At 39.0% G+C, this 269,664-nt stretch overlaps 2 protein-coding genes and 1 pseudogene across 2 annotated transcripts; 2 read left to right on the top strand and 1 right to left on the bottom strand.

Moving 5' to 3' along the window:
- The first annotated feature begins 46,768 nt into the window (after positions 1-46,768).
- Positions 46,769-46,867, top strand: LOC118845152 (annotated as a pseudogene).
- Positions 46,868-59,006: 12,139 nt separating this feature from the next.
- Positions 59,007-200,691, top strand: BCAS1 (brain enriched myelin associated protein 1). Its single transcript, XM_036750916.1, has 13 exons — positions 59,007-59,078; positions 60,090-60,168; positions 99,540-100,114; positions 131,466-131,627; positions 135,085-135,129; positions 142,162-142,299; positions 146,881-146,916; positions 148,759-148,968; positions 158,623-158,664; positions 168,040-168,234; positions 180,814-180,879; positions 190,183-190,452; positions 200,274-200,691. Exons 1-13 carry the CDS (start codon positions 59,007-59,009, stop codon positions 200,346-200,348), a joined length of 1,965 nt encoding a protein of 654 aa, XP_036606811.1. The 3' UTR covers positions 200,349-200,691.
- Positions 200,692-226,833: 26,142 nt separating this feature from the next.
- On the bottom strand, positions 226,834-227,414 carry LOC118844844 (ubiquitin-60S ribosomal protein L40-like). The gene has a single exon (XM_036752843.1). It carries the CDS (start codon positions 227,368-227,370, stop codon positions 226,984-226,986), a length of 387 nt encoding a protein of 128 aa, XP_036608738.1. The 5' UTR covers positions 227,371-227,414; the 3' UTR covers positions 226,834-226,983.
- Between the last annotated feature and the right edge of the window lie 42,250 nt (positions 227,415-269,664).

Genomic DNA, 269,664 nt, shown 5'->3' on the forward strand with positions numbered 1-269,664 from the left:
CTTTGCCACTAAGATGATGTCTCTGCTTTTTAATATGCTGTCCAGATTTGCCATAGCTTTCCTTCCAAGGAGCAAGTGTTTTTAATTTCATGGCTGCAATCACTGTCTGCAGTGATCTTTGAGCCCAAGAATCTAAAATCTGATTCTGCTTCCATTTTTTCTCTCTCTGTTTGCCAGAAAGTGATGAGACCAGTTGCCAAGATCTTAGTTTCTTTTTTTGTATTAAGCTTCAAGCCAGCTTTTACACTCTCCTTTTTCACCCTAGGCTGTATCTTAAGACCTCCAACAGTTTACTCTACAGCCCACCACATGAAACCCTTCCCAGGGTTATATACATTAAGAACCTCCACATTTGGATTCTAGCATCACAATCCCATACCTACTGGAGGTTGAAATGTCAGAAAAGAAAAACTAAACCAGGAAAGAAAACAAAGTAGGTCAATTGCACATTGAGGGGATATGTGCTCGAGGCAGCACCATCATGAGGCATTGTAAGAACAAGTCACAAGGTATCTGAAGAAGGTGCCAAAGGCATGAGAAAAAAAATCTCAGATCTTTTAAGAAATGTAAAGTGCTTTGCCGAACTTAAAATGCTGTAGAAATGCTAGCTATTATTATTATTGCTGTAGGTAAGAATGTATGTCAATAATCTATGGGCTCACTTACCCATAGTTATAAAGGCTTATGAGATTTGTCTGATACACATGTTAGGGGCATCTTCAGAGAAAGAGAGTGAATATTAGTATGAAACAGTCAGGCTTTGGCAAATGAGAGTCAACAGTAGATACTTCAGTATGATAGGATTGATTGAAAGATATAAAGAATACAAGATCCCATTGTGTTTACTTTTTATGGATCATTTTTTTAAAAAAAAGTATTTGCTTTGGTACAGCAAAACACTGTCTTAAGGGCCCCTTTGCTTCTGATTGGTTAGCTTTCATCAAGGTTAGCCTGACCCACCATGAGACTACTCGCCCTCAATTTTCAAATCACATAACTTTGTTTATACTTATACCCATCTCAGACCTGATTCCCACCTCTGCTTTGAGAAGATCAATCATAGTCATTCCTTGAAAGAAAATATCAATAAATCTCTCAATGACTCTATTCAAGTGGACTGTGACTTCCATGGCAAAATGTTCCTCTCTGACCACCATTATTGGATGTGTCTTCCCTAATTAGAATGTCAGCATCTTTAGGGCAGGAACTGACTTGCTTTTTGTGTTTATATCCCCAGACTAACCCTGTCTTTAACACAATGCCTGGCACATAATAATCACTTAATAAATGCTTTTTAATATCTTCATTCATTTTTTCCCAAAATGGTATCTTCAATCTATATATCAAAATTATTCACGATTCTTTGAAATATGCAAAAACTGAGATAACCTTGCTAAATGACCTTCTGATCATAAACATTAGGAGAGTCATGGCAGCTAGGTCTGCAGTGGATAAAGTGCTGCACCCAGAGTCAGGAAAACATTCTGAGTTCAAATCTGGCCTCAGACACTGTTGCAACAATTCAGCTAGCAGTTGTTGTGAGGGTGAAAGACCAACACAAGCCCAACAACAAGAACACTGCCAGCACAGGTTCTTTTGATCTACTTTACCAAGGAAAGTAACGTTGGGGGTTAACAATCTTACTTTAATCGCACATATGCATACAAACTCACTTAGTTCAGGAGGAAAAGCCAGCATCCTGAACTTCAGAGCAAATACAAACAAGTTACAAACATACACAATATAAACAGACCAGATCACAATTCATAGTTACCAAGAAACCATTGACATCTGGATTGACAAGCTGGGGAGCTCTTAACAACTGCTGGCCCAAAGTGACAGGCCACTCCTCCAGTAGTTCAGAGCCCCAAGCAAACAATTCTGTTCTCTCTTTTTATACAGTCTTTAGACATCATCAAACATCATCTGAGCAAACAGAACTTGGGTGCCTACTATTGGCTCTGATCTTAGCAATTCCCCCTAGGACCCTCAGGGCTTCATACCTATATTGGCTTAGCACCTAGTGATTTGGGGTTTGGGCTCAAATCAAAGACACTTAAGACATTCTAAAACAGTAAAAAAAAAATCCCAACTGAATTAATACTATAGACACTTACTAGCTATGTGACCCTGGGTAAGTCACTTAACCTTGCTTGACTTGGTTTCCTCATCTGTAAAATGAGCTAGAGAAGGAAATGGCAAATTACTTCAGTATCTTTGCCAAGAAAACTCCAAAAGGGATCACAAAGAGATCACATGACTGAAATGACTCAACAACAACAACAAAAGGGGGAAATCTGGGCTCACCACTAGACCTAAGCCAGACAGATGGCATAATGGATAATGTGCTTGCTAGGAGTCAGGAAGACCTGAATTCAAATCCTGACTCTGATATTTGCCAGCTGTGTGATTCTGGGCAAGTTACTCAATCTTTCTCATCCTCAGATTGCTAATCCGCAAAACGAGGATGATAATCACACCTACTTCATATGGATATTGTCAGAATCCAGTGATAGCAGTTATATGTAAAATAGTTTGAAAACCTTAAGGTGGGATATGTAGATACATAAAGATATGTGTTAGCTCTTATTGAGGGACAGACATGGCAATGAACTCGATTTCAGAAATACTCAGATTCAAATATCGCACCTCAGATTGTATTCACTGGTCAGTTCCAAATGTATGATGTTATAACCCTATGGTGATAGAGGAGAAAATCTAGGGCAGAGTCTATGTTAGTGAAGGATTCCCTGTGCATGGTGAGGTCAAATCTGTTTTTTAAAGCTCTGTACAAGTTGAACTCTCCTTACCCTTCAAGTCTTCTTAAATTTTCCTCCTCTACATATATGCTACAATGCAGTGACATTGTCCTCCTTGCTGTTCCTCAATCTACTCTCCATCACTTGACTCCATCTTTTGTTTTGGGTTTTTTTTCTAGTTGTCAAAATTGGTCTAAATGTTCTCCCTCTTCATCTCCACTTCCTGGCTTCCCTGGCTTCTTTCAAGACTCAACTCAAATCTTTTCTGTAGGAGGCCTTTTCTGGTACGTTCCTTCCTCCTTCCTCCCCCTATAGTAATACCCTCCTCTCCATTACTAGTGCCTTCTTTCTGAAATTCCATTTACACTGTATATATCATACATACATGTTTTTTCATGTTGTCATCCCTATTAGAATGTGAGTTCTTTGAGGAGAGAGTTATTTCTGCCTTTCTTTGTATTACTAGGAATTAGCACAGTGCTTGGCACATAGTACTTACTAAATGCGTGTTGACTGTTGCCTGACTAATTGACCAGCAGGTACTCCTGTTTGCAGATAACAACATGCAAGCTCTGAAATATTTTGAAGCCCCCTGGAAGAGATCTGAAATCACCCCCAGAGAATTAGGTCTAACTGTTCACATATGTAAGACCAAGTAAATAAAGGTTTATTGCCCAGGTTATTACAATGAAGTTAAATGGACAGCCTAAAGGGCTTGTCCATCAATATATCAATCCGGGAAAGACAGTAAAAATGGAAAAGGTTAGGTTCAGGTTAAGCTGGAGGAGGAGAGTAGGTTGGATTGTTTTTAGGAAATTGGAAATCTCCTTTAATGACCCCAAACATCTTACATAAACAAGGCCCATGTTTTTAAGATCAATATTCTTCCCTATGTTGTGTGACTGTGGGACACAGAAAGCAGTGGTATCCAAAAAGTTAAATATGAAAATCATCCAAAGGACAATGGATAGGGTGCACAGTAGTTACAAACAGGGTGCAATGTATAACAATTTTAGAACTTTGAAGAATTGCTGAAATAAAAGATGTCACTGAGAAAATTATGTAATTGAAAAAGGTAGTGAGTGGGACATGTTCCAAAGGCAAGGGATAATAGGTGGACAGACCAAATGCTTTGCTAATATCCTTAGGATATCAGAAGAAATTGAGGAAAGCCCCTAGAAAATTGCGTGGCCCCTCTCTGCAAAAAAATATGGAAGGAGAAGTATGAGAGTTGGACGGAATAGCAGGATTGGCATGCATGGAGGGGTTGCAATCTTCATCACCGATGGGGACCAACTAATTTGATGGGATCACAAATACATTCGAATATAAGAGTAACTCCCATGCCTAAGACAATTCCCAGACCAGAGTAAGTGCTTCATTATTCAATCAAAAGCTAATATTTTAAGGCTGATGAGGCAGAAATATCTTCCTTCTTTGATGGGCATAGTTCCTAACAGTGATACAGAGCTAAAGATGCTGCCACATAAAAGGCTTTCCATTTGGTTAATATTGCTGCTGAGCAGTATAAATTTAGGAAGCATGTAAAAATATAGTGAAAGAAAAACAATCACATACAGAAGGGAGGACGGTGACGGTATCCCACAACACCCCATGCTGTCTTGGCTCTTGTGCTGTTGGCCATGGCTCCAGACAACTTGCAAACAAATTGGTTAAGCATGCCAGCAGGCACATGGTCTGGCTCTGGGCTATTATGCAATAAGTATGCATCCTCCATAGAATTTGTAAGGAGAAATCTCTATTGAAAATTCCCAAATAGTTCTCTTTTTTCCTGGGCAAAAAATTATGGAGTTGGTTACTTCTTAGTAGTGCCTGAAATGCCACTGAATAAAATGGTGGCACTTTTATGAGTGAAATAAGAAGATAACCATGACAATGAGAATTCTGAATAGGCCTGGGCAGCCATTTCCTTCCTCCACAGCTTTGAGGCCATCCAATATTGATGACATTGACTAGGAAAAAAAATAACGGGTAACAGAATGAAGCTAAAGTACTTAGAGAAGCAGCATGTTATAGTGCCCAAAATGGTGAGGCAGGAGTCAGGAAGACCTAGGATCAAATCCTGACTCTGGGCCTCAGTTTCCTCATCTATACAAAATGAAGATAATAATACCACTTGCCTCTCAGGGTTATTGTGAGGACCAAATGAGTTAAAGGATATAAAGCAGCTTTACAAAACATAAAGGTCTCTATAAATGCCAGCTGTTATACTATCAAAGCAAGGAGTTTAGAGCCAACTTATCTGTTAATGTTTCTGTGAACTGTGCCACCACAGAAGCTCTGAAAGCTATTATACATTTTGTTTCACAATGGAGGGTTATTGCTCTACCAATAAAACTGAGAATATTTTGACAGCCTTTCAAAACATGCTTTGAAAGTATTTTTCCATAGAAACTTTTGAAATTCTTCCCTTTCCTTCAAGGCCCAACCTAGTTGTCAGATCCTCCACCAAAGCATTGGGGGTTCACTCTTCCAATAGAAAATCATCTCACCTTGGACAAATTTTCCACAGGACTTTGTCTCGATGTCTTATTGATAAATATCACATTCTGCCTTGTATCAAAGTTGTTTGTGAATATATCTTATCTCCTTTAATAGACTGTGACCTCCCTGTGATCAGGTTCTGTGTTTTATTTCATCTTTGGGTCCCAAGACCCAGGAATGTACCTTCCATATAGTATGCATTAAATAAATGTTTGATGAATGAAATGGAATTGAAGCAGGCCAATGGAAACATTCAACACTTCATGTAGTTCTAAGACAGATTTTTTTGAAAAAAGGAATTGTATAGAGATAATATTCATGTTATCCTTTTGAAACCTAGTAAATTATGAAAAGTTATCCTACATTTAAATACTCTTGATGCCTAAGATTTTCCAGAGGGATTTAAGAGAATCTTAAAAATATAAAGGGCACTGTGTCTTCATCTAAGTCATTTGATCAACAACCAATGAACAAGTATTTATTGAGCTCCTACTGCAAGCTAGATACTGAGGATACAAATACAAAGAATGAAATAATTCCTGTTCTAAATGAGCTTGCATTGCTAATATGATGATCATCTTTCAAAACTGGAGTAAGAGACCTGGGTCCAAGTCATTCCTTTGCCAATTCCTTCTTGGATATGTGAATTTGAGAAAGTGACTTAGCCCTTCTGAGCTATCCATTACTCACCTGTAAAAAGGGCAATACAAGGGTAACTTGTGGGACAACTGTGAGGAAAATGTTATGTAAAGAAATTTTTTTTGTAAACCACTAAGGACCACAGGATTGTGAGCTGTGGTCCTTATTAAGTCACTGAGGGTGATAATTATTGGAAATATTAGCCTTAGGATACTTAGACCCATTGCTCACAACACCTGAGAAGAATATGGGTTCTCTGGAGCTTCATATTAAGTTTGTACATCAAACTGAAAGCAAAATTTGCATCTGTAAATTGTGTGAAATTCAAATGAATTCAATATATTCAATAAACACAATCAATTGATGCAGTGGAAAGAATGCTGAACTTAGAGTCCCAGGTTCTGAATTCAAATCCTAACTTTATGTGATCTTGGGCAAGTCATTGAACTCCTCTGGGTCTCAGTTTCCTAGTTTGTAAAAAGAGGGAGTTGTATTAGATGATCTCTGAGTTCCCTTTCAGCTCTACATCTAAGATCCTGTCAAAAAGTGGTAGTAATGGTTAACTGCTAATGGCAAGGAGAAAGAGATGGAAAAACAGGGAGTAGGAAGAGAGGAAAGGGGGAAGGAGGAGAGAGAAAGGGAGCAAAGAAAAGGGGAGAGGAGAAGGGTAGCAAAAGAAGGGTAGCAGAGGGGAGAGAAAGGCAAGAGAGAAAATGAAGGGAAGAGGGAGAGGAGAAGGGAGAAAGAAGAAGAAACGACACAGTTCATATATACAACAAGGAGTGATTAAGTTAAGCAAATGCCTCTGGTGCCCCTCAGTTGCAACCAAGCCCTAGATTAAAGATTACTTATCCCTGGTTTATTCAAAAGACCCTGGTACATTGAATCCCAACAGCAGTCATGTCCTAGTTTTGCCAGTGACTAGCGAATAGTTTTTAGAGATATATCCGTAGCGTTTGAAAAGTACAATAATAGAGTATTGGATAATTGAGACTGTTTATTCTGGGCACCAATAACCCAGCATCTTGACAGAGAAAAATGGACAGTGCTTTCTGCAGCAGGGAACAGAAAGGCAATCAGGCCTCCACCACCTGGCAGTGCCTGGCAGTCCATCACCTATGCAATAGTGCCACCTGCTGACTACTTACACAGCTGCCTAAGGTTAGGGTTAGAATATGCTTAATGTATTCAGTGATTATTACTGAGTTCTCATAACCTACATGGCAGTAAACTAGGAATACTCTATTTTATCCATTGTCTTCTTTATATCACATATGCTAAAGAAAGTGTGATTTGCATTTTATGAAATTAAAAATTATTATTAATTTTCTAAAAACACTTTATTATAAAATGTTTATTATCACCCATTTTATAGCTTTTTAAAAGCACCCTGCAAAGTGTTTTACACACATTATCCAATCTGTTCCTGACCACAACCTTGTTGTCATTCCTTTATTATAGGTATGATTTTTCTCCATCTTATTGATGTGGAAACTGAAACTGAAAGAGATTAAGTTACTCATCTGGATTTACATGGTAAATGTGAGAAGCGAGATTTGAACCCAGGTCTTCCTGACTTCCAGTCTAGGACTCTATTCATCACACAATCATCATTTCTTCATTCCAACAATTGAATTAAATGTCCACGTATGTGAAGGTCATAGCAACTGATGATGCATTCTGATTTAAGGTGCATTTACGATGGTAGGATGGTCAGCAAGAACTTTGGGAAAAACCCAAAGTAGGAAGAGACAGATGCTGCTGTGGTTCACTACAAGCCACAGCCCATCCTGCCAACAGGACAAGCAGTGGCTTGTAGTGAACACAAAACTATGGATTGCACAACTCCCATTTGATGATATCATGGTGCTCAACAAGCATGGTAGCCATCACAAAGTAGAAGGAACACTGGATTTCAGTCTGCCAATAAATATTTATTAAGCACCTACTATGTGTCAGGCACTGTGTTACTGCTAGTGTATGGTAGTTATTGATACTCTTCCATCTTTGTTTTTATGCCAGAAACAGTTGTACTCTGGCAATCCTGGGGAAGGTTCTAGGTCAGAACCGTTGCAGAGAGCTAGGAGCTAGGGGATTTGTAGGACCAGGAATTGAAGAGAAGCTAATGGATGCCAGGAGGAGACTTCTTTTCTGTGGCTTGTCAACATTCAAAGGATTTTTACTTTCCTCCTGGAGAAGCCCATAACTGAGGCAGCTTCTGTCTAGATGTGAGGTTTATCCAATTTCTGGCTTAGTTATTCACTTCCAGGTTATGGGCAAATCTCATGCCATCCTCAGTGAGGACAAAAGCAACTGACTGCTGATTTCTCGATGAGCCACAATGTGAGCAGCACAGAGATCGAGGTGAAATGTTCCTGTGGGATTGGGGCTAAGTCAACATTTCTGGCTCCCATAGATTGACCTTGAACCAGTTAGACCTCAAGGCCTACACCAGGGTTGGGGAACCTGTGGCCTCGAGGCCACACGTGGCCCTTTGATTGAATCCAAACTTCATTTGATCTGATTCCGTTAAAGGGCCACACTTGAGGACCTAGAGGGCCACATGTGGCCTCGAGGCCACAGGTTCCCTACCACTGGCCTAGACAAAGTGCTCTAGGAAATGTGAGGAGGGAGACAGTGCTCTCGGCTATGTTCCTCTTCTAGAATTCCTCAGTTGTAGAACTTTCAAGCTAAAATGGGCCTCAGAAGCCACCACATCCAACCTCCTCATTTTACCAAAGATGTTATAGAAGAGGAGAAATGCCTTACCCAAGTTGCCACATTTAGGAAGTAGCAGAAGTAGGACACAAACACTTGTTTCCTAGTTCCTCATCTACTGCTATTTTCCATTCTGTTGTTGTTCAGTCATCTTTCACTCGTGGCAGACTCTTCATGACCCCATTTGGGGTTTTCTTGGCAAAGATACTAGAGAGGTTTGCCATTTCCTTCTCCAGTTCATTTTACAGATGGGAAAACTGAGGCAAACAGGGTCAAGTGACTTGCCCAGGATCACACAGCTAGGAAGTGTCTGAGGCCACATTTGAACTCAGGAAGATGAGTTTTCCTGACTCCAGGTTTGGTGCTCTATCCACTGCACTATCCCGCTGCCCCTTTTTTTCCATTCTATCCTGTTATAATCCTTCATTGTACAAGGGAAGAAACCGAAGCAACTTCTTCATGATTGCAGAATCAGTAACTGGCAGAGCTGCAACTCTACACCAAGTTTCTCAATTTCTGCTCTCATGTTCTTTGTATTATGCTTTACTGTCTCTCACTCACCAATATTTACTGAGTGCCTCACCCTCTCTTGGGTGCTATGGGTGGTAAAGAAAATTACAAAACCTGACCCCCCTCCTGGAAAGAGATGAACAGATATTAATTATTTATTAATTGGTGATTGGTTGATTTTTTTTACCTTGGCATGGATGGTTAAGATTACTTTCATCTCAAAAGTATTATATTATATTCTTTTTTTTCCATTTTAATGGCAAGCTCTTCATTTTTAAGAAAGGGAATCTAATTTCAATGTTATTCACAAAACTTTAGATTTCACAACTCTCATTTGAGGACATGACAGCCATCCTTAGCAAGCATGGCAGCTATTATGCAGTGGAAGGAGCACTGGATTTCAGTCAGTCAATAAATATTTATTAAGCGCCTACTATGTGCCAGGAAATGTGCTAAACATTGAGAATACATTGAGAAGGGAAAAAGACAGTCCTTGATCTCAAGGAGCTCACAGTCTAATGAGGGAGACAATGTGAAAACAACTATGTACAAGCAAGCTGTATACAGGAAGTGACGTGGTACAATGGGTAGAGCACTGGACCCATAGTCAAGAAGACCCGAGTTCAAATCCACCTTCAGATACTTACTAGCTGTGTGATGCTGGTCAAGTCACTTAACTCTTTGTCTCAGTTTCCTCATCTGTAAAATGAACCGGAGAAGGAAACAACAGACCACTCCAGTATCTTTGCCAAGAAAACTCCAAATGGGGACACAACTGAAAAGACTGAACAACAAGAAGCTGTATACAGTACAGGATAAATTTGAAATGATCAAGACAGGGAAAGCACTTTACCTAAGGAAGATTGTGAAAGACTTCCTGTAGAAGGATGATTCAGAATCAAAGATCTTAAGTTCTACTCCTGACTCTGCTTATTACTTGTGTGACCTTAGGCAAGTCACTTCACTTCCCTTCATTGGACCCCTAGTTTCCATAATTGGAGAGGGGGGCAGGGAGGGGTGGGGGAGAGAGAGAGAGTTGGATTAAACAGTCTCCAAAGTCCCTTCCCTTCCCACAATGAATCCTATCATCCCACGTGGTGTTGGAGAGACAGCACTGATCTGCAGGTCAGAGGATGTGGGTGTGAGTCCTGTTTTCTTACTGCCCTTGTGACCTTGGACAAGTCAATCTTCACATCCCTGAACCTCAGCTTTCTCTTCTGTTAGCTGCAAAAAAAAGGAGAGGGTTGAACTAAGTCATTTCTAAAGCCTCTTCCAGTTCTACATTCTATGATTTCACTCTGACTCTTCAGGAAGTGACTGACTGGGCAACCCATTTAACAGCTGGAGACAGTGAAGCTAAAAAATCTGCCAAAATGAACCACCACCCCCAAGGGGAAGAAATGAAGCAGGAATGTAGTAATTCCTCCTTAGGAAATTGAACAAAAACATTTACAATTTTCTCTCAAAATTACAACTTAAATACTGAGGGTTGGGGGGTGGAGTTTAATATAATTGTTAAATGAATTAATTGGTTTTTTTCTAAAGAAGAAAAAAATCCACCCTATGAATTCTGAATGCTTCTTCCTTAGAAGTGAAATGGACTGAACTTAATTTAGGACGAGCTGTTCCATGATTCATGAATGACTTGCCTCTTGCTCCAAGAATAAATTGTTGATGCTGAGAAACCACTTAAAATTCATAAAGTCTTCAATCTATTCAGGAGGGGAAAATTCAATCTTTACTGTATTCTTTGGGTTTTTCATAGCACAGATATGAAAATAAAGCAGCCTTCCAATATAGGAGGAGACCCCATGACCTAAGAAAGTTTAAATAATTATACACAAACACAAAAACAGAAATTATGAAAGCAGACCTTGATTCAGGCCCCATTATGTTGTCAATAGGGTTATTGTTCCTCTCTGCTCCAAGGAAAGATGGGAGTGCATAATTCCAGACAAAACTGAGGGGAAAAAAATACACTTCATTTTTTTTTCTTCTAGCAAGTTATGTGGCAGAATTATACACTCACAAGCCAGCTGGACAAATAACTCCACTATAGTTCAATTGACAGAACAATATGTTTAGAATATATGTACTGGTTAATAACTAACTTTGTTTCTCTGCTTATACATAATTATTTCATCTTTTCTGGGTAAAAAATGTCCTGGCAAAAATTGGGCAGCTGCTGTTTCATTTTCAGACCAAAATAAAGGCCAGAAGGCAACATTTCCTATGTTGGTCAAGTGAAGGTTTCAGGAATCCTAAGATCCCTCACTAGCTAAGCTTAAAAAAATGGATAGAACTGTTCAGATGAGTGGGATGGTAGAACAAATTATCAAGGCAACAGCTGGAATTTGCTTGGTTATCAGTAGTACTACCCAGCTGACCCAACTCAGTTATGATGATCAGTGAAGTGATTATGTTAACTTCCATTATCTGATCTGTGCTGATGGCTCAGGTGAGAGGCAGCTTTATGTGGTAATGAGTTTCAGATTTGGACAGTCTTGGGTTCAAGTTCAACCTTTGAAATGTACTGGCTGTGGGGCCCTGAGTAAAACACTTAACCTCTCAATTTCCCAGTTCTAAGACTAAAAGTTGCCAAAAGTTGCCAATCTGTGATGGTAGTAGAAGTTCCTTAATGGAAATTCCCTAAATCAAAGACATCACAGATCTGGATAAAACCAAAACCAAAAAGTATCAAGGTAAATCGCTCCAATCAGTGGCACAACTAAATATGTGAGGAAACCTGATACAATTTGAGAAGATTTCACCAAAAAATCCCCCAATTAGTCTTTTTAGAGACAGAGAGAAGGCAGCTGGAAAGGTCTGCTCTCCTCCTTTTTCTGACTCTAGCTCACTTCTTCCATTGCCCATGGCACTTTATACATACAGAACAGAACCAAAAGAGTAATTAACCCACCACAAGCTCATCTGTTCTAAGTGAGTAGCTCCTGCCAGTTCAGAGGATTTAGGTGAAGCAGGTACTTCGGCAGAATATATTGAAGATTTAGGGCAACAAGTCATCTTCAAGGTGAGGAAATTGTGGGAATTGAGTAAACTGCTCTGACTCTGTCTTATGACTCAATTCTGGAGCTGGTTCAGTTACCCTTTCTATTCAGTTATGAGTCTAGTCCAATTTTTGACTTGTGAGAAAACTTTATTCAATCATGAGAACTGTGAAAAAACTTTATTGCATTGTTTGAACCTACCCCTGCCTGGCTGGGAAGCTGGCCCACCTCTCCCTACTCCTTAGAGACCTTTAACTAAGGACCAAAACTAGGGTTGGGGAACCTGTGGCCTCAGGGCCACATGCAGCTCTCTAGGCCACATGTGGCTCTCTAGGTCCTCAAGTTGCAACCCTTTGACTGAGTCCAAGTTTTACAGAACAAATCCTTTTATTAAGGGGATTTGTTCTGTGAATTTCTTTACCTAGAGGGTCACATGTGACCTCGAGGCTGTAGGTTTCCCACCCTTAACCTAGGTTATGCTGACCAGAAACTCCTTCAGATCCAAAGATTGATGAAAATTTTCTCACAATCATCCATCTCAAACAACCTATATTTAGCGGTCAATTATTGTTTCTTTATTCTTTTAATTGAATATACACCACTGCAGTGAATGGGACACCTCTTTTTCTGACTTTGGGGAATTGTACCTGTTCTCTCTCCCCTCCCACCTCAGAAACCTCCTAATCTTTCCTCCAATTAAAATTCAGATTACCTAATTTGTCATCCTGGTTGGTATCTTGATATTTTCTTTTAATGTTTCCTTTTACTGCATAAAAAATCTGTCTACCCCTGTATTCAGAGTCCAGTGCCAAGCTGAGGAGGCCTAGTCCCGATCTGTTATGCAATTTGGCATGCATTGCTTAATAAATTAGTATCTGTGGAGACTTGAATCTTTGTTTCCTCAGTGATTTCACCTTTCACTCACTAAACAGTATTTGAAAACATGTCATGTAAAAGAGACACTAGGTTTATTTTGCTTAGCTCCAAGAGGCAGAACTAGGAATGATGGGCAGAGATTATTGAGAGGCAGATTTATGGTCATTTTGAGTGAAATCTTTCTAACAGGCCACAAAATAGTACAATGACAAGAGCATGGGGACTCGGTGTCAAGAACACCTGAGTCGAATCCTGCCTCAGACATTACTAATTATATGACCCTGGGCAAGTCACTTGGCCTCTTTGTGACTCATTTTCCTCATCTGTAAAATAAGCTAGAGAAGAAAATGGCAAACAACTCTTTGCCAAGAAAACCAAAAATGAAGTCACAGAGTCAGAAATGACTGAAATGACTCAACAGCAACAAAATGGGAATGCTGATAGCAATAATAATATGCTTACCTCACAGGTTTGTGGAGAGGATCAAATGAGTGAACTTCAAGTTTCACAAACCTTGTGGCACTTATATAAATGCTAGCTATTATTGTCATCATCATCATCATTATTATTATTATTAACAATTGGAAGCATCCAAAATTGGATTGAGCTAGCTTTGGAGACAGTGAATTCCCTATTTCTATAGGTCTTCAGAGGTTGACAATGTTCAGGGAACTGATGATGTAGAAGGTATTCTCAGGTAGATATAGGTTTAGGTAGAGATGACCTCTGAGAGCCTTTCCAACAATGAGATTCTAAAAATTTTAAGTGGTTTTTCCACATCTACAACTTCTTGTCAGAGCAAACAGTGAGTCATTTCTGAATCATGGACAGCTCACCTCAATTAAATTTTAGAGTTTTCTCAGTCACTGATAATAATCTTGAAATCTGTTGAATCAATAGAATTGAAAATTTTAGCATCTGTGACATTGCTTCAGCTTCTTAGGGGCCTGCACAATACCTTCAGAGGCTGCTGGAGTATCATTTACTTCTTCTGTATCCCGTTAATTGATTGTGTGGTGATGAACCATTATTGTAGCTGGAGACCAAAAAAAAAAAAAAGACAGCAAAATGACCAGGTATATGAATAAACAAGAACACTTTCACAGATTTGGTAGTTGTTAAGTCATTTTCAGTTTCATCCAATGCTTTGTGACCCAGTTTGGGGTTTCCCTAGCAAAGACACTAGAGTGGTTTATCATTTCCTTCTCCAGCTCATTTTACAGATGAAGAAACTGAGGCAAACAGGGGCTAGTGACTTGCCTAGGCTCACACGGATAATAAGTGTCTAAGGCCAGATTTGAACTCAGGTCTTCCAGCCTCCAGGTCTTGAACTTTATCCCTTGAGCTGCCTTGCTGCCCCTCACAGATTTGAAGACAACTACAAACTCTAGGATGACCTTAGTTTACAACTAGAGAGAACAGAAGAGGTTTAGCACATACTTCCTACTAACAGGGAGACCTAGAGGTGACAAATGCTTACATTTGAGGAGTGGGGAGTGAGGAACCCTTCTAAGTTTTCCTGTTAATGCTGTCAACAGCACTAGATTTGAAGTCAAATCTTAGCTGTGATACATATAGCCTTAGAAAAGTCACTTAGCCTCTCTCTACTTCAGTTTCTTCAGCTGCAAAATGAGGAGATTGGACTAAATAAACTCCAAGCTCTCTTCTATCTCTAAATCTTATGAACCTATAATTCAGCATTTCTTGGGCAACAAATATCTTGAATACCTGCAAAACGAGGAATTCCTGAGGATAGGCACACTATCATTCTCTGCTCAAAAATCTTCAATGACTCCCTCACAACAACATTCAAACAACATTCAAAACCCCTGACAATGTCACTGCCTCTCCAGTCTTATTTCATCCTTCTCATGTCTATGCATTCGCTGCCTCCTCAACACATCTAGCTCTTTCATGATTTTGAACCTTTGCTGTTGCTGTTCCCTATGCCTACATTGTACTCCCCTCTGACCTTACCAATTCATCCATTAAAGCTCAACCCAAAGCCATTTTCTCCATGAAGTCTCTAATGATCATCATCTCCCCAATTAGTAATGACCTTCCCCCTTGGACTTCATCTGAAACCTTCTTACCTCTCTAATATACATACTATGTAATGTTTTGTATTATAGTTATCTGTCTGTGTGTCCTACATGTCTACTGGATTGCAAACTCCATGAAGACAAAGATGACGCCTTATCTAAACTTCCTGTTTCCTCTAGTGCCTAGATTCCAAATTTGGGAAGAGTAAGCAAGTACTACTCAATCCTCATCAATACCCTCTGCCTCTCTGATTAGAGGGCAAAGATTTTGGCTTCCTTTTGTGTATTGTTGTTCCCTCCACTAGAGTATAAGCTCCTTGAGGGGAGGGACTAGCCTTTTTTTTTATTTGTATCCCCAGCATTTAGCACAGTAATTGGCACATAGTAGTTAATTAACATCTATTGATTGAATGACTGAGTACTACATGTTGGTTGAATTAATTAATATTGACCACTGGATGAATATTGTGAACTTTTTTGAGTTTCTGACTCAGTGGTTATTTGAGAGTGGAAGCAAGGATAATTCAGTTAATGTAATTATTTCCTCTTAACTTTAAAATCCATTGGCAAGAACCCAAAGCCATACTTCAGATGGCAGATTCCCTGAGAAGTGTAGGATTGTCTCTTTGGGGAATCTCTTTACAGCTGATGCTATGTGTATATTTGTTCTAGGCTTTTAAACAGGGAGGTGTCATTTTATGATCATTTGCACAATGTAAGCAGTTGAAAGAGGATTCACAAGAAGGAAGTAATTACGCCAGAGGGTGAAAAACCAACATCTCACTCTGTACAAGAGAGCCCTATCTAAACATTAATCCCACACTGAATCTTGAGTTTTACAAGTGGCACACTGGGACTCTGCACAAGATAACCCTATCTACATCCTCCATTAGAATCTTCCTCCTGTGCTTCATCTTTGTGTGAAGGTAAGCCTTGATTATGACAGAGCAAGACAGAAGCTCTAGCAGGCCCTACCAACTTGGAAAGTGCTCAGCTAGAGGCCCAGAGATAGATTAAGTGAGAGAGAAGAAAGTTGAGTCCAAAGTGAGTTCAAAGACAAGTCTATGTAGACTTTGAGAAGTTCTTGTCTAGAAGATTAAGATACTAGGTGATAATTTTGGAGGCCACAGAAATTCATGAAATCATTTGCTAAGGAATGAACTCATTTCTTCTCTCTGGGTTTGTATCCTCATCTGCGGAATGAGTGAATTGAACTATGAAATAATGTTTAATTTCCATCCAACTGCAAATCCTCTGAAAAGGCATCATTCCGTCATTGCATCACTGAAAAGAGAACCCCCCACCAATAAAATCATGGACATTTCACAGCATAGAAACATGCCCATGCAAGGAAAAGGTTGGGCACTTTCTCTCTGGAGTGGCACTGAGACCAGCAGAAAGGCATATGGATCCAAATTAAATCATTAAATTTCACCTACAATAAGGAAGTCTTCACTCCCTACTTGAGAATCAAGTTTTATAATCATTTATTTTTAATAAGGTACACTTAAAATTCATTTGAAGCAGCTGTGGTATAGCAGTCTACTGTACAATCTTGTTTGTGAATGCCTATCTCTTCTGATAGACTCATCAAGGATACCCTCAGTGCATGTGTAGATTTTTCTCATTAAAAAAATTGTATAGATGCAAAAGTAGGTGAATGGGTTGGTAGTTACTGATCTATCTCAGTTGTCCTCTGGGAACATGAACAGGTAACAATACATTCAAATAAGGAATTATACCAGCAATTTATATAACAGATATTATCAGAGAAATGTATGACTGGAAAAAAAACGTACTGGTCATGTACTGGGAGTGAGGGAAAGCTAATAGAGATCTCCTGTGCTCCATTTTTAGCTGCAATGTGAAAAAATAGCAAGGGTCTCTAACACATTGGGCAGACCCACTGTGAGGAATTTATGGAAAGATACAGAGAAGAAAGTTGAGTGGAATGGGCAGTTTATGATAAGTACTACTGGAAGGAGTAACTGCCCCCCGCCCAATGTAATCACAGAACCACTGGAAGGAGTAACTGTGTGTTGGTAACCAAAAATGGGCTCCTTAGCACTTAGTCAACAAGTGCGCTTGACTAGTTTGGCTTTTTCCCCTGAACTGAATGCTGTTTGTATGTTGGATTGGAGTAAGCTTGTCGGCCCCTTCACCTTGCTTCCCTTGCTTAAGCTGATCGAAAGAACCTGTGCTTTCCTGGTCAACCCCTTCACCTTGCTTAAGCAGATTGAAAGAACCTATGCTTTCCCCGGTGTACCTTACACCCCCGCAGAAGCCGGATGGTTAAAAACAGCTTCCGTTGGAGCCAGAGGCTGCTATAGCTACAGCCACAGCCGAAGCTGAAGCAGGAACTGCCGGTAGCAGAGCTGACCTATGGGAGGAAGCTGAACAAGGACTTGAGGCCAGTGGGTAATCTTTTTACCATAGAGGGGAAGCATGTATATGATTTTGCTGTACACCATCATGCTTCTCTGTGGCCTCCTGGTTACTCTTGTGAGGTGTACTTATTGGGCCTGGAAGCTTTTGATCAATATATCAAAATGGGGATGCTGGTTCATGGGTTGGTTACTGTGGAGCCTAAATATATGCTTTGAATCTTCTGCCTCCTACTTTGAGAGTTTCTTATATCCGGCTGTTCCGAACCTTTCAGACATATATATGATCCTCTTTGAAATTATAAACTCTGCCCTCCTAATACAGACTGCCCCCCCAATGTAATCACAGAACCACTGGAAGGAGTAACTGCCCCCCCAATGTAATCACAGAACCACTGGAAGAAGTAACTGCCCCCCCCACCAATGTAATCACAGAACCACTGGAGTACCAGAAGTTCTGGAGTGATGTAGAAACAAACAAAAACATGAAATTGGAGTTAAGACACCCGGGCTCTAGATGCAGATGAGATACTAACTAGCTGTGACTATTGGTAGACTAATCTCCCCCCTCTTTGGCCTTTAATTTTCTCTTCTGCAAGACAAGGAAAGTGTCCTGGATAATCTGTAGGGTCCCAGCCAGCCTGACATTTTATTAATGTATGAGTAACAGTCTTCATAGCACCAATCTCAAGCGTTCTGAAGTTTGAAATACGAGCATCAACAACGTAACATGAGTGGAGAAATAATGAGCCCAAGTCACACGCCCTATCACTCACACAGACATCCTTTCACCAATAGTGAATGAAGCTAGATATTTGCTTCCAGCCTCCATGAGTTAATGGGTCTGAAAGGAGAAAATATCTCACTGAGGATCAAGAGACAAAAAGGCAACACACTACTTTTATTGTATATTATTTTATTATGTCCTAGACTTCAGAATCTGCCAGATTTAATATTTAATGCTTTTTCCAGGGAAGGCGGGTGGGAAAGAACAGTTATTTGGAACTAAAGCAGAAAATCCTGGGCATCTTTGGATCACAGGATTTAGAGTGCAAAGGACCCTTAAAGTCATCTAGAACAGCTCTCTAATTATACAGACCAGGAAACTGAGGCCCAAATAGAGGAGCTAGCCTTTCCTGGTTCCCCAAGCTGCTCATGCCTTCCCTTTGAAATTATTTCCCACGTACTCTGAATAAGTCTTGGTGGCATCTGGTGTTTGGGGCAGCCAGGGGGAGCAGCGGATACAGGGACAGGCCTGGAGTCAGGAAGATTTATTTATTTTTGTCCTAGTTGTGTGACCATGGGCAAGTGGCTTAACTCTGTTTGCCTCAGTTTCCTCATCTATAAAATGCAGTGGAGAAGGAAATGGCAAACTGCTCCAGGATCTTTGCCAAGAAGTCCCCAAAGGCTGGGACAACAACCACCTGTTGTTTATATTTTCTTCCCCAATTAGAACATGAGCTTCTTGGGATCAGGGACTGTTTTCACTTTCCCTGCATTTCAGGTGCTTATCACAGTGCCTGTCAAATAGTCAGCTCTGAATGAATCCTTTTTGGTTGATTGGTTAAAACTGGCTTAACCAACATCACAGAGCTAATAAGTAGCAGCGCCAGGACAGAACTATAGTGTCTTTGCCTCATAGAAGAATAAAGGTTAATTGCTCTGAGTAATCCATTGGCATTTACTTTTGGTGCCAAACTATCTGGGATAATATTGACCCAAGATTGAAGCTGCATAAGAACACAAACAAAAATTCAAATTCAAACTAACGCCTCATCCAGGGAAACCTGGAGACAAGCATGGTCCTGATAGAGGAGGGGCCCACTCATGGTACAATGGAAAAAAGCCCTGACCTTACGAGTCAGAACTTAGTTTAATCTCACCTCCAATATTTTCAGGCTATGTAACCCTAGGCAGAATGGTTCTAATCTCTGGGTCTTAGTTTCTTTTCTATAAAATAAGGAAAACACTTGAACTATCTACCTACCTACCTCACAGAGTTGTTCAGAAAAGAACAATTCGTAAACTTGTGCTCATAAACCTTGAAGCACCATAGAAAAAGAGAGCTATTATTTTCCCAGGCCATAGCATAGCAGAGCTATTGACCCAGGATCCTGAGCCGCTGCTGAGCCAAGTGGAGGAGCAGTGACTTGGGGAAGTAGCTTTACCACCTGGGACTAAAATAAAGCATCCAAGGTTCAAATATCCATCATCAAACTCCATAAAACTCCATCTCCAGCAGAGTTTCGTAACACACACGATTTTACGTGAAGCTGATTGCAAGTCATTTGTACATATGGAAAAAAGAAAGAAAACCATATGAAAAAAGAGAAAACAAATTGGAAAATTGGGGAGAGAAAGATGTTGGAAACATAGAAATTAGCTAACAATTTAGGTCTGACATTTACAAGACAGAGAGTAAACAGCAAAGAGTAGCATGTTTGGAAATAATACGGGAAAAAGAAAGTGACACATATTTTTGTATTGTTTAAAGCTGTCTGAAGGAAACCTGTCGTATCTTTCAAAAATATTTGGTCACAGTACTATCACAATCCTGCATGCTTTAGGGGTGGGTATCAAAGGCAATTCAATTATAAACTCCTTGAGAGAAGGAAACTTGATCTTTGTATCTCCAAGCTCCAAGAAGATAGGAAATATCTGCTTTGTTTATTTCTCTGCCCAGCACTTCGCACAGTATGTGGCACATAGTATTCTATATCACCACAGGTGATATAGTAAAGCATTCTATCTATCTATCTTTATTATTTATTTATTTCTATCTTTCTATCATCTGTTATTTATCTCTAATAGAATCTATATGTCAATCCATTCATCTATCCATTTATTTATCTACCTACCTACCTACATACTTACCTTCCTAGATATCTAACACCAACCCATAGACTTACACATGGGGAGAAAGGATTGGTTCTGGACCTACGATTTCAATGATATAGGGGACTCCCAGGTAAGGAAACTCCCTGCACCAATATAGGTTGAAAATATCCCCGCAACTGAAACTTGGGCACTTGAAGGGTTAAATGCCTTGCCCAAAGTCAGAGAGCCAGTACATGATAGAGACTAGATTCGAACTTAGGTTTCAAGGCCAGATCTCTATGGATGGTGTAATGCTGCCTCCCTTAGACTTCCTCAAAGGAAACACTTAATAAATGTTTGTTGAATTGGGATGTGGTATGGCCAAAGTGGAAATCTGGAGTCTGAGAGCATTTGGGTTGGAGTCCCAATTTTTTCTACTCTGTGATATTGGGTAAGTCATTTAATTTTTCTGGACTTCAGTTTCCTCATCTATAAAGTAAGGGGATGGACCATTTGTTTTCTAACAAACATTTGTTTCCTTCCAGCTCTGAATTCTTCGATCAGATAAATTGTGGATTTCAAAAGAGCATCCAAAGGAAAGAAATGACCTTAGTGAATTCATCCTATGTGAGAATCTATTATCTGTCCTTCGTTTTCTAAGAGGACTATAACATCAAGAAGATGATACCAAGATTTGCAAGGGAATTAGATTTAAGCAAGAGAGGGCTGTGCAAAGTCACCAGCTTCACTTTCTCCCCTGGAACCATCTGGGTCTACTGCCGAAATATAGATAAGGACAACTGGAAATGGCCTCCATGTGAGAATCTGTTGAACAAAATGAAGATGTTCAGCCTGGAGAGTAAAAGGCACAATGTGGACATGGCATCTTTCTCCCATGAGGCTTCCTGACAAGATCTGTCTTCCAACATTCTAAAGGCTACCACCTGGAAAAATGCTTAGTCCCAGAGGTCAGAAAGAGGAGAGATAGGTTGAAATGGCAACCAGGCATCCACAGGTTTGAGATAAGGAAAAACTGCCTATTAGAACTATTCAAAAATAGAATGAGCTGCCTTAAGAAGCAACGGATGCCTTGTACCTGGAGATCTTCAAATCAAAACTAAATGACCACTTGTCACAAATAACAAATAGATTCTATTCCAGATATACCTTAGAGTAGATGGACGATGAGATTCCTTCCAATCCCAAAAGTCTTTGATTCTGTGGAATTCCTAGCTCTTCTGTCTCTATAACAGTTAATCTTCCTCCTCCCTCCCCGCCCCTGCCCAGGCTACAAAATATTCTCAAGAGACAATCTGGGGAATTCTATCCCTCTCTGGGGAAGGCAAAGAGTCCAAATCTCCATTGAAAGTTTCCTATGAAAGTGGAATTTGAGGGCCCTGTGATGATATAGCTAAGTAAGGCTTATCCATTAAAAGCAGCCCTGGTGTTGGAATAGTAAGGGAGTTGTGAGCACAAAATCAGATCTGGGAAAACTGCCTATGTTGTGCTGGGTTGCATCATTTGAACTCCCATGAACACTAAATTCATAGTTGAGGAAAAAAAATCCATCCACCATGAGTCTGAGCCACAATATTATTTTCCACATCTGTGGCAAACATTAGGGAATTGTCCATAAGCTATAATTAGCAAGCAAGCCTTTCTTCTCAGCAAATGAAATATCTTCTTGTTCCCTAATCAACAGGGCAGCAGGGGCAATCTTCTGACTACTTCTATGGTTACTTTTTCACATCATCAGGCCCTCAGTTTTATAAGGATAAGAATGAGACTTTTTTTTTCTTTTTATAAATAAATTTGATCACCATGGATGAAAAACAATCATGACAAGTAAAATCTTACAAATTTTCAGAGAGATTAAGTGACTTGCCCTAGATCACACAAGCAATATGTGGCAGAGCAAGGATTTTCCTTCTTTCAGCCTCAATTTCCTCTTCGGTAAGATGTCAATAATAATAGTGTCTATTTCACAGGATGTTTCAAGAATCAAATTAGATAACACATATAAAGAACTATAAAAAGGCCAGTTACTATTATTCTGATAATCTCACTTTGGATCACTTGTATAAGTCTTTTCATATATTGTGTTTCATATTTACTATTTTCAGAGTACCATAATAATCTTTCCTATTAATATAACACAATATATTAAAACCATTCTCTAATTGGTGGACATACAGGTTGTTTCCATTTTTTATTGTTAGCACAAATAGAGCAGCCATGGACATTTTTGTACAGATAATTCCTTTTCCACTTTTGTGATATTTTTAGAATAAAGTTCTAGCAACAAAGTCTTTGGATCTAAAGCTATGATTAGCTTTATAATTTCTATTATATATTGAAATATTTGGGGGAGTGGAGAGGGAGAAAGTTGAGAGGCAAAGGACAGACATGTGACTTCATCTATATAGGGCACTCTCTGCTGTGCAAAATCCCTGCACTCAGGTCAACTGGGATGATGGCTAGAGTAGAGGGCTTGGAGTCAGGAAAATTCAAGTTCACTTCCTGTCTCAGACACTAACTGGCTATGCAACATTGGGAAATTCACAGCATCTGCTTACTTCAGTTTCCCCATCTGTAAAATGAAGAGAATAAAAGCACCCATCTCTGAGGTTTGCTGTGAGGCTCAAATGAGATAATATTTGTAAAATGCTTCTCAAACCTTAAACACTATGTGAATATTAGATATTTTTGTTGGTATAATCTCATAGTCAGAGAGTTGCCTAAGGTCACTGATAGCTACAGACAATCATATGTGCACACATGCAGAAGTAGGCTGAAAAGCTCCATTTATTAAGAGAACTTCTGCAAGAGGGGAGAACTTCATTTCACTTCTTATCTACTGATCTGCATTTCAAATAGTTTCCACTAATTGACCCAAAGTAGACTTTAATTTGATTCTATTGTTCTTTATCCCAGCTAATTAATAAAGCATTACTTAAGGACTAGAGTAAGGATGAATGATGTTTGCATGTAATTTAACAATTAATCAATAAGCCCTACTAGGTGTCAGGAACAAAATACAAAGAATGAAACAATCTCTCTTCTCAAGTTGTGTGGAACAAATATAAACCAAACTATATATAGGAGGAAGCAATGCATTGAGAAACAAATGTGTCAGTTGCCGTACCAGTTCTTCAACTACCACCTTCCATTAGACTTTGAAGAACACAGCCCAGGACCTTGAGCCCCCAGTCCCAAGCTCAGCCCCTCGGTGGAGAAGGGTCCAGCCATCCCTCTCAACAGCTACCTCTGGGACAAACAGACCAGACTAGCTGAAGTAGCAAGGCACCTTGAGGAAGGGGCATGAAAGAGTATGCACAAAGAGATTCAAATCAGCAACTGGCACCACTGTCTTCCCCCAGATCCCAATGCAGGTAGTCCTGGACCCTGAGCCCAAAAAGCCTTGAGAAAATATGTGCCTCCCACTGGCTCTGCTTCAAGCTCTATCCTTACAGCCATCAATAAGAAGGGGCAATCCCTGTGAAAAGGGGGCCCACCGTCTTTACCACTACCGATGCAAAATGAAGCCCCTGCCACCTCCGCAGCCACAGCTACTAAACACTCGGAAAAGAAAGTTCTTGGCCACCAAAGTCCTTGGCACTATAAGACGGTTCAGCATCAGAGAGATATGGTTTTATCAGTGGAAATGACATTAAAGATACATTAACTGCTTTGCTACAATACCCTAAGAACCATGGGGCATTTCCATCTGGCTTACAGCTGAAACCTCTTGCATATGGGCAGCTGGTGTCACAATGGCCCTGAGCAAGTCATTTAAACTCAGTCTGCCTCAGTTTCCTCATCTGTAAAATGGAGATAATAATAGCACCTACCTCCCAGGTTGGTTGTGAGGATCAAATGAGATGATAATGACAAAATACTTAGCACAGTCCTTGGCACGTAGTAGCAGGTGCTAAACAAAAGTTATTATTATTATCATTAGTAATAGCAGTCTTCCACATTAGAATATGAGCTCTTTGAGAGCAAAGACTGTCTCCTCTTTTCTATTTGTATCCCCAGCACTTATCATAGTGCTTTGCACACAGTACTTTAAAAAATACTTTTTCTTTCATTCAGGGATTGTACTCAATATTATAGTTTAATATGGGTATATACTTAGGTGGGAGAAATTCATCCTGCTTTTCGTGTGTATATATATGTGTGTGTGTGTGTGTGTGTGTGTGTGTGTGTGTATGCATATATATATATATACATATATATACATATATACATATATATACATATATACATATATATACATATATATATATACATATATATATATATACATATATATATATATATTCTTATTCAGAGCCAGTTGGGGTTAAGTGACTTGACCAGGGTCACACAGCTAGTAAGCACCTGCGACCGGATTTGAACGCAGGTCCTCCTGACTCGGGGGCCAGTGCTCTATCTACTGAGAACCTACCTAGCTGCTTTTCATATCTTAATAAAAAATTAATTAGACACACAGTCTTACTGCCTGGAACATATTTCTTCGGAAATTTCCTATAAACTGGAAATATTTCCATAGCTTTGATAAAAGCAAATCCTCATTAGGAACAGGGGGAGGGAGAGAGGGAGAGAGAGAGGGAAAGGGAGAGGGAGAGGGAGAGAACAATGTAACCATAAAACTCCAGTAGACCTGATGCCATTCAAGACAATATTTTGGACCCAAAGAGAAATTATTAATAAATTGAAATATTTAGCATAGGATTGTTATCATCAGTACATACTTTATAAGGAGAGAAAAACGCTACTACAGGCAAATTATTGTGGCAACAAATGCCTCTTACACCCACAGAGCTGCAAAAAATACAACAACTCCCTGTCTCCATTCTGACACAGTAACCTTTTCTCCGCTCTGGAAGCTCCCACATAAAGAAATCCCTAACTGGCTTATAGTCTATCATTTATTTATTTGTGTTTTGCTAATAAATGCAGGGGAGGAGAGAGGACTGGGGAGGACCTGGTTCAGTTCTTACCAGTGCAAAAAGCTAGATACTTCTCCATCAAAATTATAGGATCTGTGAACCAGATCAGTCCAGGGGTTCTTCATCATTTTTGCATCATAGACCCCTTTGGCAATCTGGTGAAGCCTATAGATCCCTGATCAGAAGAAAATTTTAAAATGTGCAATATAAAAATACATAGCATTATAAGGGGACCAATTATTTTTAAATGTAATTATTTTTAAAAAGCTTTAAGTTCACAGACCCCAGGTTAAGAACACTCCCTAATTTAGTCCAATCCTTTCTTTATGCAGTTTTTTTAATCTTTTTTGAATAGGAATAGTTTCTGGAATGTGATTTGTTCTGGGTGGCTGGTGAAAATACTTCATTATAAAACAATCCTTTCTTTATGCGGTTTCTGAAAACAGGAGATAGAGTCCTGAGGGAAGAGATTCTACATAGTATAAATTCCATCCTTGACATCCCTTTCACTAGATTTGAGTTAGATAAGCTGGGGCGACTAGGTAGTGCAGGGGACAGCATGCCCAGGCTGGAGTCAAGACCTACGTTCAAATCTGACGTCAGACACTTATTAGCTGTGTGACCTTGGGCAAGTCACTTCACCCTGCATGCCTCAGTTTCCTCATTTGTAAAATGAACTGGAAAAGGAAATGGCAAACCTCTCCAGTATCTTTGCCAAGAAAAACACCAGATGGTGAAGAGTCAGACATGATTTAAACACAAGCTGGGCTCAAATCCCAACACTGCTGCTTACTGACTATATGACCTGAGACAAACTACTTCCCCTCTCTGGCCCCAGTTACTTTTTCTATAAATTAAAGGGGATGGATCAATTAAAGTCCTTCCAGGTCTAAATCCTATGATCCTATGTGATCTACATTCATGAAGGGTCTGAAAATTCCCTGATGGATAGTTCATGAATCTTCACACACAAGGGAAACATAATGAGCATCTTGTAAAAATCATATCCCAATTGCTTTTCATGGGAATGTCAGCAAAAAATTCTTATTTGCAACAGCTTTCTAACTGATGCTTCTTTCCCCACAGAGGACCCTGACATCCCAATATTTCTCAAGACTCATATTCTAGGACAGTGTTCTCTAATGAAGTATTTTTACCAGCCACCCAAAGCCAATTACGTGCCAGAAATTGTCCCTGTTCAAAAAAGAAACATTAGAGATTATCACTCCAGTCATAACTGAACATTTTGAGTCAGGAACTAAATAGCTGAAACTGCAAGTGTTCCCAGTTAGTAATTCACTATTGGTCCATCCTACCAAAGAATCCTTTACAACTATCTACCTGGCAGGTGAGTACAGCAGGAACACTCTGGGAACAGCAGCATTTTTTGGATAGAGGTGGGTTTCTGTTTTATGTTCAAAATCAAATGTCAAAACTGTTACAAATTTTAGAGTTCTCTCTAATTTTATGGATGGAGAAACTGAGGCCCAGGGAGATTAAGGGACCTGCCCAAGGTCCAACAGGTGGCAAAGTGGTAGAATGAGATCAAACCCGGATCACCTGAGTCTAGATGAGGCACCTTTTATGCTTTATCAGCCTGTGGCCACACTTAATTAATTTTAATTAAGATAAAGTCTCTTCTCCCAAGGAGTTTATATTCTAGTAGAGGAGTTAAAATGTGTACACAGAAAAACAGAAAGTCAATCAGTATTTATTAGGCACATATTATGTGTGAGGAACTTATTAGAATATGATAAATTCAGAGTGCTAGAAAATCAGCTGATAGAGCATTTATTCCAATCCTGGGAAGAGAAGAATCAAGGGAGACTTCTGCCTTCACTGGATTTTAAGGTGGTTCTGAAAGTATGAGTAGGCATGGAAGGGGGAAACTCCCAGGCTGATAAATAGAGTAAGCAAAGGGAAGGAAGTGGAAAATAATGGTACGTATTGACAGAGCATACAATCTTCACATTTAGCAGTTCAGGGGCTTGGGGATGCAAAGAGGGAGGAAGAGCCTATTTGAATCTACTCACAAATTTATGTATTTCTCTCTGGACTAATTCATCCTTTGTGACACTAGCAAATATAGCCATCAAGAAACTAGAAACATCTTACCAGAAATATTGCCCTATGAATTTGGTCATTTTTCATGAATTAGGCAGGGACAGCTTTAAAGAGGGAACAGAGTCAAAGACCACACACCTTCCAATGGCACATGAAATAAGCTTTCCCCAAACAGGAAATGTCACTGTCGTCCAGAACAATAATGTTAGAATTTGGAGTTTTAAAATTCTGGTGAGCTTTTCTTTTCTCCCCTCAGGTTCCTTAGAAATAGTAACACAGGCATAATCTTAGGTCTCATGATAAACACAATGGGTTGCTAAGGCCTAGCTGAAATGTCAGGAACTTTTCTATACCCAACTTGTAAAAGGTTGGAACAGAGCCAGACATAGAGGGAAGCAAGGGAGCCAGCCACCTAGGGTATCACACAAAGGAGTGGTAATGAGAGGAACTTTTTAATTGGACCATTTATACATGCACGTATTTTTGATGCCTGAATATTCTGCTCATGATGGTCCCATGGGCATTTATTTATGGGAAAGAAGTCATATGCACTCAATGTATGGTGATAATATATGAATATTTCAACAGTGAGAAACATTTTTTCAATGTGGAAACTTGGTCTATATCATATAACCTTGCAGAGTGGCCTGAAACTGAGACATTTTAAGTGACTTACCCATAATCACATAGCTGGTAAGTTTCAGAGTTAGGATTTGAACCCAGGTCTTTTTAACGCTAAGTAAGTCCAACACTCCACACACTATGTCACACTGCCAGTGATAATAACAATTCACATTTTATAGAGCTTTACATATATTATCTTAGTTGATCTTCACAACTACCTACAAGGGAAGGAGGTGTAGGTATCATTATCTACAATTTTATAGATGGGAAAACTGAGATTTGAGGAATTTAAATGATTTTTCTAAGGTCATATAATTAGCGTCAGAGGCTGGATTTGAACCTAGGTCTTTGGACTTCCAGACCAACACACTTTTCAGTATACAATGCTGCTTGACCAGTAGCAGAGGAGAACATAATTTCAACCTAACCCATAGAATACAAATATTTTCTCCTGGTTCAGGGTTTAAGGTTTGTTTGTCAACGTTAAAATTTCATGAAAACACATTGCAAGGTCTTATTCCTTAGGATCATCCTCTCTTAGTCTCCAGTACTGTGAGGAAATAAGAGCTAAGTAACTTGTGAAGATTGAGGTTGGGGAGAGACAGTGGAGTGTGCCAGAAAGAATCATGGTTCATTAGCTTTGTGACCCCAAGAAACCAACTTTACCTCTCTGATCCAGTTTCCTCAGCTATAAAATGGGAGTGATAATATTTATATTACCTACCTCGCATAGCTGTTGAAAGGAAAATACTTTGTAAATATTAAAGCTTTCTAGAAATGTGAGCTATTCTATGACACTGCTAAAGGGCATGCCAGCAAATGTGAAAGAAAAAGGACAGACTGAAGGCAGCGCCCTTAAACCTTTCATGATAAATCTCTGATCGTGCCTTGGAAGAAGCAGAAATTCTTGCTTAGGAATGCTTTAATACACGATAATAAGTGCAGTGAGCTCTGATTTTAATTAATCAACCTAGAAGTCTATAAAGCTGTCAGAAATATAGATTGAAGGGCCACCAATCAACTAAGTTTGTTGCATATGGTGACATTTTTATTAGAAACTACTTAGAAAGTGTTTTCAGAGAGGTAAATGAAACTGCTGGCCATCTCAAAAGGAGGTAATGCCACTCACCTAAGAGGCTCCATGAGTCTTTTCTCTACTAAGTAGCAGAAAGAATCATAGAAACAGGATCCTGAAAAGGGAGTCTGCATCACTTACCTGCAACGATAGAATGTCATGGTGGGAAGACCCCTTAGACCAGGGTTTCTTATTTTATTTGTCATTGATCTCTTTGGCAGTCTGGTGAAGTCTCCTGGTGAATGCATAAAATGAAATACATGAGATTATAAGAGAAACCAATTATATTGAAATACAGTTACCAAAATATTTTAAGGAAAAAATTCACAGACCCGCAGGGCCTTAGAACAAAGATGTCAGAGCCAGAGGAGAACACAGGGATCATTTAGTCTGACCTCTTCAACGTAGAGATAAATAATAATAATTGACATTTCTATCGCACTTTAAGGCTTACAAAATGTTTCGCATGCATTGATTGTCTTGTGTGATCTTCATAACAACCCTACAGGTACCATTATCCTCATTTTATAAATGAGGAATCTGAGGTTGAGAGAGGTTAAGTGACTTGTCCAAGGTCACAAACATGTCTAGTAAATGTCAGAGGAGGGATTTGAATCTATGCCTACCCAACTCCAAGTTCAACACTCTAACCACTACATCATGAAGATATTGGAGGGGAAGTGACTTGTCCAAGGTCATAGAGTGAAGTAGTGGACAAACTAGCATTTATCCCTTAAGTGTCTTGTCTCCAAGGCTAGAAGGGATTTATATAATATCCTGTTGACCTGACTCGAATGATTTATGTAATACAAACCGGATTAGTCTCAACTGGGGATAAGGGAATAACAAAAATCGGCATTAGATGCCAAATTCATACAAGTGATTATAATGAGTTGAGCCTTTTATAGTGAATTGAGGCTTTTGGAGACATTCATTCATTCAACAAACATTTATTAAGCATCTATTGTAGACAGGGCCCTGTGTTAGGCTCTGTTCAAAGTTAAAATAAGACACGGTTCTTGCCCTGATGGAATTTAGTGTGTGGTGGAGAGATGAGACACTGTTGATATAATATATCATATTGCATGACAAATGTGTTAGAGTGATGTCATATGAGATTTCAGGGGGAAGGATATTTCAGGTATAGGAAGGAAAAAAAGAAGGAAGAAAGGAAGGAAGGAAGGGAATAAACATTTGTTAAGCACCTACTATGTGCAAAAGCACTATGCAAAGCGCTTTCCAAATACTATCTCATTAGATCCTCACAACAACCCAGGGACATAGGTGCATGAAGAAATACTCCTTTTACATATAGCAAATGGCTTTTTAAAATTATCTGCTGGGTTTCCTCTCTTAGCCTTCTCCCTATCTACCTAGTCATTTCTGGGCTCACAGGGAGAGGGACAGAAGGAAGAGCATTAGCAGAAGGGATATTCCTAGGGTTATACTATGTTGGCTCTGAAATTGTTCATATGCATAACATCCAATGCAAATGGAAACTCCATGACACTGGTCTTTAGGTCAGGGAAGGGACCATAGGAGAAGCCACATAAGAAGACACAAGAATGCTGATAACAAGGCCTTAGTAGAAGTTTACATGGCTACCCACAGTGTCCTCCAGCATCAGGGATCCCTCAGGGTTCCTGGTTTTTTGACCAAGATGCCTTTAGTTATTTTAATCCTTTCATGAAATCCTCCAAACTAGAAAATAAATTTTAAAAATAAATATGTAACTTGAGCTCAAATAAGGTGAAATATAAAGGATATACACAATGACTCCAGTAATGTAAAACGAAAAGAACAGCAAAACAAAACCGAATGCTGTGCTGTGAAATCATACTGATCCAATCAGTCCAAAAGAAGAGACATGATAAATTACCTTTCACCTCTTCTTTGCAGAGGTTGCGTGGTGGTGATGGAGGAGGGGGTTGGAGGGTTATGGGTGTCGAACCCTGCATGTAGTGTCAGACATTTTCAATATTTGATTAATCTTGATGAACTGTTTCCTCTTCTTTTTAAAAAAAAAACAAATCTATATTATAAGAGATGACAGTCAGAATTGTAGTTAATGGAAAAACAATGGATATCAGTAAAACTTATTTTTAAGATATGTGTTATAACATGGCTAATATGGAAATATGTTTTATATAACTTCACATGTATAATTGATATGATATCGCTGGCCTTCTCAATGGATGGGGGAGGAGCTAGAGGGAAGGAGACAATTTGGAACTCAAAAAATTTTAAATGAATATTTAAAATCAATAATGAATTTGAATAAAAATTTTAAATAAAATTACACATTTTGAGTGCCATATTAATGGGAAGTGGGGAAACTAACAGAGGGTCATCATAAAATCAAATAAATAAAACACCAATTTATCTGTTATCACCAGAGGGGTAATAAAACTTTTCCACCTCTTTCCAAAGCTAAATTCATTATAGTCAGCTATCTGAAAGTGATATTTCTTTCATTTAAAGGGAGTACTGTTTTATAAGCAATATTTTAGAAGCCATTTTTATTTTTCCGTGATCCTCAGATGAGACAAATTGCAGAATCCTTTCAGATTGATCAAACCAGCAGTGTAGTATAAGTTCATTGACCTGGGAGCCAAGAGATTTGAACAGCACAGAGGACAGTGTGACTATGGATGCATTTATACCAAGAGAAGGAGTAGCCTGAGCCCTACAGGGCTTAGGGTGGGGAGAAAGGAGTGTCGTGATAATGAGATGCCAGGGTTTGTTGTACCAGAGAAGTAGATGGTCAGTAGAGGGCCAGGAAGTGAGGTATGAAGAGGGTATGTGCCCAGGGTCAGAACACCTACACACACACACACGCACGCACATGCACACGCATCCCACATCAATGTCCTGGGGGTAGTGGTAAATATCCTGGGACAGGGGTGGGGAACCTGCTGCCTTGAGGCCACAGGTGGCCCTCAAGGTCCTCAAGTGCAGCCCTTTGACTGAATCCAAACTTTAAGGCCGCAGGTTCCCCACTCCTGTAGCAGCAAGATAGTGTATTAGACAGAGTGCTAGGTGCTGGAGTTATAAAGACCTGAGTTCAAATCTTACCTCAGGCACTTACTATATATTTGACTCTCAGCAAGTCACTTAGTCTCTCTCAATCTCAGTTTCTTCATCTGTAAAATGAATACCCTGCAGGATTATTGTGAGGATCTGTATTAGTAAGGCAATAATCACAATATAGGCAATAATTGTCAATATGCCTATGCGGTTCTGTATCACAAAATATAAGAGACTCTCCATATGGAAGGCAGAAGAAGCAAACCATTTTGGTTGGGAAAGACCTTCAAACCTAAATTGTCATTACAGGATCAAATGAGAGAATGTATGTAAAGATTTTTGCAAACCTTAAAACACTATATAAATATTATTGTTGTGGTTCGGTCTTGCCTAACTCTTTGTGACCCCATTTTGGGTTTTCTTGGCAAAGATACTGGAGTGGTTTGCCATTTCCTTCTCCAGCCCATTTCATAGATGAGGACACTGAGGCAAAGAGGTTTAAATGACTTGTTCAGGATCACACAACTAGTAAGTGTCTGAGGCCAGATTTGAACTCAGGGAAACGAGTCTCCGTGACTCCAGACCTAATGCGCTATCCATTGTACCACTTAGCTGCCCCATATAAATCTTAGCTATCATTAATTATTATGGCACTCTGTCCTTTGAAGCAGATTGCAAACCTTCCATAGCTTCTTATCCTAAGCATTTCTTGCCTATGTATTTCCATGAACCCTCAATAAAGGATTTACCCAATGGATTGGAAGCATTCTTTTATTTCTATTAATATCTCAGAATACCAGAGTAATACTCTGGCTGACCACCAATTTCATTCTCACCTCCCTTTCTGGTGATACCTATCATTGATAATGAGGGGTTTTATGCCATATCCCACATAACAATCATCCTTATTAATGTGGTCCAGACAACTTACCTTCCTCCCTTCACCATGCATCTTTTCATTGGCTTTTGTGTGACCGAACAATTTTTAATTTTGGACCAGATCTGTTATTTTATTGGAATGGGAACTTCAAATGAGGAAACTTTGTCAATGTGGGTCTACAGCTGAACTTTAATTTATAGTCCTAGGGAAAGGCCTGAAGGCCCTTAGCTGACCTGACCAGAGTTAAACAGTCAGGATGAATTAGAGGCAAGACTTGAACCCAAGTCTTCCAGACTTCAAGCCCAATTCTCTAATCACTACATCATAGTGGTTTCTCATTTAAAAGGTATCAGCATTCCAAAAAGAGAGACTAGACAGAGACCCGGATTTCTGAATCCCTGGATAAATGAAGGCTAACCAGGAATAGGCAGCACCTAAAAGTTACAGCTTCCTTATCTGGTGATTTAACAACAAAGAAAATTTGATTATAACATGGTGTCTTGAATACAAACAGCCCAAGGAATGTCCTTAAAATTGGAGTAGGAGGCAGGTGCCTGAATTTTCATTCCAGTTCCACGATTCGCTGGCTTTGGGGCAGCCAGATGGTTCAGTGGGTAGCTCACTGGGCCTTGAGTCAGACAGACCTGAGTTCAAATCCAGTCTCAGATACTTTGTCACTTAAGAAGCTTAAGTGACTCTGAGCAAGTCACTTAACCTGTTTGCCTCAGTTTCTTCAACTATAAAATGAGAATAACAGCACCCATTTCTCAGTATTGTTGTGAGAATCAAATGAGATAATATTTGAAAGATGCTTAACACAATGCCTGGCACATCAGAAGCATTTAATAAATCTTCGTTTCCTTCCTTTTTGTGGGCAACTGGGTTTCAGTTCCTTATCTATTTTTAAAAAAGCATAATAATACTACAAAACTCTTAGAGTTTCTGTGAACTTTATACTCCTTAAGGTGCTTTAAAGATATCAATTGTTATTATTAGTAGAGTTTTATGTAATTATATAACTGCTATTTACAAAGCACCTACTGTGTTTGAGATCCTTTGCTGAGTGCTGAGATAAAGAAAGACAGAAAGGAAACAGATCTTGCTCTCCAGAAGCTTATAATCTAATTAAGAGCAAATACATGTACCCAAATAACTATGATTCAAAAGCAGCATGATACTGTGGAAAGAATGCTGAATTTGGAATTCAATTCAGTCAACCAGCATTTATGAAATCCTTACTATGTGCCAGGCACTGTGCCAAGCACTGAGGATACAAAGAGAGACCTGGATCCTACCTGCAATGATCACACATTCCAATGCTAAAGATCATATATGCAAAAAAATAATATGCAAGATATAAATAGTATAAGTGAAAGGAAGTCTCAGAGAGAAGGCACTAGCAGCAGGAAAGTACCTGGAGTCACATCTAGATTCTATCTCTTTCCATGTGACTTTGGTGAGTCCCTTTACTTCTGTGGGTCTCAGTTCATTCATCTGTAAAATGAGGAGGTTGAACTAGATGACCTCTAAAGTCTGTTTCGGTTTTAAATACATGTCCATTAATCCTAAGTACCAAGGAGAGGTCCAGACCAAGTACCAAGAAAAATTTTGAGAATGGGAAAACGACTTTTCTCTGACTAATGCAGGCTCAAGTGAAAAAAATAGTAGCACACATACATTTCAGAAGTTATGTGGACGGGCTCTGGGAAGCTCACCTGCTATAGGAATGTAAAGGGTTATTTTTGTAGGAAAAGTATATTGCCAAAGCCTTAATAACAAAGAGAACTGAATTTTTCCTTTTTAAAATGGGAGAATTAGACAACCAAGCTGGTCAGGAAACTGACAATTACTGATCCAAGTTGAGTCAGTGGCATGTGGCATGACCTCATGGCCATGTTGCAATGACTAGACTGAGCATGCTCCCCTGTGGCCAAAGGAACCAAAACAAAGAGAACTTTGGCTTTGGAGAGCTGAATATCTTTAAGAGTGGGAAGGGAGGTAGAAGGAAGGGAAAATAAATCTGTTCTTTCTGGTTAACCCAGCAGCCAGTCACGTTATTCCCAGCTCTCTGAGTTTGAGAATATTGGGAACAGATGCTGACAATTTCATGAGGATCTGTCAATATTTGCCAAGTAGGGGAGATTATAAAGCAAGAAGATCAAAAGTCCACAGTCACACCCCATAAAACCAAGTCAGATGATGGGAAGATGAAAAATGCATAAACTAGTAGAGACGGAACTTCCATCACCAAACACAAGTGAACTCCCTGCCAGATAAACACTGTGCTTTGACTTCTGAGAAGCCCAAACTTTTGAAGAGAGATGAATGAACAAGGCACAAAAAGTGTATCACTATCATTAAAGAACCTATAGTATTATATGGAAAATAAGCTGTATACTTGATTCAAGATGTCTTGTAGCTAAGGTCCCAAGCTGACCTGTAGTCAAGGAATTTGAGTTTTGAGACAGCACTTGCCATAGGTAAAATCACACACACACATACATGCATATATGTATATATGAGTATATACCCATATATATATATATATATAATATAGGGATGTATATATACATATGTATAGATGTATATATAACATATATATATACACGTGTATATATATATATATATATATATAAAATTCTTATTTCTATTAGTAGCTGTCAAGAAAAACAAATATTCAAAACAAGGAGTAAAATCATATCCAAACCAGCCTTTAGCAAAGCCAAACCAAAATGACTAACCAATGAGATGTTTTTGTTCTACATTCCCTTCCAGCCCTGCCTGAAATTCTGCCACCTCTGACTCTGTTTTCTTTCTCTTCTCCATTTTCTCTAAGATAATTAAAGTCAGCATGCATACAGTTCTGGTTCAGCTGATTTCACCCTGCATTGCTTTAGATTAATTCCTCTGCATTTTCTTGTATGTTTCATATTTATTCTTTGTAATGGTATCATAATATTCCATTATATTAATGTACTATAATTTATTCAGCTATACTCCAGTCATTGTATGCATAGGTTGCTGCCAGGGTTTTTGTCCATTAAAAATATAGCAGCTATGAATATTTTTGTGACAATAAGTCCTTTCCTCTTGTCTCTTTAAATGAATTTTTTAGGATAGATACCTGGTGATGGAACTACTTTTGGGGAAGGATAGATATCTAGTGATGGAATTACTAGTGAGAGGTCAGAATAGGAAATTTGTCCAAGTGCCAATACAGGACCCTAAATAAATAAGTTCCTGTAGTGAACGTTACTGAATGCCTCCTGAGTGGAAGGCAATATCCTAGGCATTGTGGTAGGGATACCAAAGAAAGAGAAGGGAGCCTTTGTCATCAAGGAGTTATAATCTAGTCACAGAGATTATAGAATGAAACCTGCTGATACAGACAGAGCCAGGACCTATGATTTTACTGGCACTGGGAGCTTCCGATTGAAGAAATTCCTTGTAGCAATACAAGTTGGCACCTTCTCTGTAATTTATAATCTTAGAGAGCTGTCTTGAGTACTGAAAGATTACATGTCTTGCCCAGTGTGATGCAGCCAGTATATGTCAAAGGCAAGGTCCTTCTGACTCCAAGGCCAGCTATCTACTACACCATATTGCCTCTCTTTCATCTTTTTTCCAACAATATGTCTTCTGGGTGATATTTTCATAACACATTTGCACAAAAATCATAGGCAATATGCTATAGCATACTTGACTCCATTTAGCTCTCCATTGCCCTTTTTTTCATTCTCAATTTGGATTCTTTGGAGACCATGGTGTGATGTTATTTGCAATCTTATATATCACCACCAGAAGAATGCATGCAAATTGAAGAATCTGTGATTTCGTCAATGTCCTACTATGTGCCAGGCATTGTGTGAGGAACTATTCCTGGTATGGAAAGTCCTTCTACCTATGCACATTCTCTTGGCCGATAAATCCAGGAGAGTTTGAATTCCAGCTCTTCCATTTATTATCTGTGCGGCTGTGTTCTATGTGACTTTTAGCCTGTCTAGGCCACAATTTCCTCATCTTTAAAATGAAGGAGTTGGATTAAATGGTCTCAAGGTCCTTCAATTCCCAACCTATTTCCTGTAATTCAGGGTTGCTTGAGACACATACAAATTAAGTTACTTACCCAGGGTCACACAGCTTATGAGTATCAGAAGCACAGAGGCCATTATTGCCTGGTATACCAAGACCCAAGTTCAATTCCCACCTTGGTTATAAAGCAGGGGCTAACCTGAACTGGTAGAGGGATTTTTCTCTTCCAGAGTTCCCTAGATTAATAAAACCTCTGATGTGGTATTTAAAAAAAAAAAAAGGTAACACAGGAAGGATTTGAACCCAGATTTGCCTGACTCTAAGCCCAGCCCTCTATTATGTCAGACCACCTACCACCAAAAGAATATTGATGTTAAAAATGCAGATTTTTGTTCGGGGAAAATGTTTGGTATCATGGAAAACAAGCACAATTTCCCAAATACAAGCCAGTCCATTCTGTTCTTCCTGTGTAATTCTGGGCCTAGTTCCTTATCCAACTGTAAGATTTCCACTGCATATCATAGTCTGTACAATGGGCAGTCTTCACCCATCGGTTTGTTTTTTCCCTCCGTGGATTGTTAGGCTGAGACATTTAGAATAGTGTGGAAGCCTTGTGGTGTTGCATGATTTAATGCCGTAAACACGATTTCATCTCTAAACAGGAGCCTCTGAAAGAGGCTCCAGGAGCACAAAGAACTTTTTTACTGTTTGGACACTGCACTAGATACGACAAATATTTTTGGCCAGTGTACCTCCTGTTCTTTGTACTTGGTACCCAAGGTATCAAACCTTGGGAAGATTCTGAATGATTTGATATTACTACTGGGGGAGGGAGGGGGGAGTGAGAGGCATCGATACCTACTAACCCATACGCATCCTTGCTCATCTTTCCAAAATCTTATAATGAGCTATGCAAATTCCTCCATCCATGTCTTTTCAAGATCAGAAAATTCTTAGTACAATCATAGCATTATTAACTAGGACCTGGAAAAAACTTTAGAGGCTGTCTACTCTGGTTCTCATTTTATAGATGAGGAACTGAGGTTAACAAAGATCAAGTGACTTGCCCAGGGTCACACAGCTAGCAAGTGTCTGAAGTAAGAATTGAACCCAGGGCTTCCTAACTTAAAGATTAGCACTCTATCTCCTATCCCATGCTGCTAGTAGTCTAACTTTAAATCACAGCTTGGTAAAATGTTATAACTAAAAGGGAATTTTCCATAATGTTGTGGGGGACAGGGGGAAGAAAAACACTGGACATTGAATCAGAAGACCACATTTGAATTCCAGCTCTCATACTTACTGGCCTTGCAGGCTTGAATAAGTCACTTCAACATTCAAAACCTCTACTATTTCCTCATCCATAAAATACAGGTAAACCTATCTCACAGGATGCTTGTGAATAAAGTGCTTATCTACAAAATGCTTTGAGGGTATAAACAGTTACTGTCCTCTCATTTTACAGATGAAAAAACCAAGTCCTAGAGAAGTGAAATAATTTCCTCAAAATCTAGCAATAACTAGGAAAGAGACTTAGCCCTAGAACCCAGATTTGCTGATCCCAGCCTACAGGTGATATGTCCACTTCCTACCAATGACAAGGAACTTACAAGTTGTGGGGAGGAGGGCAAGGTGATTTTCTTTTTTCTCTTTTTTTAATTTCTTTTTTATTTTTAGTTTACAACACTCAGTTCCACAAGTTTTGGGGTTCCAAATTTTTCTCTCCCTCCCAGTCCTCCCCCCAGCCCCTCAAGACAGCATGTGATCCAATGTAGGTTCTACATATGCTTTCACATTGAACAAATAAGCAGTTGAAATGAAGAATTATAACCAATGGAATGAATCATGAGAAAGGAGAAATGAAACCAAAAAAAGAGAGAGAGAGCAAAAAGTTTGCCTCAATCTGTATTCAGACTACATAATTCTTTCTCTGGATGTGCATAGCTTTTTCCATCATGAGTCTTTTGGAGCTGTCTTTGAACCTTGCAATGATGAGAGGAGTCAAGCAAGATCATTTTCTTTCAAATAAAAAGTGGCATTCTGGCGTAAATGCACCTGACAATCAAGACTGAGATACAAAATCTACAAAACATGTTCTCCTGGCTCTGGCTTTGATCCATTGTATTGGGGAAGTGAATTAACCACCAGGCTAAATGCCCACTAGGTACAGAGATCAGAGGGAGATGGTTGGAATGCCCCTGGAGATGCATCAAGAAAGGTATCAGATAATGCTGTTTCATTACAAAGGTAAGGGCGGCCCTAAAATCCAGGAAGAGAAAATATTTCTGAAAGTCTGATTGGGGAGCTTGCTCCACCCAGGAGTGTGTTTGTCCTGGTCTGTGTATTCAGGCTGTAGGTACAAAAAGAGAGAGGAAGCAAAGTACCAGGCAGAGCACTAGTGAAGCACAGCTAGCAACTGGAATTAGCTTCTTGGGGGCTGGAGGATACCCTTTGGAGTATTTCCTAGAGACACTGGGGGTCTGAGGAATCTCAGGCTGACCTCCCACCAGGTAACTGCTTATTGATAATCGACTTGGGACTTGGGCTCTTGGGTTTCCTAGCCTCGAGAGGACTACACCTGCTCAAATTTCTTCAAAGAGGATGTGGACCTCTGCCAGGCAGTCAGACACAGAGGAAGGCATGGTACTGCCTCCTTTCCCAAAGAACAGAATCAGTGCAAGGATATCCTGGGGAGAAAGGTGGGCTTTATGCCCAAGATCTAGACAGAGAACAGACCCAAGGAATGCTCTCCCACCTCACCTCCACCCTTTAGAATCCTTAATTTCCTTTAAAGCTCAACTCAAATGCCATGTGAGGTCTTTCTTGGTTCCCACCCCCCCTCCTCAGACTATCAGTGCCCCCTAATTTTGCCTTGGATTTACCTTGTGCATATTTTGTATATAGTTATTTATGCACATGTTGTCTCCCCCATAGAATATAAGCTTCCTGAGGGCAGGAACCATTTCTTTTGGTGGGGGGAGGTATTTAATAAAATAATTGTTAATTGAAAGAGAAAGGAAAGAAAGAGAACATTTTGAGGAAGTTTCCAAGGGAGATTTCCCAAATTGTAAAAGGAGTATCTGGTCTTCCTCATTGCTTCCAAGAAGACCACAACAAGGATTTGGAAACTCCTGGTGGTCATCATTTTGTGAGAAAGATTTGGATCCCAGGAAAGCAATGGATGTGCAAAGTTCAGTCTTTGCTGGTTTACAACTATAGGAAGTGAGGCTGAATAAGCTTCTGTGTGAGTGGAGAAGGATTAGAAGGGATTTACTGCTGAATACTCCAAGCAGAGGTCCTGCTTCAGCGTTTAAGACTAAGACTGTAAGCAGGTCTCATTAGCTTATCTTGAGGAGACCCTTCATTAAAATTCAAACAATATGGCAGCCAGCCTCAGAGCTGTTGGAAGTGTCAAACATTCACAGGAACATAGTTTCAATATCAGCAGGTAAGCTAATCAAATAGCAAATGTTTATGGAGCAAGCAGTATATACCCAATGCTGTGACAGGGTCTCCAAAAGGGTACAAAAGTGTGTGAGAGCAATGCCTATACTCACAAAGTTTGTAAACATCCCCACATCTTTCCTTTCTGGACTAGTTATTCTCTCTTGGCTTCATGTTTTAAAGGGGAAAAGTTGATCTACAGTTAGGCGTGGTAGAGTGGAAAAAAAAATCCTGTTCTGGAAGATAGGACCATAGAGTCCAAGCTAGGTCACCAATGTGTCTGTGCCCTTGGTCAAATGTATTTATCTCTCTGGGACTCTGTTTCCACAGATGTAAAAAGAAAGGTTTGGATTGGATGATTTCTATGGTCACTTTCAGCTCTTATGTTTTATATTCTATTCTGAAGTCCCTTCCAGGTTTGACATTATAAGATGCTTTCAACTTTGACATTCTGTCCCTTGCATCTTTGACATCTTATCTTGTATATTTCTGTGCTACCATGGGCCAGGTCACATAGAAGTCCTTGGATTTTCCAGATTGCCATTTAAACTGATCTAAGGTGTGTTTCTTGTTTACTTGGTGAGTAATTCTACTTACACTCTCCCACCCTTTTATGAACCTTTTCCTCCTTAACTGACAGTTAGTTAGAAACTCTATTGAAAAAATAGAGAGGCAAAGAGCAAGAGTGAATAAAAAGTCAGGCTTGGAGTCAGGAAGATCCTGATTCAAATCCTGCCTCTGATCCAAACCTCCTGTATGATCCTGGGCAAGTCTCTTAACTTTTCAGTGCCTGCAATCAACTCTTTCTAATACTAGAAGGTGTAGAGACGGGGCTGATCTGTATTGGTAGAGGGAGTTTCCTAATCAACAGTTCCTATACTAATACCAAAGAATTTATAGCCACAATACTCCCCAAAAAAAGTGGAAAAAAATTTGTAAAAAACCTACCTAAAACAATTTCTCTCATTTGGCAGGTTCTCTTTTGTTGAGATTACCTGTGTTAGTGTAAAAGAGTCACTTCCACTGCACAAACCTCACCTTCTCGCTAGGTAAAGCGAAGGTCTTAGGTGAGGGGGTCTTTTCATCTCCTCCATTTGGGATATTCTAGGATTCTCTATTTAACAGGTTGTCCCAAAATTTCAGGACAAAATGAAACCAGGAAGGCTGCATTGGTATGAAATACAAGTCTAAAAGCAAATCTGTGCCAAAAGTTCTTTACATTTTATACAGATAGGTACACATGCACACATGTACACACACAATCAAAGAATGTTCCAACTGAAAGAATCTTAGAAGTGAATTAGCCAACTCTCTGATTGTACAGATAAGAAAACTGAGGCCCAGAACTTGCCCTGGGTAGTATAGTTTGCAAGTGGCAGAGTCACATTGTATGTGTACATTCATAAGGCAACATTAGTGTAGTAGAAAAAAATCAATCTATCAATAAACATGTATTAAGTACTTCCAATATGCCAAACACTATGCTAAGGTCTAGGGATAAAAAAAGAAGAGGAAAAAGGCAGTGGCTGCCCTCAAAAAGCTCACAATGTAATGGAGGAGACAACAAGTAAATATATACAACCAACCTACATATAGGATAAGTAGGAAATAATTAACAGACAGGAGGCATTAGAATTAAAAGAAGTTGGGGCAGGCCTCCTGTAGAAGCGGAATTTTAGGTGAGATTTAAAGAAAGCCATGGAGATCAGTAGTCAGAACAAAGGAGGGAGAACATTCCAGGCATGGAAGATAGCTAGAGAAAATGCCCAGAGTCAAGAGATAAGTGTCTTTTTTTTTTTTTTTGTGGAACAGCCTGGAAGCCAATGTCACTGGATCAAAGAGTCTGTGGTAGGAAGTAAGGTGTAAGAAGACTGGAAAGGTAGGAGGGGGCTGGGTCATGAAAGGCTTCAAATGTCAAAGAGAACATTTTGTATTTGATCCTGGAGATGATAAGGAGCCACTACAGGCAATGGACATGATCAGACCTACACTTTAGGAAAATCATTTTACTGGCTGAATAGCAGATGAATTGGCATGGGGAGAGACTTGAGGCAGGGAGATCCACCAGCAGGCTATTGAAATAGTCTAGGTGATGGGGTCCTGCACTAGAGTGATGGCAGTGTCAGAGGAGATAAGGGGGCATATTCAAGAGATATAGCAAAGGTAAACTTAATAGGCCTTCACAACAGACTGGATTTGAGGGGTGAGAAAGAGTGAGGAGTTGAGGATGACATCTAGGCTGTGACCTTGAGAGTCCGGGAAGATGGTGTTGCCTGTACCAGTAACAAGGAAGTTAAGAGGCGGGGAGGCTTATGGGATAAATAATGAGTTATGTTTTGGACATGTTGAATTGTCTAGTGGACATCCAGTTTAAGATGTCTGAAATGTAGTTGGAGATGTGATATTGGAGGTCAGCAGACAGTTTGAGTTGGGATAGGTTATTTTGAGAATCATCAGCACAGAGATGGTAATTAAATGCATGGGAGCTGATGCAATCACCAGGTGAAGGAGTATGGAGGGAGAATTAAAGAGGTCTCAGGATGGAACCTTGTGAGGCTCCCACAGCTAGAGGGATAATCTGGATGAAGGTCCAGCAAAGGAGACTGAAGAGCATTCAGATAGGCCGGAGGAGAGCTAGGAGAGAATGGTGTCCTGAAAATCTAGAAAGGCAAGAGTATCAAGGAAGAGAGGATGATCATCACTGTCAAAGGATGCAGAGAGGTTGAGGAGAATGAGGAATGAGAAGAAGCCATTGGATTTGATGAGTTAGAGATCATTTGGAGATGCTTTTGAGAAAGCAGTCTCAGTGAAATGGGGCTAAGAAGACTGTGAGAAGAAAATGGAAGCATCTATTGTGGATGACTTTTTCAAGGAGTTTAGCCACAATAGTTAGTGGGAACAGAAGAATCAAAGGAGATTTCCTTGAGGATGGGGAGACATGAGCATATTTGTTGGCAGTAGAGAATGAGCCACTAGACAGGGAGAGGCTGAAAATTAGTAATACAGTGAAGGGCAATCGGTTCAAGGAGAAGGAAAGGGCTGGGATCTCTTGCACAAGTATAGGAGGTTAGCCTTGGTAAGGAGTAAAGCCACCTCTTTCTTTGTTAATTTTATTTATTTTATTTTGAACATAAGAAATGAAATGAGTATTTCCATAACATAGTAGAACAAAAAAAGGTGGTTGTGCACAAAACTTCAAATCTGTTGTGTACAACTCGCTATTCCTTTTAGAATATAATAAAATTATCATATAACTTTCTTGTTCTTCATTTTCCTTCCTCCCCTCCACCCTAGTGATGGCTGCCATTAGATACAAATGTGTGTGTGCATGTGTGTGTGTGTGTATGTAATATGTAAAATTATGCTATGTACACTTCTATTTATCAGTTCTTTCTCTGGATGCAGATAGAATCTTCCTTCATATGTCCTTTGTAGTTAATTTGGGTATTTATAATAGTCAAAATGACTTAGTTGCTCAAAGCTGTTCTTAAAACAGTATTGCTGTTACTGTATATGACATTCTCTTGGTTCTGCTCAGTTCGTTCCAAGTGTAAAAACTTAAATTTTGGGGAGAGAATTCATTATTTGATAAAAATTTCTGGGAAAGCTGGAAAGTAGTCTGGTAGAAATTGGCCTTAGACCAATATCTTACACTGTTTACCAAGATAAAGTCAAAATGGATACATGACCTAGTTATAAAGAGAGAGATTATAAGAAAATTTGAAAAACAAGGCCACATCTTCATTTGACTAGGGTGAAGAATGGTATAGTGGCAGAAGGCATCTGAGTGATACGAGAGTGGAATAGGGGAGAAGAGAAAGCTCACAGTGAATAGCCCAATTTTTTCTGTAAAACATAATACAAGGTTTTTCAGCAAGAGGGTGTGGAGAGGGTAACCATGGGAGGTTTGAGGAGGGATGAAAAGGTTTGGAAGAGCCACGGTGGAGATAGGTTAGTGAGTTGATGAGGCAAATATACAAAGATTGCCTCCCAGCAATGTGGACCCAGTTGAGGTGTGACATAAATTTGTAGTGGCCCTAGTCAGAATGACTGCATGATTTTCTCTACCTTCATTCAGCAGCATGTGTATCAGAGCAAAGGTGGTGAATGGTGGGAGTGATCCAAGGCTGAGACTTGGCATGGCATAGTTGTAATTGACAAATGAAAAGGAGGTGAGGGATTCCTAAGAGAAGGACAGTTTAGACTTGGACTGGTTCACCAACAGAGGAGAGTGGCTAGTACAGGGGAGATGCCCTAGGAAAGAACTGAGATGTCAAGGGATTGGATGTCATGGTGTGGACAAAGAGTAAGCATTTGGTAAGGAGAGGTAGAGGAAAAGGTGGAAAAACCTGATTATGGTTGGGTAAGATGATTCTGGAATTCTTGAATGTGATAATGGTACATTTGTGGGTGGTGGCAAAATCAAGGATGTGACCATCTCTACATGTGGCTAAGGTGGGGTGGGGGAATAGATCAAGAGAAAGTGAACAGGTTGAGGAACTGGGTATTTAGGGTGTTGGAAGGAGAGTCAATATGTAGGTTGAAGTCTCCTAGTACAAGGGCAGGAGTTGGAGAGGAGAGAAAAATTGTGAACCATATACTGAACTCATTGAGGAAGGATAGTGACCTGGGGGGGGGGGGCAGGGGGAGGGCGAGGTGTCTTTAGACAACAGCCACCAGGTTTTTATTGGATGGTAGATATGAACAGCATGAACCCCAAAGGAAGAGAAGTTATTGAGTAATGAAAGTAGGCGGTGAACCTGGAAGTGGCGATGAGGAACAAGGAGTATTTCCAGTTCCCCTCCCTCAACCAATGAACCGAAAACAAGTGAAAGTACAATCGTCAATGGAAAGATTGGCCAGGAAGGTAGGTTTCAGTAATAACTAGTAGATGGAAGGAATCTAAGAGGAAAAGATTTAGGATGAAGGAAAATTTGCTGCCTATGAAACAGGCTTTCCACAGGGCAGAGTGGAAGGGCTGGGTGGTATTTGTTTGAAATTTTGTGGTGGAAAGGTTAAGGAGGGGTGGGAATGATAAAATAGGAAGCGGGGGTGGGCAATAGGGTTTGAATGATGACCTCCAGTGAGCCTCAATTTAATGTAAAGAGTATGACCAGGTATGAGAATGTTCATCATTGCGTGAAGATTAGGCAGGAAAACAGAAGGAAGGAAGGAAGGAAGGAAGGAAGGAAGGAAGGAAGGAAGGAAGGAAGGAAGGAAGGAAGGAAGGAAGGAAGGAAGGAAGGAAAGGAGGGAGGGAGGGAGGAAAAAGAGAGAAAGATCAATAATAAAAGTTCACATTTATAGAGGGCCTACTATGTTCCAGGCACTAAGCTGAGCACTTCACAAATATTATTTTATTTGATAGTCACAACAACCCTGTGGGATAGGTACTTTGTTGTTGTTGTTAATATTACTATTATTCCCCGGCTTACAGTTCAGAACACTGAGGCACAGTGAGGCACCGAGCAGCTTGCTCATGGTCACGCACTAGTAAAGGCCTGAAGCTAGGTTTGAATTCAGGTCTTCCTGTCTCCAAACCCAGCACCATATCCCCTGTGCCACCGTCTGCCTCAAAAAACAAAATCCATCTAACCAATATGAACAGTCAAAAAGCAGCAGTTCCCACATGGTCTAGGTGGCGAAGCATGTCTCAGTTCATACTTTGAGTCCATCACCTCTGGAGATGGAAGGCCTATGTCACCATTTGTCCTCTGGAATCACAATTAGTCATTGTGTTGATGAGAGTTCTTAAGTCTTTCAAAGTTATTTGTCTTTACAATAGTGTTGTCATTGTACATGTAAACACTTTGGAGCTTTTACAAAGGAGTATTTACTTCAAAAAATAACAAAAAATATAGGAACTTATTCCCCCCACACATGGGAGACATAATCCTCCTCCCAGACTTTACACTAGGCCTCAGTCTCTGGGGAGGGGAAAAGGATTCAGTTCATGATTTAGCTCAGTTCCTATAGAGCATATCCCATTTCCCAGACCAACCCCACCTCTCCAGCTGAAACAAACACCCTCAGGTCCATTTCTCCATGTAATGAGTAAAAAAAAAAAAAAAAAAAAAGAGGGAGCAGGAAAATTTTCCTTCCTCTCTCAATACTTCCTTATGTCCTTGCCGAACATAGCAGAGTGCAGCCCACAAACAGCTGGGTGGAAGGAGAGCCCTTGGCTCAGTCTTGCCAGTCTTAAAAATGCAAGCAGCCAATCAAAGGTGGAAACACAATGGGCTCCATGCTAGGCACACTGGGCATGCTCAAAACATGCCCAATGAAGCCTGGGCTACACATTAATTTTTCTGGTTCTACTCATTCACTATCACAGTTATTGTAAAAAATCAAATGAAGTAACTTGTGTAACGTGCTTTACAAATCTTAACAGAATATAGAAATATTAGTTATGTGCTCATTTCTGCAACATAAATACCAAAACTGGAATGATACAAAGAAGATGAGTGTGGCCCCTGTACAAAGATGGCATGCAAATTCATTTTTTTTTGAAAGGATTAAGAACTCTGATCAACATATTGGCCAACCATAATTCCAGAGGACTGATGATGAAACATATTACTCACCTCCTGACAGAGAGGTGATGGGCTCAGAGGGCAGACTGAGGCATATTCCCATGTTAGGGAATTTGTTGTACTCAGCTATACATGTTTGAAATGGGATTTGTTTTTCTTGCTTTCTCAATAAAGGCAGAAAGAGCCAGAGGGAGAGAAATCAGAGCTAAAAGTAAAATAAATTTAATTTTTAAAAGAAAAAATGTTAATTATTTCTATTACACACATGAAGATTCTCATTCAATATATGTTATAATAATAACTAGCACTTGTACTTTAAGGTTTGCAAAGCATATAAACATATACATATGTACATATACATATACATATATATATATATATATATATATATATATATATATATATAATCCTATTTGGTCCTCATAACAACCCTTGAAGTAAGCCCTATCATCTTTCCCATTTTACAAATAAGGAAACTGAGCCTGAGAGAGGTTAAGTACATTGCCCAGAGTCCTAAGCTGAGGCAACATTTGAACTTGGGTCTTCAGTTCTCCAAATCCAGCACCGTACCTCAAAATTAATTGGATTACTGCTGGGTGATGCGCCTAACACTATGATGTGCTAAACAAAACTTAGGCATTATCTTACTTTAATAGATCTGTGAAATTATAAGTGTGGTTGCTCCCTCCCAGGTAATAACAATAAATAATAATAATGATAGCTAGCACTTATTAAGCCCCTACTATTTACCAGGCACTATCCTAAGCACTTTACAAATACTATCTCATTTGATACTCATGACAACCCTGGGAAATAGATACTATTTTTATCCCCATTTTATAGTAGAAGAAACTAGGGCAGGCAGAGGTTAAGTGACTTGCTCAAGGTCTGAAGCCAGATTTGAAGTCAGGTCTTTCTGACTCCAAACTCAACACCCTATCCATCTATCCATTGTGCTACCTAGCCATTTCATTCCTTGCTGCATTTATAGCCTTGCTATACCCCAAAACTCCACCTCAAGACCAAGATTGCCATTAGAAGACTCTACCAGAGGTGGGGAACCGGTACCCTCAAGACCACATGTGGCCCTCTAGGCCCTCAAGTGTGGCCCTTTGACTGAATCCAAACTTCACAGAACAAATCCCTGTAATGAAAGGATTTGGTCTGTAAAACTTGGACTTGGTCAGAAGGCTGCACCCAAGGACCTAAAAGGCCACATGTGACCTCAAGGTCACAGGTCCCCCACCCCTGCAAAACCTACCTACTTTGTTGTTTGGATGAGACTTTGAGTCTAGCACTATATCTGTACTCAAGTCGTTACAACTTGGTAGGGCAGAAACAATTCACAGACATTGGTTTTTAGAATCATGGGTTACCAATACATTGAATTATTTGATTAGGACTTAGGTGCAATACGGTTATCTATATGTATAAATACATGTTTATATATGTATGTATGTATGTATTTATATAATCTAAAAAAATCTGGATTTGAAGGCAAAAGTCTAGGGCAAGTGTGTATGTATACACATTTGTATATCTGTGTGTATATGTATATGCACATATATGTACAATATATGTGTGTACGCACATATACATTATATATGCGTATATATTTGTATATGCACATATAGGGGTGTATACATATATGTATACATACATGTATGCATACGTACATGTAAACAGTGGCTATAGAGAGCTGCCTCCAGAGTCAGGAAACCTTAGTTCAAGTCCCATCTTTGACACAAACTGCCTACCTGACCACGAGAAAGTCTCTTAACTTCTCCATGATCCCAAACACACACACACAAAAGACCTAATGAAACCTCACACTTTCTGAACAGAATGAGTGCCCAGAGTAAGAGAAGTCATAATCCCAAGTGCCTCTGATCTGGTCAGACCATGCCTGGAAAACTGTGTTCAGTTCTAGGCACCAGATCTTAAAGCAGTCATTAACAAGCTGAAATATATCCATAGAAGAGTGATCAGGTTAATGAGAAAACTTGAAGCTCTAACACATGAGCATTGTTGGAAGAAACTGGATTGCTTAGCCTGTAGAATCAAAGACTTTGAGGGTATATAATAGCCATCACCTAATATCTGAAAGGCTGTCATGTGAAACAGGGATTAGACTTAATCTTGTTGACCCAGAGGAAGGAATTAGGATGAATGGATAGATGTTGACAAATATAGATTTTGGCTTGATGTATGGAAAAACTACCTAGCAATTAGAACTGCTCAGTGATTCATTGGGGCCCCTAATAAGGGAGTAAGTTCCACATCCATGAAGGAATTCAAGTAAATGATCATTCATCTGGGCTCTTGTAGAGAAGACTCACCCATTAGTCAAGGGGTCAAACTAGGTGACCTCTAAGGTTCCTCAGACCTACCATTCTGTCTTCTAAAGCCCTTAGAATATCTAGGGTTTAACAATACATACAATATTGCCCACTTTTCATCACTAGCTTTTTGTCCTATCAGACCTGGACTTTCATTTCTGTAGGGAATCTGAGAGTCTTTGTCTGGAAGCTCCCTCTTCCATGGAAAACCTGCTTCTGTTCTGGAACTTCTCATCTTAGAGTGTTTCCAGGGGGCCCTGAGAGATTAAGTGAAACCCCTGGGTCACACAGCCAGTATTTGTCAGAGGCCTGTGCCTTCCCGACTCCAAGAGCAGCCCTCTGTGCTGACTCTCTACAACAGGCAGTAACAACTTTAGTTAGTAACAGCCAAGGACCATTCGATAGATATAGATGTGAGAGAGAAGGACAGAGACAGAGAGAGATGATAAAACACAATAGTAACCAGATCTTCAAAGCGTAAGGTGGGACAACGTAGCACGAGAGGTCTAGAACCAAAGACCCCATTCATTCGTATTCCCAGATCTCTTTAGCAACTTAAGAAATACTTCCCAAGACGTTGACAGCATCATTCCCACCCAGGCTATTGGCATTTCTTCTCTTGAGTAGGTGAGCAAATCACCATTCCTGTGGATTCGATAGCTCCCAAAATAGGAGAAGTAAAATGATCACTATGATGATGATGATGATGATGACAATAAATTAGATAGTAGTAGTAGCAGCAGTAACATCTATATAGCACTGTAATTTGTAAAGTGCTTTATAAATATTATCTCATAATCACCTGAGAAGCAGGTGCTCTTATTATCCCCATTTTACAGACAAAGAAACTGAGGCAGACAGAGGTTAAGTGACTTGCTCAGTGTCACATGGCCAGTAAATGACTGAATTTGAACTCAGGTCTTCCTAATTCCAGTTTCAGTGCTCTATCTGCCATGATACCTAGCTGAAGAAAAAATTACTACCCGCTATCTTCATCAATCTCCATCTTCCCCTTATGATTTAAAAAAAAAAATCTGTGCTCCATAAATGATAGGTTAGAGCCATTGTCCAGAAGACACCAGTCATGCCATTGTAATTTAACTGTGAAATCATAATCCTGGGCCCTTAAGGCAACATGGTACCATGAAAAAACCACTGACCTGGAGTCATAGGGACTGCAGGTTTTAGAAGACCTAGGTCCTAATTCCACTACTTACTAGCTTTGTGACCTTGGACAAGCCATTCATTTCTCTTAACTCAGTTTCCTCTATAAAAGAGGGATCGTGACATAGACACTACCTACTTTTAAGGGGGCAGCTAAGTGGTACAGCAGATAGAATGCTTGGACTGGAGGGTAGAAAGACTCATCTTCCTGAGTTCGAATCTGGTCTCAGATACTTACTAGCTGTGTGACCCTGGGCAAGTCACTTAACCCTGTCTGCCTCAGTTTCCTCATCTGAATACTGAGCTGGAGAAGGAAATGGCAAAACATTCTGGTATCTCTCCCAAGAAAATCCCAAACGGGTCCACAGAGAGTCAGACATGACTGAAATAACTGAACAACAACTTTTAAGGGAGGAGAGACTGTAGAGACGCACTTCAATTCAATCCATCAAACGTCTATAAAGCATTCGAATGCCAAAGCACTGTGCTAAGTGCTGGGGATACTAAACCAAAAATCACTGCCCACTAGAAGGGCTTCCTCTCATTTTTAGGGGGTGTCTGGTGATCAAAACCTACCTATGATTTCATTAGTATAGGAAACTTTTTTTACCAGAGCAATCTGTCATCTGCTCTACAAATTAGAAAATCACTTGGAAGTGAAGTAACTTGTTTGAGATTAAAAATAGTAATGATGATGAGCTAACATTTGTATAGCATTTACTGTGTGCCAGGCACTGTGAAGGTTAAGCATTTTACAAATGTTATCTCATTTGATTGTCACAACAACCTGTTATTAGCCCCATTTTGGAGTTGAGGAAACTGAGGCAGACAGAGGTTTAGGTGACTTGCCCAGGGTGACACAGCTAGTAAGTGTCTGAGATGAGATTTGAACCCAGGTCTTCCTGACTCCAGGCCCAGAGCTCTATCCACTAGGAAATCACTGGTGGTGGTGTTTGTCCCTCATTCTTGAAAAGGACCATGATATCAGGGAAATGATGACATAACTTGCAGTTGACTTTGATTTGAGTGAGAGAGGGCTGTGCAAGACTAGACTCACCTTCTCCTCCAGAGCCATCTGGGTCCAGTGGCCAGATATTCATCAGGATGACTGGAGATGGCCCAGGATGCACTAGGAGTCCCTGGCCCTTTCAGGCTCAGGTCTTTTCAGGTTCTCCCTTTGAGTGAGTGTGTTGGTAAACAAAATGGGCTCTTAGCACTCAGTTCAACCAAGTGCCCTTCAACAGTTTGGCCTTTGTTTCCTTGATTAGATTGAAAGTCCTTGGTGACCTCCTTGCCTCAGGGGAGGGCCTAGTTTACACATGAGTTTGAGTGACATGTTTGGGACATAGGAGGCTTTTAGACCATGTGGGTTTAAGTCGCCTCTTTGTGACTATTCTAGGTCACGTGGATGAGTTGCATGTGTGACTCACCCTTGACCCTGAAAAAGATATAAAACCAGGGGTTAGCTTTCTCGTCCTTGGAGCTCTTACCCACAGCAGTAGTGGCGCATGTGACTCTGGACCAGCCCTTGTATGAGCTCCCAGGCTGAACCTAGATGTTGGTAACGATAAATTGTATTTGGTCTGTCTGTCAATGTCTATAATTTGTTTGTATTTTGCTCTGAAGTTCAGGGTGCTGGATTTTTCTCCTGATCTAAGTGAATGGTATTTGTATGCTGGATTAAAGTAAACTTGTCAACCCCTTAATGTTGCTTTCCTTACTAAAGCAGATCAAAAGAACCTGGGCTTTTGCAGTGTGCTGGTAGCGTGCTTGTTGTTGGGTTTGTGTAGGTCTTTCACCCCCACAACAGCTGCTAGCCAGATTGTTGCAACAGTGAGGTACTGCCCATTCAGTGAATAGGCCTCTTTAAGAAGGTAATCAAGGGATAGCCCCCTTAATCAGAACTCAAAAAAAAAAAACTGGGAGGGGAAGACCCTCAGGGTTCCTGGCCAAAAGAGAAACAGTTACTATTTAATATTTACATTCACTCTTTGCTAGGAGGGCAGGGACCTATTGCCCAATCTACTGAGCTCCAGAGTGAACTGGGTTTAAGGCTTGGTTTTTGAGAAAGAAATCTAGCCAATAATAGGCTTTCAAAGCAGTGTCACACAGGATATATCAGAGATATCAGAGATATCAGAGGCAGCATTTGACTTGGCAGCCAATTTGCTATCATGTCAATATGCTTCTTCAGGTGTAGTTATGATGAGACTTAAAAATGAAAATGGAGTTCCCTGAGATGGTTTTGCAATTCCATCCAAGCTGTTCTAGAATCCAGAGGAGTGTGACCTGTGATCTGGAAACAGACCTTCAGAGGATCCTTCAGGCATCTTTCTTCCCTCTGAGTTTAGGGGCTGGGGCGGGGAGAAGGGGGGAACCTGCAGCCCCAAGGCCACCTGTGGCCTTCTAGGTCTTCAAGTGAGACCCTTTGAATGAATCCAGCCTTCACAGAACAAATCCGTTTATTAAATCCTCAAGGATAAATCAATCAACCAACAAGCATTTATCAAGAGCCTAGTCTAAAAGGGGCACCAGGGATACAAAGACAAAATTGGAACAGTCTCTGACCTCAAATAGCTTACATTTAATCAGGGAAATGATATGTGTGTGTGTGTGTCCATACAAATATATACATATACTTACATACATATATACATACATACATACATATGTGTGTGTACATACATACACACACACATATAAACAAGTACAAAGTAATTTGGGGAAGGGGTAAGGAAAGTGAAGAGTAACAGCTAGGAGAAATGAGAAGGGCCTAGCGAAGGTTGTAGCACTTGAGCTGAGCTCCAGGCCGCAGGGATTCTAAGAGATGGGGGTACAGAGGGAGGTCATTCTAGCCATGGACAACAGCCAGTGCAAACGATACAGAAGTGAAAATCAAGTGTATAAAGCAACAAAGATTAAGGATTTAATAAAAGGATTTGTTCTGTGAAGTTTGGATTCAGTCAAAAGGCTGTACTTGAGGACTTGAGGACCGCATGTGTCCTCAAGGCCTCAGGTTGCCCACCCCTGCTTTCAGTGTCAAGATAAGGTAATAAAACTTGTCATTTTTGACCCTGAAAAGAAGCTTGATCACTGAAAAGTCACAAAATACCTACTGTGCCCTGTATACCCGGGACTTGAGTGTTCTGTCCCATCTTCCTATCTCCTTTTTTACAAAATGGCTTAAAGACTGGACTGTGACTGGAAATCTAACAATCCTTACCTCGTTCCTGCCGAGCCCAGCTCCCCAACCACATTCCCATAGCCATGTCAGATCTAATGGAATCATTTCTGCTGATACTAAAATTTGTCTATAGGTGGCAGTGACCTTTTACTTTTCCTTCAACATAAATCTACAATTCTTTCCAAAAGAGGAAAACCATTTCACAACATGTGAGCCATCACTGTTAACTCAAAGCAATATCATTTGGGCCCAGCTTTCAATTGCGTAAGAGTTGTGGCTTAGGTTCCCTCCACCCCCGTCCCCCCAGAACCACACTTTCCCTCTAGGTTGTGCAGACCATGTGTGATACATAATACCCAAATTGCTAGAACATTAGATAAGCCTGAAGAGAAAATACAACTATCTAACTATCTAACAGTTGTGCAATGGAAAAGTTGCAGCCATACTTAATAGATTTCAAACCTCTCCCATCCTCAGTAAGCTGGCAGAGGGTATCCTCCAATATTTTCTTTAAATGTAGTCCTCAGATTCTGGGAGAATCTATAAACATGGATTAGATGAGGTGGCAGAGTGAACAGAATTCTGGATTTGGAGTCAGAAGACCTGCAGTTAAAACCAGAAGGATTCTTAGAGATTATTTAGTCAGATAGTTTCAATTTATAGATGAGGAAACTGAGGCACAGAGTTGATTCAAATATGGTCATTTCACTTCTACAACTCAACTCACTCTATAGGATCCCTTCCAGCTCTAAATTTTACAATTAGCCCATCATTTCACCAAGCCTCAGTTTTTTCATCTGTAAAATAAAATAATACAGCAAAATATTATAATAATACTTTCACAATCTACCTCAAAGAAATGCTGTGAAGAAAGTTCTTTGTAAACTATAAGATAGCATAGAAATGTGAATCATATCCCCTCATAGATAAGTGGTCTAATAATGGGAGATAAATCATTTTCAAAAGGAGAATTTCAACAACCATATGAGGACATGTTCTAAATCACTCCTAATAAGAGAAATGCAAATTAAAAGAACTCTGAGGTTTTATGTCATACTGTGTGAATGGGCAAAGATGATAACAAACACAGAAACTATCAATGACAGGAGGGTTATGGGAAGATAAACACCCTCATACTCTGTTGGTGGAACAGTGAATTCGTCCAGACATTTGGGAGAAACCATTTGGAATCATGGGACAAAAGTGATAAATATGTTTATACCCTTGGACCCTGTGATCTCATTACTAAGCAGAAGAAAGAAAGAAAGAAAGAAAGAAAGAAAGAAAGAAAGAAAGAAAGAAAGAAAGAAAGAAAGAAAGAAAGAAAGAAAGAAAGAAAGAAAGAAAGGGGGGAAGGAAAGAAGGAAGGAGGGAAGGAAGGAGGGAGGGAAGGACGGAAGGAAGCGGGGAGAAGGAGAGAGAGAGAGAGGAAAGAAAAAAGAAGGAAGGAAGGAAAGAAGAAAAGAAAGAAAGGAAGGAAGAAAGGAGGAAGGGAGGGAGGGAGGGAACGAGAGAGAGAAGGAGAAAGAAAGAAGGAAGAAGGAAAGAAAGAAAGAAAGAAAGAAAGAAAGAAAGAAAGAAAGAGAAAGAAAGAAGGAAAAGGAGGGAAGGAAGGAAGGAAGGAAGGAAGGAAGGAAGGAAGGGAGGGAGGGATGGAGGGAGGAAGGGAGGGAGGGAGGGAACGAGAGAGAGAAGGAGAAAGAAAGAAAGAAGGAAAGAAGGAAAGAAAGAAAGAAAGAAAGAAAAAGAAAGAAAAAGAAGAAGGAGGAAGGGAAGGAAGGAAGGGAAGAAGGAAGGAAGAAGGGAGGGAAGAAGGAAGGAAGAAGGGAGGGAGGGAGGAAGGAAGGGTGGAAGGGAGGAAGGAAGGGAGGGAGGGAAGGAGGAAGGAAGAAGGGAGGGTGGAAGGGAGGAAGGAAGGGAGGGAGGGAGGTAGGGAGGGAAGGAGGAAGTGAGGAAGGAAGAGAGGAAGGGAAGGAGGAAGTGAGGAAGGAAGGGAGGGAGGGAAGGAGGAAGTGAGGGAGGAAGGGAGGAAGGAAGGAAGGAAGGAAGGAAGGAAGGAAGGAAGGAAGGAAGAAAAAGGGAGGGAGGAAGGGAGGGAGAAAGGTAGGGAAGGAGAGAGGGAGAAAGAAAGAAAGAGAAAGAAAGAAAGAAAGAAAGAAAGAAAGAAAGAAAGAAAGAAAGAAAGAAAGAAAGAAAGAAAGAAAGAAAAGAAGGAAGGAAGGATGGAAGGAAGGGAGGGAGGGAAGGAAGGGAGGGAGGGAAGAAGGAAGGAAGAAGGGAGGGAGGGAAGGAGGAAGTGAGGGAGGAAGGAAGGAAGGAAGGAAGGAAAGAAGGAAGAGAGAAAGATATGTGGTATTAACACATAGCTTCACCAGTCAGAAAGAAAGCTCCCTGAGGGCAGACACTGCTTTCGCCTTTGTTTTTGTCCTCAGCTCCTGGTACACAGCAAACAGGAATGTCTCTTGATTGCTTCATTAGTTAATTCATAACAAAGCGAGCGACCATCACCTGGGGTTAGGAATATGACTAAACAAGCTGTGATGTATGAACATGATGAAATATTATGATACAGTAAAAATATTAAACATCAAGAAGAAAGAAAAAAAATGAACTCCTACAAAGAAATCAGCAGAACTAGACCAATTTGCCCAGTGACTGAAATGACATAAATAAAAAGCTCATGAAATGGAAGACAAACTGAGTAAAACAAAGAAAGACTATAATGGTTCTAGAGAACAGATAATGAAATAAACCTCCTTCCTCTCTGGAGAAGCAGGGGACCAGCAGGGCAGAAAGTCACATGAATCTGAGACATGATCACAGCATCCGTTGTTTTTGCTTTGTTGCAAAGAAGAGTCCCATAGGGGCTGGGGTTTCAGGTAGTAGGAGCAAAGGGAAGGGAAAGGTGTGTTGATTATATACAGAAATAACTGATGGAAAAGCATTTAATTATATCAATAAAACTTTTTTTTTCAAAAAATAAGCTTTAGTTATTGAGATAATGTTAGCCGTTCCAGATTGATAAACAAAATGAAATGTTATATAGATTATAGGATTTGAAGCTGAAGGTAGCACCAAAGTCCTCCTTTACAGATAAGGAGATTTGGGCGTATAATGGGTACATGGTTTGCCCAAGATCTCATAGCTAGTAAGTAGCAAATGTATTCAGGATTGAACCTAGAGCTTTTGATTCCAAACACATAAAATCCCATCTTCCCAACACCTTTATACCCTACAAGTTAGGTGGCAAAGGGGATAGAATACTGGGCCTGCAGTCGGGAAGACGTGTTCAAATCTCACCTTAGACACTTACTTTGTGACCCTGAGCAAGTCACTTTAATCTCTATCTGCCTCAATTTCCTCCTCTGCAAAATGGGGATAATAAGAGCACCCATCTCCCAGGGGTGCTGTGAGTATCCAATGAGATAATAATTATAAAGGGATCATCACAATGACTGATACATCGTAAGCACTGTGTAAATGTTAGCTTATGTTGCTGTTGCCAAAGTACAAATTGTCTGTTCCAGCTTCCTTGTCTGTAAAAGGGGGATAAGAAGAGCACTGTCCCTCCCAGGATTATTGTGAAGATAAAATGAGGTGATATTGGTAGATCACTTTGCAAACCTTAAAGTGCTATATAAATGCCTGCAATTAAAAAGATTAAAAAATAGATACGCATGTTGTTTGCCTTTACCATATATGGCTTTCCTTTTAATGAGCAATGCAGAAATAATGTAGTGTAACTTGCCTTTTGAATGCAAGAATGGTATTTAAATAAGAGTGAGCACTGATCCTTATCGTGTGATTCACCAGGAGGAGGGTATGTGAGGGGAAATACAGAATATTTTCTTTGGACTTGGAGACAGAATACTAGCTGTCAAATGTCACTTACCACCAGGAAATTCCACCCCTCCAGACCTCAGTTTTCTCATCTGTAAAATAAAGGAGTTAGACCAGATGACCTCCAAAGCGCCTTCCAGCTCTAAATCTATCGTCCTAGGATACCTGGAGCAACTTCAAATAGGTTCCTTCCCCTCTCTGGCCCTCAGTTTCTCCATCTATAAAATAAGGGATTGTGTCAAATAATATCTAAGGCCCCTTCTAGGTCTAAATCCTTTGATCTCATTAGCTTTGTTACACTACACTTTTAGAAAAAAGATATCAATTCTCCAAATTCAATTACATACCGAATTTCCCACTGCGATCTAGCAATGGGGTTGGGATTTTTTTTTCCTTTCCTAAATTCAGATTGCATGCTACTTTTGTTGCTAGGGAGCAGAATCATGCAGCAAGGATCAGGAGCCTACACTGAGTCCTTGGAGACCCGGTAGCTGTTTTCACAATAAATCAAAAGTTCTGCTTTCAACTCTGCTGATACCACGTGAACAAAAAAACTCTTCTCAAACCTGCTCAGCAGTAGGAGATTCTAGAACTTAGGTCATTTAGCCCAGTGTGGTCTATGCACCTACATAGAAAAATTTGCTTCAGGTAGCAAATGTATTAGTCTTTTTTCCTCCCAACAACTCCACTCTAGAGTTTCTTTCAAGTTACACTTTTGGCTCTGCCCTGAAAGTGTTATTATGGTGGCAACATTTTTTCCTCCACAGAAGAGCTACAATTAAGAATTAGAACTGTCTCTCTCAAATTCCACTAAATATATTCATCCAAAAATTGAATATATTTGAGTGTTCATACCCTGAGGATTCTATTGATCAGAAAACAGTGAAGGTGTTTGGGGAAAAAAAAAATTGGATTAGGTCCCAAGAGATCTGGATTCATATCTTAGCTTTGTAACTATGTACTATTTATTTGACCTTGGCTAGCTAGTCACTTCTGTTCGCTGGTCCTAAGTTTTCTTTTCTGTAAAATGATGGGATTGGAAAAGACAGCGTCAAAGGCAGGAAAGGTTATGTTCAAGGTAAATTCAAATGAACTGTACAAATTGCAAAATTTTCAGTGTGATCATTTATACCTCATAAATCAGCAAATGTTATAAATAAGAGTTTGATTGATTGTTTGGTTAATTGTCTAAATTTAAAAAGGTATGAAGAAAATCTTAATAATGCAGGTTAAATGTGAAGGTGTGTCATGTCTGCATTTTTCCTCAGAGAGCTGGTTGTTAATCATTTACCAGCACACCTCTACTCAGCAGTCTTATTCTTACTCTTAATTTGTGATTTTGTGATTTCTAAGGTTATTTCCAGTTCTGACATTGTATAAGGGTTCTTCCAGCTCTGACACTGTGTTCTGCATTCTAAGTTTCTACCAAGATCTGACATGCTATAGTCTATGTTCTCAAGTCCCTTCCAACGCTGTGAGCAAGAGTGCCTTATTAGCTGAATTAAATGGGCAACATTTCTGAGGGAGTATGTTTTAGGAAAAAATAAAAAAGATTTCTGCTTGGTGTTTTTCTCTCACACAGCCACTATGGGAAATGAATTGAGTGTTCCACAAAAAAATGAAGAGGAGATGAATGAATCATCAACAGACCCTTCACAGGTAGCCTGGAAACATTTCTGTTCATATGATTTGCAATATTGCTTTACTGATAGGATAAAATCTCCAGAAGTCCCCAAGCTGAAATACCCAAATGAAATCATCACAAATGAAATTCCTCTGTTTAGCATAATGCTTTACCTCCACTAAGACACAGATCTCCTTAGGAAGGATAACTATAAACTATTGCCATTTATACCTTACTGTGAATTATCTTCCTGCTCTCTTTTGATCCCTTTATCCAAAACTGCTTTTTGATCATTCATTCATTCACACTGTTGTGTAATCTTGGGCAAATTCTTCCCTCTGGCTGGACAAATCACTTTCCTCAGCTGTAAAATGAGCAGATTGGACTAGCTGATTTCCGGTGCTCCTTCTAGCCCTGGCACTCTACAATTCTTTAAAACTTCAATTATCATTTCAAGTACATATTTTCAAAGGAAACAAATTATTACTTTCATAAATACAAAAATAAATTTAGACAATAAAAGACCATTTTCTACTAACTTAGCTTGGGGTCTTGATACTAAGCAAAGGAGACTAACTCCACAGAACAGATCGGATACACAAGAGACATGCCTCCCCCTACTTTGCAGTTTCATTCCTCCAGTCTTAATTGCTTGGCTATTCCTGCACTATTAAAACTGGCATTAGAAATTTTTGAACAGGAAGGAATTTTAAATATTATCAAATTCAAAGTCATCATTTTAGAGCTGAGTAAAACAAGACCCAGAGAATCTGTGACCTGCCCAAAATCATGCAGTTAGTAGGTAACTAGTTCCCATAAGAACGGCTTGTGTGTATCACTCCTCTATGAGGTTTCTAAGTCCCTTGAACAGGTTTACTTCTGTAGGGCATAGCAAAAAGTTTCTGGAAAGCCATAATTTAAACTAAGTTTAGCTGTGGATAGAGTTCATTGGTGGCATTGATTACTACATGTTCTAATCTAGCTCAGAAAAAGCAGATTCCTTTCCCCAAGAAGGCTGACTCACATTAGAGTGTTTGCTATTGCAGATTCCTCCTGAATCTGGATGTGTTCAAAATGGGCTGCCTGCTGTAGAGTCAGCTCTCCTTGTTCAACAGAAGAGTGATGGTATGTATGCATATAGTTCTGAAATGACAACTAACCTAATTTATCAGACACAATGGAACAAAATGGAATGTTTGTGTTTTTGTACATGTGTATGCCCACGCATAGTTTGAAAACACCAAAATCTTGCATTTGCTCCCATTACTACTTAAGCCTAAGAATTTAAAGTGGATAAATAATAGCTCCCACTCATCTAGAGTTTTTTTTTTCATTCATTCAGTCAATAAACATTTACTAAGCACCTACCAGGAGAAACAAAAAAAAAAAGGCTAAAGACAATCCCTGCCCTCAAGGAACACACAGTCTAATCAAGGAGACAACATCTAAATAACTATGAACAAATAAATTATATACACTATTATACCACTGAGGCAATATGCACAGTGGTTGTTGTCGGTGCAAATATGCTGGCATGGTTCTGTATCGCAAAATATAACATACTCTCCATATAGAAGACAGAAGAAGCAAAGCATTTATTCAGACACCAGAAAACCCAATCCCAAAACCAGTAAATCCAATCCATCCAAGCAGCACAGAGATTAATACGCATTATCACCACAGAGAACCACTCCATCTCAAAACCATTCCCCCCTGCTGGGGCCTTCCCACAAACTCACAGCACAGCTAGCACACCTTCTCTCTCTCTCTCTCTCCTTAAGCTCTAACTGCTCTGAGCTTTTCCTTTTCTACCCTTTCCTGTTCCTTTTGTTCAGCAAACTCCTCCTACCACATGTGACTTAGGCTTCCTGTGACATAAGCAGGTCACATGGGCCTATTAATGGATGGGAAGATCTTCAAATTTACATTACCATTATAAGCATAAAAAGGAAATAATCAACAGATGGAAGGTACTAGATTTAAAAGGGATAGAAAAAGGCTTCTTGTCTTCCTCACAACAATTCTGCATAGATAATAAAAGTATTATTGTCTCCATTTTATAGATGAGGACCCTGAAACTCATGTAGACAACTAGTGCTAGATCTAGAGCCAGGAGTTCAAATCCCAACTCAAATACTTACTAGCTGCGTGACCCTGAGCAAGTCACTTAATCTCTATCTGCCTCAGTTTTCTCATTTGTAAAATGAGAATAGTAACAGCACCTACCTCCCAGAGAAAGTTGATGTTAGGATAAAATAAGATAATATTTAGTAATGCATTTTGCAAACTTTAAATCACTGTATAAGAGTTTAGAGGTTAAATGACTTGTCCAAGGTCATACATTTGGTAAATAGTAGAACTGGGATTTGCATGCAGGTCTTTCAAGACCAAATCACTTACTCTTTCCATCACACTACCCTGCCTCTACATAGAAAGCTATTCATGTATTCTCAAAGGTGAGTTTGTTCAGCACAGTGGAAGGTTTACCTCCCCACATTCTACTGTCATTGTAAGATTACAGGATTATAGAAAAAAGAGAAAATCCCCAAGGTCTGACCAAATAAGATATTGAGATATCTTTGGTTTTCCATTAATCTAGAAGTTTCAATAAATATAACACAGAAAAGTGGAAAGAGCCTGCATTTGGAGTCAGAGAAACTAGGGTTAAATCCTAGCTCTCCTCCTTACTTCCTATATGACCTTGGGCAATCATGTCCCTTTTGTGAGCTTCAGTACCTCCTCTATAAAACGAGAGGCCTGGACTAGATGACCTCCAAAAATCCTCCCAACCCTAGAGCAGTGATGCTTGGTCTATAATCATTCATAATCCTACATCACTTTCATTCTGCAAAATGCTTCCTTTGCAAAAATCATGCATATGTCTATGTATGTTTGTGTGTGCCCTTAGCACAATGCCTGGAATATGCCTTTGTTATTTAGTCCGTTCAGTCATGCCCAACTCTTCATCACCCTATTTGGAGTTTTCTTGGCAAAGATACTGGAATGATTTGCCATTTTCTTTTCCAGCTCATTTCACAAATGAAGGAACTGAGGCAAACAGGGTTAAGTGACTTGCTCTAACAACAATGCTGCTGATAGCACAGGTTCTTTGATCTGCTTTTCTAAGGAAAGCAACTCTAAGGGGTTAACAATCTCAGTTTAATTAAACATATATACATATCATTCACTTAGTTCAGGGGGAAAAGGTCAGGCCCCTGAACTTCAGGGCAAATACAAACATAAATTACAAACATGAACAGACAAATCTTGTCTGATCAAATCACAATAGTTACCAGAGAAGCACCAACGTCTGGGTTTCAAAGCCAGGGGGGCTATTTCAATGGCTTGCCCAGAGTCTTGTCACCCTTTCAATGAGTATACCCCCAAAAGTGAAACACTAACCTTCTAACACAGATACTCTGCTCAGGGCCCTGAGGGCCGGGGCCAACTTAGCATTTAGGGTGTGGAAAACCAGGTTGTGGGAAAATTCCTCAACCACCAGCACCACATCATATACAAATCAATGACTCTCTATTGTCTTAGTGCTGAGAAACACTCCAAGACAGAAAAGATCCTACTTTACCTACCCCATTCAAGCAAAGGCCAGACTCATTAAAAGTACTTGATAGCAAAAAAAAATCCTTTCCTGATTACCATTACACTTGCCCAGAGCCACACAGCTAGTAAGCATCCAAGGCTGGATTTGGACTTGGGTCTGTCCTAACCCCAGACCCAGCACTGTATCCACCATGCCACTTAGCTTTCCCTACCTGAAATATAGTAAAAGCTTAATTTATGCTTTTTGATTGACTGAACATCCTGACTGAACAACAGTGTGCCTGTGTTTCTGATAAAGCCTGAGCTTACTCTCAGTAGGAATGGTTCCATTCTTTGTACTTATGTCCCCAAGGCCTAGCACAGTGCCTGGGACATCATAGGCATTTAATACCTTTGAATGATTGATTTATTTTTAGGCTAGAGCTACGATTTCACTGGGGCAACTAGGTAGTGCAGTGGATAGAGTATTAGGCCAGCAGTCAGGAAGACATCTTTCTGAGTTCAAATCCAGCCTTGAACACTAACTAGTTGCGTGACCCTGGGCAAATTATCGAATCCTATTTGCCTCAGTTTCCTCATCTGTAAAATGAGCTGGAGAAGAAAATGGCAAACTCCTCCAGTATCTTTGCCAAGAAAACCCCAAAAGGTGTCATGAAGACTCAGAGATGACTGAACAAAACAAAATGATTTCATTAGTATAGAGAACTCCTACTGAGGAAATCCTCTACAGCTATGCAAATTCCCTCTTTCACTGTAACTTATAGGCTTAGAGAGAGCTTTCTGAGGTACCAAGAGGTTAAGGGATATGCTGAGGGCCATACAACGGGCATATGCCAGGTCTTCCTGATTCCAGTGGCAGGTCTTTGGCACATAGCTAGTGATATATTATGGAGATCTGGAGCTTAATCAGGATCTTTTCTCAAATATTGTCCCAGCTTTGTCAATGGTACTTCATAAAATCATTTATTTGAACCATTAGCAAATGACTATTCCCTGTTGGCATGTTCTTTAGCTCAATTTTTGGAACTTGAGAGAGGGAGAGCTTTGGGCTTCATTGATGGAGTTTAATGTAGCTAGCATGCTGAGAACCTAATCAGGTCCCTCCTAAGTAATGTCATATAGTAGAAAGAGAGCTGACCTCAGAGCCAGGAAGATCTGTGTTCAAATCCCGTCTCTGATATATATTGACTGAGTGACCCTGGGCAAGTCACATATAATTTCTCAGTGCTCTAGGAAGCTCTCAAAGGCTCTTAAGTTGTAGAGAGATGTCCTAGATTGGAAGGGAATGATTCCTCATGCAGGTAGTTTATTATTTTGGTGAAATCACAGATATAGTCTCAATCCTGCCTTTCTGTATCAGATAACCAGATAAAGGTAGAGAATGGCCATTCAGTGTTATTGGGTGATATATTTAAGATTAGGACTAGGATAACCTATATCAAATTGCTTGCTGTTTTGGGGAGGGGGGAGGAAAGGGAGGGAGAGAGAAAAATTTGGAACTCAAAATCTTACAAAAATGAATGTTGAAAACTGTCTTTACATGTAATTGGAAAAAAATACTATTAAGTGCAAAAAAAAAAAAGATTAGGATTAGGTTAGGAGCAAGAGTCTTCAATCCTTCCAAGCTAGTTACTAAAGACTGAGAAGCATATACGAGCATCATGGAAGAGAAGAATTAACAGCCCAGGTGTGGGACTGCAGAGTGAAGGATGCCTCTTGCCTTCCTGTTTTTTGCTGACTATACGCAAGCCTGAGTCACCTCTCCCTGGTGAGCCCATTGCTTTTCAAAACTCCACTGTTCCTATCTCACCCAGATCCTTTGTTGTGTGGTTCCCTGAAAGGTAAGGATTAGACCATTTCTTTCACTCTTACCTCTTCCTTTGCTTAGCACTGATAGAATGTCAACCCCTCAGATATTTGAAAGAGATTCAAGGGAACATTGGGTGGGGGAGGGATTGTACGCCAGTGATAAAAAAGTTCTCAGATCCTAATGTTTTTAGCATTTGATCCTGATCTTCAACACCAGCTTTGAAACATTCAGTCCACTCTCTTTATCTCCTTCCTGCTTAAGTTTATTCTGTACAGGTTTGGCCTTGATAGTGACTATTGGTTATAGGCTCATTTCTGTGGATTTGGCCAGCTCTGGCCTGCTACTCCTAACCTCCCAAAAGCTGCTATTTCTGCCTTCAATATGGCTTATAGAGATCTAGGGCTGAGGCAGTCTTTTCTCATAAGTGATCCCAGCTTTGTCAGCTTGGAATACTTTACTCTCAAGTCACTGGCCTCAACCTGGTAAAGCCTACCCTGCCTAGTAAGATAGGCCTCCTCCTAATCCAGGCCTCCAAATTACCTGCCCTTATGTTTACAGGCTTTAGCACTTCCCTTCTCCCACTGGCACTCTCCATATTCCAGGCCCTTCACCCTATGTTTGTTCTAACTGGTCCCCTGAAGCATATTTTCTGAGCTGGAGCTTTTGATAACTTCTACCCTTTATGGAAAAATTATGTCTTGCACTTAAATCATATGGGCCCTGGATTCATGGCTTTACCCTATCAATTTTTGTGACTGGCTAACGGTTCTCTTCCTGTGAGATGGCCCCTGTTTCCTCACTTGAGGATGAGCTTAAGTGACAAAAATAATTGAGGGCCAAGAGAGCATAGAGCTCTAAGCATATATTTGTTGAGTTGAATAATTACTAGATGCTCTAGCATCTAGGAAGCTAGGTAGTGCAGTGAATAGAAAAGCTGGGTGCAAATCCAGCCTCAGATACTTTCTACTGTGAACCCCTAGACAAGTCACTTAACCTCTATCTACTTCAGTTTCCTCACCTGCAAAATGGGGATATAATAGCACCTACCTTCCAGGGTTGCTATGAGGATCAAATGAGATAATATTTGTAAAATTTTTATAAAATATTTGTAAAATGTCTGTAAAACACTTAGCATGGTATCAGGCACATAGTAGGCACTTAACAAATCATTCCTTTCTTTTTCCCTTCCTCCACTCTCTCCATCCTTCCTTCTTTTCTTTCTTCCTTCCTCCTTCATCCATCCTTCCTTCCCTCCCTCCCTTCCTCCCTTCTCTTTCTCCCTCCTTCCTTCCCTCCCTCCCTTCCTCCCTTCTTTTTCTCCCTCCTTCCTTCCCTCCCTCCCTTCCTCCCTTCTTTTTCTCCCTCCTTCCCTCCCTCCCTTTCTTCCTTCCTCCTTCATCCATCCTTCCTTCCCTCATTTCCTTCTTCTTTCCCTTCCTCCCTTCCTCCCTCCTTTTCTCCCTCCCTCCCTTCCTCCCTTCTTTTTCTCCCTCCTTCCCTCCCTCCCTTTCTTCCTTCCTCCTTCATCCATCCTTCCTTCCCTCATTTCCTTCTTCCTTCCCTCCCTCCCTTCCTCCCTTCTCTTTCTCCCTCCTTCCTTCCCTCCCTCCCTTCCTCCCTTCTTTTTCTCCCTCCTTCCTTCCCTCCCTCCCTTCCTCCCTTCTTTTTCTCCCTCCTTCCCTCCCTCCCTTTCTTCCTTCCTTCTTTCTTTCCTCCTCACTTAAGGATCCAGTTATTTCTCTACCTTAAAATCAAGAGTTCTACTTGAACTAATCCCACACAGGGTGGGCCCTGGAGACTAAGTTGATGCAGTAATAACGTTAATGATAATGATGACATTCCCAGTCACTACCATCTTCAACCCCTCTCTCAGCAATTGAACAAGGTCATTTCACCATACCCTTGAGCAGAGATGCTAAGGGGAAATTCTTAAAAATGTTAATAACAACAACAACAGAAGCAATTTAATTTTGTACCTTTTAGTTTGTCAAGTTCTTTCTATTTATTGTCAGATTTGGTCCTCAAAACAACCCTTTACGCTGGGCACTATGGAGATTCTTGTCCTCATTTTATAGATAAGGAAACCGAGGCTCAGAAGCATTAAGTGGCCCCTTGTCCACGTAGTTATTAAATATCCAAAGGCAAATTTGAACCCAGGCCTTCCTGACAAGTCCAGCAACTACCAACTGCAGGCATTAGCTTCTAGGTTCAAAACATCCCTAAATGAAGTTGGTGGGTAATAAATCAATCAACCAGCAAGCATTTATCAAGAAACTACTCTGCATGAAGCACCGGGGATGCAAAGACAAAATTGAAACAGTCCCTGTCCTCAAATAGCTTACATTTAATCAGGGAAAAGATACTTATATACATATATGTGTGTGTCCATACCAATATATAGATATAGACATATGTATGTCCATATCAATATATAAATAGAAATATATCTATATGTGTATTCATATATATGCATATACATATATGTGTGTATTACAAGTACAAAGTAATTTGGGGAAGGGGTAGGGACAGTGGAGAGTAACAGCTAGGAGGATTGGGAAGGGCCCAGTGAAGGTTGTGGCACTTGAGCTGAGCTCTAGGCAACAGGGATTCTAACAGATGGGAGCGTAGAGGGAGGTTATTCCAGACATGGACAGCAAGCCAGTGCAAAAACACAGGAGGGTAATGGAAAATTGTGTGTGTGGAGCAACAAGGAGGCCAGTTCGGCTGAAATGTAGGGTGCATTAAAGGGAGTAGTATGTAGTTAACCTAGAAAGGCAGTCTGAAATTAGGGTATAAAAGGCTTAAAATGCCAAATGGGAGAATTTGCACTTTATTCTAGAGGCGATAGGGGACCACCAGAGCTTTTTGATCAAGAGAGTAACATGGTCAGACCTGGGTTTTAGGAAAATCATTTTGGCAGCTGTGTGGAAAATGGATTAGATAGAGGAGAGATTAGAGGCAGGAAAACTAGCAGGCTGTTGCAGTAGTCCAAGAGAGAGGACATGAGGGCATGAACTATTGTCATTACCATCTGACAAGTGAAGAGAAGGGGACAGATGGAATAGATGTTGTGGAGATAGTCATTAAAATTTGAAAAATGAATTTATATTACAGGAGGTGAGGGAGAGTGAAGAGTTGAGAATGTACAGCTGAGTGACTGGAGAGATGTGAGTGTCATCAATGGAAATAGAGATGTTTTCAAAAAGTAGTAGGTTTGGGAATAAAGAGAATGAATTCTGTTTTTGGACACCTTGTGTTTGAGATGCCTATGGAACAACTAATGGGAAACATCTAATGAGCAGTTTGATATGGGAGTGGCATTCAGGAGAGAGATTAGGGATAATTAAATCCATGGAAGCTGAGAAGATTACCAAGAAGGTATGGAGAGAGAAAAGAGAAAAGGGCCAATGACAGAGCTTTGAAGTAGACCTACAGTCGATAATGTTGTTATTCAGTTGTATCCAACTCTTCACAACCCCGTGGACCATATTGTCCAGGGGGTTTTCTTGGCAAAGATACTGGAGTGGTTTGCCTTTTCCTTCTCCAGTGCATTAAGGCAAACAGAGGTTTAGCCCAGGATCACACACAGCTAGTAGGTGTCTGAGGTCAGATTTGAACTCAGGTTTTCTCGAATCCAGGCCTAGTGCTCTATCCACTTAGCCACCTAGTTGCCTCCACAGTAGATAGCAGATGAGTTTAAAATGCTGCAAATAGGTCAGGATGAATAAATTTAAAGAAATGGCCACTAGATCCATAAATTAAGAGATCATTGATAACTTTGGAGAGAGCAGTTACAGTTGAATGATAAGGTCAAAAACCATATTGTAAGGGACTAAGAAGCACATGAAAGGAGAAATCAGTAGAGATAACTTTCCCTTCAGAATTTGGCTGTGAAATGGAAGAATGATATAGGAAAATAATTCAAAAGGATAGTAGAGTCAAAGGAAGGTTTTGTTAGTTTGTGTAATAGATGGAGGCTATCCAGGCATGTTTGTATGCAGCAGGAAGGAGCCAATACACAGGAATGGATAGAAATTTAGGAAGAAAAGGAGGATAGTTGAGAGGCCAATCTGCAAAATGAGAAGGCAGTGGATGGCGTCAAGAGTACGAATAAAGGTGAGGAGATTGTCACCTCTTTATCAGATACTGGAGTAAAAGAGGAGAGACTGAGGGATGGTAACAAGGGGCTTTGAGATGCAGAGGAGAGAAAAGAGAGCTCATGGCAAATGGCTTCTATTTTCTCAGGGAGGTACAAAGTAAATTCCACTGTTGAGAGGGAGAAAGCAAAATAATATGAGAGGCTTGAGTAGAGAAGAAAAGGTTTTGAACATTCATTGTAGGTAACGCAAAAGAATCAGTTAGGGTTGGGGTTAGGATATTTGAGGGAATATCAATATATTAATTGAAATCCATACCAGCATATGGGCAAAGGTTCATATTTTAATTCTAAAAATTCATATTTTGATTCGATTAAAACTTTAAATCCCATCACATGCTATTTCTAGAAACAACCAATATTGGCTCATACCAGTTGTTTCTTTCTGTACTAGCTATCAGAATGGGATGTTCTGGGGAAGCTGCTCACAGGCCTGCCAGAATTTGAATTCACAAGAATCATTCAAATGGCTATCAAAACACAGCAAGGGGAAGAAAGACTAATTGAGACAAATATATACATATACATATATATATATATATATATATATATATATATATAGTCAGAAAATACTCTGGAGTGTCTGGGTCAGTCAGCAAATGCTTTCGAGGGCCTCCTATGATCAAGGTGTGCTGGAAGACACAGGAGCATGAGATAGAGGCCTCGTCCTCAAGAAACTTCTAGTTCAGCTGATGCTTGGCATTTGTGTCATGAAATCTCCTATAAAACTACCTGATAATATGTCCTTTGGCATTCCACTTACTTTGAATGGAGTCCAAGACAAGCACATCTTATAGCAAAGTCTATAGTGAATAGTTTGGGGTCAAGCAGGGTCATAGTGAATTTTTTTACTTTTAAAACAATCTGTCAAAAGGGCTCAGAAGTATCTTGGAAACATTCCAGACAAGGTTTTTAGACCCCACTTCTTTTCCTTGTTCATTATCTTTTAAAGCTTCAAATCCTGTAATGAGTCCTATTTGGTAACGATACCGCAGGTGGTTTTGAATATTTTAAGCAAGTGAAGATGTTAAATAATGATTTTTAAAAGAATCATATTACTTATTTGCATATAAATTTGCTTTGAGGAAAATGATGATTAATTTCTACCAGGCGTAGGAAACTAAGCTATAAAATTAGTCTAGAATTTGACATCAGATCTACTTAATGTCCTGTGAAAATTAACCACTGAGCTAACTGGTGAAACTTTTTAATGTATTTCCTAAATGGATATTACATGTACCATGATTCTTAATATACTCTACTATTGACTTCAGTATAACTCCACATGGTCCGTGAAAAGAAAGTAACATACCCTAAAACGGCACCTTCTGAAAGCTTTTGCTCAGGCAAAGTAAATGCAGATAATGTAAAATACAGTAATAGCAGATCTTTAATCTCATACAAAGTTACTCCTTTATAAGCTAAATACCATATTACAATGGAAATCTCAGTATAACAAAATGTTTTCAAAGTCCTAATATCTTTGCACAGAATTCAGGATGACAAAATGCCAATATAACCAAATAATTCAAACATTTACTTGGAGTACATTGTCAAAAAATCTAGCCAATTAAGCCATAAGGAAGAGTGAAAGAGATGTCAACAAGGTAGAAGGGGAAGCATACGTACTTAGTGCAGAAAATATAAAGGATCCCAAGATGTAATTCCACATCTTCATTTTTTAAAGAATTGTCATTAGTTGTCCACTACAATATCCTATGTGTTATTTATGCTACAAAAACTGGGAGCTCAGGCCCCTAGGAATTCACAATCTGAAAGGATGGGTTTGTTTATTTGTTTGGTTGGTTGGTTTGTTTGTTTTGTTTGGGTTTGGGTTTTCGTTTTGGTTTTTTGTTGTTGTTTTTGTTTTTCCTTCCCCTTGTTATTCCCTGATACATTTATTGACCTTCACTTGTTGGACCATGGGATCAAGAGTTGGGAGGTACTGTGAAGACCATCTACTCCAACTTGTTCATATTGCAGATAAGGAAACTGAGGACTAGGGAAGGAAAGTGATTTACCCAGAATCACATATGTAGCGCAGCCAAGTAGCACAAGGATATGCAGCAAGGCCAGGAACAAAGTCCTCTGATTCCAAAGTCAATGCTGTCTCTGCTATACGATGCATTCTTCTAATTTCTCCCTTATAGTTTTGGGATTTTGGGTTTTTTTTTTTTTTACTTCACATGTACATCAAGATCTGCTGGTGGGGATTATCAATAGCTACAGTTGCCATATGGAAGACTTCCTGTAGCATTAAGTATATTACGTATTTCCTGCAATTGATCATTTGCATGTACCAGAATTACAGTAAAGTCCCTCAACCAACAAGCAGATTCATTATGTTATTAAAGCTCAACACAGACTTTGTTTCAAATGCTTTAATCTCACTTCTGGGTTGTTCTTTTTGGAGCCATAAGATTTTTCAAAATAGTCCTATATTTAATTATCTTTTAAATGCAGTATAGCAGACACTAAACAAGTCAAGTATTTTAGTGATAAAAATAGCTATTTACAGAACTGATTTTTTTCCCCCTTATCTTTCTAACTTAATGATTTTCAATGCTGGTTTGGGGACCTCTCAGAATGTCATAAAATTAAGTAAAATTCAATTTAATTTTTAAGATTAACATATCCCCCCAGAGTACCTTGAGGCAGGGAGGGGGAAAAGTAGTTGCAAAATCCAATGAGTAATCAGATGTTGCAGCTCCAGACAGAATGGAAATTCTTCCTTAAAACACTATAAAGAGTAAATTGTCTTAAATAACAGCACATTGAAAAATGAAAGAACTTAATTTTTCTTTAACCTAAGCTACATTTTTAATTTGATTTGTCAATTTAAGACAGTCTTTGAAAGGCTTGCTTGGCAGGGAGGGGGGTACTGCTAATAGATGTCAGAGACAGGTAGGTGACGATTCACCAGAGAAATCACACCGACTGACACGTTTTCCTTCAAATTGGCATTCGAGACTAATGTGCCTGCTTTGCCAAGATAAGGATTGCTTAAATTAATATCTTCCACGTCCTTCTAGATTCTTTTTCTAAAGATGTTTGATTTGAGTTCCAAAATTACCAAAAAAAAAAACCTTTTTAAAAAAATAGAGTTGAGAGTGATAATCAATTTAATTGATCTTATTAATTCATTTTCCTCCCACATTCATTCTCTTACCTGTGTCACCAGACATATATCTCCTATATGCACAAATATGGATTTTTATATTTTTCTCAATATTAGCTTTAACCTTATCGTCAACCAATTGGATCAAACATTTTTATCAATGAAAATAGCTGGCATTTATACAACACCTTGATTTGCAAAGTATTTGAGTATGTTATCTCATTTGATCCTCACAAAAAATCTGTTAGATGCTATTATTATCCCCATTTAACAGATGAAGAAACTGAGGCTCAAAGAAATTAAAAGATTTGCCCAAAGTCACACAGGTAGTAAGTGTCTGAAGCAAGGTTGGAACTGAGGTATTCCTGACTCCAAGTCCAGCTCTCCATGCACTGCACCACTTAGTTTAAGCATATGGAGGACATGGGTTTGGTCAATGCTAGGACTCTAGAATGCCATCTTCTTGAATTGGAAGAATAGGTGATTTATAGGCTTTTTTCCTACCGTTTAATAGCAACTGCTCTCTAAATGTGTGAATTTTGTGCTAAGCCAGCAACCCCAACAGAAAAAGTGAAAACAAGCCTTACACAAAACCTGCATATTTTAAGCCAGTTATAGATTGAAATTTTGGAATGCAGATAACTGGCTCTTGGTCACTTGGCAAAGATGAGAGATCGCAGCTACAGATTTGGGCCCTTCTGATTAAAGTATGTTCTCTGGCTGATCCCACTAGTCTAAGTCCCATCAACTAAGCCCCAGGTCAGTGAAGAAAGCACTTACCGGAGGGTGGGAATTTTAGGCCTTCTTAATACACAGAAAAGATTATTACTTTTTGTGTGTGCTATGGCATGCCATCTATATGGCTCTATACCAAGTGAAGCTTAGGGAGTAAGAGACCAGACTTCAAATTTAACTCAATAATCCTTTGTTTTCAAAATCCTTGCTCCTGGGTGCTTGATATATTGAGATATCTTCTATCCATGAGTTAGATCAGTAAGTAAATACAGGAGGCTTAAAAAAAAAGGCTACCGGTATAGTCCTGTTCTACTTATCAGTAACAACCCCTGCACTAAATGATCCCTAAGGTCCTTTCTACATCTGACCTTCTACAATGCCATGATAGTCTGAATAAATTTATTCTGTGCATTTTTAAAAGTAAGAAGAGGGCATAAAGAAGAAAAACAAGAAAAGAAATATTATAGAGAGGTTTCTATAAAGGTTTATTTTTCTAGTCCCCTTACCAGCTCCCTGGCCTTTACCATATTTTCCACATCATATTGTGTGTGTGTGTGTATAACATGTACATATATATACAGAGATACACACAAAATTCATATATATATGCATATACACATACATATTTTTCTTCAGGAAAGTGAAAGGGCCTCATTTTTCTTCTCCCTTGACTCCTTCTTAATACAATTTGTCATTTGGGTCCCCTGTTGAAAAGATTTGCTTGGTATTCACTGTTAATGGATGGTACAGACAGCAGCAGGATGACTTAATCTGTCAGAACACATAGAATGACGTTTTCCAGCAACAAAAGAATATGTCTGCTCCAGCTGGATAAGACATTTTAAAATTAATACCTTCAGCTTCTTTATACTCACTCATTTATTTTTTCAAAAGTAATTACCTGATTTTTTTCTAGGAAAATATGAAAATTTTTGTTTAGATTAAAATTTCATTTTTTTGAAAAATTATGCCTGCCATTCTACAACACATCCATGAATTTCATCAAGGTATTCTTTCTACCAACACACCATTAGATGATGTCTTAAGTTCCTTTGCCTAGAAAAGAAAATGAACTTAATTACTTGGAAACAGCCCTAGCTATGAGCCTCTCCAAACTTTTCTAGGCTTATCCTCAGACTCCAAACACATAATCAATAATGGCCTGTACTCAGGCCTTGCCATTTGGTAGGACCTGCCAGAGCTTACAATCCACTGGTGGAGTCTTCAAGATTGGAGGGTCATCATCACCTCTAGGTGACAGACTCAAGATGAAGAAAAAAGCATGCGCTTTTTGGATGCAGCCAATGTGGGAACTTGTTTTGCTTGGCTAAGTATATTTGTTATGAATGCTTTTTTCCCCAGTGGAGAGAGGCAGAAGGTCAAGGGGGATTGGGATAAAGTAGCAAAAAGAAGACAGAAAGGAAGAGACGAAAAAGGAAAACAGAGAAGAGTCAATGAGGCACTTTTTTAACGTAGAGAAGAAAACAGAAATCAGAAAGAAACATAGACAAGCAGTATAGTTTTCACAGCTACAGGTTGAATTTATACACTAAATGCATAATAGCAAGCTGTACATAATAGAGATCTGTAGTTTCATGTACAAACCTTTTTTTCTTTTCTACTAGCTATGTGGGAAGTTTCCTTTTATTTGGTGCTTAAGTTAATAATAATAATAGAATTGAAAGTTATCTCTGCATCATGAGAAGGCATCAGAATAGGATTTCAGTGGAGATTTATCCCATTGATATGATAACAAATAAGCATCAAAACCTTTTCAAAATCAATTAGTGGGCCAGGGACAATAGCACAAAGACCCAGTTTTATATACTGCTTCCACCATGAGATTGTCAGTACCTCTGTAAACCCCAGTGGCCCTAGACGGGAAGCAGACACCGTCACAGCAACCCCGTGTTAGTTGGGATACTTTCCTAGAAGATGGAGCGGTGGATCAAAACCAGACAAACAGTCAAAACAACTGAAATAGGAAGCAAAGGCTCATACTACGCTCTCTACTGTAAGAGGTTCCAGACCACTGGAGGAAGCATCATGTGAGAGAAGGAGCAGAAGGCTCGTCTTCCAGTTTCAGCCCTGCCACTAACTAGCTATATGCTTTTGGCTAAGTCACTTCACCCCCTAGGCTTTTATTTCCCCATATGCAAAATAAGGAGATTAGAGCAGAGAAATAATTTCAATCTTTAAAATATTTTAAATTTAATTTTATTAATTTTTCTTATTGGCAAGCATTTATTTTCTCTCCCTCCTACTTTAGCATCAGGGAAGTCACTTTCCTTCTTGGATGTCTCAGTTTCCTCCTCTATAAAATAGATGGTCCCTGGGATCTTGCCTAGCTGGGAATCCTATGATGCTATTATGACAATGCTCTGTCATATCACACATGCCTAGATGCTGTTCAGACGATGTCTTCTCTTCTCTATCAGAGGCTACTTTCCAAGGTCAGAAGGAGAAAAGTTTCTCCTTCATTTATTTTATTCATTCATTCATTTATTTGAATAAATTAATTTATTCATTCATCCACTCAGTCATTCATTTAAAAATATTTATTAGGTGTAAGATACTAAGTGCTGTGAAGTGTTATCTTGTTTTTATTTTTTATACTATACGTGTGCATAATATGTATGAGGGATATACACACATATACACGTACACATATATACTTATAAATGTATGCATGTATATATAAACATATGAGTATTGTACACACATTTATATTTTTATATTTATATGTGTACATGTACCTTCCCTAATAGAACATAAGTAAGGGCAGAGGTTATTTTCCTTTGTCTTTGTATCCTCAGCCCCTTTACAGTGTCTGACACATAGTAGGCATTTTATAAATGCTTTTTTAGGTAATTGATTAGTTACAATATGATTCCTCCCCTCTGTGTTGGTAAACAAAACAGGCTATTAGCACTCAATTCAACCAAGTGCCCCTGAAGAGTTTAGCCTTTGTTTCCTTGATTAGATTTGGGAGTCTTTGTGACCTAGGCCCAGGGGAGGGCCTAGTTTACACAGGAGTTTGAGTGACATGTTTGGGACATAGGAGGCTTTTAGACCAAGTGGATTTAAGTCGCCTCTTTGTGACGATTCTAGGTCATGTGGGTGAGTCGCACTCACCCTTGACCCTGAAAGATATAAAACCAAGGGTTGGCTTTCTCTTTTTCGGAGCTCTTAACTCACAGCCGTGATGGCTCGTGTGACTCTGGGCCAGCCCTCATTATGAGCTCCGGGGCTGAACCTAGATGTTGGTAACTATGAATTGTATTGGGTCTGTCTGTCGATGTTTGTAATTTGTTTGTATTTGCTCTGAAGTTCAGGGTGCTGGATTTTTCCCCTGAACTAAGTGAATAGCATTTGTATGCTGAATTAAAGTAAGCTTGTCAACCCCTTAACGTTGCTTTCCTTAGTAAAGCAGATCAAAAGAACCCCAGCTTTTGCAGTGTGCTGGTAGCATGCTTGTTGTTGGGCTTGGGTTGGCCTCTTCACCCCCACAACAGCTGCTAGCCGGATTGTTGAAACACCCTCAAGGAGATTATAATTTCTGTTATAACTCAAAACAATATTTAGCAAGTGCCAAAAGAGACCCCAATGAAGTTCTAGCCAGAACTGCTCTCCCCAAAAGCCCTAGTGGATTTCTCTAACCTTGCTGGGGTCCGCACCCAGAATCTCTTGAACTAGTCTTTGTTCTAATGCTAGTTCCCATGGTGCAGCACCTTCCTCACACCAACCACCTGAGGTGAATGATGCAAGTATTATTAGCATCATTCCCATTTTACAGATGAGGAAACTGAAGCTCCCAGGAGTTGAGTGAATTGCTCTGGATCACGCAGTTAGGAAGTGGCAGAGGAAGATTATGGGATCACAAAGTCCCTTCCCCTTTCCACTCAATGACCCCCCCTCCTCTCCTCCTAAATGTCTAGGCAATATCAAATTTCATAAACATGACATGGAGAAAGAAAGCAGGGTAAAGAAATTTGAGGAAGACCTGTGTTCATTTCCCAGCTCTGATTCCTACTGCTTCTGACCTCAGGTATGGCACTTTATGGTCCTCAGTTTTCGCACCTGTGAGAGAGACAGACAGAGAGACAGAGACAGACAGAGAGACAGACAGAGACAGAGACAGAGAGAAAGAGAGACAGAGACAGAGACAGACAGAGAGACAGAGGGAGAAAGACAGAGAGACAGAGGGAGAAAGACAGAGAGACAGAGACAGAAACAGAAACAAACAGAAACAGAAACAGAGAAAGAGAGAGAGTTGGACAGACCTCTAAGGTCCACCTCTAAGTCCATGGTCCTAAGCCCCAGTTCTTGATTTCCTCTAAATTTCATCTAGTTCTTTCCCACTACCTTCATACAAATGCTCAGTTCTTTCTACTCTTAATCACTTCCTATACCAGGGCCAAAGAGGCCCCAACTTGTCTCTCCCACCATTGTTTATGTATCCCTACTGCAAACTCATTGAAAAATTAGCATTCCAAAGACCCACATATGTGCTGTACACATAGAACATATCCTTCCTATCCATCTATCTATCTACACACAGATATATACACACACGTTCATATATATATATATACATACAGATATACAAAAAAGTGGGCACTTAGAATATTCATGTAATTAAGGAGGATAGTTATTCTTTATATAGAACCTTTATGTTTGGATGCACATTTGTATTTGCACTTGGAGAATAAAAATAATTTTATTATCAGTATAGAAATTTATGGAGCTTCTATATATGGACTCTTTAGAAAGCAAGTTATTAGGAAGTCCTGTAATGGAGGCCAGTGATGGTGTCCAACAGACCAGTTTGGGAGCCCCAGTAAAAACCCACGTAGGGGCAGAGAGAAAAATTTCATTTATGAAATTTAAGCATGTTGCTACTTCTGTTTAAAATCCTTGGAGGCTCTTTCCTACTCTCTCATCTCCATTAGCTGACCCTCTTGGCAAATCTTTTTTTGTTTCATAATTAACACTGCCTGATTTAATTAGACTTCCACATAGCTGCTACTTAATAATAGACAACCTACTCTTTGCCTCTCGGAGATGGGAATAACTCCAGGATCATATTCCAGTGAAAAAGATGGAAATGCTTGCATGGTCTCAGAAACATCATTGATATTAACTGTCTGTGTCTGTGAGAGAAACACCGTGGGTGGGAGAGAAAGACAGAGAGAACTCACACATCTGTATAAAAAAGCACATAGCAATCAGCTGACCATTTCCTCTTCTCTCATTTCTCATCCCTGGGGCCAATTTCAACCAGATTTTCTGCCTGAAATAGACTAAGCTTCCGAACTTATACACAAAATTCTTAACTTTGTTTACTGAATAATTTGGAAACATGTTTTTTTTTTTCTGAGCCTGTCATTCTCATTCTTTTATTGACCTGGAAAGAATTTGTAAGAACTTGACATGTATCCCCCTTTTTTATTTAAAAAACCCCAGACATCATAATAATTCCCATTTCTACTGGGCATTAAGGTTTCCAAGGCCCTTTTCTTAGTACAATCCTGTACAGTTGAAAGTGCTAATATTATTACCTCCATTTATAGATGGGGAAACTGAGACCCAAAGAAGAAAATTACTTGCCCAAGATCACATAGCCAGTAAATGACTAAACCACAACTTAAAACTAGCCCTTCTGACTCTCTGTCAATGTTCTTTCCACTACATCAGGCTGTCTCCCTGCCTTAAGCTCTAATCCTAGACCTTGACAACTGTTAATCATTAAAGGCTTAAGGGAATATTTTGATAGCAGTGGAGAGTTAGCTGCTGCAGTCTAGCCAGATTTCTACTACATACAGTATTCTTTGTCACTTGGGGTTCAGACTTGTTTTAACATGTGGTTGAATGTGAATTTACCACCCACCACCCTAAAAACATATCCCATGAAATTGTTTGTGCCTGGACTTCCTATGTAAGAATTTCTTGATGTTCTGCTTTTAGTAAAAAGAAAAGCATGAAAATCAATCCCTCAGATAACTTAAAATCACACATTAGTTATAACCATTGGCCCTGAGCCATTGCTATATTTGCCTCATAGATGTTTGTTGGGGGACCTTAAAACCTGTGGACAGCTTTAAACAAAAAGCAACAAAGATTTGGAATGACCACAAGGTGAAGAAGTAGAGAATGAAAGTCACCTCAGTCTAATTATTTAGAAAAATATAAGACCTTCCCCAATTGAGAAATGGTCAAAGGATATGAACAGCCAGTTTTCAGAGGAAGAAATTAAAGATATCTATAGGCATATGAAAAAATGCTCGAAACCACTACTGGTTAGAGAAATGCAAATCAAAACAACTCTTAGGTACCACATCTCTCCTGTCAGATTGGCTAAAATGACAAAACAGGAAAACGATAAATGCTGGAGAGGGTGTGGAAAAATTGGAACACTGTTGCATTGCTGGTGGAGTTGTGAACTGATCTGGCCATTCTGGAGAGCAATTTGGGGCTATGCCCAAAGGGCTATGGAGATGTTCATACCCTTTGACCCAGCAATACCACTTCTGGGGTTGTATCCCAAGGAGATCACACAAGTAGGAAAGGGACCCATATGTACAAAAATATTTATGGTGGCTCTTTTTGTGGTGGCAGAGAACTGAAAATCAAGGGGATGCCCATCAATTGGGGAATGGCTGAGCAAGTTGTAGTATATGAAGGTAATGGAATACTATTGTGCGATAAGAAATGGGGATGCTACGGACTTCATAATAACATGGAAAAACCTACACAATACAATGCTGAGTGAGCGGAGCACAACCAGGAGAACATTATACACAACCACAGACATACGGATTCTGTGATGACTAGCCCTGATAGACTTTGCTCTTCTCAGCAATACAAGGTGCAAAGACAACTCCAAGGGACTCATGATAGAGAGAGCTATGTACATCCAGAGAAAGAACTGTGAAGTATGAATGCAGATTGAGGCACACTGTTTGCTCTCCTTTTTTTTTTCTCCTTTTGTTTTTTTTCCCTCTTTCATTTGTTTTTTGTTTTTTTGGTTTTGTTTCTTCTTTCTCATGATTTATTCCATTGGTCATAGTTCTTCTTTGCAACTTGACTATGGTGTAGATGGGTTCAATGAGAAGTTGTATGTAGAAGATATATCGGATTCCACGCCGTCTTGGGGAGGGGAGGGGGGAAAAAAATTGGCAACTCAAAATTTTGTGGAACTGAGCGTTGTAAACTAAAAATAAAAAATCTTAATTATAAAAAAATAAAATAAAAAAATTTAAAAAAGAAAAATGTAAGACCATTATAAAAGACAAGGTCTAGGAGATCAGTGTATATTCTAATATGAGTATACAACAACATACATGCCATATTTAGGTTCTGGCAATGTTGGTCCTATGACTACAATAATTCTTTACTAGACCATTAATGCTTATGGTCACAAATATGTTAGTGAACTCCAAGGACAGAAATGTGCACCAACATTGCCAGAATTGGCCTTTCAATTCAATTCAACCGGGGAGAATAAATACTGTAATGTAATGAAAAGATAGCTGAATGTGGAATTATCAGAGCTAGATTCAAATTCTAGCTATGATTTACCTTATGGGTGCCCTGAGTAAGATACTTCCCTTCTTCATCTGTGAAATGAGAGCATTAGACTAAATCAGAAGTTTGAAATCATTTTTTTTCCTAGACCCCTTGGGTAGTATGGTTAAATCTATAGAAGCTTTTTGAAAATAATGTATTTAAATACCAAGTAATAAAATCTATACAGAACCAATTATCTTAAAGTACACAGTTATTAAAATATCTTTGAAATATCCACAGACTCCAGGTTCAGAACTCCTGGGTGGGATGACTTCTAATGTCCCTTCCGGTACTAGAACCTATGAACCTAATTCATTTTAGTACACTTTAATTCAAGTCGATTCTACAAATATTTATTAAACTCCTACTATGTAGGGATACTAGGTGATTAGTGTATCTAGGGATACAAAGGTAACTGGAGGAAAAGGGAAGAAATACAATCCTTTTCCTCAGGAATCTTACAGAATACTAAAAAGAATGAGGCACATTATAAGCAGTATATGCCGTAGTAATTGGAATGTGATCAGGTATATAAGGGAGAAGACAAACAGAGCCATAAGAAGGACTGCTTTGGGCGGAGGATATTAGGGAAAGCCTCATAGAGGAAGTGGTACCATCAGGCTAGACCTGAAAGTTGTGTTTGCATTTTTTGAGGAGAAAGTTAACAATCAGAGTGAAGGAGATATTTTGTTTCAAAATGTCCATTTAGAATCCTGGAAGATTTACTTATTTTTAGAATATTATCACCTGATGTTATTAATCTTTGTTTCAGAGGAATACTCACATCAACAAGATTGCCAAACCGTCAAAGTATCAAAATGTAATTAATTGTTTTGTATCATTATTGCCCAGTGTCATACCACATAGGTCACTCAATGTATTTCTTGAATTAATGAAGCAAATGACAGTTCTGATTGGCAAAAGAAACTACCAATCTCCAAACCTTAGCAGAGAAGTCTAGTACAGGGAAGATAATCCTGGATTGGAAATCTTAAGACTTAACTTTCTTTCTTTACTTTGTCACCAGCTAGATATGGAACCATAGGCAAATTTGGATCTCACTTTCTTTGAAATAATGGAGTTGTACTAGGTAATGTCTAAGGTGCCTTCCAGAATCCCAGAATCTCAGAGTTGAAAAAGAGTGCAGAGGCATCTTTTCCAAAATATAGCTATTCGTCAATCTGCTTTAGAATATCCACCAAAATTGGGCCTACTCTCTTCCAAGCTAAACCATTCCACTTTTGGATAGCTTGAATTGTTGTTTTTTAAGTTTTCCCCTTACATCAAGCCTAAATTTGTCTCTTAGCAGCTTCTACCTATCACTCCTGGTTCTGCCCTCTGAAGCAAAGCAGAGCAAATGCAATCCTTCTTCCAAATATATTTAATCCTAAACATATGTCTTTAATATTTCCTTCAAATTCTTGAAGACAGCTAGCATGTCCTCATAAAATCTTCCCTAAACCAGGTTAAACATCCCCAATTCATACAGTCAACCATTGTATGGCTTTTGAGGTCCCTCATCATCCTGTTCATTGTCCTATAGACTTATCAATGTCTTTGCAGAAATGAATATAACACTCCAAGTGTGGTTGTAATAGGGCAGAAAAAAACAATATTATCATCTCTCGTGTCTTACACATTTGTTGTTCAGTTGTTTCAGTCGTGTACCAACTCTTCATGACCCCATTTGGAGTTTTCTTGGCAGGAACATTTGGAGTGGTTTGCCATTTCCTTCTCCAGATCATTTTAGCGATGAGAAACTGAGGCAAACAGGGTTAAGTGACTTGCCCAGAGTCACACAGCTACTAAGTATTTGAGGCAGAATTTGAACTCCAGTCTTTCTAACTCCAGGCGTGGCACTCTATCTACTGTATCACCTAGCTGTCCCTAACTAGGTGTCTGGCACATAGTAGACACTTAATAAATATCTATAAATTAATTTATTGTGTTCCTAGGGGTGTGGGGAAGCAAGTGTCTCTCTATGCAGCCTAAGTTCACGTAAGTTATTTTGGTGCCATATCGTTTTATCCTACTCTAGTAATCTATGATTGTACGACTCCAAGCAAGGTATATGTATTGTCCATATATCCATCTTGAATGACGAAGTAATTCTTCTTTTCCTTGTAACTAAACACTAAGAAGTTTTCTTTCAGGGAAAAATTCATCCATTTTAGCCATCATCCGAGATGCTATTTCCACAATTATGAAAATGGTCAAGACACCATAATCAGACACTCACAGCATAATCATATAATTGTTTGAGCTTCCTTTCGCATTTGCTCTAGCATAGCAGCTCAATCTGCCTTTACCTCAGTTCACATGCCAATGGCCAAGTCTACAGCTTTCAGTGTGAAACATCCCATGCTCAAAGCTTATCAGGTGATGAAAAGCCTAGTAAGCTCATCTGTGGAAAGAATGAATGGAATCATTGTCTTCTGAAAGTGAATACTGTATTATACTGAGGACCGGGAATTAGAAATAATGAAGCTTTCTTTGGCCTCAAAGAGAAATTTCAATGTGTATCTGGTCTTTATTAAGCACTTTACTTAAGGGTTTGTAGGATTGTCTGGTTGCTGAGCCAAATTAAGCCGGGATCTGAGGGAATGGTGAACATGAAAGTAGATGGAGTCCTCTTCTGCATGCATATTTTCAACAAACAGTCATAGTCATGGAATGTTACAAGGAACTTTAGAATCTAAACAGTGTTACAGCTTGAATAGAATGTTAGAGCTGAAAGAAAGATTGAGACATATAACACTAGAACTGGGAGGATCTGTGGAAAGCAGAATGTTGCAGGTAGCAGGGACCTTAGAACATAGACTGTGACAACTGGAAGTGATCTTAGCACATGGAAAAGGAGAAGATAGAACAAAAAATGTCACAGTTGGAAGAGACCATAGGATATTGAACATTAGAGCCAAAAGGACCAGAGAAACTACCTAATCCAACTAGTTCATTAACAGATAAAACAAATTGAGTCCTGCAAAGAAGAGACTTGACCAAGGTCTCATAGCTAACTAGTAGCACATTTGGACAATGTCCATTTTTTCTATCTAGGAAGTAGTCAAGGAAGTAACCAGCATTACTGCATTATTCTACAACTTCCCAGGATGAAGCAGTTATTCCCAGGTCTAATAGGAAAGACAAACTTATCTCAGATCTGTCTTGAAGTTTTCCCAGCAGGGCTGTGACATTTAATTGGTTATGTTTCATTATTAAGGGTGTAGAAGAGCCTGTAATGATTAGAATTCCTTTACCCTCAAAGTAGAAGTAACTAGAAACCAAGTGAGAGTGTGTCTGTTTTGCTTGGGTTAGGGTAGGCACAGTCTAAGCTTCAAGAGTTATCCCTTGAGAATCAGTTTCCTTTCTGCCCTAATTCAAGATCATAAACCTTTTATTAAAAAAAAAAAAAAAAAAAGCTGTCCTGCCCAGCCAGAGGAAAGGCCAACATGCAGTTGATGAGCCACACCCTCTGACAAGGGAGGCTGAATCCAAGCTAGGAGAGCAAATAAAAGTGGGTATATGGGCCAGGTGGTTGCTGCAGCGCCTGCAGAGAGCCTTGGCTGATCAAAGGAGGAAAACCAGTTACCAGAGTGATGTCCAGGAAATTCTGACCAGAACAGGGGACACTTTCGGGAGTACTCCAGAGCTGAATATTCATTTGCCTCAATTGGTCTCTCCCAAACTCTGTCTCATTTCAATTTTACTCAGAGTGGGATCTGCCATACTTTGTCCCAATCCAACTGAACCTGGCATACCATGGGCTCCTTGTGAGGCTATCCAAGAAAAGAACAAAGATTTGAATTTAACAAGATTATTCTATTTCACATAATCAAAGCACCAGATTTGCAGAATTACAAAGTTGGAAGGGATTTCAATGGCCATATTTTCCGTTTGAATGATGACCAGGAATCCTCTTTTCCATGTCACCATCATCAACATCATTGTCATTATCATTACCATCATAATATAAGATCATTGAGGAAGACTGTTTGCAGATACATAAAAACATGTAGAAAGAGATCTATGTTTATATCTATATATCTATATTTGTAGATACAGATATAAATCCTCATCTCATTAGAATAATAATAGCTAGCATTTATATAGTACCTACTCTGTGCCAGGCAACATGCTATGTGCTTTACAAATACTATTTCAGTTGATCCTCACAACAACCATGCAAGATATGTGCTATAATCACCCTTAGATGAGAAAACTGAGGCAAACAGAAGTTAAATGACTTGCCCAAGATCACATAACTGGTAAGTGCCTAAGGCCAAATCTGACCATGTGTCTCCAAGATCAGTGTTCTCTCTGTCTTTTGTACCACCTAGCTATTAGGTGGTCCCAATAAGTGACCATCCATCCTCTGCCTGAAGATCTTTAGTGAAAGGAAAACAACTTCTTCCTAAGGAAGTACATTCCATTTCTGAACAATTCTGTAATTTTTTTTCCTGATGTCAAGCCTAATTTTGTCTCTTTGCTGCTTCTACCCATTTTTTCCTAGTTTGATTCTAACTCTACTTCACATGTTTGCCCTTCAAACTCTTGAAGATGGATATAATGCCCCTCAAATCTTCTCCTCTCCAGCATAATGTAATATAGAAATGTTTATGAACATTATCATAATCAAGTAGCACAATGACTTTGGGTGGGAGCCAAATTCCTATGACAATTGCTTCCTTTGGGTGGATCTCGCCATGACTCAGTTTTTTTCCTTTTAAAATGGAGAACAGAAATTAAAATGAAGGAAGATGGGAAAATGGCTGCCCCAGGGTGCCATTACAACAATGGCATCTGCTTAACTTAGTGCAGGATGTTCTTAAACTTGTAAATTTATAGCCCATGAAAGAACCAAAGTGAATCTAAAGATTGGAAGTATTGTTAGACACAAAGCCTGAACTGGGTAGGCATGGGCAAGGTGCCTCAGGCACAACAGTAGGGAGAAGCAATATTCCTTTTTGTAAAAGTACATATGTTCATGCCAGAGAATTCTCTTCTCTATGCCCCCAAAGGACTTTTTGTGTGCAGTAAGTCAAAGTATATTTATAGTGGAAGCTCAAAGCTTCTCATAGGCAAAGCACAAACAATTTTTTTTGGCAGCCTCTTCTGCTATCTTTTTGTACAAACATAAAGAGATATGGCCTAAACTGGATCTGGAACTTGTTGAATGGCCACAGCCACAGAGTAGTCATTAACAGAGCAATGTTGACTTGGTGGGAGTTTTCCGTAGGAGTGCTCAAGGATCTCTTCTTGGCCCTGTGCATTCAACACTTTTATCAGTGAGTTGGATGAACTCATATATAGCATGCTTTCCAAATGAGCAGATGATCCAAGATGAGAAGGCCTAACTAATACTTTGGGTGTCCATCAGGATTCAAAAAGAATTTTGACCAGCTGGAGCATTAGATGGAATCTAATAAGCACAGTCACTTAACTCTTTTTTGCCTCAGTCTCTTCATCTGTAAAAATGAGTTGGGAAAAGAAATGGCAAACCACCTCAGTATCTTTTCCAAGAGAACCTCGAATGGGGTCACAAAGAGTTGGACATGACTGAAATGACTGGATAAATAACAACAGGCACAGTACCTGGCACAATAGTAGATGTTTGTTAAGTGTTGTTGATTGGTTGAAGATAAAAGTTGACAGGAATAAATGTAAACTTTTACGTTTAGGTTCAAAAAATCAATGTTTTTTTATAAAGTATAGAAAAACAGAAACCCAGTGTAATATTAATTAAGGTGGGACTTTTTTTTTTTTTTACTGTTTTCCCTCTTAGAATGCTAAAGTAATCAAGCACCTTTGATTAAGTCTTACTAGGTGCTAAGTCCCAGGTCCACACCCTTTTGCTGATTAGATGTGAATCCTTTGGGCCCTAAGAAAGGTATATAAACTCAGAGGTTAGCACTCACTGGAAGAGTGTCATATGATATAACTAGACGAGACTCTGGACAGCTGTTTTTAAGAGCCCCCTGGCTTTGAAAATCCAGATGTTGGTGCTTCACTGGTAACTATGTATATTGTGATTTGGTTAGACAGAAATTTTGACTTGTTTATATTGTCTATGTTTGTAATTTCTGTTTGTATTTACTCTGAAGTCCAGGGTGCTGGCTTTTCCCCCTGAACTAAGTGAATGATATATGTATGTTTGATTAAAGTGAGATTGTTAACCCCTTAAAGTTGCTTTCCTTAGAAAAGCAGATCAAACAACCTGTGCTAGCAGCCCTTCTGTGTGCTGGCGTTGTTGGTCTTACACAGTCACAGTAGCTGCAAGTGGCATTGTTGTTACACCAAGGGAAATGTTTAAATATGAAAAACAACCAGGTATATAAGGAGCCATAGGATCCCAGGAGAAAGAGGAATAGGTTTTTGAGGCACGGAGAGGGTAAAGCCTCCACGTGGGTTGGGAGCCTGGGCTCTGAGCCTCCCACAGTGAGCTTGTAGTGATAGGCCTCCTTGTAGATGTGCCAATGAATACAGGTATGTCCTGCCCTAATAAGGTAAAATGATTAAGGCAGAGCCAGCTACTTTTAGTACTGCAATACAAAGGCCCCATAGGCACTGTCATTATTCTGCCTGGCCATATTCATCATGAAGTAACTCTACTATCGTCGGTGGAAATCTATCCAACTGTTCTTCACTTCCTCAGCCTGCAAGTATTTAGCAATACCCTTGGGAGAGGCATAGCTAAAATGTAGTTCACCTGAAAAGAATTTCAAAATGAGTTAACAAAATGGTGACAAAAAAATCTTACCGTGAACTTAAGAGAGGCATAAAATCTAGAATAAGCAATGTGATATAGTACCATAGTACTTTCCCCTGGAGAGACCACCTTGCAGTATTGTGTCCTGTTCGGGGCAGCCCCTTTTTAGAAGGACAGTGAGAAAATGAAGAGCACCAAAGATAGACTGGCCAAGATGGTTTAGAGTCTCTGGGTTATACCATAGAAGGATTGGTTAAAGTAACTGGAAATACCAAGCCTGGAAAAGAAAAGGGATAGAGGAGGGCATGTTGACTGTCTTTTTTGAAGTGCTGTCCGGTGAAAAGATTGTTAAATTTCTCCTTGGCTCCAGTGGGCAAAACTAGAAACAATGGATAAAAAATTCAAAGAGACAAGCTGAGGATTGAAATAAATTGATCGATCAGTAACTTCCCTTGCCCAGGGCCCCCAAAGATGCTACCACTAAATTCACATGGGCTGACTGGCTCTGATACTAGAGGGGCTGATTCAACAAGGTTCGTTTTTTCTTTTGGCTCATTGCCCACAAAGTTATTCTAGGAAACTCTCTTTCTTTTTTTTTTTTTTTTGCAGGGGGGAAGGCAAGACAATCAGGGTTAAGTGACTTGCCCAAGGTCACACACAGCTAGTAAGTGTCAAGTGTCTGAGGTCACATTTGAACTCAGGTCCTCCTGACTCCGGGACCAGTGCTCTATTCACTGCACCACCTAGCTGCTCTTGAAACTTTCTAAATATAACTCACATTTGGCTCTGTGTATGTGTCCTCATATGTTGAATGAAGGAATCAGTGAATGATAGGAAACAGGATAGAAACTGGACTTGTGATTTCACTAGTGTGGGAACTCCATTAGTGAGAAAGCTCGCTTTACCAATGCAGATAGCACCTCTGGAACTTAACATCTTAGAAAGTTGTTTCTATCTAAGGTTAAGTATTTGCCCAGTGTCACATAACCAGTATATGTCAGAGGTGGGACTTGAACCCAGTGCTTTCTGGCTTTATGTGTCAGAGGTAGGACTTGAACCCAGTGCTTTCTGGCTTTGAGATCAGCTCCCTATGTACTACACCATTTATTAAGTGCTTACTATGTGCCTGACACTTTACGAAGGCTGGGGATTCATATACAAGCAAGCAAGACAGTCCTTGTTCTCAAGGAGCTTATGTGATAATAGGGGAAAACAATACAGAGGGGGACCTAGGAAATATGTTGGGAGGGAGGGGTTTAGGAGGGCTAGGAAGTGGTAGCATGTGGTAGCATGGTTTGGAAATGGTTCCAAGCAAGATAGCTCACCTATGAAAGCGCTGGGCCACAGGGTCAGAGTCTAGGTTCTGTCAGGAGGGGGAAGAAGATGAAGAGGATGGTGGGGTACAGGCATTATGTTTTGGGAATAGCAGGGAAATGACATGGATGCCTAGTTGTAGGAAAGACAGGATGAAAACTCATCTGTCAGAGATAAGGGTATCAGGAACAGAGTCCGAGATTTAGGTACAGGCACTCAAGGTAACAATGTGTATGTTTACTTCACTCCATGGCATAGGCAACAGACACAGAGGAGTCACAGGAGCCCTAAAACATATCTATAAAGCCCTTACACCCATCATTTCCCTTTGATCAATCATTAAGCACCTACTATGCACCACTAGGCACTTGCTAGATGCTGGGGATATGAATACAGACAATGAAAGAATTTCTGCCCTTGAAGGGAGCTGAGCTTAGGGTTATCATCAGGGCAACTATCTGATATACTGGTAGATCCCTCAGGCTCTCAGATTCCTGCAAAGCACCTCTCACATCCAAAGCATGAGTCTCTGGTTTAGATTTTCCCCATCTTCCGCAAAATGAAAACATACCTTGGGGCTGCTGAACAAGCAATCTCCTTCCCATTGGATCTGTGCTGTCTTAATAGGTGACTGGCTTTGCTCTCTAAGTAAAATTCTATGGACAATGAGCAGACCTCTTTTCTAACAAACATGCTGTATCAGAAAATGCCCTTCTTTCTGCTTCTCTATTAAGTCCACTCCCCAAACTTTCGAATTTGGAAGCTCTTGAATTTAGGGTTACCCACAAGGCAATCACCAAGTTTGACACTACCCAGGACTCTCCCTTTTCTGTCTAGAGGCCAGGTTTTGATATCACAGTGTCTGAGAATTCAAAGTCTTCCTCCTCTACACAAAAGTTTTGACTTCACAAATATTGTTCACAAATCGTTCACTTGAGCCAAGTGGGTGAATACATTTCTGCCTCTGCCATGTGCTTCTCCAGAAGATCTCTTCTTTTCCCAATTGCTGCCATCCCATGATTAAGAACATGGAACTCTCTCGTGGCCCTGACTCAAGGAAACCATTTTCAGCTGGGAAGGAGGGAGGAAGAAGAGGGAGAAAGTAGGAAGGACATCATGAATGAGCACTGGAATAAACATGCTATAGTAGAACATGGTAAAACAAGCTCTGGTTTGAGAATCAGAAGACCTGGGTTAGATTCTTGCTCTGCTCCTAATTGTTTGGGTGAACTTAGATAAACCACAGGCCTTCTTGCTTTTCTATGAATATGACCCTCCATATCTCAGCTCTGAGTATTTTTCTGACTGTCCCCATGCCTGGAATGTTCTCCCTCCTCATCTCCACCCCCGGGATGCCCTGCCTTCTTTTAAGCTCTTCCATCCAGCTCTTCTATTACCTATCACAAATTCTATTACCTACCTATTACAAATCATTTAACCCCCTCTGGGCCTCAGTTTCCTCTTCCGTAAAGTGAGGAGGGTAGACTTCACCAGATGATGTCAAGGGGCTCATCCAGCTCTAATTTTACCCTACTGTAATGGGTCTTTTGCTTATTCCTAGACCACCTAAAAATGGACACATCTACATGGGAGATAGCAGGGACCTACTTCTGTGAGACAGGACACCTGCTGTGTGTGTGGACATTCTGCATTGGGCCACCATGGGGATGGGAGCAGTTTCTTACCATTGGCTTTGTAGCCAAATCCTACCTCGTACAGGAAGCTTTTCCCAAACTCTCTTAAATTTGGGTGCCTTCCCTCTGTTTAAATATTTCCCATTTATCTTCTGCATAGATAGTTTGTTCGTACATGTTTGTTTGCATGTTGCATCCACCTTCAAATCAAGAGCTTCTCAAGGGAAGAGACTGTCTTCTGCCTCTCTGTGTATCCCCAGTGCTTAGCACGGTGCTTGGCAAATATTTAGTGCTGAATAAATGCTTACTGACTAACTGACTGATTTTACAGAGGAAGCTGAAGCTCAGAGAGGGGAGGTGACTTCCCAAAGGTCTTACAGTGGGTAAATGGCAGAGCCTGGGAGATAACCCAAATCTTCTGATCCTAAATCCTTTGCTCCCTTTATGGATACATCTTCTTAGCATGTCAAATGCCACCCAAGCACTTTTGTTTGGAAGTGTCTTTATATAAGTAACTGTTCTTGTCACAACTGCTACAGATCCTGAATGTAATAAATGTCTCTTTTGAAAGGTAAAAAAAAATGTTTTTAATGGAAGAAGGGAAAGATGGAAAGAGAGATTTTCAAACCTTGCCAAGGGCTCACAAATGGTGTGTCCTCGCTGGAGCTGATGGAGAGAGAGTGTAACCCTATCTTATCACAGTGATACAACTATGGGCCTGTAGTCCAGAATGTGTTCCCAGCTTTAATTTATTCCTGGAGGAAAAGGCTAGAATAGACAGTTCTCTGCTTTAATTAAACACTGGAGTCTTTGAAGGGAGATGCTGAGTACTCTAAAGAGACTCATTTTAAACTTTCTGTTGATTGTTCCTTTGGCTACCTTGCTATAGAGAGATATGCTCACATTTTATTTCAATTTAAGAAGTAAATCAGTATGCTCTGATGAAAAGAGAGGGAGAGAGATGGACAGAAAGACAGAAATAGAGACAGAGAGACAAAGAGAGAGTATAGAATGTAATGTTAAAGGACTGGAGTCTGAAATCCAGCTCTTCTATTAGCTACCTATTACAAATCATTTTACCTCTCTGGGCCTCAGTTTCTTCTTCTGTAAAGTGAAGTGGACTTCACTAGTTGATGCATAAGGTACCTTCCAACTCTAATTCCTAGGATTCTAGTGTGATGGGTGTTTTGCACACGTCTAGACCACCCAAAATGGATACACCTACATGGGAAAAGACAGGGACCTGCATCTGTGCAACCAGAGAACACATTTTGCATGGGTCTGCCATGTGGTTGGGAGCAGTTTCTTACCATTGGCTTTGTATCCAAAGTTATCAGTACACATGCCAGGTCTCCTGTCTCACAGAAGCAGGACCCTGGTGTCTCCCATGTCGGTGCATCTATTTTGGGGGGTCTGGGCATGTGCCGAACACCTATTACACTAGGCTTATAGGATCATAGAGAAGAGCTGAGGTCCAAAAGGGTTAGGTGACTTACCAAAGTCACTCAAGGAATAACAGTGACAGGATTCAAACCTAGCTCCTTTGACCTCAAATCTAGAATTTTCCGTTGTGCTTTCAAAAGAGAAATAATCCAAAGAAGTAAGAGAATTGGACTGGGTAGCAGCAGGAGATGTAAATTCTGTTCGTGGCCCCTAAGTAGCTGTGTGGTCTTGGGTACCTTAGAGCTAGTTGAGAACCAAAATCCTCCCTAGTCATACTACATCCGTAAGATTGTGTTCAATTCTAGGTACCACCTTTTTAAGAAGAATTTTGATGAGTAGAAGTTTGTCCAGAGAAGGGCAATAGGTTGTTGAGCAGATTGGGAACTGTGCTATATGAGAATCAGGTGAAGGAAGAGGGATGTTTAGCATAGAGAAGAGAAGCAAAGACACGTGATAGTTGTCTTCAAATATTAGAAGAGAGGTTGATAAGCAAGAGGGCTTAGATGTATTCTACTTGGCTTGGAAGCAGAATTAGGTACACTGGATTCAAGTCTAAGAAAGGTAGATTGAAGCTCGATGTGAGGAAAAATATCTTCACAAGCAGAGCCTTCTGAGAATACACTGCAATTCCTCAGAAAGTAATTGTTTTCTTCTCCCTGAAGGTCTTCAATCAGAGGTTGGAGCCCCTCTTGTTAGCAATGTTATAGGGGGATTGTTGATCCATTATATGCCTCTGAAATTCCCTCTAATGGAGATTCTGTGATTAATAGGCTCAAAGGATTATGAGGTTATGGATGTGGAGCTGGGAGGTAACATGGAAATCATCTAGCCCCACCCCCTCGTATTGTAAGTAAGTAAACTGAGGCCTGGAGGACCAAGGGACTTGCCCCAGGTCACATAGGTAGTTAAGTGGAAGAACTAGGATTTAAACCCAGGTCTCCTGACTCCAAGTCCAGATCACTTTCCACACATATCTCCTCTGTCTGAATCTCACTGTCATCCTTTGCGAAAAGAGGAATTTGTTCCAAATAATCCTTTCCAACTCTGGCATTTTTTTGTTTTTTTTTTAGAATTCATCTTACCTTTAGAAAGACAACATGATATGTATTGGGAAGAGTTTAATATGAGAGATCTGACTTATAGTCCCTGCTCTGTCCCTATGGCTAGGTGACCTGGGATAAGTCACTTCCTCCCTTCCTCTGAGCCTCAGTTTCCCTAGAAAATGAAGATTTTGAGCTAGATGACTTCTGAGGTCCCCCCTAGCTATGGCAAGTCATTGATTCTGTAATTAATGTTAAAATCATTATTTTTGATCCAAATCTGTGACTTCACCTGTCCATGGAACTCTATTGAGGTAGCCTCTCAATATAAATTAGCATCCATACTACAATTGAGCATCTTAGAAAGTTGTCTGGGGGCGGGGGCAGTTAGGTGGTGCAATTAGTAGAGCACCAGCCGATTCTCAGAGATGGAACCTGAACCCAGGTATTTCCTGACTCTAGTTCTCTATCCCCTTCACTCTCCTGCCTTTCAAAGTCACTCTCTATAACTTTATATATCAATTTTTTTTTCTTTTTGACCAAATCTGTGATCTCCCTGGTATGGAGAGCTCCTAGGGAATAAATTCCCACTCTAGCTGCAAATGCAACCAACTTGACTTTGATTTAAGGTTTTAGAGTTGCTTGAAGTCCTAAGGTTAGGTGACTTGCCAAGGATCACAAGACTAGTACGTATCAGAAGTGGAACTCGAATCCAAATCTTCTTGATTCACACCTGCTATGCACAAGGCCACTCATATTCTATCTTCTATGTTATATAGTTCAAAAAACTATTAAAAAAAAGTTGAAGATGGAGTTTCAAAGAAAACCACCCACATTTTCTAATGCACACTTACCTGCCAAAGAAGGAGTCTTAACCATTGTCACTGCCCCTTTTATCTTTCTTTGGGTATGATGAAAAGCAGTAAGACAAAGAGAAATCTTGGGAGCGCCCTTCTGTTAAGTACTTGCAGAATGTATCTGGAGGTGTGCTGTCACAGTATATTAGTCAGTCTGTTGGGTCTGCAGGTTGTTATGAGATCAATTTCAAAGTGCTGAGCAATTATGATGAATTGTTCACTCAGAGAAGTATTCTTGGGAAAATTAAAATGTGCCAGGGGGCATGGACAATGCAAGAGAAATGGATTATTGGGTTTCTATACTAAGGGTTCTGTTGAGAGTCCTTAGCCCAATTGGAGAGATTAGAGATGGTGGGGGAGAAATGGTACAAAACAAGGATTTGCTGAGATTTTGTTCAAATTTAAATACCAAAGAGAGATGTTCCATTAACATGAAATTTGGGGTAGGAGAAGAGGAGCTGGGCCTGCTGTCAGGCAGGCAGAGAAAGTGAAGGTCAGTGCTGTGAATTTGGTTTGGGGATTTTTCTTTCTTTTTAACATATCATTCCTAGATCTGAGATATTCCGTATATGCAGATTCTCCTTGAAAATCCCCCAGTTCTGAATGCTATGTAATTGATTATAATGACCAATCTTGGCCCTGATGAAGAGATAAGAAAATTCCCCACCCTTCTAAGCTCTGCAGAAGTGAGGGACTATGGGCATGGAACATTGCATTTACTGTTGGACTTAGGTGATGTGTTGGCTAGTTTTGCTAAACTGATTTTTTTTCTCTTTTCTTCCTTCCTTCCTTCCTGCTTTCCTTCCTTCTTTCTTTCCTTTCTTTCCTTCCTTTCCTTTCTCTCCTTCCTTCCTTTCTTTCTTTCTTTCTTTCTCCCTTTCTTTCTTTCTCTCTTTCTCTCTTTTTTTCTTTCTTCAATCCTTTCTCTTGTTTTTACAATGGAGAGGTGAAGGGAAGGAATATATTTGGAAATGAATGTGATATAAATTTTTTTTCAATAATTTTTTTCAAGTAAACAAAGAAAGCCACCAGTTTCATTAAAGGAGCTCTAGTCTATTTTACTTTTTCCCTAACTTCTCCTCTTCCTCCTTCCTCTTCAAGGACTGGAAATTATAGGATCCCAAGGTTCAGGGCTAATCTTTGTGCTGAGAGCTTGTGAGCTGTGTTACAGAGGGAAATTTTGGTCAAGCACAGGTTGGCCTAAAAGGCCTCTGAATACCCTTCTGACTGAAATTCCATGAAGTCACTTTCCTTCTCTGGGCTTCAGTTTCTTTCTCTGCAAAATAGTTAGGTTGTCCCTTCAAGTTCTGAAATTTTAGGGTTCACTTCTTCATCAGAGAGACAGTATAAGCCTAAAGTCTAGGACAGCTGGCATTTAGGTAGCACTTTGAAACTTATAAATCACTTTATAAATATTATCTCAATTTGATCTTACAACAACCCTGGAAAGTACATACTATGATTGTGCCCATTTGACAGATAAAGAAAGAGAGGCAGACAGAGGTTAACCAGGATCACTCACCTAATAAGTATTTGAAGTTATATTTGAACTCAGGTCTTCTTAACTCAAGGGCCAACACTCTATCCATCCACTGCACCACCTAGCTACCTATAAACTTAAGAATAAAGTCCACCTAAACAAATGCCCCCAGATTTACAGAAATGGAAACTGAGACCCAGAGATGTTAAATACCTTGTCCAAAGTAAAAAACAAAAACAAAAACCCACACAAGTATTAGCTGAGCAGTATTTTAATCCATTCCATAAAGAATCACACTACCAGAGAATGTTTCAGTTTTGTCAAACAATACTTCCAAGATTCTGAGTTTAGTCATTCAAAACTTTTCCAGAGACAGACAGACAGACAGAGAGAGAGAGAGAGAGAGAGAGAGAGAGAGAAACATAACTGGAAAGTTTGTTTCAATCAGGAATAGTCTGTACTTGGGAAATGATGAATATCCTACTAAGAAATCCTAGAACCTAGATCAAAGAAAAATGTCAAAAATTAGAGATACCATGTTGATATCTTGAAAAATCAAGCCATTATTTTGTTCAGAGCTCTCATGTCTATAACATCAGTGGCTCAGAACAGAAGCTATGCACCCAAGCTTAAACTTGGAGGTCTCTTTTTTCCTTTAAAAAAAACTTTTATTGATGTTTTATATATTGTTCATTTGACAAAATTGGAGCCTTGCCTAGTGTATGTATATCTAAAGATATATACATACATACACATATGTCATGACTTCCCTGATCCATAAAGCCCTAGAACCCCAGCTTGTAAAAATTAAGTACAGTTAAGCAAAACAAATGAATACATCTGCTATGCCTAAAAATAGATGCCTTGTTCTGCACCTATAATCTACTCCCTCTATGTTAATTGGTGAGGAGCAGGCTTCACTATCAGTCCTTTAAAATCAGAATGGGTCACTCACTACATTGACCAGTTCTGAAGTCTTTCAGTGCCATTTTTCTTTATGTGATTGTTGTCATTATGCACGTTGTTTTGCTAGTTCTGCTTACTTTGTTCTGTCTCAGTTTATACAAGTCTTCCCAAGTTCCTATGAATTCTTCATATTCAGTATTCCTTAGAATCTCAAAAAATATTCCATCACATTTATATTTACATACCACAAGTTATCATCATTTCTCGATCAAGGATCCTCTCTTAGGAACTTTTTAATAATTAATATTCTATATGGTCCAGAGGTTCTCATTTCTGAGGATGTCTGAGCTTAGCTTATTTTTCTCTCTTATTTAGTTGTACTAAATACTCTCACAAGAGGACAAGACATGAAAAGTAGATCAAGTTAGGTACACATAACAAAGCATATAGAAACGACTCACATCTGAATCCATAGACTACCAAGGAAACTTTACTCTCTGGTGGGTCCCAACATCCCCCAGGGACCTATAGATCTCTCCATACATATAGTGACACACTAAGGTTGAATCCAAGAAATAGAGGTTGCTAGAGAGTTAACTCTCTTTCCCCCAGACCTGCACAGTCCACATACTCACAGTACTAGTGAAAGGCAAGGTCTAAGTTTCCTTTTCCTTACTATGATTCTGTGTCTCATTGTCCTTCTGTTCCAACTCCTCCTCTGATACTTTGTTCTAGCATTCACTGCTTCACCATTTCATATACATATAGCTTAATATTATTTGGTCTCTCCACTCCTGTCAAGGCTTGGAAGCTCTGTCACTCTGCTATTCCTACACTCTGTCTTCATCGCCACTTCCAGCAGCTACTGCCACCGCCACCTCTGCAAAGGGTTATAGCTTATTTAGAAGGAGACCAATTGAACCAATATGGCTTTGAGATAGTCAAGACATGTCCCCAGTTCCAGTGTCAATCAGGGCTTACTGCCCAACTCAGTTGGCACATAAAAGGGTCACTCAAGGCAGCTATCAAGACCACCTGACTTGACCTTCTTGACCAGGGTGTCCCGACCTTTCTTCTGGACAAATTTCATTTTGTTCTCCTTTGCCTCAAACTGCAGGCAGTGTACTGCCATCTCCACCACCACCACCACTCCAACTATGTACGCATTCATGCTCAGTACCTTCTGCTAAGTCTACTTTAAAGTCAGGTACCAACGACATTAGGGCAACCACGGAGCTATCTCTGATCAGGGACATCAGAATTTCCTCTGACTTGCTCGGATTCTATCTTTAGTACATTGTCCCACTTACTGTAAAGACCTGCTTTGCGGATATGGAGATGTTCTTTCCAAAAGACAAGAGACAAGTGTCTATGGAGATGATTGGTATGGCTTTATTGACAAACAGACTAGGTCCTAATCAATTGTTTGTCACACTCTCTGTATCCTATCACCATCCAAATAAACAAGTTTTCAACAACCTTCATGTTGGCTAGAGAGAAAACAAAATTAGTAGCAGGTAGTATACTTCCTCAACTTGCTTATTTCTAAGAGAGCCAAGTACCGATCATGGTTGAAACAAATGACTCTGGTATTTATCTTAGGAGAAGATACCATATTTAGCACTATCCAGCTATGCATTGAAACCTTGCTCTGACAGATAAAGTTTAGGACCTGCTCGAGGGTATTAACACAATGTGTCAAAAAATTTTAAAGTGTGGGGGAGGACATTGCCCAACTATAGACTCTTCCCTCTCCATCCTCCCTCCCTTCCCTGCCAGAATATTAGGGCAAGAGGAAAGATACTGAAAGAAATAGTTGAAACCCTTGGCATCTTGAAAAGCCTTGCTTTGTTGGGAATTTTTGCCTCTCACTTTTCTTCAGCTGTTTCCTCTTCTGCTGGCAAGGTCCATTAGTAAATTTAATTTACATTCACTGGGCACATCAGCTGGCTCACTTAGCCACTTAGGGACCTGACACTGCTCTCTCTTTCTGTCTTTTTCTTTTGGTCTTTTGTCAGTTCCCCTGTTTATCGAAACTCCTCCCTCCCCCTCCAACAAGGGCCTCTCCCACAGGGTTGTGGAGCAGCAAGAAGAAATGCAGGAGTTAATCAGTCACTATTTTAGCTGAGGCACAGTTGAGGTGATTGGCTTAGGGTCTAGTGCGTAGATGGACCCCTTCAGGGGCATAGGTCACTGCAGCCTTTCTTTGATCTCCTTCTCTGTGCTCTGCACAATACTCCATGGGAAGACAGGATTGCAGCAGAGAATCCAAGCCTCTTTTTCTTGGCGGCTTTTAGATCTACTTCATATTGACAATTCCACAAGAGCCAATCTGTGTGCACAAGCACATGTGCGCGCGCGCGCGCGCGCGCACACACACACACACACACACACACACACACACACATTCCTACACCCTACTCCAACCTGAGAAAAAGCAAATGGAGCAAGAAAAAAATAACTCCTATACAGAAACCCCAAAAATGAGAATGGAGATATAGAAACCAAATTTTGAGTACATCTGCAAACGTACACATTTAAATAAAGAGGTGACAAAGATAAGGCACATGCTGGAAGAACTCTGTCTAAGGGAGACAGAGAGATGGAGAGAGTCAGTTTTTTTTTTTTGATACTGCTATGGCCGTAGAATCTTTACTTAATAGTCCATGTTGAAATAGTCAAATGCACATAGCATGGTCCCTCTGCTTTACCAATGGACACATGAGGCAGTGTCTCCATACATATCCTCAGACATTTAGCCTGATCCACTTTGTCAAATCTGTATATTACGTTTGATTTTCACCACAATTTGAAAGGCAGCATGGTATAATAGGACGACTACTGGACTTGGAGCCAGAAATCCTAGGTTGAAACCCTAACTTTGCCACTTCCTAGCTATATGATCTTAGGTAATTCACTCAACACCAAACAGCCTTATAGGACAATACAATTTAGAGCTATAGATGATCTTAGAAAACTCTTTAGTCCTCATTTTATAAATGAGAAAACTGAGTTAAGTGAGTTTCCCAGTGTCACATAGGGACTGCAGAATAGGTTTCCTGGGTGTAGTAAGGAGTAGCACTGGAATCTGAACGCAAACCCCCTGTTTTTCTATGCACCATGCATCTTGTCTCTTCACATGTAGATGTTCTCTAATATTTCATGATTCTGCCATAAAACTATTTCCTCTACCAATACAGATCGGAATCTATGCCTTAAAAAACAACCTTCATAACTTGCTGAGGCTGGAAAAAAAATTTCTCAAAAAATGGCCAAATTTCTTTTGATGAGAAATTCCAAACTTAACTAGAATGGGCAACAGACTCAGCTTCATAGACTCTCAAATCTGGATGGGATCATTTGTTATTTCATCTATTAAATGGGGGTTAAAAAAACCTGAACCCCACACACTTCCAAATGTTCTTGGGAGGACTTTAAAGTTTGCAAGGTGCTTTCATGTATTATCTCCATTTGATCTTTACAACAATCTTGTGAGGTAGGCACTACTATTAGACCCATTTTACAAGTAAGGAGACTTAGGAGGGTAAGTGACTTGACTAGGGTCACAGAACTAGTAAATATCTAAGGCAAGATATTAACTCTTAAATCTAATCTCTCTCTATTTACTGTACTACCTAACTACCATATGAAGTATGTTAGGGGCTCTGGAAAGCTTAAACCACTATATTATGTTTCAACTGTTATTATTTTTCACACACACATACACACTCACAGACATACACACACACACCTTGTTAGCATGCTAGTGTTCTAAACAACTCATGCTTTCCAATTTGGTCTCCATCTTTTAATCTGAACAAAAAAAAAAATGCCAAAGATTCCCCAAACTCTCTGGACAGCAGACATCTGCTTTTTCTTTAAAACTGCCTCCTAAACCCAGTCCTGATATGGCCCATGAGCTGATCCTTGGTAACTCAGCCTATGCTATTCCTAGTCTGAATTTTCCCCAAAAAGACATGAAGTGTCTCTAGGTAAACCAACATTTACATCACAGGCAAGCCAAGGAACAAGGGGTTTATTAACATGCCACAAGTCTGCTTTGTCTTTGTCATATAAAAACACAAGAGTACGGAACATTTGAAGTCCATGATAAATACTTGAGTTTTCTTGTTTTGTTGAATAATCAATGTTTTGTGTTTGTGTTTGCAGCCAATACAGAGACAAGTGTTAACCAGGGTAATGTGGCCACTTCTTCCCATACAACAATGGAGATAAGCACTGTTTCTGAGGCCAACGGAAAGAATCTTGGGAAGGAGGCCAAAGCCCCAACACCAGCTGCTAAATCTCGTTTTTTCTTGACACTCTCGCGGCCTGTACCAGGACGTACCAGAGACCAAGGCACAGATTCATCAGTTGGATCAGTGAGCCTGGATGTCAGCTCTGCAAACCCCCCAGCGAACAAAGCATCAAGTGAGAACGTGAAACTTCCGGCAACAGCTGCACTGGAAGAAGATTCAGATAAAACCCAAAACCAGGTCCCAGCTGAAGCATCCCTTAGCACTACTGAACAACCAGCATCGCCTCCACCTGAGGCAGAGGGTGCAGCCCCTGCCAAACCCAAGGAACCCAGCTTTTTTGACAAATTCTTCAAGCTGGACAAGAAAAAAGAAAATATACCTGTTCCCATTGGAATCCAAGAGGGAACCGAGAATATAGAGAACCAACACCTGGACAGAGAGACTCCTGGAATATCAAGCCAGTCGAACAATGTCCCAGAGGAGAAGGCAAGTGTTTAAACAGGAATATCCATTTCATTCTTAATGAAATCTCATAAGAGCATTAATGGGGTAAGACAACTTCACATATGTTAAACAACAGACACCAGGGGCCTTGACAAAGGTATCAAGTCATTGACCCTCTAAAACAAATAGGACATTGTAATGTAGTGCCTCCCTGATGTTTTAGCTGACAGGAACATCTGTTTGAAGAGCACTAACAGCTGTTTCATCTGTTTTGTGTAAAAAAAAAAATGGGAGATGACTGCCACAGAGATGAATTCATCCTATTTACTAGAGTTTGAGGTAGGAGAGCTATATGTGGTCAGTAGACCTGGATGCAAAAGCAGCCAAAATGTCACAATTATTCTTGCTTCTTGTTAGAAGTCTGTTGTTACCAACAATAGGTGTTGTGTGGGTGAGTTGAGGGATATTTTTCCTTTCTGAAAATCCTCATTTGTACCATGTCATGAGTAGATCAAGGTGTGCTATGAATAGTATTTCTGCTTATAACATTACTATATCTTGATAAAAGCTTATCTGTTCAGAGAGAGCTGTCCCAAATCAGATATTTCTATGCCTCAGCAATCTAAGACAACCTCCTTTTAGTGTTTGAGCAAATCATTACTTGATTGTCTGTTTGTTTAAGATACTTAGAGCTTATTTTTATTCAGGTCTAGAATTGGTATAGTAGAAAAGGAAATGGGAATTGGTAAGGTTTTCTCTCTCTCTCTCTCTCTCTCTCTCTCTCTCTCTCTCTCTCTCTCTCTCTCCCTCCCTCCTTCTGTCCTTCCTTCCCCCTCTGCCCTCTCTGGCACTGAACCACTATTAATAGACTTTTAAATCAATTTTTAAAAAAATACAAAAGGTGAGATTAAGTCCCACTGGTAGAATTGGACTGGGGTGGGGGCGGGGGATGGAAATGCTATGTGGTTGGTAGATTTTTCTATATTATTTGGTTAGAAAAAGTATATTTTTAGGGACTTTGAAATAATCAGTTCAAAAGCCTCCTTCCAAAAGTGTACCTGCTGTATGCACAAGCTAGGTATTTTTTTCTGTGCAAGTCACACATCTTGAATGTTCAAGTAACAGTAGCCAGAGCTGGAGTAGAATAAGAGATACAGTGGTAGCATGGGACTCACCACAACTTTTAGTTATGAGAGCTTATGGTTTTGAACTTGTAGCTTATGAATTGAAATGGTGAAGGGGGGAAATGTTATGATCCAATTTAACTGGGTCTATTTTGAAGAGCTATGTCCCTCAGCAATATGGTATGTTTCTAGGAACCTCTACTGCCTACAGGGAGGCAATATAGCTGAATAGAAAAACCATTAGCTCTAGAGTCAGACAATCTGGGTTTGACTCTGGGCTCTGGCACTAGTTAGCTGAGTGCCCGTGGTCAAAGCACTTCTCCTCCCTGACTCTCCATTTCCTCACCTATAAAATGAGAGCATTATACTACATGATCTCTACTCTCCCTTCCTGTTCTTAAACTCCAAGATTCCTATTGCTGTCTGTTAGGTGAAGGGGGTGGAGGAAGGGGAGGAGGCGGAGTCGGTGAAGAAGTCAGCCATTGTATGAAATAACATTTGTGGGCATGAATTCTTAAGTTCAGAGTTCCGAAGCCAGAATCACTTAGGAGAAATCATCAGATACTATTTTCTCCAGGAAATCAAGTCATTCTGGGCCTGTTTAGTTGAGCTGAAGAAATCAAACTGTTACTCACTGAAAGAGAGTCATAAGACTGAAACATAGCTTGAGAAGCCACTTAATTCCATCTCCTAGCCTCCAGATAGCTCTGCACCTACTAATGTCATACAAATGAACACCTGTGTTACTTCCAAAGTTACCCAGAGGAGGAAATTTCACAGCTTACGGTATTTGGTAAGCCAGTTCACTGTTCTACAGCCCTCTCAAGAACAGTCTTAAAAAGGCTAAAAAAAAAAAAAGCCTCGTGACCAAAGGGCAATAAAGCTTAGGTGAACAAAGTTTCAATCCCATGAATGCTAAGAGGTGGACATCCAATATTTAGTATTTTATCCAACTCAACTTTCATGGCAGAAATTTGGGGAGAATATTCCATTTTGAGTGTGTTGGAAAAGGGATTTGAATCTGAAGATGAGCAGATACACTAGGAATACTATGGGAGGAAGCCTGATACAGTAGACAGTGCTGGATTTAGTCAAAGGATCCAGGTTCAAGGCCTAGCTCTTCTTTCTACTTACTACCCGTTATGACCATGGACAGGTTAATCTCTCTCAACCTCAGTTTCCTCAACAACAAAATAATAGATTAGATTACTTCAAAAGTCTTTTCCATATCTAAGTCCATGATGCTATGACAGCTGTATAACTATTGCCAAGCTAAGGAGTAAAGCTATAGTAACCACTTAGGAGAGTCAAAAGTTGTAACCTGTCTTCCAATCTGGAAAATGGGCCACCACCTTCAACATTTGTGTGTGAAACCTGCACATCCAGGTGTTTTCAGCTGTTTGAAGTGGGCACACTCAAAAATTGTAACTGGATGATACCATCTTTAAAGCTGAATTACTGAGTATCTGCTACTTTGTATTGTATGCATGTTTTGTACAAAGCACAGGGAAGACATGGAATAGTCATTTCATTCATTCATTCAGGCAAAATGGCATTGTGGAAAGATCTTGTGCTAGATTTGGAGTCAAGATCTGGGTTGAAATGCTAAAATTCCACTAGTTATCTTTTCATGGGCAAGTCTCCAATTTTAGTTTCCTCATCTGTAAAATGAGTCTAGTGCTGTAGTTCTTTCAACATAGAGCTGTTTTCAGGCTCAAATGAGAATATATATATATACATATATACATATATATGTGTGTGTATATATATATATATATATACACACACACACACATATATATATATATATATATATATATATATATATATATATATATATATATATATATATATAGAAAGAGAGAGAGAGAGAGAGTATTTTGCATACTTTAAAGCATTATATAAATGTCCACTGGCATAATAAATATTTGTTCATGTCTGCTGTGTTCACTGCCCTGTCTAACCCCCCCACCAACAGAATAGGTCTTCCAAATGAGCAGAGACTGAGCATGTAATGGAAATAATGCTGGGCTTAGAATCAGATGCGTTGACTTTTAAGTCCTGGCTCTGCCCTCTATTAGCTGTGTGACCATGAGGAAGTCATTTAAACTTTCCAAGCCTCAGTCTTTTGGCCTGTAAAATGGGGATGATGTGACTTTCACCACCAATTCCATGGGGTTGCTGTGGAGAGGATACTTCTTAAGCTTATTTCAGTTCATTCTTTTTACTTAAAATTTTAGAAAGACTTTTTGGTGAGATTGAGTGTTAGAGTTTCCTTCTTAAGATAAAAAAATGACAACCACATTAGCAAAGTTACAAATGTAATCTAGTCTAAAAAGTAACTCCATGAAAACAGCCCAATGGGTACAAAGTTTTATATAAATTTCAATGAGAATTGACTGGATGTGTTTGCAAATGATTTCAAGGAGCCTTCTGATTGTTTGGGACAGTGGTCTGATCCACAGCTTGCCAGTTCTTTATAAATCAGCTGTTCTTTGGGTGAGGTGGTAGGACCAAGCCCTCAAATAGCAACAACAAAAACCTCCTCATGCATCTGCTTCCACGGCTGGAGCTCAATATTCTACATAGATGATGGTCGATGGATTGGCCCAGCATCCTTAGGGTAAATTAGAACTTGGGCACAGGACTGTCAGATGTCTTTGCAGTTCAGCATAACGCCCTCCTTGAACTGGAATATCAATTCCAGCTAACAGATAGGATTGTGAATCAGAAGATAGATGCCCCCGTTTCATTCTAAGCGTAACACACAAACCTTCTGTGTTGCGTGAATGACAATCTCATTTTTGTGCACTATAAAACTACATTCAGAGCATAGCATAATTAAAACAAGGCAAGAATTCATGCACTAATGAAGCATTTACTACATGGGCCAAAGAACAGATAAATTATATGCCTGGAATGTTTCACTGAGCAGTGATTCATGCAAACAAAAGTGTTGGCAGGAATGGGTTCTTTTGATTTTTTCCCCCTAACAAGTGAACCAGCACTATACGATGAGCATTTAAAATATTTATCACAAAAAGACCTGAGCTCATCAAGGAATACATTTAACTTTTATAGGCAGAAAACTTTAGTTTCTAATATGAATCTGCTTCTTTTTCTTTCACTGTAATTCTTTTTTTACTTGAAATTTTACCAAGTACATTTGGGTAAGATTGGGTGTTAGAGTTTTCTTCTTAAGATGAAAGAAACACACAAGCAAAGTTAGAGATGTGTCTAGTCTAAAAGGTGACTCCATGGAAAAAGCTTAATGGACTTGAAGGAGAGCTTCCTTAAGCTTTCCATCACCTCCTTCCACAGTTTCCTGATTTGCAGATCCAAGGGGATGTGTAAGTTCTATTTCCTCCTCTTCTATTCAGCAACGAGAGAGAACTAAAACGGGGGGGGGGGGGGAGTATGTTGGACAAATTAGGCTTATCTTCATAGCTTGCATATTAAGAGTATCTTCTTGTGATAGACTCAGAAATGTTAGAGTCAGAAGATCTTATAGATCTTCAAATCCATCACCCAGACTTTATAGATAAGGAAACTGAGGCCAAGAGGGGATAAATCTCTTGTCCAAGGTCATGTGGGAAATAAGCAGCTGAGTCAAGACCTGAACCTATCTTCTCTGACCCCAATCTAGCACCCACTATCCTACACCATCACCCAGGGGTCTCGAGGCCACATCTGACCCTCTAGGTCCTCAAGTGCAGCCCTTAGTCAAAGGGACTTAGAGGGCCAGATATGGCCTGAGGCCGCAGGTTCCCCACCCCTGCCATAACTCATCTCCATATATTTGAATCCATTTGAGTAAACTCCAATTGTCTATTGCAACACTTTGCACACATCCCATAATAGCAAAGATGAATGATGTTGTGACACACCTTTCTCATGTAGCTTTCATTTTCTTTTTATTCTCACATACCTTTCAAACGTGTTAAATAAAGTATAAGTGCTGGGCCTGAGGTTCCCACTAAGAGGTGTATGTATGAGGTGCTAATACATCTTTACTAGTGGATCCACTTGAGGTTACAGAGGTCTTATTTTGGCCTCCAGTCCAGTAATGGTGCTTTGCCTCATTATATTTGCGTCATTTCTTTGGCATGGAATACTGTAGGAAGAGCAGTCAGCCATACTGCTTAAAGGCCAGATTGCAATTTGGCTACAACGTCCAGTGGTCCATGTTTTAAAGTGCATTTTCAAGAAAGACAGCAGGGTACCAGCTTTAAAAATTCCTTCAGAGAATATTTCAAACCAGAAATGAGATGTACAGACTGAAATATTACAATGAGCTATGCAGTTATATGGGGCAGCTAGGTGGCACAATGGATAGACCACTCAGCCTGAAGTCAGGAAGACTCATCTTATTGAGTTCAAATTCAGCCTCAGACACTTACAAGCTGTGTGACCCTGGGCAAGTCACTTAACCCTGTTTGCCTCAGTTTCCTCATCTGTAAAATGAGCTGGAGAAGGAAATCCCAAGTGGGGATCTTTGCCAAGAAAATCCCAAATGGGGTCACAAAGAGTCAGACAAGACTGAACTAACTAAATAACAACATGCAGTTATACAGTCAGAGGACACACGCTTGCTTCTAAGCTCTACCACATACTTACCTATGCAACCGTAGGAAAGTCATTTCAACTCTCTTGGCCTCAGGGTCTTCATCTCAGTGCTTAGCATAGTGCCTGACACATAGAAGGTGCATAAGAAATGTTTATTGATTATTGATTCTTGTCCCAGTTCCATTAGTGATGAACTCTGTGCTCTTAGGCAAGTGAAATCACAACAAAACCGTGGATAAAGTAAGAAAGATGGACTAGATGTATTAAGGCCCTTTTCTAGCAACACCATTGTATGTTCTAAGGTTCCTCTCAACTCAGCTCTGGCATTCTATGTTCTCTGCGTTCCCTTTCAATCCTAATTTTCTGTCATGTATTTAGGCTTGTGTGTTTATCCAGCACATATTGAGAAAACCACTTAACCTGAGACATAGTTTTCTTATCTGTAAATGAGACTAGATAATCTCTAAAGTCTCCTACCAGCTCTAAATCTTATGACCCCATTACATGAAGTTGAGAATGGCCATTATCCTTGAAGGCTGTATTATTTTATTGTCTGTTGCTTATTGTATTCTAACTCAATTCATTTGTCGCTAGATCGATTGGCATTTCCTTCCATAACTAAAGTGGTGGCTGCTTTGTTTTTCATTCCTCCCACATCTTTAGAGGCATTACTGTTGGAAAATCCTTATTTAAGTTGGCATTGAATGTGTTTGTGTCTAAATTCCAAATGCCCGTAGTAATGGAAGAACAATGATGTTCATGCATTGTGACCCATTCCCTTTCTTTTCTAAAGGTGAGTAGTATGTAGGCTTTTTCAAATACTATTTGTACACCAAGTAGGTTTGTGGGCAGCTACATAGTGCGGTGGATAGAGTATCAGGGCTGAAGTCAGGAAGACTCATCTTCCTGAGTCCAACTCTGGCCTCAGACTGTTTACTAGCTGTGTGACCCTGGGAAAGTCAGTTAACCTTGTTTGCCTCAGTTTCTTCATCTATAAAGTGAGCTGAAGAAGGAAATGGCAAGTCACTCCAGTATCTTTGCCAAGAAAACCCAAATGGGGTCGTAAAGAGTTGGACACAACTAAAATGACTGAATAACAACAGATAGGTTTCTATTTCCACAGTCCAGGCTTGATAAGATCAAGATTACTTAAATATTTTGCTAGGATAAGTAAAAGCTGGGCAAAAGCATACTTTGTGAATCTTAACTTCTGATGTCTGGAAGTCCATACTAAGCTGGGACACATTTTATATTTCACATGATTGCCAACAAAACTGGATAAAATGTATAAGAGTGAAGGTATTGTTTTGATCTGTTACTGTTTCCTAGAAGAGCTCCATTGGTGGAAGACAGCCACTAAAATGAAGGAGCTAAAGAATTTGGAAGCTGCTATGGTCAGCAAGCAATCGCCTTGCAATCAATCATACATTTAGAGCTGCTAGGAACAACAGAGATCATCACAGCTAATGCTCTTGTATTGTGGATAAGGAAACTGAGGTCCACCCAATGTTAATTACATAGCTAGTAAGACAACCAGCTAAGATTCCAATGGAGATCCTCTGATTCCAAAACCACTGATCTTTCCACTAGACCACCTTGCCAAATATAATGACATGGCAGCTAAGAGGTCATTCACAAAATACTGTAGAAGAAAATGACAGTGAAAGAAAGGAAAGAAAGGAAGGAAGGGGGGAGGGAGGAAGGAATGATGGAAGGAAGGAAGGAAGGAAGCAAGGAAGGAAGGAAGGAAAGAGGGAAGGAGGGAAGGGGGGAAGGAGGGGAGGAAAGAAGGAAGGGAAAAAGGAAGGAAGGAAGGAAGGAAAAGAAAGAGAAAATGGTGAAAAGGAGTGAAGAAAAAAAGAAATAGCAGAGAGCTTGACATAAAATCCCCCAAGCCAAGTAATCTAAAAGGAATTTGTAGATTAATTTGGAAGGACAAAAAACAGATACACACAATATAGCAGCATCATGCGTATTTTTATAGTAATCTACATTCATTGGCAACAGTAACGGAAGTGTCACATCTAAATATCTCAGACCCTGATGTATTTTATAAGAAGGTAGCAATAGTATTTAAGAAGATGGTGCCCAGAAGAGTAGCTGGATCTCACAAACTTAATACAGAAGACATTTGTACTGGAGAAAATACAATTTTCAAAACACTTAGACATTGATTCTCAAGACATCAAAAGAGAGAACACTTGAAAAGAATCACAGGTGATGATTTTACCAAAAAAAAAAAAAAAAACAACCAAGAAGATATCAAGAATGAATGATCTACTTTATCATTTATCGTTTCAATAAAATCTTTATGAAAATGGTTTGTTCAGGAATTGAAGGCATCCTCAATTTAAACACGAGAAGAGAACAAGTTTTTATAGGCAGTTTTCTGTAGCAGACTGCATTTTCATAACCACACAACTAGTTGAGAGACATAAAGAATGTAAGATCACGTTGTATCTATTTTTTATTGTCTTTAAAAAATTTTACCTGATAAACCAAAATAAAGCCTTGAAGGCTCTCCTTAGAAAAGATGTCTTCTCTAAATACATAAAATTCTGAGTTTCTATGATAGATATAACTAAAAAATTACTTTGATCAACAATCCACTGAAAACTGACATCAATCATGGTGTTATATGGGAAGATAAATGTTCACTAGTCACCTATAGCAACATGGAAATTATCCTAAATTCATCTTAAGAATTTTCTATTGATGGCAAGGTTCTCTGAGTATTTCTATGTACAGATGAACATTGTTTACATCAAGCTTTGGTATCTTACAAAATCCCCTTAACTATATCTATTGTTATGTGAAAGAGATTAACCCAGGGGTGGGGAACCTGGGGCCTAGGTCCTTGTTGAGAGTCATACATGGCAGCCTGGAAGCCAAAGATTGACCATCCCTAGATTAGCCAACCCATCCTCACTGGAAACAAGATAGACAGAATGCATCACCTAAATGTAGCTAGACAGTGATTTTGAATTAATACATAATGGGCATTATGGGCAAGCACTGATGATGGATGATACAACTGAGTAGAAAGGGAAGATTTGCCTCTCAATGATCTCAGAATGTTCGTAGCTGTAAATTCTGCCTCTTTAGCACAAATAGTTTTCTCTCATGCTATATTGTTGTGAGTTATGGAAAGAGATGATCCCAGAAGTGTTTTAATTTCAAATTATGTAAAGGTCAGTGTGAAGATGCATAGTCGGTCAGTGAATCAATAAGTATTTTTAAGTGTTTGCTGTATGCACGGGCACCGGATACACAACCCCGCCCCAACCAAAAAAAAAAGAGTCACATACTATCTTCATGGAGCTTACATTCTAATGTGGGAAACAACATGCAAATAACTGTATATATAAGACATTTATTTATTTATAAAGTATAAATGAAAAGTCATCTCAGAGAAAAAGCAATAGTAATGGGGGTATTAAGAAAGGTCTCCTGCAAAAGATGGGATGCAAGCCAAATCTTGAAGGGAAGCTAAGAGACAGAGTAGAGGAAGGAGAATATTCAATTCATGGGGACCACCTAATTAAAAAGCAGATATGTGAGATGGCATGCCATATTTTAGGAACTGTAAGCAGAACATTTGCAGAGCATACAAAGAGACATAAAGTATAAGAAGACTGGAAGATACAAGGTTGCAAAGAGCTTTAAATGCCAAACAGAGAAGTATTGATTTGATCTTAGAGATCATAGTGAGCCACTGGAATTTATTGAGTTATGAGGATGACAGAGTCAAACCTAAACTTTAGGAAAATCACTTTGGCAGCTATGTTGTGGGGTGAACTGGGGTAGGGAAAATTTAAGGCAGAGAGACCAATTAGTAGGTTATTGCAATAGTTTGAGTGAGGAGTTATGAGTGCCCCAACTAGAATAGCGAGTGTGTGAGTAGAGAGAAGGTGACATATTTGAGATGTAGTCAAGGCAGAAATAGCAAGATTTGACTGTAGATTGGATATGTGGGATGAGTAAGAGAAAAACATCAGAGATCAAAGCTAGGTTGTAAGCCTGGTTGACTAAGATGATGGCGCCTTTGGCAATAATAGGAAATTTCAGTGGGGAAAGGGGGTAGGGCTAGGGAGAAAGGTGATGAGTTCTGCTTTGGACATGTTGAATTTGAGGTGCCTATGGGATATCCAGTTCAAAATTTCCAAAATTCAGTTGGTGATGTGTCTGTATGGCTCAAGAGTGAAACTAGGACTGGATATGTAGATCTAGGAATCCTCTGAATAGATAAGATCATTGAACCTATGACAGCTGATGCTATCACCAAGTGAGATAGTATAAAGTAAAAAGAGAGCAGGGCCCAGCACAGAGCCTCAGGGGATACTCATAGTTAGACTGCAACATATCACCAATGATGACGAGTATACAAGAAGCAATGTAAAAGATATTAATTTTAAGGATATAAAAGAAAAACATATATGGATGAGCTATGTAGGAAGAAATAGAATGAGGAAACTGAGATCCAGAGATGTGAGTGATAATAAGAAACTTAAGACCTAGAAAAAGATGTGATCGGAAAGGAGTTATTAAGGGGAATTGTTGAAGATATTCCAGGCCACCAATATATTAGAAATTGTACATTCACCAAAAATTCACCTCTGAGTGATACAGTATGGAATTGATAGGGTCAGTCTGGTGGGAAACTTTAAATTAGTTGTAGTGTCAAAGTTTCCTTCCACAAGTGATTCACATAGTGCATAGTTTGTCTTATCCCATCTGTCTCTCACAGTTCCCTCCTTGCCCTCAGCAAATGTATTTCCATCTAATAACATGTATTATTTATTATTAATAACTTGTAGAAGACAATTGTTGGGAATGCCCAATAAGGGAATGTTTGTTACCCAAAGGGCTGGTTCTCACCCTTCCTCCATCCACATTTCACCTGCTTGTTGCAAACAAGTTTCTAGATTCTCTAAAATCCTGAGGACAGCAAATGCTAAGAAGGAGACCTGCTGCCACCTACACTAAATATGTGCATATTACTGTTTTTTACAGATTTACTCTTGGACTACTCATTGACCCCATGGCAAAGTGAAGGGCTTAGTTGATTTATTTGATTTAATAACTTCTTATTGACTTCTTCTGATAAATCAGTAAATATTTCCACACAGAGCAATAACTAGCATGAGCAAACAGGGATTTCTCAGAGGAAGCAATATCTGGGTGGTAAGATTTATTCTTTCCCCATCCCTGTTGTTGTTCCATCATCTTTTAATCATGTCCAACTCTTCATGACTCTATTTGGGGTATTCTTGGCAAAGATACTGGAGTGGTTTACCGTTTCCTTCTCCAGCTCATTTTACAGATGAAAAACTGAGGCAAACAAGGTTTCCCAGGGTCACACAGTTAGTAAGTGTCTGAGGCTGGATTTGAACTCGAGAAGAGGAATCTTCCTGACTCCAGGGCCAGCAGTCTATCAACTGTGCTACCTAGCTGTCTCTTCACCACCTAGCTACACATATCCTAACTATCCTCTATCAGCCTTGTACCCTTGTGTGTACCTCCCTAGTGTCCCTCTTGTTGGTAAGGGTTAGATTCCCCCCTCCCTTGGGTGTCAGTCAGACTGTGTAACAACAATGTTACTTGCCACTACTGTGGCTGTGTAAGGCCAATAACACCAGCACACAGGAGGGCTGCTAGCACAGATTCTCTGATCTGTTTTTCTAAGGAAAGCAACTGAAAAGGGTTTACAATCTTACTTTAATCAAACATACATATATCATTCACTTAGTTCAGGGTAAAAAGTCAGCACACTGACCTTCAGAGAAAATACAAACAGAAATTACAAGCAGAAATTATATACACAGAGCAAATAACACAAATCAGAAGACAAGGCTTCTAACTGTCTGTCCATAGCAATACATACATAGTTACCAGAGAGAGAAGCACCAACATCTGGATTTTCAAAGCCAAGGGGCTCCTTAACAGCTACCCAGATTCTCCACACCAGCACTCTTCCAATGAGTGAGCCCCAAACAAAATGCTAACCTCAGAGTATATATACACTTCTTCAGGGTCAGAGCACTTCACACCTCTCGAAGGTTTCACACCTCTCATGACGAACTAACAAAAGGGTGTGGGCCTTCCTACAAACAAAGGCAAGACTCAATCAAAGGCACTTGATCGCCTTGGTGCTGAGAAGCACTCTAAAACAAAAGACAACAAAAAGTCTACTTTATTTGCCATTATATTTGAAAAGCAAAACTCATCAAAGGTACTTGATTACCTCAGAAATCAGCAAAAAAAAAAAAAAAAGTCCCACCCTAATTACTGTAGCAACTGCTTACTACACTACAGCATACTGCTCCATACCAGCAGTATTTTGCCCCAGGACAGACTAGCCCTAATCATGGCTCTATTTGAGTGCCCACTCTGCATAAAGAAGGAAACATGGGGACCTTCTGTACAAAAGAGAAGGCTGAATTTAAATGATAAAACTCTGAATCCATGCCTACACTGCACAAAATGGGCAAGGGATTTGTAAAAAGGTCATTAATCCCATCAATCAATTGGAATCAGAGATATCCATTCAAATCCTGGTTGAACTTTTACTTAGCTACATGATCTTTGAAGAGTCACTTAATCATTTGACCTCCTAGACCTCAGGTCCTTATCCACAATGGACATAATAACCTCTGATGTTCCCAGCAGCTCTGAATGTGTGGTCCTAAGGAGACTGCTTGCTGGCTATGGCTGCTTTTAGGTTCTTTTGGTTTCTTCATTGTAGTGACTCTTACAGCAATTAAACATTTCTAAGGAAAATAGACTGAGTCAATTTTATACCCTGAATTCAAATTTCAACTGATTAATTTGATGCATAAGATAAGTAAAATGAAAAATGGCAACCATGGGTAAAATATAATCAAGAACTAGAAGGGACTGAAGGGACCCTCTTAGAGATGAAGCTCTTTGAGTTTTCATTATCTTATTTGTCTCTCTTTTGCTGTTGCTGTTCAGTCATTTTAGTCATGCCCAACTCTTCGTGGCCCCATTTGACCTTTTCTTGGCAGAGATACTGGAGTGGTTTGCCATTTCCTTCTCTACCTCATTTTACAGATGAGGAAACTGAGTCAAACAGAGTTAAGTGACTTGCCCAGAGTCACACAGCTAGTAAGTGTCTGAGGCCAGATTTGAACCCAGGAAGATGAGTCTTCCTGGCTCTAGGCCAAACACTCTATTCACTGCATCACCTAGCTGCCCTATTTGTCTCTCTATAACAAGCAAAATAAGACAGTTCATTGATTCCCTGGAGCCATAAAATCTCAGATATACAAGGAGCTTAGAGATTATCTACTTTATCCCACTCATTTTACACAGGAGTAAACTGAGGCCTATATACCACTGTAGATGACCCAGCATCAAGAGAGGTCCAATAATATCTTCAACAAACATTAATAAAGAGCCTACTGTGTACAGAGCACTATAATAGGTGATATGATAGCTACAACAATGAGATAAGATACAGTTCAAGCTGTTATAGGGCTTATACTCTAGTTGGAGTACACCATACACACACAATACAATAGAAAATACATAAAAGTACAAGCTCAGTATCATTCAAGATCTCCCCAGGCATGATAGAGTAGGCAGGGGAGTAGAAGGATAGTATATGGTGTAACAAATAAGATGTTACATTTAGAATCAGGAAGATGTAGGTTCAGATTTTACCTTGAAAACTTACTAAGTCATCTGAACAGGGGCAAACCATTCAACTTCTCTTAACTTCAGTTTCCTAACCTATCAAACAGGGTTAATAACATCTGTATAGCTATCTCATCAGGTTGTTGTGAGCCTTGAACAAGATAATGCATAAACAAGTGCTTTGAAAACCTTAAAACACTCTGCAGATATCAGCATTTGAACTGTGATGCATAGGACTTTGACAGATGAAAATACATCATGGGCATTCAAGTCAGTCAAGAACAATTCATTAAGTGGTTACTGTGTGCCAAGTTCAGGGCAGCTAAATGGCACAGTGACTAGAGTGCCAGGGTTGGAGTCAGAAAGACTCCTCTTCATGAGTTCAAATCTGGCCTCAAACACTTACTAGCCATGTGACCCTGGGCAAGTCACTTAACTCTGTTTGCCTCAATTTCCTCACCTGTAAAATTAGCTGGAGAAGGAAATGGCAAACCACTGTAGTATCTTAAGAAAACCCCAAAAGGGGTCATGAAGAGTCTGACGACTGAAAAACAACTGAATGACAAAACAAGCCAACCTTAGGGATACAGCATAACAGATGCTCTGGTCCCACTCTCTTAGGGAGAGGCTTGTTACAGCTGTGCCTCAGGGTTCTCAGGTACTCTAAGGGGTTTAAGAGTGTCTCTTTGCTTTGTCATAAACTCAATCCCCTACCATCTATGCTCTCTCGGGCTTATTGTTAAGAGCCAGTGACTAGCACTACAGTATCATTTAACCACTTAATCCCAGGTTGATTCTATATTTATTTCATAGGTAAAGCAAGAACAAGCATACTAACATTTCCCCCAATACCCCTGTACCATCTTGGTCTGAGCAGAGAGGGACATGAGGCTCAGCTTCTTTCCAGAATTCATCCCACCAAGTTCATGTCCAAAGACAATATCATAGCAGTCTTGTGCTCACCTAGAATCCTGAAGGTCCTTCCAGATGATCACTCTGCACCACATGAGGTCTCAGTGACTGGATGGCTATAATACCCAGCCAGGGTTCTTTAACTCTGGGATTCCTGTGGCTCATGGTGCCAGTCTTTGAAACTGCCAATTTCAGAGATTCCACTCACTGCACCTAGCACATAAAAGAATGAATAAAAAGGCCAAGAAGGCCCAATTTCAGAGGCGAGGGGGTTAAGCCTCGTGTGGAAAGAAGGCCAAAAGCACTTTCCTCTCCTTGTTGAAGACTCTCAACAGCCATGAGTGAAGGAATCATCTCACTTCCCCAGTCACAAATGCAAAAGAAAACCATGGTTGGTGTTGATTCAGTCCCTTTGGAAGACACTATTGGTTAGACCTAATCAATTTTCTAAGATGGCATCATCCATGTGGAAGATGCTCAGGAGCTGCTTCTGGGAGACTTATGATGACTGAAGAATGTGTGGACATTATGGAACTTATTGTTTTTGGTTTACCACACAGTTGAGAGGAGCCTTTTTATGTCGACTACTCCTTCACCAATCATTGTGCCATGACTACTACCTATTTTCCAACCTAAGAGCCTCAGCATCCCTTAATTTGTAACATAGTGGAGTGGAACTCTCAATTCCCTTTTCTAGAGAGAAGGGCTGGTGATATCTTCCCTCAGGGATCCAGGGGTATCCCTGATGGACTGGAGTAAGTCTTCCCTGATGCTGTCAGCTCAGGATCCCATTCTGGTTTGTTCTCCCCCAACTATTGAACACCAGTGCTACTGCACCCCACTTCCATTTAACCAATTAACATCAATTAGATTTTACAAGGAATATTGTATAAAGTAGAATCATACCATTGAAACATTCCCCCTCCCCAAAATCCTAGCCCCCCTCCCACAAGTGGAAAGTATGTGTGAAAGGGATAAAGGGCCATCCAGACAAAGTACTCTGGCAAAATGTGAGTAGCAAGAGAATACTTTCACCTGGATGTATAATAAGGTTCTGAAACTTGTGACTGAAAAATCTAAATGATGGGAGCAAATATGATTATTAGATTTAAATGACTCTGTCAATTACTTACTCAGTTTGCAAACATAGGACTGACTTAAAGATCACAAGTCTTAGATCCTACTTAGATCCACTTTGTTTGCTATTCCAAAAGAAACCAAGTTAATAATCTCCGTATTGTGGGTGTGTGTGCATGTGCGTGTGCGTGTGCATGTGTGTGTGTGTGTATGTGTATAGTTGCAAAGGAAGATTTTTTATGCTGGGCCTGGAGTCAGGAAGACCTGAGTTCAAATCCAGCCTCAGATACTTATTAGCTATGTGACCTTGGGCAAGTCACTTAACCTCTGCTTACTTCATTTTCTTCAACTGCAAAATAGGATAATAGTAGTACCTACCTACCATGGTTGATGTGAGGATCAAACGAGAACATTTACAAAGCACTTACCATAGTGCCTGGCACATAGTAGGTGCTTAATAAATACTTATTTGTTTTCCTTTCCTCTTCCCTCTCCCTCTATATCAATTTCTTAATCGGTAAAGTGAAGGAGTTGGGCTAGATAATCTCCGAGATTCCTTCCCAGTCTAGAGCTACGGTCCTAGTGATCATTCTGGAATAGGCAAATTTCTTTTTGTTTCGATTTTTTCTTTTGTTTTTGAGTCTGAGTTTCCATATCTTGCCCAAGCTGGAAGTACAGTGGCCACTTTCCAGCTGATCTCAATACTGATTGGCCAGAAAGCTTTAACCTGCTCTCTTTTTCTAGCCTGGGCTGATTTAACCCTCTTAAGGCATCCTGGTGGCCCTCTCCTCCTGAGAGCTCACATATTATATTGGTGCTGGATGTGGTGTGGACACCAAAATCGCTTTAGCTATATTGCAGCTCAGAACTCCAGAACTCAAGCAATCCATCAGCCTCAGTCTTCCCAACAGCAGGGATTACAGACATGTGGCAACCCAACTGGCTACTGGAAAGTTTATAAAGTCTATCATTGCTAGCAACTCTTGTGGTTACTATTTTGATTGTGTGTCAGGCACTATGCTAAATGCTAGTGATACAAAGACAAAAATGAAACAATCTCTGTCCTTGAGGAATTTCCATTCTACTAAGTGTATGCAATTTGTACATAGGTAAGAGAATACGAAGTATGTGCAAATATACACAAAGTAATTTCAAGAGGGAAAGAGATCAGGAAAAGGTTCTTATGAGAGGCAGCAACCGAGATCAGCTTTGTAAGAAGCTGTGGATTTTGTAGGGGCAGAGGTGGGCAGGAAGTGGACTCTAGACATGGAATATTCTATACCAGGAAGAGCTAGCCAGTGGCTAGTTTGACTGGAATGGGGATTACACAAAGGGGAATAATATTAAATGACTAGAAAAGGAGGTAAGAGTCACATTTAAAATGGAAGACTTTAAATACCCGACTGAAAATTTTGTGTTTTAATAGTAATCAACAGACAGCTGCTGTTTTCCGCATTTTGTCAGTCTCATGGGTGATTCACTATGGCAAAAATTCTCAGAAGAATCAAAATTCAGGTGAACCACAGGGCACTGGAAAGCCACTGGTGGGTGTAAGAAGGGCTGCTACATATTACCAGAAATGAGTTGGACATAAAAGATATTTTATAAAGAACATACATGTATGGAAAATGCAGGACAGATGTGGAGTGGATCATAGAAAGAAAGCCTGAGTAGCTATATTAGTCCCCTTAAGTTATTATAATAATAACAGGCTTTGATATCATGGGACCTGGGGTTGAATACTGATTGTCGCCCTGGATGACCTTGAACAAGTCATTTACTTAACCACCTTAGACCTCAGTTTCCTCATCTGTAAAATGAAGAAGAGTGGATTAAATGACCTTTAAGTTCCCTTCTATCTCTAGATCTCTGATCCTATGATGTCTCTGGGCCTCAGTTTCTTCATCTATGAAATGGACTAGATGGCCTCTATGGTCCTTTCCAACTTGTCTATGCCCTATGATCTATGTTCCTATGATGATGTAGAGTAGGTCATCTATGGAGGATTTATGGAAAGACATGGATAAAAATGCCATAAGATGAAAAGGCATGGAGGGAAAGGGGAAGCAGTGCTGCCATGTACATGAGTGGACAAAGGACCCACATTGCTGAGATCATTCATAGGTTCTTCTGAATATCTAAGTATCTGGCACGAGACCTCTAAGTAGATAATGCTCATTTATAAGGTGACATAATGTGAGCAAAAACAAGTTAGAGTGGGACAAGTAATCACTTAGGACTGTCAGTTTATATTTTTCAAAACCCCAGGATTACAGCAGAGCAGACAAAACAAAAACTTCTTCCCCGTGCTTGAAAAGGTTACAAGACCAATAAGCAGGTTTGGGGTTTTTTTTAAACAGTTGTTTAGCTTTTATTTTCTTCTTCTTTGTTTATAAATTTATAAATTTACTTTTCCTTTGTGGAAAAACCAGAAAAGAAATGCCTTCACTTCCAGCTTTGACCCACCCCCTCCTTTGTTTTGTCCATCTAAGCTTACCCATATGCTGATCAGTCTGTTTCCATGGTGGGGAAAAGCAACAAAATAAATACTGAGTAATTGTCTAGAGGCCCCTGCAAAGTGGTAGGGGCTGGGTCTTATCCTGTTGCAATATTTTGGTGGGATAAGAAATGGAATTTTCCTTTTCATTCTCTAGACTTGCAGCTCAAGCTATCTAACAGATGTAAAGCGGTAGGAAAGTTGTTTTTGTATAACCCTGTTCTCTGAGGGGAAAATTCTTCGAAGCTGAACAGTACCCTAGACATGGGACTTAAAGTCTGCAAAGCCAAAGAGTTAGTAACACAGTATAATGGAAAGGATGCCACAATCAGGGAACCCAGGCTCAAATTTGAGCCTTGATGCTATCTGTGCACTCCTGGGCAAACCATTTAACTTTTGTGAGCCTCAGTTTCCACATCTGTAAAATGAGAATATTACTTAACTGCCTGGCAGATCCACTGTAAGTACTAGATGACCTCTGAGGTCCTTTCCAGCTCTGAGTTTGTGATCATATATTATATAAATGTTAAGTTACCCTTAAACTGGTGAAATGTGGATTCCTTTAACTCTTTTAAAGCTTCCAGAGGCATGGCTAGCCCATCTGAAGAGGGTTCATTCTTGACCCAGTCAAAGAGGGTCACAGCTGGTAAAGCCATCAGTGAACATAGTCCATCTTATTTACACATTCAAATTGCTTTACCTGACTACCCTTACACTTAACACCTTGTGATTGCATTAATGGAGAGAGAAGATAAGACCCCTTACCTCACATTACTATTACTGGTAATGTGCTATAGTAGAGAGTGTTAGATTTGAAGGCAGAAGGCCTGGGTGCACATCCTGTCCCTCCTACTTGCTATGTGACCTTGGCCTTTTCACTTCCCCTTTCTTGACTTCACTTTCCCCATCTGTAAAAGGAGATTAGACTAAATGTCATTATCTCTAGGTCTCTTCCTGTTCTAAATCCCATGAAATAGGACAATAAGTTTTCAGTCAGAGAATCTGGACAAAGCTGTCACTCATATCAGATCAAAGGATTCAGAGATGGATGTGACCTTAGAGATCTAGTCCATTCCCCTCATTTATTCATTTCAGATCATTTTTTGTGAGGAAAGAAGGAATCTCGGTTATCTGAGATGTCTCAGTTTTCCATTTCTCTATAACAGTGTAGATATAGCTTAAAGGAGACTGGACTCCAGATTGCAATTCAGCCATTATAACACCTATAAATTATGGGGAAACAAAGGGAGACATCAGGAAAACCATATGGTTCTTATTATATATAATCATATTTTGCTGGGGCATCCTTTCAGTGCAACAAATTATCATCTCTGAGCTAATGCTCTTGGATATTTGTTCTTTGAAGACAAAGGGAAAGAGAGAATGTAGGATATCTCCTCTATGCATAAAAACTCAAAACTGGTAGAATGAACACCTGGATCCTTAAATGAATAGCTCCACTATTTCCTGAACAGCATTTATCTTTGTGCCTGAAAGTCAAATATTCTCATATCATAGCCATTAGACTGTGAGCTCATTGAGAGCAAGGACTGCTTTTTGCCTTTCTTTGTATCCCCAAAGCTTAGCACAATGTCTGGTACACAGTAGGTACTTAATAAGTGTTTATTTACTGACATCAACAAAAAAGGATTTGCCTTAGCTTTAGAGTAAGCTGCAACCATACTAAGAATAGCATACTAATATAGCTATGGTGACAGATGACAATGAAGAATAGGACTGGGTAATAGAAGTGCTAGGGATACAGAGATAAGAACAAAAAAGCCCCTACCTTCAAGGAGCTTACCATCGATTGAAGGAAACAACAAAAATGTATGTATAGCATTTAAAAAAAAAAAGAAAGAAAGCATGAAAGACAGCATGGAGAACTGATCTTTAAGTTAGGAAGCCTTGAGTTCAAGTACCTGGGGAGGGGGAGACAGAGATAGAGATAGACACACAGAGAGAGATAAAAGGAGAGAAGAGGAGAAGAGAGGAGAGGAGAAGAGAGGAGAGGGGAAGAGAGGAGAGGAAAGGAGAGGAGAGGAGAGGAAAGGAAAAGGGGAGGGGAGAGAGAGAGCCTGCTTGCCAAGGAATTAACATTCTTCTAATTGAAGTAACATGCCTGTGATTGCATGGTGTAAAAATTGTAACTCAAATTCAGTTCTTATTCCAATTTCAGCTCCCTTTCCACTGTCGCCACACATCCTCCTGATTTTGCTGTTTATCATATACTGTCCTCTTTCATTATCTAATTCCTTCCTATATCTGGTCTCCTCCAAAAAAATTCCCAACTTTTTTGAAGACACAAGTTGATTTCCAGTTCTATTTATCTAACCCTAGACCATTCCCTGAGTTCTGGTCCCGTATCACCACCTATTAGATATTTCCCACTGAATAGCCTGGGTAGGCATCTCCAGCTTAACATGGCAGAAACACTCAGTTCTCCAGCCTACTCACTTTTCTATAAGCTACTATTCTACCCCACCTGAGCCATTTGCAAAGATGTTCATATCCTTGGTCATCTATAAACATACTACCTTTATGTTCAAGAATTCTGAAATGCCCTTATCTGACCATAATCTATGGATTTTCAACTCTTCCTCTGCCTTCCCTTACAAAACCCTGCTCTTTGTCCACACCATGACCTCCAATACCTTGACTCTTTAATTCTCTCCCAGGGTATCTCTCCTGCATTAACCACTCTCTTCTCTTCCCCATCTTGACCCCTTGGCAAGTCAATTCAATTCTACATTGTTCCCCTCTATTGATTTCCTAGCCCTCTTAGCATATCGCCAATTATGCCCAGCCAAGCCTCATCCTTCCGTCACTCCCACTAGTGACTGGCATATGTTGTTTTTCCATAGTTTCAGTCATGTCTGATACTTCATGACTCTATGTGGGGTTTTCTTGGGAAAGATATTGGAGTAGTTTGCTACTTCCTTCTCCAGCTTATTTTACAGATCAGAAAACTGAGGCAAACAGAGTTAAGTGACTTGCCTAGGGTCACATAGCTAGTAAGTATCTGAGACCAGAGTTGAAGTCAGAAAGATGGGTCTTCCTGATTTCAAGGCCAATGCCATCCACTGTGCCATCTAGCTGCCCCATTTATCATCTAGCTGTCTGGCATATGATAATAATTGCTTAACAACCATTCATTTATTGATTAATTAATTGATGTCCAAAGCGGGGCTACCCTCCAAATCCACCCCTCTTCCTAACTTCTCTATGTCTATCCAAGACAGGCCCTTCCTTCTAGTCACCTGGGTTCTCAGATTCAGTGTTATCCTTTATTCCTCACTCTCCCTGACTTCCCATATCATTTCCAAATATTGTTGATTCCACCTCCACATCATCCCTCACATCTGTTCCCTTCTCTCTATTCACAACATAGCCACAGTAGTTCAGGATCTCATCATCTCTTGCATGGACTACTGCATAGGAAAGAAGAGAAACAGGGAGAGAGGGAAGGAGGAAGGAGGAAAGGGAAGTGAGGGAGGGAGAAGGGAGAGAGGGAAGGAGGAAGGGAAATGCGTTAATTAATCTTTTGCTATCTGCCAAGCTTTGTTTGGGGTCTTCTAAAGTGGCACAATGGATAGAGTGTTGGGCCTGGAGTCAGGAAGAGTCATCTTCTTGAGTTTAAATCTAGCTTCAGACATTTACTAGCTGTGTGATCCTGGGCAAGTCACTTAACCCTGTTTGCCTCAATTCTTTATCTGTAAAATGAGCTGGGGAAGGAAATGGCAAACCACTGAAATATCTCTGCCAAGAAAACTCCAAATGGGGTCACAGAGAGTCAGACACAACTGAGAAACAACTTGACAACAGGCTCTGTTTGACCACATCATTCCCCTGTTCAGGATCATTAGCGGTTCCCTATTGCCTCTAGGATAAAAAATATATAAACTCTCTTTAGCATTCAACATACTTCACAATCTGGATTCATTTTACCTTTCCAAGCATATGATTCATTACTTTCCTTCATGAGCGCTACATTCCAGCCTAACTGGCCTACTTGCTGCTCCTCCTACGCAATATTTCATCTCCTCTCTCCGTGCCTTTGTATATAGGTAATTCCCCATACATGGAATCCATCCCCTTGTCAACTCTACTTTTTTGGGAAATTTCTCTTTAGAGGTCAGCTCAGGTCACAAATTCTACATGAGACCTTTTAAAAAAATAATTCCCACAACTGCTCATGCCTTCCCTCCCCATTTACTTTGTATTTACTAGCTATTTATTTTGTATTTACTCAAATGTGTATGTTTCTAATAAAATAATAAATAGCTAACAGTTACTCATGGCTTACTCTGTGCCAGGCACTGTGCTAAGTGCTCCACATTTATTATCTCATTTGATGCTCACAACAACCCTGGGAATATAGATGCTATTACTATTATGATTCCCATTTTACAGATGAGAAAATTGAGGCAAAAGACAAATCAGGGTTAAACGACTTGCCTAGGGTTACACAGCTGATTAACATCTGAAGCTGAATTTGAACTCAGGTCTTCCTGACTCTAGACCCAGCACTCTATCAATTGTACCAGCTAGTATATATAGAATATATTCCCTATTATATATATATATATATGTGTGTGTGTGTGTGTGTGTGTGTGTGTGTGTGTGTGTGTGTGTATAATCATAGTGTATATGTGTGTGTTCCCCATAGCATATGTAGAATACATATTCCCCTATAGAATATAACTTCCTTGAAGGCAGGGGCTATTTTATTATTTTCTCCTCTGTATCTAGCACAGTGCCAGGCACATGGTAAGCAATTAATCCATGCTTCTTAACTGATAGATTGACTGGCTTGCAATTCCAGCTCTGCTATTTTCTACCTGTGAAGCCTTAGTCAAATCACCTCCCATTTTCTTTACCTAGAAAATGAGGGAGTTACGTCCTTAAGATATCTAGTTTTAATAATAATGTTGATCATTGAAGTTTCTTTCAGTTCTAGATTCTCAAAAGAAAAGTAAATATTTCAAGATGGAAATATATTCTAAAAATGCAATGAGTACAAATTTTTTAAATTCATGCATTAATGAAAATGTATGCACTAATGAATATGCATAATGAAAATATGCATGAGAGAACAAAATATCCTCCTATTTACTTTTCAACCTCACTAAGTATAAGTAAGGTCAGCTGGCTGCAACGCAGATGCTTTGGTACTCCGCATAGAAAGAAGAATGTTAGGAATTTAGTAAAGATTTGGACATTTCAAAGTCCTGGGAGAAGGAGAAAGTGGTTTCCTTCTGACTTGGAGGGCCATGGTTGGCACTGTCAGTAGGACCTGGGCATTTTTGCTTGTTTCACAAACGCACCTACATCCGAAGTCATCCTTCATATTTTACCTTAGAATGTCAAAGGACTCATTACTATTTGCCTCTTCATTCATCTCTGGATTTATAAAGCTTGCATTGTTAATCCTCCCAGGCAAGAATACTTCACCCCAGGTTCCAGATGAAAAGCTATAAAACTGTCACTGAGCAAAAAGCCCAAGGAAACAAGCAGATTTCCTTTCATAGATACAACAGGTCCCCTGACTCTGTGACTCCTTCTTAAACCATGTGAGATCCTCGGGCTAGCCAAGGATAAAATCGGGGATATACTTAATGAGTGGAAAATTAGAGATGTACTTGAGGAGGCGAAAACCAGCCCAATGAAATAGAGACGAAATGGAACGGAAAGAGGAACGTGCCTCTTCTCAGGATGAAAAACAAGGACTGAGTTGGATGAGCTCCCACTACCAAAGCTATCTGTGTCAGAGGTGTGACACACCCTTTACTGGTTGGTTTAGGTTCATATACTGAGCGTTTAAGAGGATGTTTATTTAATCTTAGGCACTTGGCCTGCAATTAGGATACACTACCACCAAAAGACCAATGATGCCTTGGTTATGACCTTATGGTTGCTAGGTTTCATAATCATAGTTAATTAAAAAGCAATTAGCACATTTTTCCATTCAAAACTCTTAGATTTTATTTTAAAATGGAATTCGTTATTGAAATAGTTTTTCACAATGGCATTAAAAATTATGCATACAAATGTATAGCTTTTTTTTTTTTACTTGTGAGAGGCAGCTTAGAGAACTGGATAGAAAACTGATCTCTGAGTTAAAACGACTTGGATTCAAGTCTGGCTTCTGATATAAAGTGGCTCAGTGACAAGTCATTTAATCTCTCAGTGGCCTCAGGCAATTCTTGAAAATTACACATTGCAGAGCAGTTACAGATATGCACCAGTGGAGGGAGTTTCCTTACCAAGATAGCACTGATAAAATTGCAAGTCTGGTCAAAACCAGGGGTGGGGGTAGAGGGAGAAGTATACTTTTCTTTAATTTTTAATTTAGAAAATAAGCACTTTTGTACCTCTCACTTGTCCTTGAATATAATCAATCTATCCCCATGCCAATCCCTTTTCACAGCCTTTGATCAAAATATGCTTGTGTAATTTACCTTACTTCTCTTATATAAAAAGCAATATTAATTTCTAGGCATATACAGAACCCTACAGTTTCTGTAGCTCACTACGTATCTCGACGCTCTTTCTCTCTTAGGAGCTCAGAAGAGCAAAAGATCTAGCGATAGTTAAGATGTCACAATGGACAGATTTTTTTTTTGTGCTGGGCCTGGAATCAGAAAGACTTTTGTTCAAATCTGGCCTCAAACACTTCCTAGCTGTGTGATCCTAAGCAAGTCACTTAACCTCTGCTTGCCTCAGTAATATAGGGATAATAATAGCACCTACCTCCCAGGATTATTGCAAGAATCAAATGAGATTACAATTGTAAAAACATTTAGCATGGTGCCTGGAACATAGTAAGTGCTACATAAATGTTAATAACTGTTATTGTTATATTATTATTATGATGATGGATATATTCAAAGAAGGCTTCAGAGACAAGATGAGACTCCATGTATCCAAGGGTCAGCCTAGCTAAGTACAGAAGGGCCCAGTATCAGAACTATGTTCTTGTTGTTGTTGTTGTGCAGTTGTGTCTCTTTGTATTCTTGGCAAAGATATTGGAGTGTTTTGCCATTTCCTTCTCCAGCTCATTTTACAGATGAGGAAACTGAGGCAAACAGGGTTAAGTGACTTGCCCAGGGTCATACAACTAGTAAGTGTCTGAGGCCAGATTTGAACTCAGGAAGAGGAGTCTTCCTGACTCCAAGCCCAGCACTCTAATCACTGCACCACCTAGCCGCCCAAGGACTAGCTGTCCCCTACAGCCGGGTCCAGAATCAGAACAAGAATTGCTAATAACCCAGCATTTCTATAGTGTTTTAAGGTTTGCAAAGCACTTTATAAGTATCGTCTTATTTTATCCTCACAACAACCCTACAAGTTGGGTGCTAATCTATTTATTATCCCCAACTTTACACATGAAGAAACTGAGGCAGACAGATTAAGTCACTCAGGAGTCACACAACTATTAAGTGTCTGAAGCTGTATTGAAATTTGCTGTCAGATGACTAATTTTCTGTGGCCACAGCAATGCATGGAAGCATTTGCTAAGACCTGGAATGATTGTAATTTGCACAGGTAGAAGTAACACAGATCCTGCAAATGCTGACCTTTCCCTAGTTGTCAGTGTTGCCCCACTCCAGCCAAATTACTTTGTGTTTATTTTGTATTTACTTACCTGTGTAAACTTCTTGAGGGCAGGGACTGGTTTTCTTTCTCTAATTACATTCCTAGTAACTAGCGCTGAGCTGGGTACAACGTAAGTATTATGATGTTTTTCTAATTGAATTGGGTCAGTAGGTGTGGGATTGGATTCACGATTGATCTACATGGTCCTGTCCAATGAGCCAGCTGGTAAGTCAGTCAACAAGCATTGTCAGGCACTGTGCAAAGACCTGAGCAGACAAAGAAAGACATAAAGATGTCCTCAAGGGCCTTGATTTCTGATCGAAGAGATAAGGCTCTAGGAGGTACAATGGATGGAGCTCTAGTCCTGGAGTCAGGAAGCCCCGAGTTCAAAACTGATCTCAGACACTTCCTAGCTGTATGACCCTAGACAAATCACTTAACCTCCATTGCCTACAAAAACCAAGCCATGATCTATAGAGCACAATAGTAATCTCAAAGGAAAGGCACTGGGGTTGGGCGGACAGAGGAGAGGCAGGAAAGAACTTTTGCAGAAACTGGATTTGACCTGAGTCTTGAAGTAAGCCCGATGGTTCAAGTGAGGAGTGCCAGCATCCCAGTATGGCGGAGAACCAGTGAAAAACTAGAGTGTGTTGGGATGAGGAGTGGTATTGTTGTATTTGAGTAACAGCAAGGCAAGTGTTGATGAATTCTAGAGTACATGTAGGAGACTAAAGTAAGTATAAAAGGAAAAGAAAGGTAGAAAGGGGATAAGGTATGACTGGCTGTAGTTAGAGGATTTGATATTTGATGTTGGAGCTAATAGAGAACCACTGGAGTTTACTGTGGTGGGGGAGGGGTTGAGGGGAAAAGGACACACCATCAGACTTGTGCCAGCTCCAAGAGCCTAGGATTCTAGAATTTGTTTGTTGCCATTTGGTTGTTTCAGTTGTGTTAGACTCTTCATGATCCCATTTGGGTTTTTCTTCACAAAGAAACTGAAGTTGTTTGCCATTTCCTTCTCCAGCTCATTTTACAGATAAGGAAACTGAGGCAAACAGGTTAAGTGACTTGTCCAGGGTCACACAACTAGGAAGTGTCTGAGGCTGGATTTGAACTTCCTGATTCCCAGCCCAGTGCTCTATCTACCACACCACCTCACTGCCCATTCTAGAATTTATGGGTGTCTATTCTTTAAAAGTCTTCTGAAGAAAAGATGTTTCCTTGTAACCATTCCTAGTGCATAATAAATTTTTTAGCGTTGGAGCACTTCCTGCTATGAAATTCTAAATATACTCAAGGCTTACTACCTTTGCAGGGACATCATATAAACCTACATAATAAGTACAAAGGAAAATTGTTTTGTAAAACCATAACAAAAATTACCTTTGTTTCAAAAGCCATTGAAGAGGTAGGAAAATTATTGTATTAACTTTCAACTTTTAGTCCACATAGTTGAGGTCACCCAAGAGATTACCATTTTTAATGCTAATCATTTTGCATTAGTCTCTCAGGAGTGGAGTTTGTAAGTGCCATGAATGAACTCTCTAGAATACAATTTCCTCATTTATAATCAGAAATTTTCTAACAGGGACAGCTACAACTCTGGAATGATTTATTCCTTGGGTTGCTGACCACATCACTTCTTGGTAGACGAGACACCTTCCAGTGAAGGAATTGAAGGTTGTAAAAGAGACAATGCAAAGTCCCAAAGTCTTATGCTTTGGACACCAACCCTCCTTCTTTAATGAAAAGCTAAAAGTGAATTGAAAGTAGCTGAGAAAGACATCATGAAACTACAAACAGAGCCAGAACACTAATCTAGATCTCCTGACTCCAAACCCAGAGGTGTTTCCATTATAAGAGAGACTGTCTCTTCTTTCATTGACACCAAACCTCTCTTGATAGTGAGCAAGTTGAATTTGGAGTAATAAAGAATTGAATCCTGTCTCAGTTACTAGTTATGTGACCTGAGGCAAGTCATTTAACCTTTCTGAGACTCAGTTTCCTCATCTGTAAAAATGGGGATGATAACACCCAGGGCAGCTAGGTGGTGCATTGGATAGAGTACAGGGCCTACAATCAGGAAGACTCCTCTTTGTGAGTTCAAATCTGGCCTCGCTCTTACTAGCTGTGTGACCCTGGGCAAGTCATTTAACCCTGTTTGCCTCAGCTTCCTCATCTTTAAAATGAGCTAGAGAAGGAAATAGCAAACCACTGCAGTACCTTTGCCAAGAAAACCCCAAAATATATCACAAAGAGTTGGACAAGACTAAAAAAATGACTCAATAAACACCATAACAAAACTCACTTTAGATGGTTGTTAGGAAAAACAAATGAGCTAATGCATGTGAAATGCTTTGCTAACCTCTAGCTACTACATAAGTGTAAGATATTATTCTCTAGATTGTGTAGACAATATTTACATGAAAGTGTTCACACTCAACTGAAATGAATAAAGTGCTCACAGTCATGCTAAGCACTCTGAAGGCTACATAAAAATATGAGTCATGTTTCCTTCCCTTAAGGATCTTACAATCTATTTCAGAGAAATAAGACTAACATACATAAGGCAATAAAAATGTTACAAACAATGGTATAATTTTTGCACACAGCCAATGTGGGAGTTTGTTTTGCTTAAGGATGTATATTTGTTACAAGGGTGTTCTTTTTTTATTTAGGGGCATGGAGGTGGGAAAGGAGAATTAGCAATAGGGTTGACAGGAAGGAAGGAAGGAAGGAAGGAAGGAAGGAAGGAAAGAAGGAAAGGAAGGAAGGAAGGAAGGAAGGAAGGAAGGAAGGAAGGAAGGAAGGAAGGAAGGAAGCAAGGAAGGAAGGAAGGAAGGAAGGAAGGAAGGAAGGAAGAAGGAAGGAAGGAAGGAAGGAAGGAATAAAGGAAGGAAGGAAGGCAGGAACGAAGGAAGGAAGGCAGGAATGCAGGAAGGCATGAAGGAAGGAAAAGGAAAGGGAAAGGAAAGGAAGGAGAAGGGAGGAAAAAGGAAGGAAAGGAAGGAGGGAGGAAGGAAAGGAAGGAAGGGAAGGAGGAAGGAAGGAAGGAAGGAAGGAAGGCAAAGGAAGGAAGGAAGAAGGAAAGGAAGGAAGGAAGGAAGGAAGGAAGGAAGGCAAAGAAGGAAAGGAAGGAGGAAGGAAGGAAAGGAAGGAAGGAAGGAAGGAAGGAAGGAAGGAAGGAAGGAAGGGAGGGAGGAAAGGAAGGAAGGAAGGAAGGAAGGAAAGGAAGGAAAGGAAGGAAAGGAAGGAAGGTATGAAGGAAGGAAGGAAGAAGGATGGAAGAAAGGAAGGAAGGAAGGAAGGAAGGAAGGAGAAAGAACAAAAGAGAGAGGGAGGGAGGGGGAGGAGAGAGGGAGAGAAAAGAGGACTATTGAAGATTTTTTTTTAATGCACAGAAGCAAATAGAAGGAAAGCCAGAAGGAAACACAGACAAGACAGCTTGAAGGTTATATGTTGAATTTCTAATATACTTAACAGAAAAAAATATATATATACTGTATGGAGATAGTAGAGAGTCTCAGTCTGATGCACCATCATTTCTTTCTGTTTTACTTTGTATCCAGAAGTGCTCATTTTATTTGGTTTGTGAAGATAAGAATAAAAATTAAAAATTTTTCAATAAATCATGGCATGCAATCAAATTACCCCCAAAACTCACCGATGGCCAGTTGTGGCACACAGGTAGCTAGTGGTTTTTAAAGGCTAGCCGGGATGAGTGCAGTCTGTGAAATATTCTAATAAGCTCAAAGTCTTCTAGTCCCAATTTGGTAATGGATAATGTGTCTCTTAGCCTAGGACCAGCCTAATTAAGTTTGGCAAGGGTCAGTACCAGACATCTGTCCACCAGATGATGAATTTTAAGGAATCATGGCTGCTATGAATACTGTCTATGATGGTATTGGAGGGTTGTGATCTCAATCAGTGGCTGAGAGAATATCTACACTGATAAAATCCTACATTCCTAAAGTATCAAAGAATACAATCAAGTAATAAGTAGTATAAGCCAGACTATAGGTACAGAGTACAGATCATATGATGAAGGCTCAAGAGGTGTAGACACATACCCAACGTCACAAAGCTGGTGATGGTCAGGAAGCCAGTGGAAACACAAGTCCATTGACTCCTAGAGCAGCACACTGCCCACTATCGTGCTTCAGAACTGTAAGACAAAGCAGGTGGGGAAACTCTGGACAGTTACTAAGGAAGCAAGATACTCACAAGAACTAAAGGGCAAAGTAAAACAGACAGGAGAACAGATGGGAGACAACCACACTAAGAAGACCTGGATTACTGAAATAATCCTGCCTTGGCCACAGAACTTTTTACACAGTTCCCACTAAGGCAGCCAGTTCCCAAGAGACAAATCCTGACACCCACTTTGTAAGGTTGGAACAATTTTGTCCATGATTGCTTTGTGCAAATGTTCCCAAAGATGCCCGGTCCTGAGGAGGGAAATGTGATCATAAGGGGAAGGGGAAAGGAATCCAAAATGGATAGGTGGAGCAGTTGGGTGGTGCAGTGGATAGAACACCAGCCCTAGAGTCAGGAGAACCTGTGATCGAATTTGCCCTCAGACACTTACTAGCTATATGACCCTGGGCAAGTCACTCAACCCCAATTGCCTCCAAAAAAAAATTGACAGCTGCCTAGAGAAAAAAATGGAGTACAAAGAGGGGGCATTTTGAAATATGTCTTTATATAAAGGTACATGAGAGACCTCACATCCCAGTGGACAGAGTGATGACTCTGGAACCAGGAAAACCAGGGTTCAAGTCCTACCTTGGACACATATTGGCTATGGGACTCTAGGCAAGATACTTAACCTCTCAGTGCTCTAGAGAACTCTCTAAGATGATAGAATGCAGAGAAGATGCCAAACTCACTGGGAGGAAGAACCGAGTTATAGATCTACTCATTATCCCTCTACACATATTTTCATGCCAGAAAATTCTGTTCTTCATGGCCCACAGGTATTTACTTTGTGATAAGTCACACAAAATTCATTGTACTGCCTAGAGAATGCAAGCACTCAAGAAAGGACCTGAACTTTCAAGCCTTTCCTAGAGGGCAAACCTAAATGTTTTGTTCAAATTCTGGCCATAGCTGGCCGAAAGCATGGGCAATCACATGTTCTAGGCACCCACCAATCACCAGCCATCCAACCAATGAATACCTTTCTTGAACACTGGCTATGTGCCTATTACAGCTCCTTATGTCAGTTTTCCCATGGCCCCTAAAGCTACAAAGAAAGGAGATCCTTCCAAGAAAAGTAGATAAATGACTATCCTTCCCCTTCACGTACTCCTTCACTAAACCTTTATTGAGTACCTGTGACGTACTATGCATTGTGCTAAGGCCTGGCACACAAGCAAGCATGTGACCTGGATCCTTTTGGGTGAGATGTCAGAGAGAAGAGTTTTCATTGTCACATCCATCCTTCCTTATGATGATGACACACCCTGAGAATTCTAGAGCACAGAGACATTTGAAAACATAATTCTGTCTTGTCTTAACATTAAAACTTAGCATGGAAATTGCAACAGCTCTATCAGAGATGTCTCTGTGGATAGGCACAAAGAATTTAGGCACGGAGGCTACAAAGATTAAAACCACTGCCACCCTATTACTGTCAGGCTTCACAACCTCTTTGCAGAATTAATAGAAAAGAGTTTTTGTTTTGAAAGCAACTTGGACTGTTGTGTTTGTTGTACTGTGGTGGCTCAAAACAATGAGCTTCCAACCAAAAGCAAATGCTGAATACATTAGAACTTGAAGAAGGGGGAAGGGAGAGTGAATCCTGTAAAGACCTTGATTGTTCTATATATGTAGGCAGAAGAAGTATGGCTGGAATTTGGGGTGTGCGAGGGCCAAGGGATGCAAATGACAAATAATGCTTTGCTATTCCAGTACACATTCAACAAGCCCAAACTGTGAAAACTCTGCTTACTTTTAGGACATAGTAGACAGCAAGGAAAAGAGTGAACAGGAAAACCTAGTGGGTGTCAATTCCTCAGTCCCTGAAGATACAGAGAAACCTGAAATTGTGCAGGAGAACCCCCAGACTGGAAATATATCAGAGAACAATAATTCCGTCATGAGTTTCTTTAAAACACTGGTAAGTGTATTTCTTTCCATTTTTTCCTCAAGCTTGTATTTTCTTAAAGTATTTCTTGGCTTGGGAAGCAATATGGTGTAGTGGAAAGCTTTTGCCTAAGAGTCAGGAGATCTCAAGTTCAAGTTTCACCACTGACTGTCTGTGAGATGTTGTTCAGTCATTTCAGTCATATCCAACTTTCCATGATCACATTTGAGGTTTTCTTGGCAAAGATCCCAGAGTGGTTGGCCATTTCCTACTCCAGCTCATTTTACAGATGAGGAAACTGAGGCCAACAGGATTAAGTCACTTGTTCAGGGTCACACACCTATGTGTCTGAGACCAGATTTGAACTCATAAAGATGAGTTTTCCTGACTCCTGGCCTGGCGCTCTATCCACTGTGCACCTAGCATCTCTCTATGCACCAGTTTCCTCACCTGTAAAGTGAAGGTGGATGGTTTGGGTTAGCTAATCTAAAAGGTCCTTATCTGCTTGAAATCCTTTGATGATCAGTTCTCTTAACTGTAGTTTCCTCACCAAACAGAGATAATGATTCTTGTACTAAAAGTCTCAGAAGATGGTTCTAAGGAAAATTCTATTATTGTTGGTTATAGAACCCACAGTCTAAATGTGTATGTGGGAATAAATCCAGACATGAGGCCGTCAGCCTCAGTGACCATGATTAGCTCAAAAGTCCTATTCCAAATATGCCTGTAAAAACCTTAGATTTCTATCACCTGTTTTAGAAAATGAGCTCACCCTCAGATGTGAGTGTGGTTATGTTCATTATAGCCAAACGGAAATAGACAACTGAAATAACTAACACTAATGAGGGAAAGAAAAAAACACCTGAATCGGGCTTAGACGTGACTAAGAAAATTTTGTATGATACTTTACACGTTGAAATTAATTTAAGTATAAATGCTGAATACTAACCTTATTAACTAAGTTTAGTTGGTCATTTTTATGCTCAAGGTTAAGTTAGAAGAAAAGATTTATTTTTTTTTAAACTACTTAATCATTCTCATTCTCCTCCCAGCCCCAATGATTGCCTCTGCACCTAGGACAATAAAATGTACATAGGAACATAAATTTAGAACTAGAAAGGACCTTAGAGGCAATATAATAGTAATGATAATATCAGCTAACATTTATAGAGCCCTACTATGTGCCAGGCATGGGCTAAGTACTTTATTATTATCTTATTTGATACACACAACAAACCAGGGAGGGAGAAGCTATTATTATCCTCATTCTTACAAATGAGGAAAATGATACAAATAGAGGTCAGATGACTTGCCCAGAGTCACACAACTAGCAAATATCTGAAGCTAGATTTGAACTCAGATCTTCCTGACTCCAAACCCAGTGCTCTAACCACTCCACCACTTGGCTGCCATCCAGTCCAACCCCCTCATGTTCTAATGAGGAAACTGAGCCCAGAGAAACTATGTGGTTTGCCCTAAGTCAGATAAATTTTAGAAGTAACAGAAGTATGATTTGAACCCAAGTCCTTTGACTCCAGACTCAACATTCTTTCTATGCACAGAGCTTTCAGATGATAAGTCTTGGTTTTTAAAAGGCTTAGCAGATCTCATACATGCAAATAAGTGTTGTCTTTTAACACTGCCAGAATGTTTCCATTGCTCAAAATGTTTTCAAGGGCCCTATTTGGAAACTGTGTTCAGGGCCAGTTTGTGAGCCAGCCAACAAAATTAGTCGTATTTCTTTATAGTCACAACTCATTTTGGCCTAAAATTCTGTTCCTTGGCTTAATGGAAAGAGCATTGTACTGAGAATCAGTAAATCTGGGTTCTAATTCAGACTATACCACGAACTCATTATGTTATTGTATATGAGCCACTTCCTCTCTGTGGGTTCTTATTTATTCATCTCTTAAATGAGGGGGTTGAATTAAATGAACTCTAAGAGCTCCTCCAGCTCAGAAATTCATCACATCAGTGATGGGAGATGAGTTCGGTCTACCACTTCATTTGCTAAACTTGACTCTCAGTGATTTCTGGCTACTTTCCCTCCAATCAGAACCATCCTCAAAGGATAAAGATTTTCTATCACTAAGAATATTCTACAAAGTGGACTCTAAGCTCACTCCAAAGTGTTCCAAAAGTGCATAATCTGAACACGTTTAGAATAATGGTACTACAACTGAACTCAGTATTGTTCCTTCCATGTTGAGCACCGCCAAGGTCTTGTAATCTTTGACTCAGGGATCGATAAGAGAATAAGGGCTTAAAAAGTATTGTCAAAGACCCAGCTGTCATTGACCTTGGGTATAAAATCGTTATGCCCAAATTCTTTTGTTTCCTTTTCTGTACCTGAAACCTCAGGCAGCTCACAGTGCAGACCAATTTACAAGATGTCTCTCTAAGGTGATATTTAACCCAGCAGAGCACAAATACAGACACCAAGGGAAAACTGTCCAGATAACCAAACTCCCCAAAGTCAATAAAGAGCTCTCCCCTGGCTCCCTAGATCTCCCTTCTGTTAAGATCCAGTCTGCTGGTATTGCATAATGGCCCAGCCTAAGCATTAGTCCAGAGACTTTGGCTCTCATTGCTTTTATATTTTACCTATATAAGGTAAAAGGGGAGGAGAGGTGTTTGTGTGTGTATATGTGTCTTATAATATCATGTGACTACATGTATACATATACACATCTATGTATCACTCATGAATGTGTTATTTATATGCATATATAGTATTATGTATATATAGTATAACTATATATATACTTATGTTTAGAGTATGTATGTTTATGTGTGTATGTATGTATATATGTGTGTATATAAATATACATACTATATTGTATATGTGTATATGTGCCATAAATCAAGAAGACCTGAGTTCAAATCTGACCTCAGACACTTACTAGCTGTATGACCCTGGGCAAGTTACTTAATCTCTCTCTGCCTCGGTTTTCTCAACTATAAAATGGGGATAATGATAGAACCTACCTCTCAAGGTTGTTGTAAGAATCAAATTTCATAGCATTTGTAAAGTTCTTAGCACAGTACTTGATATATAATAGATATCTGAAAAATGCCTGTTCCCTTTTCCCTTCCCCCTTTGCTACCTAGAGGAAGCCTCAGAATGGGAGAGAAGCTGATACATACTTTGGGCTATTGGAAGCAATTATTGCCTTCCTACCGCCATACCTCACATTCCCCTCCTTCCACATCCTTAGAACGAAAAACTTTGAAAGGGACAAGGTGATACATGGGTTACTTCATTTACAAGCCTATTTCATCTTGTAATTGTGTGAATGTAGAAGTTCTGGTGCATTTGTTTTAAATAACATTCTTACCTTACCTTGAGTCACATGGTACATAAAGGATGGGAACCTAGAGAACTCAGTAGAGCAAATGACTGTAGGTTCTTCTCTGATTCTTTACCCTCTGTAGCAAATCAAGCAACTCTAAAAAAGTGATTTTTTTTTTCTTCTCTCAAACATTTAAGGTTTCATCTAACAAAGCTGAAACTAAAACTGATTCAGAAGACAAGGTAGGTAGTTTTATACATCTATGTGTGTGCCTGCAGTTAGGTTTCAAATAACTTTCATTCAGCTAACATTCGTTAGGTATCTACTATGTTCAAGTCACTAGGGGTGCAAAGATAAAAAATAACATGGTCTCTGACCACAAGTAGTTTACAATCAAACAAAAGGATTATGGATATAGATATACTCATATGCTACTTTATAACCTAGAAAAATGCATGATAATGTGCTTAACTTCCCTGCTAGGTTCTTATTTTAAGCTGTATGTACATGTAGTTGGGTATTGTAGAAGCATCTCATTGAGATGTTTCAAAATAGAGTATATAACGGTAATGGAAATCAAAGTTGTCATTTTCCCACTTGAGTCTCTGAATGGTAGCCTTAATGTAAAATCAAATAGTTGAGCAGCTAGATGACAAACTCTTTTATGTATTTAAGAGTTTAAGGGAAAATGCCAGTGTTCTATGCTTGGGCTATTCATTGTGCAAGCTTTAGACCTTTCAAATACATCAAAACTTATTTTCTCAAACTATTTTAGCAGTGGTAAATGTTGATTTCGAAATGAGCTCATGCTGATCCTTATTCTTATTTATGCCTACTTGAGAAAAGATGCAGCTTTTCACTACAACACCTTTAAAAATTCCTATTCTAAAATTATCCGTATTGATCTAAGATTTTTTCATAGTAAACTTCACTCACAAGGTGTTGTTTTGTTTTTGTTGGTATTTTTCCCCTGCTTGATTTGTCTGACTTGGTTGGGTTACATACTTCAATTAATGAAAAAAAATATAATGTATATGTGTATATGATTCCCATATATGCACACATATATTCATAACAAGGTAGAATATTAAAGGGGCAAAGGAGAGGACCAGGCAAAATCCTTAGTGTACATTTAAGGAGAAAGAGACCATTTTCAGCTGAGGGAATCAGGAAAAGCTTCATGGGAGCTGGAGTTTGAAAGAGTCTTTCAACGGGTACACAAGTGGACAGAGTACTCTCCTGACAATCATCTATATAAATCCATGGAGGTGAGAGAATGCAGGGTGATATCTTGGATCAGTCAATAGATCAATTCACCTAGAATATAAATTACATGAGAGGATATGGTATGAAATAAAACGAGTGGTGGCTAAGTGCCAGACTATGGAGGAACTTAAATTCCAGGTTACAGAATATGCATCTTATATTGCAATAAGTCAAGAGTCACTCAAGATTTATGATCAGGGGAATAACACTGTCCTAGGTATTAAGAAGCATTGGAGAGGGGAGAGACTGGCAGCATGGAGACCAGTAAAGAAGTTTCTATAATAGCATAGGTGAGCAACAATGAGGGACTGATTTGGTGGATAAGAATGGACAAATGAAAGAGATATTGCAGTGCTATGCTACCATAGTAGATCCTCCAAGGATGGGCATACGAGGATAAACATGTGAATATTGGTCCAGGAGTGGCATAGAAATAAGACAGAAGGAGAGAGACAGAGAGAAACAGAGACACAGAGAGACAGAGACAGAGAAACAGAGACAGAGAGAGAGACACAGAGTCACAGAGACAGAAAAAGACAGAGAAATAGAGAGAAACAGAGACACAGAGTAATAGAGACAGAAAAAGACAGAGACAGAAAGACACAGAGTTACAGAGACAGAGAAACAGAGAGAGACAGAAACAGAGAGACACGGAGATAGAAAGACACAGTGACAGAGACAGAGAGAAAGACACAGAGACAGAGAGACAGATACAGAAAGAGATAGAGATAGAGAGGCACACACACAAAGAGAGACAGAGACAGAGAGAGGGAGTATGATAGAGAGTGAGTGCTAGAGCCAGGAGGACCTGAGAGCTCAAGTCTTGCCTCTGATACACACTGGCTGTGGGACCCTGGGCAAGTCACTAACCTCTCAGATAACTCTAAGAGAATGAGTTGCAAAAAAGAGGGTGACCTGCATTGGTAGAGGGAGTTTCTTTGTCTGGAAGCTCCCTATATCAATGAAATGACACACCCAGTACCTATCCCTCTATCAATGAGGTAAAATGAATAGAACCTGCAACTGACTGGCTCTAGAGGGTGAAGGACTAGGAGGATGGTGGTGTGGATCTATCAAGAAGAAACAGGGAGTATGAAAAGAGCAGGTTTGAGAAAAGAAATGATTACTGCTGTTGGGTTGGAGGTTGAAGCACAAGCAGGATGTCCAGGTAGAAATGTCTCTTAGATAGAAATACAGGGACAGGAACTTGGGGAAAAGATTGGCCTGCATATAATATGTTATGTGTATACACACACGCACACACACAGAGGCACATGAGCCCACACACCCACATCTTTTGCAGTCATTTGCATAGATGAGATGAGCAAAGCTCTGGGAATGAATGAGATCATCAAGAGAGACTACAGAGAGAATAAAAGAGCTAAGGATAGAGCCTTGGGGGGTAGGGGGGTGGGGTGAGGTACAGGAGGGGAAGAGCAGTTGGGTAACAAGGGAAGGAACTAACAAAAGGTCAAGCAGAACTCAGATGTGTCATACAGAAGGGACTTAATAAATGTTTGTTGATTGTTGTTGACTGAAGCAGAGAGGTAGGAGAAACAGAATTAGACAGAATTATGGAAGCCAAGGCAGAAAAGAATCTTTCTAAGGAGGAGTTGGTCAGCAGTATCAAAAGGATAAAGCCTAAGAAAAAGTCCAATTTGCCAATGAAGAATTCATTACTCATCTGGAAGGGAACCATTTTTAGTCCAGTTGTGAGGACTAAAACCAGATTGTGATGAGTTGAGTAAGTAAGTAGTGAAGAATTATAAGGAATAAATGAAGACTATTCCTTTTAGAAGTTTAGCAATGAAGGGAAGGAGAAAGAAAGGATGATGGGAAAAAAATAAAAAGAAAGGATGATGGGCTGAAAGGGGTAGCAGCATTGAGGGCAGAGTTTTTTGTTTTCTTTTGTTTTTAATAAAAGAACCCCAAGCAAGTTCGTAAGCAGAAAGGAAGAAGCTAGTAGTAAAGGAAAGATCGAAAGGATGAGCCTTAGCAAATATAGTCTTCACACTCTGAAACTAGAGGGAAAGAATCAAGTAAATGATAAACATTTATTAATCACCTACTGTGTACCAGGCACTGTGCTAAGTGCTGGGGGTATGAATAAGAAAAAGAAAGACAGTCCTTGCCCTCAAGAAGCTTATAATCTAATAGGGAAAGACAACACATAAAATAAAGGTGAAAAGTTGGGGGCTGGGGAAAAGTAAAGAAGTCAATCAGGGAACTCCTGAAGTAGTATGGCCAAGTGAGAAATGAAATGTCTGAACTGGGCTCTTTCCTTAAATGGAGGTTTGGAGTTCCTGGCCCCACCGTCCAATCAGAGAGGCAGAGAGTAGTGATGAGGTAGAGAACCAAGGCTGACAAGATCTAGTAAGATGATGAGGTTATCTCAATAATCAGCTTCTTGGGGGCATCATGGAAAAGTCAGTCAGAGAAGTCCCAAAGTGAGTCAGTCACATAAGAAGTGAGAAATGAGAAATTAAAGAAGAGAGACTGGGTGATGTTATAAAGAGGTTTTGAGTTATGGAGAAGGAGAAACAAGGGAAACATGACAGATGACCTTGGTCTTCTCAGTAAAATAGGAGACAAGGTCATCTGCAAAGAGAAGGGGAGGAGGAGTGATGTTGAGGGCTTGATGAAATTTGAGAAAGGTTTGGGACAGCCACAATGTGATAAGGAACAAATTAAGGATGAATAAAGAGAGTCCTGTGCAATGGTGAGAGCCCATTTGAGGCTGGATGTCATAAATTTGTAGCAGCCTTGGTCAGCATGGTTTCATGACTTTCTCTAGCAGAACTCTGTGTCTCCAAAGTAGATGAAGAAAAGAGTTGGGGCAGCTCAGGGTTGGGGACCAGAAGAGCAGGAAAAGGCAGAAGGATAAAGAAGCAAAGAATTCAAGGACAATAGATAATACATTGTTGATATGACTATCTATAAGAGCCAAAATTGTGGAGGGAGAGAAGTGAAGTCAGAAAAAGGTCCTGAAGAAAGAAGGGGACAAAAGGACACAAAAAGAGTTAAGAAAAGTTTCAGGAGGAGAGAATTAGTGGAGGATGGGGGAAGTCAAAAGATTATGATATGAGAGAGGAGCTTCATAGTCCCCTCTCTCCGTTAGCAAATACAAGGATCAGGAGAGGGTGATAAAATCAGATGGCATCCAAAAGAGAAGATGTTGCTGAGGATAGTAGCAGAAAGAGAGTGTGGAATTGCAATGAAGAATAGAAAGCATTTTACCTCCTTCTGCTAGCCCCTGTGGGTCAGGGTTTTGAGCAAAGGAGCATCTTAGTGTCAGAGGGGATGATGGGAAATGATATGCTGTCTGCCTTCAGAGATGATGTAGGTTTCAGTTATCACCAGATGAAAGGAGTGTAAGAGGAAGAGTTCTAAGGTCAATTATCATTTGACCACAACAGAATGGGGTTTCAGAGGTGGGCACAGGAAGATATGGAATGGGGAGGTATAGGGCCAAGATGATAGGTTCAAGATCATGAAGAGAAGTAGCTCAGACACATGTGTGATACTGAATGATCTGGATTTATGGAGCAAGAGGTTGTGTTGCTAATGGAGGGCAAATAGAACCCCAAGGAAACAGGAAGTTACAAGCTAAACTGGTTTGAAGGAAGCTTCATATTTCTCATCTCCCATTGTTTGCCCATGTGTATGTAGTTTGTGTGTGTGTGTGTGTGTGTGTGTGTGTGTTTTCCTCTGTATCTTCATATCTAGATTTTGAATAAATGAATGGATGGAGAGTTTCCTTGGCTATTTCAGCCAAGTTATCGGAGTGTGCTGTAGGCCATGTGCTCTTAAGCTGATGACCTTGACGGATATTTCACTTCATTCTCAGACTCAGTTCATTTTGTTAATCAGCTCTTGTTTATAATCAACCCAAGAGCCATTTTCAAAGGCATGAATGGGGACAGTGATTGCTCCGTTGTCGTCAAGATCTTTCTCATCCTCTAATTTCTGAGGTTGAGAATTAGCAACTAAAATGGAAATGGCCATAGAGTAATTGTAGCCATTGTGTGGTGACCTTCCTCTTTTTGTTGCTATGCAAACATGCCCAGCAAACTCAGCAGAAACTGCACAGAGAAGGTTTAAAAGGAGTGAAACTCCTCTGGAAGCAGACTGGAGGTGCCAGATTTTTTAATATTTCACAATATGCCCATTGTTATTCCAATGATCAAAAAAAAATCCTCCCCTTGGAATGAAGGTGTTCAGTAAAATTAAATAGCTTCCCTCTAGGAAACTTGCCAAATGTTAATGAAGGGCGTGTGGAGAGTACAGCATATCCCATGGGGAGCCTAGGACTCTCCGAAAATATAACAAACTCTCCAAAAAGCAACTGACTATTTGGAATAATAGATTTCTAAAGAAAATTTTCCCCTTTCCCACTGACATCACAGATTCTCTCCAGGGAAACTCGTGATTCAATTTTCATGAGAACTGTGGTGAAAAATAGAGCCATCTGAGAGATATACTCTATGCTCTTCTGATTGTCCTTACCTTTTCAGTCTGAAGATATGGCCAAGAAATGATGGCTTCCGTATACCCCGCCATCCTCCCCTAAGTCTCACAGAATCCCTTGCACTCAGAATTATGTTCCTTTGACTCGGGTCTATGTATTTATTCTTGAATTTGTCTATTTAAGGAACCTAAATGGATTGTCTTTATTATGTGTTTGTCATACAGCAAGCAGGGCTTAGGGCACTGCCACACAAAGTACTTCTTATTTCCCCATGCTCTACATTTTGGACATATTTTGCACGAGTGGGTTTGGCCCAATGCACTCTCACTACTCTATCTCTTTTGGCCTCCACTCCTGTCCTAGAATTAAAATATCAGGGTTATCTGGAAATGATGAGATCTCAATATTCCTCCCCACGGACTTGGACATAGTTCCCTCTGGCACCATTTGCAGCTTTGTGGCCTAACAGGAGGAACATTTATGAGCACAGTTTCACAACCATTATAATAACCCTTTTTAAGACCTTGTTTCAAAAGGCCTTTTAAAGGACTTTTTTTAACTGAAAGTTGCATCCCTGCTTCTGGGAAGTGTTTGGTCTTTACTTGACATTGTAGTTGACACATTGACAAATAGCTGTTAGTTAAGCAAGTCTTATGATAAAATGTCAGCTATTATAATTATCATTAAATAGAATGTATATAATGTTCCTCAATCCAGAAAGACACACAACATTGGCATGGGACAACACTGTCACTGAGGCTGACAATGAAAGTGTCCATTACTGAACAATTTCAGTTCTATATCCTCTTTAACTTAGCCAGAGTAGATCAGTTCATGAAAGAAAGTTTCATTAACATTTAGCCTCTTTAATAGCCTGGTTTTGCCATTACAAAATGAAATTACCACTCATGCCTAGAGATACTTGTCCATCCCTTCCACCCCTAAATAGAAATGATCCTATTATCCTGTGATCCCAGAGTCCTTTCCTTTCCCTTGTGTAGACATTGCATATGTGGGGGGAAAATATTCTGGAGCCTTCCGGTGCTTAAAAGTCACTGAGAATAGATATAGCTTCGTATTTCTTTAATTGTTATTATACTCTTAAGGCTGCTAAATTTTTGAGGTAAAAATTGAGAAATTGGACTAATCACTAGGATCTATTGTGTGACAAAAGATATAGTCATTTGAAGCTATCTGCTTGAGGAAGTCTATTTTTCTCTTTTCATCCGGATGGCTAATAGGGTGTGGACACTACCTAAATGCATTTTGACTGTCATTACTGAATGAGTTACCATTTACAAAGGCCCTCTTACCCAGCTGAGAATTTGGGTGTGCCTAAATTTCCATGCAATAAGCCATCCTCTTAGAGGGGAATCATCACCCATCATTAAACATTCAGATATTATTAGGATAGGCATTTGGGAACAATATCCATTGCCAGGTGTGTGACTGTCTTAACATGTAATTACAAATGAAGAGCAAGTGGAAAATGTAAAATAAAGTCAAAAACTACTCAACTGTGACTACTATCACCTGAAAGGGATCGAAAGCTGAGAAGGTCCATGATGGACCATCTGGTCAGAAGACAACGGGAGAAGTCCAGGCCAAAGGAGCCAAGAAAAAGAATCCAGAGAGTCCCAGTCTAGGCTATGCCTTTAGAAAATTCTTTAGGCATAAGGTGTGTATCTTGTTGCTAGAGAAAGCAGAACCCTGTCCTGAGATGGATGATATGTGGTCATCTACTGACCAAAGTCCACCTTGGCAAAGGGAGAGGTTTCTGTAGGTGTTTGAGACTGTCAGATAACAAATGATGTTGGTATGAGATAGTATAGGATAGTGAAAAGAGCACTGGATCTGGAGTCAGCAGACCTGGATTCAAGTCATGTCTCTGCCACTTACTACCTGCGTGACCTTGGGTAAGTCACTTAATTTCTTTCAGCCTAAGTTTCCCAACTATAAAATAAGGGGCTTCTATTAGATTGCCTCTACCACCCCTTGCAATTCTAAAAATCTCCAGTCTATGAAGCCAGTTTGAACAACAGTCTCAAAACCTGCATGGTTACAAACCTGCCCTCCCTAGTATCTCCTACCTGTAGGACAGGGTTCTAAAATAATTCTCCTAACCCAAAAGCCATGCCTCTTACCTGGCTGAGAAAACCTATATAACTATGATTTGACCCTGGTACTAACAAAACTTACACCATCCTGCAGCAGACAAAGAAGAGGAAAAACAATGGATTAAGGGCAGGGTGATTGTTAGAATAGCCTCTTGGTTATGAAGCTGCAGGTACACAGGTATCAACTTCCCAGTTTGCTAGAGTGATGCTCTTGGGTGCTCGAGAGAACCTACTATAGCTACATTATTCCAGCATATTTGGAAGCGAGTCAGAAATATCCCCCAAGCTCAGCTTAATGGAATGAGCACGTACAGAAAGCCCTCTCTCTGAATGTCCTATTCTGGGAGCCATGCCTGTAAGCAGGGGCTCTTTGGAAATCCTTTGCAGGTGGAGTTGAAATTTATACAAGCTATCAATATTGTGAATTTATTCTTAGAAATGAGAGAGCATTTAGAGATGTTAAGCATATTTCCTTAAAGAGAAATATTGTTCTGGTAAAGGACAGTGATGATCTGCTATAATTTGCAGTTCAGAGCTTCCCCCCCCCACCCTACCCCCAAAAAAGCAGTTATACCCTGGACAGCATCTCATGACTGACTGCAGACAAAATATGATATCATTCATCACATGGGAGCATTCCAGACCAACACCCACTTGGGATGTTTTTGTGAGCAGGGGATTTTGATAATTAAAGGATTTTTTCTTTTGTTCAAATATATGTATATTTGAACAGGCATATACACACATAATATATACATGTGTATATATACATACAAACATATAATATTAACCATGTCACTTCAATGTTCCCAATCTAAAGTCTCACCCTAACCTTTTACTTTTACCTACCCACCATGCATTTCAATAAGGGGAAATGCAATGCTTACCTTAAGACCACCATTTTAGGGGGAAGAGGGAGTACCAAATAATCTGGTGGACTATATTATACCACTAATGCATATGCAAAATGAGGAAGGACTGATTTCTGGGAAAACTCTGGGAAGATGGAGAAGAAATGCCTCATTATGGCCTTCTATGTTATCTGTCAACTCCATTTTGGCAAGTCTACTCTGTGATACCCGTATGATCTCCTAGGGCTGCCTTTTCCAAATTCTCTGAATTCTTTTCACACAGCAACTTAATGCATGATTTCTGAAGCTTGTGGCTGCCTCTGAGACCCTTTCTCCTGGCCACTGGAAGCTTTTCATTTTCCTCCTGTCAGAATTCTATCATCACTAATGGAATGGCCCATTAAAATGGAAATAGGTGCATCAAAATCAAATAAATAGGTCTTTCCATAGAGCTTTCCACAGGGTCATGAAGGGCATCCCTCTGATCCTCCCTTTTTTCTGACGTTTATAAATGATGGCCAAAGGGGAAGCTTATACCCCTTAATACCAAGCCTGGGATTCAGATCTAAAACACTTGTCTTTTACTGCTCAGGCAATAAGAGCTAAGGAAGACTAGGAGCTAGCTATTGCTGCACTACAGACCTGGCTATGTGTGCATAGCCAGGTTAACTTCTCTTGAGTCTCCTGTGTCCCTTCTGTAAAGTATGAATGCCAACATACTATCAACTTCATAGAAATAAAAGGTCCTGGGTGCTCTGATGGTGAAGACATTATTTTTAGTCAGTTTAAAATACAGGCATTGTTATTTTTCTTAAGTAACATAGAAATGTCAACATTATAAGAGATTAAAATTAGAGTTTTGTCTTTCACAAATAGAAACTATGGTGTAGCTCATTTTTCTTATGGCTACATGACTCATGATCAACTCTAGTCAACTGAGAAGTATTTATTAAATACTTACCACATACCAGGCTCTGTGCTAAGCCCTAGAGATATGAAGACAGAAATGGAAAAAGTTTCTGCCCTCAAGGAGCTTCCATTCTATCTAGGAAGACAACATGTATAGATAAAAGTACATCAGAAATATGTATAAAATGGAGAGAAGGTAATTTTTGAGAGTATGCATTATTGTTAGAAAACACACACCAAGTTATCAGAGTTTTTAACTTGGCAAGTTTTCTAAGAAACAGTTTTCCATCTCTATAGAGGATTCAGTTAAGCCACCTTCTCATCTTAGAAAGCTAAGCTTATTATTGAGGGTTTCATATGAGAGGTTTTCTTCATACATTCATTGTTTTTCAGGTCTTTGTGTAATATTTATCCCTTACTAACATCATCCCACAATGTGAAAATAAGATTAACAGTACTAGTAACATGGCATGATATATCTAGATACAATACATTTGAGTGGCCTCAGGAAGTTGCCATAACTAAGTGGAAGCAAAATATATATATATACATTATATATATATTATATATATATGTGTGTGTGTGTGTGTGTGTACGCATATATATATGATATGTTCCTCCTGCACTGAAAATCAGTGGCCAAAACGTAGAAAAGAGTGACCAGTAATATGGCCAAGCTGTCAAAACTGCCCCGAATGGTGAAAAACAGAGGGGACAAAGCAAGGTACCTTCATATCCCACCAAAGACACTAGAGGTGTGACCCTGGACAAGTCACATAATCTCTCTGGGCTTCATTCAGTATCGTCATCTGTAAAACGAAGGAGCTGGGATCTATGACCCCTTCTAGCTCTCAGTCTATGATGCTATGATCTTAGCCTTTCGTTTTCCAATGTTTCAAGCACTGCACAGATCACATGAGGCAATGCTCCAAGAGCCTAGAAGGGAACCTAATGATTTTCCTAACTCCTGCCAAGGGTATTGCTGTGCAGCCAGGCAAAGCAAGGCCCAGGATGATTTTTGCTAAATGGCAAAAGGGAAGGACAGATTGTACTGAATCTTGTTGTTTCCTTGAAATCCTGCTGTTGTACCTGATGTACTCCAGCAAGCAGCTCCTCTGGTAGACCCCTCTGTCACATAATGTAGAAATAACTCCCCAAAGAAGTCAGAGAGAAGCAGGTTTGTCAGGCAACACACTCTTATCCCACCTTTATCCCACCTGAATTCGTCTCTCCTAAAAAATGGCAACCCCTGGCAAAATCCTTTCTACCAATCTTTTCTTTTTTAGTATTTTGTCGTTTTAAAGAAGAAAATATTGGGCCACGTGTATTCATTTCCCCTTCAGTCCCCTTTAATTCTGTGAATACCCTTTTGAAGCTAAAACTGTGCAGATTGTCTAAGACTTGCTGGAACATGCATAATGCAGAAAATCATCAGCGATCTCATCTTGTCCTGCCATCTATGAAATACAGACAGTTTCTTTTTTTCCTTTAATTCTCCTGTGTTCTGCAGGTCTATGCATTTTAAAATGGGGCCGGAGATTACTCTTTAAAACTCATAGCAAGACTTTGATCACTCTTGTCAAAACTCATAGGAAGACTTTGATTTCCCTCTCTCTTTGGGGGCTTAGATTGTTCCATAGAGTGGTTGTCCCTCAAGACTGTCCAGTTAAATACTGAAAAGAAAAAAAAAGGCCTTGATTCAGTTTGGGTAACAGACTTAGTGACTTGTATGTATGCAGGGAAAAAATATATATATTCTCACTTCTTAGAGGGGGAGTTCTTAACCTTTTTTGTATCTTGAACCTTTTGGCAGAGTGACGAATTCTATGGATTTTTTCTCAGAATGATAACTGAATTAACTTAAATAACTGAAGGAAATACTAAATTTCAGTGAAAAGTTAGTGAAAATAAGGATGAAGTTATTTTTTTCTCATCCAAGTTCACAGACCTCCTGAAAACTACCTACAAACCCTTTGGGCATATGTCGTGGACCCAGGTTAATAATCCCTGCCTCAGAGGCTGAAACAGGATTTGGAAAATACTTTTCTGGGTGTGTCCACAGCAGAAAATCAAGAGGCCCCTTCCTTTTGCCAGTTTTTTTCTTCTTGGTGTCAGAGAAGGGAAAGATGGGCCATATCAAGAAGAGTTCTGCTCTCCTTGAAGGGAAGTTTTTTGGGGGAAAATGAGATAGGAGTGGGGCACACTAGCTGTGACTGGATCCATAACCCTATGCCCCGTCATAGCTAATTTACCTCTTTTCTGCCTCCTGAATTTCCTACTTGTTGGGAGAGAGGTGGAAGAGGAAATGTGGCCAGGGAAGGGAGGAAGGGGGGGTGCAGTCTTGTAAGGCACTGACTTTGTTTTCTATTTCTTTCCTTTTAGTCTTCAAAAGAAACTCAATCAACATCAAATACCAAAGTAAGTGTGTTTGCCACAACCAGATAGTTGTTGTAGAATGGACATTGCCGGGGAGGGGGAGGGGGAGTATAATTCAAATGAAGCGGTCTTAATCCATAGTCTTCCTTTCCAAGCAAACATTGGTCCTCGACATAAGTCAATAGTGGAAAGAGCACTGGACTTGGATTCCAAAGACCTGGGTTCAATTCCTACCCCTCCTAATTACCATCCATGTGGCCTTGGACAAATAAATTAACCTTTCTTGGCCTCAGTTTCTTCTTTATAGATTGAGGAAGTTAGCAAGCAAATAGGTAAGGCTCCTTCTAGCCCTAAATCATATGAAACTATAACCTAAGCAATTGTGTATTACTTGATTAAATCAAATCAGCAAGAATTGATAAAATTTGGAGACAGAAAGAAAAAAACAAAACACTACTTTTACCCTCAGGAATCCTGAAATCTCATGGTCCTTCCTCTCTGTGGACTTTTTTTGTTCCCTCATGCCCATTCACACAGTTTTGTATCACGCTCTGTGTCTGTGGCTTGCTGTTTCCTAGTTCCATAGGAGCAGGAACTTTTCCTTCTCTAACCCAGAAGCCCCACTGTGCCTTGCACAAAAGATGTTCAATATTTGTTAATTCAATCAATTGAATCTTAGGGAAAAAGTAAGACCCAGGCACAAGAACAACTAGAAAACAAGACCATGGATCATATAGTGGGGAAACTGTGTAGCGAGGCTCTGAGGAATCTAGGAATTCAGAGCTTATGGTTGAAAGGAGACGGGCAGAAAGAACAAAAGTTTAAATTATGTTAAGTGAGGAGCAGGAACCAGGATTGACTGAAGAAATTGGGTTTGGACAGGTAGCCATAGTAAGACAGAAACAGAAATGGATTAGGATTCCAAGGACCTGCATTTAGTCCTGCTTAGGTCACTCAATAACTGTGTGCCCTTGGTCACTTCCTCTCTCTGAGTTTCCCTTCCTCCGTAAAATGAGGGTTTGGATAAAATAATCCTTAAAATCCATTCCAATTTACATATTACATAATTCTGTGTCTCCCCCCCACCCCGCCCCATTCATCCTTTATCAATGTGTTAGAGTAGGAAAAAAAAAAATCACTAGACCTAAATTCAGGACATCTGGCTTGGAATCCCAGCTCTAGCAATATTACTATGGAGAAGTCATTAAACCAATCTCTCAGCCTCAGTTGTGAGGAAAGTGTTTGGTAAACCTAAAAATGATACAGGGAAGGAAGGAAAGAAGGAAGAAAGGAAGGCAGGAAGGCAGGCAGGTAGGCAGGCAGGAATGAAGGAAGGAAGGAAGGAAGGGACAAGAAGGGAAGGGAAGGGAAGCAAAGTAGTTGTCTACTATGTGCCAGGAACAGTGATAAGTGCTTTATAAATATTGTCTCATCTAATCTTCAAAACAACCTAGTTGATTGGTGAAATTATTATCCACATTTTATAGTTGAGGAAGCTAAGTCAGATGAAGGTTAAGTGACTTGCCCAGAGTCACACAGCTGGAAGGGTCTGAGGTCAGATTGGAACTCATATCTTCCTAATTCCAGGCCCAGCCCTGTCTCTGCTGTGCTATCTACCCACCTCAGTATAGAAATGTGTTACTATTAATCAAAATAAATTTAAAATATGTAGACATGCCTCATACTGGTCTGGATTTAGACTACACCATAGCCTAAAAGTGAATTCCACATTTCTCTAGCTGCATGTCCCCAATTAATTTATCATCCCTTCTAAAGAATTATTAGCACCCAGGTGGAATGGACCTTCATTCCTTTTAATTCTTTCCCTTTTCAATCATTTTGAGCAATTATTTGTCTTTTGGGGTTTGTTTGTTTTTAACATAGGGTGCTGAAAAGTCACCTGATTCTTCAGCTAATATAAAATCAGACAAAGCTGCCTGTTCATCACCTGAGGCCCAGGGGACACAGAAGAATACTAAAGGCTTGGACTCTTCAGCTCAGCAACAGACGACAGCATCCTCTGAATCAGCAAAGAATGGAACAAAGGAGAAATCCCCCACTTCTCTTCCTCTGGGCAAGCTCTTTTGGAAAAAGGTCTGTCTTGTCTTAGTTTGCCAGTCTCAAGGTTTGAAGGTATTCTGTTGCTTGATCTGTAGGGAATGTATTTCTAGAGACCAAATCAATATGTGTGTGTGTGTGTGTGTGTGTGTGTGTGTAATTATTATTCTCCTTCAACAGTGAGCTGTTGTACATTTCTCCAACAGGATGGAACTTGCATTTAAGTTGATGGTGTCTTACTGATTGCTTAGAAGAGTTAACTGCCTATCAGGTTAAAACATGTGTTTTGTGAGAGATAAAGAGGTACACAAATATGGTTTCTCTTTCTTTGAAGCACTCTTGCCCATAACATGCAAAGCGGTACCATTTTGTGATTTCTTTTAGCAGAGGTGCACTCATTAGAATAGTTGTTGACTTCAGGTTCTCTCCTGGTTTCCCATGTAAACTGTGAGTTCTTGGATAAATGAATGGCCTCTTGGAGGCTCTTGGGCTTGTCTTTTCCCCAGCCAGATGTGGTTAGTCATTAGAAGCTGTTTAGTTCTATTCTTGCACTGGGAATTCAGGGCGTTTACTCAGATCACCAACAAAGCAAATACACCCTTGGCTTTGACTCTACAAGGAAGTTCAAACAGTTGCTGTCTGGATTATTTTTTTCCCCTCCAGAAGCAGATGCCTCAGGTATGAGTAGTGAAAGGAAAGGGGGTGGAGTTATTCTGAGCACTCTCACATAATTACCATTGCTAGGGAAACCACTGGCATTGGTGTGCCTTCTAAATTGCTGCTTCATATGAAAGCAATAAAATAGAATGCAGAAGGTACTTGGGGATTTCAAAAAGGAGTTTGACAGAAGAAGCAAACTGTTAAATATTTAATTGGCAAATAAGCCTAGAAAGGTGTGTGTACAGATTCCTCTTTATGCAATAGGTGATAAATACAATGATGTTTGGAGAGACATTGCTTTGATGTCAATTTCATTTCCTTGTCTGGAATTCTAAAATAATTCTGAATTCTAATTCTAGATACTGTAAGATGCTATAGATCCTGTATTCTAGAATGTCTAGATTCTATAAGATGGGGAGATGACAAATACAATGTGATTGGTTCTTCAATATTGCTTTTCAATTTGTGACTGTTCTGGGGTAAGGAACCTGCTGCCTCGAGGCCAATGTGGTCTCGAGGCTGTATCGGTCCAGCTCTGTGTTCTGACACAGCCATCAATAACTATCAGCAGCTGTGTGGTGCAAGAGATTGAAGATTAGAGGCCCTGAGTTTGAATCCTGACTCTGCCACTTACCCACTTGTTTGACCTTGGGCAAATCACTCAACTTCTCTGCAACTCAGTTCCAGAGAGTAAAATGAGGGGGTTGGAACAGATCATCTCTTAAGTTCTTTTCCAGCTTAAAATTAGTGATCCCAAAGTATAGTATAGTTCCTACTCCTTCTATGAGGGAGACTTCTTTCTTACCAAACACCCCATTTTTTTTGAGGTTTCCATGTGCTGTTGTGCAATTTCATCCCTGTCTGGAGTTGCAATAGAATGATGGTCACAGAGTTTTCAACCTTTTAAACTCTGAGCCTCACCCACTTTGGGAGAAAAAAAATCATGCGCAGCCCTTTCTGCCCCATGTTTTGTCTCTGTGTTTTTACATACGTTCTCATCTCTGGAATATGAAATGAATAAACTGACTCCACCTGAAGGGATCCCACCAATGTGGGGACCTTGCTGATAAAGTTCTAGCTAAAGCAAAATCCTCTGCAAAAATGCAGGTCCAGATGGAAATTAAAACTGCATGTGATGGAAAACAAATGTGGTGTTTTTGAGAAGATTTAGGTATTTTTTTTCCTTTGAACCAATCATAGCTTTAAACCAATCTCAAGTGACTTCAGTAACGCTTTTAGGGGTCCATGATGAGAAGACCTGGAAAATGTTTGTAATTAATATTGCTTCCCAAGGTTTCTTTCTTCTAGTTCTCTCAATTGGAATTTCAAAAATGAGTTTTTAAAAAATTACTAAGGACACAGCATTGAGAAAGTATAGCATAGTAGAAAGAACACTGGACTTGGGGTCAGGAGACTTGGGTTCCAGTTCCATCTCTGCCATTCACAAACTATATGACTTGTAACAAGCCACTTAAACTTTCTAGGTCTCCTCTATAAAGTTCAGGAATGGAGGAAAAAGGAGTGTCCCTTTGTTCATTCATTCTTTTTTTTTTTTTAACATGGTCATAATATACTCCATTATCCAACATACTCCATTCTTCTGGTCTGCCTTTTTTTCACTTCACATTATTTCATAAAGGCCTCTGCACATATCTTTGCATGCCTCATTCTTGTCAGCCTTAATTGCATGTGAGTATTCCATTTCATTAATGTACCACAATTTCTTTAGCCATTCTATATCATGGGGTCTTTAGAGTTAGAAAGGCACATAAGATAGATCATCTAGGGGTCAATCCTCTCATTTTACAGATGAAGAAGCTGCACATTCTCCATTTATTCATCTTCAAAATTATGTTCTTGGGCTGGATGATCTCTATGGTCTCATTCCAGTGCAGACATTTTATGATTCTATCATAAAGATGATCATAAAGTTTCTTTTTAGCCCAAGCAACCTGTGAGTCTGTGATTCTATAAGATGTCTCTGTGTGAAGCTAAAGTCATAGGGGGCTTTTTAACTACTGCTGAAGAAGTTACTGTGAAAAATAAATAAATAACCTCTCACTCCCCTGAGAAAACTGATTTTACACTCTAATATAGTTGGGAAAGAGGGCTGAAATAAAGCTAACAAAAGGAAAAGTTCCTTTCTCTTTGTTTCATCACTAAATCAAGGAATCCCTCCTGAACCTTCACAGTGTGACAATCACTGTGCTAAATGCTGAGGAGGAGGCAAAAAACTCAATATTTGGTACTGGCTTGCCAGGAGCTTCCAGTATGGTTGGGAGATAAGACGCACCATCTGGGGGTAAGGCAAGATAGTATAGACTTCAATGCTATAGACCTTTGGAGAAGGGAAAACCCAGACAAGTCAAGGTAAGCTTCAGAAAGAACATAAATAGCAAAGTAGTCCTGGAATGATGGGTAGAATTTGATTTGACAGAGGGATGATTACAAGGGAACACTGCCACTTGGAGGGTGGGGAGGGGGTTGGGTTATATGAGTAAAGACCCACGTTAGAGAAAAGGTATGGTTTAAAGGGTTGAGACTGGAGTAGAAAGTACATACAGGGAGTTGTCATAAATAAATCACAGATAGATATGATACAAAACCTATGGAAGACATCTAAGCACGTCTGGTAACTCCACTGTGGAGGATTTCTGGAAAGACCTGGATAAGGATCATGTAGGATATAAAGGTGTGGATAAGTTGCTATCTGCCCCAAAGGAAGAAGCTTCCACTGCTATAAGATCATAGCTCCATTGAAGGGTTAGAGTAAAGGGTAATCTTATTATGGAGAGCCTAGAGAGATAAGTAGTTTAGACTTGATGGAGCAGACTATACCACCACAGTAGATGATATAAGGAAAGGCATAACTTGGTAAAGCACAAAGATTATTAGTCTCGCAATGGCATATAAATTGGCTTAGAAGTGCCATCAGGAAATATTTAGGACTTTTTACAAATGATTTTTTATTAATGTCTTTTGTTTTTACATTGTCTAGATTTCTCCCTGTATCCCTCCCTCACCCTCTCTTAGGGCTATCCCTTTGAACAAAGAATTTCTTTAAAAGAAAAATTGGGGTGGGGGGAGGAGAAATCTGCCAAGTTAATTCATACATCAAAGAAAAAACACATTATATGCAATTTTCCACAACAATGGACCTTCCCCCAACTATACAAAGGAATGGAGGGAGGTGTCTTCTCATATTTCTTCTTTGGGGACCAGTTTTTCTTCATAATTTGCAACGTTCATTTTTTTATTGTTCTATGGTAGTTTATCTCTTCATTTGCATTATTGCAGTTTTGTATGTGTGTGTGTGTGTGTGTGTGTGTGTGCATGTATGTGTGTATGTATGTGTGTGTATGTATATATACATATAATTTTCCTGGCTCTGCTTACTTCATTTTGCATCTAGGCATGTCTTTCCATACTTCTTTGTATTCATCATGTTCGTCATTTCTGATAGCACAGTAACATTTCATTTTGTTAATGCACCACAATTTTTCTTTAGCCATTCCCCAATTGATAAGTATCTGCTTTGTTTCTAGTTCTTTGCTACAACAAAAAGAGCTGCTATAAATATTTTGGTATAAACAGATCCTCCCTTTTTTGTTTTTCAGTGACTTCATGGGGGTATATACTTAGCAGTAGAATGTCACAGTCAAAGGGTGTGGACATTTTGGCCACTTTATTTGCACAATTCCAAATTACTTTCCAGAATGATTGTACTAATTCATAGCTCCACTAACAATTCATTAGAGTGCCTGTCTTTCTATGACTCAACCAGCCCTGACTATCCCCATCTTTTGTCACTTTTTTCCCAATTTGCTGACTGTGGGGTGAAACATAATTTGCCTTTCTCTTATCGTTAGTAATTTGGAGCATTCATATGACTGTTAATAGTTTTCAATTCTTCTTTGGAGAACTGTTTGTACATAGCCTTTGATCATTTCCATGTGTGTAAATTGGCTTAGATTTAAAACTGAGACAGACATGGGAGATGAGGCAGGGGAAGGGGAAGAGAGAAGAGGTAAGGAAATGGGAATTAGGGAGAGGGGGAGAGACAGACAGACGGACAGACAGACAGACAAAGGGAGGGTGGGTAGTGTTGCATAGAGGATAGAGATTTGGCTTTGAAATCAGGAAGACTAACATTCAAATCTTGTCTCTGAAATATATTGCCTGTGGGATCCTGGGCAAAATTGATTAATTTTAAGTGGCCTAGCTAACTATTCTCTAAAACTATAGGGTGCAGACAGTTAGCTGACCTGCACTTGTAAGAGAAACTGCCCTCATCTGGGAGTTCTCTATACTAGTGAAATCACAGGTCAGGTTTTTATCCTTTAAAAAAAAAAGATGAACATTACTAACCTAAGTAAAGGAATTTTTATTATTCAAGTCTATGCAGCAAGAAGAAGTGAACTGGCAATTATCTGGTTAATTTAGCCCATAGAAGCAGTCAAACTGGCTGACTTGGATTCCAAACTGGGAAGAGAGAGGAAGTTACAGGAGCACAGGACCTTATTTGTCATGGCTTATTGAACTCTCCCAACCTGTTAGTGACATGAGAGAGCAAACGCACAGCCCAGCCTCTGCCCTAAAGGCTTATTTTCTAATAATGTCATATCCCTAAGAGAAGGATCAAAGATTTTCTCTACATGTTTCAGTGGCAGCAGGAGATAAGAGAGATGGCAGAGCAGTGAGCAGTCTCGGGACAAAGAAAATTCTGTTTCCTGCTGGCCTGTGGAATGAATGAGAAAAGACCTTACCAATCATTAAACGATCATCCCACTCTCTTACAAATAAGGAAACTGAGGCCCGGAGAAGGGCAGTGATTTGCCCAGAGTCACACAATTAGGTCAGGGCAGTTAGAACAGGAGAGACTGGATCTACAAGTACACTGACTGTAGCGAACTCTTTCTACTACACCCTAGTTCAACAATGTGACACTCGTTATCTCATTTTCCATCCAAATTAAGGATGTTCTTTTCTCCCTGCTCAGGAAGCTGAAAACTGAAACGAATTATTGATCTAAGTATTCCCATGTTTTAAACACTGTTTGAGTTTAGTTCTGTGGAAATGCTTGAGAGTGTCTGTAAACACATAGAGGCCTTTGCTACAATCTTCAATGCATCTTCTAACTGAGAAAGGTAGGACAAACATGATTAAGAGAGAATTAAAGACTAAGCCAGATAAGTCGAAAGTAACAGAGCACTTAGAGAAATCCCAGGAAACTGAAGGCTAGAGCTGGGGAATTAGATGTCAAGCCCTGACCAAATTCTAGATGATATTATTAAACAAATAGTTTGTAAGGACTAGGATAAGAAGCAGGAAAAGTCATTTAATCAGCATGAGTTTGTGGTCTTATCATATGAACTTTACACCATTTTTTGATGGGCCCACTAGACTGGTTGATTAGAATAGCATGGTCATAGTGTAGAGTATTTTGTTTTTCATCAGGGCTCTTAACAAAGTCCCTCATGATATTGCTGAGAAGAAAATGAAGAAATATGCCTTAGATGATAATACGTATGGGTAAGATGCTTAGCTGGTTAAATTTCTCTTCTAGCGATACTTGGATACTCCTATTAACTAAAGATTTCAGCTACTACTGCAGTAAAGCATGCTAGTGAGGTTTATTGGATCAAATCTTCCCAAAGTGATCTTTTTATTGGAGGTCTACTATATTTTATGCTCTACGAAGGCAGATACCGTGTCGAATTTAATCTTTATATCTCCCTCTGTAGCCAGTACCGTGCTCTCTCTCTATAGTAGCTCTTAACAGATATTTGTTGAAATTTGTTTTTGAAATGGAATCCAGCTTGGTGATTTAATCATCAACATTTGTAACAGCTACTCCCAAAATTATGTGAAAAATCAACATAATTCAATCAAAGGAGTTTTTTGTAATGTTTCATTTAAAGTATAAACTTAAACATTGATACAACCAACTAAGCTTGTTTTGTAACTATTTGCATTTAAATTAATTAATTTCATCATTGAAAGTAGCATAACAATTTTTTAGTTACATCTTCGAAGTCCTCATCAGGAATATTTGTACATTCATTTTCATTCCTTTTCCTTATATGGTGCTAGTCAGTGTGTATTTCATTCTTCTGGGTCTAGCTTTTCTTTTCTTTGTTCATTCTGTTTGGTTTGCTTTTCATTATTTAATAGAAGTCTTTCCAGATTTCTTCATGTTCCTCATACTTGTCAGTCTCAAGTACATTATAGCATTCCATTAATTTAATCCCTATGATTTATTTAACGATTCTGGATCATAGGAACTTGTTAGTACAGTTGGAACTTAATAATTATTTAAATCAGATTTTACAGATAAAGAAATTGAGAGCCAAAGATGTTGTGACTTATTCGGGGTTCTACAGGTAGTAACTGTTAGAGCCTAGATAGGAACCTCAGTTTTCTAATACCAAATCCAGTGCTCATTCCTCTATACCATGGTACTCCCTGGAACTGGCACAAGAACCAAAATAAAGGACTATTGTTAAGAATGTATATTTTTATTCCTCCCCACCCACCACCATAACCAAGATTACAGTTTCTTATGCACTACAGTGAACATTCAATGGGCAGCCACTTTGCACACCCAGGAAACCAAAAAAAAAAGGCAAAATTTTTTTCTATCAAAACTCCATGATTAAGGATAACAGTGACAGGGAAAACATCTGAAAACCTACAATGCCACTGACAGGGTGATGAGTTTGGTCAGCCAAGAGAGTACTTTACTTGATGCCAATAGTGTCCACTTCCAGGTACTTGTCATGTCGGGTTGAGAAAGTTCGATTTCTATAGCGTGCTTTTTCCATTTGCTTATTTATACAACAAATCTCAGGAAAATAAGAGATGCAGTGTGGTGCACCCTTCCCTTCCCCCTGCCAAAAAAAAATAGCCTTAAAAGACTCGTGCTACCATCAAATTTAAAATGCACTATAATTTCCTGACAGTCAGAGGCTTCCTCAAACCAATCATTCTTGTCAGTGACATTTTGTGCCTATAGGAGTTTCAGGGTCATGGGGAAGGAAGGACAGTGCTAAGTGCTCCTGGCAGGAGAATCATAAAGTCATAGACTCCAATGACTCAAAGGGTTGTTAAGGGTCACCATGTCCAATACACCCATTGTCCACAGTATGAAACAAGTCTAGAGACATAAAGTGACTTACCCAAGATAACATGTACATTGATAGGATTTCAGAATTGAATAAGACCTTAGATATCAACTAATCTGGCCCCCACACACACACACACACACACACACACACACACATCTTACATGTGAGGAAATTAAGATCCATAGAGGTAAAAGTGACCAAGGTTATGCAACCAATTAGTGGCAGGGCTGAGAATAATACCTAGCATTCCTGGCCTTCCAGATCCCAACATTATTTACATCATCCAATGCTGCCTCCAATAAAACTTGGTCAACAGAAAGTATCAGGATCAATGGCAGAGAATGGATTCTCAGTTACCTACCAGTTGAAAATATTAAATGTCCTTAGAGTTATGGTGTTTGTATCTACCCACCACCAAGAATTCCATTCAACAATTGCTTACTGAGTTCCTATCTAATAAATGTGTCTGACACCATGCTAGGTGCTGAGAGAGTTCTAAGAAATATATAAGACAGTATATCCCTTCAAAAAGCAAGAATAGGATTAGACATTGCTAAATTGAACATGCCACCATCCTAAAATGAATGATGTATTGGAGCATTAAGGATGTTGAGGTAGGATTGAATTCAATGTGGACAATGTAAACAGTCAGGGATGAAGATATGGAATTGGCGGGACTTGATCTGGGTTTGGAAAGACTGATAAGATATGGTAAAGATATTGTGTATAATGAAGAACATAAGCCACAGTACAAGCATGAAATGTAGGTCAGGAAGAAACAGATAACATAGTAGTATAATGCTGAGACAGGTATGGTTGACATAAGGGTATAGATTGTAGACTAGATAGCCAATCCAGTCCATTATTTCATGGAACAAAGACATCCCCCTGCACTCAAATGAGTTAAATATAGGGTTCTCCAATGGCATGTAGACTGATCTGTGGTAAATACATAAAAGGATATCAGTATATATGTGCCCAGAGCTACCCAGATCTCGGTTTTGCTTCTGATTCTGAGAGAAGCAGCAGCATACATCACAGTCCTAGGAAACAATCCTACCCAGAACTACAGACTGATTCTGAATGGCTCAAGGTGGTATTGAAAGAATCTGCCAAATAGAACAATCTTATCCTAGTACTGTTTTATATTCAGGAGGACAAAGGGAGACTTTTACAAAAGCTCTAGTAGAAGATAAGTAAGATTCCCGGCACCTTTAAATATACAAGTCATGGGTCTCCTAGATAAGTATAAGTACAGGGGTTGGAAGAATTTCTTTGGTGATAGGGGTTGTACCAATGTATCTGTCAATCATTCTACTTGTTTCTGTCTATATGTCTGATGTCTTCCCCCTGAGGCAAGGGGACCTAGTCTAACCAAGATGCATCAAGTATTACCAGATAAATTTGGATAGGAAAAGAAGGGGCATTTTATGAAGAGCCTTGAATGTTGAAATGGACCTTTTTTATTCTGCTAGGCAACAGAGGACTGTTGTAGATTAGAATGATTAATCTAGTGTCACTGCACAGGATGGACTGGAAGTAGATAAACTAGACAATGGTAAGGAGGAGCTAATTAGGAAATCTTCATGTATGAGAAGGTTAAAATATGGAGCAGAAACGGAAAAAAAACTCTTAAAGAAATATCAATAGGCATGGGTGACAGATTGAACATATGGAACAGAGAAGAAGAATTCAAGGATGTTTCCCTGATTTTGAAATTTGGTGACAATGGTTGTATGCCATTGGCAAGAAGAGGGGACTTTGAAAGCAGAGTTGCCTAAGATTCTTTGGGGATATGTCAGAATTCTATTCAGGGTGATTATTTCCCTTATCTTTTCCCACTCAGTCATAACCCCCAATCCAACCACTCTTATTGAATCTTTCTTTTTTATCTTCCCTTCAGTCAATTAAAGAGGATACAGTTCCCAAAGGTGCAGAGGAAAATGTAAGTTAAATATAAAATGATTTAATCATTCCAATTTCATCCTTGACCTTCTTGGTCCACTGGGTGTCAACCTCTGGGGTCCTTTGTGATTGCATGAAGTAGGTATAAATTATGGTAGTTTCTTTCGTCCTTTCAAAATGATCATTGGTAACCATGACAATGTGGGGGCTTTGATGAAAATTGTAATCCTCATTAAAAGTAACTAGTGCTATGGTAAGACCACATGTTGCCAGTACACCTGCCAGGGCAAATGGTGGTACACACCTGTAATACCCACTATCAGGAGGCAGAGACTGGTAGATTGCTTGAGCTCAGGAGTTCTGAGCTGCAGTACAGCTAAAGCCCATTGTGTTTCTGCACTAAGCACTATACCAAGATGGTTAGCACCTGGGGGCAAGAGGCCTCCAAGCTGTTTAAGGTGGGGCAAACCAGCCCCGGTCAAAAATGGAACAGATCAAAGCTACCATACCAATCAATAGTAGGATAGTCCATGAGTGGCTACTGCATTTATAACCTTTGCAAGACAAGAACATCCAGTCTTCAAAAAAAATGGATTACATATGTCTCTTTCCTACCAGAATTCATGATTATTCAGGGACTGAAAGAATCTACCAAATAAAACAAACTTGCCCATCCTTATCTCTGGGGACATCCACATGCTTCTATGTTTTTCTCTGTCATCCTTGTTCATTCACTCTCTCCTAAGTACCAACCCAGATCATGTCTTAAATTTTAACAGCACCAGCCATACAAGGGCATGAGGCATGAGAACATCTGTGAACAGCTCACACCAAAAGATTTCCATGGTGCCAAGCTCAGGCTGAAAGTTTGGGGTCACTTGAATTTCACCTTGATGCAGACATGTTGACTCCATTACTTCTTTGGCCTTTTGTCCAAAGTGAGAGAGGTGGTCAATTTTTCCAAGATGGGTAAATTGATGCCCAGGGAAGAACAGATCAATCCCAAATCTCAGAAGCATTTCATTTTCCAATAAAGCATACCAACAGAGATAAATAAGGTGGCCATGTGACCCAGTATAGTGCCATTCTCCTGAAAGAAGAATGCCTCCCCACCCCCACCCCAGATATTTTATAATTGGTGCTGACTAAATTCACAGCTGTTCTTGGAATGAACCAATCACTGTTCATTTTTGCAATAAAAAAGAATACTAGAAGTTCATCTTTCTCTGGGTCTTTCTGAGAACTCCCTAATGCTTAATGTAGGGCTGTTATGTTTCAAGTCTAGTCAGTGTTAATGGACCTGAATCCAAACATCTTCCAGAAGTAATAGAGATGAGAACAGGTGTCTTTTCTTATGAAGTGTTATAAATATGAGGAGGGAAAACATTTCGACCTGCTCTTTTCATGACATTGGCTATGTAATCAAACCAATAGAGCTCTTCAATACCCAATTTCTTAGTATCCTCCCATATATTTTCCAGGAATCCAAAATCTCTAGTCATTTCAGGCACCTGGAAGCAGGAATTCAATGCATCTTCTTGACCATGAACTTCAAATTAAATGGTGAATTAAAGCCAGACCTCCAGTTGGCAGTGCACACTTAAACATTCTCACAGAAGCGACCTCTCATTTGAAGAGAAATATCTCTTTTGGATGTTGTCGAAGGAACATTTTGTCCACTGGGGCTCTCAGGATAACTTTTAAGTCTGATTTCCAGAGCTCTGACAGAAGGCATTTCATTTTCTAGAGTGAGGGGTTTTTTTTTTTTAATGTGAATTGAATGTGAAGTCATCTTCGTGGCTTGCAAAGTATAAATAACACAAGATGTACAAAAGCTTACAAAGGCGAAGGAAAGATGCAAGGTGGTTTTGAAAGGAAAAGAAAAGATCCAGCATAAAGGCAACCTTTTCCTCCCTATCCCACAAGATTTCTGCTGGCTTGGCTTTGAGCATAGCACTTCTATTTTTAAAGTCTTGGAATGTCTTTTTTCTTAAGGATAATGACATGCCTCTTGGATGAAGCCAGTATAAAAGCATGTGTTTTCACTGTGTTATGAAAAGCTGCTCTCCAACGAGGTCATAAACAAGTGGAAAAGAGAGAATCCTTGGAGGTGGAGGACTGGGATAGGAGCCTAGCTCAGCTATATGCTGGTCATGTGACTTGGACAAATCATTCATTTAACCTCTTTGGTTTTTTGTTTCCTCATGTGAGAAAGGAGGCATTGGACTAGATCACAGATCTAGAGCAAAAAAGAGCATCAGAGTTATCTAGTACGTCCCTCTCATTTTGCTGACTTGTCCAACCAGAGGTAGTATAAGAGGTAGAACTGGAACCCAGACCCTCTATAGATCAGAGGTCCTTTGCATGTCATAGACCCCTTTGGCAGTCTGGGGAAGCCTATGCACTGCTTCTCAGAACATAAATAAAACAAAATACATAGGATTACAAAAGGAAACCAAATTATGTTGAAATATAGCTATTAAAATCTTAAAAAGCAAAGTTCATGGACCCCAGGTTCAGAACTCCTACCTGAGCATACAATAATCTCACAGTGGACAGAATTCTGGACTAGGAGTCAGGAAGACATGAATCCAAATCCTGTTTACTATTTGTATTGCCTTGGGCAAGTCACTGACCTCCTCTAAAACCCTTAATTTCCTCTTCTCTCAAAAGGAGATCATAATGCCCCATATACCCCATAATGCCCCATATCACCATAAACATTATATGTGCATACATATATACCATGTATAAAATATGTACATGTATACATATATACTATATACATTATACCACCATATATAGTCTATTTCTATATTATATACAGGGTGTTCCTAAAGTCTGGACACATGGGCAATTGACAGCAATGTGGAGTTATTGCATTGAGTTCACATGAATCTTGCAAAGCGCATCAACCTTTGCATCACAAATGATGGAAGTCATATTGGAGATGTTATTTGTTAATATTCCAATTAAATAAAAATTTCATTCGTTTCATTTCTTGAAAATATGCATTTTTGCCTATGTGTCCACACTTTAGGAACACCCTGCATAGTATATAGTCATATCTCAAAGGGTTATGACCATCAAGCAAGAAAGTTATAGAAAGTGTTTTGCAAATGTCAAGCTCTCTTTATATATAATACACACACATGTGTATATATATATATATATATATATACATATACATAAGTGAGCTGTTATTATTACTAAGGCCCCCCCCAGCTCCAAATTCTGTGATTCCTTTCAAGGGAGTTATACCTTTACAATTGCTTTGGGGTTCACATATAGAGAAGGAACATGAAACAGGATTTGCTTTCTTACCACTTTATCTTCTCCTACCCTTGACCTAGGCTTGGAGAAAGAGATAGATAAAGCATTTATTAAGTGCTTCCCATGTGTCAGGCATCATCCTAACATGTTCACCAATATTAAAATTGTGTTCCAAACACTGGATCACTCCAGACCTGTTTATTGAGAGGCACCATGATATATAATCAAAGAAACACCCAACTAGGAGTCAGAAAAGATACAATTCTAATCCTGGCTGTTGTTAAAATTGAGAACACAAAGGGACATTTTAGGGACCATCTGGCCTAACCCCTTCATTTTATAGATGAAGAAACCAAGGCCCAGAGAGACAAAGTGATTTGCCAGGTGACATAGTTGGATGCCATAAATAACAGGGTTGGAATTTGAACTCAGGTCTTCCACCTTAAATTCTGGCATGCTTTCCACTTTATAACACTGTATCTCCTTACCTAGCTTTTGTTTAATTAGCTTTGTGACCTTGGGAAAATCACCTAACCTCTCTGGGCCTGTTTCCCAACTTTCAAGTGAGGGAGAGGGATGAGATCATCTCTAAGATTTCTTGCACTCTTTCTTTGATCCTAAACTAGTAAGACAACAGACAAAAGACAATGGAAAAAAAGGTCTCCTTCAAATTTCACCTTTGATGATCCTGTAAATAGAATTTTTCAACAAATTAACATCCAAAATCCATCCATACAGAGGCAAATTGGCAGAGAGAGGCCCTGAAGTATCTCTTGCTCCCTTAGTGTTTTCTGTACACAGGCTGTGGACAATGGAAATGGTTTTAGAACAAGGAATGTGTAGACACAGCCCTAAAGAGAGGAAGCATTCATAATACATGAAACATGCTGGACATATGAAAAAATTACTATCTTGAAATAAACTGGGCATAATTGCACCTGAATTTTAAAATCATAACATTAACATTTATATGTTTTTCGATCTTTTTTGGTAAGCTGAGAATGAGTAAATTTCTCATACCAAAACACTATTTTATGCACAGGTATGCCTCATTTTGCCAAACACCAATACAGAGAAATCAAAACAAAAACTATATAAATTGGGGTGACTACCCTATAAAGGGTGGTGGTTTTTTGTTTTGTTTACTAAGATTTCTTTAGATAACAAGTTCTAGTGGTTTCTAGGAGACCTATGAAGTGAAGTGAGGTCTACCTGCATCATATAAAGTAAAGAACTAAGCAATTTAAACATCTGCTAGTATTTTCAAGTAAAATCTGATTTTTTAGAGTCTAGATAGACCTGGTACTTCCTGCTAGAAATCCACTGCTGGTGCTTAATCCAGTAATTTCCCATTACTGAAAGAAATAAAAAACCTATGCCTACTGAAATAGGCTATGGGTACAATTCCATTTGGACCACAGCTCAAACAGAGCCCCAAACATTATCCCTGAGAAACAAATACAGAATGGCAGTTAAAGCCCTGCTTTACTAAACCAATATGGCAGCTAATAGAATGAACAATTTCTTTCACTGGAACATACAATAGTTCAAAGATATGAGTCTCCCCCACCCCACCCCCCGCCATCCTTTCCTCTACAATTTGCTTACACAAAATGAATTTGCCTTGTCTGTGTAGATATGGATTATAAGCACGTTTTAACAGAAAAATAAAAATCAAATAAAATTTTAAAAGAGAGGAAAAAAAATTCATTCCATTGTCAATGGATTTCTAAAAAGCTCCTCTCTGATTTAAAGTATTTGAAACAAACCCCTAGACACAGGTCTGATATAAAACTCTGGATGGACAAGAAATAGAACCTTTTCCCAAAATGCAAATGAAGTTCATTTTAATGTATTTATATAGCCAGTCAAGTTTCATGTGTGTGTTACATGCTTCCCAATGAAATGAAGTAAGAGTAAATCATTTTAAAACATAAGATAAGCCTCATTTCCATCATGATTTGAACAGAGGACCCTAGTTCATGCCCCAGGTATGGTTTGAAGCCCAATCCAGTCACTTGCTACTGGTGCCATCTTAGGCAAGTCACTTAACTTCTCTGAGCCTCAGTTTACTCATCTGTAAAATGAGACTGTTGGACTAGATGGCCTTTAAGTCCCCTTCCAACTCTAAAACTATAACCCTATCAATCAATAATCAATCAGCAAGCATTTATTAAGAGCCTACTATGTACCATGGACTGAAGTTACAGACAAATCAGTAAACATTTATTAAGAGCCTACTGTGTGCCACGGCCTAAAGATAGAGACAAAAAAAGTCACAGTTCTTGCCCTTTAAGGAAACAATATACACATTTATGAGAATATGCAAAATACAATATGGTCACAAAGTAATTTTGTGAGGAAACAAACAACTGGGGGTAACAGAAAAGACTTCACGTAGAAGATGGCTTTTAACCTGATGCTCGAGGATACTAGGTATTCTAAGAGGCTGAATTAAAGAGACTGCATTCCAGGCAGGGAGAACAGCCGATGCCAAGGCACAGAAGGGGAGACCACATGGGAGGAACAGTTCAGCTGGACCATAGTATATTGTGAAAGGGAGTAATTGTATTGCCACACCCAAAACCAGAACTTGAGAACAATATGGATTTGACTGAAGGAAGATGGTAAACAAGACTTAGAATCAGAAGAATTAGGGATTCAAGACCTGGTTAAGTGCCTGAGAACAAGTTCCATGGTCCCTGGGTACCTCAGTTTACTCATTTACAAAATGGGAATGATAGTTCTGTTTCCTACCTCACCTGCATTCAGGTCTGGCTTCTAGTATATCCTGGCTGTATAAGTCACTTAATTCCTCAGTGTTCTCACACAACTCTCTAAAACAATAAATTCTAGAGCAAGTCAAAATTTGTATTGGTAGGGAGTTTCCTAAACCAAAGCTAACTAGATTGCTCAATGGATAGAACATTGGGCCTGGAGTCAGGAAGATCTGAATTCAAATCTGGCCTCAGACACTTGCTAGCTGTGTGACCCTGGGCAAGTCATTTAACCCTCTTTGCCTCAGTTTCCTCATCTGTAAAATGAGCTGGAGAAGGATATGGCACACTACTCCAAGTATCTTTGCCAAGAAAACCCCAAATGGGGTCATGGAGAGTTGGACCCAACTGAACAGCAAATTCTTAAACTAAAGAAATAATGGAACTAGTATAAAAAGAAAAAGAAAAACATTATCAGGATTGTTTTGAGGCTCACATGAGATAATCCATGCAAAGTACTCACAAACCTTAAAAGTGCTCTATAAATGCCAGCTGTCATTAGATGAATGGAATATCTTATGAGTTCCAGGTAGGTACTTGAAAAAAATCTTCCACCTAAATGAATTCTTCTCTTTGGGATTTAAAGACTTTCACAATCTGAATCCAGGCTACCTTTCCAGGACTACTACGCATTACATCCCTTGATACACTCAACATTCTAGCCAAACTGCCTTATCACTTGGGCCTCATAGCTAACATTCCATCTCCCATCTCCAGGACTTTGTATGGATGGTCTCCCATGCCTGGAATGTCCTCCCTCTTCTCATCTCCTAGAATGCCCAGCTCCTTTCAAAGCAGAGCTCAAGAGTACCACTTACTACAAGAGACTTTTCCTTACCTCGCCCAAACTGCTAATGCCTCACCCCTGAAATTAATTTGTATTTAATCTGTGTGTGTTTTATACATATTTACACATGTACACATTGTTTATGTGTAGGTCCCTTGAGGGCAAGAGCTGTCTAGTTTTCTGGTGGGTTTTTTCTTTTTTTAATCGTATCTCCAGTGCCTAAAATATCTGGCACATAGTAGGCTCTTAATAAATGTTTGAGTGATTCATTGATTAGACCACACAGCAAAGATCTGGTTCTCTGGATATATCGGTAGGTTACTCCTCCACCTTCACTGGGTGCATGACTCAATTTGACTTCGGAGTAAAGTAACTACCATAAAAGGGAGAATCAAATCTAACATATAAATGGGCCCTTTGGACATCTCTTTAAAAAGCATTTTCCTCATGATAAACCTGTGAGATAGAAAATGCAACTATTACATCATTTATAGATGAGAAGACTCAGGCTCCCAGGGACCATGGGACTTGTCCTTAGTCTTGCAGTCAGGTCTTGAATCCCCTGTTCTCTAAGTCTGTACTCCCACAGTTGCTACACTTAGCCTATAACAGTAAACAGTTAAAAGGATACTTCAGGCTCAACTCCGGGCCCTTGGAGAGCATATTTAAATCAACTCTGGAAGGAATAAATTTGAATTAAAATAAGTCTGGAATAGGAGATAGCTTAAAATTCTTGAGGAAAATCCCAAACTTTAATTAGGGCCCTATTACAATTTTGTTTCCTTGAGATAGAGCCCTTTTAAGGGTAAAAATATAAGAAACGGGTTTTTTTCAGCCGTAATGGTATTGCTTACCGTAAATGTTTTCTCCTAAATATAATATTCAGGTCTTGGGGAAAATAAAGACTGGATTTTAGGGTGGTCTATGCTTTTCTAGAACTGGCAATATAGTGTTTCAGGGATCTTTCCAGATCACATATTTTTGGTTATTTTGGCAAAGGATAGAAAATGCTTTTCTACAAAATGATTCTACTTTAAGAAGTAATTGTTTCCCTTTTCCAATATGAACCAACCCTTAATAACAACAATAACTAGCATTCTTGGTGCACTTAATGTACATTTGAGTGTCATATTCATGTGACGTAGGTTCTGCCAGTTTTATAGCTGGGGAAACTGAGACTCAGAGAGTTAATTGGCTTGACCATGGTCATACAGCCAGTAAATATCAAAAGCAGGATTTTAACCAGGACTTGCTTGACTTTCAAACCAGCTGACTATCCCACTGTGACATTCTGCTTATCAACCTGAGGTATTACAAACAGCCATACACATCAATCTGTCAGGCCCTTAGGAAGCACTGTCTGGCTCTGACCCCTAAACCCAGGCCTATTGCAGCAAAGGAAATATACTACCACTGCCCCCTAGGTCTAGTGGGTTTTCCCCTGGAAAAAAAAAAAAAAGGTGTTCTATAAGACATGCTAGGCCCACGGCTTCCCAGGGATCAAATGAAACTAACGAGTGCCTGAGACATGATCCTGAGTAGGATGCAAAATGAGGCAGTCAGGCAAATAATCACAAATTAAACTTGGAAGCAGTCACAGAAGCCGGGCACAACACTAGATTGAAGGTGAATTACGCCTGCCATCATGGACTCCCCTGGCTGGCCTTCCTCTCCTAGCAATCTGCTCACAGCTCATTAGGTCAAACACCAGGGGTGTGAAGCAATTTAGCAACGCTTGTCTTGGTTAAACTCATTTCTTTTCTTGAAGCTCGGGCTCTGTTTAAGTAACAAGGGCAAATGATTGTATTTCAAGCCAAGGGGAGCAGGGAATGAATGAATGGGGAGGTGTATTGAAATGAGAGGCTTTTCCGCTATTCTTTCTTTGCTAAGGCTCAGAATGTTTCTACACAGCTGCTGCGGAACAATGTCTTTGAAAGCTTTGGAGGGATAGCTGACAGTGCGGGCCCTCAATCTAGGCCCTCTATTGTGTGATACTTTTACCAGCTTCTGCACAGTGCTGGTGTAATTCACACCCGTGGCATATTAAAGAAGAGGGACTGTCCCAGTGGAGGGGGAGGGAGGGAATAGCAACTGTCAGCCTTCCCCGACTTGGAAAACCTGAGTTCAAATCCTGTCTCTGCCACTAATTACCTGTGTGACCCTAGACACGTGACTTTACCTCTCTGGGTCTCAGTTTCCTCATCTCTAAAAAAGAAAAAGTTTAATGGACTAGATGATCTCTAAGGTTGCTTCTAGTTCTAAAGTTATGATTGAAGTAGATAAATGTCCCAAATGGGATGGATGCCTTCTTTCTAGCCCTCGTTATATTCATTGGAAAGGACAACAGCCATGAGCATTGCATCTATGTCGTTCATGGCCAGGGGATGGTGACCTGACAACAGTTTTTACCCAAATCCAATAACCTTTCTTGCAGTCTGTGTAGAAACAGTCATGTACCCAACCCCAGAGCTGCTTGGTACATTCAGTGTGCATTGGTCCTGGTACCAGGACTCCATTTTTTAAAAATTCATGGACAAGTGTTATTTTCTCCATGTTAACACCTGGCCCTCTCTAAAAGCAAAACCAAACCCAAACCCAGGAAGCATGTGAAGCACCAGTAGAGGCTATAAAGTCCGAGGATATAGAAGCATCCTTACAAACAATAGAGCTGAATGAAGAAGAAGCTGTAAGTCCTGAGCCTGCCCCAGCCAAGCCCAACACAGAAGAAAACAAACCACGGAAAACAAACCTGAGGCTGTTTCTCAAACAACTGGTAAGCAATCAGTTCTGTCTAACATGGGAGTGAGCCTATCCTCATCATCCAAATGGAGGAAATGGCCAAAAGAGATTAATTGCTATGATCCCTTTGTTTAATCAGTCTCGAATAGCAAAAATATAAAAAGTAGTGTATTTGATATGAATGAGAAGGTGTATAGTGTTATTACCTGACCAACAAAGGCTTTAAATAGTATAATTCAAACTAAAAGTAAATCAGTATGGGTCAGAAATAGAAATTGAGTCTGCATAGTAAATGCAAAAGGGTCCTTGGTCTCATTAGAGTTTAATATGAAATAAATATCTCACTTAATACTATTCATTTTTTTCTGAAATTTTTGAGAATGCAAGCCTTTCATTACATTGGCTCACCTTGTTAAGGAATCAGTAAACAAGCATTTATTTATGACAAAGCACCTATGTACCAGGTATTGGGTTTGGCACCAAAGATATAAAAAGCAAACCCATGAAAAGGAAATAGTCCCTGTCCTCAAAAAGCTTACCTTCTATTAAGTCAACAATGTGCATTTACATATGTACATACAGAATAAATACAAAATGATTAGTCGACAAAGCATGTGCCAATGGGAGTCAAGCAGTAGCAGTAATGACTGTTCTGGGAAAACTGACAGGAATCATTTTCTTTCATCGTTGGCTTCTTGTGCTTTTTGTCCCGGTGTGCCTCTGTCTGTGATGGTTAGCTCAGATGTTTAAAGCTTGCTGTTCATTGTTAGAAGTTTCCTGTGTGGTTTGAGACTGAGGGATTTGGGTCAGGGTTAAGGATTTACAAGCTGAAAACATCCTTCGCCCTGCTTCCTGCAACACCAAATCACAGAATCCAGAATTGGAAGGTGCCTCAGAGGTCATCAAGACCAACCTGTAATTGTACAAGAATTCCATTCTACACCCTCTTCAACAAGTCCTTATCCCAGGCCTTTACTCCAAGGCCTTTAGTGAGGGGCGGACTCACACATTCCACTTTTGCATTGGGCTAATAGTTAAGCAGTTTTCCCTGACATTGACTCAAAATAAGCCTCCGTAAGTTCCACCCATTGCTTTTAGTTCTGTGGCCAAAAAAAAAATGTTTACTACTTCTTCCAAATAACAGCCCTTCAAATACTAGAAGATAGCTATCATTTCCCTACTGAGTCTTCTTTTCTCAGGGTTAAACAGCAAGACATCAGTATTTTTTAGATGTGAAAACTAAAGCTCTGAGAGGTTCAATGATTTATAGTCATAGATTTTAGCATGATGGCATGGAAGGATTGTTAGACATGGAATTCAAATGAAATTTGAACAAACTGTATTTTGGAAATTCAGATTTGAACTTGGGTTCAAATTCCAGGTCTGACATGTTGTGTCAAGTCTGATTAGCTTATGTGACCATGGGGAAGCACTTAATAAAGAATGACTGGACCACCACCTAGGCACCTTCTATAACACTGTTTTGAAGGAAAGAATGAGTTCTGAGTTCTAAGCAACTTATGTGCCAATAAACTTTGACAGCATAACCTATTTACAAGTTAGAACTGCCTATTCATATTATCACACCATTGATCTTCTAGACCCTCATGGGTCATTAGTGTGACTGTCTCACACTACATATGAAGAACAGAGGCTGGCAGAGGCCAAGATCACATAGAAATTGACAACAGAGGTAAATTTGAACCCAGGTCCTAGGATCATAGATTTAGAGCTAGAAAGAACCTTAGAGGTGATAGAGTTAAAACCCCTCACTTTATGGATAAGGACATTGATTCTAAAAGAGGGGTTAAGTGTCTTGCCTGGGGACACAGAGCTAGTAAGTGTCTTAGGCTGGATTTGAACTCAAAGTCTAGCACTTTAATGAGTTTTCCATGTAATATACCATCTGGTCACAAGGAGACAGAATAAGAGTATGGATGACTATAGTACAAAGCTATTATCCATTGATGTAAAAATTCAAAATGTTTATGTTTTGGATGGTCATGAGGTAGCATGATTCTCTAAAAACCAGCAAATATTTAAATATTTGTTATTTAGTCTGGTGTGTGTGTGTGTGTGTGTGTGTGTGTGTGTGTGTGTGTGTGTTGAGTAGGATCAAAAGTTGGCCTATCTACCCAGGCCCTCCTCAAATTTCTCTTAACAAGTACTCTGAACAAGTGATAACTCCGAGCTATTACAGTCCTCTTGTCTCAAAGTTATTTATGCAAATAAATGTCTCCTTCCTCTCTGTGTTCCCTTCCCATTAGATATGGTTTCATTCGAGGTAGACTCCAGTTCTAATTTCATTTTTTGTATCTCCAGTGCCTGTCATGGTCCTTTGCACATAGTACATATTTAATAAGTATTTGTGGAATTTGCATTCAAATTGTAAGAATCTAAAACCTTATAAGAAGCTGGAGTGGTAGCCTGAAGTCCTCCATAATCTTTAGTGCCTTTCATACATCTCGTTTATACACAATCGCTTACATGTTACATGTTGGCTCGCCCATTAGACTATGATGTCCTTGAAAGCAGGAGACTGTTTTTGCTCTTCTTTGTATCTTCAGCATTTAGCACAATGTCTGACACATAGTAGGCATTTAATAAATGCTAGTTGACTGACTATGCTTCAACCTAATTCTTCAATCCTTATCATTTAAGTAACGACTCATATCAGAGTACAAGGACTTTCATAATGCAACCTAAACATCATGCTGTTGAAAGATGCCTTGTACATAATAACAAGAACCAGTGATGAATCAAATTAAAAATATAGACACAGCCTTGATTCTATTTTATCTCTGAAACAAAATATTTCATAACTCTAGTTAGTCTCAGCTACAATTGAGATTCTGTGATTATTTCTAACTTGATGGAATGCAAGCTTCTCGAGGGCAGTTTCATTTTTGTCTTAGGTCTCCCAGCACCCAGCACAGTGTCCAGCACAGAGTAGATACTTGATTAATCGAACTCAGAGATCCTATTTATACTGCTAGCCTAGGAAGCCAATCAATTAACCAACAAGCATTTATTAGGGAAAGCTCTTCTCAGCCTAATCTCTTCCTGCTTAGATCCTTATATCTTATCAATCTTATATCTTTGTTCCCAAACTATACCCATTCTAGACTTCTAACTATACTTCAGACACCACAAACTTTAAGCCCTCACCTCCTTCTCCCACTTCACATATGCACAGATGATTAAATAGAATAATGAATGAATAAGCATTTCTTTGTGGTAGATACTGGGAAGACATAGGCAAAAGGGAAGTGGTCCCTTGAGGACCTCGCAAGGTAGTGGGGAGAGGGACATGCAAAATGCTTTCTGAACTTTAAAAAGCTATACAAATGTTAGTTGTTATTATTGGTATATACAAAACAGACACAATCATATATGATTTTTTTGCTAGTAGTAGTAGTAGCAGTAGTATTACATCCAATCCCTTCATTTTACTACCCTGAGGAGCAACAAGGGTCCTTCTGGATGAAAAAACAACTGATTCTCTCACTAGGACTAGAAAGAGAATATTTTTCAAGGATGGGAAGATCTTTGGAAAGTCTTAGTTTATATGATTTTGGACAGAAGGTACTGGTAGCAGGAAGTATCTGGAAAGTCTTCATGTAGAAAATATTGTTTGAGCCAATGAAAAAAGCCTTGAAGCAAACAAGGGATTCTCAGAAGCAGGCAAGGACGTATCACATTCCAGGCCTGAAGACAGGAGAGGGAGCCCCATTTTTAAGGAACAGTAAGAAGATGTCAACCAAAAACAATATTACAAGTCCATGAGACACTGTGTGGCAACTAGATTTATTAAAAACGAAATCAAATGAATGAGTAACTCTAAGCAAGCCATGGAGTTCACAATTCAAACGAAGTTTGCATACTTATAAAATTGGACAAAGAGAGAAGCAGAAAAAGAAATCTCCACCTAAATGGGAGTGGCAGGGAAGGAGAAATCATAAATAATTAAGGTGGCAAAAGCAGCCTTCTTTTGCCTTGGTAACTGCTAGACTATGAAGATAGGGTGGTCTGTTTATCTACAAGGGTACCAGCTGCACAAGCAGTTTCCCAGCCTGGCACAGACTGGCTGGTGCCTGTCTTGAGTCCCAAGGACACACAGGGAGTCCAGCTTGGGGTGAAAACAACAAATTATGTCAGCTCAGGACAAGCTTTGTCATTGACACTTTCAGGGCCTCCTGCATACTCTGGGTCCAGTGTTTCTGGAAAATATGGCAACTCAAAAGACACATTCATTGGACCCCTTAATAAAGGCTAGTTTGGCTAAACAGTGGTGTGCATAAAAGGGAAATATGTATACTAATAACGAATACATAATAAGTCTGGAAAAGTAGGTTAGAACCAACTTGGGAAATGTTTGACATGCCAGAGAGATGATATCTCGTCAAAGTAATAGGAGAGTTTATCGAATAGGAGAGTGACCTGGTCAAATCACTTGGGCAGAGGTGTGTAGCATGGACTCAAATGGGGAGATACTTGTAACAGAGAAATCAATGAGGAGGCTACTGAAATAATGAAAATAAAAGGTAAGGAGGATCTGAACAAGGGTGGTAGCTATGTGAGTAGAGATGTTGAGGAGAGAGAAATTACAAGATCTAGCAATAGGTTAGAGATATAAGAAGACGTAGAATGAAGATTCAAGGATTACACAGAGATTTCAAGTCTGGATGACTAGAAAGTCGTTCCATTGGCAAAAATAGGGAAATTTGGTAGAGGTGGAGAGTTAGGAAAAAGGCAATTTGTTCTGTTTTGGACATGTTAAGTTTGAGCTCAGAGGAGAAGAATATATATAAGATATATACATATACACATATACATATTTACATATTAATCATCCTTTCTAAAGTTTAGAGACCTTTAAGTTGAGAGAGAGAGAGAGAGAGAGATTTGAGATTTCTTATTGGATCTGCTAAAGGTCTCAAAATAGGACCAATTGAGATCTTTTCCTGAAGTCAAAATAGATCAGGGAGAGAATGTTAAATAGATTTTTAAGCGAGAAGAAAATTTGCAGAACAGGCAAGCATTTAAACTTTGCCAAAATTGAATGAAGTGGCTAGATCTACAAGCTACCATTATATCTCCCAGCACTGCTACCAGACAACCAAAATGGTAGATGTTGTTAAAATAAATAGCAATCAGGTCATGGAGTAATAATGAGACTGTGTGAAACTTGCTGGCTGGCTACTTTGGGTGAAGCTGAAATCAACTCCTTCTCCCAACAGTAGGATAAATACCATCTTGCTGTGGTTCTTTTGTGGCTAAATAACTGAATGTTTTAAACTGGTTTGATATTTTGGGCAGAATATGATTAGAAACTGCTGGTAGGGGAAGAGAAAACCTCAATGCCAAGAGTTTTATTTTTGTCATATTTAATTTCTCCCTCTCATTTTCTTAGTAGTTCTAGCTTCTAAACTTCTCTCCTATCCTTCCAGTTTCATCTTTGTGTGGCATCTATTCCTGATAGGGTAATAATTACCTGAGTTGCTCTAAATGGATTTTTTTTTCATGGATTTTGTTACCCAATTGGGAACAAAGAACAATAAAAGTAAGATAGTTCCAGATTGGGGAGGGCCTTAAATGCCAGACTAAGAAGTTTGAACTTTACTAAGCATTAGAGACCTGGTGAGGAATCCGAGCAAGAAGTGGTACAAGCAGATCTATCCCTAAGAGAGATTAATCTGCAGTGAGGTGAAAGCTGGACTGGGGATTGGTGATTGGGAGACTGGGAAAGAAAAACATGTATATTTGGAAAGATCACTTAGTAGTCAGGCTATAATTCAAATAGTAAGGGTTTACACCGAGGTTGTGGCAGTGGGAGCGAAAAAGAGGGGCCAGGTTTGCCAGGCATTGTGAAGATAAATACATGAAGATGGAGTTGGAATTATAATGCTATCAATGCACCATTGAAGAGGTTTAAGAAAAATGGTGATAGGTAGGGAACCATAAGTTTCTAGGGGTGCTCAAGACCCCAAAATACCTACACTCTGGGTCCTGTCAAAAGAATTCGACTCAAGCCTTCTCAGGCAAGGGAAAAGACAAAGTTTATTAGGGATTCACCCTAATGGGTTATCTTAAGAAATCCCACCCTTTGTGATGCCTATTTTCACAAGAGGGTCAGATTCAACCTGCTGAGCTAGATTGAATAAGAGAGCCTTCATGGAGGCAAGATGGAGATTATATACAGAAAGATTGTGGGAGGGATTGAGGGGTGGTCTGGAGTGACCAGAGCAGGGGTTTAGGGAGAGTCTTGAGGAGGAGGTAGAGATTTGGGCCTAATGATAATGTAAGGCTTATAACCTCAGGCCAAGGCCAGATCAAGTGGGAAGATTCAAGGAGGGTTCAAGGGGGCTCGCAGAGACTGTGCCCTCATCACCATGATTTATGATATGTCATATGCCACAATACCTCTTTTTCTTAGAACCTTGAGTTTTATACCAACCAATCCCTCAGTCTTAGATAAAGATTTTCATTGGATATGAACATTAATTTTGGGTAAGTCTTTTAAAAAATCAACTTAAGAGGTAGTCCTAAAATTCAAGCAGCATGTTGATTCCACGGAATCTACCCAAACTCTTGAAAACTAATATGGAGGTTACACACCTGACAAAAAACAAAAAAGCATCACCTCTTCCCCATCTCCTTTTTGGAATTCCCCACATTTGTATGTAGCTGGAACTGGTTAATGTCACAAATTATCATCCACTATTTCGCAAACCCTGGACAAAGAATAGACTTTTTAAAATGCTCTATCTTAAGTCAATACCAGAATCATGAGAAAGACTATTTGAAGGGAAATTAATAGACTACATAAAAGGTTATGTTTTTTAAAAAAAAAATTATTATTAACAAACGGGCTTACCTTTACACCATAGTTTTATTCTACAGGTAAAATACTAACATATCAAGGAAATTTTTCAGGACAAATAGGTTTCCAAGACAGTCAATGACACACTTGTTGAACCCAGTTTCCTTTTCAACTAATGTCTGCATTCATTTAAAAGAATATGAGCTCACCACTAACTTTAGGCATTTTCAACTGGAATGCTAAGTATCTGAAAATTGTCTATGGAGGATAATACTATTAAATTCTTCGGAGTATCAGGGGGTAGGAATGCAAGGCACTTTGATAGAAATGTAAAAATGATCGCATTATTAACCAGCTTTTGAATACAACTGATTAGGCTAAATCCTACATTTAAATACAGATTGACCAGAATTTCTCCCTTGTCTTTGTACCTTTCCCCTACCATGAATAAAAAGATAACTGATTTGACCTTCAAATAAATTAATTTGAATTAGACATTTTGGAAGTTGTTAGTATTTTTTAACTAGTAGCCCTGATAATGGAGAAAAATAATTTGAAGATAGAATAGGAAACTGTTGTTTGCCATGATCCTTTATGTCCCAAGCCCAACACTAATTCTCCTGACCTGTTTCCAATAAAAACATAATGATAAAAGAAACTAATCATTGGATTAGTAATACTAGTCAGATGATTTCCAGTTCCACCCTCTCTTCAGAACTCCAGATCCACATTCCAGATTTAGTATATGACACCTACTGAGATGTCCAATGTAGCCTCAAACTCACATGTCCCAAACTAAGCTTTGATTTTCCAATTTCTGTTTCTGTTTAACCTGATAGAGACCAGGTGAGGAATGGCATTCAAGGCCCTCCATAATCTGGAACTGCCTCATTATTATTGTCTTGTCTTGTTCTTAATTGGCTAACAAAATCTATTTTTAAAAATCCATTTAAAGCAACTCAAGTAATTATTACCCTATCAGGAATAGATGCCATACGTGGACTAGCTGAGTGCAACAGTGTGATCTGAGTACAGTACCATCTGTCTGAATTATTGCCTGGCTGCTAAGGGATCCTTCCAAATGTACACTTTCTCTTCCTCCCCCTTCCCCCAATCACAAATGAATCCCCAGTCCATCCTTCACCTCACTGCAGATCAATCTACCTTAGACATAGGTCTGCTCATCCCACCCCTCTGCCAGGTCTCTGCTAACCTGATAAGATTAACCTGATCATCTGTATTCTTAAGCATAGAGTTATCTTTGACTCAGTCTTCCCTCCTATATCCCATCAGTAACCAAGTCTGGGCTTTCCAAGTCTGCATCATCTCTCATCATTACCCCTTCCTCTCTATCCCTGTTGCCTCATCACTCCTATAGGCTCTAATTTCCATTCACCTGGACTATAGCAATAGCTTCCTAAACAAGTCTTCCTGTGCTTTCTTCCCACCCCTCTACTTCACAACTGTGTCAGAATAATCTTTCTTAGGCCTGCATTTGGAAATGTCACTCTTTTACCCAAATTTATTCAATGTCTCTCTCTTATGTACTGAACAAAACCAAAACTCTTTTGCCTGGCAATAAAGGTGTTCTATAATTTGGCACTACCCAATCTTTCTGGCTTTGTTTCATTTTCCTCCATACTGTAACTAGCCTGGATAATTTGCTGACCTGGAAGCATTCATTTGGGCAATTAGGTGGTGCAGTGGATAGAACACCAACCCTGTAATCAGGAGGATCTGAGTTCAAACACGGCCTCAGACAGCTGTGTGACCCTGGGCTAGTCACTTAGCTCGATTTCCTCAGATGTAAAATGAGCCGGAGAACAAAATGGCAAACCACTCCAGTATCTCTGCCAAGAAAACCCCATGTGGGGTCATGCAGAGTTGGAAATGACTCTGCAATAAGCATGTATTTGACTCTTTGGCTTCTGTACCTTTTTCCATAATGGCCTCTGTGCCTGAAATGTTCTCTGTCTCCCTTTTTGCTTGTTGAATTCCATCCTTTAAATCCAAAATTAGATACCATTTCCTGAAACTTCTAAGGTTTCTTCCAGCTCAGCCCTGCCCTGATCTTTTGGGTGATAACTCCATCAAACCTCACGTAGTTTGTTTTGCATTTCTCTGATGTACTTACAAAATTCTGTGTGTATTATGTAGTTATCATCATTTGTCCTATCCTAGAACTAGACTGTAAGCTATATGAGAACATGACCTTGTCTTACTTAAACTTAATACCTCCTCCAGTTTCCAGTAGTAAGATTTGTACAATTGCTATTTAATAAATTTTGAAGACTGAATAAATGAATCAATGAATGCATGGATGCATGAGTGAGGATACATTCAGTAGCCAGTTTACCTTTGAATCTATTGATCTTTAAATGACTGGTAGAAGGGAGTAGAATTATCATAGAAAAAAAAAAAAAACGAGTGAAACTCTTTGTATTTTTCTATTTGACCAAGAATTGAGATTTCCTTTTTAAGTGAGAAAGCTCTTTTGCCAGTAGTTAATGTCTTCTTTCTCTAAACTAGCCTAGTCAAGATCTGCGTATGGTCAGTATGGGTGTAACCTCAATCCAAGTGATTCCCTGAGATTATAAGAAACATGAAACATACACATAACATTAAAGCTCCAACCACTGGGTTTTTAACTGATACCAAAATGTAAGAGTTAAACAAAAATGACATATATGGCTCTCTTTAAAGATAAGAATATTATTTTCTACAAAAGTGAAAACTGGTTTCTATACAATTACTGAAATCAGTATTTTTGTTGCTAGTAAATTCATTTTGTGTTGATCTCTTCATAGTGAGGCAGTGAGTCATAGCCGATAGAGACCTGGCCTCAAAGCTAGAACAACTTGGGTTCAAGTCCTGACTTTGACACATATTGGTATGGGACCCTGGATAACAACAATAATAATACTCCTAATCAGAATTACTAGAATTTATAAAATCTTTAAGGTTAGCAATGCTTTATAAACATCTTATCTTATCGTCTCAACAACACTAGGGAGGTAGATATTATTACTATCTCCACTTTACAGGTAAAGAAACTGAGGCAAACAAAGATTAAGTGATTTTGTTCAGGGTCAAACAACTGGTGAGTTTCTAAGACCATATTTGAACTTAGGTCTTCTTAACTCCAGGTCCAGATATTAGATAAGTCACTTAGCCTCTCAATAATCAAAGAAAGTTTCTAAAAATATAAATTACAATGTCAGTTCACAGGCATTTATTAATTGTTTACTATGTGCCAGGCACTGCCATAAATTCTGGGGATAAGAAGAAAGGCAAAAAAACAAAATCTAAAAGAGCTTATATTCAAATGAGGGAGACAATATGCAAACAACTATGTACAAACCAGACATGTATCATGTAAATGGAAGCTTGTATCATGGGAGGAAGGGACCATGAAAGACCTCTTGAAGAAGATGATATTTGAGCTGAGGCTTGGAGGAAGTCAGGCAAGATGTTGACCTGTATTGATAAAAAGATTTCCTCCTGGCACTGGTAGAGGGAGTTTCCTTATCTGGAAATTCCCTATACTAATGAAATAAGAGGTTTTGTTCCAATCCCCTTCTTCATACATCATCTACATTTCCCAAATGGCTTTATTTATGAGGATGTGGAATCATATTCTAAATAGGACTTTGGACTGCATTTGAATGTGGAGGAGTCTAATGTAAGACATAGATTAGAGGTTAAATAAAAGCATGAACCATGAAAATCATGGGCTGCATCACCAAAATGGACAGAACTATATTGTGTAGACCAGTACTAAAAGGGGTCAACTAGTATTTCAAAACTCTCAAGAAAATCTGTGTCAGTAGAGAACAGTTCAGAATGCACTCTTGTTGAAGATTCCTTCTTCCCCCTTCAAATCAGTTCCTATTTTTCATAGAGGACAGACAATCTTGATTATAGAGCATAAACAGGCAGATAATACATGGGCCAACAAGCTCACAAGAAGAATCTCTGAGACCTTCACATACCTACCTGCAAGTCAGTCATATCTTTTGGTCTCCATCAATCAAAAATTATTTATCAAGGGACTACCTCGTTTAGCTTCCTATTACATGTGTGTGTTTGTATATATATGCACATACGTATGTATACATATTTATATATATATATATATATATATATATATATGTATATACACATATGTATTAAAGCAGTCTTGACCAGGAGGAAAAAAAAGACTGCTTCAAAATGCCTGTTTTGTTGTTGTGTTTTTTTTCTTTTCCAGCACAATTCTCAATATCAAGGGATGTTTTAGGATAAGAGTATGGTGGCCCTTCATGACCACTAGCATCCCTTATAACCAATGATGGATTTATTGTAGGAACATGCAAGAACATAGAACCAGAAGGAATCTTAGAGATCACCTAGCTATCCATCACTTTAGCTAAGCCCTTATTATTAATGGATTCTTCCAAACTAATTAGATAGAAGCCCAGGCAAGCAACAGGGAAGATGGTTCTTGCCTCCAGTTCTACTTTACTCTCACTTCATCTTCCGTTGGAAAAATGATTGACACCTGTATGCTGTCCCTCACCACTCTGAAATAAAAGAAGGTTAATCACTGGGGTATCCACTTGTTATGAACAAGGTCCCCATATGGGGACTTCTATGTAATTCTGCTAAGACATTAATCTATTGTGTAGCTAGTTCAAAAGTATATACTTTCTAAAAATAAAAAATACAAAAAATAAAGTATATGCTTTCTTACCAAACTTCTTAGACATTTAATCAAAAACCTGTTCTGAAAAGAAGTAGATTATCAAGGACAAAATATATTTAAAGAGCATTTATCAGTCTCTCTGGTCAGTTCAATCAGTCTGTTGAGATACTAATGAGCTCAAGGTTATAGATCCGAAAGCTGAACCTATCTAAGGATGAGTAAATATAAGACTACAAGGTAAATTGAGCACAGGAATAACACTAGTAACAGGGAGGCAGGGATCAGAGAAGTGTTAATAGATGAGATAGTAGGTGCCTGAGCCCATCCTGGAAGGAAGATACAGATTCTGAGAGGCAGTAATGAGGAAGGAGTGTGTTACAGGTGTGGAAGGCCATTTATAAGAAAGCGTGGAAGATTCTGGCAACAACAAGTAGTCTAGTTTGGCTTGAATAGAGTTTGTGAAGGGGAGTGATGTAAAATCAGTCTGGAAAGATAAGTTAGTGCCAGATTGTACAGAGACTTAAATGGCAGGCAAAGGTGACTGCATCTTATAACAGAGGAAATAGGGAGCCATTCACAATCCTTGAGCATAAGTGATTATGGTCAAGCATGCTGAGGGGAGCTACTGGAAACAGGGAGATCAATTTGGATGCTATAATAGGCCATTGGAAGGAGATTAGAAAATAGGACAGAGGGAGAAGTGGTGTTATGGCAGTAAAATAGACAAGACTACTGAAAAAAATAATACAAAGGTAATGATCACGGGTCAGCGAAACTATGTTCATGGTCAAAGAATAGCTGATCTCTATTTATTTCTATTGCTTACCAAAAAAAGACTTCAGTGGTAGCGATCTATACAGGTATATTTTTATTTTATATGTTGTGTACAGAAAGGGCTAGACTAGAGAAATTAATTGAGCTATCTTTACAGATGACATGAATATCAGTACATCTCATTAATAATACATGTTTTCCCCTGACTTTTACTTTCTCTCAGCTCAAAAACAGACCAAGGAACTAGAGCTAAGCTTCTAGATATTCCCTCCCTTTCTCAATATTAGTGTACTTGTGGTAGCCAAAAGGTCAATAACTATTTGTTGTTTTAGTCAATAAGAGGTGCTGGAGACTTCACCAGTTCAGAAGAAGTCAATGGGAAAGACTCTGATGGTCAAGTAAGTAAATTGGTTTGGTGCAGGCTCAGGTGAAGATTATTTTCAATCCAATGAACTATGGTGGTGGGCTTAGCTGAAGATTATTTTCAATCATTGTTTTCAAGTCGCATGATCTTGGTAATAGGAAATGTAAGATTTTAGATCTGGAAAAATAACTGAGTTAATCTAGGCCAGGAGTTCTTCACCTGGGGGTCTGTACATTTGATTCTTCTTTTTAAAATATTTTGATGGTTCTATTTCAATATAATTGATATCCTTTGCAATCCTATATTTTCTGTTTTATGGTTTTAAAAATGCTACTCTGAGAGGGGCTCCATTGGCTTCACCAGATTGTCAAAGGGGTTCATCACACGAAAAAATGTTAGTAACTCCTGAACTAGTCCTAACTCCTCTGTCTACAAACAAGGAAACTGAGACTAAGATCAAGGGTCTTGTCTAAGATCATACCAGGAGGAGGGAGCAGATTCCATATTCTAACCCAAGTCTTTTGGCTCCAAATCTATAGTGTTCTTCCCACACTATCCTGGCACCTCTCATTGACAAGTATTTACTGAATACCCATGTACCCGATGAGACACTATGGAGAATCAAGTATCACCACTATATTCCATTCTCAAAGAATTTATAATCTATTTTAATATTTTATTTTTCCCATCTACATGCAAAAACAATTAACCTTTATTTCTGACAATTTTTTGAGTTCCAAATTTTCTTCCACCCTTCTTCGCCTCCCCCATCATTGAGAAGACAAGCAATTTGATAAAGGTTACACATGTTCAGTCACATAAAACATAGTTCCAAATGAAAACACAGACCAAAAAAAAGAAAAAAGAAAAAGAAAGAAGGTAAAATGACATTATATTTTGATCTGTATTCAGATTCCATCATTTCTGTCCCTGGAGGTAGAAAGCATTTTTCATAATAGGTCCTTTAGAATTATCTTGGATCTTTGTATTGCTGAGAATAGCTAAGTCATTCACAACTGATCATCCTTACGACATTGCCGTTACTTGTGTACAATGGTGTGGTTCTGCTCACTCCACTTTGCATCAGTTCATGTAAATCTTTCCAGGTTTTTCTGAGACCATCCTGCTCATCATTTCTTATAGCACAATAGTATTCCATCACAATCATGTACCACAACTTGTTCAGCCATTCCCCAATTGAGAATTTATAATCGAATCAGGGAGACAAAACTAAGCCTTAGGAAACAATGACTTGAAGACTGTAAGTGCTATTGGTAAGTGTAGAAAAAGGTCAACACAGTCAAAGGAATGAGAGAAGACAGCGCTTTGGTGTACAGCTGCAGTAGACTACAGAGAGCAGCATAAACCAAAAAGAATTTTCTTTGAATGCTGCTACACATAACTTTCAATTCATAATTAGACTAGGTGCTAGGCCTGGAGTCAGGAAGATCTGTGTTCAAATTCAGCCTCAGATGTCTGTCTGCTTCAGTTTCTTCATCTATAAAATGGGGATAATAATAGCACCTCTTCACAGGGTTATTGTGATGATCAAATGAGATATTTGTAAAGCACCATGCCTGTCACACAGTAGGTACTTCATAAGTGTTTGTTCCCTTCCCCCTAATATGTTATTGTTTTTGTTCAGTTGGTTCAGTTGTGTCTGACTCTTTGTGACCCTGTTTGGGGTTTTCTTGGCAAAGATACTGGAATGATTTGCCATTTCTTTTTCCAGCTCATATTACAAATGAGGAAACTAAGGCAAGCAGGGTTAAATGACTTGCCCAGGGTCACACAGCATGTAAATGTCTGAGGCCAGATTTGAACTTGGGTGCTCTATCCTAACTTTCCCTCCCCCGAAAATAAATTAAATTAAATATATCTAGTTTATATTTAATTTCCCCCCCCATATAAGTTAAAATCAATATAAAATAGATATAAATTAAATTAAAGAACTTTAAGGTAAAGTTTTTGCTCATTGTAACATTATTATTCAGAATTCGTTATAATTTGGGAAGCCAGCTGGATGTTTTCTTTTGTACAGTCTATGAAAAAAAATTTCCTAAGCAAATTATGAGTATAAATATAATCTCAAGGGAAAGATTTTCAGTTATAAGAAAACAAATTACTTTCAGAGCATTTCAAAAGTATCATTTGCATCCAATTATTAGGGCAAGTAAATCATTTCTAAATAACTAAGAAATCATTCTTAAAGCAGAATCACAGAATCTCAAAGTTGGAAGAGACCCCAGAGGCTATCCATTCTAACCCCTTCCTAAAAAAAAAAAAAAAAAAAAAAAAGGCAATTCTACAAGACTCTTGACAAGTGGTTCTCCAACCTTTGCTTAAAGACTTCTAGTAGGGGAAATACACTCCCGCCTGAAGCAGCTAGGTGACAGATAAGAGTGCTGGGCCTGGAATGAGGAACTCCTGAATTCAAATCCAGCCTCAGACACTCATGAGCTATGTGACCATGGGCAAGTCACTTGACTTCTGTCTGCCTCAGTTTCCTCAATTGTAAAATGATAATAACAGCACCTACCTCCCAGGATTGTTGTGCTCAAATGAGATATTTGTAAAGCACTTAGCCCAGTGTCTGGCATACAGTAATTATTTAATAAATTCTTGTTACCTTCTTGAGGCAGCCCATTTCACTAGGGGATGATTCATCGTTAGAGAATTTTTCCTTGTATCAAGCTTAGATTTGCCTCATCACAGCTTCCTCCCATTGCTCTTAGTTCTGCCCTTTATGGTCAAGAACAAGTTCAATGACTCTTCTACAAATCCTTTCAGACAGCTATCATGACTTTCCCTGCCCCCAATCTTCTCTTCTCCAGGCTAAACATGCCTAGTTCCCTAGCAATGTTGGTTTTTGATAGGATAGTTCCTGTCACTATACATATTTGAAAAGAAAACTATTTTTAAAATATTAGATTCAATCTTCCCACTGAATGGGTTGGGAATCATGGACTCCTTCTTCCCTGTTTTGCAGTCTGTGGAAGTCTGTTCTCAAATAATGTTTTTAAATGCCTAAAGAATTAGAAAGGAGACCAAAGGGCTATAAAACTGTGCAAACCATTTGATCCACCAATACCACTTCTAGGGCTGTATCCCAAAGAGATCAAGGAAAAGGATCCTCATGTACAAAAATATTTATAGCAGCTCTTTGTGCAGTGGCAAAGAACTGGAAATTGAGGGGATGCCCAGGAATTGGGGAATGGCTGAACAAGTTGTGGTATTTCTGTAATGGAATACTATTGTGCTACAAGAAATAATGAGCAGGTGGACTTCAGAAAAACCTGGGAAGACTGATATGAACTGATGCTGAGTGAAATGAGTGGAACCAGGAGAACACTGTAAACAGTAACAGCAACATTGTTCAATGACTGACTTTGATAGATTTCTCAGCAATGCAATGATCCAAGACCATTCCAAAAGACTCGTGATAGAAAATGCAATCCACATCCTAAGAAAGAACTACAGAATCTGAATGCAGATTGAAGGATATTATTTTCTCTTTTTTTCTTGTGGTTTTCCCTTTTGTTATGATTCTTCTTTCACAACATGACTAATGTGGAAATATGTTTAATATGATTATACATATATAGCCTATATCAGATTGCTTGCTGTCTTGGGGAGGGGAAAGGAGAAAGAAGGAGAAAAAAATTTGAAATTCAAAATCACATAAAAGTGAGTGTTAAAAACTATCTTTACATATAACTGGAAAAAATAAAATACTATTAAGTGGGGGGAATTACAAAGAAAACTAATTATATTGAAATAAAGATGTAATTTTTCCCATCTAAATTCACTGACCCCTGTCGGGTTTAGAACACCTTCTCTGCTGGAACCTCCCAAAGTCCACATCAGCCTTTTCAGCCGCTGGTACTTCTCATGCTACATTATGGATAATTCTTCAACCTGAACTAGCTGCAAAGGATACTTCATTTCTTTTAAAGCAATGATTATCCTCTCTCTCCCAGTGACAGCTAGGTGGCGCCATAGGGCACAGAGTGTTGGGCCCAGAGTCAGGAAGACAAATGAATTCAAATCCAGCCTCAGATACATACTGGCTGTGTGATCCTGGGCAAGTCATTTAACCCTGTTTGCCTCAGTTTCCTCATCTGTAAAATGAGCTGGAAAAGGAAATAGCAAACCACTCCAGTATCTCTGCCAAGAAAACTTCAAATGGGGTCTCAAATAGTCGCTGCTCCTGCAAGGACTGAACAACAACATCCTCTCTCCCAAAGGCCAGCTGAGGTTGAGGAAGATGATTAATTTGCACAACAAAGTCATTTCCATCATTAAATAACTAAGTAAACACCTTTGAAAATCTCACAACAGAGATTAATTTAAGCCACTTTAGAGAATTATCAATACTATTCTAAGGGTCAGTAGAGATTTGCTAATTAAACTGATTGAAAAGAACATGAACTTCAGCAACTCCGAGCAAAGTGACAGAATTCAGGATGCATGTGCTTATTTTACAGGAAGACACAGACATTTTGTTTCTCTTCCTGTTTCTTGTCCTCTCAAAGGTTAAATGACTGGTAAAATGCCTCTTTCTGTTTGTATAATGAGACTCTGTCTCAAACTCAAAGATGACTGACTCTGGTTACTTTATTTTGTTAAAAAGAAAAAAAAAAACAACAGGAGTTTTAGGATTAGTTGTGTTCAGCATTTAAAAACTTTTGAAACTGGCTGGCGAATACACTGTCTGCCTAACTTTACAAAATTTCCTTCTTCCTATCCTATTCTGTTTCTGAATTGAGGATATTTTGTATCACCCAGTTTACAAACCTTAAATCACTCTATAAATGTCAGTAATTATCATTATTCTGTATGGAGCAAGACATAATACTTCTATTAATGGGAAGAGTATGACCACCTTTCACTGATTCATCTGTAGTCTGGATAGGAAGTCCACTTAACCAATTAATGCCTCAACTGTTCTACATGCGAAATGGGGACACAATTATACCCATTAGGTAGTGCTCCCCTAAATGGCAAGCAGTGAACAATCATCTAAGATAATAGATTCAAAGCTAGAAAGGACTTTGAGAGATCTTCTGGAACAACTTCTACTTTATAGAAAAGCTATCTGAGGCCCATGGAGTTAAACTAACTTATCCAATTTCGAACCCAGGTTATCTGAGGCCACTATGCTGCAACGAACCCCACCGTCTTGAAAACATTCAGGCAAGTCACCCAAAAGGTGATTTACCTGGGAAAACCATACTCCATGGCTATTCAGCTAGCTTTACCACAAAGGTATCAGAGAAGATAGAATTCGAATCATAGTATCCTAAGGTCAGAGCTACCAAAAGAATCTGTAAAGATCATCTTTGGGATAGTTTGCTGACAATTACTTAACAAATACTCAATTTTCACATCCAAGAAGAATGTTAAGATGTCCTTTATTTTGCCAATCAGAGAAAAATCATATTACTCTGGTGGGAATCAAAACAATTAGCAACTGGATACTATTGATTGATTTTTACCACTAGGATCATTTACTATATTTCCTTGATTGCAAGGAAATAGGTATTTTCACATGCATTTTATTTTTGTTTTCAGTTCCAAATTCTCTATTTCCCTCTCCCAGATATTGAGAAGGAAAGAAATTTTATATCCATTATGCACATGAAGTCGTGTAAAACACATTTCATATTAGGAATATTTCAGGGAAGTGGGGAAAGCAAGAAAAAGAAAAAAAATGTATCTACAATGAGAATCCATCAGTCCTCTCTCTAGAGGTGGACAGCATTTTTCATCATGAGTCCTTTGGAATTGTTGGGGACCAATGTATTGATCAGAGTTGCTAAGTCTGTTGATTATCATTGCAATATTGCTATTACTGTGCATTGTTCTGGTTCTGCTTGCTTCACTTTGCATCAATTCACATGTCTTCTTGAGTTTTTCTGAAACCATTTCCTTTATCAGTTCTTATAGCACAATAGTATTCCATCAGATTCATATACCATAACTTGTTCAGACATAGCCCACTTCATAGGCATTCCCTCGGTTTCCAATTCTTTGCTACCATAAAAAGAGTTGCTATAAATAGCTTTGATCTTGTTGGGGTATACACCTAGCAGTGGTATTGCTGAGTCAGAGGGTATGCAGAGTTTTAGAGCCCTTTAGGAATAGCTCCAAATTGTTCCCCAGAATGATTGGTTCTTTTTAATATGGAAAGTTTATTTTCTTCCCAAAATGGGGTGGTTTTTATCTGTGTTACACCCCATTCCCCATTTTCCACCTTATTTCCAGCTCATTCTAGATTACTTGATACAAATAACCCCAATTATCCTATCATGGAAAATTGAAAATCTTTTCTTCAATCAGGAGAAGAAAAATCTTTGTAATGAAACCCTGGGTCCAGAATCCTTTGGTGGATGTTTCTTCACCAATAATTATAGTACCTCTAAAGTTAGAAGGCCAACAGGACGTGTGTGAGAGGTGATGGTAGTGATAAGATCAAATCTAGTTATTCTGATCCAATTTATTCTAATAGCTGGTGATATGAAATCCTCTTTGTTCACTTTCCTGGGGCGTTGTCAGTCTTCATTTTCCAGAAGACTGTTTGTAGTGTTTTCCATCAGACTCTGTACTTGCCAAATGCCAACTAAAACGTGGGTCAATTTAAAAAAAAAAAGCTGGTGATGCAGTGAATAGAGTGTTGAGCCTGGAATCAGGAATACTTGAGTTAGAATCCAGCCTCTGATATGTACTAGGTACTAGTTGTGTGTCCCTGGGCAAGTCACTTAATCTCTGTGTGCCTCAGTTTCCTCATCTGTAAAACAGGGATAATAATAGCACCTACTTCCAAGGGTTGTTGTGAGGGTCACACGAGGTAATAATTATAAAGCATTTAGTGTGGTGCCTGCCACATAACAAACACTATAAATTAGCTGTTATTATTATCACCTCTGGAATTCCCGAGCATTTGTTCTTGTCTCTGAGCATTAAGTTGAGACTATGAGCTAAAGGCTGACTAGTGTCTGCTCCTTGGCATGAGACCAAACATGACCTGCTGTCCAGTGGTTTGACTTTTCTGGCATGATATCACTTGGTGTTTTCAGGGCAATGACATGAGAATGCTTTTCCTTTGAGATTGTTTCTTGAAGCCTGGTGATCTCATGAAAAACTTAAGAACTGAAACAGACTCACACTGGAATACCCAGTGGTAGTATTAGCTTGTGTGAGGCTGTCATCTCAGGTGTATTCACCACAGTGGAACATGATCACAATGTATTTTGAGATAAAGTATTAGGCAAGACTGGACAAACCAGTTTAATCTCATACATTTAATGTGAAATTTCCTGCCTTGTCCTAAGGATTCGGATGCAACCAATTTGTTTCTGAAAGTTAACTAATCTTTCTTTAAAATAAAGTTTTTAAGACTCAAATCTAACTTAAATGGTAGTTCTGCATAGCTCCTAGAGACCTGGCCTCTGAACCAGGAAGACCTGGGCTCAAGTCAGCCTTGAGAGTCAGGAAGACCTGAGTTCAAATCCTGACGCAGACACTTACTAGCTGTGGACCCTGCACATGTCCCTTAACCTCTCTTTGCTTCAGTTTCCTTATCTGTAAAGTGCAGATAATAATAGCAGCTACCTCCCAGGGTCATTGTGGGGATTGAATGAGATAACGTGTAAACTGCTTTGCGAACTTTAAAGTGCTATCTAAATGCTACTATCCTCATCATCATCCTGGCTCTGTCATTTTGCCTCTCAATGCCCCAAGTAACTCTCTAATACAGTAAGTTGCAGAAGAGTTGGAAGGCAGGAAAGAGGAGAGAGCTGGGAGGAAAAAAAGATGAGAGTTGGCAGGCCTGAGCAAAAAACAAGTCAGATTACCTTTTTTTCCCTTCCAAATGAAAACTTTCCAATGTAAACTTTTAGTTTATAGGTAATTAAACCTGGGATTTAAATCTATCAAATCCTGAAGAAGTAAAAAATAACAGCTGTGGTACCAAGAGGCAGCAATGGTTTGATAAAAAGAGGGGATTTAGCATCAGAGAACCTGGGTCTAATATCAGCTAAATTACTTAAAGTCTAATGACCTTTAGCAGTTGGGCAAATCGATTCCCCTTTTATAATCTCCGTTTCCTTCTCAGTAAAATGAGAGGAATGGACTAGACACAACTCAATGAACATATATTAAACACCTGTTGTGTGTAAGGACCCGTGGTAGGTTCTGACAAAAAAAAAAAAAGGAAAATGTCCCACCCTCTAGGAATTTGTATTCTACTAGATCATTGCAGTTGATCTAAGACGGTCTTTTTCAGCTCTAAATCTTACAAAATATTTGAAAATTGCGGCCTTTTTAATATCCTGGGAAAGGGTGTTCTCAGAGCCCCAGGGAAATAGATTGGCAATTTAGGGACAGTTGGTCTACTTGAAAGAATGCTAGATTCAGAATCAGAAGATGCAATTCAATAAACATTTATTAAGTGCCTGAGTTAGAGATGTGCTAAGCACTTGGGATACAAAAAGAGTCAAAACATAGTTGGTGCCCTCAAGAAGCTTACATCCTAATGGATCTGGGTTCAAGTCCAGTGTCTGATGTGACAGGTTTTATGACCATGGCTAAGTCCCTCAACCTCTCACTGAGGGTTTCAGTAATCCTCATCTATAAAACTGGAATTTTATGTCTTTCCCACCACACTATTGTAAGGAAAGGGCTTTGTGAACCTTAAACATTTCTAGAAATGTGAGTTGTGACCTTTATCAGAGCTCCAGAGGGAGCCGCCATTGCTTCTCTGCCTTCTGTCCTCTGAGCTTGAAGTACTCTACTTAATTTGGTTGGTTTATTTTTCCTACCTGATGGTAAACTATTGGGTTTCACTGTCTTCTATTTTAAGGGTCAAAGGCTGTTCTGCACTGGGGACTCTGCAGTTTATAGCTGCCTGTGCTTTTTAGTAACAGGGATCTGGCAGCTTGTGGCTTCTAAAGATCGCTCTACTTCTTAGGGTGCTGTGGCTTCAGCCTATGTGTTTGCAAGGATGCAGTGGATGACCAGGGCGGGGAATCTGAGAATCTTGCTCACCTATTTCAATTCTGTGTAGGCTTTCTTCTTATGCCCCTTCCCTTCTCCTTAAATACTGCCTTCTGTGAAATCACAGCTTCAACATAGGGTTTTAGGGGAAATGAAGGCCATCCAAAAACACCATGATGAAAATGGGAATAGTTACAATCATATTTTGATTCTGTGCAGGTAAATTTAATTAGAAAAATGCTCTGACAGGTGGTTTTTGGGTGCATGTGTTGGCCTGTTTGGTTTTTTTTTTCACTTGCTCATTAAAATGGGTGCTAAAAATAAGTTTTGTTTGCTTTAGACCTCAGACTCCACAGAAAAGGCTGTCACGCCCCCTGAAACCGAACCAGCAGGGCCTGGGCAGAAGAACAAGGAAGCTTCAAAGGACAAGAAGCCCACGGCTGATCTGAATAAGCAGAAAGGAAACAAAAAGGATGCCACCGAACAAGTGAACTCCCCTGATCGCCGAGGAGCCGAGAAGAATTCCATGCAGAATGGAGGGGACTCCAAGGAAAGCCCTCTGAAGAGGCCAGAGAAGCGACAGTCTTTGGGAGGCTTCTTTAAAGGCCTTGTACGTGTATTTATTTTTCCTTCCTATCCTTTTGCTTCAGTTCATTTCTTCCTAAGATCATAGATCCAGGGCTGGAAAAGACTTCAGAAGCCATCTAGTCTAACCCCATAATTTTGCAGAATGGGAAACTGAGGCCCAAGAAAGAACCTCTGTGGGATGTTGATTAGAAGCTTTGGGAGAGGATTTTGGTTATTGAATCCCTGTTCTCTGATTCCAGAGTCAGTATTCTTTGCACTATAATTTGAGTCTGTTGGGCCAAGGGAGTAATGAATTGACTTAGAGGCAGGAAGTCTCGAGTTGAAATCCTTCCTCTTGCACATACTGGCTGTGTGACCCTAGACAAGTCCCTTATCCTCTCAGTGCCCTGGGCAACTCCCTTATGTTACAGAATACTTGAGATAGTCACTGGCAGAGAGAATTTCCTACAACAAGGAAATCAAAAATTCTAGACCAAAAAAAAAAATCCATCTCCTCAATCTGTGAGTCAGCTTCTAGGGGCAGTGCAGGCATGTTCTCCCTCAATACTCAGGCTGCTTAAACCCAGAGGCCATGGTTTATTGAAGTCCTGAAGGCAGCCCAGGCTGATGAGCTGCTCTAGGTTAGGGAAACCATCTCAACGTCACCTGCAATAAGCAGAGAGTTCTTTGTCCTCTATCCATTCCATTCTGGAGTGACATCCAAGCTTCCTCCTCTGGCATTCTCTTCACTTTCCTCTCCCGTGACCTTCTCATTCCTTCCCTCTGAAAACCTCCCCATCTTTGCCTGTGGTGTTCTCCTTGCTCCATCATCTGGTGACTTCATCAGTCATTCATCTAGTGACCTCTTCACTCTCTCCTCTGGTGACCTCTTTCAGTTTGGGATTCAGTGACCTTTACTCCTCCCCTCAATCACTCCCTCTTCTCACTTCCTCTTACTACTCACATCCTCCAAAAACTCTACCACTCTCAGGTTGTCCCCATAGTATCCAACCACAGCCCCACAAAAGAGTTCCACTCTTTGCAGATATTACCCAAATCTCAGCCATGTCTCCTAACTACTGCCTCCCACTCACCCACTCCAATCACAGTTGACCTAGGTTATGTTCCATCCCCCCACCAACTCCTACTCTCAGCTGATTATCTAATGTAAGCTTTTGGTGAATTGTAACATACAAGTGTGTCACCCCATCTTGGAGAAAATACCTCAACCTGAGATGGGCTGGTAAATTTTTAACAATCAGCTCCCCCCTCCACCAAAAAAAAAAAAGTACATTCAACAGGTTTTTAAGTTTAATCTTCATTATTAATTTTTTTCCAAATATTAAAATGTTCTCCAAAATTAAAATTTTCTTAAGTCTAGACAATCAACAGAATATTAAATCAAGCCCTTATTTTTGATTTCTGAGGTATAAATGCTCACGCTGAAAATTTAACAATTGGTTCTCCAAGCCAATTTGAGCTGGCTCCAACATACCACTGGGCTTTAACTCAAAGGAACAATTCCACAGTGGGAACTTCAGGCCCCATGTAAGGGAGCTGGGAACATGGGTTTCAAATGATGGCCCATCCAAAATATTAGGCCACATTTATACAGATTTTATTTTTTTAATACATTTGCTTCACAATTAACCTTTGAGGGAGTTAGTGCAGGTAATTATTATCTCTGCTTTATAGATGGGCAGCTAGGTGGGGCCGTGGATAGAGCACTGGACCTGGAGTTAGGAAGGCCTCAGTTCAAATTTGGCCTCAGACACTTACTAGGTGTGTGATCCTAGGCAAGTCACTTAACCTCTGCCTGCATCAATTTCTTTCACGTATAAAATAGGGATAATACTAGCACCTACCCCCCAGGGTTGTTATTAGGATCAAATATGAAAATATTTACTTTGCAAATTTTTCAAGTGCTATATAAATACTTATTATTTATTATTATGAGGAACTGAGGCTTAGAAAAGTTCAAAGACTTGTATACAGATTCAGAGTTAGTAAATGCCACAGCTGGACTATTATCCCATGGTTCTAAATCCTTTCTACTATATGCTGCCCCTCCATGACTTTTCTATTCCTTTATCCTGCTGAAATAGACCATTCAATCGCCTTCCCTTACAGAGGACCTGGACACTTGGCAGCTCAGTCCCTGGACCACCACTCCTCCAATTGAGCACAATGAGGACAGTCAGTTCTCTCTCCATGGCCTTCATTTTTAAAATGCAGCCACCCACAGTCTAGCTGGAGCTAGCCCCAACCCAGCAGAGAGTGTCTGTGTGCCGTGTTGTTCGGAAGCAGGCCCAGGGAGACAGTGGCATGTTGTTCTTGGTTAACAATAAGCTGGGTTCATTGTTCAGTGTTTGGTTGGGACTGTGGCATTAGACACTCCGGATTCTTATCAGAGCTTGGCCACTAACTTATTACATGACCTTGGGGAGATAGAAAGCCACTTGGCCTTTGCTCAGAACTCCTTCCTTCCTCCTTGTCTATAAATTGATGGAGAGGCAGAGGACAGAGACAATGACACAGTTAGAATCTGCCTCAGAGAGAAAACATGGTGCAGTGGAAATAATGCTTTAATTGGAGTCAATACAGATCTTGTTTTTGAATTCCAGTTCTTCTTACTTATTACCTGTGTGACCATGGATCAATCACTTAATCTCTGAGAGCCTCAGTTTCCGACTCTGTAAAATAAAGAGAATATATTCAATACCTTACTTTATAGGATTGTTGCAAGGATCAGATGAGATATGGTGCACAAAGGCTTTAGAAATTTGAAAGAACATGAATTGTGATGGTCACAGATTTCCGGCACTGAAATCCTGTGATTCTATCATCAATCACTGGTTAAGGATGCTGAGCTCTTAGGGAACATGGTACGCTGGAAGTTCATAACAACATCCCGAAAGTCTGAGTGATGGGACTGAGTTAGACATAAAATGGAATTATAGCAATGTCCCCCTGGTCCTCCAATCAAGTCAAGTCGATGTTTCACAGAATTACACAGCCTCTGAGTGGGAAGGGACACTGCAGGCTATTTAGACCAACCTGAACTAGACCAAGAATTCCATCTCAATGTGTTGTGAGAAAGTTCATTCCTATGGAAAAAGTATTTGGAATGGAGTTATAAAGGCCTGAGTCTAAATCTTGGCCTTTCCACTTATTTAACCTCTGTGACCTTAGGCCAGTCACTTTACCTGTCCATGCCTCAGATGACTTCTAATGTGCCCTCCAACTTTTAATCTATTATCTCATGTCACCCAACAAGTGGTCATCCATTCTTTTGCTTGAAAAGCTCTAAGGAGAACATTCCCCAAGGTAATTCAATCAACACTTTTTTGATAATTCTAATTTTTAGAATTTACATGCAGCCTAGATCTGCTGCTTCTCTGCTACATACAGACATTGGGGCCAAGTAGAATGTGTCTAATTCCTCTTGTACATGACAGCCCTGCAAATATTTAGGGACAGCTATTATGTCTACCCAGCCCCCCCACCCCCCAATAAAAAGACAAACAAACAAATAAAAACAAAAAATCTTCCAATATTACAAACTTGCCTTGTACAAGGCAATGTGTTCAGGATTAGTGACACAGATTAAAAACAGCATGGCCCCTGATCCCAAGGAATTTATAAATATAAAATGAGAGGATATGAATAATGGATTCTCTAATAAGTATGACACAAGATAGAGTATGATGCAAATCTCACAACCAATCCCCCGGACCACCACTCCTCCCATTAGGCCCAATGAGAATGTTCATAGCAGGTTTCTCATCCCAGCCTTTATTTTAAAAAATATACATAGCCACCCACAGACCAAGGAGCCCCAGCCCAGCTTGGAGCCACTATGTGCAAATATTTCTTGAGCATCTACGATGAGGACTATATTGAGTATTATAGAGGGTACAAAAGTATTCTAAGACCTGGTCCCTTTTTTCCAAGAATTATTGTCTGGTTAAGGATACACTTGAAATAATAAAATAATTAGGGACTAAACATGTCCTCCCAGTGAGGACAGTTATTAACCTCCTTGGAAAGAGCATTACATCAATTCCAAGCCATGCTCGGGTTATAGGGAGTTTTTATGATCTTGTCTACTCTCTATAGCAGGGTTTCTTAACTCTTTTTGTGTGTTGGGCCCCCTGCAGTCCGGTGAAGCCTATGGAGGCCTTCTCAGAATAAGGTTTTAAATGCAATAAGTAGAATGAGGAAATCAATTTTACTAAAACAGAGTTATCAAATTAAAAAAAAAAGTTAATGGACCCCAGGTGAAAAATGCCTGCTCCACATTGATCTCTACTGCTCTAGTGGAAAGAGCACGTGGAAGGGAGTGAAGAGAATTGGATTCTGGTCCCAGCTCTACCACTAACTAGCTGTGTGACTATGAAATCATGTGACCTCTTCTGTGCCTCAACTTTCTCATCTGTAAAATGGGCACAATAATACTTACCCTGATTATCTTAGGGGTTTTCCCTAATGCTCAAATAGAATAATGTAAAAGTACTTTGAAAATTCAAGAAATTCTATGCCCATGTGAAGGATTAATACTGAGATCACTGCTATTATCTCTATCTCTCTCTCTCTCTCTCTCTCTCTCTCTCTCTCTCTCTCTCTCACACACACACACACACACACACACACACACACACACACACCAAAAAAACTGTGGGAAGTTTAATCTGGTGATATTAGAGATGATTGGGCTGCAGGACAATCTCTGGTATTCTGATAAAACTGTAACCAAGCCAAGAGATGGATGTTCTTCCTTTCCTAAAGTTTTCCATGTTATGTTGGCAGGAAACCCCAGAACTGAGGGGTCCCTCATTTTTCCCAAACCAAGAAAATAACAGTAGACTCAGGTAACTGATTACTTCTGATCCCGTACCCTATCGTAAGACAATAGGATCTCTGGAAAGAGGAAGTGGCAAAGGAATAAAGACACTTCAAAGAACAAAAGGGATGCAGAACATAGAATGTCAGAGCTACAAGAAACCTTAGGGTATTTAATGTTAGAAGTAGAAGGGGCCTTATGACATAGAATGTCAGAGTTGGAAGGGACCTGAAAATATAGAATAATAGAGCTAGAAAGAACCTTAGACTATAGAATGTTCGAGCTGGAAGGGGTCTTAGAACATGGAATGTTCAGAGTGAAAGGGAACTTTGAACATAGAGCAATGAACATCAAAACTAAAAGGGGCCCTTAGGGCATAAAATGTTACAACTGAGAAGGATTTTAGGGATCATGTAGTCCAACTCCTTCATTTTAAGGAATAAAACCCTGGAGCTTAGAAAGGGAAAGTGATCAGCATTTAGTGGAGCCAAGACTCAAAGTCAAATTTTCTGACTAATGACCCATCCTGGCAGATAGGAGAAACTTTCCATTTGTCAGGGATGTTCTCCCTTTGGCATGACAAATGTCTCATCAAGCTGCAGTTGCTTTCTCTCAAGACAGTAGAGTTGGGAAAGCAAATAGAACTGCCCGGGTCCAAGCAAGAAAGTATGAAAATTGGCCCTGGAGCCTTGGAAGGCAGCTGGAATGCCGTGTTATTCTTGTAATGTCTTCCTTGGATAATGAGCAAGGAGAGAGGTCTCTGTGCCAAACAACATGCTTCCTTTTGGAAAACCATGACTGCTCATCCTTCAAAAGGTGTGATTTACCCTTGCTTTAATATGACCAAGCAATCCTGGGTGACTCAGTCCTATTTGCATTTTCTCTCATCTCATTCAGGCCCCTGACCCCAAACTCCACCCCTCCAATTTTGAAAGCAAAGATAAACCCTCATTAAAATTTTCTCAGTTGTTTGTTAATGATGTCAGCTGCAGGCAACTAAACTTAATAACATGTTGTGTGCCTGTTGTTCATGTCTTGACTGTGAAGTCTAGGTCATGGTGTATGGAATGGATAACTGTCTGGAGATACCAATGATCTGGAAGTCTGTTGAAATGGCAGACTCTGATATTTTCACTTAGGTGATTATTGAATTCATCCTGCCAGATGCCCTAAAGGGCAGTGCGAGAACCACAGGGGATTGGGAGAATTATAAATGTACCAAAAACTCCATGTATCTTGTCACTGAGCAGGAATACCCATGTCCTGACAGATGGAAAAAGTCTTCAGCAAAATTTTACAGTAGGTAAAATTTATCATGGGTTTGAATCCCAACTCCATCGCTCATTTGCTGTGTGACCTTGGGCACAACCTCTCTGAGTTTCATCTTTAAAATGGAGATAATATTTACACTACCCATTTCACAAGGCTATTGGAGAGATCAATTCACATAGCATATTTAGTGACCCCTCTGGGTTATCTTTCCAGCTCAGCATTCACAGGGTTGATCCTACTCTTACAGTTTCTAGGGTACTCTATGGGTACTCATATATAGCTCACAAGCCCCAACCACCTTACAGTTTCTAGGGTACTCTATGGGTACTCATATATAGCTCACAAGCCCCAACCACCTTTAATAGTCAGCTAGTCAATAGACACAATTAGCTCAAAGAAAAAGGTATTTACTAAGATATCACAGTAAAAACAGTAGCCATAAAACATTCTTCCCCCCACAAACCTGGAACTTACTCTTCTACAAATACAAAGTTGATGGGAAGAGTGGTAACAGACAATACATTGGTAGTGAGGCACACACTTAGGGATCACATGTAGCTATAGCGATTCATAATTCTTGTACTGGAGGGTACAAATGGGAAGGGAATAAGCTATTGTGTCTACAATCTACTGGGCACTGTGCTAAGTACTTTACAAACATTACCTTATTTGATCCTCACAACACCCTGGAAAATAGGTACTACCGATATCAACCCCATTTTTACAGTTGGGGAAACTGAGGCAGACTGAAGTTAAGTGACTTACCCAGGGTCACGCAGCTAGTAAGTGTTTGAAGTCACATTTGCTCTCAGATCATCCTGACTCCAGGAACAGCATTCTATCCACTGTTACCTGGCCGCCTCAATAGCTAGCATTTATATAGAAATTTAAGGTTTGCAAAGCACTTTACAAATGCTTCTTTTTATCTTCACAACAACCTCAGAAGGTAGGAATTATTGTGTCTTTTATTATATATGAGGAAACTGAGGCAAATATAAGTTAAGTGACTTACCCAGGGTCACATAGTAAGTGTATGAGGCAGGAATGGAACTCAGGTCCAGCACTCTAGCCACTGTACCACCTAGCTTCCTCCAATGTTCTTTCCTTTCTCGTGGTATCCTCACCATGATCCTTCCAGATATCTCTCCACCGCATGGGTTGCTCAGCTGTACTCCCAAGGTCTCCTCCTTCTGTCCTTAGGTCAAATCTCCTAGGCCAGGCTAGTTTTGTCATGAAGCCATAGTTGACTCTCTCCTCTACTGCCAGCTGCACTTCTTAAAGCTGATTCTTGGCCCCAAATTTTTCTGTCTCTGCTCCCTGCATGATGCAGTGGCTCCCACTGGGTGAAGAGCATTGCAATAAGACAGCATGGCCAGAAGTGTGGGGTGCCAGAGAGGAGGGGAAAAAAATTCTTTTGTGGGTCACAGTCCACAAAGCTTCTGCTTGCCTCCGATGTTTCAGAGTGGCAAAGCTTAGTTTTTTGAAAATCCACCAGGGAAGTGACTGTTCTTCTACCAGCCAATGCTAAACTCCCTTTCCAATTCAATCAGAGAAACTTTTTCACACTTTGCAAAGGATTAATATTATGACAATAATATTATCATTGTTACTATTCTTCAGCATGCCTGTCTCCAGGTATCCTTCCCTCCCCTGCCTCCATTTTTTTTTCCTTTGGTATATTCCTTATGAGGTATTCAATGCTTGGAGACCTTTATGGTTGCATTTTACCTGAACCTTGTCTTGAACTCCAGATTTTTTCCATCTCTTATCTGGATTATTGTCCGTCCCATTCCCTATGATCTGTGCTCTCTTCTAGATGGCAACTAGCTAATCTACTGATGCTATAAACAGATGCCAATGTACAGATTGCTAAACCCACATAATGTACATTTCAGTAGGGACCTTCTGGAAACAATGCCTTACTCATCAAAAGAGTAATCGTGAAATCTTATTTTGTTCTTGTCTAAGGGAGAAAGTAAGAATGGGGAATATTTTTAGCGGGAAGGGAGACTACTTGCTTCACCTATGTAGCTAAGCTAAAAATACATTGCTCCCCTTGGGCCTCCATTTTCCACAAAGTCCATTGTCTGTCAATGCTTTGGGTTTGGTTTATAAAAACATACCTACTTAGTAGGGGGAGAAGCTGAAGTCAACTCTTTGAAGCTCAATGACATAATGGAAAATTTGTTGGATTGGGAGTAAGGAAGTTTGGGTTTGAATCTGGATTCTGACGTTCATTAGTATGAACCTCAAAAATGAAGATGCTAATAATACATCTATTACTTATCCCATAAATTAAGAAGTTCTTTTTAAACTTTAAATGTGAGTCATTATTTTGGCAGAACCAATCTGAGATGCTTTGGTGACTCCCTTTCAACCTTTTAGGCCATACTTTGCTCTCCATTGTTTTTCTGGGTACAGGGCACACCACCAAGTTCATAAATTCAGAAAGCCAGCTAAGCATCTAGCTCCTGCAGTCCTTTGATTGATGTGGGGGTGTTCAGATGTCTGTGTGAACCTCAAGTGACTGGCTTGTTTTTGCAAAGTTTGTGAGATTTAGAGTCAGTTAACATTAGTAAGCCACAGGACATTTAGAGGGAAATGTCTTAACTTGCCCAGGGTATAATCAATTAGGTTTGCTAAAGAACAAGAAACAAGCCTGTATAGTAAGTTGACTGACAGTCAGGAATCCTGGACTTGAATTTCAGCTCTGCCATTAACCCACTGTTTTTCCACCGGCAAGTCACTTTTTCCTTCTATGTCTCAGTTTCCCCATCTGTAAAATTAGACATTTGGATTAGTTCTTTCATTCCATTCCATGAATCTAAGCTGAGGGTTAGGAGTTGGGGTGGGGATGGACTGTTTGCTTCTCTGTATGGTTTAATTTCAAAGAAGTGTTTGCTTAAAATCATTCTTACACTATGGCTTTACTCATTTTAACAGGGGCCTGCCAGGGGCAGATACTAGAGGGAGATGTTGGAGGGAATAATGAGCTAGAAAACTGGTAGAAAGCATCAGAAGTGGCATCAACCAATCTATAAACGCTCAATAAGTAATCTGTCCCAGGAACCGTGCTGGGTGCTGGTGATGCCAAGAGTCTGTCCTGAAGGAATTTCGATTTTATCTGGGGAGACAACTATTTACATATGTGGGGCATTACAGAGAAATACCTAGCAAGTTAGGAGTGAGAGAGAGTCAGAGGTGCAGCCTGGAGAATTAGAGCAAGGAGACAAGGATGAGTCACTTAAGCCCTCTGATCCTCAGAATCTTCATCTTTAAAATGAGAGCTTAGAACTATGTGATTTTAAAAGTTTCTTCCAGCTCTAAATCTCATGGTCTTAGAGCCAGCTCTCCATAGAGCCAAGGATTAGAATCCAGGAGTCCTTGCTTTGCCAACCAACAAGTACAACATTAGACAAATCAGATCTCCAGTTGGTCCTTGGTTTCCTCATCTGTAAAACGAGGGGAGTTTCCTTTCATGGGTGTCATTCATGGGGTGAGATTACATACCTTTCTCAGAAAGGCAATGTTATGGTGATATTTCAACTCAACTGCCCCCAGACTATGTCGGCTGCCTTTAGCTAAGATTGCTGAGACACCTGTAGCAAAGAACAATGCTTGGAAGGGGAGAGGGGGAAAGGGATCAGGCTGGAGAGAAGGAAAATAGGGCCAACAGACTTTTATGCTAACGTGAGAATCAAAATCTATTGCTCTTCAAAATGATTCAGCCTTTTCATATTGTTCTCCAGGGACCAAAACGGATGTCTGACGCAGAAGTGCAAACAGATCCTGTGTCTATCGGGCCAATTGGGAAATCTAAGTAATAAATACCAACAGAGCTATTGAAGAATCCCTGCTCACAACATGTTCTCCCACAGTCACGCTGACTTTTTCCTACCCCACATCCCTCTTCCTCTTTTCCACCACTGCTGTCATCAATTGAGACCCCTGCCTATAGATAAAAGCAACAGCTGGTGTACATTGAGGTGTATTATTTACATATCTGGTCCATTATATGCCAATCAATAACTGTAAAGGTCATCCTGAAGCAAAGTGTATGTAGTATTGTAACTAAAAAGAAGTCAGTAATGTGGAGGGGTGGGATGAGGGGCAATTATTCTAGATAAGGTATGAAGTTATAAAAATGGCAGCCATTGCAAAAAAAAAGTCAATTGCATAATAATTAATGTACACTGAGAAAATTAAGCTTTTGTAATTAACAAATGCTTGACCTCAAAACTTGAAAGGAACTATAAAACCTAGATTTGTTTCAGTATGCATTTCACAGAGGAAACTAAGTAGTTGTAACCTGTTGAAGGTGGAGGTATCACCAGTTTTCAGATTTCTTGGATCTAAAGAAGGAATGATTGAAAGGTATTTTTCAAATAGGTCCTTGAAAGGTAAATGAAAATGATGAGATCGTAAAGGCTGAATGAAGAGGGCCTGAAATGATTTGGAAAAACAAGGGTATTGTGTTTTGTTTTGTTTTTTTCTTTTTTTGTTTTGTTTTGGGTTTTGTTGGGTTTTTTGTTGTTTTTTTTTGGCACGGTTTGGGGACACGGTTTTGAGATAGCAACTTTTAAAAAAGCTGCAAAGTTACCATGCAACACCAGGGGGAGCCAGGGTCTCCATTTGCAAACACTGTGCTACTAACACCAATTCTGTATCTGCAGTCTTACATTATTAATGTTTTTCAGATTCCTGAGAAGCCTTCATCTGTTTTGTCTGACACTTGTCCAGAGTCTTGTCTGTAATTTCCTAATGAAAAATCTGCGTATTATCAAGATTCTGTCTCTTTTACCAATCTCTTTCCCCTAACCCAGCTTAATAAAGTTTACTGAAGATTCAAATACCTGTGGTTATTTTTAACACCTGTACAGAACAGCAAATAGTATCATGAATCTAACATGAGGGAATTCAAGGTAATAGATTATTTACATAATTGTATATACTATGGCTTTCTCTTCTGATTTAATTTTTTAAAAATACTTTTTTTTCCTTCCAAAGTATCTTTAATTTTGAACTAAAACAGATTTCCTCTATTCACCTACTGTCTAAAATGTCTTTTTGTCACCCAGAGATTCCCCACTTCCCCGCATCCCCCATTTCCCCTTTGGTCTCTTTCCTTCCCCCTCCCCTTCTCTAAACCATTGCTTTGAAATAAGCATGGGTTATCCTCTCTTAACCCAGGCATTGAGCACAGGAAAGTGTCTGCCCGGAAGGCAGATGGAATCTTTAAAGCTGGCAAAATGACAATTGAAAACTGTGCTCGGAATAGTCGATAAGGACGTGGGCTCTTGTTCCAGTAGGCTGTGCAGGTAGAAGGCACTGACTCAAGTTGGCCAACTCCCAGGCTTTCAGCCAGTGGTGTAGATACACTGGACCCAGTCCGAGCTAAAAAAGGAGATTGGATCCTTTTGCTTGCTGATGGGGCTCAGGGCTTCTAATCTTTTCTCCATGCCCAGAGCTAATTTGCCACAATCTGACTCTTCTACATCCCATCGGAATGTTTGTCTTGGCACAAACCAGGCAAGGATCTATTAGGGAGAGTGAAAGAAGGAGTGGAGAGGAAGGGGAGGGAGTATATTTTGCCTACATAAGTCTGTTGAAAGAATCAAAGAAACAGTGGCCACTGACTCCCCTGTTAGCTCCAAACACTAGGGGGTTGCCTTATCAGGCTTTGTTTTGCTGGGGGGGTGGGGAGGCAGGGGTTATTCAGCAAATTGAGAGTAGCAATGGTGTAATTTGCCCGTCTCACCTCACTAGCCAAAGGGGTTTGTTGCTTGGATCAGAAAAGTCCCCTGGCAGAAAGGATAAGAAACAGACAGAGTGATTGCAAGTGACCTTCTGCCACGGAGCCACTAATGCGTATGAAATAATGGTTAGTGTTGGCAGAGCCCTGACTTACACAGATAATCTCCTTCCCTGTTTTTAGATTTGATTGCTGTGTAACCAGGGGAAAAACTACCACGGTCACAGCCTGAGCCCCCAGAGCCACAGCCACTCAGAGAAGGCATTTTACCTTAAAATGGATCCTTAGCTCCTCCTTCCCTCAGAGAGGATGGCAAAGTATCTTTGCTTTATGTGGGTGGGTGTTGGTTTTTTTTTTCCCCCGGGCAAGCAAAAGTCTGGATATTTCTTAGATGGCTTGTTTTTATTTTCCCTTTAAAAGGCATAGCTGGGACCAAAGGGAAAAGTTGTTTTTGGTTTTGTTTTTGTTTTGTTTATGTCGAGATCTTAAATTCAACTTCACCAGAAGAGGGCAGGGACTTCATCACCCATGAGGCAGTTTCCATCCACTGAAGGTTGACAACATAGGTCTTGGAAATAAATGGAAAAACTGGATTTGAAACTGTGGCAATGTGAGGTTGGGAGAATACTTTTATAAGGGCTGCTTTCAGATCATAGGACACATTCACCAGAACAGTGGAGTTTCCCCCAAAATATGCAGCCCTGAAAAATTCCCCTGGATCAGAATAAAGAGAACAAAGTTTTAAGATGGAGAAGAGACTAGAAAGACAAAGATATAAGAAGAGAAACAAAAGATGGACAGATTGACCAAGAGATAAAAAACAGAGGAGAAGAATCTGGAAGGTGTACAAAGAGACAGAGAGACACAAAGAGAGATAAGAGACCAAGAGAAGGAAACCGAGAGGCAGAGAGAGATAAACATAAATAAATAGAGAAAAACAGAGACCAAGTTAGAGATACAGAGAGGATGAAACAAAGGAACTGAGAAAAAAAACAAGAGACAGAGAGCGGCGATCAGAGAGCTAGAGAGAGGGTGGGGGGAGAGAAAAAATGCAAAGAGATGAAAAAATAACAGAAAGGATAAAGATATACACAAAAAGGCAAAAGGTAAGAGGCAGAGAGTTGAAAGAGAGAGAGAAAGGAGAGAGAGGAGAGAGAGAGAGAGAGAGAGAGAGAGAGAGAGAGAGAGAGAGAGCTAAAGAGAGAGAATTGACAGAGAACACCCAGAAAGAGTAAGAAAACAAAGAAAAGAAGGGGGAGGGGGAAGGTATCATTTTTACATTGAAGGAAGAATTGTATCTTCTCCAATGTCAGCAAGAAGTAGCCTTCCCAGACACTGAGCTGAAATGGCCACCATGACCTAAAAATTGCTCTTTCCAACTGACAGTGATTTATTGACTCTTCTCTATAAAAGAACTCATTCAACAGTTAAGTTGTTTTGAGCCCTGCTGCCATGTGTTCTCCTCGTTAAGGGGGATTTAGACATTAAAATAAATTTTTTTTTTAAAAAGTGAATTTCTTGTTGAGTTCTGTGGTGCATACTGGGTTTTGTTTTATTTGGTTTTGTTTTACCTCTTCCTTATACTTTAAACAAATTATCCCAATATGAAAACACACATTAACTGAATTGTCCTCCTTTGAAAACTGTCCAGATGCACCAGGGTCTCATTAAACTACCAGAGACCAGTATCTGATCTCTTCCCAACTCTGATTGGGGGCAAGGTAACTCGCCTTAGATTTATATAACCTGGAAATGACAATGTAATTTCCTGTGTCAAATAGTCCCAAAATGATTCTCTACATAAAAAAAGGAATCAGCTACCAAGACTGGGGGGTGGGGGAGGGGGAGGGGGAGAAGTGATTTCAATTTTATTAACTCACTAACACTATTGGGACTAGAAAGGTAGTTTGCAGCAACAATTACAAGGGTTTGGTTTTAATGAGCCAGTAACACTTTCTGTTACTCTCCCCTCTCCTCGTCAATGCTCCATCCCCACCCAGTTCCAACAGTGAATCAACCCAGGTTTCTGAGTGATTAAAATTTTTCCTCCTCTATCACCTAAATAAAATGCCACTGAAAATTAGATTCCATTAGGAATAAAACACAACAACAAAGCAGGCTGCTTGCCTTTGTAATTCAGATTATCAGCTCTAACCTACAAGGGAGTTTGGTATCTACCCTTTGCATAAATTGGTCAACACTGACTTCCCTCAAGAGGTTAACCCTTTCTGCCCTTCTTGGCTCTTTTCAACGGAGACCCACTCAGCATGCTTCCCAAACTTGGGCCCTTTAAGACTGCTTATCAAAAGTTGCCATCGGTACCATTAAATGGAAATAGGAATCAGTATGACCTTGGATGTACTTAATTGTATCCTTTATCTCTTTTAATTAAGACTTTAATTAGGGCTTTCCTGTAATTGGAGAGGTTGAAGAAGAAAAAAAGCTCTTCTACAAAATGGACCCAAGTCCTCCATTTGCAAAATGTAATGTTTACAATTCCTCCCAGAAGTTTCCTGTCCTTGAAGAATTCAACAGCCAACCACACGAGGGAGCCCCAACATCTGGGGTTGTACATTCTATGGGCAGGAACTGTGTGCCATTGTTTTAATCTGATGCTGAAACAGGACTGGCCAGGAGGAGGTTAATATTGGGGCATTTATTGAATTTACTAGACACTTTTCAAAGGAATACCATTGATTACGTGGGACATAAAGAAAGTAGACGTCCCGGTTAGTCCTCTAAGCCCCAGTCCCCAACATTCAACCTTCATGTTGTTTTCTCCACCTGGTGGGAAAGTGTCCCTCAGATGATACATGATCATCCTTGTGAAGTATGGTTATGCTGTCATGACAATCATAGGATCATAGATCTATTGATGGAAGTACCCTTATGGGATATCTGGTCCAATTTTACAGATGAGAAAACTGAGGCACATAGAAGCGAAGAGATTTGTCCCAGGTCACATGCACAAGAAGTGCGGAGCAGAAGATTCTGATCCAGGTCTGCAAATCCAGCCCTCTGAGATGACACTAATGATATTTACATTTCTCTACGAGTGTGAAAGACTAATATCCCCTGAATACCTCTACACAGCACACAGCAAGAGCTAGATTCTCTAGAGGATGAACTTTCATTCTTTTTTGGGTCATGGACCCATCTGGCAGTCTATTAAAGCTTATGGATCCATTCTCAGAATAATGCTATTAAACACACAAAAGACAGCTGATGGTGCAGTAGATTGAACTCTTTGGAGTCAGGAAGACCTGAGTTCTAAAGGAGCCTCAGACCCTAGCTGTGGGTACCTAGGCAAGTCATTTAATCTCTGTCTGCATCAGTTTCTTCCTCTGTTAAACAGGGATAATAATAGCACTTACTGCTCAGGACTGGCATGAGGATCAGATGAGATAATAATTGGGAAGAGCCTGGTACATAGTAAATTCTATGTAAATGTTAGCCATTATTATTATTAAAATGCACGGGATTACAAAGAACTAATTGTATTGAAATATAGTTATCAATATAAATATAATTGGGCAGTTAGGTAGCACAGTGCATAGAGCTGCCAGGCCTAGAGTTAAGAAGATGCATCTTCCTGAATTCAAATACTGCCTCAGATACTTACTAGCTATGTGACCCTGGGCAAGTCACTTATCCCTGTTTGCCTCAGTTTCCTCATCTGCAGAATGAGCTGCAGAAGGAAATGGCAAACCACTCCCATATGTTTGCCAAGGAAACCCCAAATAGGGCCATGAAGAGTCAGACTCGGCTGAAAAACAACTGAACGACAGAATAGTTATAAAAATATTTTTAAAAGACAAGTTCACAGACTCCAGATTAAGAATCCCTGCTTAGAAGGCATATAAAATTACAGAATACCAGTATGGAAAGACTCTCTAGATTACCCAGTCCAATCCCCTTAATTTACAGATGGAGAAACAAACTCAGAGCCATGAAATGCTTTGCCTAAGGACACACAAGTGACCCGGCAAAGATCTTGAACCTCAGTCTTATTATTCCAAATACTTATTACTCTTTTCACTGCTTCCTTGCCCACAAAAAAAAACCAAACCCTTAAGTCAGGTAGACGACGCACAGACAAATAAAAATACTATTTTAATACAAGACAGTACGGGATTTAGCGTGGTAAGAAGCTCAGGGGAGAGAGCCATCAACAACAGCAAGAGTAATTCACATACCACTTTGAAGTTTGCAAAGGGCCTTTCTTACAAGGATCCTATGTGGTCAATAGGACAAGTATTACTATCTTGATTTTACAGGTAAATCGTGGGTTGAGGTGGCCAAGAAAACATCCGAATGCCCCCTAGGATAGATGGGTTTCAGACATGTAGAAGGACAAGCCTCTTTTATGGTGTAGCTAGGAAAGGAACACTTTCTCCATCTGGAATTGCTCTATCAATGTGAGTATCTACCATCTAAGGAAGGAAGACAAATGAAAGAAAGAAAAGAGATGATCAGAACACATGTTTAGAAGGCAGGGAAAAGATCAGAGTGGTAGAAGGGCAGGGGGGGGAGAAGTGCAGCATTTGAACTCAGGACCTTGGTTCTAAATGTTAGCTGTAATTGAGCAGAGATGAGTTCCTTCCTGAGTCCCTCCCCCCCAATTTGGGATATTTCTCAGGGGTTGGAGGAGGACCTAGGTTAGGACAGTGCTTGGGCTCCTCCCTTGGGTTCCCAGATAACTATACAGAATTCAGAGTAGAGTGAGAAAGTTAAACCCCTGCCACCGCAACAATTATGGGCTGTGTGACCTTGGTCAAGGCAACCAACATCCATACTTCAGTTTCTCATCTCTAAAATGGGGATAAAAACAGTTACTCCACCTATCTCACAGGATCCTAGTACAAACACTGCAGATCTCAAGGTGGTATGTAGATGTCAATCATCGTCATCATTATTCATGTTTATCATTGTTACTTGTGTGAGGGGGACCGTATAGGGGAGTAATGGGAAATGATGTAGGAAAGAGAAGATCACATTATAGAGGGCCTTGAGTGCTAGGATAAGGAGTTAAAATTTTCCTCCTACAGGCTCTGCAAAATCGCTGAAGGTTTAGCTACATGGCAAAAGTGTGGTTTGGGACTAGCAGTGTTTGCCAGGCCACCTACCAAGTTTGTCCTTTGGCTGGTGGCTGTAGCCTTTGTGGGGTCAATTGCTGCCTCTGACAGCCTCTCTGCCTCTCTTGTCTCCTCTTGCATGCCAATTCTTGTAAGCATTCATTCAGCAAACACTGAGCCAACCTTGCAAAGTGGGCCAGGGACATGAGCAGAACTGGGACAATGCCTGGGGGGAGGCCAAGAAGGAACAGTTGTGTTAAATTGTTCCAGTTGCTCCCTTAAGCTGTGTCTGAGTCACAGAATCCCACAAGATCAGAGTTAGAAAACTCTTTAGAGACGTCTAGTCCAACTCCCATCCAAAGCATGAATCTTCTTGTATGTACCAGGTATTCAATAAATGTTGATTGAAGGAGCATTCCCTGTATGGCAGGTTGCAGAGACTGGGTTATTCTCCAACCGAGAAAGCAGTTAGGTTAATTTCCTATCCAGGCAGTGTTGTAATAATAATAATAATAATATGTTGTTGTTATTATTATATGGCATTTAAGGTTTACAAAACATTTTACCTATATTGCCCAATTTTGTCCTATTTATAATTATTATTATTTATTATTATATGGCATTTAAAGTTTATAAAACAGTTTATATAGATTGCCTATTTTTGTTTTATTTATTATTATTATCATTATATGGCATTTAAGATTTACAAAACATTTTACCTATATTGCCCAATTTTGTCCTATTTATAATTATTATTTATTATTATTATATGGCATTTAAAGTTTATAAAACAGTTTATATAGATTGCCTAATTTTGTCTTATTTATTATTATTATCATTATATGGAATTTAAGGTTTACAGAACGTCTTACATAGATTGCCTAATTTTATCCTCACAACAACCCTGTAAGGTTGTTTTTACAGATAAGGAAAACTGAGGCTGAGAGAAGTTATGTTTACAATGGAAAGAACACTGGATTTGGAGTCAGAGGACATGGGTTCAAATCCTCCTTCTGTTATTCACTACCCATGTGTCAATTTGCTTCCCTGGGCCTTGGTTTCTTCATCTATAAAAAGAGTGGGGCTAGATGACCTCTAAGATCCCTTCAAGCTCCATCTATGATCATAATTAATCAATAAACATTAATAAACTCTCAGGCAGAGAATTCTACCAGGCACCGGACTCCTTTGCTTTCTGCAGTTTGGAGTGTCTAGTAAAAGAGAAGATAACTCAGAGCTAAGCTCCTCCCACCTCCTGCTAGAGAGTAGAGTCCAACCAATGTGAAGAAAGTTGGTTTATTTTCTGCCCTCTAGGATCCATATCTAACTGTGTTATCAGCCGAGCGAGAGATTGTCTGATCCAGTCTGGGTCTGTGCATTTAAGGAGACTGCGGGTCACAAGTGAAGCTCAGGGCCCCTGCATTAGAATCCCCACTTGTCACTCCTGTCCATATCAATCTGTGAGAACTTGATCAATATCTCCCATTCTTCCCCACTGTAAACACCCACCTGACATCTAAGCATCACGTCTAAGTCCAGGGCTCCACTGTCTGCTATTGAGTTGGGAGTGAGGAAAAGTAAAAGTTTCGATATTTATTCCCTGAGAGGGCCTCATAGTGTAATGTAGTGGCTAGGGCACTAGATTCGGAATTGGAAGAAGTCTGATCAAATCCCGCCTCCGATATCCTAGACAAGTCACTTCAACTCCAGGTCTCAGTTTCCTCATTTGTAAAAAGGTGGAGTTAGACTCCATGGGCTCTAATGTCTCCTCTATCTCTCAATTTCTCATGATGATTCCCTGCCTGAGGCCTCACCTGCCCTCTATACCCCTGCCCCACCCCTCCAGCTTCATGTAAGAGTTCTCTTGCCCCTTCCCCACCCCTTTCAGCTCATTTCACAGTGTGACTGGCAATGATTAAAGAATAAGCAGCCTTACTCTTCTGTTGGCTAACGCCACCCCCCACCCCCATCTTTGCCTGCCAGTTGTTCACAGTAGCTTAGCAGTTTTAAGAACACAAAAACAGGAAATTATGCACTAGTCCTGACTATGATTTTTAAAAAGCCCACATATTCAAATCCTTCACTATAAAGATTTCTTTAGTTTTTAAAAACTAGAGTCTTGAAGAAACCCTTTCCCAAGGCTCTCTGATTTTGCTTAATCATTTCCTTTGAAAACTTATAACCTCTTTGACCATTACGAAAAGAGGTCAGAAAAGGGTGGCTGAGAGCTGAAGCAAAACAAGACAGGAAATTCTGGATGCAAGCTCAAATGCTTTTCTCTTTTAATCCCCTGGTGCTCCAGCAGTGGTGGGACTAGAGTTCTGGGAAATTGCTCATTGTCTGAATAATGACCAGTCTAGGACATTCTTTTACCATTGATACTAACAGATCCAAAGAAACATTTTCTTGCCTTTAGTCTTCTAATGATTACTTGGTGTTGGATGAATATATATTGCAGGGAAGTGTTAGGTGCCTATTAGGTTGGCTAAGTGTCAAATTCCAGAGTGCGAATAAGGAAGTCACATCTTTCTTTGGACCTCAGTCTCCTCATCTGTACTAACTGGATGACCTCCCAATTTCCTTCCAGTCCTAAATCTAAGATCTCATGATCATTTCCCAGTAATAAAAAGAGAAAAAACTACATTGATTGATGTCAACCATATTATTGAGGGGGTGAATGGGAGAGGAGGAGATAAAATGTGTACCCAGATAAGTAAATACAAAATATGTAGAGTTATCCCTTCCACATCTCAAGGGTTAGAAGCATGGCACCCTTGCCATCTGGAAAATCAATGTAAAATTTTTTGCGCCTCCCTTCGTACCAGAGAAGTCTGAATTATTATGGTATTAAAAGACAAAATACATTGATATTATACAATACCATACATATATTTTATGCATTTCTGAGTTTTTAAACTTTTTTTGCTGTCATCTGGGGCTTTTGCAAAACTCCCGAAAAATCCCCATTTAATTTCTTATGCTGACTGGTGATATATTGAAAGCCTGATGGGCAAAGTCATAATGTGGGAGGGATAACTGTACAAAGAAAGTCAAGATAGTTTCAGAGGGAGAAAGCATTTCATTCATTTCAGAAATAGATGTAGAAGGCATCTTTTTTTTTAAATGTTCTTTTTAAAAGAGGGAAAGAGCTTTAACAACTAGAGAGATTGGGGGAAAGCTTCCTGTAGGAGGTGTTACTTTATTTATGCTTTAGGAAAGGTGAAGGAGTCTAAGAGACAGAGGCCAGGAGGGAATGCATTCCAGACAGAGAAGTGCATGGGGCTAGAAATGGAACACTGTATACTGGAAACAGATAGCAGCTCAGTTTGACTGGAAAGGAGAGTTCATAAGAGGGAGGAATATGAAAGAAGACTGGAAAAGTATAAGGTAGCCACACTGTGAAGGAATTCCAAAGCCAGACTGAGAATCCTAGAAGCAATAGGAAGCCCTTGAAGGTTTTTGAGGAGGGGAATCAATCTGATGGCTGTTTGGAGGATGGAATGGAGATGAGAGAGATTAGAAGCAAGGGGATGAGTCAGGAGGCTACTGAAGTAGTCCAAAGGAAAGGTGACGAAAGCTTGAACTGAGGTAGAAACTGTGAACAGAGAAGAAGAGATGGACACCAGAGGATTGGTAGACTCAATATGGCTTGGCAACTGATTGAATAGAGGCATTGAAGAAAAGGGAAGAGTGGAGGATAACACCAGCCAATTTTTTCTGAAAGAAACATTTTGGGATGATTAATGCTTTTAGAGCTCTTTGTGCGAACTTGAAAAGATGTCTTAAAAACCTTAAAAAAAAAAAACTGGTTAATGACAAAACTCTCACTAGCCTTTCTCAGGCTTAGAAGTGCCTCACACCAAAAGTGGGTGGGTGTGGGTGGGAAGTATTGTTTAGGATCCACTTCCATTTCTTACTTTCCAGGAGCAGGCTTTGTCCTGGGACTGACTTCTTGCTCTGGGCCTGTGTACCTGAGCTCAACTGCAGAACAGTAACAGACCTAAGTTGTCCCCTAGTGACCAAAGCACGAGAAAAACCTTTTGTGCCCAATTTAGACCCCAGAGTGAGGGAGCTGCCTTAGTCACCAGACTAGAAGGAGGCCAGGGCACGTTTCTTTACTTAGGCAGTGGTACGTGGGCCAGGCAGCATTTTTATCTGTGTAAGGTATCCTGTGTCCTATGAAGCATTACTCAGGACAAGAGAGAGCGAACAAAGCAAACATGTAAGCAAATTCCACAAGCATTTAAGTTGGGGACTGTCTTCTTTCACAACATCTCTTTAAGGATGGATAGCTGAAAAAAGAGGACTTTGAGTTCCTCTTTTAAACAAGCATAAAAAAAAAATCCAGAAAGCATTTCCCAGAATGGGAGGAAAACAAATTGTTTGGTTTAAAAGAAAAGTAAAGCTTACAAGCAGTGATGGGAATCAAGGAACAAGTTCATAGGAATGAAAGAAAAAATCCTCTCCACAGGAACATAACTTTCCTCCGTAGGTTTCACTCAACACATTTTGGTGATAATGAATTTACCCAAGGATCAAAATAATAATGAGCTGTGTCTTTAAGCTCTCCAAAACATGTGAACTGAGTTTTATGTTTCTCTTTCTGATTGATCTATTTCACAGCATGCTTTTACAGGGAAATCATTATATCTCCAGTCTAATAAAGCCATAGGCACACACACCCAGTAGAGAAACTCTTTTTATTTTGTCATTTATTTTGCTTTAGCACTATTATTTTCAGTGTTGATGTTACTTAATACTGAAACACACCTTGGCAACAATTCACCTGGTGTGTATGTACCACTGGGCTGGAAAGTGGATTTTCATAATTAAGGGCGATCACACTTACTGCAGTCACTAGTTCCTTCTTCTTCCTGCCCCTCCCATGCCCTAGATGTGGATAGCTTTAACTTCCTCCAATATCCCCACTGTCTATTAGACAGGTTTGCACAAAAGGCAGCATGTAGTGAATGAATATTTATATTTGCATACCAGTTGGAAAATATATTAAGTGACTACTGTAGAAAATCAGGGAAAAAACTCAGTTCCTTCTCACTTAGAGTTTGCAAATGCTAGAAACAAGGTGTAAACAGGTTGGCAAAGACAAAAGATGAAAATGGTAAATGTTCTAGGGGCTATAGGAAGATAGGCACACTAATGCCTCTCTAGTGAAGCTGAAAGACAGAAAGAAAGGCTCTATATGTGCAAAGACTTTTAGAGTAATGCTTTTTTTCTTTTTAATAGCAAGGAACTAGGAGGAAAATGTGTGCCCGTTGAATGAGAAATGCTGAACAAATTGTAATATTGAATATAATATAATTTGGCTAAAATAAATGAAGAATTCAGAGAGAGTTGAAAGGACCTATATGATCTGACGCAGAATAAAGTAAGCAGGACAAAGAAGACAGCTTACACAATGGTCATATTAGTGTGAATGAAAACATTGAAAGTTTAGAACTGTACAATGTAGCATCTAATTATGACTTCAGAAGATTGATGGTAAAGCATGCCTACCATCTCTTGGAAGAGAAGTGATGGAGTACAGATTCAGAATGAGACATATATTTTCAGACACACCCAATGTGTTGATTTGTGTTGCTTAACAGTAGTTATTTGTTATGTGGGAGGGTTTTATTAGGGGTGAGAGATCTTTGGGGAGAGATGGCAATAATTTTAAAAAAGGAAAGAAAGGGCATCAATAAAATATTTAAAGTGAGGGAAAATGAAAAGAAAGGTTTAAATCTTCAGTAAAGGGGAGATAAAAGTAGATACAATCAAAGACTAAGGAGTTTAATATTTGTTAAATAGCTTAGTTTTCTAATGAAAATGTCTCTGTTCTTGAAAAATTACCATGATTGAGAAGCCATGACTAGTAAGATGAGGTTTCTAATTAAAAAAAAATATTTTATAGGTTCCCTTTCACATCATACTCAGTGTATCTAGCCCTATAATACCACATAGTAATCCTTGGTGAAATACACAGCAACTCAAAAGAATATGGTCTAAGCATCCACACCAGAAATGTAAAGTGGATGAAGAGCCCACATTATCTAGACTAAAACATGCATTTGTAAGAGGGATCCCTTCAAATGAATGCCCACATATCCTAGATTGGCATAGCAGATAGACAAGGAGTTGGACCTAGATTTGAGTAGGAAGAACAAAGCTGATTTCAGGGGTCCCAAACTACTTCCTGGCACAGAGTCCATTTCAAAGCATCAAGCGCTAAGAGCAACCATAGGAATCATCTAATTTGACAGGTGTGGAAACTGAGGCCTAGAGAGATTATATAACTTATCCAAAGTCACATCATATAGATTTAGCTTGAAACCAGAACTTCTGACTCCAAATTCAGGACTCTTTCTACTGGGCCATGCTGCCTCCTACACCTCTCCCTTTAGGCTAAAATTTCTTGAACACTAATAATTTCCTAGAAATGCTATAAAATTTGTTTCAACAAACATTAACTAAACACCTACCATGTATAGAACCTGATGCCTGGCATTGGGTGAGATGTATAGTTTTGATAAGATGCTGTCCCTACCCAGATGGAACTTACAGCCCAGTGATGATAAAACACATAAACAGATCATTATGATGCAAAATGATATATAATAAATGCATTAGAGAGGTGCAAAACAAGTACTACACCAGGTATGTGGAGGAAAAGGTCATTATTGACAAGGGAAAATCATAGAGGAGGGGATATTTGAATTGGGCTCAAAGGACCAGCAGGAATTCAACCAGTGAAGGAAGAGAGGGAGGATATTCTAAACATAGGGAATGGCATAAGCAAAGGAGTGGAGGCAGAAAGACCCAGAATGTAGCACAGTGGATAGAGCATCAGACCTAGAGTCAAGAAGACCTCGGTTAAAATTCAGACTCTGACACTTACTAGCTTCATAACCCTGAGCAAGTCACTTAATCTCTGTTTCAGTTTTCTCAACTGTAAAATGGGGATAAAAATAGCCCCTACCTCCCAGGGTTGTTGTGAGGATCAAATGAGATCTTTGTTAACCACTTAGCACAATGTCCTGCACATGTTAAGTCCTAAATAAATAGTTATTTCTTCCTTCCTTCCTTCCTTCCTTCTATCCTTCCTTCCCTCTGTGTTTGCGGGGCAGAAAGTTGTACCATTAGGTTAAAGCAAAGAATATATTTCAGAGTACATAAAAGATATGAGATAAGGTTGAGATGGGAGGCAGTTGTCAGATTGTGATTTGAATGTCAGATAGATGAATCAGAATTGGAAATAAGAGTGAGCCACTTAAGATTCCTGAGCAGGGGAGTGAAACAATCAGATATATTAGAAAGATAAGTTTTGTATTTAGGATGGATTGGAGACCAGAGAGGAAGAAAGATTGGTTAGGAGGTTATTTAAATTATTCATTCAGGTGGTAATGAGGGCCTTTGTTAGGGCAATGGAAGAAGGATTTTCCTAATGTGATTTCACTAATGTGCAAGAGTGAGTAGGCTACAAATCACACTCTGTGGCTGGATCACAGAACTACATGATCTCAGCAGATTCAAAACCACATGTGAAACACAGGGAAACGTAAAGTTGCATGATAGGTGTAAGCAAGCTGTAGGCTATTCCCAATGATGCTTTGGAGGGAGGGGGAAGAAGTGATGTAATAGAAGAAAAGGACCAAAATGAGAGATGGCAGCTAAGTTCTGTGTTGAATCAAGCACCAGCCCGGGGTTAGGAAGATCCGAGCATCAGACACTAGCTGTGTGAACCTGGACAAGTCAATTAACCCCTATTTACCTCAGTTCCTCATATGTAAAATGGAGACACACTGGAGAAGGAAATGGCAAAACGCCCCAGGATCTTTGCCAAGAAAATCCCATGGACAAGTCAATGGGGTCATGAAAAGTTGGACATAAGAGAATAGTTGAACAAGAATGAGAGATAGCAGATGGACAACCTGAGTTCTACATTGGTTCCCTCACATATTAAAGGACCAGAAAAAGACCTTCAACCAGCCCAACGGGAAATTTTCTATAGATTGTTTATTGGAAGACGTGGATAGAGATTTGCAGTGAATGAGAAGGGTAAATCTGAAAGGAGTGACACTATTAAAATCTTGCATATCAAAATATCACTCCATTTCTTATCAAATTCTAGGCAAATTCAGAATATTTCATATTTGTATAATGCTTAATATTTTACAAAGCACCTTGCCATATGCTGCTCAGACAGAATTCACTGCTCCTTTCATACTCCTATTAAGATCAATTAAGCAATAAAACTTTTTACTGAATGCTTTAGTAAATGCCTAGTCTTGAGTTCCTCCTTCCCTGGGTCTGTTTTTATATCTATGAAATGAGAGTGATAATCCCTATCCTTTTTTTTAATCTTCACAACATGGTTGTGAAGGTGTCAGGATAGGGATTTTCATTCCCCATTTACAAATAAGAAAACTGAAATCCAGGGAGAGATGAAGACAAGTGCTAAAGTACTCAGTAACTACCTGTTGCTTAACCAGTCAGCTCTTAGTAGAAGATAGGAGGAGTGGTGAAATTCTATTTAAAAATCAGAGAATATTAGGGTTAACCTAGAGGGAGCAGTGATTTCCCCCTCCTTTCAGTTTTAGGAAGTCAGTAATATACAATTCTTATATGACTTTCAGCTGGGTCACGGAAAACTCAGGCCTTGAACAGATTCTATCCAAAATTCAAATGGCCTTTCAAAAAGTTTGTCCTCCTTCCCTAGGTGTACAAAGAGAAAATAAAAAAAGATCCACCTGTATATTTTTCTAAGGGAATTTGAAGCTTTCTACCCTTGTGTCTCTTCAGATAAAATTTGGTTTTCCCAACACTGTTGGAAAGGATGTTCTTTGTTAATTTAGTGCTGTCTGCAACCTCAGAGAAAAGTTGATCTCTGAAAGGCTCTGCATATATCTGACATTCCAAGATTCTTTATGGTAATGTGAGCTTTATTATAAACGTGAAATCAACCAGGAGCTAGGGAACATCTCCACTTACTGTTTTATAATTTCATTCTCCAACTTGGCATTTTCAGAGGACACAAATTAAGCAACATCTTTCAGAATTAAAGTGTTACCCAATCTGCTTGCTTTCTTAAGAAAGAATTACCTCAAATGGCTGCATTACCTTTGGACACTATCCTGTTTTTGAATAAGGCAATAATGAACTTTAAAGTTCATTATAGTAAGATCAATTTGTGATTGATTTATTCATTAAAAAAGGTCATCCACTGTAACTAACTTGAATTAATCAAAATAGCATTGTAAGATATAGAGTTGGGAAAACGCTTAGATTTCATGTAGTCCAACCTTGTTGGGACAGCGTGCCAGCCCTGGAATCAGGAAGGCTCCTCTTCCTGAGTTCAAATATGGCCTCAGGGGGCAGCTAGGTGGCACAGTGAATAGAGCACTGGCCCTGGAGTCAGGAGTACCTGAGTTCAAATCCGGCCTCAGACACTTGACACATGCACTAGCTGTGTGACCTTGGGCATGTCACTTAACCCCAATTGCCCTGCCAAAAAACAAAATAAAACAAAAAACAAATATGGCCTCAGACACTTACTAGCTGTGTGACCCTGGATAAGTCATTTTGCCCTGTTTGCCTCACTTTCCTCATCTGTAAAATGAGCTGGAGAAGGAAATGGCAAACCACTCCAGTATCTTTGCCAAGAAAACCCCAGAAGGTATCACAGAGAGGTGGGCAGTTGAACACTATTAACCAACAAAACAACAGTCCAACTTTGTTTTTCTACAGAGCTGAAGTGATTTGTCTAAGGGCACATAGGCAGTAAGTGACAGAGCTAGGATTTAAATGAGGGTCTTCTGACTTCACTTTCCACTACACTATAATTAGGAAACATAGCAAATGAAATGGAAGCTTATAAAATATCTTTTCCTCATGCACTAAAGTCAATTTAAAAGACCATTCTTGGTTATCTTCTTAGTACTCAAGTTTATTAAATCATAAACTATTGAATACACACAAAAGTATACAAGCACTTTGGCAAAGCAGAAAAACATTCTCTAAGAATACAGAAGGAGCCAGGACTGACGAAACAGGAAACAGGAATCTGACAATTCTGGAAATACCAGTATCTTCTGCCACTCTTCTCAAAAGAATCGGCTTTAATTGGATTATCCTGATTCAAAGGATGGCAAAAATGTCCAGAAGGCAAATGTTAGGAAACCAAAGTTACTACCACCAAGCCCTTCTGGCCACACTATACTTACCAGATTTCAAAATAACTGGCTGAAAGGCTTTTTTAAAAAATCCATCAGACTGGTTATTGTTACAGAATACTTTTCTTCTCTCCTTTCTACTCCAAGCTTCCTCGTTATAGAATCATAAACTCAGAGCTGGAAGAGACCCTAGAAATAATCTAATCTACCACCTTTATTTCACGGAAAAGGAATTTGAGGAAATCTCAAGAGACCTGGAGTGACTTGTGTAAGATCGGACAGAACTGAGACTTAAATCTAGGTCTCTAAGTTTTTATTTTTCATTTCTTTACTGTATTCAGTTAAACTGTTCTGTATGCGTCCAAAAAGTATAGACAAGTGACCTCAGCCCCACTATCTCTAAGGCTGGGTCCTGATGGTGCCTGTACAACCAATGAGAAAATGAAACATTGGATCGACAAGTCGATTGGCCTAAACCATGCAGTTCAACTGGTTTGACAGATTTTTTTTCACTCAATTGACCAGTAGCTTCAGTGTCATATGAACCTTGACAGCCTGAGCTTACCTTTAGAAGCACCCCTGGGGCAATGGACCAGCTTGAATGTCAAACACTTAAAACAGTATGGATAACCTCTGGATGTGAATCGGTGATGAGTTGAATAATGTAGTGCAATAATCTCTGCAACCACTTTCAGTCTCTCAGCTTTCAGGCTTAATTATTCTTGAGTGTTCCCCTAACAATTCCTGATCAAGGTGAGTGGGCTACAGGGAGTAAAGTCTGTCACCAACCGGAAGCAAAAGGTAGCCCTGGAAGGGCTGATTGACATTTGAGATATTGCCATGAAAGAAGAGCTGATCCTTCAACTTCAGGCAGACTGCTTGACTTCCCTGTAGTTTAAGGATCTAAACCCTCCAGCTTAATTTCCTTGCATACAGGAGTATGCCCCTCCAGCTCTTGAGAGCTGATTGTAAAATTTTCAGTAAAAACATTTACACTTCAGGAATCAGCAAATGTTACCACCCAGGGCTTGATTTATTGTTTTGTTGATTATGTAGAATTAAGAAAACGATGAGGAAAATGTCAGTGATAAAGATTAAACTTATAAATATGTCGTAATCCATTTTTTCCCCAGAGACCCACTTGTTAAAACTTTACCGGAACATCGTTGCTTGTAAGAGTATGGCCTTTCCAGCCTCTGAACAATCCCATGCGCAGGAGATATAGAATAAGTAACATATAAGGAGATATATGAATGTTCCCTTTTTAGACTTTGAATGGATGTATTTGCAGTTCTAAGTGTGTTCTTCAAAAAAGCCTTTTCTGACTTTGGTTCTTCCCAACCAGTGAGATCATTGATTGGCCTGGCAATGATAGCATAATTCTTTACAAAGTTTCCATAGACACTAAATCCTAGAAAAGGAGGTTCTTTGGATGTGTCCAGATGGTGAGTGCTTCTATTTTTTCTGAGTCATTGTTTAATCCCTGTAGAAATACTTTATGGCCTATATCCAATTCTTTCCAGTCTTCTTCCTACATTCTAGAACTAAAGTCAGAGATTATCATTAGTGGTAATAGTAGTAGTGGTGGTAATAGTAGTGTTTAGTATTATTTGTATTGATACTTAACGATAATAATTGTTATTAATAATAATGGTTACTAGTATTTATATAATGCCCATGTGCCAGGCTCTGCTAAGCACTTTACAAATATTACCTCATTTAATCCTCATAACCACCTTGGCCTGTAGGTGATATTATCCCCAGTTTACATCTGAGGAAACCGAGACAGATTAAGTGACTTGCCCAAGGTTCCACAGCTAATAAGTGTCTGAAGTAAGCTTTGAACTCAGTTCTTCCTGATTCCAAGCCCAATGCTCCATCCACTGTGCCATCGAACTGCCTTTCATTGAGGTACTTAGCTAAAATTAAGAGAGAATTAATAGAAACCCATGAAGAAAAAGAATTTTCAAAAACCCTCCCTTTATAAAGGTTTGAATATTTTTAACCCCTTTTCATTAGAAAAGAAATGATTGGCTCATGCTCAAAATGGATGATCAAATTCAGAGAAGCTCAGTGATTCAGTCTATGAAAGCATCCTGGAAGACTGCAAATTTTATACCATTCTTAGTATCAAGGGACTCACTTTCATAAGACCCGAGGTCAGGGATGGAGTGTGAAGAAAGTATCATGAGTTGACAGCAAACTTTTACAATCAGTCTGCCTGGACTGTTATTGCTTACACATACCACAGGTCCCTATCACCCCAGTCCTTCATCTCCTGCAAAACCTATCACTAACCCCTCCTCTGTCATCCTCCTCCAGTTTCTGTGCTGCTGCTGCCTACCTCCACCTCCTCCTTAACTAGTTTTGCCCCAAGTGAAAAAAAAAATCCTAAATATGCCTCAAATTCCATTACTTTTTTTTTAACGGTGAAACTTATATGATTTACTTAAAGTAAATTTTAATAATGATGATGATGATGATGATGATAAAGAGATTGGACACAAATTCTATAAATTAGTAATAAAGGTACTATTGCCCTTGTAATTGTTAAGTCATTTAGCATATTATCTTTTATTTTAATTATTTTTCTTTTTTCTTTCTTTTAATTATTTTTCTTATGTTCCCTTTCTATCTACTATAGTTTGGCTTTCACTATCTGAGAAAAATCTCTGGAGAGTTCTACTTCAGTCATTTTCAAGATACTTAGCAAAAATTAGTAAAGAACTAATAATAGAAACCCATAAAGTTTTTTTTTAACTCTTCACTGTAATTCAAAGGCACAAATATCTTTTTAACCCTTTTGCATTAAGAAAGAAATGACTGGCTCATGCCAAAATAAATGATGAAATTCTGAGCTCAGTGAGTCTGTCTTTGAAAGCATCCTGGAAGACTTCAAATTCATTACCATTCTTTGTCTAAAGGGATTCATTATGGTCAGAACTGAGGTCAAGGATGGAGTGTGCAGAAAGTGTCATGAGCTAAGAGCCAACTTTTGCTGTCAGTCCTGCCTGGGATAGTCATTCTTCTTAAGAAACTCTGCTTTTTTCAGGGTAGGAACTAGAGGATCAACCACCTTGTTTGCAGTCCAGACTGGTTCCGTGGCAACTTCAGCATTGACCAAAATGGATCTGCAGCCTCTTTGACTGGAGAATGTGAAGGTCTTTACATAGCAACCAAAATCTCAAACACTCTCCATATTCAGAAGGTGCAGAATTTGTAGGGACAGTCACTTCATAGAAATGAGTTTTTGCTTGCTTTACAATGAAATTCTCCATTACATAATCCATGCCAGGCTAGTCCTTTGCAATTAGCAGGGCTGGAGTGGCCGTTGTCAAGTGACCAAGTCAAGGTTGCCTATCATCTCAGTCAGCCAACAGTCAACAAGCATTTATTAAGAGCTCACTATGTGTCCTGTGCTAGGTGATGGGATTACAAATACAAGAAGAAATAAAGACAGTTCCTGCCCTCCTGGAGCTTACATTCTAATAGGGGAAGGCAACATGTAAAAAGAAGCTGAAAAGTGGGGAAAAGGGGTTTGATGGAGAAATCCAGAGGGATGCCTGACCTGGACGCCCTCCTTAAATAGAAGTTCTGAGAGGAATCATCTAATCGGGAGAGTCAGTGGGCACTTCTGAGGTATAAATTCCAGGGCTAAAGTGATCTTCTCAGATAAAGATGTTTCTTTAGCATGATGGAGAAGGGTGGTCTCAAGTTGAAGAACCAGGAATATAATTCATGAACAGAACCAGTTCTATCTACAAAATAATACCAATTTCCTGATAATTCCTAGCGTTCCACAGTCAACTATCATGGAAGGTTGATTGGAAGTGTTTTGGCTCTTCATCTGAAACATTATTAAATATTATTAAATATAAATATTATTTAACAGAGGGGAAAACTCTTTGGGGGTATCTTGATAAACATTTGAATCCAGAAATATTCACTGAAGTAAAATCATAGATATAATCGAATGATGCTTGTTTTTAATCTTAGGCTCTTTTCAGGTTCAAGTGGATACATGAGTTTCAGTTCTAGAATTATCATTGCTGCCACACAAATCTTGCCCTAAGGCTAAGCCAAAAACTAAGATTTCATTTGTCTCAACTAGTCGAGACAACTGAACAGTTGAGCCAACTTTCCCCCCCTAAAATGTAATATGGAATGGAATGGAAAAGCATTCTTCGGGGCAGCTAGGTGACGCAGTGAGTAGAGCACTGGCCCTGGAGTCAGGAAGACCTGAGTTCAAATCCAGCCTCAGACACTGGACACACTTACTAGTTGTGTGACCTTGGGCAAGTCACTTAACCCCAATTGCCCTGCCCTCCCCCCTCCAAAAAAAAAGCATTCATGAGTGAGTGTTTACAGGAAGGCCCTATTAGATGGGAAGGTTATAGGTAGCTTGACTCCTTGCTGCGAAATTGTGTTTTAATTTCCTTACTGTTGCATTGAAGTGGATTTACTGGTTTTGGTATACAATTATTACTATGTCGAATTGGAATTATTGGTTTTGGGACTTGATCCTCTAGTGTCTTACTTCTTCTGCCATCTGCATAGAGAGTCTCTTATATTTTGCAATTCCAAACTATACAGGCATATTCATGGCATTATTGATATCGTGAATCTTACCTTACTGATACAAGGTGGTGACATGATCTTAGTCTTAAAGGAAAATGAATATTCTAAGTGGTAGAGCTGAGGGTGAGAGGAGTTTATTCTAGGTATGGCAGATAACCAGTTGAAAGGCATGGAAAATGGGGCACCATGTATGAGGACTTAATTATAAGCAGACGAGACTGAATATACCACAAAGTACATGAAGGAGAAGGCATAATGGGCTAGAAAAGTAGTTTGGCCCAGGTTATAAAGGGCTTTAAATGCCAAACAGAGGTTATCTTAATTTCTAGAGTTAATAGAGAACATTGGAGTTTCTTGAATATTACAGTGACACGGTCAGACCTACACTTTAGGTAAATGACTCTGACATCATGCAGAGGCTGGATTAGAATGGGGAAAGACCTGGAAGAGGCCAATTAGGAAGCTATTATAGTAGTCAGCAAAGGGAGGTAATGAAGGTCTGAACTAGAGTGGTGGTGGTATGAATAGAGAGAAGAAGATAGATGCCTGAGATACCATGGAGGCAGAAACAAGATACGACAATTTCTTGGATATGTGAGCTGAAGGAGAGTAAGGAGTCAATGATGACACAGAGGTTACTACCCTAGGTAAGAATGGGCAATGACTTAGAAAGCAATAGGAAAGGTTGGAAAGACATGGGTTTTGAAGAAAAGATAATGAGTTCTGCTTTTGACCTATCATCTTTGAGATATCTATGGGATACCAGGTTTGAAATTTCTACTAAGTAGGTGATGAGCAATACCAGTACTCAGTGAAGGGACCAGAGCTCATTTTATGGGTCTGTGAGTCATCTGCATAGAGATGATCGTTGAATTCGTGGACACTGAGGAGGTCACTAAGCGAGAGAGTGTAGAGAGAGGAGTGAAGGAAGCCCAGAACAGAGGCCCAGATTGGGGGAGAGGGGGCACTCCCAGTTAGGGGCATGATAAATAATGATCTAGATAAAAAAAGAACTGAGAAGATCCAGCAAATGAGAAAGATGAGGATTTTTTTCGTTTAGATAGACCTAGATTTCCCACCAGTGTTTCCTTCTACTCTCTCAATTTTGATGGATACTCTTAACATCTCAGCCTCTTTCCCTGTCCATCAGATTAATACTGATCACATCCAAATTTCTTTCCAACAATATACAGGACCTGCCTATTCCTTAATTCAAACTCAGTGGCCTTTTCTTAATACTTTTCCTCCTCAACTTCTTTGTACAATTCTCATCCCTTATTGAAAGTCTATCCTCCCTTGGGCTTCATCAAAATGAACCGTCTTAGCTCTCCAATGATTCCTTCTCCATCTTCTGGGCATCCAGGTAGAATACTATATATGAAACTCAAAATGCCGCTTCCTTTGTGAAACTCTTCCTGATCTCCTCGATTGGAATTGAGCTCATCACTCCTGAACTTGCAAAGTATTTTGTGCCTCTCTTATAGCACTTAGTACATACTAGTTCATATTATAGTTTTTGGTGATTTGTTTTATCCCCATCTATAAGTTCTTCCATGGTAGCAACTATGTCTTACTTATCCTTTGCCAAGCCTACTTTTATACCTTGCATATAACAGGTACTGAAGAAATATTTATTGAATCTAATTAAATTTATTAAATACAAATATTTACCTTCTTCATGGGCTTAATATACAAACTAAAGTGTATGAGTTATTTTGGAACCCACAGATAAAAAACTGCTATATATATCAAGGCATCTAGGTGGCATGGTGGAAAAAGTACCAGCCTTGAATTCAAATCTGGCCTCAGACACTTAGTAGCCATGTGACCCTGGGCAAGTCACTTCACCCTGTGTGCCTCAGTTTCCTCATCTGTAAAATGCGCTGGAGAAGGAAATGGCAAATTGCTCCAGTATCTTTGCCAAGAAAATCCCAAAGAGGGTCACAAAGAGTCTGACACGAGTGAAAGAACTGATCGACAACACAAATATAAATATATCAATAGAATTTATGGCTCTGGATTAGGTCTTCACACTTATACATTTAACAGCTGACATTTGTAGAGTGCTTTATGGTTTCCAAAGTATTTATGTCCATTCTATCTTTCATGTCACACACCCTCAACAGCCCTAGGGAGTAGTTAGCACAGATAGCATTATCCTCATTTTACAAATGAAGTAAAGAGAGGTTAAACAACTTTTGCAAAGTCACACAGTGAGTATGAAGGTAAAGAGTAAGGGGTAGAGCCAGGATTCAAACCTGGGCTTCCGAATCCAGGCCTCCTCCTTTCAAGTGGCTGCCACACAATTTAGAAGGGGTAGGAAGGCTATAGAGCATCTAGTGCAACTGCTCCATTTTACAGATGAGGAAACTGAGACCCAAAGAAGGGACTTAATTGAGGCCACATAATTAAAGCATTAGAAACAGTATTTGACCTCGGGTCTTCTGACATTAACTCCAATGCATTTCTCAACATTGTTGCTTTCATTTGTCCTATGCTTCCACAGAAAGTGTAGTCAATGGGAGATTTTAGAAACTTTAAAATGACTTTTGAATAGCCTTGTAAAGAAGCCATTCACTCTCTGTTTTTTAAGTCCCACCATATGAGGCACTCCAAAAGTCTAAGTGCAGTTTAAAACCAGTAAATATTTAAACTGCATTAAGACTTTGGGGGTGCCTTGAATAATATTGTTTTAAATATCTGTAAAGACTCAAAATTGAGAGTTAGATTAGGTTGTTTTATTGCCAGCCAGGGGCAAAATTTAATAAATGTCAGTTTGTACTGCTGTCTCATAGTAGAAAAAACAAACAAACAAAAGAAGTCCTATGTGAAGAGCATGCAAAAACATGGGTTGTTTTGTAAGTGACTATAAAAATAAAACTGAAGGGATGGAAGCAATACTGTTGTGTTCAGCGAGAAAGTTTACTAAAACAACAAATAGTCATGTGCCAATGTACTAAGCAGCATTCGAAATTCTATTTTCTTAGATCAAAAAGAAAGGCTACTGAACCAATAGTTCTGTTGATGCTATTTTGTTACGTTACATCTTCCCATGCATAATTATATAGTGCCTGTAAAATTCAACGTGCTTAATACCTTAATACTTTGAGCACAAAGAAGACCGTGGTCATATGACTTTGCTATATTTAGTAAAGGTCTCTGTTTTCTGTTTAGCTCTCTGCTCACAATTTTCTGCTCTGAAGAAACAGGAGTTTCAAGTGTATACTGATCTTTCTCATTTGGTGAATGAACTGAATTAGCACCTGTTTTCAACTGTCAAAATACATTAAAAACTGGAAGGAGAAGGTTTATGTTCTGCTCTTTCATCATGGGAGGTATTCTTTTTTTTTCTGTTTTCCTCTTCAAAAGAAGGAAGGAAGGAAGGTAAATATGGTATTTACCAAATGTTTCTGAAATCTAAACTGTGTATTCAATCAGAGAATGCAACAGCAGAATTGAGACCCCATTCTACAGTGATTTCAGTAAAAACCTTTTGAAAGAAAAAACCGGCCCATATATCCCTGTAAAATTACTGAAGAAATCCAAAGGCAATAAAGAAAAATTAATTTTACATTAGGGGAAAGGATGATTAATTAGTTGCTTACCATCTGTTAATTAGAACCTTTCCCTACAAAGTTACCTTCCACCTACTTTATATGTATTATGAATGCACCCAATTATTTACAGGTTGTGTCCACCATTAGAGTATGAGCTCCTTGAAGGTAAGGACTATTTTCACCTTTCTTTGTATCCCCAGCACTTAGTATGTGGTACCTAGCATATAGTTAGCACTTAATAAATACTTGTTAATTGATTGATTGCTTAATCACCTAACTGGTTGCCTTTGTAATCCACCTCTAGAAAAAGTCATCACCTGAAAAGAATTAAAAATAAATAATACTAGCTTAGTAAAAATAACTAATTGGAGAAAAGGAAGGTTTCTTAGACATTGACTAAGCCACTGAACTTTTCTGGAAGTCATTTCTCTCATCTGTAACATGACAGGGGTGAATTCAATTCATTTCAATACACATTTATTAAGCACTTAATATGTGCCAGGCATTGTGTTAAGTGCTGGCGGATACAAAAAGAGTCCAAAGACAGTCCCTGCTCTCAAGGAACTCACAATCCAATGAGACAACATGGAAACATACATGTGTATGCATACATTTACATGTATACACACACATAAATGTGCAACAAACTATATACAAGATAAAAAAGAAATAATTAGAAGAGGTAAAGCACTGGAATTAAGAGGAGTTAGGGAAGCTTCCTGTAGAAGGTGGGATTTTAGTTGGGCTTTAAAGGAAGTCAGAAGCCTCTTCCCATTTTCACCTGTTAAAATCCTCCAAATCAATTGCCACTTCCTCCATGAAGCCTTCCCTTAACTCTCTGTCTGCAAGTGAGCAGCTAGTTCCTTAATTTTTTCAAGAACATGTCTATTAGATTTCTTCTTTGACCTTCATGTTCTCCCTTGTGTCATTCTTATCTGTGTATACTCGGTAATATCACATTTGTATTTCTAGCTTCTGGATCAGTGCTTTGCACAGAGTAGGTACTTAAGGCATAGTTTAACTGAGACTACCAGATCCAATTAGGATCCCAAATACCCCATATTCACTCTGATATGGTTTTTGTTCGATTTTATTTTCAGAGCTGACTATCTAGTTTATAGATTATCCAAGCCCAGAGAGTCCTGATCTCTAGTCCCAATTAAATAATTAGCTAGTTCTTTTTTTTTTTTTGCTTCTCAACTAAAAGGGGATTTTATTGATATCACAGCCCCATTAAACCCAGGAACAAGGCCTTGTTACAACAGACTACTCAAGAGCACTTCATCAGTCAGGGGAGCCAAACCAAAACTGGGTCCCGAGGCTGGTCTTTATTTGACCTTCTTCTTGGGGCTCAGATTGTTGGTGTGGCCGCACTTCTTCTTACGGCAGTTTACAGCACGGGGGTGCAGGCGGGCATAACACTTGCGGCAGATCATCTTGTCACAGTTGTACTTCTGGGCCAGCTGGCGAAGGGAAGGCTCAATGATGCCCCCTCGAAGACGTAGCACCAAGTGCAGAGTGGACTCTTTCTGGATGTTGTAGTCAGAAAGAGTTCGGCCATCTTCTAGCTGTTTTCCAGCAAAAATCAGACGTTGTTGATCTGGTGGGATACCTTCCTTGTCCTGGATTTTGGCTTTGACATTCTCGATAGTATCACTTGGTTCGACCTCAAGTGTGATGGTCTTGCCCGTCAGGGTCTTCACAAAGATCTGCATCTCTGCAACGCTGTGCCCGCCGCTTGGCCACCTCGCCGAAGAGAAAGAGGTAATTAGCTAGTTCTGTTACCTTTGTCAAGTCATTTAACCTCCTTGGGCCTTAATTTCATTACTTATATAAGAAATGAGAGGGATTGGAAAAGATCACCTTTCCCAAACTACTCTTATTGTGAAGTATTCCTGGGTTTAAAATATATTGACAACTCATACTGGTTCATATAATAGCCCTGAGATAATTGGGGATATGGGATATCACAGAAATATTGCAGCAAATCAAGGAAATTGAGTCCATTTTCCTAGTCCCCCAAATGCTACACACTAAATTACTTGGTGTATTGTTGTGTTTGAAGAGGACCATAACATCAGGGAAATGATGACATGACTTGCAGTTGACTTTGATTTGAGTGAGGAGGGCTGTGCAAGGTCACCAGCCTCACATTTTCCTCCAGAGCCCTCTGGGTCCAGTGGCCTGATGTTCACCAGGACAACTGGAGATGGCCCAGGATGCTTGGATTACTTGATGTACACACACACACACACACACACACACACACACACACACACATTTCATATTAGTATTATATGAGTATATAGAGAATTATGACAATTATATGAAGATGTTTAGAAATATTTAGGTAATTTTGACAGTGCTGGAATATCAATAGCTTTTTAGCTACAGAATTACAACATTTTAGAGTTGGAAGGGATAGCACAGGTCATCTAGTTCAAATCAAACTGTAAAAGACCCCTGTTGGGGCAGCTAGGTGGTGAAGTGAGTAGAGCACCAGCCTTGGAGTCAGGAGGACCTGAGTTCAAATCCGGCCTCAGACACTTGATGCCCTTACTAGCTGTGTGACCTTCAGCAAGTCACTTAACCCTGATTGCCCTGACCTCCCCCCTCAAAAAAAAAAAAAGACCCCTTGCTATAATATATGCGATAAATGGCCTTTTAGGCTTTCAATGAAGACCTCCAATTAGCATGACTTTACTATCTCCTCAGGTAGCCTATATCATTTTTGGACATCTCTAATTGCTAGGAAGTTTATCCTGTTTTTGATGAAGCCATTCTGGTCCTTTGTGATCATTACTTCCTTTTCTAAGTGTTTGCTGACCAAATTAAATGATTAATCCTATAATTTTACCCAGGAATTGAAGTCAGGTTCACTGACCTATATAGCTTGCAGACTTTGTATTAGCTTCCTTTTAGTCATTTTTGTTCAGTCATTTCCAGTACAAAGGCACTTGTCCTAAACAGAGAATACCAAAGTCAAACAATAATTGAGTTGTTCTGCCTTCTCTCTTGCTGGTTATGGTCCCATTCTTCCCAAGCAAAGATCCTTTCTCTTCTTTCATCCTCTTTTTTTCTTCCAGGGTAGTAAATTTTGCCTTATGTTTCCTCCACCTTTTGAAAGAGAAAGTTATTAATAAGGGAAGTAAAGCAGTTATTAAATTACCTGCTTTTGGCAGAAAAAGGGCTCCAGGAAACACCTGGACAAATGAATCCCCTGTATCACTATGCCATTACACTTCTCATTTGGCCCTCTGATCTGTTTCACAAATTCCTCATCTATTTCCTCTATCTGTCCAAATTGTCTGTAGTGCCCTAACAACGAGGCAAGTCAAGGCATTTATTTAGCACTTTTGCTAGCACTCTATGCCAAGCACTGTGCTAAGCACTGGGGATACAAATACAACAAAAAGAAAGACAATCCCTGTTCTAAAAGAGATAACATCCTTATAGAGGAAGGCGATACCCTGAAAACTGGGGCTGAAGGAAAGTACCCATGCAGGGGCATGAAAAGTCTGGAAAGTCAGAAGCAGATATAGGTAGAGAATGACAGTTGACTGGTCTGTGCTCCTCCCTAAAATGGAAGCCCTGGGTGGAACTTACCAAAGTAAGAAAGAGCTGGCATTGTGGAAGAATGTTCCTAAGTAAGAAGGCCACAGGGAAAGATGGACGTTTCAGGGTGAAGAGACCCCCGGAGCTGAAGAAAGTTCCAGGATGAAACTTTCGCTAAAGCATAGTGGCAAAGTCTGGAAAGTCAGAAACAGACAAAATCTCCTCCATTAATCTGCATCCAAATGCTCTCTTCCGTGCTTCCCCCTTCTGGTTCCTGTATTTCTTCACATATATACCTGCTTAAAATGAAATGCTATTCCACTCTCAACGTCTTTAATCCATCTTATTTCTTTTGAATAAGGTATATCCAGCCAGAGCCATGTTTTAATCATGGATTTCAACCCACTTCTCCTCCTTCTCTTCTTTTTCTTCTTCTTCCTCTTCCTCTTTCTCTTCCTTCTTATTCCTCTTATTCTTCTTCCTCTTCTTCCTCTCTCCTTTCCTTCCATGTCCAACCAAGAATTATTAACATCATCTTTTAATCACATGCCCCCTGATTCTGACATAGTATGTTTTTTAACTTGAAGAAAGTGTGATTAAAAACAAATTTTCATAGCTTCTCTCAGATGTTTCAATTTAGAAAGAATTGTGTTAGAAGCATTACTGAGTCATTAAGATTACCCTATTTCAAAAACCACACTTACATTTTCTAGAATTTTAGAAACTGACGGTGAATAAAGTATCACAGACCCTCAGATTTGGAAAGTATATCAGAGATCACCTAGCCTGACATATGTGCAAAAAATAGATCCCTCTGGGAAATACCCGAAGAATGGTCAAAGATCTTTGTCTGATGACCTTCAGCGAGGGGAGATTGACCAACTAAGAGCTGAAGCAGCTCATTTCACTTTGGGTGAAATGGCTGTAATTGTTAGGAAGTTTTTCCTGGCATCATGGCTATGTGCCTCTGTTAAAAGATACCACTGATGATGAAAGGAGGGAAGGAAAAGGAAATATTTTCTGCTTCCCTTTCTAACTTTACAATTTCACTTGATGTTTTCACATTCATATTGGGCTGATTTTTCATCTAGAATTTTAGTCTTTGGGATCCTACCTAGCCTCCCTCTGAATCCTTTGAAATCTGCTTACTTAAAATTAAAGGTGCTCCTCACCTTAAATTAGCTTCTTTGCCTCTTCCACCTCTTCAGTGTTGCCCTCTGGGGCCAATCAGAAAAAGTCTAATCCCTCTTCTTTATGATACATCTTCAAATACTTGAAAATCGATAAGGTAATTGCATGCAATTTGACATCCAACCCCAGAACATAGACTGAAAAATTTTACTGAGTCATTTACAAAAATAAATGGGTTTTTTTTCTTCACCCCCATCTCATATAAAGAAGTAGCCTTTTCCTAGCCAAGGCACACCCCTCTACATAGACTTTTTATCCCACCCCATCCTGGATTCTCCAGCACATTGTCCTTTCTGTTTCTAATTTTCAGTTTCTCTCCATCAGCTCATTTTTTGCTACTTAAAAACCCATGCCTTGCTATTCTTAAAACAAAATAAAACAAAAAAATCCACTTACTTGATCTGATGATTCCCAATAACTAGTGTCTTATATAATCTCCTTTAAAACTTTTTTTCTGAACTTAAATATTGAAAAAAGAGCATTTCCCTGTACACAGCAAAAACCCAAAATGTTCCTATATGAAACTATGAATCTCCATTTTACACCACTTGCTTTATAAAAAGTATAACAAATTTTATGTTACTTTCGAAACTGTCCTGCTTATCTGTGCCTCTTTCTGTTCTCTTATGTGCATTTTTAAAAAAATGTTACTTTTTTTTTGCATTACTACTGCAAACCCTCCCCCTTTCCTCAATTAAAAACCAAGATATTGAAAGAGGGAGAAAACCCAACTTGTAACAAATAAGTGTATGGGATGAAAGACCCTCACCCATTAAAAGTTAATAAGGAGCCATCTCAGAATGGGAACAGAAATAAATTTTACTCAATTCTCAAGAATTGGGCATCCCCCGCTAGAATGAATCCAGCAAGGGAGGCACTTTACAAGGGGCAAGGCACCCATAATTATACCTAACACAAGAGAATCCCCACCCACCTCTGACCCTTCGCACCATTGCCTGGGAGGTGGGCTTACAATCTGAGCGTGAAAGCTAGACAAAGAACCGGGAAATTGAGGCACAGAAACTCCAATTCCCATTCCCTTAGTTAATGATTACAACTGAGGTGACATCTATAAATCTAATGAAGGAGAATAGGAAAAGGGGAGGGGGAGACCCTTTCCATTCTTTACAGTAGAGAAAAACAGGTCATTATGACCCTGTCCTTACTGAGCAAATCTTTAAGCCAGAACCAGAAGAAAGAACAAAAAGTTTCAGGGTAAAGTTTCCCAGAGGCTGAGCCATCAGACTCCCATGGCCTCAGAATTTTTCCACTTCCCTATTTCTTGATTTTTAAACATTTCTTAGTATAGATATGGATATAAATATACATATTTATACATATCTTCCCTGTGAAGTCTTCACATTTTATAAAACAAAACAAATCCACACAGTGGCCATGACTAAAAAATTGTATATCTCTATGTCTTGTGTTCATCACCTCTCTGTTAGGAGGTGGGCAACATGCTTCATTATAGGTACTCTGGAAACATGGGTGGTCATTGCATTGGTCAGAGTTCTTAAGTCTTTCAAAGGTGTCTTTCTTTACAATGTTGCTGTTCTTGTTTAAATTATTCTCCTGGTTTTGCTAACTTCATTTACTTTGTGCTACCCACAATTCTCTGAAATTTTTTTTCATTTCTTATAGGACAATAATATTTCACTGCATTCGTATATCACAGTTTATTCAGCCATTCCTGGTCTAAGAGGCTATCTAAGACATCTCCTTACAATCCAGTTCTTTGCTTTTTTTTATTCCTCCCCTGCTTGTAATCTTCTCTTCAAGATCAGGAAGTTTGTTTTGCCAATGATTATTCCATCCTCTATTATTCTCCCACCCCCATCTCCCTTTCCTTCTCGAAGTTACTTTTCTCTATGTTTCTAATAGATTTGGCTAATTTTCACTTGAGTATCTTTTTTTTTTAATTAAAGTTTATTATTTTCAATTAGCAAAAAATCTACTTTCTCTCCCTCCCCCTCCCCCCACAATGGGGGCAGGGGGAAGAAAATGAAAACCCTTCTAACAAATATATGAAGTAAAGCAAAATTAATTTCTTCATTGACTATGTCCAAAAATATCTCAATCTGTACCTCCAGTTCATCGCCTCTCTGTTAGGAGATGGGTAGCTGTTTCGTCATAGGTCCTTTGGAATCCTGGTTTCTGATTTTGTTGATCAGCATTCTTAAGGCCTTCAAAGTTATTTGTCTTTAGAAAGTTGTTATAGTATAAATTATCCTCTTGGTTCTTCTCTCTTTACTTTATATCAGCTCATTCAAGTCATTCCAGGTTTTTTCTGAAACTGTCTCATGATTACTCACAGGGCAATTGTATTCCAATACAATCACATACCATAATTTGTTCATCTGTTTCCCAGTTGACAGGTCCCTCTTTAGTTTCCTGTTCATGCTACCACAAAAAGGGCCGATATAAATATTTTTTTTTCACATATGGGTCTTTTCCTCTTTCTTTCATTCTTTTGAGACATAGACCTAGTAGTGGTATCTCTGGGTCAAAGAGTACACAGATTTTAGTAACTTTTGGGACATATTTCCAAATTGTTTTTTATGAAGACTATACCAATTCATAACTCCCTGAGTGGAGTACCTGTTTCCCAAGGCACCTTCAATATTTATCATCTTTCTTTTTCCCCCAACTTTGCCAATATGATGTGTGTGAAATAGAACTTTGAGTTGTTTTCATTTTCATTTCTCTAATAATTAGTGATTTGGGGCATTTTTAAAACACGGTTATTGATAGCTTGTATTTTTTCCTTTGAAAAATACCTGATCATATCCTTTGATCATTTATTAATTAGGGAAAAGCTCTTATTCTCATTTAGGATTTCTTGAAATAGAGTGGCTGGACTTTTTTTTAATCATAGTTTTTAGGGAATACAATGATTCTTAAATTATCTCTCCTTGACCCGTTTTCTCAGTCAGTTGTTTTTGATGTTAGATAGCTTATATTTTCTTCTATTTTTCAATCTTTTGATTTTGTTCTAATATTTTTTGCTATCTCAGGGAGCCACTGATTTCACTTGGCCTAAGGTAATTTTCAGGGAAATTATTTCTTGGTTAAGTTTTAACACTTTCTCTTCTAAGCTACTCATTCTCCCTACTTCATTGCTTCTGAGCTTTTCTTCCTTTTTTCACTCTCTTGCTTCATTTCTTCTAAGTATTCATTTAGTCCTTGTAAAAAATCTATTTTTCCTGGGCCATCATTAGAGAGTTGCTCAATCCTTTGGGAGAGCTCTAGATTTACAATAATTTTTTTGATGCAATAAATTTTTTGATACTGGTGGGAATTTTCTTTGGCTTTCTCATCTGTCCGGCTTTAGTTCCAGAATTGAAGCTCTGTACCAGGGCCAAGCATTGCTCCCTGCTACAATTTGGGTAGAGTGATTAGTCCTGTTGGCTTTCCTTTGGGTCTCCTGGGTTCTTTTCCTGATCTTCATTGGGATTACTACTTCCTTGGATCCTTGGGGTTCAGAGTGCTGCATCATTCCCTTCTCTGATATTTCAGAATATGAGGAAACTCAGAGTCCAGGACATCTGGGTTACCCCTATGTGAGCACTGTAGCACCTGGCTGGTCACTGTCTACTTCTACTCTCTGGGGCTTCCAAGGTCCCTACCCTGGGACTTTCTGGCCACTCTGGGGATTTCTCAGGGGACTCTTCTGCTCTTGCTGTATCAGGACACAAAGCCTTATAAGTTACGAATGTCCCTTCCACTAGGAAGCTACACTGTGCTGGCACTGATTTTGTGGACAGAGTCCCCTCCCCTGTTTCTCACGCACACACTCCAGTTCTGGAGTGGAATAAATAGTATACTATTTTCTTTTTGGACTCCATGATCATTCTTCAGTTAGGCACAAATGTCAGGTTTTGCTGGAGTAGGTATATGGGAACTAGGCAGCTGACTCCTGTTCAGGCTGACGTATCAGTGGGAAGTGATTCCACCAACACTCAATGATATCTATGAGGTAAAATTTGCCTCCTTGCATTAGTACTTTTGCTTATTGTCTAAAGCTGAGGTATTTGAGTGTAGACATTTAAGATCATGGGCTTTCCTCTTGTCTCCTTTCTTGGATTTTATCTCCTATGAGTGTCTCAACTGCTATCCTTCATTCAAATTGCCTGATTTTATAGTGCCTAGTTTAGATAGATATAGGCAGTTTCCCTCTCCCTTTTTTTCTTGTTGTCATTGTTTAAAGACTTTTTCTTAGATTTGTAGGATACATGGCAAATGAATTCTTTCTAGCTTTTGTTAGGTATATTGTATCCTTGGCCAGGAATCTATTATCCCTATATTTTAATCTATGGTCTAAAAGTCCAAATCCCATCTTCAGACACTATCTTCTAATCTAGTTGTTCACTTCCCAAATCAATTTTTCTCTTTTGCATCCCTGCTTACAAAGGACAACTGTGAAGAAAACACATGTACCTCTATAGTCTTCAGTTTCTTGTCCAATACTTTATGATGTTTTGCAATAATTTTAGGGTTTGGTTTTTTTTTTTTGCAGTGCCACTTGCACTCATATGAATCAAGAGAAATGAGTACTACTAATTGGGGTTTATTTTTATTACTATTCTTGGGAAATTTTCTGTTATGTATCCCATACTGGCCCCCAAAAGACAAAAGACCTCTCTACTGTTATCAGGTCTACAAGTAACTGCCTCAGTGCCCTGAGCAGGAAATCATAAAACCACCATTAGTTTTTTTACTTCTTTCTCTGACCCTTAGTGGATGATTTCTCACTTGATAGCTTTTGTGCCTCTTTTTATCATTCTTTGGAGGACAGACAGTGTCTTCTTCTTCAGAGCACCCAGTTCCCTCCTCTTCAAGAACAACCACAAATCTGTTTTTAGTTCTAAGTATACAGTTATCCTTTTCTTTCCCTTCCTTCTCTGTGTAATCTTTTCAATCTCCAAACTCCTGACAAGGGTCAAGTCTCCAATCTTCCACCCCCACTTGGATTGTAGAGTGATATTCCTCCAGTCCTATCACCTCTTTTAGAAAGTAGATCAAACTAATTCAGAACACAGATAGTAGCAGGCCCTAGACTATGGCAGAAATACAAACAGAGCACATAATGGAAGCAACTGCAAAATTCCCCCTGGGCTGCATATTGGTTCAGTTTTGAAAGCCTTAAAAAATAAACAAACAGGAACAACAAAAAACTACTACGTGTACCTTCACCACCTAAGACTTTTGTAGCCAATAATCATTTCTCAATACCTTCAAAGCCTTGCCCAGCTTCCATTCTTTTAGTTCTCACAATTCCTAGGCTACTCCTGATCTCCCTTCTTTTCTTGCACAAACCTTGGTTTCACTAACCTGCCCCACCCACTAATCCTCTCCACTGTAGTTTGCTTTAACTTCCAATTTGTTCCGTTTAACTTTTCCTACATACCCTGCTTCTCCAACTGCTTTCTCCTTTTCCCTCTCCTTGAGACTTCTTCTTTTGGTCCTACAATTGATCCTTGATCCCTGAGCCTTCTCCTTTAACTCTCTCCCGTGGAATCTGTAAGCAGAATTGGGACCTGTAGATCGGGGTGGGGAACCTGCTCTAGCTCGTTTCTCAAATCGTCCTTGATTTCTTAAAATTGCTCCCTCTCCAATTCAATATACAGACTTCTTTGCAAGCCCAAATCACCGAAAGACTCTCCTCCCCTTTATTCAGCAATTCTTTCCCTATTCCCCTGCTCCTTTTTTCCACAACTGCCTCCCACAGAACTGGAAGTTAAGGCAATTAAATCAACAAAGAAAAAGGAGCCAACGATTATTTTTATAGCTGTGATGCTTCAGTTTCTCTCTTGGAGGAGGTCTGCGGCTGTTATCCACTGATATTGCTTAACTCTGTATACATCTTGTATGCACTTTGTTATTTATATGTTGTCTCTTCCATTGGAATAGGCGTTCCTTGAGGTCTACAGTAACTGTTTTTGTCTTTCATTTCATACCTGGCACTTAGCACAGCGCCTGGCACATAGTGCTAAATAAAAGCTGGTCTCCTGACTGATTTAAGATAATGCTCTTATCACCACACTTTTAAATCCCACTAAATCTCATACAGTTGCCAAACAGTTACTACTCTTCACACTTCTTTTATAAAAATGTGCATAAAAGATTTCATAACTCTCTAAAGGAGGTTCGGTCATCCAACAGAATGTAAGTTCCTTAATTGTTTAATTTTTGTCCTTGTATCACCAGTGCCTAAAAATAGTATGTACTTAATAAATGCTTGTTAAATGAATGGAATTTATAAAGTCTTAGAGGAGGGGTGGGGAACCTGCAGCCTCCAGGGGGCCTCAGGGTTGCAGGTTCCCCACCCCTGTCTTAGAGAATTGCCTGGAGGTAAAAAGAGGTTAAATGTTTTGTCCAGGGTCATACAACTAAGTGTAGTCAGCACTCTATGTTAGCCTGACTCCAAAGCTTTATCCACTTAGCCATACTGCCTAGCTTTACCAAAAATAAATAAAATAAAACCACAAGCATATACATGTTTATAATATTTATTATTTATAAAATATGTTCTCAAAAAATGGTGAGGCATCTTAATATATACATTTAACAGATGGGGAAAACAAGGTTGAGAACGGTAAATGACATGTCCTTGTTGACACACCCAGTAAATGGTAGAGCAAGCAGCCTCCAATTTAGGCTTGTTGACTTAAGTCTAATGCTTGCGTTTTCCTCTAAATCAGGTGGCTCTGGCTTTCTTGATGGATCGCTATAGGCATATAGAGAATTTGGCATTGTCATTTCAGAGCAGACTATTCAGTTTGTGGATTATCCAGGTTCACTACCACTTGCCTCAATTGCATTTCACTGCTCATTAGCACTTCCTCCCATATGTGTACACGCCCAAGGAAAATAAAAGAGAACATTTGAACCAGTTTTATTCCCTTTCATCATCTCTGTTTAAAGGTCAACTGTGGAGAAGACAGAAACTGTTAACTCAAATGAAATTTAGGAATTATTTACATCTTCATTTTGGTATACAATTACTAGAAATCTATCTTTACAGAAATTCCTTTAAAAAACACTAATGTGATGCAAGCTTTTGGAAGTAAACAGTCTTTAATTCATACCATTATGCTTCATACTCACTGAGCTGAGATGTCCTAATTAGTGGCCCTTTAATTTTCTGGATTCTTTTGATGTTCTCACATTAATTTAACCAACTCTCAATTATCTGTGTTAATTGGGTGAAGCAGGGGTTCAGATAAACTAAAACTACTGGATAATCCTCAAACCCTTTATATTTGGCTTTGAAGTGCATTATATGACTTGTCTGGCAGCAGATTTACCCTCCTAATTCTGTTTGGCTTAGCCTAATATTAAGATGTGTTTGCATTCCCTAAACACAAAGTGGCTGTTGACAGAGGAAGGGCAGTTTAGAAAGTCTACTGGATGGTGGGGAAAGTCAATTCTGGGATCAACAGTATGTTGCAGAAAATCCACAGAACGAACAATTTATATGTAGAGAATCAAGGTTGCCAGTGGTTAAATTCTTCCTGGAAAAAAAAAATGTTTTTGAACAGTAACCCTTCTAATGTATTGCATTTACATATATGTAATCTATAAACCTGACCCAGATGCCAAGGCAAGCCTCATGTTCAGACCCTGTTCCTTATAAGATCAGAGGGCCCTCTACCCTCTAGCCAATAGGAAAATAAATAAATATTTTCTCTTTCCCTCTATTTCTGTTTCCCCTCTACTTCCCCACAGGACCTAATATAATATTCTGTATCCAAAGGTCTCATAGTATAAGTTGATGGCTCTTGGTCTCCATACAATCTTACTTGACTTCCTATGACATACTTATGGAAGCTGCTATTGATGCAGATTGTCAATCCTCTATCCTTTTATTGGACAGCGTTGATAACTTATACAGGGGTGTCCGCAAAGTCTTACTGAAGTTTTAAACGATTGAAGTTTAAAATCATTAAGCTATTGACACTTAAAACTGCCATAAGACTTTTGGGACATCCTGTGTGGCACTTTACAATCTGTAAAGCATTTCATAAATATTATCCTGTTCATCTCTCATAACCACCTGCAAAACAGATAACACAAATATTATCCCTATTTTGCGGCTGAGAAAATTGAGGTTCAAAGAAGTTATGTGGCATACTGGTGGCTACATAGCTAGGATCAGATGCTGGAATCAAACTCAGGTCTTTTTAATTCCATGTCTAGCACTCTACGTATCGTGTGGCTACCGAATACCAAAGTTAATGTTTTGTTCAGGTATATTTTAAAGTCGTGTCTAACTCTCCACGACCCCATTTGGGGTTTTCTTGGCAAAGATACTGGAGTAGTTTGCCATTGTCTTCTCCAGCTCATTTTACAGATGAAGAAACTGAGGAAAACAGGGTTGAGTGATTTGCCCAGGGTCACACAGCTACTAAGTGTCTGAGGCTGCATTCAAACTCAGGTCTTCTGGATTCCAGGCCCCAATGCTCTTATCTACTAGCTGTCCTCAACAGCATCAGTACAACACAAATGACTTCTGTGATAAAATACCAATCAAGTTAGTGAAAAACCAGCCATTGGGTAGTCCTGGCTATGTTGGCTGAAAAAGCTCATTACTTGGTGGTCAGCAGTCTGGTGATATTTGAGTTTCTCCAAACTAATCGAGGCTGGTCTTCTGATGACAGTCATACCTACGATCCATTCCATTGCTAGGACTAAACCCAAAGCCTTTCTTTTGTGATTGGACCTGCTAGAGTTTATGTTCCATTGGCTTAGCCTTGAGAATCCGGGGTCACTTTCATTCTGCAATAAGGTACTGGAGAAGGGTTTGAGTAGAGGTCTTGTCCCATTAAAAGAAAAAAAAGGAATATACATAAATCTTACCTTATGATGCCATAAATTACCTTCCTTAAGGCTTGGCTGAAAAGACAAAGAAGGCCGATCAGGTAATTTTCACCCATATAAATATGTATAATATCTGAATGGCTATCTGATTCCCAATAGTTAAATAGTGGGTGTGCTTTAGAAAACTCTGCTAGGCTAAAAAAATGTTTTGAGTAATTTTAAACTGGAATTGTGCCTACATTTTCATGATTTGCAGATTTCCTTTAAATATTAGATTGTGAATGATAAATTTTGAAAACGTGCTCTTCAGACATTTGGTGACAACTTTATTTTTAAAAATGTTTGTATGGAAAATATGATTACATGTATTAAGCAAATTTTTTAAAAAGTTATGATCCAAAGACTTGTGCTAGATGAACTTTGTCCTGGGTGTGATTAGGGAACATGTTGGAGATGTTCACATATTTATTTTCATTTTTGAAAATGAAACTTGTGTCAAATGGTGACAGATTTATACATTTCTATTCCTTTTCTAAGCACATTTACTCCATTTTTGTAAACTTTTTATTTTCAAGTGAGCTGTTTAGAAAACAAGTAACAGAAAAAAAATTCTATGTGTTTACCAGATCTGAGTTAATATTTTCTCATTTTTCAATAGAAAAAAAAATTTTCCTTATAAGTGTGATTCAATTTTTTTTTTAAATTGGGGTAAAATGGTATGGTAGTTTTAAGTTAAAAATCTGCTTCTGTACTCACATTTACAATGTTTTCCTAATATCACCTGGTCCTGGTAAATTTGCTAACAATTTCCTAAGCTACTACTCCTTAGAATCATCATGTTTCTAGTATTCGCTGTAAAGAAAAGAATAGACTCATTTTTATGAATTTTAACATGTGAAACATTCAAGCCATTTTAAATCATTCAGAATAAATGCCCTGTTTTTTCTTGTTGGTTTGCTTTTTTTTTTTTTTAGTAAACATAAAAACATCAGTTTGGTGTTAGAGAAAAGTCTTATGAATGGATGGCCCTCTAACAAGAATATATTTGCTCCTGGCCTTTTGTATCATACCATTCGAAAGCATTACCAGGGAAAGAAAATACTTGTTTTTCATTTTAGTTTTTCCCTCTCAGTATTTATTTTTATTGTTTGACATCTTTTTATCACTAACAGATGTGCTCAGCTTTAAACTATCCCACACATTATTTGGTGCATGCTTTCAGTTTACAGAAGAATAATAACAGCAGAATAATAAAACAACAGTAGTGGAAAGGCCCATCTGGAATCAGATCTACAGGGAGAGATGCATTATGAAAATCCTTAGTTTGAGCGGGGGGGGGGGGGGGGTGTGTGTTTCTTAATAAGCATTCCAGTATGTAACCCCACAGCAATCTGTGTGTGAGCTTTGCATGAACAATCGTTTACAGACATGGAACAGAACTAACACATGGAACTGTCTAAATCTAACAGATGGAATATCTTGAAGGAGAATGCCAACTTGAGAGACAACATTTAGGGGCCAGGTTGGGGGTCCTTCCGTACATACTGACCCTTTATGCAGGTAGAGCTGTTAATTAGCTCCCTTGCCCGGCATTTGCTGCTGGAGGAGTTTCAGTTACAGTATTGTGGTGAATCATTTCCTTCTACAGCCCCTGGTGATCAATCATATGAGGGCCTCGGCTATATTTTAACACCAGTTTTAAGGGGAAAAAGTTCCTCATACTTGAAACATGTAAAAAAAAGGATTCAGATTTTAATGCAACGAATAGCATGTGCAGGGAATTAAATGTCTGCCCTTCCTTATTAGTAAACATTTGACAGAATAATCACAACAGTATAGACTATAATGCACAAATAAAAATATCTGTTACTAAAGAACATGAAAATACATAAGAAATATATTTCTGAAAATCTACACAAACATAGAAGTGTAGTCCTTGGTAGTAATTATGATAAGTAGTTTAAAAACCAGAAATACTGTCAAATAAATAAGAAGGTTTCTCTTCCCAGCTTAATTTATAACAATGACATCCCTTCCTGAAGGCAAAATCAGGGCGAGTGGGGGTTGGGTCTATTTGCATTTGCAGAGACTCACAGGATTTCACACATGGACTGAGTGAGTAAAGATTATGTGGAAATACTGGCACTTGTATATTATTGCTTGTGCTACAGTGTTTTCTGATTGCCAAATCAATATCACATTGGCTCTCCTTAAAAAACACAACAGGTCTGTTTTTAATAGCTTGCTAAACTGAAGAAATTACAGTGGTGACTAAGGGAATGGTCACCTTTGATCCACTGATCCACTTAGAGGAGTGCGTAAGAATGAGTTTGTAGGCTAGGAGATCATTAACAAATTAAGAGAAAAAGGAAGGGAAAACTGAGTTACAGAAATACAGGAAGTCTGAGGCTTGTTTCAGTTGTTGAAACATTTGATATTGTTTTTTTAAAAGTCTCAGTTGTCCGGGGATTCCTCTCCCCCTCCCCCAATGGGAGAATATAATGCTTGAAATTAAAACACAGACAATAACAAACCCATAATGAATCAATATTAAAGTAAAATTTTACAACATAGCATTTAATTTTACATTAAGTAGTTTCTTAAATATGTTATTATAGTCTTTTTTGGTTTTCAATTTATGCATTTAACTGAAATTATATTTATTTCACTATTTTGTTTGTCACAGTACTCACTCTTAGCTGCTAGGCCTTTGAAAGTTTTGTTTGTTTTTGATTCAGCAACTTCTGTTAGAAATCGTGATTATTTAAAAGTAATTGCAATTTTTCTTTTTTCATTTTTATGGTGCTTTTTACTAACAAACACATTAAGCACAGTTTTCCATTTTTGCTAAAACATGCAGAAAAAATCATACAGCTAATTATGCTTATACTGTACTTCCTGTAGGTCCCTTAGCTTTTTCGCATGCATAGTCCCTAGACACAAACAATAGAATACTAGGATTTAGGTAACTGCTACATAACTGAACCACGAAAAAAGAATAACTCCTGCTCTTCTACTCCCTCCCCCAAACGCACACACACACACACACACACACACACACACACACACACACACCCATGTAGGAAGTTTAATGGGACTATATTTGTCTCTAGCCTCATGATCTCAATCTCTAGGCATTAGATTCACAGACTGTTAGAAGGAAACTGAGAGATCATTTATTTTAAGCCCTTCATTTTACAGTTGATGAAAAGGGGGCTGATAAGTCATTTGTCCAAGAATTAGTAGCAGAGCTGGAGCTAGAGCCTGGGTCTTCTAATATCCAGTGCTTTGCAAACATGGCTCTGTTTGTTGGTTTTCATTGGTCCTTCTTGATCCTTTTCCAGGATGATCCTCTTTTTTTAAGGAGTAAACACTTTTTTCTCTTTATTTAAAACAACAACAACAACAAACCTAGTTGCCTGTGTCTCCTTATTTTCTTATGGGTCAATATGGTTTTGTTTGCCTGTACAAATGTAAACCCACTCCTACGATTTTTAGCATGTAAATTCCAACGTAGCATGCAAAGGCTGGGAACTGAAAAGTTTCTGTAACAGTGACCTTGCCCCTTTGGCTATATGCCCCTACATAAATTCCTGCCCGGGGCAGAATAGTCTGTGTGACTCAGGTACTTTTGATGAAGATGCACAAAGGAAGGAATAACAGAAGTTCAAAGTATACTAGCACACATAAAAATCCATCCATAGCTGGACCTGAAAGTAGTTTGTTCATTTCAGGTGTCTGGATAGATAAATATTTTTTAAAGTTCAACTAATAGGGTTTTTGTTTTTTTCTGGGGCAGGGCAATTGGGGTTAAGTGACTTGCCCAAGGTCACACAGCTAGTACATGTGTCAAGTGTCTGAGGCCGGATTATGAACTCAGGTCCTCCTGACTCCAAGGTCATGCTCTACTCACTGAACCACCTAGCTGCCCCCAACTAATAGGTTTTATGGATGTTTTTCCAAGGAAAAATCCCACTTAAATAGCCTAACAAACTTTAGACATAGTAGGTGCTTAATAAGTATAGATTTGGATCTGGAAGGGCTCTTAGAGATTATCTAATCCACTTTCTTCTCTTTCCTCTCTGGTGAGAAAATTGAAGCCCAAATAGATTAAATGACTTGCTTAAAATCACTTAACTAGTAAGTAACACAGCAAGGGTTTTTATTTTGGTCTTCTGATGCCAAATCTAATGTTCCTTTCACTATATGAGTGTTTGTTGAATTTAATTGAAATTAATATATTCATTGCCACTTATCTGTAATAAAACAATTATTAAATTTAGGATATTTTAATTTTTTTCCATGAAAAAGGGAACATTTGATTTTGTCTTTCTTTTCATAATTAATAGCTAAGCTATAACCTTAAAGAGAATAAAGAACAAACTTTTTAGCTTGGTATCCAAAGACCTTCACAATGTGTTTGATTTAAAATTAGCTGACCCCCCAAAATAGTCATTAATGACTTGATTTCAGCTTCGAGGGAGCTCTCTTGCATAATGCTCTAGGGATCTATCTGTTTAATTTCATTTGGAGAGTGGATCTCCTTATCTTACTTACTCTAAAAGTGTAATAGCCACTCACTGTTTGGGAAATTTGAACTGCTCTCACCTAGGCCAGTTTGCCCTCAGGCAGCCCAGTGGCCCCCTGCTCTAGGAGGGTGACCATGTTAATACCAGATTTAATACAGATACCTGATTGCCTTAAGTTACTGCCCCTCAGAACTCCCAAGCTGCAGGGATCCAGCAGCCTCAGCCTCTCTGATAACTGGGATTATAGGTGTATCTACTTTTTTTTCTAGCAATGACCTGAATGACAATAAAGAAGGCATACTTTTCAAATCTTCAAATGACAGATGAAAGCGATAAGGAATAGTTAACATGTTGAATCCAAAAGGCCTTAAAAGCTTTAGAACAATTGGCCCAACTGAATAACATGAAATTTAGTAGGAATAGATGTAAAGTTCTACTTTAGTTCAAAAAATCAACTTCACAATTCTAAGATGGGGGAAGCTCGGCTAGACAAGTTCATTTGAAAAAGATCTGGGGGCATTACTAGACTGTAAGCCCAATATGTACGTAATATTTTCAAACTGCAGAAAACTGAATTTCTTAATCATCATTTTATTTTTGTCCATTTCTTCCTAATACCCCTTCCATTTAATCTCATATTATATCTCTAGAGACCTTTGTGAGTTAGCACTGAGATTTTATAGATAATTGGTATCATATAATTATCACTTCATTTGGAAAGATATCAATTTATAAGAGTTTACTACTTTCCTCTAGAAAAATAAATTAAAATAAATTTAAACAGGCTACTTGTTTTTCTTTGAGAAAAATGGTAACTAGAAACAATCATATTTATTATCTCATTGTGAACCATCAGGTTGAAATAGATTTGTTGAATAAGTTACTCTGCTGATAGTCAGAAGTAGATTAAATCATAAAATTAAAAAAAAAACTATAGTGGGCCCCTTTTTTTGTGTGTGTGAGAGGATTCTTTAGGGACCTTAGCAGAAAGGGAACCTCTTCTGAAGATATTTTTCCTAAGGTTCACTTTGATCATTAATTCAAGTCTGCCATTGATTTATGGGAGATGATAAACCATATTATCTTGTCTTTTTCTTTTTTTAAGCCGTGATATACATGCATAAAAATCTTTTCCTAACTAAATTTCAGGGTTTTTTATGCATAATTGAGCTAATCATTTCATAAACTTTAAAACCTATTTGAGATTAATATATTGCCCAAATTTCAAAAGACTACATCCAGTATAGTCTTTAGATTAAAGAGTTTTCAAATTACACAAGTAAAGAAGGGGAAAATTTCTTTTGAAGACACTTAACCTAGTGTGTTATCCCTGGGAAAGGTTGTGTTATCATGTATTAAAACACACCAGAGGCCATTTTTCATCAGACTAAAAGGAATTTGCATAGGTCATTCTTATTAATGCTAATTGGATTTATGACTATAAATATATCATGTTGGATAAGAAAACAAAAGACCACCAAAGTCTCTCTCATGCAATAATATAATTTGGCTCTCTTAATATATGGTTTACATTAAACAATCCATACAATTAGAACTTGAAGGACCTACTGTACACATAATGGAAAGTATAATTAAATTATATTTGTCATAAACATTTCCACGTGCCACTTAATGTTGAACAACCGAGTACGAAGGCTAGTTTTAATAAGCCACATAAGCTTCCTTTTTACATCAATTGTGTTCCAAGAGATATATTTTCTCCCTATTGTTAAAACTTTTATTACAATATTCCATATTGAAAATTTCATTTTTCATTCCAATACTGTATGTCTTATTAATTATTGTTCCCAAAATTAAAATAATAACTTATATAGTGCTTAAAATTTTATAAAGCACTATTTGGTAGGAACAAAAAGCATTTATCAGAACCAATTAGAGCTGTAATGCCTCAGTTTCCTTATCTGTTAAATTAAGGGGTTAGACTGCTAGGTGGCCAAGTGGATAGAATGCTGGCCTAGAGTCAGGAAGACTCATCTTCTTGAGTTCAAATCTGGCCTCAAACACTTACTAACTGTATGACCCTGGGTCGGTCTTTGAACTCTTACTCAATTTCCTCATGTGTAAAATGAACTAGAGAAGGAAATGGGAAACCATTCCATTGTCTTTGCCAAGAAAACCCCAAATGGGGTCATGAGGAGTCAGACATGACTGAAAAATGACTGAACAACAAAAAAGCCCTGTTAGTCTCTAGGGACCCCTCAAGGTATCAAGCTATTAATAATAATAGCTAACATTTAGATAGGACATTAAGGTTTGCAAAGCACTTCATATGTATTACCTTATATGATGCTGATAACAGCTCTACAAGGTAGTTATAATTATTTTCCTCAAGGGGAAACTGAGACTTGGAGAAGTTAAGTAATTTGTCCATGGTCACACAGTTTAATACGTATCTGAGGCATATTTGATCTCAGGTCCACAGTTCTATCTAGCACACCCAGTTGCCTCTCAGTTACACAATCCACAAGTATTTAGCAAGCACCCATTATGTACCAGACTTTGTGAGTACACAGACAAAAAAGAAACTGTTTCTGCCCTAAAGGATCTTAGATTATCAGGAAGAATCAGTGGATATACATATATACACATGTTCCCAAATATAAACATATGAAATAAACACATAAATAAAAATAATGGGGATAACAATGTACTGGGGGAATCTTGAAAGACTTCATGTAGAAGGCTGAGCTGAATCTTAAAGGGAATTAGAACTCTAAGAGGTAGAGGTGAGAGAGGAAGGCATTCTAAACATGGGGGAAAGCCTGTATCAAGGAACTGAGACAGGAAATGAAAGGTTGTATGAGAGGAACAGCAAGAATATCATTTGGGCTGCAAAAGTAGATTAGAAGCAGTTTGTTTAAAGGGCCTTAAATGCCAAAGAGAGGCATTTGTATTTGACCCTTTAGGTAATAGGGAGCCATTAAATTTATTGAATAGGGGAGTAGTGAAGTGATATGGTCAGGCAGACCTGTGCTCTAGGAAAATCATTTTGGCAGCTATATGGAGAGTGGATTGGACAGGAGAGCTGTTTGAGACTGGGAGATCGATTGTAATAGTCCAGGCTGTAGGTGATAAGAATCTGAACAAAGGTGATTACATATGAGCAAGGGGAAGGGAATAGATACAAGGACTCGGTAGAAATGAGAATTAACAACTTTGGATGGAGTGTGGAGGAGAGTAAACACAGTAATTGAGAATGATTGTGAGTCCTAGAAGGATAGTGGGGCCCTCTAGAGAAATAGGGAAGTTCTAAATAAGGGTGGGTTTGTGGTCTAGGATCCTTAACTAGGGCAGGGCAATCAGAGCTTTGCCTTAAGGTATCAAAATCTAGATGACCTGAACTAGCAAGAATAATTAGTTAAAAGAGGAAGTTATCAGGTGGTGTGCTGGTGAGCCACTCCCTTATCTTGACTAGCCCTGCCCTACTCTGAACCCTGGTGAACTCCCCAGTGGCAGCCTCATCTTTGCACAAATTGGATCCTGTGTCATGAGGTCCAAGGTCTCTTCCCAAAGTACCCTACTATCCTCACAATGCTTTTGTCATAAAAAATAAATTTGAGGGAGACTTTAATGTTGCCTGCCTCAAATATATTTTGTCCCCTTATTCTGGCTCCTAAATGTTGGGGTGAAATACACATAGAATGGGAAAGTTTGGAGAGGCTGAGATTTGTAGTTGTAAAGTGAGTATCCATACCAATGAAAATGCTTTGATGGATTTATCAAAACAGCCAGAACTCAAATAACTGAGTCTCTCAATAAGAATCTGTTTTCTTCACCCATTCAGAGAAAGAGGGGGAAGAGCATTAAAAAATAAACAAAAATCCCACTGTAGTATTAGATATTCATTTAAAAAAAGAGAAACTTCCTGCATATATCAGTATAGTTTTCAATTGTCTATACTGTCTACTTCAGTTCATTCAATAATTTGTATTCAGAAAGATAGCACTATAAAATCATGCCTCTCCAAAAAAAAAAAAAAAGGAAATTATTCTATTACATTTCAGAAAGATCTGCAACAAGGGTTCAGGCTAAAAGTTTTCATGTTGTCCAGCAATTAATATCACAATCCTTAAGTGAACATTTCAGTTAAATGTGTTTTTACTAATGTATTAAAAACTCTAAATGCTCAAGATATTAAATGGAAATTGCTTTAAAGTATTTTATATTTAATGTTAATTTAATCCTTAATGTTAATTTAATCCTTCATAGTTAAAGTGACAGCAACTTTTGAAAAATGAAGAGAAATCAGATTTACTAGCTGACCTAAAGATAGTGCCCTTACGCTTTTTCATGTTGAAAATTAGCACATAGATTTACAGGAGATGTAAAGGGGTAAAAATAAACTTTTGGCACAGATGTCACAGCTTTTTTCTTGATGATGCTACTATGCTATACTAAAGACTAAGCTTTTCCTGAGCCTCAAAGACAAAATCAGTTTAGAGTTCTCACTAAAGGCTGGTGATTAGTCAATAATAACAACAATCCATGTTTATATAGTGCTTTAAAATTTACAAAGACCTTCACATGCTTTATTTCATTTAATCCTTACAACAGCTCTGAGAGTAAGGCACTATAAGGTATTATCACCCCCATTTTACAGATGAGAAAACTGGTTCAGAAAGGTAAGTAATTAGCTCAGGGTCCTAAATGTTCGATTACAGGAGCAGGATTCAAACACAGGTGCTCTCCAGTTGCCGTATCCAATTAATGCTCCTCCCATTATACCTGCCTCAGTCAACAAATTAATAAGTTGTTGTCTCATGTCAATGGAATGCATAATACAGCATTATAAAAGATGTAAGATTCCCTATCTTCAGACTGTGACACCAACAAAGACAAGAAGTTCAGAATAGTGAGTTAGGATAGTGTTCTGAAAAGGGCAGCTTAAATACTGTAGAGCTAGAGCACAATGCAGGATATAGTGTTGAGTTTAGAACCAGACAGACCTGGGTTCAAATTCCACCAGTAATGATAAATGTTAGTTGTTTGAATCTGGACTGGTTACTTAAGCTCTTTGCACCTCAACTATTCCTTGGGTTTTATTTACTACTAGGTCATAGAGTGAGGAATTTCTCCAAGTCAATGACATCACAGATCCTATTAACTCTAAAAGGCAGGGAAGAAACCAGGATCAGAAAAAGAAATCCACCTTACAATCCTGTACCATACGTGGTAAAGGGAGTCAGAATTATTAAAATCAAAATCTCATCTCTTAAAGATGAACTTTTAAAAAAGATTGTGAAAATGGAATAATTCACATAAAATATTGCTTCTTTGTATGTTCTGTAAAAAGAGCATTAAAGGGAAAAGACAAAGGTTATTAATAGTGACCTGTAACACTTGGCTAAGACAGGACAAGGGGGATTTTGGTCAGGGTAATTTCTCATGGACACCAGCCACTCTCTCATCCCACCTCCATCCCTATCCCATCCCCCTTTTGTGGAATTTAGGATGGTGATTTAATCACTGTGGGGAACTCCCACAGTGGAAACTCCCTGACCTACTACTCAGCAATAACTTGTAATCTTAGAGAACTGCCTGAGGGTAGTGGGTTAAGTGACTTGCCAATGGTCTTTGTGTGACTAGGCAGATCTTGAACACAAGACTTTCTGTCTCCAAGGCCGGCCCTCTAACTATTAAGCCACGGTTAAAAAATATGACATGAGAAACACCGTAGGATCATCATTTTTAAATCGAACATTTCATGAAATGTATTTATAATGTTAGATGAATACATAGGTTATGGGCATTTATCAATTACAGTCATTTCACAAAGCAGTGAGGTACTTCTCTGGTTAATCATGGCTACCACATGGTGCAAGTTATATTCTGAATATTTAAGATCTGGCCTTTGAACAATTCCCTGTATAAGGTCTAGGAAATTTACACCTGGGACTTAAATGCTATCAATTCAGTTCATCAACCATTTATCAAGCCCCTGGTATGTGCCAAGCCCTATACACAGACAAAAAAAAGGGGAGGGGGGAGCACAGCCTTAGCCCAAGGAACTATATCTATTCTACTGGTTAGCTTAGTAATTTGAAGCTTGAGAAAATTCAGATGAAAAAAGAGGAAGAGACAACTGCTATATTAATAACTATATCATTTCTCTCTCATATAAGTAAATGTTTCAGTTATGTCCAAAAAAAGGTGCAGTATTTCTAAAGTAAGGAGTGGAAATACACCCTGAATATACCTTTTGAATTTCACTAGTGAGAAACACAACATAAATTCAATGAGAAGGCACAAATCATAAAATCATGGGCTTCCAAAAGAGTACACCCAATGTAGCATAGGTCTATACGAGTCAAATTTCTGAAGTATATTGATTTAGCTCCAAACATCATTCTACCATCTGTAGTGTTTAATATGATCTCATATACACTACTAGAATAGATTTTTGGGTGGAAACTGGGCCCACTTATAGACATTCAAAAATCTTTGAGAATCTAGGCAGTAATGATGTCCACGTATTTAGAAAAAGAGGAAGGGAAAACACAATCTGTAATAACTACCTCACAGAGTTGTTGAAAAAGGGCGAGTTCTTTGTTAAATCAAGAAGTGCTATAGAAATGTGAGTTTTTTATTATTATCCCCACCACCATCACCTTTCCTAGCCAGCCATGCACAACAGAAAAAAAGAAAATGAATCCATTCCTAGGTTTTGACATAGCCACACAGGTTTATTTATTGCTAGCCAAAACATTTGTTTACTCTCCTGTGGACAAAGCCTTAGTCTTTATGCCAGATTGTTCCTGACAAATGGAATGAGGAGTCACTATTTTGGGGCCAAACATAGAATGGTTTATTTGTACCACACTATAGTCAAGCTCTGTGGCACTTTGGCCATAAATATTCAATGCCTACTTTGGAAGACAGGCCTATCTATAGGGCCACACCCACTGCTGTTCCACCAGAAACCTGGAAAAAATCCAGCTCCCTGGCCAAATAGTTGCTGCACCAGAACTGGTTAATCACAGGTTCCATAGAGGAAGAGGCAAAAGCTCATTTGTGTGCAGGTGTGAATGTAATTTGGTTCCTTCAGCAACTGTGAGTACAAAATGGGAGGCTAACTCCTTACACATTTTGGCAAGCAGCTCTTCTCGTTAGCCTTTGTCTCATAGCTGACTGTGCCCACATACTCCAGAGCTGGAAGCTAACTTTTCTGACAGCTTTCTGGATTTAGGCAGCTCCTGCTTGGCTTTCTGCATTTGCTTTTGGCTCAGGTAAAGAAGGAGGAGAGAGAGAAAGGGCACAAGCAAATTTCGAAATTTTAGGCCATTTCATGAATGACTCAGTGTTTCCTTTTGGAAGAATGCAATATACTGTTATCAAAAGTCATTTTTAAATGGTGCATGTAATATTCAGGAGTGTTTTAATGTTGCCATAATGCAACCTTCTATACACTTTATTTTTATAGCTTAAAAGGAATTTCATTCAGTAGACAATGTGTACTTGTTGAAAAATAAAGTGTGATAAATAAACTCCAACACAAGGAACAGGAAGTCTGGAGGAGGAAGTATAAGGGTTTTGTTTTGTTTTAACTTTAAGTATTTATATTGTTACCAGCCTCTATTCAGCAAAAAAATACAGTGTCCCCCTCCCCCCACCACCCTCCCCAATATACATCCCATGTAACACAATACAGGAGCAGTATAGGTTGAGACCTCCCTCTCACTCAGCTGCATCGATTGAGAATCTAACACTCAAAATGTCCTGAGAGTATAAAACACCTAACTAAGCACTTAAAAATAAATACCTCTAACCCAAGTTTGGGGTGGGTGGGGGTGGGTGGGAGAGATACCGGGAAGTACATATTTCAATTCAAGAACGTTGAAGGTTATTTTGGTAATTTTTTTTAATTACAGAAAGATAATCCTGACGTTTCTTAATGTAGAAAAATATCCATTCTCTATGCATTAGGCCTATGGTATCAGTCTCTGAGTTGTAAACACAAGAAGATGTCTCAGTTGACTCATTACTGGAATAAATGTTGTTTCTCATGGTAAAGGCATGCAAATAGAGTTTAATTGGTGAAGGAAGACACATTAAATCAGTAAATAAAGTTAAGAATGTTGCTGTGGCTATTTCATACTTATATTTTCAGGCTGGTTTATCTTCCTTAAAGAAGGAAAACTCTAAATTTCACCTCACATTAAAAAAATATAATTCTCATAATAAAGCACAACTGTTCAGCAAAGTTAACAAGTAAAAGTGCTTACTGTAGCAAAATGTGAAACACATTGAAAACAGTTTGTAGAATGTAGAGAGAAAACATGTGACTAGCCTCAGGTCAATTTTACCAAGAAAATTACACAATCAAACTTGTTGTCACTCATGTCTGTTGTGTTAGGGCAGTGTTGAGCCTGTTACTACTCCTGTTACAGAAGTCTGCCTTACCTTAATAGCAGAGGACTGTTACAGATGTTAGAGAAAGACATCCATGTTTCCACAGCACCCAGAGCCAAATATATAGAGAGAACTTTAACATAGCAATGAAAGACCAAAAGAGGAAAAAGCTAAATGGCAAACATGTGTAACCAACACTAAACCTTGGAAGAACTTTTAATTCTATAAATTAAAATACCCAAATTGCTCATTATCTTTGTGGAATGAAAACAGAATTATCCAGATTTGTTAGCTGTTTAAGGTACATACTCTTTATAAAGCACTTTAGAAAGACATTTACTATACTACAATTGCTTATCCTTGTTAAGGCGCAGTATGAACAAACAAGGGACAAAGATGAGCAAAGTACAAGCTTGCTCACGACCAGGATGGATTTAAAGAAATACTTTAAGGAATATCAAAATTAATCATGCGTGTGAGTTGTACTACGAGGAAGTTATAGAGTATATTATTAGTAAAGTTTCATTCCTCTGAAACACGTGACTTTCAGGTCGATGGCACTGTAGAAATCCCAGTGTCAATCTGGGCCTACCTACTATGTGCCAAGTACTGTGCTACTGTTAGGTCAAGGTATTTTGTACACATTGATCTAGCTAGGTCTACTCCACTTTTCTTGGCTCTAGTTCAGTTCCTTTTTGATTCTACATATTTAAAACAAAAGCAGACAAACATACAAACAAAAAGAAGAGGAAGAAGTCTGAGAGATATTTATATTTCATTTAACAATTGCTTTTTGATTGCTGCAGAGATATTCTGGGGAATAAACTCAGAGCCAAGATGGAGTAGTTGCAATGAAGTGTTCTTTTTGAATTACTACACTGAAAAAGGCTGATTTCTCTGAAGGAAGTGAGAAAGGAGTGGGATAATTAGAGGGCTATCCCTGTGTTTAATAGAAAGCATGTTTAATAATCTTAGTCCAAAAGAACAGTAATGTAATTACATTTGTGACAGGGGCTTCATCTTTCTTTTAAATCAGGTGACTTTTAAAAGGAGTTTAGCAATTCTACCAGAGCTAACAAATTCAGGTTTTTTTGTGTGAAAGTCACACTATTTGTGTATGGTAGTTTTCTGCCTTGATTATGTGCTGCCAACTGCTGAGAGAAAAGGCAGCTACAGTAATTGTGCTGAGAGTCTCTACACTTGTGGGTTCCAGTTCAATCAGTAGTAGTAATTAAAGTTATTATATTTTTATTTACACTCCAGTTTTCAGAGATATTCTCCAAATATGTTTCTGGGACCTCAGTTGAAGCTTTTCAGTGATTCAGTGTTATTTTGCATACTTCTTTCAGAATTATAATTCCATTAGAATTATAGATCAAAAGAGCTGAAAGGGGACTTTAAAAATACTGAGTTCAGCCTGTCATTTAAGAGAAGGGAAACTGGGGCCTGGAGAGATGAGGTCACTGAAGACAATTTGGGAATTTTGCTTAATTATTACAATATATGCTAAATATTACATCATCTCCTGTAGTGATTTTAATGATAAGGTAACAATTTAAAGTCATTGGAATAGAAACATAGTGAGAATATGAATTTTCATACAAAAACCCTTGGCATTATTTTGTGCTTGAAGGGTTTTCACTTAACTGTAGTGGTCCATACCACATTCTATCTTCCATAGCATCTCTGTAGATATAGTTCCAACATGTCTTCCCACACTGCTGGAAGATGCTACTCTAGGCATAACATGGTGCTGTGCACCCTGTAGGAGCTTTATAAATATTCATTGAATTGAATTAATTGAATGCTAATCTATTCTGTCTCACCAAACTTCATGCATGGAGTGGATCCGCTTTTGTTTAAGGTTTGGTCTTGATATCTGTGATAAACCTGAAAATGAGTTATAGATAATGCTTACCCTTCAATCTGCTTTTAAGCTCCCTTCCAGCAAGATCTATGATAAAGTGATTGATTTCCCATCTGAATTTGAAAGTGATGTTTTTAAACTTCGGTGCGAAGAACAAAAATAAGTTTGAAAAGTCATTTTAATTGATTTTGAATCGTTCAATGATTTGAACTCGTGTATTCTTTAAAATATACATATATATTGAAAATATTTTGTTTCGATATAATAGGTACTTCACAAGAAATATCTAAGCAATGTTATTTACATTATGATAACCTTTATAATATGTTTAATAGTTTTCAATATTAAGAAAGGAGACGTACTCCCCAGAGGGAAAAAACCCAGTATTGATTTTTAATAGAAAGAAGAGACGTGTCCTTAACTTTGGCAGTGTGGTGCTATCATTGACCATTACATTTAATCAGTTTTGTCGCCTTTCAATAATGACTTTATTTACACTGTTGCAGTCTTCTTTTAGCTTTTTCTTTTGGTTCCACTTTCTTCAAATTGCATCATTTCATAGAAGTTATTCATGTTTCTCTGAATTCTTCATATCATCATTCCTTTACAGCACAATAGTGTTGAATTATTTTAATATGTTATGGCTCGTTCAGCCATTTCCCAATTATTTGGCACAAGACTTTCTGTCTCCAGGCCAGCCCTCTAACTGTTAAGCCACAGTTAAAAAATATGACTTGAGAAACACTGTAGGATCATCATTTTTAAATCAAACATTTCATGAAATGTATTTATAATGTTACATGAATACGTAGGTTATGGCCATTTATCAATTAAAGTCATTTCACAAATTATACTCCTTCGAACATTCTTGTATATGTGAGTTTTTTCTTTCTGTCAATAGGCTCCCTGAAAAATCTGTGTGTTTTTGCTTGATTATTTCTACACCAAAGTATCATTATCATCAGTATATTTTACTAGCCTTCATTGGCACTCTATTTCTTAATATCAAAGGACTATAAAATTTATATTAGTATATCAGGCTGTCAAGAAGTGTAAATCTTTATGATCAATTTAACACAAATAATTTAGAAAAACATTTAGACTATAAAATCTGACTTTCATTGCAGAAAAAAATTAAAACATGTAAGAATCTTGGAGGAAAACCAAATTAAAATTCAATAAGAGATTTAATCTATTTATTTTAAAGGTATGGATAGCTCTTGTTTTTATGTTGCACTTATTTCCTGATACACCCTTCTGATTGAATCCTTCCTTTTAATGGGAAAAAACATTTAAGCAAAATCAAGTGATACTGAATAGCTGACAGTATACACAACTTTAAGGACTCTGCAGGCACCCGGTAGGAGACAGGAAGTGTACTTTATCATCAGTTCTGCAGGACTGAGGTGTGTCATTGCAATTAATCTTCATTTGGCTTCTTCTTAGTGTAGTTTTTTGGTACGTTTGTTTTTTTACCTTATTGATTGTCTTCCTGGCCCTGCTTATTTTTCTCTACACCAGTTCATACAAGTGTTCCCATGTTTCTTTTAATTTCTTGTTTTTGTCATTCTTTATAGAGCAATAGTATTCAATGATATTCATATACAATTTCAACAATAAATTTAACATTCAAAATAATTTGCTATGTGCAAAAGTATTTCTTAATTGATAGATACAAAGATGAAAAAAAATCTACACAGTCCCTGTTCTCAAGAAGTTTAGAATCTAATAGGTATTACACACACACACACACACACACACACACACACACACACACACATAAATAAGTTACATGTAGAATATGATGAGGCAAAAAGAAATGTAAGACAACATGCTCTAAGAAAAGTTGAAGGAGAGATTGTTTTCAGCTAGGTAATCAGGAAAAGCTTTATGGAGGAGGAAGCACATGAACTGGGTTTTGAAGGTAAAGGATTTCAACAGGTGGACATGAAGGAAATTCGTTCCAAGCACAGAGAATAGACTGGGTGCTTTGGTGGTGCTGTGATAGGGAAGAACTGGCCAGTATTCTAGTTGGCTGAAACTTAGAATATTTGGAAGAGAGTGAAAATGTAAAGGGAAGGAGTGAAATAAGACCAAAAGATAGGCTGAAACCAGGTTGTAGGGAGCCTTATGTATCAGCTTAAGTAATTTATGCTTTATCTTCTAGATAATCATTGTAAACCAAGAAACTGTAGGGTTTTTTTAATTTGAAAAAATTCAAAATAAACACAATTACCTTTAAATATAATTTCTACTGAGAACATTTGAATAAACTGCTGGTCTCTAAGACTAAGGAATTAAAATATCTAATGATGCACTGATAGACTTAGTAGGTAAAAAGGCATATCAAAAAGGCCAGCATGACCCTTTAGGACACTATCTATCAGAGTGTGGTATCAGGCTGCAGGCCAAGCTAAATGTAGAGAGAGAAGTGGGTGTGACTAACCTCATTTTAAATATTTTATAATTATGTCTCTATATTAATTAAGCCTTCTCATATGTTGGTATAGTAGTGTTTCTAACCAAATACTAAGGAAGTTTGGCATTTTGTTGTATGTTCAGTTAAAAAAAAGAGTGAAAAGAGAAAAAAAAACCCATCAATACAATATTGGGAAAAGCAAAAAAGGACAAAAGTCACTTTCTAAGTGGAGTGTAAGACAATTTTAGAAACAATTCATTCTTTAGCTTTCTTTTCATACAAAATTCATATGAGATATACAAAAAACAAATTACACAAGTCACTTATTTTTAAAAATAAGTTTTTATTTATGTTTTCTGTTTCTTACATCAGCATAGTATCTTATGCTCCTCCCCCTTCCAGAAAGTCATCTAATATGAAAAGTAGAATTTTTTGTTGAGGGGAAAAAATGTTAGCACAACCAACTAATAAATTGAAAAAATATGAAACCATGTACAATTTGTAATACCTGTGGACCTCCTACCCCATGAACGGATATGTTGGTAATGTGTTTTAATATATTTCCATTTGAGTCATGTTTGATCATTATAATTTTGTTACATTTACTTTTGATTTTTTGGCAAGTCATTTATTAAGTACCCACTAGGGTAGCATGGGGATGGTTGCGGAGATACAAAGTTTAGATATATCTTTGTCCTCAAAAGATTTAATCTATTAGGGAACTATCAATACTGATAACTATACTCAAATGGATCTGTAATATATGGATGATCCATCAGTTGCATACACACGTTTATATCTATATATACATGTTATATACATGCATATACAGTTGCATAATGTACAATATTACATAAAACAGTATTATGTGATGAATTAAAGAGTTACAAAATGAGCCCTACGTGAGGTGTACACTAGAAGGTGTGAAGATGATTACTGACCTGAGAGAATCAAACTACGTTTTAATAATGATATGTTCAGAATTTTTAAATGGGATTCAGTTTCTTTGTACTTTCTTGATAAGAAAACTGTTAAGGATAAAAATCTCAAAAAATCATAACTATTAGAAAAGTGGCTTGAAAAAGATTATTACATTTTAATTTCTGGATGAAGCCAGTACTATAGTCACATGGCCTGTGTCAACATTATGACCAAAGAAAAGCAGTGTTGTGTAGTGGAAAGGGCCCTGGAATCAAAGATAGGAGAGATTTGAATCTGAACAATGGCTGTGATGCAACTTACCTTACAAACTGTTTAACATCACTGAACCTCGATTTCTTCTTCTTCAGAATTGGGTCAATCACACTTGATGTGCTTAACTTAGAAGGTTGTTGAATAGAAAGTACTTTACAAGCCTTAAAACACTATAATATGAATTGATCTATGGAAAGAGCATCGGGATAAGGATGAGATCTAGATTATGGTCCGAGCTCTACCAATTCCTGGCTGAGTTTGGACAAGTTACGTGGGCTTCAATCTCCTTAATGTGTGAAACAGAGAAACAGCTATCCTAAAACACTTTGCAAATGATAAAGTGCTTTATGAATATAAATTACTGTTCTTGTTGTCATCATCTTCATAGTGCTTTCCAGAGAAAGATAAGGAGTAAGAAAACTGAAACATGGAGAGATAATATAATGGATTTATACATGACTCAAAAAAGAACTAAAGTTCAGTTCTTTTTGATTTTAGGTAATTTTATTCCTTTAGAGTAAACTTAACACTACTGTCATGTTAAGGAGATGTGCTTTGTAATAATAAAAAAATAATAATCGCATTATCGTCCTATATTGTCCTTTGATATAGAAGCTTCATGGGCAGAAATGAATACATGAAAATCTCCGAATTTCTCAAGGAAGTGGATATCCCAGTAGTACTGGGCTCTACCTCCATAAAACAGGCCAGGCTGATTATCTTTTAAAAGAATTATCTTATCAAGAAATGAGACGTCTCAATAGGCAGCTCAACAGAACACTGCACTAGTGCCTGCTGATCTCTAGGGAGTCTAAGTCTGAACCTCCATTTATTTAAAGATGTAGTGTTCTGCTAAGTGATAAGACTATATAGTTCAAATCCACAAGTTTTGTGGAAAAGGTGAGGAAGAACACTCACACACACACACACACACACACACACACACACACACACACACACACACACACACAGAGACAGACACACTCACAGAACAGAAGAAAGTAGGAGAATGGAGGTCACAAAAATGCTCTGGGGCACTGGAAAGAACAGCGTTTTGAGAGTCAGAAGGCCTAGGTTCAAATACCAGTTCTGGTGCTGGTTACCTGCATGACTTGGATCAAGTTGTTTAATCTCTCCCAGACTTAGTTTCTTCATCTGTAAAATGAAAGGGCTTAAACTAGCCAAGATTCTAAGTTCAAAGAACTAATTCTAGTAGACTGGGAGATAAAGACTGAGAAAACCAAGCAGTCCTTTTATAACCCCTAAAGGAAAAGCTATGTTTACTAATTTTCAGAATTTTTGCATCTGTTAAATATAATACTTAAATGAAATGTGTTTGCTAATAACATTTGATATTTGACCAAGTAAATTTAAAATTGGGAAAAATTGCCAGTGTGTTCTTAACTATAATTAAATATGGCAACTTTTAAAACAATGCAATCTACTTCAGAAATTTACCATTGTTTATATGTTAGACTCCACCTAATAATTTTCATTTAAACAATTTACTAATAATAAGGACAGGTACAGTTTTATGAAGCAAGAAAAAAACCAAGACAACTTTATTTTCAGGTTGTTGACCCCTTTAGCTGTTCTGCTTCAATCTGTTATTTCATCTGGTAAAAGATAACGTGAATATGACTGGGCCAACTCTGTAGTCGGAGGAGAAAGGAAAATTCAGGCAGTACAGGAAATGGTGCTTCATGATACTGTAATTAAGTAATGTAGAACCCTTCCTTCTGAGTCAGCATGCTGCTAGAGAGCTCTTTTGTTTCTGTGGTTATTATATAAAGCGAGAGAAATCTCCCCCCACCCCTTCCCCTTTATTCTTTAACATTTAAAATAATTTTTGACCAGATTCCTAGACTTTAAAATGTGTACTTTTATCTGGCCAGATTGACTGAGTAACCGAGGTACTATGGGAAGACCTGAACAAAGGGTTTGGATCATCTACAAGCTTACATTTCAAGGCCCACAGCCCATCACAAAGAGTGCTGAGGATTCACAGAATTTAAAAGGTTACCTTAATCTTGTTATAAAGTAATATTCATTTCAAAAATTGTTTAAAAGAGGAATCTTCTGTAACTATAAAAACACCTTCTATAAGATTGCTAAACAACAACAAACTAACTTTAATTATATAGGCAAACGGGTGCACTTGATGAAAATGTGGTAATGAGATAGTTACCAAGCCAGCAGTAAAGCACATTCTTGGTGGGGGATGGGTGCCTGTATTTCCACATTCATGTTTACTGATCATAAAAAAGGTAGGAGGAGGCCAATATTCTCTTAGATTCTTTTGTTGCTTTAAAAAAAAATGGGTTGTGAGCACTTTGTCTTCATTTAGTAGATTTGATCATGCATGAAAATACTGTTAAATACTCAGCCATGAGACTCGCTAAAAATTGTCTATGCAAGTAGCAGGCACTTCCTGTAAATGTAGTAGGTACTATAGTTATGCTAACAGAGGTTTAAGGCCGAGAAACTTTAGCTGATCCTCAAAAAATTTTCTTGGTTTTTTGGGGAAATGAATGCTTGTTATTTGTAGATTTCAAGTAAAAGTGACTCAGAAAATGTTGGGTACTTCTGTACAGAGCATTTTTACTTTCTTTTTTCAATAGAGCAAATATACTGAAACATACATGTGTGTTTTTACCATTCCTACTAGATTAGTTATTTCAGAAAATCCATCTGTATTGGCCCTGAAGGAGTTTATGTGGAAGATTCCTTTTTGGGGAAGACTACCTCATTAATTTGATTTTTACTGACATCCCATGATGCATATTTAATGTAAAGAGAACACAGAGAAGGAACTCTTCAAGGGAAAAAAAAAACACTGAATATAGTACCTAAAAATCTAACCTCAAGGATTTTAAAAGGTATGATTTTTTAAAGAATATTTATTCATATTTTGTTTTCAAAGAGTTATAAATAGCACTTGCAGTTCTGAATGGCATAAGAGATGACACTATTATTCACACTCACTTCTCAACTCTTTTAACCCATGTGTTAACATGGCTGTCTATTATGTTAAAACATTTACCAAAAGCAAGTGGGAACAAAAACATAATAACTTCGAAATATTTTTAAGAGGACATCAGATTGCTATTAGTAAGAATGTGTCAACAATATGTACAAACCATGTTAAAAAAAAAAAGTCTGGGAAACCAGTGGAGCAGAAGAAAGAGCAGTGGATTTGGAGTCAAAGGATTCAAGTTTGAATTTTGATTCTGCTACTTAACATTTGTATGACCTCTGGCCAGGCAGTTAGCTCTCTAGACCTCAGCCTCCCCTTCTGGAAAATGATTTGATGATCTCCAAGGTGTTTTCTAGCTCTCGGTTCTTTGAATTTTAACTCATTGGTTAGGATGAAATGTTATCCTAAGGAAAGGCATATAGGAAAATAATTAAGTACAAGATATCTTATATAGTTCATGTGGTGGAGAAGGCCTATATGGAGAGCTCTCATACCAGCTAGAAATTATGACTTTTTTTTGGCTGGCTTCCAATAAATTATATCATATTATAGCCTGTCTACTTGATATATATTTTGTATATAACTGTACAAGTACATGTTATTTTCCCCAGTCAGAATATAAACTCCTTGAGGGCAGAAATTATTACATCTTTGTTTTGGTATCCCCAATTCCTGGCACAGAGTAGGTAGGCACTTAATAAATGCTTACTTGATTATAAACAGGACAAAGGATTTCATGGTCATCCCCTTAATCTCAGATCTTTCTGATTCAAACTGTAGCACCCTACCTAGTAGGACCAGGCCATACTGATGCCAATGATATACTTATGTGTTAATTTTTTTGGCTACTTTCTTTTATTAAATAAAACAAGGGAGAAGAGAGCCGAAGGTATAGACATTTGAAATTATTTGAAAGAACAAGTTAGAAAATGACATTTTTTTCAGGGTCCTACAAATCAGTTTGGGTTATATGGTTCAAGGAAAGAATGAATAGCTGAATGCAAAAACATTTATTACTTTTAACACTGACTAGTGTCAAGAATTGTGCTGGCACTTGGAATACGAATACAAAAGAAACAGTCTCTTCTCTCAAGGAGTTATATATCCTAATAGAGGGAGCCAGCACATATGGGAGAATTATGGTCAGAGAAAAAACATTTTGGTTTGGGAAGTCAGGGTGATCGTGAGTACATTCTTAGGGGTTTTGATTAACGTGCCTTTTCCAGTAGCATGGGAAGAACAACAAAACAACAATCGTAATTATGCTCATGTCCTATAGTACAGAATTGGAAGATTTAAAACCAGACCAGTTCTTGCATAGAGCTTGACACACAGCACTTAATAAATGTTTGTGGACTTGATATTAGGGATCATTTAGTTCAACACTCATTTTACAGATGAGAAAACTGAGGGCCAGAGAAGTTAAGTAACTTGTTGAAAGTTATATAGTAGTACAGTAAGGACTCAAAGGAAGGTCTTCTGATTCCAAATCCAGTGCTTACCCTACTTTACTGCTTTCTGTCTTCCCCAGTCTCTTAGAGCTCTGTCAATCTGCCCAAAAACCCAGAGTTTTTTTCTTTTTTCTCTTTTATTGTTATTTTTACTTTAGTGACTATAAGATGGGGACTGATGTGTTCCTTACACTTTTCCCTCTATTGTTTTTGTTGTAGCTGTTCAGTTATGCCTGACTGTCTGTGACCCCATTTGGGGTTTTCTTGGCAAAGATACTGAAGTGTATGAGGCTGGATTTGAACTCAGGAAGAGGAGTCTCTATCCCACTGTGCTACCTATCGTTTTCACAAGTCCTAAAAAGATGATGATGCCCCATGTGTTACATGGTATCGGGCACATTTCTTTAAAGAATCTCAACGTTATACCTTAAGTTTCCTTTTCTGTTGTGCCATATAATAATAAAGCAACCTGGAAGATTTAATACACCTGAGCATTTCATTTAAAGCTGGGTGCTCTGGCTTTGTAGTGGATGGAGTGTTAGAATAAGGAAGATATGAATTCAAATCCTCTTTATGACACTATATGACTATTGGTAAATTACTCATTTTCTCCAATAAGAGTTATCTATTAAGTTGATTGGTGGAAGGAGTTCCCATCACAGATGCTTTGATGTATTGACACATCTCATTTACTCCTGTGGTAGTTGTTGTTAAGTCGTTTTTTCAGTCATATTCAACTCTTTGTGACCCCATTTGGGATTTTCTTGGCAGAGATGTTGGAGTGGTTTGCCATTTCCTTCTCCAGCTCATTTAACAGATGAGGAACTGAGGCAAACAGGGTTAAATGACTTACCCAGAGTCACACACCTAGTTAAGTGTCTAAGATCAGATTTGAACTCAGGAAGATGAGTCTTCCTGATTCGGGGCCTGACCCTCTATTCATTGCCACACTGAGCTGCCCTTAGTACTGTGGAGACCCTGACTTAAAGGGAGTGTTATTGGTTATTATTCCTCAAGAATCCTCTCTTACTGAGTACAGGGGTCATTATCTTTCCCTTCATTCCTTTACAACCTACCCCATCCAGTGCCTTTTACACAGGAAGCACTAAAATATCTGGATGACTAAATGAACATCCAAGTAAGTTATGTGATAAAGAGTATATGTGTATGTATATAATTCCACTTATTCAGATGGTATAATTGAGGCACAAAGTCAATAAGGTTAATATCCTTTACTCTAGTTGGGGTGCAGCCTGGTATGGTTGAAAAAGTACTGGATTTTGACTCAGTAAAGACCTGGAATTAATTTTGCAATTGTAAGGCCAAGGACCATTTACCTAATCTCTTTGAACCCCAGCTTCCTCATCTGTAAAGGAAGATAACAACACTTAACATAATCTATATCACAGGATTCCTATGAAGATCAAAGGAAATGATGTATGTAATGTACTTCGTAAACCTTAAAGTGCTCAACAAATGTCAGGTATTACTATTATTATTAGTTCTATATAATATGTTTAGCCCCCAAACTTACAGCACCCTCTGGACTGTACTTCCTATGTGAACAAAAAGGGCTTATTGATTAGCTTGTGAGAAACCTGGGGTAGGTGAAGTGGAGGTGGGGGAAGGGATAAGGGGAGGGAAAAGTTGTGAAACAATCACCTGCAAATGATTTGATTCACAGTGGGTCACAGGATGAGAAGTCTCTTGATTTGGAGGCCACTGTTTTCCAGTCTTTTACACCAGCGGTTCTTAACCTGGGGTCTGTGAACTTTTTTGTTTTTAAATGTTTTAAAACATGTATTTCAATATAATTCTTTTCCTTTGTAATCCTGTGTATTTTATTTTATGCATTTAAAAACAGAGAAGGGGCCCATGACATACTAAAAAGATTAAGGACCCCTGTTTTAGACTATAACAATGCATAACTGCTGGCCACATGATAACAAGTCAGTAGGTATCTTGAACTCCAAGAGGACAGAATGTCAGATTTGTTTTGAGCCTATTCATTGTCTCTTCCTTCCAAAATGCTGGAGAAACATATGTACTCAGAAGCATCATTTGTGAGTCACCATACACCATAAAAATAGTTATTTCCCCTATGGTCACATAATGTATTATTTGTTTATATGACACAATTCTGTAGGTATTTTTGACATATATATACCTGACCTTCCCAAAGAGACCCAATTGCCATCAAGAAAAAAAATATTTAATGTAAAAGGATAAAAATCTCCTTCAATTTTCCTTTGAGAAGATTCTTATTTCAACATGTCATCAATTACTCTCATTCTTCTGTTTTCTGTTTGAGGCAGTACCAGAGGAGGAAGAAAAAGAACCATGTTCCCAGAGGGCAGTAAATTGAAAAATTGGATGGAATTTTAAGATTTAAAAGGATTCTTCTAAATATTTCTCTCCAAATGTCCTTTATGTACTATTTTGATGATTTTTAATTAATTCCACACTATTAAGTACCTACTAAGTGCATCCCTAAATAATTCAATTAGCATACTCAGTGCCTACTTAATATAAAGTATTCAATTAGGTAATACTATAGCTTTTTCTTGAAAAAGTTTTCACCTGCCCTGTGGCTATAAAATATTTGGGCATAAATTGTATTTCTATCTCCCTTTGAGAATAACAATTTAATTTGCTGATTTAATTCCAAAAGTACTTGTCATTTTAAAAGGGATAGGGACTGGTTTGGAGATTTCATTGGTATATGGAACTTGTGAACAAAGGTACTTCCTCTATGGAAGACATAGGCAGGCGTCTTTTTTGCAACTTAGTTTGGAGAGATTTGTCCAAAGTTGGAGAGGTTACATCACTGGTTCAGGGTCATGCTGCCAGTTTGTGTCAGAGGAAGGGCTTGAAATGGTCTTCCTGGTTATAAGTGGATCCCTATCCCCTATACAATAGCACTTCTTTACTATTTAAAAAAATCAAATAATATGCTTTCCTCTCTTCATTGATTCTAGTTGCCCTACTAAAGCAGTGCTAGTATTTAAATATTAAATATCCCTGTGACTTTTAAAGGATATACTGGCGTCCTTTAAGGTGTGACCTTAGTCCTTTACTACTTAAGTGTGTTAAAGTTGGAAGACAAAACTCTGGTCCCTCCCTTTTTCCTTTGCATTCAAAGAAGCTGATCCTGGATGCGTTTCTTCCATCTGCTGCCTTGTTCCTGATACCGTTGTTGTGAGTATTTTGATTTTTCTTGCTTACAAAGATATTTCCTTTAGTTCATGTCTATATATGTCTGAGAGAGATAGCGTTCTTTTTATAGAAAAGGCCTCCAGTAAATGTTTATTGAATGAATGATTGGATGAAGGAGAAATTTGAAGAAAAAGGTTTTAGTGGCTTCGAATTCCCTTGTGTCCCGTTTGTTAGTCCTGCCCTATTCTGGTGCATTCTGCTAGGTTAAAGGGCTGTCCTTGTTTCCTTCTCAAATATCCTTTGTAGTTTTCAAACACAGGCAGGGTTTACCTAAGTTTTCATTTTATTTTTCCTATGTCTCTCTGCTGCTCTTTAGCTTTTTCTATTCTGAACACTGACTTCTTGCAAGTTTTGTTCCTGTTTTGGCTATGTTTAAAGATTCCAAAGACTTAAAAGTTTCCAAAATGTTATCTGTGATGATTTCGTCACGCATTAAATATGTTAATATGCACACATGAGAGTTTGTTCAAGAACCTAGTAAATTTTAAGTGAAGCAAGTGGGCAAAGACAATATTGTTTTAGATCCTAACTTCTGTTCTATACAGTGCCTGGTGAGTGAACTAGTATTCTAGCTAATTTAGGTAGCTTGGTATATATCACAAGGGATAAATCAGAGTTAATGGTGTGATTTCATAATCACCCACATGCTGAAATATGTCTTTGGGATTGCTTGTCTGCTATGACAATTATGAAAAATTAGAGGAAACTGATACTTAATCACATTTGAAAAACTTAAACTCTTTGCAGTAACTTCAGTAATTTCATAAGATTATAGACTTAAAACTGGAAAGGGCACCTTAAAGATCTTCTGGTTCAACCTCTCATTCTCCTAATGAGTAAACTGAGGCTTAAAAGGTTTAATGACTTGTTCCTTTCACATCAAGTTCTAACTGATATCCTCTTAAAAATCTCTGCCCTAATAGCAACTTTTTTACTTCCCCAAAAAGGAACACTGAAATTTTACCATTTGTTCTATTTCTAAAGTGAATGTATTTGTATAGTGTTCCTGTAGCACTCAACTGGTTTTAGAAACAACATGGAAAGGTAGGATATTTCAGTAAGGATTTATAGACAACAATAGCTAATAATAGCTAGCATTTAAAGGGTGCTTTAAGGTTTGCAAAGCCTTTTACATATATCATCTGGACTCAATAGTTCAATTTCAATTTTGTAAAAGAATAATGAAATGGAATTCTTTTTATATTAAACTCTATTTTGGCAATTTAATCTTAATTGTTAAGATTTCACCATTTATGTTAAATCAATAATCATTTAAATTTGTATTTAGGGAATCATCATACATTTCCAGATGCTGGAAGAGGTATGTACCTTGGAAAGCTACTCCAGACTAATTGAGTTCTTTTTATGTCAGGCATTTGCTACCCTTTAGACACTGGCAGGAATTCGCTATGATTTTCCAGTTTTTATCAGGCACTACTCCCAAAAGAAGGCCTTTTGTGATCCTTGGCTGAATGATAAGGATCAATAGAAAAGAGTAAAAAGACAATTCTGTTGATATGATTAACTTTCTATTTTAAAGGCTAAAAGTGTGTGTGTGTGTATGTATTGGACAAGCAAAGGGAATTTTTTAGCATTATTAGGGAGACAAATGAGTAGTTTAGGGAAGGGATGAAGTAAAGCAGAAGTCAAAACTCAGGAAACTGAACATTTGGTTTCCATGCATATCACTTGTTACTTTTATAACTGAAACAATTATTTGCTGAAACATTTGATTGTTTACTAATCTTAATTCTGAAAAGTTTTGACTTTGATTTTTGCTTAATTTTGACACCACTGTTCTCAACTGCCAGCCCTATTTATGTTTACAGCATTTATGGCTTCAGAGTTCAAAGGTTAGCCATTAATACATAAAGTACAGGTACACTTGTTATTATGTTAGGCCCAGTCTTGTTTCCCTTGTTTTTTCATTTCCTTTTGTTGTAGTAATGCTTGCAGTTATTATTTTGGTAAACTATTTTAAATCTACATCAAAATTGTTTTCAAGCCAAGTATCTTGTTCTTTTTGAAACTTGTTTATGACTTCGTACTCATAGCACTTTTAAGAGTTTGTCTTCTAAATATATTTACCTATGTAATCATTTTTGTAGCATGGCAGAGTGGATAGAGGTCCAGAGTTAAAGTTAGAAAAACCTGGATTCAAGTGTTGGCTCTGACCACTGGTTTGGCTGGTGACCCTGGGCAAGTTACTTAACCTCTGAATGCTATAGGCAACTTTATTACTGTAAGTTACAGAGAAGGTACAGACCTGCTTTGGGAGATTTCATCTGACAGTTGCCAATACAGACCCAGGCTCAGTGCCTATTCCTAACTGAGGCTCATAGCACAGTCAGTTATTGTATTACTCTAGTAATGCCACTTTAAAAAATTAAACAAATGAAAAAAGACAATAGAAATTTTCACATCACTATTTAAAGGTTAATGTACTTAGGTCAATCAATCAACAAGTATTTAGAAAGTGACTACTTATGGGCTAAGTGCTAGGAATATTAAAGCAAAAGCAACAGTCCCCGATTCCAAGATTACAGTCTAAATGCAGAGACAAACATGTGCCTATAAAAGAATACAGAAAGTAATTTTTGAAGGAGAAATATACTAGCAGCTGGAGGGAGGGGTGGGAAGAGGGGGGAAGACGGGGAGAGAGGGGAGGAGATATCAGGAAAGAGCTCAAGTAGAAGGTGGTAATTGAGGTGAGTCTCAAAGGAAACTAGAATTTCTAAGTGGGGGAGGGGAGGGGAGGGAGAAAGAAAGGAGTGCATTTCCTGGATGGGGAGGAGAGACCAAGTGTTGTATATATAGGAACAGTGAGAAAGCCAAGAATGGCTGGACTCTAGAGTGCATAAAGAGAAAATAATATGGATAAAGCTGAAAAGGTAAATTGGAGCCAAGTTGTGAAGTGCTTTGAATACTTATAGGGTATTTTACATTTGATCCCAAATATGATAGGGATTCATGAAATTTGAGTTTGGAAGTGATGGGTCTGAACTGAACTTTAAGAAAGCCATTTTGGTAGCTGGGTGGATAGGTTGGAATGGGACAGAATTAAGAATCTGAGATATAGAATCTAGTCTTGGCTGGGTTACTGATTAGTTAAAAATGTCATTCATTTGTTTACTTTCATAAAGAAGTAGCCAGATCAAGTGTGATAGCAGCATATAAGGAGGCCATTGCAAAAGTCCTCTTCATTTGGTAAGAAATAATCTGTACTTTTTTTTCTTATTTACTTAAAGTGATATTATTCATTTTCTCTTTTTCTGAAGCATTTGAAGTTCTCTCATTATGGATGTACTGAGTTGACGAAAGTTTGATTCCATGTAGTGTCTGTATGGCTCATTTTTTTACATTTGCATCATGTTTGGGAGGAAAGGTGTGAACAAAGATTCATAGATGTAGAACTGAGTGGGGCCTGAGAGATCATCTAATACCACCGCCACCCCACCCCCCAACCCCATTTTACAGATAAGGAAACTGAGAGCCAGGGAATGACAGATACTGGTCTAATTTTCTCCCACAGTTCCTCTTCATGGCTCAACATGGGGGAATATCACAGAATATCAGATTCAGTACCTCTTTTTGTAAGCTAGAGGAGGTTGGGAAATAACACTTTTGATCTTTTAATGGAGAAAAATAATTTGCTGCTTTTGACTCATTTTTTGCAGGGTTCTCTTCCACTCACCCCTTCCCCTTTTATCTAGGGGCAGCTTTGGAAGAGATGCACCAATATCTCATCTGTTATTTAAACAAAGCAAACACTTCTTGTTTAAGGAGCTGCTCTGAAATGCTGTGTTTAGCCAGTATAAATGAAAAATCAAGTACCCCTACCCAACATAACATCTTTTCTCTAATGTCCAAGTTGATAAATGAGAAGCATGGCTCCTAGACGCCTCAGTTCTCAAGCTAGTAACACATAGGCATGTTATTCAAACTTGCTCATTTCCTAGATTTTTATTTAAAAAAAAACCCCCAACTTTACTCCAATCACACGATTTCATGTTTTTACACCCTTTTGAGGTTTGCAAAACGCTTTGGTTTTTAGCCCATCGCTTGGAAGTGCCTTCAAGTAAAGGGGCTCTGGTTTTTCATGCACGTATCCTCAAATGCCTTGCTTTATAATAGTCTTCAACAAATTTCATAGAAGCTGAAGAACTGAACTGAAAAGAGTTTTGAAGAAAGAATGACAAATGTCTGTAGTAAAAGAAAGAGAAGATAGATACATTCAGGCAGCTTGATTACTGATGAAAAATCTATTCTTCACAGCTATGGCAATGCCCAGTTCACCACCACGGAGTCATTACCAATGTTTTTTTTTTTAAGCACTCGGAATTCCTGGCTATTTCCCTTTTCTTTCTACTACCCACCTTGGCAGGGCGGGAGTGGGGGGGGGGGCGCCAGGAGAGAG

Source organism: Trichosurus vulpecula, chromosome 3 (assembly GCF_011100635.1).
Source record: "Trichosurus vulpecula isolate mTriVul1 chromosome 3, mTriVul1.pri, whole genome shotgun sequence".
Lineage (NCBI taxonomy): Eukaryota > Metazoa > Chordata > Mammalia > Diprotodontia > Phalangeridae > Trichosurus > Trichosurus vulpecula.

Bases quoted from the DNA above. Each gene is read 5' to 3' on its own strand.
- BCAS1 (XM_036750916.1), top strand. From the start codon at position 59,007: ATGGGAAATGAATTGAGTGTTCCACAAAAAAATGAAGAGGAGATGAAT. The intron at 100,115-131,465 runs GCAAGTGTTTAA...GCTTACTTTTAG, and splicing joins ACAATGTCCCAGAGGAGAAG to GACATAGTAGACAGCAAGGA. The intron at 168,235-180,813 runs GTAAGCAATCAG...TTGTTGTTTTAG, and splicing joins GGCTGTTTCTCAAACAACTG to TCAATAAGAGGTGCTGGAGA.
- LOC118844844 (XM_036752843.1), bottom strand. From the start codon at position 227,370: ATGCAGATCTTTGTGAAGACCCTGACGGGCAAGACCATCACACTTGAG.